Source organism: Papio anubis, chromosome 11 (assembly GCF_008728515.1).
Source record: "Papio anubis isolate 15944 chromosome 11, Panubis1.0, whole genome shotgun sequence".
NCBI classification, from domain to species: domain Eukaryota; kingdom Metazoa; phylum Chordata; class Mammalia; order Primates; family Cercopithecidae; genus Papio; species Papio anubis.
The window spans coordinates 55,343,843-55,632,200 of NC_044986.1; the positions used below are offsets into that span (position 1 = coordinate 55,343,843).

The 288,358-nt window shown below is 37.3% G+C and overlaps 2 protein-coding genes and 1 pseudogene across 7 annotated transcripts; 2 read left to right on the forward strand and 1 right to left on the reverse strand.

Moving 5' to 3' along the window:
* The first annotated feature begins 10,112 nt into the window (after nucleotides 1-10,112).
* Nucleotides 10,113-74,530, forward strand: PHYHIPL (phytanoyl-CoA 2-hydroxylase interacting protein like). Its single transcript, XM_003903925.4, has 5 exons — nucleotides 10,113-10,540; nucleotides 60,832-61,028; nucleotides 63,242-63,416; nucleotides 65,329-65,446; nucleotides 71,789-74,530. The coding sequence occupies exons 1-5, from the start codon at nucleotides 10,435-10,437 to the stop codon at nucleotides 72,321-72,323; spliced, it is 1,131 nt and encodes a 376-aa protein (XP_003903974.1). The 5' UTR covers nucleotides 10,113-10,434; the 3' UTR covers nucleotides 72,324-74,530.
* FAM13C (family with sequence similarity 13 member C) lies at nucleotides 72,852-213,606 on the reverse strand. Of its 5 annotated transcripts, none has more exons than XM_017963067.3 (15): nucleotides 213,347-213,606; nucleotides 188,416-188,454; nucleotides 181,918-181,974; nucleotides 178,268-178,472; nucleotides 149,669-149,787; nucleotides 128,772-128,835; nucleotides 109,650-109,734; nucleotides 95,679-95,889; nucleotides 94,337-94,475; nucleotides 89,890-89,971; nucleotides 88,243-88,454; nucleotides 80,054-80,149; nucleotides 78,493-78,692; nucleotides 77,279-77,380; nucleotides 72,852-74,460 (listed from the first exon to the last, which is right to left on the reverse strand). In XM_017963067.3, exons 4-15 carry the CDS (start codon nucleotides 178,340-178,342, stop codon nucleotides 74,337-74,339), a joined length of 1,509 nt encoding a protein of 502 aa, XP_017818556.1. In that variant the 5' UTR covers nucleotides 178,343-178,472; nucleotides 181,918-181,974; nucleotides 188,416-188,454; nucleotides 213,347-213,606; the 3' UTR covers nucleotides 72,852-74,336. The 5 variants fall into 5 exon arrangements, with proteins under 5 accessions (XP_017818556.1, XP_017818554.1, XP_017818555.1 ...); XM_017963065.2 differs by lacking the exon at nucleotides 213,347-213,606 and adding an exon at nucleotides 188,593-188,914; XM_017963066.3 differs by lacking the exon at nucleotides 213,347-213,606 and adding an exon at nucleotides 188,761-188,907.
* Nucleotides 213,607-218,413: 4,807 nt separating this feature from the next.
* On the forward strand, nucleotides 218,414-220,874 carry LOC110744140 (annotated as a pseudogene). The gene has a single exon (XR_002524345.2). The product of XR_002524345.2 is annotated as an acyl-protein thioesterase 1 pseudogene (transcript).
* Nucleotides 220,875-288,358: the final 67,484 nt, after the last annotated feature.

Here is a 288,358-nt window from a genome sequence, read left to right on the forward strand (position 1 = left end):
ATGCATACATCGTATTGAATCATCATTCAGTACATGTTATTGGCTGACTAATCTCTTTAATAAGCTTCTACTTACTCTGAAGTTTCTCTCATCATGAATCTTGGAGCAGGCCTACTTTGGATGGAATTTGGAAAGTTAAACTCCAATTGAATGCAGTGTGGTAGTTTTGTTTACACAAATAATACAGAGAAAGTCTCCAGGCAAGATGTGGCTGTTAAATTAGCCTTTCTTATCAAACTAATGAGTGTATGGCAGATGTGAGCTATATAACATCACCACTGTTACAGTACAAATTGAGAGTGGGTTGGGGAATGTTCAGAAAAATGAAAAGGCTTTTCAAAATTCTATAGACATTTATTTTAGCTTAGAAAGAACTCTGGGAAACTAAAATATGTTCATCATTATAAAAGTCACAGCTTTAATTCTGCTGAGATAAAAATCTTTGAGAAAAACTCATCAGGAAATTTCTGTGGTTATATTTAAGGAGATACTAACTAAATTAGGGTTTCAAAAGAGCAGTTTTTAACTGCATGCCAGAGGAATAGACTAGAGGTCCTGTTTGTAAGTAATGTAGAGAGCTAAGAGGATTAATTTTAGCCTGGTGAAAAACTCAAAACTAGAAAGATATATCTGTGAAGGCAAGAACAACCTGGAACATGGGGCAAACTAATTGTGTCTATATCCTTATAACTCTGCTCACTGTACACAGTTTATTTCCAAGATTACCTGACAAGGTACTCAGGGAGGGCTGTGTACTTGAACACAGTTTGAGAATGCTACACTCTAATGGATAGTGAATAGGAGGGACAGGACCAGAGAGGAGAAGAAGAGAAAAACTCCCAGAATGGTTGTCTGTAGAGAAGTTCTTTCTTCTCCATCCTTCCCAAGATTTCTTACCCCCAGCCCCCTCGACATTAACTCCTTTCAAATTTTGACTACTGTCAGCAGAGGATATTCCAAGACAGGTTACTCTGAGAGCCATTTTTAATTTAGCTTTGTTTACTCACAAACACAAAACAGCGACAACTAAAGTTGTTGCTTTCTTTCTTAAGGATACTCTGTAAAACTGGAAACTAACAATTGTGTTTTAAACACTGGGAAAATCTACACAATATATTTTACTTCATATGCCATATGATACTGTACTATACTATTAATATTTATAGTATATAAATGTTAGTATTATGACAATTTAATCTTTTAAAATATCAAAAAATGAAAGGACCTCTAACGTTTGTGATTTTTTTTTATAATCTTGGAAACACACTAGCACATCATTCTCTCAAGTCCATTGTTTTCTTTCCATACTCAATTATACTATCCTTATATTCTTATAGTTTCTTGCTGGAATGATAATAATCTCTCCTAAATTCCAGTCTTTTTTCAATTCTACTCACTCTATGAGACGTAGGCAGATTAATCTTCATATAACTGCTTTGTAATTGTCGCATACCTGCCTTAAAAGCTTCAGTAGCTCAGTATTAACTATAGGACACAAATAGCCATTGTAACTTATTGAGCAAGTTCTGATTAACAAAGTGTTTTAGTGGGTTGGTCTTAGGAGCAGCATAAAGAGAGGTAGGAAGACTATATACATGGTAATTTCAATAATGTTAAAATGATGAGAATATGGCAGTAGTGTTACTAATAATTCAGAAAAAGGTGCATATCCAAGACACATTGAAAAAATGTAATGATTTTGATGATAGTTTGATTTAAAGAGAAAAAGAGAAAATCAGAAAGTTGGGTAATATAAACTGACTAAGAAGATACTTCTCCCATTAGCTATAATGAGTGAAATTAGAAAAAGAAATTAGTTTGGGGAAGTAATTGATTAATTAGAAATGATTATGGGAATGCAAATAAAAATTTTCATTAGAGAGAAATAGGGCAATGGCTTTTGTTTAGAGATAGGGAGTTGAGATAGGAATCTGACAATAAAGGTGAGAATTTAAACATTAAGAGGAGATTAAAATTCATGAGAATTCAAGAATTCTCAGAGGAAATAGTTTTAAACAGAAAAGAACATAATGTCAAAGGTTGAACTTTAAAATACACCTACACTCAAGGGGGTAGCATAGAAGCTAGAGTTGATAAACAGTAAGCACACATATCAGAAGAGATCCAGTAGAGTTTAGCACTATAGAAGTTCAGCAGAAATAAACTGCTGAAATATCAAAGAGGATGCAGATGATAAAAGGCCTTTACATTTGGTGATATGAAAATCTTACCAAATCCAAATGACATTTGAAGAGTAATCAGTGTGCTGAAGATTGATGATAAGTTGTATGAGGATAAAAAGTAAATGGAAGCAACGAATAACACATTTATAGCACTTCACATTTTATAATGGGCCCCTTCCACACATTAGAATATTAAGAAATTGGACAATAACTGGTTCAAGTAAGTTTTTAAAATCAAAGAGATTTGGCAACGTAAAAAGAGAAAGAAAAGAGAGTCTGGAGAAAGAGAAAGACTGAAGAAGCTAAAGGGGAGAAAAATAGGAAGCTATGTCTATCCTGCAGTACACAGGCACTGAATGAAGAGCACAGATGAGGGAAGAAGAAGTAGCAAGTTACTGGAACCTACTGAGCTAAAGATAAGAGCAAATGAGAAACTTCATGCTGCCTTCGTTTTTTCCCCCCAGGAAAGAGAGGGTGGGATCATTTTAAATTTTAAAAAATATTTTATGACTGATTAAAAATTACATATATTTAGGATATACCTTTGGGTATATACACAACAGAGGGATTGCTGGATCGTAGGTTCTATTTTTAATTTTTGGAGGAATCCTCATACTGTTTTCTACAATGGCTATACTAATTCACATTCTCACCAACAAGGTGCAAGGGTTTTCTTTGCTCCACATCCTCTCCAACACTCGTTATCTTTTGTCTTGTCAATTAATAGCTCTTTTAACAGGTGTGAGGTAATATATTATGGTTTTAATTAAGATTTTTCGGACATTTAATGATTTTGAGCATTTTTCATATACCTGTTGAACACTGGTACGTCTTCTTTTGACAAATGTCTATTTAAATCGGGCTGTTTTCCTAAATCAGGACTGTTTTCAATTGAGTTGTGTTTGCTATACATTTTGGATATTAGCCCCTTATAGAATGTATGGTCTGCAAACAGTTTTTCCCCATTCCATAGGTTGTCCCTTCATTCTGTTGATTGTTTTCTTGGCTCTGCAGGGGCCTTTTAGTTTGATGTAATTCCATTTGTATATTTTTGCTTTTGCTGTTTGTGTCTTTGGGTTTATATCCCCCTCCAAATTACCAATGTCATGAAGCTTTTCCCCTGTTTCCTCCTATTAGTTTTATAGTTTCAGGTATTTAAGTATTTAATCCATTTTTGACTGATTTTTATATGGTGTGAAATAAAAGTCTAATTTCACTTTTCTACATGTGAATATCCAGTTACCGCAAAACCATTTACTGAAGAGACTGTCCTTTCCTCTTTGTGTGTTCTTGGCACCTTTGTCAAAAATCAGTTGACTAAATACATGGATTTATTTTGCGGTTCTCTATTCTGTTCCAATGGTCTGTGTGTCCATTTAATGCCAGTGACATGCTGCTTTAATTACTCTAACTTTGCAATATAGCTTGAAATCAGGAACTGTGATGCCTCTGGCTTCGTTGTTGCTCAACACTACTTTAGCTCTTCAGTTTTTGTGTGTGTGTGTGTCGTTTCATGTAAATTTTAGGATGTTTTTTCTATTTCTGTGAAATGCCTTTGGAATTTTGAAAGCAATTGCATTGAGTCTGTAGATTGCTTTGGACAGTGTGGATATTTTAACACTATTAATCTTTCCAATCTATCAAGGTGGGATATCTTTCCATTTACTTGTGTATTCTACAATTTGTTTCATCAGTATTTTACAGTTTTCATTGTACAGATCTTTCATATCATTGGTTTAATTTATTTTAGGTATTTTATTCTTTTTGATGCTATCGTAAATAGAATTGTTTTCTTGATTTTCAAATAGTTTGTTGTTTTGTTGCTGTTGTATAAAAACACAACTGATTTTTGTATGCTAACTTTGTATCCTGCAACTTTGCTGAACTTGTTCTAAGAGTTTTTATGGTGAAGTCTTTATGATTTTCTATATATAAGATCATGTCATCTGCAAACAGAGATAATTTTTCTTCCTTTCCTATTTGCATGCCTTTTTTCATTTTCTTGCCTGATGGTTCTGGTGAGGATTTCCAGTAATATGTTGAATAGAAGTGGTGAGAATGGGCATTCTTATTTTATTCTTGATCTTAGAGGAAAAGCTCTCTATCTATCTATCTATCTATCTATCTATCTATCTATCTATCTATCTATCTATCTATCTAATTTTTTTTTTTGAGACGGTGCCTCACTCTGTCGCTCCACCTGGCATGCAGTGGAGCGATCTCGACTCACTGCAAGCTCTGCCTTCCAGATTCAGGAGTCATTCTCCTGCCTCAGCCTCCTGAGTAGCTGGGACTACAGGCATCTGCCACCATGTCTGGCTAATTTTTTGTATTTTTAGTAGAGATGGGGTTTCACCGTGTTACCCAGGATGGTCTCGATCTCCTGGCCTTGTGATCCACCCACCTCGGCCTGCCAAAGTGCTGGGATTACAGGCATGAACCACCGCGCCTGGCCAAAAGCTTTCAATTTTTCACCATTAAGCATGATATTAGCTGTGGGCTTGCCACACATGGTCTTTATTGTGTTGAGGTGCATTCCTTCAATGCCTAATTTGTTAACAGTTTTTAATCTTGAAAAGATGTTAAACATTGTTGAATTCTTTTTCTGCATTTACTGATATGATCATATGGTTTTTGTCCTATAGTCTGTTAATATCGTATATCATATTTATTGTTTCGTGTATGTTAAACCATCCTTATGTTTTAAAATCCTCAACAACTAAACCATAAAGATACTCTAAATATGAAAGATCTCAGTTTTTAAGAAGTTATAAAACTATTTCCATAAATTTGTACTGTAAAATTAAGCAAATATGCTTCCTTAATGTCATTTTAGTGTCTTACAGTAACAATACCCTAACTTTTGGGGGTGCTTTACAGTTCATAATAATACTTTTATATGCCTAATGTCACTTGATCTTCACAAGTCCTAACACTTCTTGAGTCAGGACAAATAATTTAGAATATTTGGATTGCTTTCAACTGTGTTTCTGTTGATTATAAGTTTTCCTTTGCCTTTGCATTTACAATAGGGCTTAGGAAAAGTTTCCATAGTGTTGTGAGAGAAAATAAGAAGCACTCATTTATTATGCATTTTGTGGAGTTTGTTTCTATCTGGTGTTGGTTCTTGGCACCCTCTGCATAGTCATAAAATCCTTGGTTGTGCCTGGGGTTGTGCGTCATTTTATTATGAATAAGATAGACCTATGGACTAGCCTACCAAAAGGACTGTGTAGCCTACTTTGATAAAATCCTAGGCTAGCTGGAGCAATATAACTAAATACATTCGAAGTATCAGAGTTCACTAAAATAATTCAGCAAATTGTCCTAAGTATCTTCTGTTCGCAAATACTGGAATATGTGCTTAAAATTTACAATATCACAGGAGAAATAAGAAATGTTCACAGAAGAAGTATAGGATTTTTATGTGTTTGCAAGTTTAGGATATGTGAGCAGAGTGATATTACTGTCAAAAAAAAACTAATGTGCTCCTGGGCTGCATTACAAGATGTCTGGCACACACAACAAAGATGGTGTTACTCTACTGTATTTTCTTTTATATTCTTATTATATTTCCACACCTGGTGTGTTTACCTATGGACTCAGAAAAATTGAAGCTATCTAGAGGAGAGTGTGTAGAGTGACAGAGGGACTCAAAAAAATGGGATATCACAAAAGTTTGCAAAAACTGTATTTAGGCAGATATTTGAATATATAATAGGAAGGATTATTATTCTGTATCACAAACAAATGGGAAAATTAAGGCCTTTATAGTGCTCTTATAGGAGATATGTTTGGGCTCAGAATGAGAAAGACTTTGGATAATTTCATGAGGATTTAAATTTAATATTTATTAGGAAATAAATAACTTCTTGTCAAGGGCTTAACACTGCATAAAGTATTGAATTATATATATTTAAGGCCCTAAAATTTGATTATGATTCTTCATGTACATTAATAACTTATAAATCATAACATGATGTCTGTAAGAGAACTATAAAGCCCCACAGAAATACAACATAAAGGTTTTTGGCAGAGGGAATCATTTCAAAAGAATGTAGCATATGAGTTGGGGCTTGAATGATTGGTAGGATTTTGATTGCAATAGCGGACATCTCAAGATAATGATTAAGTGATGTTGAGTGTATGGGGATTGCAACTACACTGCAATTTAGGTATAAAAACGTAGAATTTTCATTTTGTCTAAACTGATTTGATTATCTTCATGAAATCTCAGTCACTGACAAACAGGGGAGGGGAAATAATGTGTTTTTATTCTAACCTAGAAACTTGGGTTCATTTGGTATTTTAAGCAGTTCCTTAAAGTTCAGTTTCATTAGGTTAAGACCCTTGGTCTCTAAGATTTCCACCTTTTCCTTACATCCTGTTTTAGATAGTATATGGAAATATCAGATAGCCCTAGATACCATTACTTGAGGCATTGGGACAAAGGGTCATTGGGTTTGAACAATTCCTTCAGCCTCCTCTGGGCTCTGAGGTGACATTCCTCATATGCCTAGTTGCTTCAGGTCTTTCACTTGAAGTTGGTAGCTAGAGAAACTCATGGTCTGTGCTTCAGGGTCTGGCAGCCATCTCTGATGGATGGGTCTCATCTCTTTGGTACTTCAGACACCCCTGGTTTAGAAGGTCCACTCTAAACCTTTATTCTTTGCTAAAGGGTCACCTTGCTCTTTTAACACAAAACTTCAGGGAAGATTGAATAGTTCTCAACTCAACCACCTTCTGAGTACTATTGGAACCAAGGGAACACTTCCCCCTTAGCCCTCTGAAGGTTAGCTGAAAATTACTGACAAGAGGCAGATTAATAGGAGAAAAGGCATACAAAATTACTTGATTATAGTTTTACATGAAATTTGAACACCACATTTCCAACAGAGGGGAGCCTTCAGAATGAAGACCCAAAGACACAGGAAAAACTGACCATTTTAATTCTTAGGTTCAACCAGGTATGAAGAGTCATGAAGAAATATGACTGGACAAAAGGAATATGACCTAATACTAATAGATCGAATAGGGAAACCCAGAAAGGCCTGTCTGTCTAGATTCTTCTTGACCTCTCTGAGCATGCACTTCTTCCTTTTGGCTATGTGGCAGGGCCCTCTCTGGAATGAGGATCTTATGACCTTCAGTTAAACAAGGTAGGTAAGATAATTTCTTTATGGCCAGTTTTTACACAGAAAAGCAGAAGAAAAGTTAGAGGAATATTTTTAGATTTTATTGCTGGCTTTGGGGAAAAGGAGTTGGGGTTTCTATAACCAATCTTGGGGAACAGGGATTCTAGTTTCTTATAGCTAGCCTCAGGGGAAAATGAGACTCAGAGGCTGGAGGTCAGAAGATGAGAGGAAAAACTTTTACTACAGAGGCCTTTTTTTTTCTTCTTGTTTTCTGAGTCTCAACACTATATAGAAACTTACAGCACTCTGGAAAGTCAATGCCTACCCTGTCTCTGCCCTGTTCAAGGTTACTGGAATATGGTCCCTATTCAGCCTGATATCTTCCCAGATATCTAATAATTGGGAAAGTAATTTCTCTGTCCTTGAGTTTTCCCACACCAACCTGGATATTTCTAAAGTCACCCTATATCTTCAGGGTGGGAATAGTAAAAATGTTTCTGGTTGCCTTTCTTGATATCTTCTACCCCTTTCCCATAATTCTCCAACCCAAAGAGAATAGGATTTTCTTCTACTTTACCTACTTCATAGCCACCACCTTCCTTATATCAATCTCTGGCTAAATCCTTCATAGTGGACTAAGATACCTTGTCTTCACTATGGGAGAAACCCTATCATTTCGTCCACCAGGCCTAGCCTTGGTATGTTGAACCATAAACAAATTTACATTTTATGTCTTGACAATGACTTGATTTTAAGCTTAAAAACTCAATTTAAAAAATTCTATATTGAATATCAAAAGTTAAATAGTAAATATTTCTTTTGTATTTTTTATACAAGAATCCAAATCCTCAGCAGACAGGTGCTTTGGACTGACTAGGTTGTATACCCAGAAAGTGACATTAATACACTTCTTGAAACATTACCCTTTCTTATTACACAAATATTCTAGCCAACAAATCTGATCATGCTAATTTCCTATTTAAAGCCTTTTAATAATTTCTCATTCCCTTAAGATAAAATCATTTTGGAGATCTTCCTGATCATCTAGTCTAGGTTATAAACCTCGTGTGTGCTTCTACAAGCTCCCATACTTCCTCTTTCTTAACACCCATCCTACTTTTACTTTTTCAATATATATCTTTCTTTATAAATTTGAAACCCAAATTTCCAACACATAGCACAGTGTCCTGGACATAGGTACTTAATAAATATTTACATGAGTTTTTATTAAATGCATGTCGTATTTCTTACTTGTAAATCAATAAATTGTTATTCTAATTTACACAGTTCCTTTTTTTGAGATTTATAAATTTAAGACTACTCTAAAAAATGAACCCACTCTTGGGCTTACAATACCAATTTCTAGTCCTACAGAGCCAGGCTTTCGAACACAGAAAATTCACCAGTAAGTACCCTCTTGTCATATCCTTTGACAGGTAATAATTTACCCTCTCCTTGGGGACACCCCTCCCTTAAAACAAGAATTCTTTCAAACTTTGAAAACATCCATCTTCATTAATAAGTTCACAATGAAGACTTTTCACTGTAAGATGCCTAATTATCTTTCACAGGTATTTATGAAATTTCAATTGTGCCAAGATTTTTCACAGGTTTATTTTACTTTAAGCTGGTCCTTCCATTTATTGAAGCTTCAATTAACTAGACTTCATCATGTTATGGCTAAACGGATGTGACTAAAAAGAGTAGCATACAGACATCTATGTGTAAACTGTTACTTGTTGGTTAACATTTATGTGTGAAATGGAAAATCAATAAAAGGGAACTTACATTACTTTACAAGCACATTAAGAAAAGAGGGGACACTATTTTTGATCCCGAGATAGCAACCAAACTAAAAACTATTCCAAAGAAGCAAATGGGAACAGAGGTCAATAGGCTGTGACCTCTATTTTATTTTTAAAACGTTTGCACACCCACTAAGTACGCTGCAGAATCTTAAATGCAATTAAAAGCAACGGGCATACAAATTTAGGGTAGCTTGAGGAAGCACAAGTCAATCTTCATTAGCTGTTGTAGCAAATATCCCTTCCAAATCCATGGGAGCAGGTGCTGTTTATCCTCCCTTTATTGACGCCCAGAACAATGGCATAGGGTGAGCATTGAATACTTATTTGCTACATGCATGAATGAATGAAGCTACACGGCGAAGGCAGGCTGCGTGGCTGTTGGTCCCGTGGCTGTTGGCCCCGCCGCCTTTTCAGCAGGCTTGCGGCATCTCCTCATTCCCTCACCTTTCTGGCAATAAGGAGTTCCACGTTTGCCCCGCTCAGGGTCGGGGACCAGCAAAATGCTGTCTTTAAACCCCCCCACGCCTCAGGTAATCCGCTCATTTCTCACACAGACGCAGCTGTTTTCGAGGAATGTCCGGCCGAGCCCGCAGGTTTCGGGCAGCGAGTATCCTGGGACCTTCAGGGGACGAGGTGGCTCCCACACCCCAATACCGTACAGAGAGTCCGAAGAGTCCGGGCCCTTATTTTTCCAATTCTTCATAAACAAGCAATATGCTCGCCCTCGCCTCCCCGTGCGGACGCCTCAGAGCCAACTCGGGCTTCGCCACGCACCAAGAGCAGACAGAAGACGCCAAATGGCTATAACTAGGAGAGAGGGAAAGGCAGCCGCGCGGCGTACAGCGTCCACCGTTCCCGCGCGCTTGGTCGCCCGACGCCTCACGAGCGAGGTTGCCTTGCTGGTGGCTCGAGGGCAGGTGGGGGCGCGTGCGCGCAGAAGGGCGGGGGAGGGGCCGTCGCGCGCCAGCAGGTGGGCGCGTTCTCCCTCGCGCGTGCGCGCGTCGTGCCCTCTCCCTCACGTTCCCCGCGCGCTGCGTCCCCTCCCCGCCGGGAGCGCGCGCCTCCAGTCCTCGCGCCAGGTCCTGCTTGGTCTCTCAGAGCCGCACACTCCCCGGATCTTCTGCCACAGCCGTCGCCTTCGCGGCGGCTCTCCAGCCCGGCGCCTCAGCCTCGGCGCCGCATCACCGCGTCCCAGACCTCCTTCCCTCCCTCTGCCACTCCCCCTCCCTTTCCCGCCCTTCTTGCCCACCCGGCCGGCAGAGAGAGCCTGGATACGAAGCAGGCGGGCTTCAGAAGGGGGTTGGAAAAATGGAGGTTCCGCGCCTGGATCATGCCCTCAACAGCCCCACCAGCCCCTGTGAGGAGGTGATCAAAAACCTCAGCCTGGAGGCCATTCAGCTGTGCGACCGGGACGGTAAGAGCGGCCGGGACCGCGAGCAAAGGGACCGAGTCCGCGCCGAGGCGCCGGGGCCACTCTGGCTCCGCCGACGCCGCTCTCCAGGGCGGCAGGGTCTTTTGTTGTCCCTTCTGTGCAAATAAATGCAGATATGGGCTACCCTCCGCCCACAGCCCTCCCCTCACCCCAGAAACAAAAGGACCCCGGGGCTCGCGCCTTGGCGCGGAAAGTCGCCGTCCACAACCGTGGCGCCCTTCGCCGCTTCGCCCGCCTGGCCCGGACGAGGGCGATGTTCCCGCTCGCGGCTCCTGCCCCGACGAGGCGTTTCCGATCTTTGCCGCAGTCCGAATTTCCTGGGTCGCCGGGCACTGAAGGGGAAATGCCCTCGGGATGTTTCTAGCAACCCCCTTCCCCCAGCACACACACACTAGTTAGCATTCTCTTCCAGAAACTTATCATTTTCTTTTTTAAACCTCCCATCGTCAGACTCCTCACATTAACAAGTCTTTTTAGACTCTTGGATTGGGATTAGGATGACAGTTTTTCAGTGAGGGCGCAGAAAAACGGTGCATTTCAGCACCAAGGACAGACACAATCTTCGTGGTTCTTGGGCTCTGAGTCAGACTGTCGAAAATATTGGCCTAATATATGTGCTGTGATTCAGACTATGTTGCGAGTACGTACCATTGCGTGTTGATATTATATCGTTTATTCTGTTGTTGAAGTTGACAGGCTCCTGTAGAAGGAAATTGATTGAATACAGGTCTGAGCGTTGAAGACATAAGCTAGTGCTGTGTGCAGTGGGGTTAGTTACAGCGCTTCTGGGTTAGTTGGACTAGTTAGAGTCTGCTATTTCAGTAATGTGGAACAAAACTTCATTTGTAAAGAAATCGTCTGATTAGTAATTGATTGGCCGAATGACTGTAAAATTCTACATCTGACAAAGGAAACACAGTGCACATGTTGTCAAGAGGGCCCCGAATACTTTTGACTATAAATGAAATTAATGTTTAACTGTATATGAAGGTAATGATTGTAAAACATTTATTTAACCAAAGTTATGTACAGATGCTAATACGCTCACAGTAAGGTCATAAAATTTATCAGCGTAATCCAAATAGGGAGCAGAGGTCTTGTTTCCAAAGTCATTTAAATGGTAATCACTTGGTTGGTCATTGCTATTCAGCACGTTTATATCAAGCGAGCACTGAGCACCGAATTTGTTTATTAATAAATTTTATATTTATTAATATAAGTTTATATTTAATAATTTTGAAACCAGAATTCAAACTTTTTGAAACCAAAACCACTTTAATTTCTGAAACAGGTGTAGTATATGAATAAATAAATACACTTGCAAAGGCAGCTTGTATTTCCTTTATTCTTAGACTATTTTGGTCACCGTGGTAGTAAGTGCACGTATTTATGGTATCTAAAAAAATTTATCATTTTGGTATTCCATATGTAAGCTTGCATGATTATAGACTATAAAGATTATTTTTAATAACACATAGGAAGTAATTTGGATTTTAGTTTATACTTTTATTAAATGACTTTTTGTAATTAACCATTGCAAGTTGTAAATATTTTTATTTTCTTAGATTGGTTTGAGGGAAACACAAGAATAATAAAAGTAGACTTCATTTTTATTTATTGCAATGATATAGCAAAAGCTCATTCTTGTACTCATTGGAACTAGGCATTCATTGTTGCTTTTCAGAACCCAGTAATTTCAATACTTAAAACTGCATTTACCACGTGTTTCAAAGATATTAGGGAAAATTTAAACTTTTTTATGAAGTTCACAGAGTTAACAGAGTGCAAAAATTAATGCTGTGTTTATTGTGATCCCCTAGAGGAGTAGCTATTTTATTCTGATATTATTTTATAGTTGTTTCTTTTCAAATTAGGAATCCCGCAAAATGAACAAATTATGTAACATTTAATTTTGGGGAGGGTGCTGGCACTAAGCAACATCTATGAAAATTACTATTTGCAGACTTCCAAGTAATTTAACGTAGACTAATTAACTAGGGTTTTATTTTATAAAATAGCATATACCAACAAATACAAAGAGCTAACTCTTCTACTAGAAGATGTATACAATTTGGAAATACTTTGTTTAGAGATGTTGTTAAATGCTTAACTTATTTTGTTATCCTATCTTACATGTCAATTCCAAAAATACTAACTTGGCTTCATATGAATAATTTAGGGGGAATAATGTTGTTTGTTTTTAATAGAACAACGTATGAAATGTTGCATTAAATTTGTCAAACAGACATTATTTAGCATCATTTTACATTGAGAAATTTTCAGCTGATGCTTTCTACTCCCTTTGCTTCCCTCCTTTCACTTTCTTTCCTCTCAAGTCTCATTATTTTACTTCTATAAATATGTAACATAGAAAAGGATGTGGCAGAATATGGGACAGAAGAGCTATTTATGTGTTTAAGTACCTAATAAGAGCCATATTTCATAATTTATGATAGAATACATTTGTTTTGTTTGCTCTTTTCTCACTTTATTTGAATCTACTGTTAATTTGGTGATGAAAGAAAATGAGAGAAACATTAATTCCCTGGAAGTGGAATAAAATAGAATAGGGGAAAGCATAGTATGATTGTTAAATGTAAATTTTCTTTTACCTTCTCCAATCAGAGATGTTTTTAATTTTATAATATTTTCATACTATATCAACCAAGAGTTATGCCTGCTGGTGAACATAACTGTGTATCTCTCTCATGTTTCGTTGGGTTTTTTTTTTGTTTTGTTTTTGTCTGTTACTTGCCTATTTTCCTATGAATTGATGATTACATTATCAATAATAATTCAATTTTTTTTCATAGTTTCTAAAAATATTTAATAGTTTCTGAAGAATATGGGTTAGAGTCCACATGGTCATATAATTGGCTTTTCAGTTAAGCAAGACAGTTACACACACACACACACACACACACACGCACACACACTACCTCATGGATAGTCTTTCCTAGGCATGTGTACTTTGTTTGCCAGCACCTGGTCCTTGCCTGAGCGTTACTCTGAAAATATACTGTAAATCTAGAGGTTTCTATTCCTATTGCAAGTAGAAGAGTATTTTTGTTTCTCCATCTCTGCTGTGCTGAAGTATACTCAAATTGCATACATGATGTACTTTTATTATGACTTTTCAAATAAAATGAAAGAGAAAATTTCTTGCTTGGAAACATTAATAATATGGGAGCCCATTTACAGTTTGATAGGTACTTCAGACCTTCACTGACCTGTGACGAGACAAAACAGCTCCCACCCCCACACAGAATTTTATATTACTTGTGCTTTTCATCTTTTAATCATATATATACACACACATATAATGTATATTTTATATATATATATATATGTATATGCTTTTTCTTCCTTGTTAAACAGGAAAGATTTATCTACATGTTGCCTTACATGTATCTAAGCTCCCTCCAGCTTTGTTATAGTAAGGAAGATAATACATAATTAATTTGTTTTAAAACATTTAAATCTACCCTTGAGGCTTGTAGCTTTAACAAATATTATTTCTATGAGTAGGGCACTTTATGACTGCCCAGATATGATATAAACCACAGGGTTTATGATGTAGTCAACAAGGAAACACGTTGGAAAGAAATTACACAGAAGCTGACAGATTTCCTTGTCTTTGTCTCTAACAATACTTATGTGGAAAAAATGGAGGAAAAAAAAATATTTTATTTCTTTTACATATTTAAAAAGATAAATTTCTTTGAATGTTGAGTTTATCAACTTTATTTAAATTGTGAGTCAGTTAAGACCTCATTTATGTTATTGGCATGTAAATTAAACAAATTTTAACTTTGGAAATAAAAGTAACAAATGCTTAGTAGCACGGTGATATTAGATAATCCTTAATGACATTTTCTGAAGCAGACATCTAAGAGGAGTACCCGTAACTGTTACCTTTAATAGTCTTTATTACAAGAATGTAAGGTGGTCATTACTCAGTCTCAGTGACATGCAGTATAGCATAGTGATAATACCATTTTAGATCAGACCACCCTTGTTAGAATATTGGCTCTTGAATGCCGTGTAACCTTAAATTACTTAACTTGTTTTAGCCTCAAGCTTTCTTATGTAAAGTGGGTATAATAATACCAATTCTGTAAGATCGTTTAAATAAGTAAATAAAGTATTACTTTCATAGAATTTACCAGTCTTGATATTAACACAAAATAGAGAGTAATAATTATTATTGTGAATGGAATGTTGTCCACATAACTTCTTGAATTGAACCACTGCTTTTTAAAATTTCTTTTTTTGCCAGTGTCTAGGTCCTTGTTGTTTTTCTTAATTTCAGTTACATGTTATTTAGTTAGGAAATCACTTCAACTTAATGAGTAATTACTAGAATCTGTAAATTCTGAATTTTAAAGACTAGTAAATTTTGAAATCACAGTTACAGTACTCTTATCTTTTACTTCTCTTCAGCATCCTATCAGTAATATCTTTATCACCTTAGCCCTAAAAATTGTTTTTAGTTTCTAGTTCAAATCTGCTGTTCGCTATTTTTCATGTGCCTTGTAACCTTGATGGTTGCTTTGTTTAGGTATTTTCCTTAGAGCCCTTCTCTGTTCTTAATTTACAATGTTTTTCTTTGTTAACTTTTTCCAAGGATAGATATATACTAGGACATGTAGCGTGTAGATTAATTTCTTTGACCCAAATATGACTATAGAGATATTAGTGAGTATGAAACAAAATAAAAATAAAATAAAAACTGAAAGAAATAAAAAATTTGAAACCCATCAGATTGTGTTAAACCAATTCATATTCTTGGTAGGGTTCTAATTCATTCCCAGGGAAGACCAGAAAGTTACTAGAGTGAAAGTTACATCAAAGGATATGTGACCAGACTCCCTCCAGTGGTAGAATCACTGATGTGTTGTAAGGTTAACACTGGCAACTTTGTTGCCTAGGTAGGCCTGGGTCAGAAATTCACTCTCTATAGAACACTATTTAGACAGCATTCAAATTACTTGGTTTTATCTCCGCTGATATTTCTTCCTCATTTGGGCCCAATCTTGATTTTTCCTCTAACTTATGTGAGTATACTTTCCTGATGACTTTTATATTTCATCCTGGGCCTCAATAATAACAACAGCTATGTCACTCATTGGAGCAAACATAAATCCTTCTACTTTCTGGTTTTCCTTCTCTGCCTTTCTTTAGTAGATGCATAATATAAGTTTTCCCTTGTAGAATGTGCCTCTTTCTTGGATTTATTTTCTATTTCTGTTATATTTCTGTATGTGAATCTTTTTATCCTTTATTATCCTTTATTAATTATTTAAATCCTATTTTTACTATAAAACTTATACCTCCTTTTTAAACTTTAAAATATTTCATTATTATCATTATTATTATTATTGAGATGGAGTTTCACTCTTTCTGAAATGCAGTGATGCAATCTCAGCTCACTGCAACCTCTGCCTTCCAGTTTCAAGCGACTCTCCTGCCTCAGCCTCCCAAGTAGCTAGGATTACAGACACCTGCCACCACGCCTGGCTAATTTTTGTGTTTTTAGTAGAGATGGGGTTTCATCATATTGGCCAGGCTGGTCTTGAACTCCTGACCTCGTGATCTGTCCGCCTCGGCCTTCCAAAGTGCTGAGACAGTAGTTAAACTGTCCTTTGAGCAGACTATATTTTATATACATACATTTGAGAAGTAAGATCAGTGTTTGGAGAATACTTAAATGTATAGAAGAATAGGACAGTCTGAGCAGAAAAAAATAGGTAGAAAGCTTCAGCATATTCTGTATATGTTAAGGGTAGTGACTGGAAATGGTATGTAAGAAACCAAAAAAGAATCATAAGGAATTCACGATTGATTGAAATTTCAGGCAACATGGAAAGTAATCAGGAATAACTTCAGGATTTTAAGTCTGGGAAATATGAAGAATCATTGACAGGAAAGGAAAAAAAGAGAAAGAAAATAATATTTAAACATTCTGATGACATTAATTTTTTACATCTCAGATTTTAGGAGCCAGTGAATATCCAAATATGTCCTAAGTACTTTTCTAGGGGCATATCTCTCTCATAGATATTGTTTTACCAGAATAATATTGTATACTGCTTTGTCATTGTTGTTTCAGTGTGTTTCCCCATGAGAATACCCACTGATATTCTTTTAAGGCTCTTTTTATTTTCTTTATTCTCACTCCTCAAAAGCCATACAAGGTCTGATGATAATACTGTGAGAATCAGTATTATACAAAACTAACCACTTAATAGTTTAGAGAGGATTGTGAAATAGTTATTTTTGAGCTATCTCCATAAAAATATTGTTGAATCTTAGGAGACATTTTTGAGACATTAGTATAAAGCAAAAAGAATTTTTGAGTTATATGAAGATGTTTCAAATCTAACATTAAGAGAACCCTTAGAAATTTAAAAGGTCAGCAATTCTTGTATTCTGGGGAAAAGAGTTCTAGAATGGCGAGCATTGCTCATAGAAACATATTCCACTAGGGAGAGTGGAAATTAAGTGAAAAGGGAAAGGTTAGGATTTAACTTCAGTTTTACAGTGACCTTTAATGTGCTTTGTATCTCATCCTTTGAGGGAAAGGGGTGGTCACATCCAACTTTAAACAACAAAGATGAAATAAATCTACAACCAGGTTTGTTACAAATGTAAATAAGTGCCCTATATTTTGAAGATGCTCAACAGATGTGAGTTGAACCAAGAACATCATACTTGGAATTGTCGTTAGTTTTGTTTGTTATATTATGACTATTTGAGCCATCTTGTGGCTCATTTAAAAGGGGCTGCTCCTTGGGGATTTTGCATATACATCATTTGTTGTAGTGATTGTGGCAACTAGTGTAAATAGATCTGTATTTTTGTTTTCTATAGCCTGTGGGAATGTTGCTATCTAATAATAGTATGAAAGGCTTATAGTTTCCTTAGACACGTGCCAATAAAGACAAGGCATAAAAGATTTTTCAGTATACTCTGATTTTTTTGAGAAATAGTGTCTCATCTTCCATGAATTTGAATATTGGTGAATCTCTCAGTCTTTAACACTTTAAAAGCTGATGATAAATGTCAACAAGAATTATGTAACTTTTGATCATCTACTGTGCAATAGGTCCAGTAGGTCCTTAATGGCTGCATTTTAGAGTTATATCTGTGATGTAGAACAGGGGCGTGCATGTTATGGTCCCTGGGCAAAATCCATAAGCCTGCTACCTGTTTTTGTAAGTAAAATTTTTTTGGAATACAGCCATATTCATTTGTTTACATACTGTCTATGGCTACTTTCTTGCTACAACAACAGGGTTGAATAGCTATAACAGACCACATAGCCCACAAATCCTAAAATGCTTACTGTCTAGCCCTTTATAGAAAAAGTTTGCCAACACTTAGTGCAAAAGATTGAGAACGTAAGTTAATCTCTCTTGATAGGAATAAAAATACTGCAAAGAGAGTTTTGGGGGGAAAAAAAACTGTGTACTCATCTTGCTTTTATATGTTTCCAGGGTTTTGTGATTAGGTGAGTCAGGCAGAGGGATGTAGAGAGTTGAATAATGTTATCAGGGAGTAAGTTAGTTCTGTATGGAGTCAGTCAAAGATGGATGGCCCCCTATACCATTGTGTCTGATAAGCAGTGACAGAAACAGGCCGTAGTTTTAACTTGAAATCTAGCCTTCATATAAATAAGTTTAGAAAGAAATGCTATATATGCACATGTGTTTCCATATACACTTATAATTCTATCAATAGATGTGTTTTTAAAAGTGTCAAAGATAGTGTGAACTTTGAGAAATATGTATAATTATATTGATACATGTTACAAAGATTTATGTAAATATCATATTCTTCCTTTGAAACCAAACTCTTTTTTAAAAAGAGTCAAGATCATACTCATCTTTCTGTCTTCCATAGTCTATCTCAAGCTGTCTATAAAGGACCCTTTTATTTTTCTTTTTTTAATTTCCAATCTGTTACAGTGTGAAACTTATTGAGAATATTTAAAAATGATTTCTAGAAAAATGAAATTAAAATGATAACAAATGAATTCAACAGAAGTAACATTCACTGTTAAATTCCTTTAAAAGTTTCTAAATGCTTAATCCTAATTTTTATATTTAATTTCATCACAGATTGATAGTTTGTAGACTACTGCTTGTGAATAGACCACGTTTTTAAGTAGCATGAGCTAGAGGACTGTGCCATTCTATTTTTGTTCAATGACTAATTTATAGGAACTTCCCTTAGCCAGTTAAGAGTCTACTTTGTTTTCTTTTGTTTTTCTACTTACTATTTTTATGATTTATTTTTATATGCATTCCAACTTTAGGTTCTGAATTAAGAACAGGAAAAAAGAACAGAGAAATGGATATAACTTGGATTCTGGGTTCCAAAGATTTAGGAAGACAATTTATTTTGAGAATCAATATGTTTAAGTAGATAATTATAATAATATTTGATAAATACTGTAACGGAGTATAGAAGAGAAAGTGGTTAATCCTATCTTGAGTCTAAGGAGCAACATTTTATTGAGGGTTAAAAGTAAAATAAAAATTTGCCAGAAGAAGAATTAGGAGAGGGGCATTTCTGGCTGAGATAAGAGAATACACAAAGGCTTAAAATCATGTATTCTGGGAATGCATAGCATTTGATATTGCTGGAGGAAAGAAGTGTGCCTGGTGGAAAATTAAGCTGAAAGCTAGTTACGGCTAGCTAGGTTATGCCTTGATTAGAATTTTTGATTTATTATCTTAGATTTCAAACTTCCTAATTTGTGAAGAATGTTTGTTTTATAATATAACGTTGTTCAACAAATAAAAGTAGCATTTTATTGTATAACTGTCCTATAATTTTATACTTACAGCATTTTTCAAATAAAGTCAATCAGTGGTATAGTGGGAATTTAAATTAGCAGCTATGCTTGAAAGTTACTGTTTTATATCAGCTTCAGCATCCACTATATTTCTGTATCTTATTTTTATTGCATTATATGTAGAAAATTCTGGTTCATACAAATAAGTAGTGGCAAATTGTAATGTTTTTAAGTCATTTGGCCTTCTCAGGATATTCTTCAAATAAACTGATCCAGACCAAAAAGAGAAATATTAAGATTTTTGTCAAAGTTGAATAATGAAAGAATAAATGTTTCATTTGAGGGTAAGTGACAGAATCGATTCATCAGTCATTTCATTTTTTCATTGTTTGATGATAAAATCTTGTATCATTCTGAGATATTTATTGATAACATTTTTAAAACTCATACTTTTCTGCTGATTCTGTTAAAATTTCAGAGCAGTTGATTTGTTTTCCTTGCATGATGAGTCTTAACTGTAAGAATCAATTTCATTTCTGAAAACTTATTTGCATTATAAGCTTGGCAATATTGTGACTGTAGTGTCAAATTGAATTTCTTTAGCTTTTTAAAGAGCTAGATAACCAAATTGGTTTTCCCTAGTTACTTATATTTGAAAGATACTTCTCAGAGTTTTTAAAAATTACATTTAGAAAGTGTTTCTTGTTTTTCGAAGAATATTTATACCTTGATTCAGGGCACTCAGCTAAGTTTGGTATGAAAAATGAACTTTGAAATTTTCTGTTCTTAACCTTACAATTAGCTCAGAAAAAAATTCCCAACAACTTCAATGTAAAGGATAGTTTAAATGTGATTATCCAAAACTATTTTTAAATATCTAAATATCTAATCCTTATTAGTGTATAGTTACTACTTGATGAAATCTGGCAACAACTTTTATAGGAGCTACCATTCCTGCGATTTTTTATGTTATCTATTTGCCTCAATATAGTTGTCTTAACATTTCTGACAGTTTAGTTAATGGTGTGTTAAAAATTGATTTAGACATTAACATTTTCTTCTCCATTGTGTATTGTATTACGATTTCTGTTACCTAGTTAAAAAACTTGTGCAAAAGCAAATGTAGAGATTTGACCCATGTATATTCTCATTGAGTTAAATTGGAAAGATCTTACCTAATCTCAACAATTTAATTAACTAGATATATGTGATGAATATTTTTTGTATTACATTTTCAGATATGTACCAATATTTTGTTTCAGTTTTTTGACAACAGCTCACTCATTTAACATTTGTTGCAGTATCAATAATGCAAGATTTGATAAGGTTTTCTCTAATTGTGTATGCTTTTGTTCATAGGTGATAACTTTATTCTGATTACATTTTAATCATTAGATTTGCAGTAACTTCAGTCACTGTATATTTTACTGCAAAATTATGGAACTTGTCAGCAGCCATATCACTATTTTGCCAAACTTTGTTATAAAAAATCAATGAAAATTTGTCAGTTTTTATCACTACAATGTAAGTCTTAATGATAGATGACTATCATTATATTTTAGCCTTGAGTGAGTATTCCTGAGAGCTTCCAGCATATTTATCTCATTTTGAACATAGTTGCCACTATGGTCAATATGTGTTGAAAACTCAAAAGGTAATAATTAATAGTAAGACTTAATATATCTTGAGTCAAATAAGTAACAATATATCCATTTTAAATTTGTCTGTTATTTCCTGTTTTCAGCCAGTTTCATTTCTAGTTTTAGAGATAATTGTTTCATTTCCTATACTGGAAAAAGTATAACTTTATATCCCAAACGAGATTAACTTTATCACAAATACAATTAGAGAAGAAATATGCAAATTTCATAGTAAACTCTTAATCTGTTTAAGAGAGGAAGGGCCAAACAGTTGAACCAGAGCCTTACCTGCAACTAATTGAACTCTGCATTCAAGTACATAATGTCTTTGTAAAACTTTACTTGAGCATATACTTGCTGGCTTGAATTTAAACAAACACACATGAAACAGAGCTACACCTTTTATTAGCACATGGTGCCATTTTGTGCACTGAGGTAGCAGGCAAAGTCTTCTTTTAATGTTTACCCAAAATAACATAATAGAGGACAATTTAATGTTTGCCATTTATATTACAGTTAAAAAAATAGTTTTTAAATAATTAAAAAGGAAGTTAAATGATAATTTTTGATACACTTCTCAGTCACCTCTTCATTAAAAAATATTTAAGTCATTGGTCAGTGGTTCTCAAAATGTATCACCTAAACAGCTTACTAAAACAGATTGCTGGGACCTATCCCCTGAGTTTCTGATTCCTTAGATCTGGGTGGAGCCCAAGAATTTGCATTTCTAACAGATTTCTAGGGGATGTTGGTGTTGGTGATCCAGGGTCCAGGCTTAGAGAAGCAATGCTTTCGGTAGCATGGCCAAAGAAGTTCTTAGGTGGAGAAGAGATATTAGATATTTGTTGTTTAGATACAGTGTTCTGGCATCCATTGGATGAATGAACTGGGATATTGAACTCAGAGACTGTAAATACCTAAATGGCAATTATAGATAATAAGTACGATTTTTAAGACAAGATAGATAAAAATTAGGGGTGGAATTAACCAACATTTCTGCGACAAAAAATCTGTTAACTTTGTGATCAAACTGGAAGTGTGGCGTATGAAAAAGGAGTTGTTGAGGATGACTAAATTTGCTAGATTGGGAGATGGGGTACATTTTTTACCAGCAAATAAAATAGGAATTGTTAACTGGGGGGAATATTAAAGAGTAGGTTTGAAGACAAACTATTACAGTCCTTTCTGGACAAGTTAGATTTCAATATCTATGGAATATCTAGATGGAAATTTTCAGAAAGCTGTTAGAAATATTTATCTGTGTCTTGTAGGGAGAGAGTTTGAGAATAAAGATGAAAATTTGGTAGTATTCTCTAGGCTATTTTCTCTTGTCATATTTCTTCTTTATCAAGTGTTCCTCCTTCATCTTCTAGTCAGTCTTTGAGACCCATGTCAGGTTGTTGAACTGCTCATTAGAGTAAATTAGAATGCTTGTGCCTTTTGTGTGTGTGTGTGATATCTGAAAGGATCATTTGAAAATTAATTACTTTAGATATAATTATATTTGGTGGGTTGTGGTTATTTGGGGCAGTTAACATGGAAGAAATACAATTAACCTAAGCTCTGTGCTTGATAGATTTCTCCCCCCTATTTTGACTGACAAGAGAACTAAGTGTATGATTATCTGTGCTTACTGTAGAAATACACTAGATTAATTTTTCCCCCTTAAGCAACATAATCTGTGTTGCATAAAATAAATACAGTGCATAAAATCACTGAACTGTTGGAACTCAAATTAGCAGAAAAATAGTGACAGTGAAGCCTAAAGAAAAATTAAAATCTTCACCAAATCTGTGTCTAAGGCTTTCAATTTGAACATATATGTCCAAGATTTTCTTTTTGACCTTGAACCTACTAATTTTAATGTTTACTAAGGTATTTGTTGAGTGCTAGGTTACAATAAGACATAGTTTTTTTTTAGAAAGTTATTTTTTTTTGCAGTCTTTTTGTTGAAACGTAGATACACCTTCCATTTTAATAAATATGGCTTTTTAGTTTTTGTATAACATTTTCAAGCTGTGCTAAGACTGAATATTTGAGCCTATTTTTATATATTTTCTTCTGGTGTAATCCAGTATATCCAATATTAATTTCTATGGTGCTTGATAGCTTGATACAGCTTTTTTGGCTGTTATTTTTGGTGATTAAAAAAGGAAGCCCTAAAAACTAAAAAAGCAGTGGTTCTGGAATTTGCTGTTTATACTACTTGCTTTGCTAAAAGCTTTACATATTTACATTCTAATGATAAAATTTATAGAATTGAAATTAAGCTTAAAATAATGATAAACATTCCAAATTCCAAATACAATTTAGCTACTTCTTCTAGAACTTTTGTTTGGCACTATGTATTATAGAAGCATTTGTTTGCCTATATAATTTTTTTGTTGTTGTTTTTGAGACAAAGTTGTGCAGTGTTGCCCAGGCTGGCGTGCGGTGGTGCAATCTCGGCTCACTGCAATCTCTGCCTCCCAAGTTCAAGCAATTCTCCTGTCTCAGCCTCCTGAGTAGCTGGAATTACAGGCGTGCACCACCATGACCAGCTAACTTTTTTGTATTTCTATGATATTTATATTTCTGAGAGCTTCATATGGATCCACCATTGAATGTTTTCCTTCGCTACCCTCATAATAGTTTCAAGAATGTTTTCCAATTTCTTTTCTTACAGTGTTAATACTTTTCTATTTTAATTTTATAACATAGAAACACCACCTAGTTTCACTATATTATAATATTTTAATGCAAATGTTAAATATATTTCCCTGAGTGCATGCATAGTGCTATTTACTGCAGATAATGTGTGTGTGTTTACTTATTTTCATTGCACTGTGAAATGCTGATGTGCCATATTTTAAGAAAATCTGAAATATGATATCTAAACTTAGAAAACACATTAATCAGGGAATAATTATTTTCCCCGCAGTAGTGTTCTCTGTTAGTTTTTCAGTGTTCTTCATTGTTGTCAAATTCAGAAGAATTTGACAGAAAGGCAGAATGGCAGTGAAATGTGATACCAACTAATTTGTCTTAAACAATGGTTTCTTAAGTTATCTCTGAAATTTTTATGAGAGGAAGTATATACTAAACATTGGAAATTCAAAGATCCAGCATTTTTAACTTCACCTATTTATAGGCCATGTCAAAGGTAGCTAAATAGGACAATTTTAATAGCACCCTAGACAGCTGAATTTCTGGCATTTACCTGTGAGTGTAGAAAGCTTGTTGCCCAGCATTTCTGTCAATGTTTCTTTATATTTTCTTTGAGCATACAGAATTCTTGTGAAATGTCAAAAACATTATTTTTAAGTAAAAAATGACCCCTGAGAAAGAAAAGTGTAGTGATGTAATATTTTTAATATTTGCTTTCTCAGTGACAGTTAGGTGCTGTCACTTCTTGGACCAATCCTACTATGGTATGATGATTTTGAGGAATCAGAATGTAATGAATCCTTCCTAATTCTAGTTTCAGCCATTGAATAATGAAATTTGGAATTACACTAAAATGCTTGCTAATGATTTATCATAATTATGAATTAAAATATTAAAGGTGAATATGGGCCTTGATATTTTTAAAGTTATAAATATATTTGAAACCTTACTTGAAGATTAGAGGTTTATCATTTATTTTTAATTCATCTATCAGAGAAATACATAGGAAGTTCTCCTAACTGACTTGTGGTGGAGATAGGGGTCATGAGAGTAAAGCAAAAGAATTTGAAGGATAAATAGAAGTTAGGAGGGAAAAGTTGGGAAAATAGATGAGCTATCAGGAGATAGTAGTAGAAATAGTGAGTGAAAGATTACATAGGCAGTAGTAGACCAGGTATAAGGAATCACTCCAACGAAGGCTTAGTAGTGACTGGGGTTAGGGTGAGATTGAGAGTTAGATGAGATTAGATTAGAGACGAAAATATGCCAGGTCTTGAAGGACTAATTTAAAATATTATCCCGATGGAGTGGTGGTTGAAAAATTACCCACCAGGTACAATGTCTAATATTTCAGTAATAGGATACACTAGAAGCCCATCCCCCATCGTTATGCATGTAACAAACACGTGTACCCCAGAATCTAAAATGAAAAAAAATTAATAAAATTTAAAAATATAAAACGTTATTCCATGTCAACTTTTTTACATGATTAGCCAAGGAAAGATTTGAAGCATTAGAGTAACATTGTCTTCACATGAATGAGTAAGAGGAGAATTTCAACAATTATTGTTCAGATAATTAAACTTCAAATAACTTTTGCTAAATGACTTGGGTAATTTAGACGTGTATGTCTGTGCTTCCTTATTCTGAATGATACCACTTTCATACCATTTTGGTGTGCTTATACAGCTTCGAGTGCTTAAATAATATTACATTTTATAACCAGAGTTAAGGAAACAGAATGTTAGGCCTAGGAAGTGCCTTCAAAACCATTTAATTCAAACTTTCCGATTTTCAGTTGTGAACATGTAGGATTATTGAGGTAAAATAACCTGTCTAATTTCATGTAGCTATCAAACAGCAGAGTCAGGATTTGAACCAGTTTGTCTATTTCTGAAGCTCATGCTCTTAACTAATATCATTCTGCAAAATAAAATCAGTAAGTACCTTAGACGTGATTTTTCAAACTGTTTTATTAATACATTTTTTACTTAGGGATTAAAACCTACTATGTAGACATAATAATTTACAAGGTTGTAAACTGCAGCACCCATAACTTCTGCAGAGTATAGTGATTACTAAAAAGGCCATAGATTGCAATCTACCTATCTGACGACAAAGGGCTAATATCCAGAATCTACAAAGAACTTAAACAAATTTACAAGAAAAAAAATCAAAACAACCCCATCAAAAAGTGGGCAAAGGATATGAACAGACACTTCTCAAAAAAGGCATTTATGCAGCCAACAGACACATTAAAAAATGTTCGTCATCACTGGCCATCAGAGAAATGCAAATCAAAACCACAACAAGATACCATCTCACACTAGTTAGAATGGTGATCATTAAAAAGTCAGGAAACAACAGGTGCTGGAGAGGATGTAGAGAAATAGGAACACTTTTACACTGTTGGTGGGACTGTAAACTAGTTCAGCCATTGTGGAAGACAGTGTGGCAATTCCTCAAGGATCTGAAACTAGAAATACCATTTGACCCAGCCATCCTATTACTGGATATATACCCAAAGGATTATAAATCATGCTACTATAAAGATACATGCACACGTATGTTTATTGCAGCACTATTCACAATAGCAAGACTCGGAACCAACCCAAATATCCATCAATGATAGATTGGATTAAGAAAATGTGGCACATATACACCATAGAATCCATAACAAAGGATGAGTTCGTGTCCTTTGTAGGAACATGAATGAAGCTGGAAACCATCATTCTGAGCAAACTATCGCAAGGACAGAAAACCAAACACTGCATGTTCTCACTCGTAGGTGGGAATTGAACAATGAGAACACATGGACACAGGGTGGAGAACATCACACACCAGTGCCTGTCGTGAGGTGGAGGGAGTGGGGAGGGATCGCATTAGGAGAAATACCTAATGTAAATGACGAGTTAATGAGTGCAGCACACCAACGTGGCACATGTATACATATGTAACAAACCTGTATGTTGTGCACATGTACCCTAGAACTTAAAGTGTAATTTTTTTTAAAAAGTCCATAAATAATGGTAAATTGCTCATTTAGATGCACGTATAAGGGTTGTTTTCCATTGACTGGAAAGGGAGTAAAAAAGCCTAAGGGATTACATGTTGTTACGGGAATTTACATCAAGATCAAATTCCATGGGAAGTCTTTATATAGATTCAGAATATAAAGGATTTATAGAATATATATAGGGTTTAGGCCAATAAACCAAGTTCCTGAAAACTTTATATAAAGAACTATTATAAGTAAAACAAAGCATAAAGTATGTTTTCAGCATGTAGAAATATTAAATTAAAAATCTTCTAACCTGCTAGGAGACTAGACCTTAAGTTAACACTAAAATATTATGAAAATTGATGACTGCTGCCATTTAAATTCTATGTTACTATTAGGGTAGATGGTATAATTTGAGGTGACAGTTCATAACCATTCTAAATAGTCTAAATGGTTACAAGTTACATAAAGTTATGTTTTATCATGTAATGAGTTCGTGTATGATGACTTTTAGCAGAACCCTTTTTTGTGGGAGCTTTAAATTTCTCCTGTCAGTCAAACTAGAATTATTTTAAAAAGAAAGAGGAGGAGAATTTCAAAGTCCTGGATTAGTGCAAATTTAGTTTGGTTTCATTCCCATGTCAACTGGGAGAACTCAAGGACCAGATTCTCAGTTTATGTTGATTTTGTTCCCTTTTGTGTGTATGTCCTTTTTATTTTATGTGTGACCTTTTAACATTAGCTTTAATCTGAGTTTTTTTTTTTCTTAACATATTACTTATTGTCAACATTGGTAGGGAGTGCCATCTCCACTATGCTTTTAGTTATATATTTATATTTTTATGCTTCCATATGTCAATTCATTCACATGTTTATCATTCACTCAACAAATATTTATTAGGACCAGGCACTCATTTAGACAGGGCCAGTAGAAAGGTATCTCATAAAGTTTTTTTTTTTTTTTTTAATTTTGAGACAGTTTTACTCTTATTGCTCAGGGTGGAGTGCAGTGGCTTGATCTTTGCTCACTGCAACCTCCGCCTCCCGGGTTCAAGTGATTCTCCTGCCCCAGCTTCCCAAGAAGCTGGTATTACAGGCACCTATCACCACGCCTGGCTAATTTTGTGTTTTTAGTAGAAATGGGGTTTTGCCATGTTGGCCAGGTTGGCCTCGAACTCCTGACCTCAGGTGATCTGCCTGCCTCGGCCTCCCAAAGTTCTGGGATTACAGGCATGAGCCACCGCGCCCGGCCTCATAAAGTTTTTAAAAGAACGTCAAGTGAATATACTTAAAAGTTACACTTAAATAAGATAAAATTACCCAGTTCCTTGTAGACGTTTTACTCATGTTATCCTGTTGTAACAGCTTTTTCTCATGTGACATGAGACATGAGACATGAGACATGAGTATGAGATGTGACATGAATGTGAGATTGATTATGTGTGGGTTGGCCATGGGACCAAAAGGGAAGTAGTTGATTCATCTGTTTTCCACAGCATTTTGTCTTTAAAAAAAAAAAAAAAAAATTACAACCATGTTTTTCTTTCACCAACCATGAGATTTCCTAATTGTTCACATTATTAATAATTGTTTTTATTCTTTAAAGTTCTTAAGGTAGTCACCTATTTTGTGAGCTCATCATGTAAAGCATATTTGTGAGTGTTTTTCTCATGTATTTATCTTCATGTGCCCTGTTAAAAGAATGATATAACATGCTAGTTACCAATATGCTAGAGTATTACAGAGTTTTATATGTAACCTATGTTCATAATTCTACTTCAGCTAATATTTTTCAGGCAGAAAGAGCAGTCATACTTAAAGCTTGACTTCTGGGGTGGCGGCAACAACAATAGGGTTTGAATTAGTATTAAGCCATAAGTCTTAGCCTGATGATTTTTCTGGCTTTCATAATATAAATTCCTTAATACTACTTGTAAGTTTAGCCTGTCTTCAGTCACTGGAAATAATTCTGCATCTGAGAACAGATATAGTAAGGAACTTAAGGTCAGGATTTTATGGCCTTAGCACTGAGTAATTCTTGGCATTACTTTGTCCTACTACATTGATTCTAGTAATTAAACTCTTATTTTAACTTCTTTGATCAAGCTCCTTATATCTATCTGTAGCAATTGAATCCTTGTGTTTTCATCTATAAATGAATCTATCCCATATTTTCTTGCTCAAATTCTAGTCCCTGTAGCCTAAGGTTCTATTTTGAATACCAGGATTTTGCCTTTCATGGTTTCTTGTGGGTAGAACTGTACAACTTGCTGGTAAGCCTCCCTGATGCAAGCGATAACTTTATAACTTGATCTCCTTCCCATTGCCTTTTGTTAGATTACTTATACTCCGTGTCATACTTTCTCTATTGAATGGGACTTCTGCCATTTGTAGGCTGCAAGGTCTCTATCTGTCTTGATTATGTCTCCCTTCCTGATATTTGGAGTTCTCATGATTGGCATCTCTACTTCAAAGATCTGTCTAATCTCTGGATCTCTGCAAACTGACTCTTAACGGTGTAACCTATCCTAAACTGAGTCTCTGTTTTTACAGTGGCCAGCTGGAAATTATAAAGATTGCCTAGTTCTGGAAATTCAGCAAACCAAGTACACTCAGTGAATATAACTCATGTTGTGTTTAGGTGTAGAAACATTTAGAAGCACATTTATTTAATTCAAATGTGTGTACTTGTACATAAGGGAGACAGAAAATTGTAAAAGTACATACCTAAAAGCTGTTATTTCTTTTTTATTTTTTAGTAGTTTTCGAAGAACTTAAATCCAAAGAGACAAGAAAAGGATAAAAGCAACATTGGTTCATGGCAAGTTATTACATTTTAAGTGCTTAACTGTAAGTGCAGTTTATCTCCTGCACTGGTCATGTTTTTGACTTCCCCAAATTATGGAAAGTGTGACATGCTTCATTAACATAGTACTTAACATTACAAATAGGAAAAGATGGGCTTCTTTGGAAAAACAATACAGCAAGAGAACCCTTTTCTCAGTGAATGATAGGCTAACACAACAGAGATCTTTCAGTTAAAGCAGAATCTTAGGTAAGGTACATAGCTAATGTAAGGTACATCTTAAGTAAGGTACCTTAGCTGTATACATTACTTAAGAATATCACAGAGGTGGCTGGCAAGATGGCAGAATAGGAACAGCTTCAGTCTGCAGCTCCCAGTGAGATCAGCGCAGAAGGTGGGTGATTTCTGCATTTCCAACCGAGATACCTGGCTCATCTCATTGGGACTGGTTAGACAGTGGGTGCAGCCCACAGAGGGCGAGCCGAAGCAGGATGGGGCGTTGCCTCACCTGGGAAGCACAAGGGGTCAGGCAACTCCCTCCCCTAGCCAAAGGAAGCCATGAAGGACTGTGCCAGGAGGACCAGTGGACTCCGGCCCACATAATACACTTTTCCCATAGTCTTCGCAACCCGCAGACCAGGAGATTCCCTCGGGTGCCTCTGCCACAGTGTAAACACACAGGGCCCTCACAGTGTAAACAAAGCCGCCAGGAAGTTCGAACTGGGCAGAGCCCACCGCAGTGCAGCAAAGCCACTATAGCCAGACTCCCTCTCTGGATTCCTCCTCTTTGGGCAGGGAATCTCTGAAAGAAAGGTGGCAGTGGCCAGGCTCGGTGGCTCACACCTGTAATCCCAGCACTTTGGGAGGCTGAGGCTGGCAGATTACGAGGTCAGGAGATCAAGACCATCCTGGCTAACACAGTGAAACGCCATCTCTACTAAAAATGCAAAAAATTAGCCAGGTGTGGTGGTGGATGCCTGTAGTCCCAGCTACTCAAGAGGCTGAGGCAGGAGAATGGCGTGAACCCGGGAGGCGGAGCTTGCAGTATGTCGAGATGCGCCAGTGCACTCCAACCTGGGCGACAGAGCAAGACTCCGTCTCAAAAAAAAAAAAAGAAAGGCAGCAGCCCCAGTCAGAGGCTTATAGATAAAACTCCCATCTCCCTGCGACAGAGCACTTTGGGGAAGGGATGGCTATGGGCGCAGCTTTTCCGGACTTAAACGTTCCTGCCTGCCAGCTCTGAAGAGAGCAGTGGATCTCCCAGCACAGTGCTTGAGCTCTGCTAAGGGACAGACTGCCTCCTCAAGTGGGTCCCCGACCCCCATGCCTCCTGACTGGGAGACACCTCCCAGCAGGGGTCGACAGACACCTCATACAGGAGAGCTCTGGCTGGCATCTGGCAGGTGCCCCTCTGGGATGAAGCTTCCAGAGGAAGGAACAGGCAGCAATCTTTGCTATTCTGCAGCCTCTGCTGGTAATACCCAGGCAAACAGGGTCTGGAGTGGACCTCCAGAAAACTTCAGCAGACCTGCAGCAGAGGGGCCTAACAAACAGGTATAGCGTCAGCATCAACAAAAAGGATGTCCACACAGAAACCTTATCTGAAGGTCACCAATATCAAAGAACAAAGGCAGATAAATCCATGAAGATGAGGAAAAACCAGCGCAAAAAGGCTGAAAGTACAAAAAACCAGAACACCTCTTCTCCTCCAAAGGATCACAACACCTCGCCAGGAAGGGAACAAAACTGGACAGAGCATGAGTACTGGACAGAGCATGAGTTTGACTAATTGACAGAAGTAGCCTTCAGGAGGTGGGTAATAACAAACTCCTTCGAGCTAAAGGAGCATGTTCTAACCCAATGCAAGGAAGCTAAGAACCTTGAAAAAAGGTTAGAGGAATTGCTAACTAGAATAACCAGTTTAGAGAAGAACAGGAATAACCTGATGGATCTGAAAAATATAGCACAAGAACTTCATGAAGCATACACAAGTATCAATAGCCAGATAGATCAAGCAGAAGAAAAGATATCAGAGATTAAAGATCAAGTTAATGAAATAAAGCATGAAGACAAGATTAGAGAAAAAAAAAAATGAAAAGGAACGAACAAACCCTTTAGAAATATGGGACTATGTGAAAAGACCAAACCTACATTTGATTGGTGTACCTGAAAGTGACAGGGAGAATGGAACCAAGTTGGAAAACACTCTTCAGGATATTATACAGGAGAGCTTCCCCAACCTAGCAAGACAAGCCAAAATTCAAATTCAGGAAATACAGAGAACAACCCCAAGACATGTAATTGTCAGATTCACCAAGGTTGAAATGAAGGAAAAAATGTTAAAGGCAGCCAGAGAGAAAGGTTGGGTCAATCACAAAGGGAAGCCCATCAGACTAACAGCAGATCTCTCTGCAGAAACCCTACAAGCCAGAAGAGAGCAGGGGCCAATATTCAACATTCTTAAAGAAAAGAATTTTCAGCCCAGAATTTCATATCCAGCCAAACTAAGCTTTATACATGAAGGGGAAATAAAATCCTTTACAGACAAGCAAATGTTGAGAGGTTCTGTCACCACCAGGCCTGCCTTACAAGAGCTCCTGAAGGAAGTACTAAACATGGAAAGGAAAAACCAATACCAGCCACTGCAAAAACATACCAAATTGTAAAGACCATGGACGCTTTGAAGAAACTGCATCAACTAATGGGAAAAGTAACCAGCTAGCATCATAGTGACAGAATCAAATTCACGCATAACAATATTGACCTTAAATGTAAATGAGCTAAATGCCCCAATTAAAGGACACAAACTGGGAAATTGGAAAAAGAGTCAGGACCCATTGGTGTACTATATTCAGGAGACTCATCTCACATGCAAAGACACACATTGGCTCAAAATCAAGGTATGGAGGAATATTTACCAAGCAAATGGAAAGCAAAAAAAGCAGGGGTTGCAATCCTAATCTCTGATAAAATAGACTTTAAACCAACAAAGATCAAAAAAAGACAAAGAAGGGATCAATGCAACAAGAAAAGCTAATTATCCTAAATATATATGCACCCAATACAGGAGCACCCAGATTCATAAAGCAAGTTCTTAGAGACCTACAAAGAAACTTAGACTCCCGCACAATAATAGTGGGAGACTTTAACATCCCACTGTCAATATTAGACAGATCATTGAGACAGAAAATTAACAAGGATAGTCAGGATTTGAACTTAGCTCTGGACCAAGCAGACCTAATAGACATCTACAGAAATCTCCACCCCAAATCAACAGAATATACATTCTTCTCAGCATCACATCGCACTTATTCTAAAATTGACTGCATAATTGTAAGTAAAACACCCCTCAGCAAATGCAAAAGAACAGAAATCATAGCAGTCTCTCAGACCATAGTGCAATCAAATTAGAACTCAGGAATAAGAAACTCACTGAAAACCTCACACCTACATGGAAACTAAACAACATGCTCCTGAATATTGAATGGAATGTATCTCAAAATAATAAGAGCTATTTATGACAAACCCACAGCCAATATCATACTGAATGGGCCAAAACTGGAAGCATTCCTCTTGAAAACTGGCCCAAGACAGGGATTTCCTCTTTTACCACTCCTATTCAATATAGTATTGGAAGTTGTGGCCAAGGCAATCAGGCAAGAGAAAGAAATAAAGGTATTCAGATAGGAAGAGGGGAAGTCAAATTGTCTCTGTTTGCAGATCATATGATTGTATATTTAGAAAATCCCATCATCTCAGCCCAAAATCTCCTTAAGCTGATAAGCAACATCAGCAAAGTCTCAGGATACAAAATCAATGTGCAGAAATCACAAACATTCTTATACAACAGTAATAGACAAACAGCCAAATCATGAGTGAACTCCCATTCACAAGTGCTACAAAGAGAATAAAATACCTAGGAATCCAACTTACAAGGGATGTGAGGGACCTCTTCAGGGAGAACTACAAACCACTGCTTAAGGAAATCAGAGAGGACACAAACAAATGGAAAAACATTCCATGCTTATGAATAGGAAGAATCAATATCGTGAAGATGGCCATACTGTCCAAAGCAATTTATAGATTTAGTGCTATCCCCATGAAACTACCATTGACTTTCTTCACAGAATTAGAAAAAAATGACTAAATTTCATATGGAACCAAAAAAGAGTCGGCATAGCCAAGACAATCCTAAGCAAAAAGAACAAAGCTGGAAGTATCACACTACCTGACTTGAAACTATGCTACAAGGCTACAGTAACCAAAACAGCATGGTACTGGTACCAAAACAAATACGTAGACCAATGGAACAGAACAGAGCCTCAGAAATAACACCACACATCTACAACCATTTGATCTTTGACAAACCTGACAAAAACAAGCAATGGGGAAAGGATTCCCTATTTAATAAATGGTGTTGGGAAAACTGGCTAGCCATATGCAGAAAACTGAAACTGGACCCCTTCCTTACACCTGATACAAAACTATACAAAAATTAACTCAAGATGGATTAAAGACTTAAATGTAAGACCTAAAACCATGAAAACTCTAGAAGGAAACCTAGGCAGTACCATTCAGGACATAGGCATGGGCAAAGACTTCATGACTAAAACACCAAAAGCAATGGCAACAAAAGCCAAAATTGACAAATGGGATCTCATTAAACTAAAGAGCTTCTGCACACCAAAAGAAACTACCATCAGAGTGAACAGGCAACCTACAGAATGGGAGAAAAATTTTGCACTCTATCCATCTGACAAAGGGCTAATATCCAGAATCTACAAAGAACTCAAACAAATTTACAAGAAAAAAACAACCCCATCAAAAAGTGGGCAAAGGATGTAAACAGACACTTCTCAAAAGAAGACATTTATGCAGCCAACAAACATGAAAAAAAGCTCATCATCACTGGTCATTAGAGAAATGCAAATCAAAACCACAATGAGATACCATCTCAAGCCAGTTAGAATGGTGATCATTAAAAAGTCAGAAAACATCAGATGCTGGAGAGGATGTGCAGAAATAGGAATGCTTTTACACTATTGGTGGGAGTGTAAATTAGTTCAACCATTGTGGAAGACAGTGTAGTGATTCCTCAAGGATCTAGAACCAGAAGTACCATTTAACCCAGCAATCCCATTACTGGGTATATACTCAAAGGATTATAAATCATTCTACTATAAATACACATGCACACATATGCTTAATGTAGCACTGTTCACAATAGCAAAGAGTTGGAACCAACCCACATGTCCATCAATGATAGAGTGGATAAAGAAAATGTGGCATACATACACCATGGAATACTGTGTGACCATAAGAAAGGAACAGTTCGTGTCCTTTGCAGGGACATGGATGAAACTGGAAACCATCATTCTCAGCAAATTAACACAGGAACAGAAAACCAAACACCGCATATTCTCACTCATAAGTGGGAGTTGAACAGTGAGAACACATGGACACAGGGAGGGGAACGTCACATACCAGGGCCTGTTTGGAGATGGGGGGGCTAGGGAAGGGATAGCATTAGGAGAAATTCTGAATGTAATGATGGGTTGATGGGTGCAGCAAACCACTCTGGCAAGTGTATACCTATGTTAACAAACCTGCACATTCTGCACATGTATCTCAGAACTTAAAGTATAATAATAATTTTTTAAAAAGTAAATATCACAAATAAGGCCTGGTATGGTGGCTCATGCCTGCCTGTAATCCCCGTGCTTTGGGAAGCTGAGGTGGGAGCATCACTTGAGGCCAAGAGTTTGAGACCAGCCTGGCGAACATAGACCATGTCTAAAAAAAAATTATTTTGAATTACCTGAGCATGTTGCTGTGTGCCTGTAGTCCTAGCCACTGAGATGAGGCAGGAAGATCACTTGAGCCCAGGACTTTGAGGCTATAGTGAGCTATGATCAGGCCATTGCACTCCAACCTGAGTGACAGAACAAGACTCTTTGTTTTTGTTTTGTTTTGTTTGAGATGGAGTTTCACTCTTGTTGCCCTGGCTCCTGGAGTACAATAACATGATCTCAGCTCACTGCATCCTCTGCCTCCCAGTTTCAAGTGATGCTCCTGCCTCAGCCTCCTGAGTAGCTGAGATTACAGGTGCACGCCACCACACCCAGCTAATTTTGTACTTTTAGTAGATATGGGGTTTATCCATGTTGGTCAGGCTGGTCTCGAATTCCTGACCTAAGGTGATCCACCTGCCTTAGCCTCCCAAAGTGCTGGAATTATAGGCGGACTCGCCAAAAAACAAAAACAAAAACAAAAACTAAACAAAACAAAAAACTTACAAATAGGTCCTTTTTTAAGTTCATTAAGCATAAATTTAGCTGCCTTACATACAGCACAGCATCTAAATAAACCAAAGTACTTTTTAGGTTAAGTGATTTTGTTTATAATTTTTAATTTGGCTTTAGTGAAAGCTAATGAAAGGAATTTATTTCTTAAAGCGAAACTCATATTTCTGATTTTTACATTTCCCTTCTCGGAAAAGGAATGCAATGGTTTGAATGTTTATCCCCTCTAAAACTCATGTTGGAACTTAATCCTCAATGTGGCAGTATTCAGAGGAGGGGCTTTTAAGAGGTGATTAGGTCATGAGGGCTTTGCCCTCGTGAATGGATTAATCCATTTATGGATTAATGGATTAATGGGTTATTTTGGGAGTGGGACTGTTAGCTTTATAGGAAGAGAAGACTTGAGCTAGCAAGCTCGGCCCCCTTACCATGTGATGCCCTGCACTGGTGCAGGACTCTGCAGAAAGTCCCTACCAGAAACAAAGGTCCTCACGAGATGCTGTCCTCAACCTTGTACTTCTTAGCCTCCATAACTGTAAGAAATAGCCTTTCTTTCTGTATAAGTTACCCAGTGTCAGGTATTCTGTTATAAGCAACAGAAAACAGATGAAGGGCTTATTTTTTTTATTTCTATTAAGTTTAGCCTAAAGCTACTTTCTTACATATTTTTAAGTTTGGCCTAAAGTTTTCTCCATTCATAATGAACTGTAATCTCACTGCATGTATAAACAGACTGTAACCCACTGTGTAACAAGTAGCCCAGTCTCAGCCAATCCCAGCAGCCATACTTCAACCACTCCTAGGTGGACAGCTATTCAGACTGTGTTGAAATAAGGCAAATGGTCAACCGTTAACCAGTCCAGTGTTTCTGTAACTCATTTTTATTTTCTTCATTTCACTTTCCTTTTTCTGTCCATAAATCCTCTTCAACCACTCAGCAGCATCAGAGTTGCTCTGAACCTATTCTGGTTTCCGGGAGAGAGTGGTAGGAGTCTGCCCAATTTGTGAATCATTGTTTGCTCAATTAAACTCTGTTAAATGTAATTTGTCTGAAGTTTTTCATTTATCATTTCCGTACAGGTAAAACCAAACTGTAATTGAAGCGTATCCCCAGAAAGCTATGGGCCCTCTTATAATTAATGATAGTCTGATAGTCACCCCAGTGTAGCACTGAAGATTATATGATATTCCAAATGGTACAGTAATTTTCTAAATGCAGGATTTTATCGGCTTATCAATTTGTTAAACATAGATAATAAATTAATGATAAAGTATAACTCATGTAATGATTCTATTTGACTTTGCTAGAACATATTTATTTGTCAATTCATTTTCGAGGTGACAGTTGATTCAGTCACATTCATATTGTCAGCTCATAAGGCTTTTGGTTAATCATTTGTAGAAGACTATTTAGAATGTATAAGAAGCCCCTAAATATATATGGATAAAAGGGCTTTCTTAAAAAAAAAATCTAATCTCATTTTCTCCAGTGCACTTTCTTCAGTGCTGCCAGAGTGATCCTTTAACACTGAAATCCAATTATGTCATTCAATGGTTACCTTTTGTCTGTGTTAAGTATTTACTCTCTAATATAAACAAAAATTTCTTTGATTTTTGCCCCCATCTTACACTCTAGCCTTATTTCCTACAATTTTCCTACTTTTTCCTAACCAAATCATTCTGCTGCATTGCCTTTAACACTCCATTGTCTTTGAAAGCTTGAGAATATTTATAGAAAAATACTATTTAAAAAATAGCTTTATATGTTAAGATAACCAACTATGGATATATTTACTATCTGAAATGAAAAATGTAAAAATAATGAGGTGATATCAACTCATGTCTAGTGATATGTAATGGGAGTCAGTTATTAGGGATAGTAGTCAAAACTGTGGTGATTATAATGAGGAACATGAGTTCCAGCCACAGAATGTACAGCAGAGAGCCAAGGGCTGAGATTTTGGGAATTCCCACTATTGAATTGTAGAAGAAAAATAATGTTGTGTAAGTTAGAGTTCTTGGCTGAAAATAGCCAAGACTACCTTGATTTTAAACAAAAAACACACACTGCAACATATCAGAAAGATTTTAAGTGACTCAATCAGTGTTAAAGTTTGAGGAGCTAGATTGGGCAGAAAACAAAGGATGAAGCATAGCTATAATTCTGCACAGGAATAGTCTACTATGGGTACCACCACTAGTGGCATTGTCAGTGGATACTCAGCCTTTCTCATTGACCCTTCTGCCACTAGAAACTCCTTCTATGCCTCTGAAATCTTAATAATTAAAATGGTGGGGTGATATTTCTGATCCATGGGGGAAAAGATGTATTATTCAATAAATGATTTTGGGATTACTGGATAGCCATCTAGATAAAAAAAAAATTTTTAATTGAAATGGATAAATGAATTTCTGTTCCATACTGTAAATTTCACTCAGATAGTTTCAAACATTTAGCGAAACCATACGAGCACAAGGAAAACATAAATATACGTCTAAAAATATGTATGCTTAGAATGCAGAAGCTGCTTAGTTATGACACAAAACTCTGAAGCTGTAACAAGAAAGATTGATAAATCGATTGCAGTAAAATAATTAAAGCATAAAAAGAAAAGATCCTTAAAATTTAAAGTAAAATGAAACAATGTATCTGTTTGGTGACATCATCACACAAAAAAGAAGTATTCCAAGTGATTTGAAAACACAGCAATTATACTGTACATCCCTAGTGACATGTACCCTACAGAAAAAGAGCTGAAAAAAGAAACTTTAAAAACTGTTTACAGTAATAATTGCTGGTGTTTATGTTGACGGTGTTATTTTGAGACTGTTATGTGTGTATTGTGGGATTTTGAAAAACAAGCAAATAAGTAGTATCCTAATTCGGTCATTCCTGCTCCCTTTGATTACCAGTCATGGGAGAAAGGAAATATGAATACAAGATGGTATTAAATTAAAATCCTATAGTACTGAATTTGAATTAAAAGTATTGGTGGAACTCATGATGAGTTTTCTACTTAAAAATAAAACAGTGAAATGCCTACTTCTATCAAATGAAAAGACTTAGAGACAAAGATCAATCCAATAAGAATTAGCATCCTTATTGCCCAGATGATGGTCTTGAAATGCTATTTTCCACCAAAAACAACCAGGAATTTTTAAAGAAATGGTTGATTCCAAGTCTAGACTGGGCAGATAACAAGGATATATACATAGAATATTCTAGATGGATACAGATAAACTGGTAGTGATGAATGTTTGTAGAGAGGAGAATTGAGTGACTTCGTGTTGAGGTAAGTAGTACACTTTTCACATTACACTCCTTTGCTTTTAATATTTTTTAATATTCTTTTTAATATTATTTAATATTTTTAATATTATGCATTGTCTTCAGAATGATAAAACAAAATCATTAAAAATTATGTGGAAAGATAAATTATTGCTCATTGTTATAGTCTGTGCCTGAAAGAGCATATTACTTGGGAGTGGAGTTGACAGGATTTACCCATATAATGTGATGGCAAAACATTGTACTGTCATATGTATTTTTTTTTTCTTTTTTTTGAGATGGAGTCTCGCTTTGTCGCCCAGGCTGGAGTGCGGTGGTGCGATCTCGGCTCACTGCAAGCTCCGCCTCCCGGGTTCACGCCATTCTCTTGCCTCAGCCTCTTGAGTAGCTGGGACTACAGGCGCGCACCACCACGCCCGGCTAATTTTTGTATTTTTAGTAGAGACAGGGTTTCACCGTGTTAGCCAGGATGGTCTCGATCTCCTTACCTCGTGATCCGCCTGCCTCGGCCTCCCAAAGTGCTGGGATTACAGGCGTGAGCCACCGCGCCCGGTCCATATGTATTTTTTAAATGATAGTTATTAACTTCTACATTGAATCTACAGGAAAGATAATTGCCTTCTAATAGGTACCTGAGTAGTAAAAGAAAAACATGCATTTTGGTAGGTCAGAGTCAACTCAAACATTTGGATAATTTATTATGAGACTTCATGAATCAAATGAATAACAACTAAAATTTATTTTACCAAATCATCAAGTGGTATTTTTAGAAACATAAAAGTAATGTCCTATTTCTGAAGTAGTCAGGGAGTAGACTGGTTCCTTTACTTAAGCATTCATTTATTCAGTAAATGTTTACTATTTTTGACACAATGGAAATAATTGTGACAAGATAGCCATGACCCCTGTGTTCATATGTATCTTACACTCTGGTGGAAAAGACAGATAATGATATAAATAAATAGATAAAAACACTTAGAAATTATGGAACTGCTATAAATAAAATAAATAAGGAACTTATGGAGAATGTCAGTAGTAATAGGACAAATTTACTAGAATATGTGAATATTCTAGAAGGCCTCTCTCTGTAGTAATAGTTAAGCTGAGGCTAAAGGGTAGAAGGAGTAGCTTTTTAAAAACTAGAGGTAAAGCATTTTAAGACAGACAACCAGCCTTCATAGAAAAAAAAAACACAGATTTTTGAAGGATTTTAAAAAGATAAGTTAAGCTATATTAGTTAGTGAAATACAAAATTTATGGTTGCAGCATCTGGGCATTACATTGATGCCATTTACTGAAGTACAGAAATACTAGGCTAGAGGAAAAGTTTGGAAAGGAACATCAAGAGTTCTGTTTTAAATATTTTAAAATTGAAATATCTGCGAGACATCCAAGTAGAGGTGTTGAACACATTTCAAATTATGAAATATAAAATTGGAAGTTGTCAGCAAAAAAGATCATAGATTACTTATAGGGAAGAGAGAGGAATTTACAGGACATTAGCCACAAGGATCATATGGCTATTTAATTAAAATTACATAAAGTTTAAAATTTAGTTCTTAGTCACACTACCTATTTTCAAGTGCTCAGCAGATTCATGTGGCTAGTGGCACTCACACTGAATTTCAGCACATGTGAGAAACATTGTACAAAGTTCAGTGCTTGTTTAGAAAGCACTGGTCAGGAAAGAGGTTATTGATCTAGATCCTGTTCAGATTCTTTGTAACTCTTGGCTTCAGAGATAAGAACATTCCTTTCTTTTGGATATAGGGAGTACTCCTCTGGAATGAGAGTCTTATGACCTATTTCAGAGGAAAATTAGAGAATTTTTTCATGGACTGCTTCAGGGGAGTAAGGTGGGAGAAGATCAATGTGACCTTCTTACTTCTGCTATTTCTTCCAGTGTCAAGGTGCCATACTTTAGGTAGCATGTTCTAAATCTCATCGGGGGTAAAGGCAGAGGAGAGCTAGAAAGTATCCATTGGATTTGCTACCATGCACTTTATAGGTGATGGTGTGGTAGAGGAAGAAATTAGATTTGACTGGGTTTAACAGTGAGTAGTAAGTGAAGAAATGGAGATAGCATTTGGCAGGTGTTTGGAGAAGCTTGGTTCTTATGAAGGGAAGCAAATAAATGGATTTTCTGAAGGGATATAGAAGTAAGGGCTTTACAAATTTACATAGTTATGCATGCATGTGTATGTTGCTGAACTGTAAGCTTGAAAGTGCAAAGTCTAGTCTTATTGATTCATCTTTGAATTTTCTTGCACTTAGACATTCAACAATAATGCGTGTCTGTTGAACAGTCAGATTTCTAACTATCTGAGAAAATAGTTTGTAATACTTACTTTATTTTACCATTCTTGGAGTGAGATGCTAATCCCCCAAACTTATATTTTCACATATGGAGATCACTGCTTTTGCCTTTTGATAACCTTGAGGTGGTAAGTGATAGTATACTAGACTACCTTTTACAAAAACATGTTATGTTCTGTATTTATTTTGCAGTAGAGACAGTTTTTAGTCTTCGGGTGTAAAGGGAATTTGAAATGGAGAAAAATGGTCTAATCTTTATATTTAAGAAGATAGATTTCAATGTGCTGATCAATTTTTTAAGCAGTGATATGAATACAAATAGAGCCACAATTTTAGAGAAAACATTGCTATGCAATAGATCCTCTAGTGTTTAAAAGCATATTTGGTAAACATGGGAATAAAATAAAATGACTCATTTGTCAATAACTATTATGTGTATATTTTAAGATGCAAATTTTTGAATTTCTCGTGCAGAAAAAATATACCTCTTCCTCATTTTTCTCTATAATATACAATTATAGTATTTCAAATAAAGATTTGCACTTGAAATGTTTTAGCTGCTTCTCCATATTCTGATACCTCTTATATTCATATATTACTACTGTATATTGCATTTTTATATTTTTGCACAAATGTATTGTGTTTCACAATGAAAGGGCAAGTGTGGAGAAAATATCTAAAATATATTCCATAACAAATTATATTTTATAAATTGTTACTCAATTCTAAAACTAGAATTTGGATGACTTTAATGTATTTATGATGATTCATAACCAAATGTAAGGAAAACTGAATGCAAATTACTTCCTACTAAGTAGATGTAATAACCTTCTCTCAATCTTACCTTCTTTTTTGAGAAACAGTTCTTTTTAAGGATGCTCCCCAGAAAAAAACACTTTGTCTTTCATATCCAGGGATTCAAGTATGCTGCCAGCATATACCTTGGACTAAGATCAGACTTTTATACTCTATTCATTCATTGCTACTTTCCAGTTGACCATCCAAAGAAAAATTTCTAACATTAATAATATACGTATACTTGACATCAGACCCAAAGGTGCCAGTGGCATTGCTCGGAGTCATCCAAGTCCCTGAGCTAGGGATTTGGGGGTTCTAACTAGCTGTTTTTGGTTTTGAGCATTTTGGGCCTGGATAATTATATTTTCTTGCTATAGACAAGGCTGAATCCAGGTTTTATAGTATCTGAAGTTTATACAGTTTTGGATGCTATATTTGGGAAAAACAATACAAACTTATGGATACAAAATCAAGTACTAGGAACAAGTACAAGTGACGGGTTCTCAAAGCTTAAGCTTCATTATCTTCCTGATAAATTCACTCGTCCTGTTGTAAAAGATATCATTCTCTTCATGTATAAGGTGAATTACTTGAGTACAAATAAATTTTACTAATTTAAGTAATCTCCTTAGATCACAGATCTCCAAAAGTGGCAGAGATATTTGATCCCAAAACCTTGTCAGATTCTAAAGTCCGTACAATGTAGAATGATAGTGTCGCATAGAAGAATCTGTGGCCTATACATGTACTGATAGAGTGCCATAAGAGTTCTGAGAGAAGAGCTATCTGTAGACCCCACAGTCATCAGGAAGGGCTTTTGGGAGGTGGGGCTTGAGATTAGCTTTAAAGAATAGGTTAAAAATAGGACTGGATTCATATATTCATTTAAAAAACAATTTTTGTGTAATCTTGGTCTGATATAGTTTGAGGGACTCTCTTTAGAAAAAAGAACACATAATTATAAATAAAAAATTATGTGTTGGGCCCTGAATATTAAGCTTCATTAATCTCATGATAACCCACCTCATATTACAATGTAGCAGTATAGATTTTATGTGCACAATTTATTCTTTTTTATTTTTATTTTATTTTTTTCGAGACAGAGTCTCACTGTTACCCAGGCTGGAGTGCAGTGGCACAATCTTTGCTCACTGTAACCTCTGCCTCCTGGGTTTAAGTGTACATAATTTATTCTTTTTGGAGAGATGTGGAATCTGTCCTCAGCATATTATATGTTTGTTTTGAAATTAGCTGATGTTGGCCACACACAGAAAAATAATATTCTAAGTATTTTGAGAGACTTTTTGATGCCTCATAATCATATTTGGGTTGTCCTGCATATATTCATAAAAATAAGAAAGTGCTATTTAAGTGATAAAAAGTGGGAAGCCAAAGAAGTAGAGTTAGAAATAAATTGCTGTAGTGTTACTAGTTTAATGTCTTGCACATGGAAGATATTCTTTACATAGTTTTATATTCATATTCTGTAGTACGGTATATAAAAATGAAGTACCCATCAATAAGTTTCCTATAATAAAGGTGTCTGTAGTTACTCAGGTAGGAATAAATAAATTAAAATGAGGTTCACTGACTAGTCTCTATTTGCAGAGTTTCATGAAGCTGCTTTATTTCATACCCAAAATTGTTGTATCGATAACTTTTGTAAGTCACAACATTATGCTAATTGGATATATATGTTGATGCAGTAAGAATTTATTTTTATTTTGATATGAATAGTGATCACTTTTGCAGAAAGAAGTTGACTTGATAATTTATGTTTCTTATTTTATGCAAGTACCTTTATATATGTCAATTATATGAATTTGCTTGTAGATGGAAAAATTTTCAAGATTACTCAGTACACTTGGCAAACAAGGATCATTATTAGAGAGAGAAAAAGGTATTAAACCTTAATTAAACACAAAATACAGGTGCTCACTGAAGTCTTGTAAAAATAACAAAGGGACAGGTATATGAAAAAGCAGACAAATAGAATTATGCAAACAACTTGTATTTGTTCTATAATAGTAGAGAAAAGGAGCAGCAAAAGCAGTTCAGACCCTAAGTTTAATGCAGCTTCTTTCTCCTTTCACACCATTTATTGTGCTGAATTGCTAATAACAAAGTGAATAGGTATGCCCCTTTTCCTATTTTATTTTTATTTACTCGTGGGTGTCTTTGTTGCAGATTTAATACTATAAAATGATTTTAAAAAAAAGATAGGCACAGTCAAGTATTAAATAAAGTTGATCCGTTCTGTTTTTTATCATATAAGTTTTTTCAAATCAAGGCAACAAAGCACCATAAAAAAGAATGGGAGGTATTGACAAGTTCCCTTAATTTAAAAAGTTGGCAGTTGAGTTAAAGAGAAGCTGAGTGACTCAGGTAAGCCTGTGTAACATGTCAGTGAGACATGTTAGACCAGAAACCAAGCTTTTCTATTCCTACTCCACTAAACCATGGTGTCTCATTTTGTCTTCTTGCAGGGAAATATTGCCAGAAAATAATTCTTGGATGTAAATATGTATTTAATTTAATCGTGAGGTGATGGAAAATACTGCTAACTAATAATAATAAATTCAAGAAGCTTAAGAAAATTGCACTTGAGAAAAAAGGTGCTAACCTTAAGTTTTCCTACTTTTGGAATTGGAAGTGACTTTAGGGAAAATCTAATGCAGAGCAGTTCTATTATTTTATAAATACAGAACAATGAAGATTAGTTAAGTGATTTGCCCCAAACAATACAAATAGTTCTAGGGCAACTATGGTAAGGCAGGTGTAGTACAGTGGTTAGGAACCTCTACTTGAATGCCAGGCCACTTGGAATAAAATCTTCTCTTTTACATCAGTTATTTGATATTGGGCAAGTCATATAACCTCTTTGTATCTCAAATCCTTATCTGTCAAAATGGGGATAGTAGTAATTAGTAATTGATAAATATGATAATTTAAACATTAAAATTTATTGTGAAACACTCAAGTTACTGTCTGTCTGGTATAAATAAGTGCTTAATAAATGTTCCTATTACTAAAAAGCTTTGATCCAATGCTGTATTTAAATAAATATTGTCTATTTCGGTTAACTAAGAAACCTTTTATGCCTTGATTTGCCAGACTAGACTAGACTAAACTTGCCTGGACTAGACTCTGATGTCTAAAATTACCATCTAGTCTTTCTTTTTTTAATCATATAATTGTTTGATTTGTTACATATTTCTGTTTAACTTTAGAAAAACTATGTTTTTTGTGTCACCATCTGCTAACGGCTTTTTAAACTTGATTTGCTGAATAGTTTTAATACTCTTTGACTAGTGAGGCAAGTGAAAAACAAATTTACCTCATCTTTAAAACATGTTTAACAAAATGGCTGTATTTTGTCATTGCCATTGCTGTTTCAGCTTTTATAAAGAGCGATGACTAAAATAACATTTTATTTACTGTTTTTTAGCCCATGTACATATATTTTGAATAATTTAACTGCATAATAGGTACTCAATGAGTTTCACTTTTTCATTTGCTACTTGTTTACTAGTGCTTCAGTTCACCTTTAGCGTCAATGATCACATCCATTTAAAATTGATTAAACAATTTAACTTTGAATTTAACACTGGATATGGCTAAGAGAGATAAGCTTTTAAATAGGAGTGTGAAGTCTTAATTTTGTGCTGTTTCTTATGTCAGTGGAATCACAATTTTGTGTTTCTTCTACGAACTGTAGAGATCTAGTGCTATATTGTGAAGGATTGCCACCACAGGGATAAAAAAGTTTTCCTGGCTTCTCATAACAGCTCAAAATTCTAAAATCCATGATTGTGAATTAACTGTATTTAGGTTCTTTCAGATATTAGTGTCTTGGACTTCAGAGTCTTAAGTTCCAGGGTGGTCATGTTCCTTGTTATTGACCACATAGTTTGCCAGAGAGGAAAAGTTTTCATTAATATTTAGTTGTCAGATTATTCCATATAGAACTATTTTGCTAATATTATGACAGTTAAATTTCCATGTCCTCCGTTTGTAACTCCTAACCCTTGGAGTAATGAGAAACTGTGAGAAAATGTTAGTATCAGGAGGTTTCAGTAGCATTGCAGCTGGTTCAATAAATGTAGTTTCATCATTGGTGAAGAATAAAATAGTACCTCATAAAACTTCCTTGAAAAATGAATTGGAATTCCCTTAATAAAGAAGTAGTGTTATATGGATTGCAAACAAGCCCAGGAACTATAATCACAGAATAATTAGAGATTTTAAGATCCAAAATCAGGGTGAAATGTCATTTGGATACTATGGTTATTGGGGAACTATGCTTTTTTGACCATCTTTATTAATGAGATGAAAAAACTGTAAAAAATGCAGATAACTAGGAGGTGCTGTAAGTATAAATGTAAGAGAAATAATTCAGATGGCCGGGCGCGGTGGCTCATGCCTGTAATCCCAGCACTTTAAGAGGCCGAGGTGGGTGGATCACCTGAGGTTGGGAGTTCGAGACCAACCATGACCAACATGGTGAAACCCCGTCTCTACTAAAAATACAAAATTAACCAGGTGTGGTGGCACATGCCTGTAATCCCAGCTACTAGGGAGGCTGAGGCAGGAGAATGACTTGAACCTGGGAGGCAGAGGTTGTGGTGAGCTGAGATTGTGCCATTGCACTCCAGCCTGAGTAGCAAGAGTGAAACTCCGTCTAAAAAAAAAAAAAAAGAGAAATAATTCAGAAAGAGGGGCTTAAGGATTAGATGCATAGAAAAGAGGTAATAAAAGTGAACTATTCTTTAAAAATAAAAATGAGAGACCTGTGGAAAGAAATAATACACCAAGCAGGGTGGCAAGCTATAAGGTTAAAGGAGACCTTAAAGGCAGGAAATTAGATGTGATCTGCAAAGTAATTTGGTTAAAACAAACAACACAACAAAAAGGAGGAGAGCATATTTGAGAGAGAAGCATGAGGTAATTTAGAAATTGTTTATACTAAAATATCATCACGTCAAAATTAGGACATTATTACCTTTCTCAGTATGTATGGATTTATTCAAAAATACTTGAATATATCTGGACACTAATGAGTGTCAGAAAAGTGGGGGATTTCAAAAGAAAAAATTCATTAAAGATTACTGGAGGCACTGATATTCTGGAATGAGTTAGAAAAGTTATGCATTAATTAGACCAAAGGATAGAGTGAATTAATAATGGCATTTTATATTAGTGCATTGTTAAATCATATAACATTTATTGTCTACTACATGCCAGATGTATTAGATGTTTTATATGTCTGTATAACCTCATTTCATACTCATTTACCCTATGAGGAAACAGACTTACCGGATTGTTAACATTTATTCAAGGTCAAACAACTCCATGTAGCATAGCTAGAATTCCAAACCATGTCTGTATGACCAGTAGGCACACTCTTAGCCACTCTGTAACTAATCATTGTGTACTTATGTATGTGGGATATAGCTATCAACATGGGAATTCATTGGGATATTAGCATAGTGGAGGTGTGTAATTTGTGATAAATGTTCAGAGGTTTCCAAACAAATGCAGTTCACCTTACTGTAAATGAAACTTAAAATTTTGCACTGGCCTTTGGCTTAATTCAGAGATCTGCCCATGGGGTTCTATTACTTTACTCTTTAACTTTGTTCGATCCTTCTTGGATCAGTCTTGCAATTCATGCTTGTCTTTTCCTGAATAACATCTATGTTTTGCCCTCTTTTGAATGCTACCTTAATATGCCAGCCTATTTCTACGTTTCTTGTGCAGGGTAGCATAATCTTTACTTTCCATTATACCCCAGTCCCACACCTTGTTGTCTGTTTATTTTAATACCTAAGATACTTATCCTCAGTTCCTAACTTACTTTATTCTGAAAGTTGTATATCCATAATTGTAGTGGTCTTAAATCTGTAAAACACCTATGGATGGGAGACATAAAAATTGTAACTCTGGTATTTACTCTTATCTACTAATATTATAATAAACTCCATAAGAATAATCTAGTGAATGCTGCCAGAAATGTCAAATTAAAAAACCAAAAAGGATGAAAAGTTCAAAAGTCTGATTTAAAAAAAAAAAACTTACTGTTTTTAATATATATTAAAGAATTTCCAAGTAAGCTGGTACTTTTGAGCAAAAGCATCAAACTATCCCCTCCATAAGACCTGGGTCAAAATGAGTAAGAAATGAAAATAGAGGAAAACTCTTCTTAACAATAAAACTTATGTAAAGGGCTCCATCAACATTATACTCCCTGAGTAATATGTGTCATATGATTTATCCATGGAATCCCATTGTAAAAGTTTTTATTCCTCCTCCTCAGAAAACTATACAGCATTGCAGGAAAAATAGTAGAGAAGTTCTTGGAAGATCTGTGCTGTCACCCTGTGATTGGATAGAGTGAAGGATGGACAGCTAGCAGCTTCACTTGGAATTTACCTTGTTGCCATGGATTAATAATTATTGAAAGCAGATATGCTAGGGGCCGCAGAAAATGAAGCTCTATCTCCTGATGGTAATGAGGCTTACCTCTAAAGTGATAAGACACTTCTCCATGTGAATCAGCAATTCAAGGGAAGAATTCAGACTTAGTTACAAATTGTAACTGGAGGAAAAAGTCAGACCAGGCAGAATACTAGTAGTAGAAAGCCAGCCCCTGATTAGTAGATTAACCAAACCAAGAGAATAAACTAATATGAGGTTTATTTGCTGTGATTCTCCGTATCTCTAGTTCTTTTTTCTCTTCACAGACTTTGGAGTCTCTTAACTAGAAAAATGAAACTTATATATAACTACCCTTTCAAATTAAAATCTAAGAGGAAAATTTTAATAGCATCCTCTTGTAGGAAAAGAGGAGATTTAAGTAGGATCCATCAATCCTATGCTAGACCTAAAAACAAGAAGTTTCTAGGTCTTCCACAGGGTGAAAAAACAAAATGAGACCTACCTATGAAACAATTCTACAGAGAAATAGGTGGACGAAAATTTACCAATAAGAGACAGAAAAATGACAATTCTGTGTTTTTTTAATAGTAAAACTAAATTTTATAGATTCTGATTTGTATTCTCAATAAAATTCAGGATTGGGTTTAATGAAGATGAAAGATTAGTTAAAATAATAAACTAATATATAAAGAGACCTAATTGAGAACAAGAGAGTACATTAGAAAATTTATAATGTTACACTATTTTTAAAATTCCCATTAGTAGCAAAGAGTGGAAGCCACACTGGAAAAAAAATCAGACAGATGGTGGAAGCACTTCGAATTTTTCTTTCAGAATGTAAAGGAAAAGATACAGGTGAAAATAAGTGATGATATACATGGAGGACAGAAACAGATCCAATATACAGATACTGGTGGTTCCCAAAGAACCAAACTGAATAATCAAGCCTTTATTCATTTATCGGAACAGTAAAAGCAAGAGGCAAAAATAAGGCCCCAGTGTTTAATTTCTTCCCACAGAACTGCACCAGGCAAGAGTCAGGTGGATGTAATGAAGATGGTGGTGGTGGTGATGGTGGTGGTGGGTGGTGGGTGGTGGTGGTGGTGGTGGTGGTGATGGTGGAATCATTGCCAAGGAGGAGTTAGGGTGGAGAAAAGTGCCTCAGCCAATCGACCCTACCCCGCTTTAAGAAAGTTGGCGGAGGTGTCCTCTAAGGAAGAGGTACCTGGGGTAGGGAATGCAGATATGCATATGAGCATGGCACCAAGTCTGGTGTGAAGAGAGGGGTGATAGCACCATGAGGTTTGTCAAGCAAAGGTTTATAAATGCCTGTGATGAGGTATGAAAGATAAATGAGGTTCTGAAATGGAATGAAAACCTCATAAATTATTTTGAAGGAACTAGTTCATTTTTTAATAAAAGTTTTAAAAATTGCTCTAAAATCTTAAAGTATGCCATCAGAAATTAAAAGTAAAAGTATTTCGGTTTCTTCATTTTACATATGGAAGGTTTGATAAGTATTTTTTTCACTCTTGATATTAAAGAAAAATAACTTCTAGTAAAAGATGGGATTTATAACTTCCAAATTATGGTATAAAAGAGATTTCAAAGAAATTACTGTCCATATAGTGAAAGATAGAAACTAAGGAAAAACAAGGAATGTAAAAAATAAGATCTCATAGACAAGAAGAAACAAATGTAAGTTAAATACTCCTGATAAAAGGCAAAAATACTCAAATTTAGTCAAAATACAAAAGATGCACCTAAAAAGTTACTTTAAAACGATTTTTAAAGCAAAAAGTGAAGATGGAGAACTAACAATTATTCCACACACACACAAATTAAAATAAAGCAGGATGCAAAAGTATTTCAAGATGTAATTAATATAGGTCTCAGTCTATTTTCTGTTGGTATAACTGAATACCCAAGACTGGGTAATTTATAAAGAAAAGAAATTTACTTATTGTAGTTCAGGAGGCTGGGAAGTCCAAGGTGGAGGGCGTCTACCTAGCTGACTTCTGGTGAGGGTTGTGTGCTGTGTCACAGCATGATAGAGAAGCAGCAAGGCAAGCAGACATCCAAAGAAACATGCACTAGAGGCTGGGCTCACTTTATAACAACCTGCTTTCTCTGAAATTAGTCCCCTTTCTGCTAGGGTGAGAACTCACTCCCATGAGATGGTATTAATCTACTGATGAGAGCAGAACCCCCGTGATTCAAACACCTGCCACTAAGGCCTCACTTCCCAATGCTGCCATCTTGGGGATCAAGCCTCAACATGAGTTTTGATGGGGACAAACCATAGCAATATATTATACTTATTAAGTAAGATAACATGTCATTTTTAATTTAAAAAGCTGTAATCCCTAATGAAGACGTAACTCTCAAGTACATATGCCTCACACTATGGCATCAAGATATATAAAGCAAACATTTGAGACACATAAGGAGAAATTAGCTGAAACACAATGGTAGAATAAAACCTCAAGAAGGCAAAAACAAAATAAGGGAAGTATCTGAGTAGTTTTCCTTTAGTGAATCATGCTTTTAAGTCTGAGAACTATTTGCTTAATTCTAGGTCCCAGTGATTTTCTCTTTTTATTTCCCTAAAACTTTTATTGCTTCATGTTTTATAGGTTTTGATCTATTTTGAGCTAACTTTTGTCTAAAATGGAAGGTTTAGGTCAAGATTCACTTTTTGCTCTTTTAAGATAAAATAAGATTTTAATTTTTGCCTGTTGAGATATATATATATATATATCTGCGTGTGTGTGTTTGTGTGTGTGTGTTTTAAACAACAGTATATAGAATTGTTAAGGGTACAAAATATAGGCACCCTAAAACTGTAATTGGGAATACAGATTGGTAAAAACCAATATGATTCAACATTTGCAATTCTTAGGATTTCTTCAAAGATAAAAAAAAGATATGCCCCAAAATGTACTTAGAATAGTGTTGATTAAAGTCTTATTGCAACACTGGAAAACACTGGAAACAATCTAAATGTTCAGTATTAGGATGACTGATTAATAGAATAGAATACAAAAAGATTACAATTATATGTAGCCATGTGAAAATGTGCATAAATTATTAAATAAAAAATAGGTTACAAAACAATATGTAAATGTTATTGATAAAGTGATATTTGTTTTTTCCTAAAAGTTCCAACAATGTTCAATGTTACCACTAAGAGTATTTTTATTGTGAGAGTTTATTGTAAAGCAGAGAATAGTTTCGGTGTTTAGTTGTGGTTACTATTTTGAGTTTTATTACCATCTTAATTAGTTTTTCTTTTACTGAACTTGAAAGTATTACAGTATTTCAAAGTTGTTTTTAGTGATGAGGAAAGCAGTTTTCTCCCAGCATACTGCATCTCTGACTTTGTAATGGAAGTTATTAAAACATATATTTATTTAAACACAAATACGTAATTACAATTATAAAATAGTCGTATCTATTCTTTGTTAGAGGTTTTTTAATCACTAGAACTTTAGGAAGGAAATAAAACATGAGAAAGTTGCTCTTGACTGCTGTTTTTAAGGGAAGTGAACCTAACACCTACCATTTGTTTCTTAGAAAGATGGCTTAAGGCTTATTATTTAAACTAACTACCATCATTACCTTTGCAAACACTCTCTTTATTTCGATGGAGTCATTTAGGCCCTCTTAACTACTGTAGCTAAGATTTTAGGTTGACTTTTATTGGAGCACTCAAGGAAAGATATTATGTAGAGGAAAAATTATTCATTGTTTTCAAGGCAAAATTGGTGGGACTAAGGAGCAATGGTGTCCAGAAGATGATCAAAACAAGGAAGATTTCAATAAATTAGATATGCCTAAAGTACTGGTCAGAGAAAGAGCATAGGTTTAAACATTTATTACCAGTGGGGGGCAAAAACAGTAGAAACACATGAAATAAACTCCTATTGTAAATACTAAGGAAAAACAACTATATAATTCCCTACTAAAACACCAGAATGGAAATAATAAAGATTAAAAAAGAAATTAAAGTGGCAGAAAATAGAAAAAAATATTAAACCTAACTAATAGAATGGGATTCTATGTGTATTTTTCAAAACAAAACAAAGCAAAAGCAGTGGAAATAAATGAAGGCCAGAAACGAATGGGATTTCTTAATGGTTAATGGATTTGTTAATGGTCAACTCATTTTCCTCCTTTATCAGGGATTTCAGGAAAAGAAAGAGATGACCTGGTCAAATTCCTTTGCAAACATGCTAGTAACCAGACTTCCTTTTAAACACACTAATGAGACTTACTAGCAGAATGTTAATGAAGAGGCCTTATTTGTGAAATGCTTTTTAGATATACTTGGTCTTACTGTAAGTAAGCCTGAAATTTATAGATTTTTGGAACATGGCTCACTGGAAAATGTATCAAAGCTATTTAATTTAGGGGTATAAAAGAGATATAACTGATTGTGTGTTATTTTACACACACCATTTGGAACATTATATGTTAAATCTCAACAAGAGGGCATATTAATTGGGGACAGGAGGAGAGTGTAAAGATTTGGGAGTTGCCTTGAGAGTCTCAGTCTTCTCCGTGCATTGCCTATTTCTTGTGATTGCCTTTATCTTTTAAAGTATTCGTAAAATTTGGTACTGTATATTTCTGATACCCATAAGCCTGATTTGATCATCTAACTCTTAATGTTATATCAGTTATCTTCAGGAGCTGGGTGGAAACAGGAAACATAGGAAGGTGATACTTAAGTATTTTGTGTATGTGTGTGTAGTTTTTTGGAACCATATTAATTGCTTTTATATTCATAATAAAGCAGATAAACTACATTACCCATGAATAACATAATCACATTGAAGGCAAAAAAATAGATTTTGCCATTATATTTTATTTTTGACTAATATTAGGAAACTTTCAAACAGAAAAGTTGAAGGAATTGTATAGTCTACACTACTTCAATTGACACTTTCTGATTTAATGTACACATACTCATCTACCCACCTAACCTATCCATTTGATCCATTTCAAAGTAGTAGACACCAAAAACTAATTCAGCATGCATATTCTTAACTAAAGTTCAATACTTTTTAGGTAAAAATTACCTTTTAGTTTTTTAGGTAAAGTTTTCAAGTAATTTTTGAAAATAGTGTTTTGTTTATAAACTCTCAGACCAAATACAAAAGGAATTGTAAGGAAATGTTGAACTGGTTAATAGGTTTTCCACAGTGGAATGAATCAGCAATGCAGAAACTGCTTCAGTGTATGCTATATTGAGCAAATAAGTAAATATAAATAATGAGAGCCAGGTTTCTCACTGTTGAAGTACCAGTTGAGTATCTCTAATTTGAAAATCTAAAACCTGAAATGCTCCAAAATCCAAAACTTTTTGAGTGCTGACATGACACTCAAAGGAAATACTCATTGGAGGCTTTCAGATTTCAGATTTCAGATTGGCATTCCTAAAAATGCAAATATTCCAAACTCGGAACAAAAATTGATATTTGTAACACTTCTGGTCCCAAGCATTTTGGATAAGGTATACTTAACCTGTGATTGTAGAGATGGTAAAGAGGAAAACTGGAATGAACCCTGTGATGTTGGGTTAGAATTGGATCTATCAGTATAAACCTATGGTGTTGTTATATGTAAGTGTAGAAATATAGATATGAGTATGCACACATATGCATGTACTTCCTATCTCTTGTAGCCATTGAGAGGCCCTAGAAGCAATGACACTCTAACAGTAATGAGCAAGCCTAATACTCAGGTCTTAGTCTCAAATGCTATCCTCTACCAAAATGAGCCTTAGCTCCTCAGAGAAATGGCTGATTGCAAGGCTTGGGTTTGAAACTATAAAATAAGCCTGAAACACCTTGTTAATAGAAGAAAGTAAGAAAATACTCAAATAATGATGGGGACATGCCAAAAGGAACCAGCTTGAAGGGCTTATATTGACCAAATGTGAGTCAAGTTAAGCAACAAAATAACCTATAGTAACAGACTGTCTTAATTCATTTGTGATGCTATAAAAATACACCTGAAGCTGGGTAATATATAAATAATAGGCATTTATTTCTCTCAGTTCCAAAGGTTGGGAAGTCCAAGGTCAAAATGTGAGCAGATTTTGTGTATGGGGGCTTCTGTCTGCTTCAAGATGGCACCATGCTGCTGCATCCTCCAGAGAGGGGATGAACACTGTGTCCTTACATGGCAGAAGTTGGAAGGGCAAAAGGGCTAACCTGTGTTTGAAGACTCTTTTATGAAGGCCTTAATCCCATTCACAAAGGAGGACCCCTCATGACCTAATTACTGCCTAAAGACTCCACCTCTTAATGCTATTGCATTGGGAATTAAGTTTCAACATGAATTTTGGAGGAGACACAAACATTCAAGCCCACATTATAACCCACATTGAATAATAGGATACCTGAGTGTCTAGTGTTATAAACAATGGAGAAGTTCTTCCTTATAGGGGACCACAAGTAATAAATGTAGATGGTATGATAGAAAATCACCATTTGGCAAATTTGTAATTGATTCAGGGAAGAATCATCAGCAGATACTAAAATTAGTGGGGTAAAGTTTGATGTGAAACTAGACATTTACATAGTTTCAAAATATCTCCCCACAAAAATGCTGATTAATTAAAAGGGAAAAATAGAGAAACCTTGTAGACACTAACTTAACCAAGTGATGAACATTAACTTTACCAGTAATGGAACAAACCAATTATCACATATACAACATTATGTCTACAGTATTTCTGCCAAAAAAAAAAGAAAAATCTCAATGATTAGGAAACATCAGACAAACCCAAATGGAGGAACATTCTACAAAATTATTTTCAAATATGGAAGACAAACAGACTTAAGAACTATTCCAGATTAAAAGAGACATGATGGCCAAATAGCAACCTGTGACCACAAGGTTTTGGGACTTTGTTTTTGCTGCTATGCAGATTTTTTAAAAAAAAACAAATACTGAAATATGAGGTCTATAGGTTAGATGATAGGGCAATAGTAATTTTCTGATTTTGATCATTATACTTTGGTTGTGTAAGAGAGTATCTTTCTAATGAAATATACAATTTAGTGTTTAGGAATAAAGGGCCATCCTGTGGGCAGTTTACTCTCAAATGATTCTGAGGTAAATGTGTATGTGTATGTGTGGAGAGAAAGAGAGGTGGCAGGGGGAGAGACAGAGAAGATAATAAAGCAAATTCAGTAAAATGTTAACAAGTAGAGAATCTGGGTAAAGGGTATATGGGAGCTCTTAGTACTAGTTTTACAACTTTTTTGTAAGTCTGAAATTCTATCAAAATAAAATTTATCTAAGAAAAGGTGAATGAATTCAAAACCAGATAGTAAATAAATGAAACAAAACTGGCAAAATGTCAATGTGTTTTAAAGTTGGGCGATAGGTACATGGAGATTCATTGCATTATTTTGTCTACTTGATGTATGCTTGTAAACTTCCACAATAGACATTTAAAAGGGAATTAATCTACAGTGATCTCTTCATTGATAATGTAGATTTACTTTCTCCTTAAACGCTCTTGCTTATTTTGGGCATGTAAGAATGGATCATGTTGAAAGAAACTAAAGAAGACCTAAATAAATGGTAAGACACCTCATGTTCCATAGATTGGAAGACAATATTATTAAGATGAAAATACCCCAAATTTATATATAGATTCAACTCAAACCTTAGCAAAATCCCATCTAACTTCTTTGCAAAAACTGACAAGCTGATTCTAAAATTCATATGGAAATTCAGGGGACCCAGAATAGCCAAAAAGGTCTTGAAAAGATGAACAAAGTTGAAGGACTCACCTTTCTTGACCTCGGAACGTACTACAGTGCTACAGTAATCAAGTTGGTGCAGTACTGGAGTTGGGGATCAAGATCAGTAGAATAGAATTGAGAGTGTAGAAATAAACCATATATTTATGACCAGTTGATTTTGGCAAGGGTGGCAAGGCAATTAAATAAGAAAAGAATAATCTTTTCAACAATGCTGAGATAGCGACCTATCCATATGAAAAAGAATGAAGTTGGACTCCTACCTCACACCATATACAAAATTACCTCAGAATGGATCAGAGACCTAAATGTAAGAATTAAAACTATAATACCCTTAGAAGAAAATAAATCTTCATGACCTTGGGTTAAGCAGTGTTTTCTTAAAATATGACCCCAAAAGCATGAGCAACAAAAGAAAAATAGATAAATTGGACTTGGTCAAAATTATTTTTTGTGCTTTAAAAAAGAAAAGAGACAAACCACAGAATGAGAGAACATTTTTGCAAATCATATATCTGATAATAGACTTGTATCTAGATGATAAAGGACCATTACAACTCAGTAATAAAAAAAGACAACTCAATTTTTAAAAAAGGGCAATGGATCTAAATAAACATTTCTCCAAAGAAGATATACAAATAGCCAATAAACACGTGAAAAGATTTCCAACACCATTAGCTATCAGGGAAATGCAAATTACAACCACAGTGAGATACCACTACACAACCGCTATGATACCTTTTTTCAATTAAAAAAAAAAAGATAATATTAAATGTTAAATGTTGGTGAGGATGTGAAGAAATTGGAACCTTCATACACTGCTAATGGGAATGTGAAATGTACAACTAATTTGGAAAAGTCTGGCAGTTCCTAAGTAAGTTAAACATATAAATTATTATATGACACAGCAATTCCACTCTTAAGTATACACCTAAGAGAAATGGAAATACATGTTAGCACAAAAATTGGTTCACAAATGTTCATGGTAGCATTATTTATAATAGCCCCAAAGTGGAAACAACCCAATGTCTATCAGCTGATGAATGGTGTATGCATACAGTGGAATATTGTGCTGCAATAAAAAGAAGTGAAGTACTGGTACAACGTGGATGAAGCCTGAAAACCTTTTGCTATGTGAAGAAGCCAGTCACGAAAGACCACATATTGTATGATACCATTTAATATGAATGTACAAAATAGGCAAATCTATGGAGACAGAAAATAGATTTGTGATTGTCTAGGGCTGAAGGGAGGTGTCAAGTATGTATGTGTGGTCAGAGTGGGAGGGATGATGGCTTAGGTGGGGTTTTATTTTGGGGTAAAGACAGTGTTCTTAATTGCTTGTACGGGTGGATGCGCAAGTTTGAATCTACCAAAAACCATTGAATTGTATACTTTGAATGAATGAATTATATGGTATATGAATTATATCTCAATAAAGCTGTTTTTTAACAAAAATCTGATCATTCTTTTATAAGATAACAAGCTCAATGAGAAAAGAGCTGTATATAGAAAGTATTATTAGTGTAATTTGGAGTGTTTTCAGCTTGCATTTCAATAGTTGCTGTCATTAGAAACTGCTTTTGAAATGTTTGTTCTCAAAAGCAACTTTCATGTTGTGGATAAACAAAAGTACATGAAACAAAAGTACATTCATTCTGCATTCAGTTGTACCAATCCACAGTGTAGCCATAGATGTTAGAACCATTTAGCATGTAAAGTAGAGATATGTAGCTAGAATTGTCTGTAAGATGAAGTCTTACTAAGGAAAGGAAGCTACTTTGGGAAGTATGATTGATTGACAGAACTGAGATAGTACTGACTGGTAACTGATTATTATTAGTGTCATGTGGATAACTGTTTTTTCATCAGTTTTTAGAGACAGAATTATTGTCTTCTGTCACTTATCTCAAAATCTCAGTTAAAAATTGATTCACAGAGAGTGAGGAAGAAGAAAGTTACATGTAAACTTGTAAGATTTATTTACATTAAATTTTTTACTTGGCCTACCCAAGTAAGAAAGTTGCATAAAAGTTAATCTAGTGGTTTTGTTAAGAACTAGTTAATGTAGTGGTTTTGTGATGAGTAGCTTGAAAATGAAGATTTTTAATATAACAAATTATTTCTAGGCTTGAGCTTTATATTGTTCCCAATGGGAAAAATATAATTTGAGCAAAGGTTTTCACTTATAATAAAAGTAACATTTTTTTCCTCTTGAATTTTAACAATCAGAAGGAAAAATCCAAAAAACAAAGTATTATGTTCTGTAAAATAATCATTTGTAACTTTAAGGTTGAAGAAGATAACAACAGTGGAAGTTTAAATGCAAAAACTATTAATGGTATCTTAGATAGTGTTACTGTATTGAAGTTATGTTTCCATTAAATTGAATCAAATGCAAAATAGCTTTATTTTTATCTACATGATCCTAAATAACAATTGTATTTTTTTCACTCAGTTGTGAAATTATATGGACATAGTTATAATGCAGATGAGTTCTACAAAAATTTCTACTATCAGAGTTCAGAAAGTTTTTCATTACTATTACTGATGTTTAAAGACAAGTAGGACAGACTAATGGGTTGAAATGTGAGCTTTTCAAAATAGTATAAAATTACTAATTGCTGTGGTTTTGAGTGTTTTTTGCCTTTCCCTTTCCCAAGGCCATTATAAGGATTTCACTTGATTTCTTCCCTGCTCTTAACTTTTGAAAAGCTTTAAGCTAGAAGTAATTTGGGGATTCTATGCAACCTGATGGGGAGGAAACTAAAGGTGAAGTAGTTTTTTTGGGAGTTTTGTGGAGAGGGAATGTGGAGAAACGGGACTGAAGAAAGTACATAGGAGAAGAAAGAAGGATTTTTAAAAGTATTTTTCAAGAAATAAAATTAAGCCTGTAATCCCAGCACTTTGGGAGGCCGAGACGGGCGGATCACGAGGTCAGGAGATCGAGACCATCCTGGCGAACACGGTGAAACCCCGTCTCTACTAAAAAATACAAAAAACTAGCCGGGCGAGGCGGCGGGCGCCTGTAGTCCCAGCTACTCGGGAGGCTGAGGCAGGAGAATGGCGTAAACCCGGGGGGTGGAGCTTGTAGTGAGCTGAGATCCGGCCACTGCACTCCAGCCTGGGCGACAGAGCCAGACTCCGTCTCAAAAAAAAAAAAAAAAAAAAAGAAATAAAATTAAATAACTTATTTTGAAATTAGTTTTTGATTGCCTTTGAGTTCCTCTGGCTACAATGCAGGTTGATATGAGACTACATGGGTCAAAGATTTAATGAAGTTGGGAATTGTCAAAAGGTTTATATCAATGACTGTTATGGAAATGTGGGGGAGGAGAGAACAATCTAACCTGGAAATGGAAAGTATTGCCACAAGGTGACATTCACTGTTGTTTTTTTGTTGAACATTTTATTATGTTAGGGAACAAGTTAAGTAGTTGATTTATGGCCTAACATTTTTTCTTATTTGAATAACAATTTTTTTCTCCTTTGAGGCATTGAACATTATGTTGGCCTGGGGAAAGGGAATGTAGAAAAAAATGGAGTAAAATTTGATTCTAGTATGTCTTTCCTATATATAAAACAAACTTGGCATGTCTGTATTTTCTTTTTGTCCTATGATCCGTCAAATCCTGCTCTATACTGTCAGCGAAATTGTTAGCATTTTCTCTAAGTGGAAGTGTAGAGATAATCTTTAAAGTAACTAGGTGTCATATAAATTCTTCAGGATTTTAATATCAATCACTATGGCAATCATCTTTTTTCTTTTAGCCTTATTTGTTGTTTCAGCTCTCAAAATTAAATTCAAGATTCCACAGATAAAAGATTTCTAGAGTTATCCTTGAGATAGCAACTTGTAAGTGAATGGTCTTCAGTATTATTTGTATATGTAGTAAAACCATTACATGCTGTTTCTCTATATAATGCTTCCAAAATGAAAGAGGAGGGGGAATTTTTATAGACTGTTACTGCTAGGCCATGGACTTTTAAAGAAATATTTCCTTCATTTGGATGGACCCTTTCATTATCAACATTTCTATGAAATTATCTGGCTTAAAACATCTGATATTACTTTAGAGCAAAATTGATTGGTCATGTAGAAAAATAGGCTCTTGAGGCTTTTTAGAGGGATCCTAACTGTATAAAACTAACATGTCATAGATTAGAAAACTAGAGTGTCAGTGTTTTTGTGTTCACTCTGTGAAAACAAATTGGAAAAGTAAATGGAAAATGTAAAGATGATAAGGACTAAGTCATCTCTACTTTTTATTGGTAATATGACCTTATAAACGTTCTTTACTACCATTAAAACTCAAATTACTTCATGAACAAAATGAAATCTCAGATTCACTAATGAAGTGATTTCAGAAATATGTACATAGCTAAAGACCTTGCAAACTGGAAAATCCATTAATTGGAAATTAACTTCCTGTGCATTGTTTTCTTGCAGGGAACAAATCACAAGACAGTGGCATAGCAGAGATGGAAGAACTTCCTGTACCACATAACATCAAAATAAGCAATATAACGTGTGACTCATTCAAGATTTCATGGGAAATGGATTCAAAATCAAAGGATCGCATTACACACTATTTTATTGACCTCAACAAGAAAGAGAACAAGAACTCCAATAAATTTAAACACAAGGTAAAGTCTAACAAATACTCATGCTCATTTGCATCTTAAAACTTTCTAAGTATGAGGACATTTTAAAAGAATGAGTAATATTCTATTAATGGCTTATGTGATGTATTTGACTTGGGAAAAAATAAAAATTATATGTAACTTTAAAACCCTATCATTCTAATAAGTTTTGTAAGAAAATGAAATGCCATGCTTATTGTTAGAAGATAATTTTCAAAAAAAGGTAAAATCATGACTATCATCTAGATGTAAAAATTAATTTACGTTAAAGATTTTATTTAACTCATTAATGAGGAAACCGATGAGGTGTTATAACCAGTTCAAAGGGTAATCCAAAGAAAAGACTCATTTGTAAATCCAGGTATAAACTGGTATGGAAGTCCTGATAGGAGGGGTGAAGAGGAGGGTTGTCCTCCACTGAACATAATTTATTTGTATGTATTTAGACAAGAAAAACTGAATTGTTATTAGTTTCTACAAATTACAGAATTGTAAAATGGCTTCCATAACAGAGACTGATAGTCAGAAGAGGGTGCTATAGGCAACGCATAGTTTTCCCCTGAAGCACACATTTTTTCCTTTAATTGCCAAACAAGGAATCTGATGCAATTTATAAACTTCAAGGTATTTTAAAAACATTTTAGGGCTAAAAATTGCTTTAGATAGTCTGCTGTCTTTTGCTTTTTGTTTTTTGTTTTGATAATGAAAATTTTTGTCTTTTGCTTTTTAGTTTTGAGAATGAAAATTATTAACTTTTAAATGTTTTTAGACATATAACACTTCTCTGATATTTATTCACATATCATATATCTTTTCTGATATAGCTCTCTCTCCAGAAGTATCTATAGAGAAAATAACAGTTATCTGCTTTAAGCATTCTTTCTTATGTTGCAGTGTTTTCACCAATGATGAAAATCAGTATCAATACCTTAATATTGATATCAAGTTTTAACTTGGTAGATACTTTGGAACTTTCTTATCTTACCTAGAAATATTGCTTTTATTAGATGTGCAATTATATATACTAAAGATAAGTGAGGATCATACATACTACAGATAAGTGTGAAAGAGGGAGCAAGATTGAGCAGTCATTATTTTTTCTGAGTTCCAATTCTGATTATGCTTTCTAGTGATGGATATTCTCTTTGCTGACATTTGCCTTGTTTATATGGCTTTGAAATCTTAAATTTCAAATATTAAATGATGAATTGTTGAAGATTTGACCCTTTTTCTTCACTCTCCACTTGGAATACCATATCCTTGGAAAGACACATAGAGTCTATACTTGAATGAAAGTGAAGGCCGGGCGCGGTGGCTCAAGTCTGTAATCCCAGCACTTTGGGAGGCTGAGACGGGCGGATCACGAGGTCAGGAGATCGAGACCATCCTGGCTAACACAGTGAAACCCCGTCTCTACTAAAAAATACAAAAAAACTAGCTGGGCGAGGTGACGGGCGCCTGTAGTCCCAGCTACTCGGGAGGCTGAGGCAGGAGAATGGCGTGAACCCGGGAGGCGGAGCTTTCAGTGAGCTGAGATCCGGCCACTGCACTCCAGCCTGGGTGGCAGATCAAGACTCTGTCTCAAAAAAAAAAAAAAGAAAGTGAAGTAAAAATTCATATTTTTAGTGTTTTCTCCTTTAACATGTAAAATATCAAGTAATGGGCAGCTTTAGTAAAATTATTGGATAGTATAAGTTAACCAAATATAATATTTTAATACTATTGAACTTTATCTTTTATGCCTCTGTTTTTTAAAGTTTTGTCATTTAGTATGAGAATGCTGCATTTTGAGGAGCATATAGTGTACAGAAAGAAACACCATATTAGAAATCAAGAAAACTGGAATCCAAGTACATTTATGTTATTAACAAGCTGTATGACCTCAAGCTTGTCTCTTGATAAAGTTAGTTCTTAGTTTTTTGCATATGGCAAATAAGAGATTTAAATATAATAATTGTTAAGTATCTTTAAGCAGAAAATTCTATTGTCAGTCAGGAATTTAATAAATTCTTCTCCATTGTTTACAGTTGATTAAAGTTATACTACTAAATTAACTTCCTCCTTTCCCCTCCTTCCTTCCCTCCCTCTTTCCCTTGTGCCTTCCCTCCTTCTCTCTTCCCTCCTTCCTCTCTTCTCCCTTTTCTTCCTTCTTCACTTCCTTCCTCCCTCTCTGTCTCCTCTCATTTTTCTCTCTCTCTTCCTTCTTTCATTCCTAGGATGTTCCCACCAAATTGGTGGCAAAAGCTGTTCCCTTGCCTATGACTGTCCGTGGACACTGGTTTTTAAGTCCAAGAACTGAATATACGGTAGCAGTGCAGACTGCCTCAAAACAAGTTGATGGTGATTATGTTGTGTCTGAATGGAGTGAAATTATAGAATTCTGCACTGCAGGTAAGAGAACTAGGTACAAATACAGAAAAAAAGTTAATTGATCTGGGAAAGCTAATTATAGAAAAATATTTCTTTTTTGTAATTGCAAGGTGATATATATGACATTGGTCATTTTTTGCACTGTCAGTAGCATTGTGTAACAGAATAAACAATGTATTGATTGGAGGAAGCTGAAGTTCTCAGAAAAATCTGAGTAATGGCTTCAAATCACTTTTTTTCTATATCCATAGTTTGATTTTTTCAAAATGAAAACTGTGCAAATAAAAAGGTATGCAGTTTGAAAATATACTCAGCATATTTTTTAGCTTCATTTTGAGAGAGGACAGAGCTTTCTTCTTTTTTTTTTTTTTTTTTTTTTTTTTTTTCCTTTTTCCTTTTCACCAATACTGAAAGGCAGAAACTACAAAAATCCTTTTCTAATTCAGGTGAATGGAGGCAGATCTCAGTGACTGTCCCTAGCAGAAATGTTACTAGATTTTTCACTGGAGTACTAAAAGACCTTAAGAAAATCTGCATCTAAACTAGTGTCCTGTATACGTACGTGTGTCTTTCCTTCACTAGAAAGTACCTCAAAGCCATTGTTTTGGGAGGTTTGATGTGGAACTGAACCTTAATATTCCATTAGATTGGAAACATTATCATTCATCTCAGTCATGTATCTATTGTTTACTCATTCATTCAAGAAACAGTCATTTATTGAGCACTTCAGTGTTAATGGGATACAAAGATATCTCTGCCTGAGTACTCCTGTCATCCTTTCCTTTTGTCTTTTAGAAAGAAACTTTGTTTCCTCCTGTTCATCAAGATGACCGTTTCCTATAAAAAATTATAGAGAGAGGCTGAATCTACAAGGAGCTTAACCTGTTCAAAGCTTTTGTTTATCAGAGTAATTTACAGACTTTTCACATAAGCTTTATCAATAACCTTGACTCTAAGTTTTGATAAAGCTATTTTGTATAAGTTGACTTTTAATCTGAACATTGAATTCATTCAACATTAATTAAGCCCATACTGTGAGCTAGGCACTGTACAATGTATTGGTAATAAAATAAAATAGAATGCTACAGGCTAATCTACTTCTTTTCTGGTCTATGACAGCGTTTAAAACCTTGTGCTTATCCCAATCTCAAAATGCTAATACTTACCATAATAAATCATTATTGTACATATATTTATCTCTTCTCTTAGATTATCAGTTCTTTGCAAGGAATAGTAATACCTTTTTTTATCTTTTAACTTGATCATCTAATTTTGCATAGTACCTTTTACATCGTATGTTCTAATCTCAGTAACTGTTTATTGAGCCAATGAAGCAATTTAACTAGGTTGCTTCTGTTTGGAAATTGTTACTAATCTTTACAGGCCAAAATATTTCCCTAGTTTCTGGTATAGGAGTTAGACAGCAATTCTCAAACAACTTTCAAAACAAAAAGTGGGTTAAAAAAAATCAGATTACTTTGACAGATGCTTTACAGTTTCAAGCATGTTGTGTACCCAAGTCTTAGGTACTCATTACGATTTTTGCTGTCCAACTTTTCTATTGGTTGCGGATTATAAGCTTCTTTTATTCAGTTTATCAACTGGTTGAAGAAAAGCTAGTATGGTGCTAATGGATATTACTTGGATTATGAAAAGTTATTTAACTTAATTGTTTCAGTATCTCTAATTTCAAAAAATGGAAAAATGCAGGCAAAGGTATTCTAAGAAACAACCATAAACCATAACAAAAATGTTTTGTAGAAAGAAAAATGTGCCACACAGACAATGAATATTTTCTTTTTTAAATGGAATTTCCTATTTATTAAGTTGAATTCCCTATAGATGAATTTTAATTATCTTCAATTTATTAAGTATATAGTTGGTACTTTTGGTGCAAAATTTTTAATAACAAACTTTTTTGGTTTTTTTCCAGACTATTCAAAAGTTCATCTAACACAATTGTTGGAGAAGGCTGAAGTGATTGCAGGACGCATGCTTAAGTTTTCTGTTTTTTATCGTAATCAGCACAAAGAATATTTTGACTATGTTCGGTAAGATTCAAAATATATAGTGATTTGTTTTACTAAATATAGTTTCAAATTTTAGGCTCAGGTTTCCCTTGATTCTAGTTCTGTCAAATAGCAGTGCTAGATTTCTTTTCAAAATAACTATACGGAATTTTATTTTCCAGAAAAATTAAGTAGAAAAGATCATGAGATTTTTTTCTATTTCACTTAGATTCCTTTCCATAATCATTTGTGATACCAGTTCCTGCCCATTTGACTAGAGGATCTTAAACCTGTGGTATTTAGATTGATGAGCATTTCATGTACACATTCGTCCTGCTGTCTACTTCATACTGACTACTAATTTTTTCCTCTTTTTGTGGGTCTTTTTAAGACATTGAAAACGAGAGGATAAAAGAGTGACTGTTTCATGAAATATTATGGTGAATCAGGTGGGATTCGCAGACTTCTACCTAAGTAGAAGTCTTTTAGCTGTTGTATTTTTTCAGGCTGCTGATAAAATACACCCAAGATTGGGTAATTTACAAAAGAAAGAAGTTTATTGGACTTACAGTTCCATATGGCTGGAGAGGCCTCACAATCATGGTGGAAGGCAAGGAGAAGCAAGTCACACCTTACATGGATAGCAGCAGGCAAAAAGAGAGCTTGTGCAGGGAAACTCCTCCCCTTTTTAAAACCATCAGATCTCATGAGACTCATTCACTATCATGAGAACAGCACAGGAAAGATCCCCCCTCCCCATAATTCAATCAACTCCCACCGGGTTCCTCCCATGACATGTGGGAATTGTGGGAGTTACAAGTCAAGATGAGATTTAGGTGGGGACACAGCCAAAACATACCAGCTGTTATCTTGAATTAATTATCATGAGGATAATCTCCTTTGTTTACTTTTAAATTCTAGTGATTTTACTAAAATTTCTAAGATAGCCTACGTTTATCCTTGGAAGCAGTTCGTGAGAAGTTAAAAGAACTCTATCCTGCAGGTAGTTTTTATACTTACAGCACTTTCATGTTTGTAGAAGAAAATTTGAAGAGAATAAATAGCCCAGATGTGTGTTTTGTGTTTTAAAAGCCTTAGTGAGACTAAGGCTTTTAAAATGGCAAATGCTATATAGGTTGTAAAACTTCTTACATAGCATTCCCTATAATTTATCATTTTAAAAGCCTCACTTCAGACTCTAAAGGATTCTTAAGTTGACAGGACTATGTATGAAAAGTATTTAGGAAACTTTGTTGTTCTTTGTATTTGTTTCTTTCATACTTCTCTAGTTTCTCTTAAATGAAGATCATGGTTCCAGATTTAAATCAGCTTCAAGCTGTGGAAAATGCAACAGGAATGACAGAGAGAAGAACACACATAGGCATCTGTGTTCTTCAAATTAAGTACTTAGCAATAGAATATATTCTTATATATTTTGATGGCGAAAAAAATATTCCGGCCATTTGTTTGAATATCTTATAAATACAGAGTTTAGTCCTTCATTTTCTCTATTGGTATTTACTCTAGAGTCCATATAATTCCTGGTAGATACCATTCACCTAATTTAGAGTGTACAGACTGATACATATAACATAAATTATTGTGCTTGTCAATTGTGGATTGACAATGACCATATAGACTCAGCAAGGAAGGTGTTTCTTTATACAGATGCTTCTTGACTTACGGTGGGGTTATGTCCTATTAAACGCATTGTAAGTTGAAAATACATTTAATACACCTAACCTACAAAACATCATAGCTTAGCCTAGCCTCCTTAAACACTTTCAGATCACATTAGCCCACAGTTGGGCAAAATTATCTAACAGAAAGCCTATTTTATTAAAAAAAAAAAAAAGTGTTGAAAAGATCAACATTCAAAGTACAGTTTCTACTGAATATGCATCATTTTCACACCATCATAAAGTCAAACAATTGTAAACCAAACCATCATAAGTCAGGAACTGTCTGTATTTGTTATGTATAAAATTTGAAAACAAAAAAAAACCCCTCCATATTTCTGTTGTCTTTGGTAAGAAATACATCAAAAGAATAATTACATCTTGGATTTTAGGTTTATATTCCTAGTACATTGCCAACATCTATTTTAGGTGGCCACTGGAGGGCAGTATTTCTCTGTGATTTTTCTCTTTCCCTTGAATGGGAACTGGCCTTTGTTTTTAGGGCCTTTAGTGATCTAAAGTTTGCTTCATCTGTTTTCAAAAATGCTTCCACGAATAAAAAAAGAATAAGACAGAGTGCCTAGAAAATGGATAATTATTGTGTATATTGCATGATTTTACTCCCAGCTACCAGTATGAAAGCTGTGTTTACTAACAAGAAAATTTACCTTTGTTAAGTTTTCCATAATGATAGTTATAAAATCCATGTAAAATATGTCTTGGTGCAGTACGTATAAATAAATATACTTTCCACAGTGTGGTATAATTTTTCGACATTGCTTTTTTAAGAAGCCTTATTAAAAAGTAGTAGACATTTATTTCATGGATGTTGATTTTTTTTGTCATTAACTCTAATTAAGACACATTTCCTTGATTAAAATCCATTTTAAATATCATCTTGTTATTCAGAATGCTTGAACAGAAAGGAAAATTTAAATTACTGGATAAGCTTTCCAAAGTTTATAATCCATTTTAAATTATGAAAAACTGGATAAATTCTTATTCAGTCCATAAGGAATGAACTCATTTTGACCTCTTCCTCTAGAAATGAATTCCTAAATGAACATTGCTTTCCCATACTCCAAATGAAAACACCACTTTCTCTCTTACCCCTTGTTCATATTCACTAGGTAGCCTAATTGTCCTTAAAATACTCCTTTTATATCTGAAGGGTTTCAGGAATTCACTGAGATTGGTAGACATGTGTGGGAATTCCTCTACCTCTGGTGTCAAATTGTATATCCTCAAAGTGCAGGTCCTAGTACACATTTTCTGTTTATATATATGTTGCTGTTATTATTTCTTGTAATTGCACTTAGAGATCCATGTAGGACACATATATAGATATTTGGATTTTGTTAATGAGAATGTAACCAAGAAGAGACATTTTGAACAGGGAAAGGTTGGAGTAAATACTCTTTTCCCTATTTCTCCCACATTTATCTATTGTTTACTCATTCATTCAAGAAACAGATTATTGAGCACTTCAGTGTTAATGGGATACAAAGATATCTCTTTTGTCTGTGCCAATGAGCACAGACAAAAAAGAAATAAAGAACACCAGAAAGTCTGTTCTCTTTACCCACAGGATCAGGAAAGAGACTGAGATGTCTTGGAATACAGAAACCTTTTAGACAATAACCACCATACAGGCAAACAGTATAGAAAAAAAAAACAAAAAAACTGTAGTCCCTCATGTACCAGCCAACGCTAAGTGGGGAACCTAGACCTCTATCCTTTTACATCTATAAGAGGACATCCTTCTCCCTCCATCCTCTGCTAGGGTGGTATCAGAGAAGCCTGAACAGGGAACCCAGACTTTCCACCACTGCCCAAAGAAAATGAGGCTTGCCCTCATAGTATGTGAAGCCACATGTCAAGTAGTAATGAGACACCCCTTCTCTCTCTGACCTAGACTATGTTAACATAGGCCTAGTGGAAGCCTAAACTCCTACGTCCTCCAAGTAGTAACTGACCCCCCTCCCTACCCTGTGTCACTGGAGACTGAGTAGGAAACCTGGACTTCTATCCCCATCTGACATCAATGAAGTGACTACCCCATACTCTTCACCCACTGGTAGATAGTCAAGAGGAGTCCTGCTAAAATACTAGATTTAAATCTGATCCAAAATATAATAACATAAAACTTAAAATGCCCAGGATACAAATGGAACTCATGTATCACACCAAGAACCAGGAAAATCTTAACCTGAATGAGAAAAGATGATCAAAGATACCAAAACCAAAATAATGCAGATCTTGGAATTATCTGACAAAAATATTTAAGCAGCCACCATAAAAATAGTGCAACAAGCACACACTAACACACTTAAAACAGATAAAAACAGAAGCAGCAAAGAAATAGAAGATACAAAGAATTAAATGAAAATTTTGGAACATAAAAACACAGTAAGTGAAGTCAAAAGCTGAATAGACTCCATGGATTCCACAGCAGATTCAAGAGGACAAAGAGAAAAAAATAGTAAACTTGAAGATAGAATAGAAATTACCCAAATTGAACAACAGAGATAAAACTCACTGAAAAAAAATATATCAGTCTTATGGACATGTGAGACTATAGCAGAGCTAATATTCATGATGTTAAAGTCAAGAAGGAAAGGAGAAAGAGGGTGGGGCTGAAAAAGTATTCATAGAAATAATAGCCAAAATGTTCCCAAATTTGCCAAATAACATAAACATACAGATTCAAGCTGAGAAAACCCTAAATGGGATAAACCCAAAGAAATCCATGCCAAGATACATTACAAACTGAAAACTGCAGGCCAAAGCGGGGGTGGGGGGGAACATTGAAAGTGGTGAGATATAAGACACCACTATATAAGGAAAAATAAAACAATTTGAATGACATCATCATCAGAAACTACCTAGACCAAAAGAAAGTGACATAATATTTTCAAATGCTGAAAGAGCACTGTCAACTGAGAATCCTATATCCAGTGAAAATATCCTTCAATAATAAAAGGGAATTAAGATATGCTCAGATGAAGGAAAACTAAGGGGATTTGTCAACAGCATATCTATCCTAAAAGAAGTTTCTGAAACAGGAAGGAAGGAAATAATAAAAGAAGGAATCTTGGAACATCAGAAAGAAAAAAAGAACAGTACAAGTAAAAGTATAGGTCACATCCAGGATAACACACTACATTTATTTGTTGTGTTTCTGTATTCTCTTAACTGTGACAATTTTTTGGTCTTTCCTTGAATTTGCATTTTTAATAAACTCCCTAGGTGGTTTTCAGGTGGTAGAATTTGAGACCCATTGCTGCTAAATTCAGAGGCTGATCCAGGCATTTCACTGACCCATAAACTCTTTAAGAAGCACGTTGACTGGGGGAACTTTCCCTTACTTGAGTAGTAGCTTGAACTTTGCTTCCCAAGTCATGCTGGTCAGGGACCCAGAAAAAAAAAAAGGCACACTTGGGGAATTCTGGAGAGAATTTAACAAAACTACCCCTCATAGAGGTGTAGTCAGGGTTAAGGTAACAAACAGAGGATGCTAAAGTAACCAAGAACTAGCACTAGCAAGAATTGAAAAGTTTTACTCTTCTTGGGAATTAAAGGGAATAGGAATTTATCCAGGAGTAGCAGTAGTCAGAGATACACAGTTATGAAGAACCCAGCCCTGCCAGAACCACAAGGCCCCGAAGCATGGAGGAAATACAGGAAGACACACCCAAAGCTTTACCTCCTACTACTCTATATACTACTCTATATATGCTGGTGCCTCACATTGGTAGAACTGAAATGGAAGGGACCAAGAGATAAGGAACTGAGTGATAGAGTCCCAAACCATAGTGGAAGACTGTGGTGGAGAATGAATGGATCTGGGGGTGAGGTAAAGGGGGAGTAGCTAGCACTGTTTTAAGCAAAATGCCAGAGAAATAACCTGATTACTGTCCTTGGGTTAAAAAGCCAAAACGAGTTGAGTGTGGTGGCTCATGCCTGTAATCCCAGCACTTTGGGAAGCCAAGGTGGGCGGATCACAAGGTCAAGAGATCAAACCATCCCAGCCAACATGGTGAAACCCTTTCTGTAGTAGAAGTACAAAAATTAGCTGGGTATGGTGGCGCATTCCTGTAGTCCCAGCTACTCTGGAGGCTGAGGCAGGAGAATTGCTTGAACCTGGGAGGCAGAGGTTGCAGTGAACTGAGATTGCGCCACTGCTCTCCAGTCTGGCAACAGAGTGAGACTCTGTCTCAAAAAAAAAAAAAAAAAGCCAAAACAAAACACTTTTGTGCCAGTATAAATGGACAGCACTCATTTTATGACTAAATCTATCATGCGTTAAAGAAACATTCAATATATTTAACTAACAAATAACTTTAGTTCAGTTTTCTCTTCACAAAGCCACTTCTGAAACCTAGTTGGCACCTAATGTATGTGTGATTTTACCAGTAAGGTTTCTAATTCCAGTTTTATTTTTCTGGTCAGGAAATTTACATTATTATGTTAATTTAATACAAAGTCTCCAAGGCTTGTAGCAGATCATCCCTACCTCAAGGTCAAAGCTAGAATTCAGCCATCTATAGGTAATATGTCAAAAGATGCTGTCCCCTTATTCTGATAGTAAGAGGGGTATTCAGGCCTTTAACAGTAGATGTTTGACTTTTAGGCCATTCAAATATATAAATCAGTGGGTTTACCACTATTGTATTAAGCAGTGACCACTTGTTTCCTCTTGCAGAGAACATCATGGGAATGCTATGCAGCCCTCTGTCAAGGATAACAGTGGTAGCCATGGCTCTCCTATCAGTGGAAAACTAGAAGGCATCTTCTTCAGCTGCAGCACTGAATTCAATACTGGAAAGCCACCCCAGGATTCACCTTATGGAAGATACAGGTTTGAGATTGCCGCAGAAAAACTTTTTAACCCCAACACTAACTTATACTTTGGGGACTTCTACTGTATGTACACTGCTTATCATTATGTGATTCTTGTTATTGCTCCTGTGGGATCACCAGGAGATGAATTTTGTAAGCAGCGCCTTCCTCAACTAAATTCTAAGGATAATAAATTTTTGACCTGTACAGAAGAAGATGGGGTGCTGGTTTACCACCATGCCCAGGATGTCATTTTAGAAGTCATTTACACTGACCCTGTGGATCTTTCTCTGGGCACCGTGGCAGAAATCACTGGTCATCAGCTCATGAGTTTGTCTACTGCAAATGCAAAGAAAGATCCCAGCTGCAAAACCTGTAATATCAGTGTTGGACGTTAATGCCCACTTTTCTTATTCTTACTCAGCCCCTTTTCCTCCATTAGGAGCATTGGTCCTGTTGTCCATTTTCATCACCAGATGTTTTCCACTGAAGCATGCACATGCCACTGTCACCAAAAACGAACTACCACTTTCCAAATTCCATTCAGAGCCATTTTAGTGTTTTCCTATTCCCTACCCCTCCCACTACTTTCAATGATGAAATACCCTAAGTTCTCCTTCTGACACTTTATTGCCTAGATGCTGCAATGTTTTTATGTTTCCTTTATGCCAAACATAACAAAACAGTTATATAGACCGCTTTAGCAAAGTACACAATAATGGCTTATAAATGGTGTTTAAATATGCATTCATTTTAATCTACTGAACAAATATTGGGATAACTCCAAACCGCATGAAAGGGTGTAATTGCAGCATGAGTTAAATCTTGAAGCCTAGAATTGTCAGCACTTCCAACTTCTTGTTTGACAGTGTTATTTATGTTATTTATATTAGCTAACAGGAAACAACTACTGTGTTTCAACATAATAAATATAATAGAAAAATATTTTATTTGTATTGTTGTATAAAATATTTACAATCATATAGAATATATAGAGTTACATTTTAATAGCAATTGTGTACATGTCACGAAACCATTTCCCTTATCAAAGATGTAATTTGTAAACCTCAAATAGTTGTGTATCTGTCCTGTTACAAGTAGATGACTTCAATTAAACAAATGTATGAAGGACATTATTCTGATTCATAAAAGTTATAAAATATTAGGTAAATACAGAGAAAACAATAAGCCTCTGAAATAGTCTGTTTCTGAAATAGTCAATAGTCTTCCCATCCAAACTATAAGAAAATGTGAATTTCTTCAACATCATACTTAAATGTTACAGAAAAGAGAAATACAAACAAGGTTGGTACATGAGGGAAAATGTTGACCTTTTACTTCCTTTTACAAAAATGAAAATAATAAACATGTTTTAGTATAAAATAACACAAAATGATATACACTAAAGTTGATGAAGCAAATAAATATTCTGGCTTCTTTTTCAAGGTATCAGGGCAATTTCCAAACCTTTCATTTTGTACAGAAGGAAGAATAACTACAGCTCATGGGAAATGTTTTGACTTTACAAAGTATAGATGTTGGAACATTAAGAAAAATGTATATTCCCAATGAAAAAATAGTTATATCATCTTATAGTAAACAAAAAGATTAGCAATAATACTATGGACATATTAGATTATATACTGCAGACACATATCTATCCAAAATACCTATTTTAAATTTTTAATACAATATTTTATTTTAATATAAACATCTGTCAGTTATAGACAAAGATAATAATTCACAAAGTACATGCTATCAGAATGAACTTTGGTAACCAGAAATGTAAAATTTCAAATAACAGATAAAATAATGTGTTATTTTTATAGAGAAATAAAAAAAATAGCAGTAACACAATCTAGGTTATTTTAGGGTACTGAGAGCCTAGCAGACTTAAGGGACAAGGTAGTAAATGTTTTATCACTCAAAAATCCATTAGAAGTTTCAAATAAATTACTTTCTTGCTAGGTACATTCCTTCCTACTTGAAAAGCAGAATTTCTTTTCCTCCTCTGATTGATTTTTAAAAATCATGCTCTTTTCCATACATCAACATAAACAATCTTTGGATACTAAATAAACTTTCCCTAACAAGCATCCTAGCTATGTTATTTAGATTTGATAAAATATTAGACATTTTTTAAAATACTTGTATTGACTATGAGTTTTCTGCTTGGCATGGAGGACACTGAATTTTTTCCCAATTATAAGGCTACCTGTTGTATCCTTCCCCCCATTTAAATCCCTTCTCCTTGTATATAATTAAACTTGCTATTCCTTCTTGAAAACAGCTAATACTACCACTAAAGTGCTTCCATTTTCATTGTGTCAAAACTACTTAGCAAGGATGGCAGAGGAAAATAAACTTTACTTTATATCATGGGTGAAAGTGATCATAACATTTCCTGAACCTCAAATAGTTTTGGCCACATCTTGCTTGCTGATGAGGACCTCTAATAGTCTCAGTTTGGCTTTTATGTGCTTATATTCGTAATACTCATCTGCCATTGGTATCCTATCTTCCTTTTGTGGACTTCTGCAAAACAAAAATACATTTATTAGTTCACAATAAATCAAGTCATTATTAAATATTCTTTTATAATTCATACATGAGAAAGTATACTGTGACAGCTTCCACTTGGTTTTTGCATCATGTCTTCTTTTCCTTCCCTTTCACCTTCATTCACTCCTTCTTCCATGTGTTACTAAACTTCTAAATAACAGTAACCTTTGAAAACTTGAATGTCATAAGTGTTTTGCAAATATGTGGCTAGTGCTTAGACTTACAACAATGGAGTAAGTGAAAAGATCTAAGGAGAAACAAACAAACAAGAAATAGAACTTTCAAGGCATTCTTTGTCCTGTCATTCTTCCATTATCTGCCACAGCCCTACACCTGTACAAAATGTTCAGCCTTAATAGAGTTGTCAAAAATTTTAACCTGAAAATACTACAGAAATTTCATTATAAAAATCATTTATAAACTTATGGTAACAAGAAAAGCATTCAGGGTCTGTCTTACAAACTTGAAACGTTTCCAGATTGTCTTGTAATTGTAATACCTATCTCTGCTAATATGTAGTAGAACCACTGAGCTGATCCTTGATTGAAGTAATTTATGAGAGTCTAAATTGTGGTGGTTCTCTTCTGTACACTAATTCTACTAAGGCTAGACATGTAACAATGCATAGATTTTTATACGTATGCATACATATACTCTTGCTGTTTACTTGGAAGAATAACTTGGTAATATCAGGAGTTAAAACCATTTGCCTTCCCACAAAAATATGTTGTCAAGATACGTTTTCTAAAGGGAATAATTGTGACAGGGTCTCAGAAGACTCTTGTTTTCTTGGTTAATAAGATAGCCAATTGCTTTGAAAACATTTCCACGCAGGACTTTGAAATTCAAGGGGTAGAGGACACAGATATAGTCACCACAATTACAACTGAATATAACCACAAATATTCTCTAACATTAGTATGACTGAAACCGGGTAAATAGCATATATTTAATGTTTTATCTTTAGCTCCCTTCTATTTTTCCCAGTAATGATAAAGAGATATTTCTATCTCTTACCAAATAAAAAACAAGCTAATCTATACAGATTAAGAATATAGTATCTACTTGTATTTCAACACTATTTATTGCCCTGCAATTTCTAGTACAGAACTCAAAACAGTATACAAATCCATAGACAGCATTCTTCTTGACTATTGTCTAAAGTATATAACATAAATCCTTTGTCTCCATTCTGTGTTATGAGTCAAACTTATCATAACTGGATGTCTGAATATCACCTTAATTTGTATAAATAGATCTAAGTAAAGAAATTGTCTAATTATTACAGAGAAACATTAATAATCCATTATGTAATTTTCCCTAGTTTTGCATATTCCATTTTGGCTAATAAGAGTGCTTTGACAAGAATGGAAAGTTTTGCCAAGTCTTTCCTGAAGCAGTTTCCCCATTATATAAAACATACTAAAGTGCTTAGCACAGTTCCAAGCTCATAATTATTAATAATAATGTAATATCTATATGATTCTCATGCCTCTTGTATGGCAAATATTACCAAGAATATTTATAGTGCCTTAAACATTTTAGTAATCCATTTGCATGGTTATTTTACCTTACTGATACTTAGGCCTTCCCAATAAAATGTCTTAGATAAACAAAATTAAGGTCCATATTTCCTAGCCACTCAACTGTTTGATTTTAGTTGTAAAAGATCATCACTTGTGCATTTGGTTGAAATATATCACCACAAGGGGGCATACAACTTCATAGCCATATATAGGCTTATCTGAAGTGGGTTTAAGACTCATAGGTGCAGTGGAACACCATACCTAGAACATAACTAACTTCCCTGTACGACAAAAGCATACCAAGTGGCACTGCAGATCCACTAGGCAGAACTAGTAGCACACTGGGAAGTTCTCAAACCCCTTACGATAGATTCCTGGGTTCAAATTGCTAAAAATATAAATTTATTCAGGGAACTCAAATTTATGAAATGAATGTATGCACATCTTAAAGTGTCATTTCTCATATGTAATGACTGTTTAGATTTAGAATATTTGATAACATCTCCACAAATATTTCCCTGAATGAAAAATTCCCATAGAATACCTTTAATCCAAAAGAGGCAGAGATCAGGAACTTTATAGTGCAAGTCACATATTTATCCAAGGTATAATAATAGCAGACAGTCCAGACAAAGTTACTACTCCAAGGAATGTTTTACAAGGAATGTTACATGAACATTTTATAAAAGAAAAAAGGATTTTATAAAAGAAAAAAGGAAAAGGAAAAATAATAACAAATGCTTTATGTTCTAAATTTATGAGCCACATAACATTTCTCACTAGATTAGTTAACATCACCATAAAGGTAAGTTGGACTTTTGCAATCAACTTGAAAGGAAGATTCCAACTAGAAAATAAGTCGATACATCTGTGTTGGCTGAATGCAAAAAGCTTTTCACTCAGTAGGTCCAGTCCCAGAGAATATCCCAGTAGGCTAAAATGGAAAACCTGCCAGGGACTAAGGTGAGTAGACCACACAATTCATGTATTTATGTTGAGATTTATTGTGCAAAGTTAGAGATTTTTAGAGTTTAACTTTTATTTTTTACAGATTGATGTCATACCTGACAGCTACCATGTCCCATAAAACATCCCTAATATTGGCAATATTAGAATGTTGCATTGGACAAATCCTGAGTCTAAGCCAGTGTGAAAATGATATACATTTTGTAAAAAGTCACCATTCCTGCAAAAAATTGCAGGTCATTTTTAACAGTAATTCTCTAGGAAGTATTAGCTTTAAAAATCTCTCTGCCCACACGTACCTTCCTGTTTGTTTAAAAAACTGTTCTTCAAATTCTCTTAAGGCTTTCCGCAGTCTCTTCTTGTCAGCCCTAGTTTCTCGGAGATGGTCAAGAAGTACAGGCCTATATAAGGTAGAATATTTGTCATTACTGGGCACTGGCATAATTGAGAGATCATCGTGAGCAGATTTATCTGTCCAGCCAAAAAAGCATACTACGATTGAAAAGTGTTCTGAGCATAAGAGTGTCTTTTGGGTAAATATGACACACATAGAGCCTGACCATAGGCAAGCACATAAGCAGGGAAAATTACCTGATGGAAAAAATATCACAAGATATGGGAAAGGACAGACAAGAGGCAAGCAGATTGATTGAATCCACTGAAAGAACTGGAAAGGGTAACAGCAATATAGATGGATGAGGGAAGGGATATTTTGAAGGAATACTCATCAGCATTTGGTGATAGACTGAACATAAGAGATACAGAGGAACAGCTTTTAAAGAAAATTCTATTCTTAATCTAGAGAAATAAGTGTAGGAATATTAGGAGAATGGCATAACCCCTGTGAATGAAAATAAGACCTAGAAGAAAGCTATAGTTACATTGTGAATTCTACTCACTTCATTCTACCAAGATGAGAGAAAAGTCATACACGCTAGACCAGGAATGTGGTATACACAAGCAGACCAAACTCATGTATGGTTTCAGAGATTCTGTGAACTTGAAATTATATATGGGCTTTCTCTTAAAACAATTCTGTTGGTTTCAAAAAAGTCCAACACCCCTTGAAAAGTTAGGAATAACTCCTTTAGAATCACCACCAAAAAAAGGGTTTTCTGCTTGCTTTCTCTGATAGACACTTCTGTCAAATTAAATTAAATAAACTAAATCTCATAATCTGGGCTGTAAGATACAAACCAAAGAAGGCCAGATTATCATGAGGAATGCCAGCTACTGAATAATGATAATAATAATGATGATATTAATGAAAATCCAAATGGCTTTTATCTGAAGGGCCATTTAAGAGACAAAGGGCAAGTTATTTGCTTACTACCAAGTGGATTTCTAGTGGAAAAACTATCTCATCTAAATGTAAGAGTCTAGGATAAAGGCCCTGAGAACTGTTGACCCACCCCTTTGAATCCAGCATTTTCAAAGGCCAGCTCTGCTTCATATGCTGGTATCAGATCAGAAGGAGTTAAGAGGAGACTCTACACTTAGGATTCATACTCACATGGTAGCCTCATGTAAATTAGACATGGAGAGAGCTGGTGGTTTTACTTCTTTCTTTTCATCTGGTAGAAGGGCCCTAACAGGCTCAGTCTCATTAGAGTAGGTGAAGTGGTCACCAACAGGAAGGTGAGATGCTGGATCTGGCAAAGAAGGTTGTTGGCTTCCCTGTGGATGGTCTTCATCAGAGTCCTCTTCCTCCTGCTTATCACAGGCAGAGTTAAAGAAAGTAAGTCACGTAATGCTCAGTGCCTCTTGAGGAAACAAACAAACAAAAAATACGGGAAGGGGAACCATAAATCAATGCCATGAAAACCAGTAGGTGACCCAAATGCCTACTGAGAACTGGGATGGAAGCAACCAAGAAGAGTTATTCCTCAGTTTCATTAAAAACCTGCAGAAGTTAATGAGCAAAAAGGCAGCAGCTATGCTGGGCTAAAACTTAACTCACCAAGTTCATCTGTGTCTTCTGGGCCAATGAAGGCACAGAGCATTAGGATATGGTCCAGTCTGGACTATACTATCAAGTGGTTCCTCCCTTTCACTCAGACCTTCTGGGCTCCAGCTTAATACTTGTGACATGAGTTAAGATGAGGTGGACTACAGACAACTTTTATCCTCCAGAAATACCCCAAGTCAGGTCCCAGTGGGGATCAACATTCAGATACAGAGGATACTCAGAAAATTGACAAGTTCAGGGGAGAGCTATTGGAAAGCCAAAGCAAAGTGGGGTTACTCCTCAACCTGTTCTGATAATTCTTATCACAACTAGAAGATTCTCTTGCAAGAAATATAAGAACTCTACTACATTTTAAATTATGCTTCCATAATGGGAAAATTCCAAAGACTGAATTATTATTCTCTTAATGTCTTTAAAAATATGGAAGTATAATCCATCTCAAAAAATGTGGAAGTATAATGTACTCAAGCATACTTAAATTTATATTTGTTAATATTTATTCTTTTTTATATTGGTATCTTGAACAAGTAACTGTTTTGATATTGATGGAGTAGGATTTGTGATGCTTTTCTAGTTCTGTATTCCCATAAATCATTCTTTACTAAAAGTAGTCTAACTCAATTTCAGTACTTATATTTTCTATTGAAATAAATCTTTTCATATCTTGTATAGTATGGTCAAATGGTACCAAAAACAAATGTTGCATTATATCAAGAATATATTGTTAATTTTCTGATTAAAGGAAAAAATTAACCAACACACAGAACAGAAAGGCTCTGTTTTGTCTAGCTGTGTTACAAATTAGAAAATGCCAAACTGAAATCTATCAATTTCTTTTCACCCAAGCTAATGAAAGCAAATGTTAAAATTGGCTCTAGACATACAAGTACTATATGTTCCTATTTTACAATAGTTCTAATATCAGCACTGTTAAGTATAGTAATGGGGTTAGAGAAGACCAATTTTTCACTTTTTGAAATGACACCTGGCCTTGATAGCAGTATATACTGCCATGAAGGGTCTTTTATAACTCTAGTACTACTATGTGACATCATGTTAACTACACATCAGTACAAAGTAACAGCATGCAAGTATCCTGACTTACAATTGTTGGAATAAGGGAAGGCGTTGACAAGATTTGCTTGATAATTCTGTATCGGTCATAAAGCGGCTTTATGAGGTTCTTGTCTTGCTTAGTTACCTGAGAAACGTGAAATTATTATTCTTCTCTCAGACAAGAATGAAAACATCAATATTTTTAGCAGACAAAAAGCCTCAAAGTAAAGGATTATAATACTATAATGCAACAGTTATCATGAAAAGGAAAGTCATTTATTTTTTATTTATTTATTTATTTATTTATTTATTTATTTAGAGACAGAGTCTCACTCTGTCACCCAGGCAGAGTGCAATGGCATGATCCCGGCTCACTGCGACCTCCAAGCAATTCTCTTGCCTCAGCCACCCAAGTAACTGGGACTACAGGCACGCACCACCATGCCTGGCTAATTATTTTGTATTTTTAGTAGATACAGGGTTTCACCATGTTGGCCAGGTTGGTCTCAAACTCCTGACCTCAAGTGATCGGCCTGCCTCGGCCTCCAATTATAGGTGTGAGCCACTGTGCCTAGCCAGAAAGTCATTTACAAGATACTATATGTAGCACATGCCAGTTTTTTCTTGGAAAAGTTTCTTAAAGCATACGTCCAAGTTTAGGAATGTGATTTTTGGAGGAGTCTGAAATGCGTAAGTGTTAGGGAACCTCTTCCTTAATGACTTCTTCATTCTTAAAAAACCAGTCCAGACATTGATTTTTCTTCTGAAACATATATTTTATCTAGACTTTCCTGATTATATGTAGTCACAAACACCAACGTTGTACAGGTCTTCATTACTACATGCTTGTATTATATACTAGGTTATGACTAGTTGTGATATAAATGAAATTATTTTGGACAAAACATTTAACTTCTCTGAGTCCTCAAGTTCCTACCTATACAAGAAGGAGGTTGGAGTTACCAATATCCTTCCATTAAAAAAATGTATAACCTCTTGATCCACTAATATATTCTATACCCCTCTGCTGTAAGACCCATCCCTAATCGCTATTTTCAGTGGATCACATTGTGCATAAAAATTTAAATAGCTTCCTATCTATCCATCTATCTATCTGTCTATGTATCTGCCTATTTATCCAAAGTGACCAAACTCCTTTGCTTGTATTGGTTTTTTTCCTGCTTTGTATTCTGCATTAATTTTCTGCATGTCTAGTAAACATAGCTTCCTACTCTAGTCCAGTGATATACACTTGGCAAGTAGTGGGAAGGGAATAGTAGAAATAACTCATGGAATAATCACCCAGGCATCTTTTATCAAAGTACACACACCCAAGCATGCCAGATAGATCTGCCATCCAGATCGGTCTCCCTTGAAAGAAAAGAAAATGTCTCAAACATGTGTTACACTTCCCAATTATCCTCATGCTCACAACTCCCATCCCAATTGCAAACCATTCTGGCCCGTATTGATCTACCTTTTCTCTCAACTTCTTATCTCATTATCTGAGTCTTAACTGTTTTCTTTGTTTCAGTATTGTCTGCCCAAATAAATGATTCTTGAGGAGAGAGATCGTATCACATACTTCTTTAAATTCTCACAGTACCCAACACATTCCCATTCCTACTACTAAGCTATCAACACAGGTTTATATGAAAAAAGGACTCTAATTTTTAGCAATCTTCTTTTAAGTCCCATACGCTGTGACCTAAGTCTCGCTTCCCTCTATAGAAGCCTGTTAAGTATTGCTTAAATAACCTCAAGATCTTTTCATTTTCTAACCCAATCATTTTTTAAACACTTTTATTCATAATACATCTTTCCATGAAAAAAAAAACCCAACAAGTTCCCATCAAAATCTATTTCATGGGATTTTAATAGATGACAGAAGGAAAAAAATCTCAGTCTGAGTTCAGGAAACATGGAAATAGTGGTTTTTTAATGTAATATCTTACTGGGACTTACAATCCATAGAAAGTATTTCAGAAAATGATGCATTTAACTAGTATTGGAATCTCTCCATTGCAATTTGATTTTTGTGATTTAATATATTCCCCAGATTCTAGAAAAGCTAAATTTAATTCTAAAAGAAAAAAGTAACCAAAACACATGATAGAATGATGAATGCCATTATAGAAAAGTATCTTCCATAGATGCTGGATAAATATTTGGGAACACATACAATGTATGCACTGCTTTTTCACTTTGATTCCATTGTCTTCCTCTTAAGATTATTATCAAAGCAATCCCTGAGGAAATGTGAGGGTTCCATACCCTCATGCATAGTAAGTACAAAACACTGTGAAACCTCTAAGTCTACAAGTGCTCATCCTCAGATAGAGGACAGGAAAGCAGATTGCCTGAGGAAGGTTAGTAGTGGGATTATGTGCCAGGAGCTGTTTTCTACTCACAGAAAAGCTATAGGCCTGCAAAGTGATCTTCATAAAGGAAACTGAATCAAGGTAAGCTCTGCAGGATACCCCAAATCTAAGGGGGCAGAAATACATTAGACTTTGCTGTTATTCTTCAGCCACTTTCTGCTAAGAATCAGATCTAATTTTCTCCTCTGAATTCAATGGCTGTCTCTTTCTGAAGTGCATCCTTCCTCCCTAATTCTATAGTTGCTGCTGGCTGTAGTATGCAAGATATATCTATTTTTTCATTTTTGTTATATGAATGAAGGAAACAAGGTTTCCTTTATGTTTTCGGTTACATGTTGAATAACCTAAAACAGCCAAAGAGAGTTATGAATGTATTGTCATAATTTAAAGATAAATAAAAGGAGATAAACTTTAAAAGATGATTATTCTTCCAGTTTCTCCATTTTTATAGTATCGGGGTAAAACTAAGAGGAGGTTGAACAAGACAGGACCATATATAGGACAAAATTTGATATGATTTGTTTATAGCTTGGCAACTTTGCCATATGAAAACTCCTGGCCCCCTATCAGTGATTATTTGAATCATCAAGGTCTGGAAATAAACTGGCTTTCCAAGAGACATAACTGCTACTGAGGGTCAGTCCAAATTAGTTTGTTTCTGGGTCCTGGTCAGAAAGTTGTTTAGGAAAAAGCTGCCATAGCTTCAGCACTTCTACCACCTTGTTTTCCTTTCCCCCATGGGACTGGTGCCATGTATTCCTGCACAGTAAGCCACAGAAATTTATAAATAAAGTCATTACAATTATCCCCATAAATGAGATCTCTCTTAAGGAGAGAAGTAAAACTGACATTCTCTTCTCTGGACAGTGAGCAATAGAAATCATGCTTCTTAGCTTTAGGGACTCAAGTCCTGCCAAGATTTTCCTGTCTAAGTATCCCCATCGCCTTATTGAGGGAGGCACTATATGTAAGCAAGTCTGACTGTTTAAATTAAACAATCAAACAAGATGGAAAGTCAGTACTGGATATTATCATAGAAAGCAATTGCTAAAGAGAATGTTTTGGTCAATTTAGATGTCCAAGCCGGGAATTGAAGGTTAATATTTGTCTTGAAACCAGAGGACATGAGTTCAGATAACCAGCTTCAAAACTTATAAACTGTTTTTAACATTACAAAGATGTAATATTTGAACCTCAGTTTCCTCATATGCATAATGATGATCACTTTTAATAAGTTTTATATGTAAATGTTTCTGGATTAATAACACACATACCAAATGTTATTTGAGCTATCAAACTAGTTGACTTGATGTTAATGTCAATGCTATCCATTAATAAAAAAGAATATCACAGTGCTATTGAATAATTTTTTTTAAAATAAAAGAGAATGATAAGCTATGTATTGATATAAAAAGCTATCCAGAATATACAAAGTAAAAAGGATGCATAATTGTATAGACTGCTCCCTTTTGTCTAACAGAGGCAAGTTAAGATATATATTGGGGCCAGGCATGGTAGCTCACTTCTGTAATCCCAGCACTTTGGGAGGCTGAGGTGGGAGCATGCCTTAAGGCCAAGAATTTTAGACCAGCCTGGGCAAAAGTGAGAGCTCATCTCTACAAAAAATTAAAATAATCAACCAGGCATGGTGTTGCACACCTGTAGTCCCAGCTACATGAGAGGCCAAGGTGGGAAGATCACTTGAGCTCTGGAGTTTATGGCTGCAGTGAGCTATGGTTGTGCCACTGTACTCCAGCCTGAATGATAAAATGACACTCTGTCTCTATAAAAAAAAAAAAAAAGGAATGTATATTGATAATTTCTTGTATATGTTTTACATAGAAACTCCAAAAAAGACACACAAGACATTAATAACAATAGTTACCTGTTGGGGGTGGGAGATCTCAGAGCTGGAGATGGCAGTTGGTTTTGGAAGTAGTCTTTTTACCATTTTCTGTTATATATTTTCTTTTTGAACTATGTGAGAAAGTATTACCTATTCAATAAATTATTTTTTAAAAAAGAAGGATAAATAGGAAAGCAGAAAGTTTGATGGGATCTTCCTTTTCATGCCCTTTAAGTCTACTGTCTTTCCAACTAACAACAAGCTGCTAATAAGTTATTAATTTTGTATTGATTTTTTCAAGATAAAATGTATACTTTCTAAAAATCTGCTTTCATCCTCAGAGATGCTACAGTTGATGAGAGGCCAGAAGAAGTAACTGCCATTACTCATCCCCTTGGTAATTTGAGCTGTGCACCTGACACCACCTACAGTTCTTAGAAAGGTCAATATTGATATATATGCCAGCACCAGTTCAGTATTTCCAAAAGAAAAGGACATAAAAGACATAAATAGGCACTACAGTTCAGCTCAGGGCATGACTCATTCATTTCCAGTGTACAGCCATGCCCTGTAACCCAGAAGTGATTATCTCTAAAAATCATCCACAGATAAAACAGGAAGAAAATTACTCACTGGCAGTATCTGAACCAACAAGGCAATGCTATAGGATTTATCAGCCTTAGTATGGTCTGTGACTAAATGCCAAATGCAGAAATTATGGAAAGAGTCATAATAAAGTCTCTCTAGAAAAGATGTCATTCTTTATCTTGAAATTTTAATATTTAATGCATTTTCAGCAATAAGGCAAGGACCTCAGATGAAAGTCATATGTCTCTTTGAGTTTAAAGAAACAGGACCTAATGAGATGACCTGAAATGCTACTGAGCTCATTGAGGAGTTAGAAATAACACTAGCTGCTATGGGAATACAAAGTTTTCTCTTTGGTCATGCTGTAGCCTCTGGATTCACACTGAATATAGTGACTGACTAGCTACTACATGGTTTACTATATTAAGCTTTCTCAGTACCAATACTCAGCTTTATGTATTTACATTTTCTATTACAGATGCTCTCTGTTTAAAGGGCCTAACTTTAGCCTACTGAAGAGCTATATCATAGGTATATTTGAGGGGGCTTCTGACACTTATTAAATCAATAGATCATTAAAAATAATAGAAATGATTGGCATTTATACTAGGTGACATCCATGCATGAGGAGATTTTTCTCTGATCTTCCGACTCTCATTTGCGTATGTCTATTTGATTTACATGTCTCAGTAAGATGACCAACCATCCCAGTTTGTCCAGGACTGAGGCATTTCCCAGGACACGGGATTTTCAGTGCTAAAAGCAAAAAAGTCTTGGGCAAACTGGGACAATTGGTCACCCTATTCCTGAAAGATATTAAATGTAAAATATCCCAAACTAATCATTTATGTTATATTTTTATCTACAACCCCAGTGTGCTCTTCTAGTTTTCTCTGTATCAGTAAACGCTTTTCTGTGAGTAGAAAACAGCTCCTGGCACATAATTCCACTACTAACCTTCCTCAGGCAATCTGCTTTCCTGTCCTCTATCTGAGGATGAGCACTTGTAGACTTAGAGGTTTCACAGTGTTTTGTACTTACTAAGCATGCATCATCCCAGATTCTTCTTTGCCTTCATTTCCTCCCATCTAATGCTTCAACATGTCCTTTTGATTCTACCTTCAAAATATACTTTGATTGTATCCACTTCTTTCCCTCTCCAAGGCCACCATGCTAATCCAAGCCACCCATTCCATCTACCCTTTTCATTCTTTTCCCTGTGATGTATCCTCCACTTAGCAAGCAGACAGATCTATTAAATGTAATCATGTCATGTCACTTTTCTGCTCTCAACCATTCAACAACTTCCCAATACTTCCCACAGTTTTAAAGGTTCTGTGTGATGGGTTCTAATCTGTCTTTCTGACTTGATATCATGCCATCCTGTTCTCCAACCCTCAACCCCGAGAATTCAAAGTGAACAACAAGGTCTTCCTTTCATCACGGCCTTCATACCTGCAATTCCATCTGTTGAGCATGTTTTCTGCTGCTCCCTTTGACCTGCTGATTCTTCTTTAAATGTCACCTCTTGGCCTTCCTAATCGCTTTATCTAAAGTAGAAACTATACCCATTATTTTCTATCATATCACCTGTTAAATATCCTGCATAGTACTTATCAACATTTTTAATGATTTCTTTTTATTGAGTTGTTTATATCTTGTTGTATCCCCACTCCCAGGACAACATGAACTACATGAGGGCATTGACCCCCCCATGACTTCTATATATTTTTTATTTTTTATATCTAGCATCTATTCTACTTCACAACACATAGTTGGCATTTACATCTTTTTGCAAATGAACTATTGTCCACCAGTCAGTAGGTTTCTCACTTATTGTCACGATAATTATATAAGTAGGTATTACCTGTATTTTACAGATGAGGAAATTGAATCTCAGAGAATCAGTTCACTTGCCAAGTGCCCATGGTTAGAAAGTGGCTGGTTCAAGTGCTGAGTCCTGTTCTAAGTCTACTATATCAATCCCATCTCTCCTCTTACTACCCTTGTTAATTGAGTAGAGAACATAGATTTAGACATTGACCAAGATGCTTTAATAGATACGGTCAAAGTGACTTTAAAATACTGGAAAGACCTTCAGAAGCACTGAAGGATGGAAAACCACAGATGTACCTGAGAGTTTCTGTATATATATGCAAAAGTTACCCACTAACTATCACAGAAGTAGAATCTTGGTGGGCTCAGGGATAGGATGGCTGAGTGGATGAAAACCTTCTCTTCACTCCTCACAACATGTATTTGTTGTTGTTGTTTTAAGACTAAAGGTATTTCATAAAGAAAGATGTGGTCACAGGTCCATTTCTACTTGTAGATCACAAGTCCTTATGTAAATGACTAATCCAGGGGCATATTTTGAGCCTTTTGAGATTTGGAATATGTTGTCACTTTATGATTAATACCAGGTAATACACAATAGAACAGGGAAAGGCAGCATTCTCCTCAAGAAGACTTCATTTGAAAATTAAATATGCTAGTTTGTTCATTCATCTGCTCATTTTTCCATTCACTCGGCAAACATTTATTCAATACCTACTATGTACAGAAAAGGAGGGGTCATGACCTATAAATAGTACTTCCATGTAAGAAGTTCAAGATGTAGTACAAGAAACAGTAAATGGCCTAGAAGATAGAGCTGTGATAGGTTAGTTACATATCTTATTCGAGAACTGAAAGTCAATCACACCAGTCTTAGAGTTGAGACAGGGGACTACAAGAAAGCTTCCCTGGCATAATTGAAATGGAAGCATAGATATGCACGACAAGGAGAGATTAACCAGGTAAATACTAATCAGTCTTTTCTTCTTTGTAAAATATAATAAATCTTTTCTTTGAACTCCACGCTCATATATTCAAATGCCTGACAACTCTATCTAGATGCCTCACAGAGACTTCAAAACTAAGATATCCAAAGCTGAAGACTTGTATTTCAACTTAACACTCCTAAGAAACCCTACCTCTCTATTCTTATTATATAAACACCAAACAATTTTTCTTACTATTTGTAGATCATCCCTGCTTTATTATTTTTAACAAGACATGAAGAAAGGGGCTGTAACTGGAGTCCTTTCCTTTCAGGCAATATGCTTATTTCTTAGTCTTGGGTTCATTTGCTAATTTTGGGGTGCAGAGAGTTGGAGAGAAAGGGATATGATATACCCTGGTGTCCTTGCCATTTACTTCCTATCAATACACAACACTATAACCTCCAGAATGGTGGCTTAGCCTGGCATCATGTGGCACTACTGCTCATGGCCAGTAACCTATCAGGAACTCATCTGAAATTCTGGAGCCAGGCTAATAAAATTGTTTATGTAATGACAAAGTGCTCTGATAAATTGGATGATCTCACCAGCACTGTGTGAACTATAGGGGCCCTCTATATAACAAGACATGGTGATGTACCTTAGAATCCTCCTGGGGAGGAAGTTGCTCTCTTTTCTCCTTCAGGCATGTCAAAACAGCATCTGGAGTCTCTTCTCCAGAGGAGCTTGGCTCCAGGCCCGCAGCTTCCGGCTTCCCATTTTCTCTGGGGACTGTGGGTTGCTCACAGGACAGGTTTCTAGGTTGACCTTTAGGAGCACTCCCTTGTTCTTCTGACAGCTTTAGCTTTAGTTCTAAGAGAAATGCTGTGAGTTATCATAAGCAAAGAGAACCCACTAGCCCTAATAAGAACAGAGAGCCTTTCAGGAATTCCTTCCCCTGATGCCAAATCTGTAGAAATGAACACCAATGATGGCTTTCCACAGGGCAATGGCAACCCTTATAAGCAGAGCCACTAGCATAGGCTCCCAATCAGGTGTGAAAACAGGGCTCTAGAGGCTAAGATCTCATGGAGGTGGAGGATATATATGGCAGTAGCACAGTGGTTTAGATTTCAGAGGAGGAAGAGTTTGCAGAAAAATCAGTGGCACCTGGCCCCACCTGCCATGTACTGTAGCACCTGAAATTCCACACCCAAAGATTTATGTACTTATATTTTGAAGTTGTGGGTTCATCAAGAGCCCCTGTGGAAATGCAAGTAATTCTGCAAGACATTATACATGTAGACACCCAAGGAAATACAGGAGGGAGTGGGAAAGGGTAGATGGGAATGTCAGCCCCAACTTGACAGATTTTGCTATTTTTTCTTATAGTAGCTTTTAAGATCCAGGAATTATTACAATATGGCTTTATATAAACCTAGATAATTTAAAATAAAAAAGCCCCCTGAGACTTATCAAGGAATTACATTTTAGAGTATGCAAGGGTACTGGTTGTTTGAATGAGGCATTTATATTTATTTCTCAATTACATAGCTCATTTTCTTTGTTTGATGTTTGTTTCCTAGTTAGACTTTGTCTTGATGTTTAAACATTACATATTGTATAAACTTGCCACAAATTTACAGTTTAATACCACTGAATTAATATTCCCTTCTAGTTCTTTTTAGTTACTCTCCTTCCAGAAATTTGGAAAAACTCCCATGTCTCTAAGTATTAAAGTTAGTGTGGAGAGAGGAAGAAAATAATTTTTTATTGGTAAATAACAAGTCTCTTAAATGGATTTTAGAGTTAATACTCTCACCACCATCTCCAGAGAAAGACAGAAAAAGGGCACTAGCCCATATGGCAGGAGAACCACATTCTACACCTGGCCCACCACCTTCCAGTTCTGTAACCCTCCCCTCTCTATGAGCATAAATGTCCTCATCCATGCACTGAAGTGTGTGGAGTAAATGATTTCTCAGACCTCTTCTGTTTCTAACATCCAACAATCCCATAACCTAGGGAGGTTAGTGCTCCACATGTTAAAATGTTCCTGGCATTGAAGTGAATCATTCCACTTGGGAGTCTAGAGGTCCTCAGTTTCTTTGTAAGGAGGTTTATTACATGGGGCCAAACAATGACAGAGATACAGGATGCTTTATTTCAAAAGGGAGCTACAGTCTAAGCAGGAAACAAGGTGCAAGAGGGCACAGGTAGAAATGAATCTAAAATTCTCTGGAGCACATTATCACTAGTTTAACTGCTTCCTTTATGAGGAAATAAAAGACCTTTGACTGGCATTTACCTTTGAGCTGTTTACGACCTTTAGCCAAATCATTCATCCATTTCAGGACTTCAGGATTAGAAGTCTTGTCACCATGCGAAGGCTACCAAGGGAAGGAAAAATGGGGGTGGGAGGGAGGGAAGGAGGGAGAGGGTGGGGAAGAAAAAGAGAAAAGGAAAAACAAAATGTGTAAACACCTGAGCCATACAAAGATAGTTTAGGAATATATAAAGCTGGGAGAGAAATTCGGGTGTGAAATTTCTGATGGAGTTGCTTCTGATGAAGTTACCTCTAGAAAACAGTAAATATTCTTGACCTCCTCTACTCTTTGATCATTGCTATGGGCATTATTTCTAAATGTGCCTGGTCACTTAATATTTTTCACATAGTCCTGGCCATGCCAGTGCCCCTGCAGTCAAGCTGTCAGTCACCTTGCAGGTCACCCACAGCCCATATATACCCCATTGCCAGGCCATTTCTGTAGCACTGCAGATGATTGCACTGATACACACCAGTACTTACTACCTTGCTTGTGGCTCACACACATGCTTATGACCATAACCCGTGGGAGAATATTGAAAAACTGGAAGATTTAGCTCTTACCAGTTATATCCTCTAAGCTAAAGAAAGGAGACCCCAGAATCTCTAAAACCTGACAGTATTCCTGAGAAGTCAGTCTGTTAGGGGGATATGCAGATTTCTAACACCTTCACTAGTGGTAGCCAAACATACTGTCCCTCTACCCCCACAGATCAGTAAAAACTGTTCTTAAACAAGTCAAGGCTACCATAGTAACTTACATGCAGGCTCAAGAAAATTAATGGTTACTTTAAATTAAGGATTTACAAGGAACTATAAAATAAGCTTAAGATGACATGATCATAAACATAATAGGCCTGAAATATGTGCATTGTTAATGACCAAATCTAGGGGCTGTCATTTTTTCTTTAAGGATCCACTAAATCCATGTAACAATGGCAGGATGTTGGTGAGAGGAAGGCATAGGAAGATAGGAGATTTTTCAAACTCAAAGGAAAAAACTACTGTGTGACAGGATCATCACATGTACATGAGTCTAGGTATGCTCATTGTAAAACACAAGGCATGATTCTGTCAGTTCTAGAGTGATTTAAAAACCATACATTTTAAGATTAAAATAGAAAAGAAGATTGACAATGATTCTTTCCTGGAAGAACTTGAATAGGAAACTGGTTTCCCTGAGGGATGGCAGGGGGTTGGGGAAGGGGTGGGAGAAAAAAAAAAAAAAAAGCTGGTTTCAGGACCATGGACAGTGACACGTGACCATCAATCCCCACCTCTCTAAAACCGCTTAGCCTAGTCCTGTCTATGGTTTGCTAGAATGATGCACTGTATAGTCTAGTACTTTGGTTTGGGTAGCAGTCTGGTTACATGGACAGCCAGTGTTTTACATTTGGTTTCTCAAAATCCTCAGAAAATTCTCCACTCTGATCTGAGAACACATCTTGTTGAACAATGCTTCACTGGATCTGTTCCACACAGTTATTTCTATCTTTTGAAATATGGTAAAAACAAACACACACACACAAAATACTAAGGCCTTAAGCCAGTGACTGCAAAAGAAATAAGTTTTCACTATGGTGCATAGAACTTAGGAGAAATTTAAGGCTAAATTTCGGAAAAAATAATTTAAAGCCTGAAATCAGTTTCTGAAATGAATTTACTTCCCTACCCTTGAAGAAGCTGTTAAAAGGGTTAAATCAAGCTCACATGGATAGCAGCTCTCAAATCACATGAAAAGTTCCCATATACAAGCTGTAGATCTTCAAGACTTAACTTCTTAAGTGAAATATTCTGATTCAAAAGGCTATAACACCCAGAAATTACATAGGTTTAGGTTTTGTTCAATGCAATTAAAATTGACCTCCTAAGTGCCATTGTATGAGATTTGTGATCCGCCAAAGATGGTTCAAAAAGACACATTAGAAACATTACTGGGAGGGTTATAAAAAGACCTCAGTTGCTGTTCTGGCTAGAACTATTCTTTGCTGTGTGATTCTGGGAAACTCACTTCCCCTTTCTGGGCCTCAGTTTCTTCAGTTGTCAGATAAGACAAAAGACTCACTGATTCTTTCCAATTCTAACATTCCCTGATTCCACTGAAAGTAGACATCTGGCTGACGCAGCCTTTTCTTAGCCCAAGAGTCCAATAATCAAATGCAAAATCAGATGTAGAGATGTAGAGAATTTGGGGTAGGTGTGTAAAATGGTTACAGTACACAGAGATGGAAAGATATATGTGATACATGGGTATTAGAAAAGCACAGAGGCCCAGCAGGAGCCCAGATTCAAAAATTAGCAGTGGGTGCTATGAATTCCACAGTCAGACTGCCAGGAAGGGGAGCCTTACATACAGCAACAGTTAAAGCCCATTGACATGTCAAACCTCTAAGCACAGCCTGGCCCTGACCGGAAGGACAGGGGTTTCCTGAGACATGTGAGGTTCTGATTATAACAAAGACTTTTATACACACTGAAGCAGCGGTGACCAAGGAGCCTCCTTCCCCTACTGCTCCCTGATCTGTCCTTCCGTAAGTGTATTTAAGTATATGTTTGTGTGTGTGTCTGTGTGTGTGTGTGTGCATGTGCATGCATGTGCATGTGTGCTCTAGCTTCAGAAAACTCTAGATAAAGGCAGGAGATGTTTCCAGGTGGAATTCTCTTCCAAAATAAGCATCCAAGATCTGTGACTGTGGGTAGAAAACTCCAGTGGAAAATTAACATGTACAGTTTTCCTTTATTTTCTGACAAGGCAGAGACTGCCATGGAGTAGCCTATTTAAATATGTAACTCATAGATTAAAAAGTTAGTGTTATCTAGGACCATTTACTCCCTTTGTACCAAACACTGTAATAAGCATTATGTATGTACTTCCTTATTTACTACTTACAAACTTAAGAAGTCACTACCTAATACTCCATTTTACAAATGGCCAAACTGTGACTCAGAAAGATAACAAGTCCAAAATCACAGAGTCCTATAAAAGTAGCTGTGCTGGATTCAAATCCAAAATAGTGTGAATCAAGAACTGCCAGATAAGATGTGTTAACGGGTGCTGGGAATGGAGCCTCTGGTTGTTACTCTGTATTTTCCAATATGAGAATATCATAGATCCAATAACACCCCAGCAGCAAACAGGTGAAATCAGCTTCTCTCAGGATATCTGGAGCTTTTAAAATGCAGACACTTAAAATTTTTACTTATATTCTATTGCAAAACCTACTCATCTGTAATCCACTGACCCAAGTTGTGACTTGATAGAACACAACTATCTTAGGCAAGTCATTTCCATCAGGTGTCAGTTTCATTGTCTGTAAAATAAAATCCTGGACTAATGATGTGTTGAGCTCCCTTCTGCTCTATAAAAGACAATAAATAGCTGTGACTGCCTGACTCTGGGGAAGATAATCTTCAACATCCTAACTAAGGTTGCCTTGAAAGCCAATCTGATTTTCCCCCCATTTCTACAAAGCTAAAATCTGTTCCTTAAAACTCCTCCTTCAGTGAATTTGAGGCCACTGTGGGAAACAAGACAGGAAGAATGGAAGAGTGAAATATTACCCTCTCACCTCCCTCCCCAGAACTTACTCTATACTCACAAGAACTTTCCAATGGCCTGTGTACCAAGTGTTTAGTGAACATTTAAATATTTCAAGATGTATGAGAGATTATTCCCTGTTCTCTTTTATTCTAATAACAAGCTGTTCTGGGCTCTCTGCCAAAGACCCAATATCTTTGTCCAATTCTCCGTGGATATGATTTTCTCTATGCCATGGTCACCACTGGAGAAAATAAAAGCAACAGTGACCATCAAGACACTTACCTATGACCCTATTGTTTCTTACATAAGAAGAAAGGAGGCTGATATTTGCTGCACTGCAGTACTAGCATGAAAACTAGTGTCTCTCTGATGGGGAAAGGATGGCTTAGGGTTGGTTCTTATGAGTGGCCTGAACAGATGTCATTTGAGAGGTCCTCATTCACCAACGAGGAAATACTTTAATGTCAAAGAAACCATCTCTATCTCATTCTGTTCCACAATTGGAGATTCCTCCCTTGGGTCTTTAATAAGTTCCTATCAAAATGCAATTGAGAAAAAGTAAAAAAAAAAAAAAAAAAAAAAAAACACCATATTTCAAAAGCCTTCCAAATTTTGTTCCTCAGAAAAAAAAGGCAAGATCAATAATCAAATAAGATTGGAAATAATAGTTGTAATCCATGACTAGAAAATATCCTAGCAGAGATCAAGTGACAGCAGGTGAGAACAAGATAGATAGAAGATGAAGACTCTATGATAGGTCCAGGTTGGCCCATGGGAACACAACTGTCCCCTGGCAAAGAAGGGTACCCAGAAAGGAAGGACAGAGGCTGAGGAGAATCCACACACCTCTGACCAGTCCGCTCCTATGTCAAACCCCAGAGTCCTTACCCGGTATTTCTTTTCTTGTTCAAATTTTTCTTCAAATTTCCGAATTTTCCGCTTGAGGCTCTGGATGTGCTTGGTGAGCTGGGTGATGGTCTGTGGCTCCTTGCCATCTCCACAGCTGCAGCGTGAAGAACTCCGCGGCCTGCAGTGATTACAGGGAGGAAGAAGTATCAAAAACAGTGGGCTTCCAGTAAACAGTTCTGTTGATCTACAAACCAAAATTCCTGGATTGTCAGAGAAATCCAGAGGGAAGTTCATTATTTGATGAGGCCACCATGGTAACATCTGCTCATTAATGGAGACTGCCTATCACAAAACTCTGTTATGGGTGGACGTTGTCTGGGACTTTAGTGTAAAATGTCAAAATATTAGTCCAGGAAATGCATTTTGTAAAGCTTAGGGGAGGCCAATTTAAGACTCGAAAGAGACCGCACCGTTGAGGTCCTGTCCTCAATAAGTTGCACACGCCACACCTGCCAACATTTTCAAGGAAGATTTAGATGAGTGGTTAACTTTTCTTGACATAACAGGACTTTTTTTAATATGATGAAAGGATGTGCCCCTTCTCCAGAAATTGCATACACCCCCTCACATAACACATACTTTACATGCAATATCAGTAATTCACTAACTCTTTCAGGTCCATCGATAGATAGTTCATGGACCCAGGGTTAGATAAAATCAAGAAAAAATGGCATGAGTTCTGAGGAAGAAACCAGGGATTCTCCAGGCATAATTTTAGCCAGAGGATTCTTAATCTTAACTGTATATCAAAATTATTTGTGGAACTTAAACATAAATAACACACAGTTCCTCAATCTCAAATGCAAATTCCAAGTGGAATGTGTAGGGGGCAGGCATCTGATTACACACACACACATGCACACACACACACACATTATTTGGACAAGGGTAGCTATTGTAAGCTACCACTTTTCTAGAATCTAAGAAGAAATGTAGATGGACATCTCCAAAGTGTTCTCACAACTCATCCATGGATGCTACCACTGGACATGGAAAGAATATTGAGTTCATCAAGAATGATATGTCTGATATGTGCATGTACATATACTTATTTAAGATTCTGTTCATTTCACCAAAAATGTTCAAACATGTGAGCCCCTGGGCTATCCTGTCTCTCATGACCATTTCTTCCTGAGGTATAAGGCCTGCAATGGCATCCCCAACTAGCAAGTACACTGATTTTTGTCATTTATTGTTCCAGTCACGCAGTTGTGTTAGGCAGGCACATTTGTGCTATTTCAGTCATACTTCACTGTAGTTTATAAATGTGATATTTGAAAAACTGTACGAAACGAAGACAATAACAAAACAGTTTTCTTACATCATAAACTGCTGAGTGCTGGGTGGAGATGGGGCTGACTCGGGGTCTAAGTTGAATCTCTGACTTTGGCTGAAGATGGAGCATCGTGGTGACAGCAGTGGGTTGTCACCGTCGGTGATGTGATAGAGCAGCCTGCTGGTCCCCACAGACTGGAGGTCTTCTGGTGCACTGTCGGCCTCATTCTGCCCATCTTTTTGGACTGGTGAGGGGTCTGGGCAAATGAGACAAATCATCAAGACTTAGAAGTGACAGAGGGCTTGAGACTGTCATGTTCCTAAATAAAGATCATATGCATTCATTATAATGGCTTGCCTCTTTGTCATTTCTTCCTTCTGGGGATATGAAAAGCTTTCAAAATATTGTCATGTTTATTCTCACAGAACCTGGACAGAAAATATTACAAAGCTGTTAACAAAACAAATAAAACAAGTAAGTTTGGTATGAGTTAGACAATCAACACAATCCCAAACTACAAAACAATCCTCTCTTTATTTCACATTATTTGCATAAGTCAGAGGGTATATTACAAAGTGTTAGAGCAATAAAATGAAAACAATAAAATGGAGCTGGAGCAGAAGATTATTGATTATCAGGAAGAAAAGGAATAACAACCAGTGAAGGAAGGGAGAGAATGGAGTAGGAGGAAGAAAGAGAAAAGAAAAACAAGAGGAAGAGAGGGGAGAGGAGTCCCCAGAAAGAAAATTATTCAGCAGTCATCAAAAATGATGGAGAACTCTGCTTATCAACAAGGAATGATGTTCAGAATATGCTAAATGGGAACCACAAGTTTTAAAACAAAACATCCCATTTTATATAAACACACACGTTTATATGTACAAATAGATGCACTAAAAGATCAAAGGTTACGTAGCAACTGCAAAGCATGGTAGAATCAGGAATAATTCTATTTTTTTCTCTAAAACTTTATGTACCATTTTATTGCAGGAAAAACAAAAAACATACACAAAACCTGCTCCAAATCCTCTCCCCAGCTAGCCATCTCTGTCCCTGAATTCTCACTAGAACCAATCCCCTTTTAAGTTAGTTCCCCACCTTGCGGTTAGTCCAGAAGGTAGGTACCCCTCTGCTATGGAAGTAAGGGCAGGGGACTGAGGCGCAGCAGCAGGGCATCAGATCATTAAGAAACTGAGTCAGGGAGCCAGAAGAAGGAGCTCTGCACCCTGGACTCTGTACAGAGTTATTCAAGAAGCAGCCCAGTCTCCTTCTCAAGTTTTCTCAACAGATAAGTCAGGACCAGCCAAGGCTTTCTCTTACTACTTCTTCTCTAACAAAAGTGGAAAACAAAAGATTTTCTGGATGAATAAGCAGAATCAGAAAACACTGATGATCTGCTTGTCCAAAATAAATACTTATCACAATTTGGTACCAGATGAATCTTAATCAGATTTAGAGTGAGTCCTTATTCTCTAGAATAAGTGACTCCTTATTCTCTAGAATTGCATTTCAAGATTGAAATGCAATCTGCTTTGTGTAACATCAAAGGTCTGATTAGGTCCTCTTGTGTTTTCAGTTGGCTTCTCCCCTGGTGGACTGTAGACTGGAGGGTGGATAACGCCTCCTATTTTGCCTTTGACGCTCACTGACAGCACTGTCAGTGGCTGAGGCTAGTCAGAAATTGATGTGATGACAAAAGAGTTGGAGGGAGGCGAATGGCAGTGCCTACAGCCCAAGGCAAAGTGTAGTGGTGTGACTGACACACATCACTACAGGCAACACCCTTGCCATGAATAATTTACCCAGAAAACTCTGCAGTTTGGAAATAGCCCTCAGGAGTAACCGGAATAAGAGTTACTAATCAATAACTCACAGCATATAATATCACCTTTGAAATACACCAGCAGGTGTATGGGTTCCTCATCAAATCCTTTTCTTAAACCACTAGGCTCTAAGAAGAAATGTGTTTTATTCATGTTACCAGTTTCTTGGAAATATCTTCGGAAATAATAATGGGGAAGAAAATAATCCTTAGCAGGCACCTGGGACCACCATATTTTTGCTGAAATGGAAAAAGTTCTGAGATCTTGAATCCTTCAGCTCAGTTGTGGCCCCAGGGTCAAAATTAACAAGGTCTCTTCTTGGTTGCTGTTTTATAATGCCAAAATGGAAATACTTGGGATCCTAGTCACATGACTGTGAAGCAGTGCCAGGGAAAGATCTGTTTCTGGAACCCATAGAGTCCTAAAATATAACTTTGTAGAATCACAGATCACTACAAATGGCTTTTTAAAAAACTGCATTGCAACAGTAATTGCAAACCTCAATTTATATGGCATCTGTTTTCCCTTGGGCATTTGCGTAATTTACCATGTGGCCCAATTAACATCCTAACCTCTTTGCCTCCAATTCACTATTGAAGGAAGCTGTGAGCCAGAAAGATCCCAAAGCAACCAATTGAAAAACAATGCAGTCAAAAACTGGTAATTTGGTAGCCTCTCAGTTCTTTGTCCAAACTCTCCATTTGAGTTGAGAAGGGGTTTAATTAAATCAGCTGACTCATGCATATGTGTGTGTATTTGTGTAGACAGAATTATTGAGCTCTTTGCTCAGAAGAGGCCAGTGTAGATTCAGAGCCAATGCTGCTGCTGTTCTGGGAAGAGTCCAGGCCACTGCTTCCAGAGCCTACTTCCCAGTAGGGAGAAGCTGATGGCAACATTAAACTAAGGTGGAACTTTTGTTCCCTAGGGGCACATTACTTTTTATCCCTAAGGAGGGGCATCTTGCCAGGGCTCATCCTGCAATGCAGTATGTTTTAGAGGAAAGGGTCTGGGAGTTAGGAGTTTGGTGCACCTATACTTTCTGTGGGACTCCAGCCAGTTTGCCCGCCTCTCTCAGTTTCATTGTTTGGCCTGTCTTCCTCACAGGACTGTGATAAGAAAAATAAAAGGAGACATTCTGTACAACATTGTACCAATACAGTAGTCACCACTTATCGGCAGGGGATAAGTTCCAAGACTCCCAGTGGATGCCTGAAACCACAGAGTGCATCAAACCCTATATATACTATGTTTTTTCCTATATAGAGAGAGCTTTGATAAAGTTTAATTCATAAATTAGACACAGTAAGAGATTAACAACAAATACTAAAATAGGACAATTATAACAAGATACTGTAATAAGAGTTATGTAAATGTGATCTCTCTGAAAATACTTATTGTACTGTACTGTGGGCACCTGAAATGCAGAAAGCGAGACCTAGGATATGGGAAGACGACTGTAGTAACAATGCTGTTACTTATGCTTAAAATTTTGTTAAAAGGGCAGATCCCATATTAAGTGTTAAGTGTTTTTACCTAATTAAACAAATTCTTCTTCTTTGTATTTTCTAAAAATTTTTGTAACAAATGCAGATTAATTTTATAAAAAAGGAAAACACAAGTTAATATTAAAATTTGGGGGGAAAATAAAACTTTCATGAGAAGGGAAGTGAGAAAGCACCCTGGTGGCAGATAATAGTGAGCAAAGACTGTTAGTTTGAATCCCAGGCCTACCACTGGTTAAAGAGAGTTTAGAGATGTCGGACCTTTTTAAACCTCAATTTCTTCATCTGTTAAATGGGGAGAATAATGGTGCCTGCCTCACATGACTAAGTGAACATAAAATTATTCTCCTACAAAAGTTTTGCCAGATCTAGATAAACTTATTTTTTATTTATATAGTTTTTTAAAAAATGTTCCAACCTACAGTGTTTTTTAAATTTAAGCTTCATCCTAAGCAATGGCCAAGAAGTCATTAATTCGATGTACTAGTTACATTTTTAAGAACTAATACACATTAAAATAAATTCCTCCTAAAAGTAACAATATTCACCCATGCATCCTTTGTATAGGGTATTTGGTGAAACCTTAGGATAAAGCATAGAAACTACTGAACACAGTATCTATGAGAACCATTATTTTTAACAAATATTATTATGAAAATAAGAAAGTTGAATATTGTCTTCTCTTACTGAACACCAACCTCATTTGGAATCCCTGCAGGGTTATTGTGGAAAATAAGAACCAATATACCCCTTAACATGTTGTCACTACTCTGAGTCCCCATTTATAAAAATGTAATATTTATAAAAACATTGTTATTAGATATAGTAATCATCATATCTAATATTTATGAAGTGAGTCACTGTTTTCTCAATCTTATTCTGAGATTTTTTGCATGTATTTAATCTTCATAACAACTGCATGAGGCTGGTAGTAAAATGCTCTCCATTTTAAATTCACTAGGAAAGGTTGCATAACTAGGCTATCTCCATTCAGGGAGAGTTTGACCAATGCTTGATATAGAAGACTCCACATCTCTGACACCGGAAGCCAGAGTGTTTCTGGCAGCCCAGTCACTGAGCAGAAGGGAACATAGAGAAGAAAAGTAGTTACCATCAGTGTGTGAAGGCCAAAAGACCCCTTCTGCTCAGTCTGCAACCCCAAGCAGAAGCAAATGCTACATTACAGTGGTTAAAAGAGTTAGTCAGATTTAAAAATATATCTTTCTAATGTGAATTTTTAAAGCTATTCCAAACCTAAGTAAATCTCTATCTGCAAACACTTGAGATGGGGTGCTGAGATGTGTAGATCTGTAAAGTTGCACTCTTGGGATTTCCCATCATGGTGGGCTCATAAATAGCATTCAGGGACATTCCAAAATGCCAAACGTCAGCCTTTGTTGGTTTCAAACGCTATATAAGCCAAAAGTGTGTCCGTGGTTCTAATGAGGTTCAGGCCTTAGCATTATCAACCAGTCTCTCTCAGGACAGACAGCGGGAGGATAATAGCATCACATACACACAAAGAGGACCACAAAAACAAAGATGAAAAACAACCGAGAAAATATCTGATGGATACATGATGGGTTCAGTTTTAGGTATGTCGCATTTGAGTTCCTGAGGCACTAAAGGGTTAGCTATATGGTTAGAGGGGAGAGAACATGGGTAAACCTGAAGTCATCCCAATAACCAAGGCCAGGAAAATAGATGAGCTTCCTTGGTTAGAGATCACTGAGAAAGGAGAAGCAGTATCATCATGTCAGGTGGGAATGACGGCAGATGAGAAGGGACTCTGGGTTTGGGAGACTGACTGGGCAGTGAGGAGGTCAGCACTCCAAGCAGTCCTATGTGTCAGTTCCTACAGATGGCCACTAGATGTGTTAGGCAGCTGGAGGGGTGGGAAATATGTCACCCTGAAAACAGGGCTGGGCTTCATGACAGTCACCCTGCAGACCCAAGAGGCAATTTGCCATAATGAATAAAAACACGAGCCACAGGCTCAGGAAGACCCAGATTCTCGTCCCAGTTTTGTCACTGGTGTAACCTGGGATGCATTATTTGATCTCTCTCAATCTCATTGAATTTGAGAAATAACCAAGGGAAATGGCCAATGGACAGCTTCTGATCTCTGAGAACATCTATTACTCTTCCTATGTCACCAAAATGGAGCCAACTGCTCAGATAACAATGAGGCTGAACAATGTCCTGCCCAGGTCCAGGGTTCTGCCTGAGCTGTGGAGCTAGGGAAAGAGAAATCATCCATGATAGTGTGGAAGATTCAGAAGTGCCCTCTAGGGATACAGAGAGAGCTGGGTGCTGGATGCTTATCATTTTTCAGCCTAGTTGACTCTCCAGGTCTTCTAGTCGATTCTTGAATAGTTGATCACCTTAGTGGTACAGCTGATAAAAATCTGCTATTAATATGAGAAAAGCTATTTTCAAATGGCAGTTTTCATTTATGAGCAGAAGCGCTATAGGGAGAATACTTGGGGAACATTGAATATACAAAGCTAACAGAAAGACCACTGAAGGAAATTCCAACCTTCGATGTGGGCGATAACTTTACTAGGCTCATCCCAAGTCAATTAGAAAGTGTAGTCAAGAATGATTCATCTCAAGTGTCATGAGTTAGGCTGAATTAGCCAATTCACTCAAGGAAATTGGACCAGCAGCTCCAGATAGAGGCACAGGAACGTATGATTCTCAAGGAACTCAAAGAGACAGGACAGGTTGTCTACCTAGCCCTGGGCCTGGGAGCCATCCAGAGCAGTGTCAGACACCAAGCTTCTGGGCATGCCATCTGCTCACTTCCAGGCAGTCTTTCTATGCATGGAAAGCTGACACTAAAATAACCCAAAGAAAGGATTTTTAAAGTGACTAAAATATATAGGAAGCCTGTGTGCAGGGGAAAAGTGGTAATTGAGAACTCTCTGTGTGTTCAATTTTTTTATAAACCTAAAACTGTTCTGAAAAATAAAGTTTATTAGTATTTTTTGTAATGACTATAGGCTACCGGTTAGAAGCCCAGGCTCTGGAGTCAGAGGCTTGGGCTTGGTCTGTGATACCACTTGTTGGCAGTTGTTACATCCTTGACCAAGCGAGTCTCTTCAAATTCAGAATTCTCATTTGTAAACAGTTGAAGACAAATATAATCAGGTATAATAACACAATACTTGGTCTAATGTAAAAAGTGAATTAAAAAAATTAAATAACTACCTGGCAGTTTGGGCTGTAGGACTGATATTTCCTTCCTATAAAGCAGTTGGAGAAGTAGCCTCAGAGAATTACAGTCATCTATACATTTTGAAATATTTCCTTAGAAAACAAGGGGTTAATGCGAAGTTCCTTTCTTCATAGATTATGAAGATGGTTATAAAAGCATCACAGAAAAATTATTAATATTAGATAACTTTTCTGGCCAAGTTATGTCACAGGTTTAGGACAGGACAGATTTTACTGTTACAAATGTAATTCCAAATTTAATAGGTAGTATTTATTCAGCCATCAGCTCTATAGATTATTGCTGTTATAAATACCTTTTGCTTAGGAGAATAAGTGTAATGTCAATCATATGCAAGATTCTAGAGGGCACCTAGGGAATGGACAATACAAAATGTCATTTCCACTCCCTGAAAGTAGTTAGAAATTATGATAGAATACCTATTCAAAGACAAATGTAAGCATTATCAACTGGAGGAAAGGCGACATGAGTTCTGAGTACAGAAAGAATGCCCAGCTTTTAACATAATGACAGCTGACATTTATGGAGCATTTACCACAGGAGATGAGCTAAGACCTTCATATGTATTATAGCATGCCATTCTTACAACAATCCTAGGAATTAGATAGTATGCTTTTTCCCATTTTAAACAAAAGGAACTGAGGAGGATGAGAGAGTAAATAACCTGTCCCAAATCACCCAAGTAGCATATGAAGTTCTGCAAGGAACTATCTTTCTGAGCAAGGCAGAGCCTTTTGCAAAGGGCAGAGTTGAATTAATGTTTTAAGAAATTAATTCAGTTCTAATCCTTGCAAGTGCATCCTGGATTAATCTTCTTTTACATTTCAGAAATGGCATGGAAGAAGAAATTTTTAAACAACAGTTGATATGAAAAATATATCTGGATTTTCAAGAAGTCTATGCATGATTTTCATGCCAAAGATTGTTTTAAAACAAAACTGAATGATGATTGGGCCATGTTTTGCAAAGGATGCAAAGCTAACAATATGCAGCTAAGGGAAGAGATTAATTTCTGCCTTTATGATGGACATGTCAGTACCAATCCTTGCAAATGGGTCCTGGATTAATCTTATTTTACATTTCAGAAATGGCATGGAAAAGGAAGCGCAGAATGATAAATCTGAGTCTGCAGATGATGTTAACATTTTTCAGAGTGAAATGCTAAGCAACCACAGACCAAGCTCATAAACCATGAAGCAGAGGTTCAATAGTGGCAGATGACTTGCACTGTGGGCCAGTAAGTGATGCCATTAAAGAAAACAAAGCCAGCTACTCCTAACAAATAACAAGCACTAAGCTATTAGTTTAATCAGGTATGGGATTTGGGGAGCTCTGATAGAGTATACTGATATGACAAAAAAGCCAAGAAAATACTGTGCATCTCTAGCAAGGGTTTGGAAAACAATCTCACAGGCATAATTATTTCATATTTATTTTATAAAATGCCCCTGTTCCCATTTTCAGGTATTAATTCATTTTTTTTTAATTGAGGTCATTGTAGATTCACATGCTGCTGTAAGAAATAGTAGAGATCCCTTGTATAGTTTGCCATTTCTTCCAGTGGTGACATTCTGTAAAACTAAAGTACCTCTGCTGATATTTACAAATAAAATATTGTTTTTGACTCCATGTGAAATACACTATGCAGTTCAGGTAAATATACATCAAGAGAGGCACAGGGACCTAGAGATGGATTCAATCAGGGGAGGCAAAATTACAGAAACAGAGGGTCTGTAGCAAATAAATCAACTACAAATCTAGGTCTCTTCAGTCTGCCAAGACAAAGTCAGGAATGGATTTTTAAAATGACTTTCAAAATACGTTAATTATATAGAGGGTATTTAGACCAGCTATATACTTCATTCCAAATTCTAGAATATTAGAACTTTGGGGACTTACCATTTAAGCTGGATGGTAAATAGCATAGTGATGAAGAGTTTAGGCTATGGAGTCAGAGTGGGGAAGGCCCCGCTGCCGCTTCCCCATTTTCCACCCAACCACCCTGTACTCAGCAGCTTTCGGCCCTTCAGCCAGTGTATTAGTTTGCTTTCATGCTGCTGATAAAGACATATCCAAGACTGGGCAATTTGTAAAAGAAAGAGGTTTATTGGACTCACAGCTCCACGTGGGTGGGGAAGTCTAACATTAACGGCAGAAGGTGAAAGCCTTGTCTCACATGGTGGCAGACAAGAGAATAGAGCTTGTGCAGGAAAACTCCCCTTTTGAAAACCATCAGACCTCATGCGACATTCACTATCACAAGAACAGCATGGGAAAGATCTGCCCCCATGATTCAATTACCTCCCACTGGGTCCCTCCCACAACACGTGGGAATTCAAATTTGGGTGAGGACACAGCCAAACCATATCAGCAGTTGCATCTCCAAGTTGATTTCCTCATCTTTAATCTAAGGGTGATAATGAAAACTATATCATAGAGTTCTTGTGAAGAATAAGAAAATCCATCCACTAATGTCCAGTCCATCCACTAATGCCTGATACAAGTAAAGAGGTCATTGTTACCTAATGTTGATGTTATTCACTTAAGAGCTTTTAAAGCAAAGGTTTCTGAACCTCAGCACTATTGACCATTCAGCACTATTGGACCAGATAATTCCTTGATGGGGGAGAGGGGTGGTCCTCTGCATTTCAGGATGTGCATTTCAGGATTTTCCTGGCCTCTACTCACCAGAGGCCAGGAAAGTCCACCCCCTCATTGTAACCAGTTATGTCTCTAGATACTGCCAAATGTCCTCAAGGGGGGCAAAAAATAGACCCCAATTGAAAAACCTCTATTTTAAGGGAACCAACTTACGACAAATAAATGAAGTGCTACTTTCCATAATAGTAGCCATTTTTTAAGTTAAAGCATTAGGTGGTACATCCTGAATATATATAAAGGCTCTAGAAGGCTTTAGAAGTCTCAATGTGTCTCATACACACACACACACACACACACACCATAATGAATTAAGTTTATAAAAGATATTTGGAAATTCTGTGTACTCCTGAGGTTGAATGAAGATCTTACTGACTTTCAAAGACTATCTGGGGTTGCCACCACATAGACTGAAATATCAAGTTTTATGGATAACCAGATGTTCCTAGTAGGATACCTGAAATGCTTTCCTATTCTAGAAATCTATTTCTAAATTGCACCTGCAGCAGGAACATATTTCATGTCACCCCTGGAATGGCACCGTGTTCTATAAAGTATTACTGAACCTCCTTGCACTTCATAATCACCAAGGGAGTTTTTCAAATGTGGGGATTCTTAGGTGTCATCTTTATATTTTAATTTTTCATTTTAAGGTAGGGATCTCAGACAGCTGTAAGTTTAATACGCATTTCCAATTAATTGAAAACTCTGGTCAAGTAGACAGTGTCTGGAAATATGAGCGAAAAGGTCAGGTTCTGGTTGACTCTGACCTACATCAACTTCAACTTTGGAAGAGACCTATAGATTATGCAGAATTCTGCATGAGAATAATTATAGACTCTAAATAGACATACTACATTAGTGTCTTACCCAAATTGAAAGTTCAATTTGAAGATCAAGATTTTAGAAAAATATAATAAACTACTGCTATGGAATTATTATTTTTAGTAACAGGTGTGCAGTTATCTCTGGTGACAGTTTTTGCTAAAACTCCAAACCATCAATCATCCTTGGTCAGACAGAACAAAGGTTACTATGCTGAGTCATGTGCAACATGAACAGTCCTTCTCCACACTCTAAAATCACAAGCAGTGGAAAAGACAAACCTCATTCCATTTTCCATTCAACCACATCAGAATGGGTGCTTACTAATTCCATGCTGGAAATATTTGCTTCAGCTGTAAGAAGATATTGATAGAGTTAGAGGTATTTTGAGCCTATTGTGTGGGTTTCTGCCTTAGTCAGTCCTGGCTGCTATAACAAATTACCATAGACTGAGTGGCTTATTAACAACAGAAACTTATCTCTCACAGTTCTGGAGGCTGGAAGTTCAAGATCAGGTGCCAGCCTGGTCAACTTCTGATAAGGGTTCTCTTCCAGCTTTCAGAGGGCTGACTTCTTAGAGTCTCACATGGAGGAAAGAGGGCAAGCTAGCTTTCTGGACTCTTATAAGGGCACTAATCCCATGGCCTAATCACCTGCCCAAGGTCCCACCTCCAAACTTCAACATATATTTTAATAAGTTGTTGGGGAAACACAAAGATTCCGTCTATAACAGCTTCTGTCTCACAGGTTGTGGTTTGAAACCTACAAATAGGGTGACCAACTGTCTTGGAATACCTGTGAGTGAAGATTTCTTAGCACGTGGGATATTTAGTGCTAAAAATAGGACAATCCTATGCAAACCAAGCCAGTTGGTTACCCTTTTTATGACCCCAAGCTGCCTTGCAGCCGATTTCCTCTCCATCATTTTTCCCTAAGGGCCTTCTATTGCTCAAATCTGTCTATATCCCCATCCCACTCACTCCCAACCTGTGGACTTTCTCCTCCTGAAATAAGTAAGCAGACGGAGCCACCTGGCCACAGACCCTGAGTTATAAGTCTCATGTGATCTGTGAGCCTTTCCCATTGGCAAAATTGAGGTAAAGCAGAGTCAGACAGAACTTGACATTCTCTCCCAATTCAAGACACGGTCCACTTGAATAGTGTGGTTCTATTACTCAGGGGGATTTATGAAACACACAGATTCTGGGACTTTCATCCTAGACTGTCTGGAGAGGATGCCAGAGGAATCTCCATGTTGGAAAAGCTTCCTGGTAATTATGATCCAGAAGAAGGTTCTGGAACAGTATCTAGAATACAGTGTCCCCAGGGGTACCATGAAATATCTTCTTGCTGCATATGCAGTTTACAACTGGATGTATAGGACAGGGGGACCTGTCAAGTCTCTTACTAGGTGGAACTGATCTTGGCAACCCATAAACCCAAGTTAAAGTCCATCAAGTCTATAGTGAATTTGAAACCTACTAGGTCACATGAATTTATACTTATGAATGTTTGCTATTTATGGTTAAGTGGTAGCATATTATATCCAGTTATTCTTGTGAAAATCACTTGTTCATATCACATGTTCAAATCCATGTTTAAAATCACAGATTTTGTCCATGTTATTGACATTGAAAATTACTAATTGAATTTTTACAACAATTATGATTTGAATATTTATATACATGTAAGGCTCAGAGAGAATGCTAGATGTTAAGAAAGAGAAGACTGTTTTTAAGTTACTATAATCTTTTATGGACTTATGGCCATCTGTGTTCATCTTACACAACCACCCTCTCACCAGGAGTAACATGAAAAAACTTAAAGTTTTAAGGTGTCCAAAGATCACTCTAGAAATCCATCCCTGAGTTAAGAACCATGGATCTGAGCATAAATTTCTTCCCTGAGTGACTCATGGGTTAGAAAATGCATGGTCTTCCTGTAAGAGTGCATCTTAGAACCCAGTGAGACCAAACCATCCCATAATTTAAGTCACAAAGGCATCTTACAAATGGCTGTCACTTTGGCAATATCCCTGCCAAATGAAGAGACTCCTTCGGTCCCTGGAAACATCAGTTTTCTAAATGTCTCTACAGTCTAGTTTTCTAGACTCTCTAGGGAGGGCTCTGAGACATTTCAGATTCATCTACATTTCGGAAAATCCAGCGTGCAACCCACAAGCCTCCTCTCTAAAGAGACTTCTGCACATCTCTGCCATTTGATATTTAACATGGAATGTATTGCTAATTCCTCTGTGTGAGCAATCCCTACATAAACCCTGTATTTATTTTCATTTTATAACAAGTAGTAATAAGCTTGTGCAAAATCTTGCCCATGCCAATGAGAAAATCCAAAACTATTCTTAACTGTTAGAAAGACACATAAAAGTCATGATGAAAAGAAAAAATATATCCACATCCAACATGCAACAAATATTTTACTGAACACTTTGTCAGAAACTCGCATAGTTAATCCAAATCACCAAATAACTCAACGGTTACCTTGTACTTGGTTTGAGACTTCTTTATGTGTTTTGTATTAAATATGTTGTTTGTTTGCAGGGAGTGGAATATGGTGTTGAGGGAAGAAAAGGGATGTTGTCTAAATAATCTGACTTAAATCGCTAATTGGCCTGATGTTGGCTCCTGTTCAATTTTATTTGCCACTCATCCAAACGCAATGGCCAACAGAGCAGGAGAGCTCACTGGGCAACAAAGACAGCCAACTGGCCACATGCATCCATAGGGAAACAACATACCACTCACCAGCAATGCTCTGCTAGGCTTCAGTATCTTACAATGAATAGTAGTACTTCACAGGTCAGTTTAAGGATTTAATATAATACACAAAAAGTGTTTAGAACAGTGCCAGGATCATAGAATGTTTTAAATAATCATAGTAGCTACTACTAGTAGCTATTATATGCTACCATTATTAGTACACATTCCAACACCAGACAGTATTGATTGGCCTGCTTAGACTATGTGGGTCTGTTTTCTTTCTTTTTTTTTTTTTTCTTTAAAAAATTTTTAAATTGTTTATTTATTTTTAATTTGTTTGGGCATATAGTAGGTGTATATATTTATGGGGTCTGCTTTCAACAGGAGTATCTAAAATGTACTATTGCTAATGGTACGGAAACAGATTACCTTTTGTAAATCTTTGCCTTCAACTCCTAGAGATTAAGGACCTCTCATGAAGAAAGCTCCCTTAGCCTATTTCTACCATTAATCTGGAAACCAGTCTGCAAACTTGTGACCTCTTCCTGTTAGAAAACATAAGCTATGCTCTCACTTATATAAATTAGTGTTTCTTTCCTCTCCAAATATTCCTGGCAACATTAATTTGCCTCTGTTGGCTAGCCAATCTACCATCCCCGGAATTAAAGCCAGAGACTAACAGAAAATCAAGACTCAATTTGGGACTTTTTGACAAGGAAATTAATGAAAAAAAAATGGAAACCAAACAAGACAATACAGAATCAGAATGAGCTATCAGTGGAGCACTCACCCCCACTTTCCCTGCATGCATGGATCATCTTACAAGCAGTTAACAGGAAAGGAAGTAGCAGTATGGAAACTTCCCCATCCACAACACATCAAAAAGAAGAATTTCAAGACAGCACAGGTTATCTAGGTCCAGTAATATAAAATAAGCATAGCACTCATGTGTCCCAGGAGACCAAATGGGAAAATGAAGACTAGAAGTTGCGATGGGTACTTTCACCTTACACAAATGACACCCATTTGTGTGTGACTCTTGGTCCTATCTAGACAGTTCTATGTTATAGCAAATCCCAGTCCTTCCTGCTCCCCCTCAGCTCCTCCTGGGCAACTCAGAAGCACCTCTTGGGCTTTCATGTTGCCCTAGGCACTGTTTTCCCTCAGGGGCTCAGGCTGAGTGTGAACCAGCAAGAGACTGAACTACCTTGAGAGTACAATTTGGGACAACCCCGAGCCCTGTATCTTACCTGCAGAATCTGTCCCATCGGCAAGCACACTCTGGGTCGATGCTGGCACTGGGTCCTTGACTCCATGCACCTGAGCAGCTTCATCCTGGTTTGTTAAAAATGCAGAGCACAGATCAGATTCGAGGGCTTGGAGCTTCAGCAAGGAATTCTGCCAGCAAAAGCAGAACATGAGGCCAGCTAAGTAGATGCCTAACACACAACAGTGTGTCCGCAGCTCCCGCAGGCACCTTCCTCCGCTGCCTGGCAGGAAGAGGGTGGTGGCAACAGCTGCTTCAGGGAAAGAACTGGTTGTGCCAGAATCATACACGTATCATTCCACATGCAGGCTCAGTTTCTGCCTCATTTAAATCCTAACGTATATGGATTATCTGTGACACATGGGACTGGTGATTTCATCAGCAAGAGACGCTGCATCTGGAGAACCAATCTGAGAAGATATCTGCTTCCCGGGTGCTTGAGGTTTTACGCTTTGCAAGTGTTTCATTCATTGTGCTGACATCAGGAAGCAGAAGACATTAAGTCCCTCCCTGGCTACCATTCATAAAAGCCATCATCCCTCCAAAGCAAAGACAGCAGCAAACCGCAGTGCACAAAGAGTTACTGCTGCAGAGGCTGCCGGGCATCTGGGAGGGGCTTTGAGGCTCCCTAATCCACATCTGTATGCAGGTGTGTGTGTGTGTGTGTGTGTGTGTGTGTGTCTGTGTGTGTCTTCTAAAGTTACTTCTCTCACATGAGAACAGGGTGAGAGAAAAGGGTGGAGGGAGATGACCTTGGTCATTTAGCATAACCCAGCCACTGAGGAAGAAGCAATTCATCTTTCATAGCCCTCAGCATAACCTCCCACCCACTCTCTTCATTTCTCATTTAAAATTTCTCCCATGATTCTTAATAAGAACAAAGTCATACAGATTGACGCATGCATCCTGCCATGATGCAGATGCCAGCAAATTAATTCCCCCGACCAGGTGAAAGTGAGTCAGCCTGAGTCCCTGGCCGGGCTCTCTCCCTCTCCACAAGAATGTTCTACAGGTCTCAGCTGCTCTCCTACCCTCCCAGCTCCAGCAGGGGTGGGCACTGGGAGCAGAGTCACTGGTCCTTTCCCTGCTAGGACCCTCCAATACACACAGGCACACACACACTTACTCATACCCTACCCTCTACATATCCTTTCACCCACACAGTGTCACACCCAGTCCACAGCCCCACCCCTGCCATATACACACCCTCACCCCCTACTCCACACACACATGTATGTACACCCTCCACCCCTAGTGCTCACCTCCATCCTACACGCACTCTTATACCTACCCCTCACCTCCTCCACACAGATGCTCATACCAAACCCCCATACTCTCATCCCTACTCCCCACACCTACAAACACCCCACCTTCCACACACACACCCTTACCCCATACATACCTCATACCCTCACATCCACCCCCCAAAACCTCCCAGCCTACTTCACACATAACCCATGCACACCCACCCCACACACACCCACATCCAACTCCCATGTCTTCACACACTATTACACACACACACACCCCTGCTCCATATGTAACTTCACACCTTTCCTCACATAAACATCTTCCCAACATCTCTCACACCCTAACTCCTCCCTTCCATGCAAGACTGAGTCCCACGCACAACCCTTGATCCATTCTGCTGATGTATGAACCTACAGTAGTGTTTTACAAGCTGCCCACCAAGGGATGTCTAAAATCTGTTGTCTCTTCACCATTGTGAAAGCAGCAAGTGCCTAGGTGGGCTCAGGATCACACCTCTGCCATGCCCGGAAATGGGGTGGGACCTGGCACAAACCTCCTAAGAGCTCAGGGGCTGCTGCCTGGGAGCCCATGTGAAGCACCTGTGTGGGACTGAGCCCTTTTTTTTTTTTGGCTTCCTCCTCCATTCTGGGATGTTTTCCCAGCAGCTGAGTGTGGAAGTAAGAACTGAGGTTGTTGACAGGAGCTGCAGAAGGAGCAGGGACACCAAGTTTCTGGGAGGGTTTAGTATTTAGTAAACAAGCAGCTGGGAGGCAAACAGAAAGATTCCAGGCAAGTTTCCTACTGGAGGACACTGGAAATCAGTGACCTCTGAAAAAGAGCAAAACTACCCTGAAGATTAACAAATAATGCCATGGGAACGTAAAACAGTGCAGCCGCTATGCAAAACAGAATGATGGGCTCCCAAAATGTTAAAAATAGAATTACCATATAATCCAGCAATTTCATTGCTGCACATCTAGCCAAAACAATTGGAAGCAGGGACTTGAACAGATATTCATACACCCATACTCATGACTGCATTACTCACAATGACCAAGAGGTATGTTTTGGATAAAATAGTGTCTCTACAAAATTTATATGTTGAAGCCCTTACCCCCAATGATACTGTATTTGGAGACAACCCCTTTAAAGAGGCAATTAGGGTTAGATGAGGAAGTGATATCAGGGAGACAGATACAAAGCCATGTGAAGATGCAACGAGAAGGCAGCTGTCTGCAAGACAAGGAGAGAGGCTCAGGAGAAATCGATCCCGCTGGCACCTTGATCTGGGACTTTCAGTCTCCAGAACTGTGAAAAAATACATTTATGTTGTTTAAGCTTCCAAGTCTGTGGTATTTGTTAGGGAAGACCTAACAGACTAACACAAGGTGGATGCAGCCTAAGTGTCCATGAGCGGGTGAATGGATAAACCAAAGGTGGTTATGCATATACAATGGAACATTGTTCAACACTCAAAAGGAAGGACTTCTGACACAGGCTACATGCCACAACATGTATAAACTTTGAGGACATTATGCTAAGTGAAATAAGCCAGTCACAAAAGGATAAATACTGTATACTTCTACTTGCATAAGATATTTAGAGTAGTAAAATTCATCGAAGCTGGGAGCAGTGGCCTAAGCCTGTAAATCCCAGCACTTTGGGAGGCTGAGGTAGGCGGATCACTTGAGGCCAGGAGGTTGAGACCAGGCTGGCCAACGTGGAAACCTCGTCTATACTAAAAATATAAACATTAGCTGGGCATGGTGGCACACGCCTGCAATTTCAGCTGCTCAGGACACTGAGGCACGAGAATCGCTTGAACCCGGGAGGTGGGGGTTGCAGTCAGCCGAGATTGCACCACTGCACTTCAGCCTGGGCAACAGAGCAAGACTCCATCTCAAACATATATATATATATATGAAGATGAAAAAAGTTCTGGAGATGGATGGTAGTGATGGTTGCCCAACAGTGTGACTGTACTTAACGCCACTGAACTACACACTTAAAAATGGTTAAATGGTGGCCAGGCACAGTGGCTCATGCCTGTAATCCCAGCACTTTGGGAGGCCGAGGCAGTGGATCGCCTGAGGTCAGGATTTTGAGACCAGCCTGATCAACATGGTGAAATCCTGTCTCTATGAAAAAATAACAAAATTAACCGGGTGTGGTGGCATGCACCTGTAATCTCAGCTACTTAGGAGGCTGAGACAGGAGAATTGCTTGAACCCAGGAGGTGGAAGATGCAGTGAGCCAAGATCGCACCATTGCACTCCAGTCTGGGCGACAGAGCGAGACTCCATCTAAAAAAAAAAAAAAAAAAAGAAAGAAAAGAAAAGAACAAAAGGTCGGGCGTGGTGGCTCTCACACCTGTAATCCCAGCACTTTGGGAGGCAGAGGCAGGAGGATCACTTGAGGTCAGGAGTTCGAGACCAGCCCGACCAATATGGTGAAATTCTGTCTCTACTAAAAATACAAAAATTAGCCGGGCATGGTGGGGGCACCTGTAGTCCCAGCTACTCGGGAGCCTGAGACAGGACTATTGCTTGAACCCAGGAGGCAGAGGTTGCAGTGAGCCGAGATCATGCCGCTGCGCTCCAGCCTGGGCAAAGAGTGAGACTCTGTCTCAAAAAAAAAAAAAAAAAAGTTAAATGATAAATTTTAGGTTAGATGTATTTTAACAATTTTTAAAAATGAATGAAAGGAAAGTATAAAGAAAGACTGGTATTCTTTCTTTCTTTAACTTTATCTTTCATTCTTTTTTTTAAATTGTAGAACCAGCTGCCTGTCTCAAATTTATAAGTGCTCTTGTATATTCTGCAAAGCAGAAGAGGGCATAGCCTTCAGGTTCCCACAGAATGAGAGGGAATGTCAGCTTTGCTACATACCGTGTGTCTGACTTTGGCCAAGCATCCTAGTTATTCTGGGCCTTAATGTCCTCTCTAAAAAAGGGGCAGTGGTAACAGCAACAATGGTACCTGCTCTAAGGGATGCTCTCAGAATTACACAAGGGAAATCATGGAAAGCTGGAAAGCACTTTGCAGAGTACCAGCATGTGGCAAACACTCAAGGACCGGATTCTGTGTTTAGTATGACTATCTCCAAACCCCAAAGGCTGCCGGACAGAGCTCTGGCCACGTGGCAAGGCTGTACTCCACACTGACACTGAGGCCTTGACTCATCACTTTACCCCCCAGGGTCTTATTTCTGCACCTGCCTAGCAAGGTCCTTAGGCTACATGACTTCTAAGTCCCTTTACAACTTGAAAGGAGAGAAAAGCAAACAGGCACATGGACTGGAGATGGATGCACAGAATCTGGCATGGAGTGGGTGCTTAGACACTGTGTTTGGAACGGAACCAAATGTCCAGACAACACAAATAGGTTTCAAAGAATTTCACTGCACAGGAGTTCACATTCAGAGATCCCTGGTCTCCCATAGGAACAGAGGTATAATGCCATGACCCAGTTATGGCTAGAAGTATCCACCGGTGGCTGGGCACAGTGACTAACCCCTGTAATCCCAGCACTTTGGGAGGCCAAGGTGGGTGGATCATTTGAGGTCAGGAGTTCAAGACCAACCTAGCCAACATGGTGAAACCATGTCTCTACTAAAAATATAAAACCTTAGCCAGGCATGGTGGCCAACTCCTGTAATCCCAGCTACTTGGGTGGCTGTAGCACGAGAATTGCTTGAACCCAGGAGGTGGAGGGTGCAGTGAGCCAAGATCATGCCATTGCAATCCAGACTAGGCAACAGGGGGGAAAAAAAAGCAGCAGCATTCATCGGTTGTTCTCGTCCATCTTCCTCTTTCACTTTCTCCCTCACTGTACTCACACTAAGCAAGACTCTGAGTGTCAAAGGAGATCTAGTTGTACGGCTGGTTTATTCCTTCTTTAGCTATAAGATAGGACTAAGCTTAGGGTAATGGGGAAGAAATTAAGTGGCAAATGGAAGAGGAGACAAAAGATGAAGGTCTGGAGAAACAAGCAGATCCCCAAGTAGAAGGGAAAACGAACTGTTATAAATGGAGGACAAGAAGGCAAAGTGGAAGAAACTCTGCAGACCAGCTGTCCTCAGTAATATTCCTTCCCACCCTTCACTGACCCGAGAACAGTCTGCCTTTTGGCACCATGGGCCACTCGTATCTCTTCCTGAACAGAGGGTGGGGACTTGGACACACTGTGTGGGATGGGTCCATGAAGAGATGGTTGTTCTAAGGATCAAGGAACCCAGGACAAGGGGGCAGGGAGATTTGTCTATTAGTAATCTACATTAGCAGTCCCAACCTTTTTAGCACCAGGGACTGGTTTTGCAGAAGACAATTTTTCCATGGACTTGGGAACGGGGATTGTTTTGGGATGAAACTGTTCCACCTCAGATCATGAGGTATTAGATCCTCATAAGGAGTGTGCAACATAGATTCCTCGCATGCACAGTTCACAATAGGGTGCATACTCCTGAGAATCTGATGCCACCACTGATCTGACAGGAGGTGAAGCTCAGGTGGTAAAGCTCGCTGTCCACTGCTCATCTTCTCTGGCTGTGCGGCCCAGTTCCTAACAGGCTACAGGCCGGTACTGGTCCGTGGCTCCAGGGTTGGAGACCCCTGATCTACACCACTGTCATATACATGTCCTTCCAGTGGATGGGTGATCTGTCCTACCACGTCTGTGCCCTGCAGAGCCACCCCAAGAAGGCTTCAGGACAGCTTGCAGTGCACGTACAGAGTTTGTGTCCACCTTGCAGGGATGATGCCATATATCCAGCTCCACATGGAAAGCCAGGCAGCTTTCCATGCAAGAGCTGCACTAGGCTCTGCAGTATGAGGCTATTAGCAGCTCCTTCCTCGTGGGGCTTCCAGTCTAGTGGGGAGATCACTAATAAGCAAGTAAACAAATCAATCATGACAGTTATTATTGTCATAGGGCTGTGGAGGAAAGAAACAGCAAGCCCAGGGAGTGAGTGACTAACCACCCATTTCACTTCTATCATGCCTGACTTAGTAACCTTTAATGCAGGAACATGCTTTTCCCTCTACAGAAAGATGCAGGACCCTTCACTCCGGGTCCTAATAAACTCCTACAGTCCTAGTGCCACCTCAACCCAGCCGTCTCTGATAGGACTTCCACTCCCCTGGCTCCCCAAGTCCATCACTCAGGGCAGCCTGCTAGTACTTTTCCTGGTTTATATCCAAAGTCTCCTCATACAAATGTCTAGAATCTGCAAGAAAGTTGAGTAAGGGCTAACAGGCCCGGTAAAGAACAATGACCACCTCTGCTGCTCCAACTATCCTATCTGGTTAAGAAAGAAGCCAGAGAGAAGTCTGTGAAACGTAGGTGTGGTTTTCTTTAAAAAGCTAATTTTTTCCGTTTACATAATGGAGAATATGCTACTTGTTTTAGAAAATACTCTACTCATTTTCTCTCCTCTACAATTACTCAGGTCCCACTTTAGTTGGGTTGAAATAGAGAACACCCACACAGGCTGGATGGCTAAATACTATTTTAGGGTGCCTTTGTCTGCAATTCACCAGTCCCAGAGCAGGCACCGCTTACATTTAGTTCGTATGAAAGGGTTTAGTCCTCCTCCCCATTCTTTTATCTATCCAAGAATTGCATATAGATTCCCTATGATGATATGAAGCAAATCAAGTTGGAAATCTGCTCAAAACTGGGGACATGACTGGGTCTCCAAATATCTCCATTCTTACTTACCACTCTTCTTCCCTGAATTTCAGACGAGATCGGGCGCGTTCAGGGTGGTATGGCCGTAGACTCTTCCCTGAATTTCAATGTTTCTCGAATATATGCCCACCCACATATATACAACACCCTTCCTTTCCATCTGCTGATTCACCTGCTCTCTGCCCCCTCCTCCCCAGACACTACTCAGCTCTGGTTGTTTCACTGCCAAAATCCCATCAAATTATTGAGCCAGTTCTGATTATCTTATCTCAGCAGGGGGCCCCTAGTGTCTCTTTTAGCATCTTGTTTATTTCCTTCACAAGGCTTGCCACAATTTGTAATTTCATGTATTGTTTATTGGCTATTTTCAGCTCCATAAGAACTAGCACCGTGCCTCCATTGTTTACTGCTGCATCCTAGCACAATGTGTAGAAAAGAGCCAATCAATAAAAAGACTGCCATTGTATCTGAGTTTTGTTTTTCTGGGTCCTTTAGCCAGTGTTTGCGGGGGGGCGGAGGGGACGGGGTCTCGGAGTATCCAATATTGAGCCCTCCTACCACCCTGGTTTAGAAACCTTAAAGTGCTTAAAAATCACAGGGGAGTTTACAAAAGATGTGTGCTCCCAGGACATGCCCATTCTAGAGATTCTGGTTCAGTAGGTCTGAGGCAGGGTCTTTCAACACAGGAAGTCCAAGGTCCCTATTCCCTGGGGCCTTGACACACTATAAATGTCTCAGTTGCCCACTTAGTTCTACTTGCCCCAGGGCCAAAAGCTTTTCTCTGAGTCCCAGCCCTCTGACTACCTCATTGCCTTTTTATCTTTCGGTTGGTTCCCTTGAGAGCTGCTCCCACGCCCACCAGGAGGTATAAAGTGTGAAGTGCTCAGAAGCAAGAAGGTATTGCTTCCTGAACTTCTTGATGTTCTTGCCAACAAAGTGGGACTTCTCCCAATGTTGACCATTACAAGAAAAAGCCAAACTTATCCCTCCCCTAAAGTAAAGACATTGGACTTTTGGCAAATCCCTCTGGGGACAGCGTCACTCGTGTCTGAGCATGGTTTGCAGCACAGCACACCTCAGCTCAGCCCGGCCCAGCTTCCCTTTGTTCAGGAGCTCAGCCCTCACTCCCCGGCACCTCCTAAAGGAGAAATTCAATGTAGGAGAACAATCTATTCACCTTAAGGAGCCTTCTGTTGACAAAAAGATCCAGGTCTTATTCGGCTCCTATCAGCAATTCTTTTTAAACAAGGACAACCTAGCCACAATACACAATAATAAAACCCACATTTCCTTTAAGCTAAATGACTTCAATCTGGAAAGGGGGAATCCTATACTTGATTTCACCTGATTGTGATATCCTTGTTATGTTCACTTTATTCAATGAACAATAAGAACAAGATGTTTGGGAGAGAATAATACCATTTTATAAACTCCCACTTTAAAGCAGAACTCTAAGCTTTTCTAGATAGTAAGACTGATTTTTCTGAAAATACAATGTGTCTCGCTTACAACTCATGGAATGAACTTCAATAGTTTCTCAATGGAGTTACTAGTACTTTAACTATCCAAAAGCACAGGTCTTAAGATGGATAAGCCCCTAACTAGCCATTTTTCCCAGAACATTAATTAAATCCCAAGGGCTGAAGTCCAAAGCTAGTCTGGGTGGTAGCCCATATGGTTGCTTCTTTGTGGCTTTGTTTCCATTTATTTTAGCCCTGAAAAATATTCGCCTTCAAAACTAGACTTAGTAAGATGAGAGCAGAGGAGATGGCCCACTGGGCCCTTAATCTGGCTCATTCTGTGTCACAGGGCAAACCACCAAACGATACTGGCTTATGGGCCCTCTACTTTTTCCGATAACACTACCTTAACTCCTTCCATTTCTAAAATTCAATGAATCTTAGAAATCAGTAAGTGTTCACTGAAAATCATAAAATCACATGCCATATGAAATAACATATATCTATGCCTTTAAAGATGGCAGGTCACATTGGAAAGCATGGCCATTTCCTCAAATACTAATTTTTAAGTTATATATTTTTAAATTTTGAACTGACACATAGTAATTATACATATTTATAGGGCACACGGTGAGTTTTGATACATATATAGTGATCAAATCACAATAATGAGATTATTCACCACCTCAAATATTTACCATTTGCTTGTGTTGGGAACATTCACAATCTTCTCTCCTAGTTATTTGAAAACCCGTAGTAAATTATTGTTGATGAGAGTCACACTACAGTGCTGTAGAATACTAGAACTGATTCCTTTTATCTAGCTATGATTTTATATCCTTTAACCAATCCCTCCCTATCTCTCTCACCCTCTTACCCGTCCCAGCATCTAGTAACCACTATTCTACTCTCTACTTGTATGAGATAATTTTTTTTTTTTTTTTTTTTTTTTTTTTTTTTTTTTTTGAGATGGAGTCTTGCTCTGTCACCCAGGCTGGAGTGCAGTGGCACGATCTTGGCTCACTGCAAGCTCCGCCTCCCGGGTTCACACCATTCTCCTGCCTCAGCCTCCCAAGTAGCTGGGACTACAGGCACCCACCACCATGTCTGGCTAATTTTTTTTGTATTTTTAGTAGAGACAAGGTTTCACCGTGTTAGCCAGGATGGTCTCGATCTCCTGACCTCGTGATCCATCCACCTCGGCCTCCCAAGGTGCTGGGATTACAGGCGTGAGCCACCTCGCCCAGCCAAGATCAACTTTTTTAGCATTCACACAGGAGCGAGAACGTACAGTGTTTATCTTTCTGTGACTGGCTTATTTCATTTAACATAATTTTCTCCAGGATCACCCATGTTGCTGTGAATGACAGCATTTCATTCTTTTTTCTGACTGGAAAATATTTCATTGTATATAAGTACCATATTTTCTTTATCCATTTGTCTGTTGATAGACACTTAGGTTTTCAAATCTAATATTTTGTAAGAAAATAAAAAAATTCAGCTCTTGTCTCTCTATAAACTTGAGTTTTATAATCTTCAGAAGGCCAAAAATGTCCTAAAAAAGACAACAGGTGCCAAGGCTAGGAAGGCCAGATGTCTGGACTTGATGTGTGTCCCTATAAACCTCTGGGAAGTGAGGACAACAAAGTACATTCTTGTACTGCAGCTCTTGCACCTCACCCCTGTACCAGACCCAAAGCTGGATACACATTTTCTTCTCAATAAATCCTGCTGAAAGAAAGACTTACCCTTAGAAGAAAACGTCTCAAAGGACACAGTTCTCAGGAAAAATTTGGTCTTCAAATCAGCAGAAATATTTTCTAAAAGTTAGCAGGGGTAGGTGGAGCAGAATATATTTATGAAAGCTGTCAACTTTATATTTCACCAAGTGAGAGCATGTGAGAAAGAAAACAAACAAATCCCCTCCCCATCATTTCTTCACAAAATGAACATTTTAAGAACAATTTCTAAGTGAAAGGTTGTTCATAGACTTTATTTAAAAAAAACTCACTATATTCATTTATCTTATATTTATACTTTTGCCAAAAAGCAGTAAAAACTATAGCACAGGCTGGCCCCTGGGAGCCACTGAACTGGGTACAGTTCCTTCCAGCCTTCCATGAGAGAGTAGGAAATTAGTAGTATGAAGAGAAATACCTGAAAGAGTGAGCAACAAGAAAAAGGATCAAGATGTCATGCCAGAGAAAACAGGAGGAGCCAATGGGGCAAAGCTGCAGGGGTAGGCTGCCAGGCAAAAGGCAGCACAGGTGGGTCAACTAGGCAAGTCCTGCCTCAATGCCTCTGCTCAGTCCAACACCGCTGATGCTTCTCCGAGGCAGTTCCCAGACAAGGAAAAATAGAGGCAGCTGCTGACATGGCTTCCACTTTTTCTGCCAACACCACACTAAGGATTCCCCTGAGGGTGAGGCCCACAGATCTGGTTTCCCTGGAGACAAGACGACAGGCTGGATAGTTGCATCTGAACAATGGGGCAGAATAAACCAGACCGGGAAGTAGTTCAGAGCTTTTTTGTTATGCAGTTCATTCAACTGGGAATGAGAGCTAGTGTTCACACCATGACCATGTTGGCTACAGGATGTGCTCATTGACACTGATAACAAAAGTTGTCTAAAATTAAATGAATTAGGATACTGTTCCAGCTGAGGAACAAACCTTGGTAGGGGAGACAGGTGACTCTACCTCAACTCAAAAAACCATACCAGAAAAACGCCAAGTGGCATCCTGCAGGGGTCCAGCAGAGAGGAAAATTACTTTGGAGATCATGCTTCCAGAGACCAACATTATGCAGCTCAGCATCTAATTACTCATCTTCTGAGAACCGCACTCCTAGATCCTAAGTGGGAAATATGGCCCAAGTCTAACAAATCAGCTTATTCCAAACGCCATCATCACAGGGACTGATTCAGAAATGGGCACATGCCCCAAGCCAGACAAATGACACTCAAATAAGGGACTTTTTAGAACTAGGAAGGACAGACTGTTATTTTACTATGTGGTAGGCAGAATCCTAAAGGTAGCCATCAAGATTCCTATACCCTGATAACATAATCAAACACTAATCTAGGTACTTCTATGAAGAGATTTGCAAATGTAATTAAAGCTTTAACTCAGCTGACCAAAGATACAGATTACTTGGCTGAGCCTGGACCAATCAGGCGAGGCCTTTAAAATGCACAGCATTTCTTCCAGTTGGTAGCAAAAGACAACATCAGAGAAATTCAAAGCACAAGGATCTGCCATGCTGTTGCTGACTCCAAGATAAAGGGTGAGGAGGGGGAGTGTGACAGCCTCTAGAAGCTGAGAGCTGCCCTCAGGTGACACCCAGCAGGGAAGCAGGACACATAGTTGCACAACTACAAGGAACTAAATTCAGGCAACAATCTGCAGAAGCTCGGACGGAGGCTCTTCTCCAGATCCTCCAGATAAGAAACTACCCCAGCCAGTGCCTAGATTTCAATTTCATGAAACCCTAAATAGAAAACCCAGTTGAGTCCACCCACATTTCTGACCTGCATAACTGTGAGCTAATAAATACATGTTTGAAGCCACTAAGTTCTTGGTAATTTGTCACCCATTAATAGAAAACTAATATACACTGGAATTACTGACTAAATAATTTGTCCCTAGAGAGGGGCTGACCTAAATAAAGATGAAGCCAATATAGAAAAAGAAGAAGCGAGAGATAGGAATAGGTGGCATCTCCATGATGAGTTTTCATCCCTGGACCTAGCCATGCATAGAGCCTATCCTGATCCTAAGTTTTCAGACATATATCAATAACATCCTGTTCTTATTAAAACCAAGTTGAATTGACTTTCAGTCACATGGTAAGAATCCCAGATACTTTGTAAAACATCCTCAATCAATCCTGAATTAAGGCCTAACCCTACAGACTGGGTTTGCATTTGAATACAAAAATACAGCTGCCTATTCTTACAGAAATAATACCATTCAGTCAGCTCAAGAATGTGAAAGGCCTAAGAAGCCTCTTTCTTGACTATTTTCACAAAATTAACACAATTTTGAGGAAGAAACACATCCTGAACAAAACAATACATGCCATCTTGAGGCCTGATATGGCTTGATGCCAAAATACCTATAAGATAAACTGTGGATGCTAATAAAAACACAATCTAGTCTTTCACATGGAGATACACAAAGACATAGACACATGCATACTGACTCAAAGAGGGACACTGCATGCGTGTAAATTGTCCTACTTTTAACAAAATTAACATATTAAAGCATTCTTCATAGATATCTTTGACACTGAGGCTAAAGTTTAGTTATTATGACCAACATAATTGAACAGATAAGAGTTAACAGTAGTATATGAAGAAAAATTAATTTTTCATATTGATTTCAGGTAAATAAATCATCTCTTTCATACCAAGCTAAATAAAAATAGGTATCTCTTTTATAAAATAAGACTGCAATTACAGATTCAAGGTTAAACTTCTTAATATTGATACTAGGTCATTATTGAACATCTGTTGCTTGCTGTTAATTTATTACATTTGTTTCTTATAAGATAGCCTCTTCCTCTAGATTCTAATGGTATTCCTAAGGAATTTGTCCTCTTATGGTAGAACCACAGTCAGAATATAGCACAGCACAAGTCTGAATCCATGCCCATTGTGAGCATCTTCTCTTCCTCTGGTTCCTCAATAACCAGTGAAGGTGACGATGACAAACACAAATCTGGAAATCTCCTGACTATTTTTGATAAAGTCAATACTAAATTTCAAAGCAGTAACAGAAGCAGAACACACCTTTAGAATGCCCTGTAGGGTCAATTAACAGCAAAAATATTTCTACCTTATTCTATAAACACAAAGAGCACTTATAACAAATTCTTCAGAATAAGTTACAGTAATATTCTTTCCATTAAAGAGATGCTATTATCCTCTCACTCTAACCCATTTATGCCTAGTGTTCCATTGTTGGAATGCTCAGCATGTGGGAGTATTTATATCCTACTGCTCAAGGTCATCGCCAAGGTCTGATTGCAAAAATTCAAAACATTGCAACCTTGGCCATAAATGGGCTAAGCACTCATAAAGGGAGCACAGTGCAGTATCAGAGAACTTGTGCTTGCCTTTTTCAGATGCTTTAGGTTCTACTAGTTACCAGGTGAAATGGCTTAGCCAGTGTGACGGTGTTAACATTCCTCATGAAGTAACAACATGACTGAAATTTCTCCACCTTGAAAAATCATTTCTCTTTCCTACTCTCTACCTCACAGAGTTAGAAATGGGGAAGCAAGGTGGGAAGAATAGATTATCATCTCCTTTTGAACCTCACTGTTGAGTCTACCAATTTCTTCTCCCCTACAAAAGACAACACCATCCTTTCCCATTCCATGACCTGTATATTACAGGACTCAGCAACTTCCATCTGGGTTGGTTTCTTACTCTCCATCAGTGGTCCCTGACATACTCAGTTACTTCAATGTCCAGGCTGACAATCATGCTAATGTCTTGCTTCATAATTGCTCAATCTCCTCAATTCCAGTGTTCCTTCCACTTCACTATGGCTGGCCACCTCAGCAAGTTGCCATAAACTTCAGAATCTCAAACCTTCTAAACATAGTCCCCATCCCCTCTATCTCGTTCACTCCCTGCAACTGAACTTATTCTGTCCTCCTAATTCTATTAAGGTTTTACATTTTTCTATGTTCCTACAATGAGGCATCCCACTTAGACTCCTTACCATGTGAGAAACATATATGGGAGAGACAGACAGCTGTCTCTATGGTTTGATTCTGGGGACAAAAAAAAAAAGTCAGTATACCCACCTAGAAGTATTCCTCCCACTGATGCCTTAAGTCTTAGCTACCTTGAAATCCTCACCATTGGAGGTATAGAGTTTATTGGTGTGCAAAACACTGATGCAACATTTATCCATTTTCACATTTTAGGATTTAGCATCTGCTTCTTTGTGCTCAACACATCTCTCTTGGGTAAACCCATTAACACATGACAAGATTGTTTTATTTTTTTCAGATTTATAAGCTGCCTTCTTAGGCCTGGAGAGGATAAACAATAGTGATGGTCAATGCCAGCACAAGACAGTTTCATGGCCAATAAGCCTCAAAGACAAGGGAAATATGGAATCCATGTAAGGTCACTAAAGCTTCTCCTTCAAGGTCAATTGGCTTGGGGCTGACCTTACCTACATGGCCTTGAAATTCCATGTAAGAAGTAAAATGAAAACAAACTCATATTCACTCAACTGACATTGTTTTATCCAAAAGGTAAATGCAGAATACCTTCAAAGTATCTATCAGATAAGAAAATAAAGTGCTTTTCCTGAGCACAGAGGCCATCAGTTTTTGAGGTGACCGTTTCCTTCTGTATGATATGACATAGGAGTTGGGTTGGGTGAGTATAATAAAGGAGAAGAGAAGGCCCATGGTGACCCAGAGCTTCAGCCTCCTCCAGCCATACCACTCCAGATCCCCAGTTGATCACAATTCTTCACTTACCATAATGTGGCCTCTCTCTTGTGTGAGACTGATAAATAACTGTGCTAAGCACATATATCACTTCCATTGCACTACTTACTATTCACTCCCCAATAAGGCTTCAGATGGTGGGTTGGCCAGGAGGAGGCCTTAATCATGAGTCACTTAGTTTGCCTTATTCCATCCCTGATGGGAAGCTATGGCTACATTCTGAAAGCACTGGGAAAATGGAAAAGGGGTAGAATCAATGAATGTTAAAATTGAAAGGCCTCACTTTCAATATATGATCTCACTTATAAGTGGAATCTAAAAAAGTTAAACTTTTAGTAGAGTAAAATAGGGTTACCAGAGACTGGTGGGGAGGAGGTGGACAGGGAAAGAGGAGACATTAGTGAATGGGCATAAAGTTTCAGTTAGACAGGATAAATCAGTTTCGGTGTTTTATTGCACCACACGGTGACTATAGTTAATAACAATATATTGTATATTAGCTGAAATAGAGGAACTTAAATGTTCTCATCACAAAGAACTGATACATATTCAAAGTGTTGAATATGCAAATTCACCTGATTTGTTCATTCCACAATGTACACATTTATCAAAACATCACGTTGTATCCCATAAATATATACAAATGTACAATTATTATTTGTCATTTAAAAATCTAATTAAACTTAAAAAAAATATCCGAAAGGACACCTAGACTTAGCCCAGTTCAAAACTTCCTACAGAGTTAGAAGTGGGGAAGCAAGGTGGGAAGCATAGATTATCATCCCCTATTGACCCTCACTGTTGAGTCTACCAATTTTTTCTTGGTAGTTTTAGTTTACAAACGAAAACTAAAAGAAGTTGATGTGGTGCTATTTCATATATAGTCTGGGAGTTGGAAACAGTAGTTTGAGGGCCCAATATGGCTTTTTTTTTTTTTTCCAGGGAAGGAGAGATTCATTAGTTTTCTTTATAAATATATTATTTTTCTTAACTGGAACTGAATCAAGGAATGTGATCTACAAACATACAGAGAGTAAAACAACATTTTTCTTCATTTTATCTTTCAAGTACCTTTCTGATCTATTGAATGCTTATGAATTACACGGACTGGCAGACTGACTAAGACCAAGGATTAAGGTGGATGAGACACTGACAGATCTCAAGTCTACAATATTTTCCTGTCAGGATTCAAAAGATCCTAACCCCCAAAATCTGATGTCTTATAGAGATAGAGTCATACAGCTCAGGTGAATGTCAGTAGGGAGATTTAATCAGTTTTTTTTTCTGGAAAAAACTCCTATATCCTAGTCCCAGAGATATCAAAAACTGTGAAATAAAAAATGCAATTCCTATCAAGAGACTCAAAGTCAAAAACTGGGAGCTCCAGGCTGGCAGAAGAAATATGAGACTAGCAGGTGTCAAATCTATACTCATGCCAAGTGGAAACAAGAAGTTAGTGAGCTCTCCAGCCCACTAGGAAACTATGAGAAACACACACAGAGACAACATACGCAGATACGCTACACTATGTATCACCATGCCAGGCAGAGAAGACCTCGGGTCAAGTGCCAGCTCTGGAATCAAGCTGAGCCCCATCTGTCAGTCACAGAGCAAGTGGACAAAGAAGTACAAATAGTAGAAGTGAAATAACAGATGTAAAATTTGAGGAATATATAAGGTACATATGTAGCATCCTGTAATTATTACTTAGGTACAACATATGAAAACATCTGGAAAAAATTTGTGGACTATGATCCTCATGAGGCTCAAGAAACTCTTTTTTGGTTTTAGACTTGCAAGTTGGTATGGAACAGAGTGCAGTTACGGAACTGGTAGGTTCTTTATAAGGATGTGTGGGCAGGTGGTGAATAAATAAAATAAAGGAACAAAAACCAATGAAGAGAGCTAATATAACAAAAAGTTCTACCTTACTTGTTTATTTAGAGATGGGAGGCATACTGCTGTAAAAAGTCAGCTGTACAGAGATCAGAAAACAGCTCATAGTAATAAAAATATATACGATAGATAACAACAGCTCTTAATAGTCAACAACCAGAAACAAGTATACAATAAGTTACAGCAAAGCAAATGAAAACTACGACTATATACCAAACATGAATGACCCTCATGAACATAACATGGAGCAAATAAAGCCAGACACAAAAGAGTGTATCCATGAATAAAACACTAAAAAATACTAGTTATCTTCATAGGAGAGTAGTGACTGGAAGGAATTACAGAGAGGCATCTGGGATGCTGGTAATATTTTGTTTCTTGATTTATGTGCTGACTGCATACTTTGTAAGAATTCATTCAGCTGTATACCTATGACCTGTGTACTTTTCTGTATTTTCTATCCCTATTATTTTCTATCCCTATTAAAAATATTATAGCAATGTTTCCCATTTGTGTTCCATAGGGACTCTGTCGCCTAAAGAAATGTGATTAGGTGGTTCTTCTGTAAAAGAGTTTGGTGTTCAATAAGTTGAGAAATGCTGGGAATGACATAGGACATTTCAATCCATGAGTGGGAACACATCCACCCTCCTTGATGGTCTCTGACCCATTCATATTGCACCTCCTTCAAGTTTCCCCAAGGCTTTTTTCTGGTCTCCCAAATTTTGGCCACAACAGAAACTGCGTGAAAGAATGTGAGTCAATCTATATAGTTCACCCCCTGATGGAAGAAAACCACTGTCAGCACATACTGTATTCAACCAGTCTGAATCAGCAGCGTCACCTCTGTATGGAAGCGTGCACATTTAAAATATGGCGCTGCCTGCTGTTTTAGATGGACCTCTCCATCCAGCGCTCTTACGCCCAGGCAATCAGCGCAGTAAGCTGGCACATACTTCATGTCATTTGCAAATACAATGTAGTGAAGGAATATGGAAAAGCAGATTTTCAAATATAGCTTTTCACAACTGCGATTTGGGAATGCTCAAGTGATCTCAGCATCCTTATGGGTTTGCAGCTCAAGAAACAGTTTCTCCCAGATACTTGAAAGTTGTCATGAGTTGACTCTTACAATCACCTAATTTTTCTAGTCACTTATGTCAAAACAAACCTTTGCTCCTTTACAGCTAGCATTTTGCTTGTTCACGGTGGGGTGGACAGCTGCATTCACTGATTCAGGCTCTTGCCTCTTTTCTCTTAAACTCTTTTTCACTCATTACCATGAGGAAGATTAGAATTTGGAGCCTGTCTGTATGCATGCACACGAAAATAACAATTCTGTGTCCTTATCTTTAGGACATTTTTTACCACTTTAGCTATTTAACTTGGCTTAACCAAGCAGCTGGTTTACTTTTAGCTATTTATTTCTACCAAGTTCTAACCAAAAGAAAGAAAAGAAAAAGAAAATCACCTAAATTTAGTGAAGTACCCTTTTTGTGGAGTGGGAAAGGAAGAGGAGGGAGCAATGCATCTTCAAAATGTCAAATAAACAATTTGCCTAAAGCCCATCAATTCTCTTTTTGGCATCTGATCATCAGGTCTTTTCATTCTCTTTGCTATGACCCTAATCAGACATACTAAATACCACCCACTACTACTTAATTTACAATGAAGACAAGAAGAGCCAGACAGAGTATTCCAAACCAATGTCTTAAGCAAAGGCATTCATAATAATAGACATCATAATTACGTTACATTAATTTCATACAGGAGAATTCAATTACATATTCCAAAGAAAATCCAGAATAAGCTAATTAACATCATGATGTCCAGTTTGGTGGGAAATCATTTGGACTGGAAAATATGGCTTCATGTCTCAAAGTCTACTAAGAAAATCACATTGCAAACACCAAACTATATCATTCTCAGTGGATAAACAGTAAGCATGATTATGTTTGAAATTGCAGAAGCCGTTAGGAAAAACAGAGATGTAGACAAAATAAATTTAAGAGAAAATTTTATAAATGTTAACTGTCACAGCCATGGTTATATAATCCTGAAGAAAAGCTGAAAAGAGTGTAACAAAATGACTGCTGGACTTCGGTTAGGGCTAAGACATCATGAGCTGCCTCACAAACAATATTTTAAATATGTTTGCTCCAGAAGAAGGAAAAACATTACCAATTGAACAAAGAACTATAAGTATTACAAGTTCACTTAAAAGCAAAAATACTAAGTTTTCATCAGAACAAATTCCTAGTACTGTGAAAAAGAATGGTAAAACTCATGATTGGCTAATTAATGTTCTTATAACCAGTAATGATTGCACCTACCTCATTTAAGTCCTGCCGAGTTTCAAAAGCATCCTTTGGCCAAATGACAGTCCTCTGGTCTATTCTATAAAATACAAAGAAAAATTATTTCCATTTAAAAGAGACTTTTCAATGATGTACATGTGAAGCTGGTGGCTACAAATCTGGCTGTACCCCTGATAAAAAACCCTTGGTGGTGTCCCACTGCCTGTAGAATAAAATACAGACTCCTTACAATGGCCTGTAGCATATTACAGCACTTGAACCCTGACAACCTTCCTGGCCCCCTCTCCTACCACTCTCACCCTTGTTCACCATACTGCAACCACCCTGGCCTTCTCTCTGTTCCTTGAAAATGTAGTGCTTGCTCCCTGTTCAAACCTTCACACTTACTGTGCCTGAGCCCAGACTGCTCTCCCCTGGGATCTGCATACAATTCACTTTTATCACCATGTATGCATCAGCTCAGCTCACATGGCACCTCCCCTAGGAGGTCTCCCTAACTAGACATGCCCTCACCCTCACTCTCTAGCATACTGTCCTATACATTTTCTTCTTAGCACTTCCTCCTATTTAAATTATTCACTTATTTGCATGTTCACAGTAAAGTGTGAGCTCCAAGGATGTATTGATTATGTTTATTTTCTATACTGCTAAAATCTCACCTATTAAAAATTCAGTAATTCTTTTTGATTGAATGAATGTGATCTGATACAGTTGCAGAAAGATACCATTTGTCTACTGAAGACAGCTTATGGAAATTTCATCGTATCTCTTAACTTACACAATAAATGTTATAATATTTGCTGGGTACCATGGTGCAATAGTTTGGATGTGGTTTGTTCCCACCAAAACTCATGTTGAAATATGATCCCTAGTGTGTCAGTGTTGGGAGGTGGGGCCTAGTGGGAGGGGTTTGGGTCATGGGATCTGTGACAAGGGAGGGATATGGAAGTGAGTTCTTACTCAAAAATAAATTTGTTCCCATTGTGGTTTTGATTTGCACTTCTCTAATGATCAGTGATGTGAGCTTTTTTCCATTTGTTTTTTGGCCCCATGTATGTCTTCTTTTGAAAACTGTCTGTTTGGCTGGGCACAGTGGCTTATGCCAGTAATCCCAGCACTTTGGGAGGCTGAGGCGCGCAGATCACAAGGTCAGGAGTTTGCGACCAGCCTAGCCAATATGGTGAAATCCTGTCTCTACTAAAAATACAAAAATTAGTGGGGCGTGGTGGCAGGCGCCTGTAGTCCCAGCTACTTGGGAGGCTGAAGCAGGAGAATCACTTGATTGAACCTGGGAGGCAGAGGTTGCAATAAGCTGAGATCGCGTCACTGCACTCCAGCCTGAGTGACAGAGTGAGACTCTGTCTCAAAAAAAAAAAAAAGAAGAAAAGTGTCTGTTCATATCCTTTGCCTACTTCTTTTATGAGGTTGCTTGTTTTTTTTTCCTTGTAAATTTGTTTAAGTTCCTTATAGATGCTGGATATTAAGATCTTTGAGGGATCCGTAGTTTGTAAAAATTTTTTCCCATTCTGTAGATTGTCTGTTTACTCTGCTGATAGGTTCTTTTGCTGTGCAGATGCTCTTTCATTTAATTAAATTCCATTTGTCAATTTTTGCTTTTGTTGCAACTGCTTTTGGCATCACCGTCATGCAATCTTTGTCTAGGCCTATGTCCTAAATGGTATTTCCTAGGTTGTCTTCCAAGGTTTTCATAATTTTGGGTGAAAACCAAATACTGCATATTTTCACTTATAAGTGGGAGCTAAATGATGAGAACACATAGACACATAGAGGGGAACAACACACACTGGGGCCTTTCAGAGGGTGGCAGGTGGGAGGAGGGAGAGGATCAGGAAAAAATAACTAATGGGTACTAGGCTTAACACCTGAGTGATTAAATAATCTGTACAACAAACCCCCATGACACAAGGTTACCCATGTAACAAGCCTGCACTTGTACCCCTGAACTTAAAATAAATGAAAGGAAGAGGGGAGGGGAGGGGAGGGGAGGGGAGGGGAGGGGAGGGGAGGGAAGGGAAGGGAAGGGAAGGGAAGGGAAGGGAAGGGAAGGGAAGACATTCGTTCCCTAGAGAACAGCTTGTTGAAAAGAGTCTGGCTTCCTTGGTTTCACTCTCTTGCTTCCTCTCTCACTATATGATCTCTGTTCAAGTCAACTCCCCTTTGCTTTCTGCTATGGGTGGAAGCACCCTGAGGGCCACACCAGGTGCAACCACCCAATCTTAGCCTTTTCAGTGACCATTATTGCGGGCCAAATAAATTTCTTTTCCTTATAAATTATGCAGCCTCAGGTATTCTGCAATAGCAACACTAAATGGACTGAGACACATGGCGAAGCTGGGTTTTGCCACTACATAGCTGACAACAGATGAAAATGAACTTTAGGCATATCTACCTACAGTAAGTCAATTTTCTTTAGCTTACAAACAAAAACAAAATACACAAAACTCCACTGTTGAAAGATCCTTAGGTCCAAATCATGATTTGTTAAATTCTATGGTCCAATATCATCTGTTAAATAGAATTCAAGTTTTTCTGAAACAGTCTGAATACTATTATATAATAAACATATTAACTTATAGTTATTATCCTTATGAAAAGGACAGTTATCTTAATGAATAAGAGATTTTTCAGTGTTAACATTTATAAAAAGATTTCTTTGGGGATCTAATTATTTACAGTTACTATTCTGCTCCAATTTGAATCCTGAAGAAAGCATATATGTCCTCTAAATGGGCAAAAAGGTCAATATCTAAACGTCATAATGTACATTTAGAAATACCAGGAGCCTAACTTCTTTAAAATATTCTTAAAAATACATTTTTTTTAACTCTATAAGCTTTGCTTACTGTGCAAACAATTTCTAAAGAGAAAAGTTCAGGAGATGGTTACAGAAGAAAATTGTGAAGGTCAAACTAATGTCCTTCATGCCTGAACAAACCAGCATTTCCCTCCTGGGTGGGAGAGAGACTAAGGCTCCCAACCATGCGCTCAGGCATAGACAGCTCAAGGGGAAAAAAAGGGTGAGGAGGAAGACTGCTGGCTCACACATCTTATATCCATCAGTCCCCTGAGACACAAACAGTGATTTCAGTGCATCAGAAAATACAAAATAGCTCTTTCCCACAAAATAGGCAAAAGCAGTCTTAGAGACAGGGGTAATCCTGTCTCTAAGACTGCTAACACTTTGAATGGCTCGTAGTTTCTTTGTAACCCTCAATAGTTCTCAAACTATGTTTCTACAGAGTAGCACCAGCAAAATGGAAGAGTGTATTCTCTAATAGAAAAAAATATTTACCGGTTTACACTCTTCAAATACAAATTTTTCTAGGGCTTTGGTGCAAGCTCCTTGTTGATGAGTGACAGCAGATGGTAAAACAAATAACCAAGTAGCGAACATTCATGGAAAGAAACAGAAATATACTTTGTTAAAAATATATGGTATATATTAGTGAGATATAGAGAAGAGCCTACGTGGAATATACTCACATGATCTTCCAAGAAAACTACTCTTAACCATTAGATAAACCTCCAGAACAAGTTTGAGAACTGTAGTCTAGAGCATCAAAGATAATTTAATTTACTAGCCATCTGAATGTCTACTGTGTGCCTGGTCCAGTGTTGGGGAAACAATAATAGACAATCAGAGGCAGTTCCTTAAGGAGACTTAGAATCTAGTAAAATCTTAAATGATGATAAAGCTAATCAACACTGAGTCTTGAAGCCACTTCAGCAAATCAAGGATCAGGGCAAATGATGTTAGAATGGAGGTGAGAGGCCAAGTGCAGTGGCTCATGCCTGTAATCCTAGCGCTTTGGGAGGCTGAGGCGGGTGGGTTGCCTGAGCCCAGGAGTTTGAGACCAGCCTGGGAAACAGAGTGAAACCCCATCTCTACTAAAATACAAAAGATTAGCCGGGTGTGGTGGCATGTGCCTGTAGTCCCAGCTACTCAGGAGGCTGAGGCAGGAGAATTGCTTGAACCCGGGAGGCGGAGGTTGCAGTGAGTTGAGATTGTGCCACTGCACTCCAGCCTTGGTGACAGAGCAAAACTTCATCTCTAAAACAAACAAACAAAAAAGAAGAATGGTGGTGAGAAACTGGAGAGGTAGAGACAGATAAAAGACATTTTTCAATGATAAAAGCAATCAAGAAGTCTTGGGTGTGGATTCAAAGTATGGAGTGAAAGAGATGGGGTAATCAAAATTATTACAAACTTTTGAGTCTGTGTGACAAGGAAAATGGTAGGTTTTTTTGTTAATGAAGTCAGAAAAACATGTAATGTTTTTCATAAAGAGAGGCAATTCATGAGTTCAGATTTAGACATTTGAAGTGAGGCTGAAATAGAGAAGTAAAAATGTCTGGCCAGGGTTCACCCTAGAACTGGGCACTCTACGTGTGTTCAGCAGAGGAAGGGGGTGATGATAATTTCGATGGTGTACAGTGGCCACAGGTAAGGTCATATGGGCAGATTCTGCATCACTTTTTCCTTCATTATATGCTAGGCAAAGAACCTAGCACCTTCTCAATATATACCTTTTCAACAGATGGATAAATTAGAGAAAGAACTAGACCCAAGAATGACTTCAATTCACCAGCCCTTACTACCCCAGGGTGGGTCTTCCAGGCAGTTTACTTACATTATTTTATTTAATCTTCAAGGTCACCGTATAAGACTAGCATTATTATATCTATTTGACCTAATAGGAGAAAGGGTAGTTAAATACTTCATCCATTCAGTCAACAAATATTTTTTAAACACCAACTATGTGCTAGGTACTGTTGCAGGTGTTGGGAACAAAGCAGTGGATAAAATAAAGTCTGCCCTTGTGGAACTTACATTCTCATGGGAGGAGGAGAACAAAAAGAAATAAACCAGTGATTATGATGCACCAGATGCTAAGTATTATGGAGAAAAAGAAAGCAAGGCAAGAAGAACAGGACATGCAGGAGAATGGCCCAGGAAGGGGAGAAAAGAAGAGGCCAATGGATTGAAAACAATAAAGATCATAGTAGAAGAGGAAAAATAAATGAAGCTTCTCACTGGAGAAGTTTAGCAATGAATGAAGGAGAACTGGAACAGTAGCTAGCCATCTCAAACTCCCTTCTTTTTAAGATACTTAAAGATATGGCTTGAACCATTTACAATCCTTCCTGGAAGCTGGCCTACACACAAAAACTGGGTCACACTGAACACTCCCTTCAATTCTCTTGCTGCCTGTGTCCAAAACAATAATAGGAAAGTAACTAAACAAATATATATCAAGTGCATGCTTCTAAAGGGGACCACAATGAGTCAGCCAGTCAGAGTAACTCCAGTGTAACCTTGTCCTCCAGTCCAGGTCCTGGCAATGAGAAATGCAGCCTGCACTCCTCAGAGCCCAATTATAGCCCTCAGTAGTGATGAGCATGTGATACCTCCAACCATAACCACTATCACCATCACCACCACTACTACCACCATGACTATCACCACCATTCACCAACATCATCACCTTCCACCACCACCACCATTACCACCACCATCACCACAAACACCACCAGCACCACAACTGCTGCCATCACCTCTGCAATCACCATCATCACCATCACCACCACTACCACCACCATGACTATCACCACCATTCACCAACATCATCACCTTCCACCACTGCCACCACTACCACCACCATCACCACAACTGCTGCCATCACCTCCACAATCACCATCATCATTGCCACCATCACCACCACCACTGCCACTACCATTGCCACCACCACTGCCACCACCCACCAGCATCACCACCGTCATCACCCCCCACCACCAGCACCAGCACCACCAACTAGCATCACCATCACCACCACCAGCACCACCATTGCCACTGCTGCCACCACTACTGCTGCCACCAGTATATAATTCAAACTAAAAAATACTTCTCAACAGAGAAATGCAAAACTTAATTGTGTGCTGATATGAAACGAGCTTTCACCTGGATTCAAACTGCAAACTTGTGGATAGCCCACTGAAATACAACTTTTCTAAAAATGTTTGATGTTTCCACTTTGCTGCAACCCTAAAGCTCGTGCTGAGTCAGCCTGTAGGGTCATCTTCTAGTGGCCTTCTCACAGGAGGTGTACTGGAATTCAAAACAATAAAACCAACTAAGCATTAAGATATTTTTCTTGGCCTAAGGACAGTGTCAAACTGCAGGATGTGATAATTTGTGAAAACGCCACATTTTAGCTCACAGTTGTATATTTATACCAATGTTTTAACTATCTATAATTAAATTAGCAGAGGAAAGTGTTTCCTATTGCAGTGAAAAGCTTCCCCATCTTGCCAATGGCTCATGGAAGACAACTGACAGTGATATAACACTTTTCTTTCCCTTAAGCCCAATAACCAAGTTATTAACAAGCCTCTCAATTTCTTATCCCAAATAATGTTTGTGTCTGTCCCCTCCCGTCTATCTCTACCACTGCCATCTGGGGCCAAGCCACCAGCACCTCTCATTTGTACAACGTGAATGGCAGTAGTTTCCTCCCTGGTCTCCCTACTTCCCCTCTACCCTCCTCAGGCCACCATCCACACAAGATCTTTCACTACCCTTCTACACACTATACTTAAAATAAAAATCAAAATTCTGAGAGTATCCTATGACACCCTGAAGGATTTAGCATCTGCCCACTCTTCAACCTTAGCTTGCATCAGACTCCCTCTCTGAACTCCAGCTACACTGGCATTCTTTCAGTTTTGTGGATGCACCATGCTCCTTTCCAGCGCAGGCCTTCACACGTGCCTGTAATGCTGTTCCCTCTCCACTTTCTCTCCTAAGTAACTCATTCATACTTTGGATGCTAGATAGCTCCCAATCAGGTCTCCCTTTCATGTATATGTTCTCACTGTATTCTGATCTTCTACGTCTGCTGTGCAGCAGGTCTTAGTTCTTAATCATGTATTTGTATAATTATTTGATTGTCTATTTCTCACAATGGTGAGCACTGTGGAGCAAGGACCATAGGAGACTTGCTTAACATTTTATCTCTAGGGCCAAGCCTGGCATATGACACACGGGAGGCACTCATATGTTTGTAAATAAAGTATTCATCCCAGGGTTATGGGCAGCTGCCAATTCTTATATATTCCTGAGTCTGTAAAGTAATTATAACTGATGCTCCCTCCTCCATCTATAGCATGCTAGCAGAGCCTGGAGGATGGAATGACGCTCATTCCCATAACAAATGCATTTCTTCCCTGAAGAGATCTATGAAATTAGTAGCTTTTGAACCCATGACCTAGAAAACCTGGGCAGAAAGAGTAAAAGGAGAGCATCCAACACACTTTTCAGAATACTTCACATAGAATCAGAGCCTTAGAACTGAGCAGTGCTGACTCCCATCACATCTTCAGAATTCAGGATATTCCACTGCATTAAAAAATTAAGCCTTTCTATTAGAAAGCAATACTTGGGATACACTAATGTATACCCGGATGACTGCTGGCTGGCTGTATGACTGGTGTTTCCTGAAACTCTTTTGAAAACAAAAGGTATATCCCAAGAGGACAACCCTCTGAGCAAAACATGCTTTATATACAAACAATAGCTCTATATGCAGACACAGACAAGATGCCAATAAATTCCAGTAATATTATTAGAAACAATAACAGCCGTTAATACCAGTAAATAGGAAGTTCCTTTCTCTGGAGAGTCAAAACCACATTGAAGACATTCTCTTATTGGTTCTTACTAAATGTCTGCGAAAGGACTGAGGTCGAATATTAAGCAGCCAACTTCAAAGATTAAAAAGAAACCAAGCCACAGTGTTTAAAATTATTCCCCAAGAGAGTGCTGAAAGAAAACAAAACTAGAAGTCCATGGATGTTCAGAAACTGACTTCCTAACCCATGTATCCACTTGTCCAGGCCAATGAACTCCCAAGGATGCTGCAGCTAGAAACAGAACACTGATCCCCAACAGTATACCCTCCCAGAAGCCAACTCCCCCAACCACCACCTCCCACCTTGTACTTCTCTGAAGATTAGAATCAGCCAGTATTATTAAAACAGAGATTCCTGGGCCACAACCCAAACCTACTGAATCAGAATTTCCAGAAAAGTAGGATGACGACATATAGTTAACAAGCACTCTAGGGGATTCCTAACTGGGGAACACTATCCTAAAAGTCCAAGTGCAACAGCCTGGGAGGACACCAGTGGCTAAACGGCACAAGGGAGGAACTTCTTTGAGTATAGGAGTGACATGGTGTTTCTGGCCTGGTCCCCCAGGGAACACATTCCCAAAGAGGGAAAGGCTGAGCCCCTCAAAACACGATGAAAAATTTCAAATACGGGGCAACCCAGTTGTGGTGGAAAAGGTACCACTTCTCACTTTGGTGAGCTGGAACAGAGACTGGAAGCAGCCAATGCCCAGAGAATGGGTGAGCAATGAGTCAGGTGCACAGGGCCAGCTTCAGAATTGGCAGAGTGGAGGCAAAGTAGACATGGGTGTGGTTTAAAAGGCACTGTGAACCATAAAGAACACATTTTGGATGGAATACTGAGGACATAGGATCCAGCAGGTTTTTTCCTGGTGAATGAGTGAGAGCAGAGGCCCTAATAAGACATTATTAGGAGTAATAATTATAGCAGCATGTGGTTTGCTGAGCAGGCTACAAGGCACTTTGCTTGCATCACCTCATTCATTCCATATACATAGTAAATAATGATCAGACACCTGCTCCATGTGCCAGGCAGTGCTCAGCCCAGGAGACAGAGTGGTTATAACCAATACTTCAGCTCCGAGGACACTTCTGCCTGCTCCCCTTATCCCACCTCAAGCATCTGCCAAGTTTCTTCATTCTTCTGCTTCAAGGCTTTTTGCCAGGCAGGGCTAATTTCCTCAGCCTGCATGTGTGGCAGATTTAACTCCCCTGGGAGCAGCCCGCAGCCAGAAGAGAAGTAGGGGTGTGAATAAATGCTGCAGAGCCCCCCTCAACTTTCAGAGGGATAAGTCTGAGATACTGTCTACACAGTTCCTCAGAGAGACCCCACTTGCTCAGAGTGACAACCTACCAAGTTGCACACCTGTTGTGGGCTCTTCCTCCTTCCCTAGTTCCTATTTCCTGGGGCCACCTTCCTGTACCCAGGTCCTCCTATCTATCAGAATCCACCTTCAAGAGGAATCTCAAGTAAGAAAGTGGTGACAAAGTAGACACAATCTCTGTCTTTTGGAGCTTACAGTTGGGGGAAAGAGAAAAACCTAATCACACGAATGAAGATTTAGATCAGGGACCGATGAAGTGAAGGGCACAGAGTATCACAAGTGACAGGCCACATTGGGGGAGGGCTCGGAATTTAAATGACAGGTGAATAGCTGACGAATATTTGTAACTACGTATCACACTGGCTCCTCTGATATTACAACTGATACTCAGACTTGCAACACTTTAACTTTTAAAGTATCAATCAGGTTAGCTCTTGGAACAGAAGAATATTTTTCAAGACACAGGGGATTTGAGTAGGCATTAATATTAATCAAGCCTAAATGCTGCCTGTTCCCTATTCAAGATTTTCTTTCTCTCCCAAAAGGAAAGAGTCACGAGTCTGTATCCTCCACCTGTCATCTTCCCTCCATCTTCATTGTCACCAGCACCTCCCACAGGGATGACATGTTAGCTTCCAAGATGTACCTCTGCGTACAACACACAGTACAGTATACAACACACAGTACCCAGAGTGGTCTTTTTATGTAAATCTGAGTCTGTCACTCCTGTTTATAAACTCCAGTGGTTTTCCTCTAGACTTAGACAAAATCCAAGAATCAACACGCAGGCTACCAGGCCCCATGTAGTGTGTCCACCACCAACCTTTCTGACATCATCTGGCACATTTTCTCTGTAGTTCAGTACACTCCAGCTTTAATTGTCTTTGCTGATGCGACTTAGCACAAGATGAAAAGAACCTGAATCAGTGTGGGTCTGAGGGGCAAGGGTGAGTTAATGATCAGGGAGGCAAGTTGGAGGAGCCCTGGTCTCTCCATGCCTTTGACTCACTTAAGTTTGGCAAGCTACACCAAGCCTTTCTGACCCATAAAATTGGTTCTTAGTTCTCTTCCTCCAACAGCTCCAGGTTCTTCCCATGCCCCCAAGTCACCCAACACTATACTGAATTCATCTGTTCAGCATTTTTCATCTCCAATCCACTTCTGCTGACATCAACCTCCCTTTCCCTTGGGAAACTAGCTCTCCACAATTCTACAAGCAAGGGTAAACATATGGCCTGAACTAAGCCAGTTAGTTCCTTCTCCCTGAAGTCAAAACTTGAGCAGGAATGAAAAGCTGTTGTATTAGCATGGGATCATCCAGTGATAACACCTCAGAGTAACATGTTCCTGTCATTGTGAATCCAGAAATCCATGGACCAGGCCTGGTTCTTACCCTTCCCAAAGCATATTTGCCCTTAGTTCAATTTTTTAAGCTAACCAATAGCCTTAATTTAGATCCCTTTCTTTGCCTGAATCAAACACAGTTAGTTTCCATCGTTTGCAGAGAATACCAACCACATTACCAAGAAACAACTGCTTGTCATGCAATAGCCTGGGTCTCGTTTGTTTCACACGAGCAAGATCAGCAAGGTTGGCAGTAATTACACATTGAAAAGGACCACTTTCTTGATCCCCACTTTTCCAACCACGACTATTCGTGGTCAACTAGGACCACTTTGCCATGTGCAATCCCTTTAAAAACCTTTTTGAAATTGTCTGCATCACATGTCCAAGTTGAGCAAGAGAGTCCAAATCACTGGAATCTCAACTGGCAATTCAGTTGAGATTGAAGTGGGAAACCAACTGGTCCAAGGGATGCATAGTTTTTGGTTCAACTAGAGAGAAGCTAAGGTCTAGCTTAAAGATGTGCAGAAAAACAGATCTATAAAGGTAATCTGGGCTCTGTAAAGGATGGATATGGAAGCACAAGAAGCACAGCCAGTGTACACAAAAGCAAACTAGATCTTGTGAAGGGCCAGGTATATAAAGGACCATAATGAAATATGGCCAAGAGAGGCATGATATTATGGAGGGCAAACCAGAATTCCATGGAATTGCCTACCTAAGAATTAATAAGCAGAAACTTTACTAAACTACTGAACCTATGAGTTCAGCACTGTGCTGAAAACTGCACATTCAAAAGAATTACAGAAAATAGACATATATCCTATTTGAAGAGATAAACCAAACTCTTTGAACAATAGTACCCATGTATCTAGTTACATTGATCATGTTCTAACTACAGAGATCAACATGGGCTATTGAGAAAGGAGAAGGTGCATGAAAATCTGGGAGTGAGCTGGGCTCTGAGATGAGATTAAAATTTAGATAAATGGAGGAGAGAAGAGATAACACTAGCAGCAAGATGGATGTGTTGGCAAGCCATAGATCAGTACCATGGAGCTAAGCAAAACCCTTCATGGAGGAAGGATCTCCTCTCTTTATGGAGCCACAACATTAATCTTCTGAGCCCCTGCTGTGGGACAGACCCTGAATGAAGCTGAACATGCAGTGTCTCATTTAATCCTTGCAACAGTAGCTCTGGGAAGTAGATATTTTCATCTTCATCACACATCTGAAGAAATCCAAGCCCAGAGAGGTTAGGGAATCTGTCCAAGGAAGCAGCAAAGCTGGAACTAGCATCCAGGTCTGCATACTGCCAAGGCCTTTCCTCTTTACACTATAGTATCTTGCATATGTCCTAGGCCCTTCCCAGGGGCTCTCTTATGTGTTTTTCGATTTATTCAATAGTCTAGGTTTGGCCAAAACTGTTTTCTTGTGTTGGTGCTAAACTTAAGGCACTAAGAAGACTTCAACAGCTGGCTTATTCCTGCATCTACCCCTTCTCAATCTTTCTCCCCTTGGACCTCACCCCCACTTCAACGGGTCTTGATATTTCCCTTGTCCCTGCATCTGCAGGGTCATTGGAGTGCACTTGGTAAGAATTCTGCGCTACTGAACCCCTGAGAGGCTTGGCATGCTGTTCAACAGTATAAGAAGAGACTTTCTACTGAGGCAAACACTGAAGAAAAGAGGCACCTATGATACAAATTATGGTTTTAAACATTATTTAAACCTACAAAATCATCTGTAGTATTTGGTTTCTGACCCCAAGTGACCTAAACCACAAAGGCCACAAGTGTCACTGAAAATTCATTTTAAGTTTTCCCAGTTAACGAAAATAAAAAATAAATCTGTTCTCTCCTAATATTCTCCTAATAGTCATGTCTGTCCCAAAGTAAGATTCAATCATTACTAAATAAATAAAGCCAGAGAAATAGTAGGTACTATTATTTGTCTTGCAAATAACATAAACTTATCACTTTCTGCCAATTACAAACTTAGTAGGGGAACGCTAGTGGGGGAACTTGGAAAGTAAAAGCACAAAAAATATCTTCTTAATCACCTGTAATTCATCTCCCCCCAAAATTACCACCACTAAAATATGGATTTATGTCTTTCTAGTATATGTTTCTGTAAATAATTATATATTAAGCAAAAATAGGAACATCTTGTGATACTGTTATGTAATTGCTTTTTTCCACCTATAAATAGATCATGTCCCCATGTTAATAAAGACTCACATAAAACATGATTTTAGATAATGTATCTATCATGAAATTTAGTGGGATTTTTTTGTTTTTGTGTTTTTACAGGGTGATGGTATGTCCCCTAGGGGCCACATAGAAAATCTGGGGGCTATTTGTGATTATTACTGAAGCTGGAGTTATCTACTGGCATTCTGTGGGCTAGAGCCAAAGGTGTCAGAGTCCCTGACATGAATGAGGCATCCCACACAACAAAGAATTTTCCCATCCCCCACATGACTTTCAAATGTCCTCTGGGAATGTTAAAGCCAGAAGCACTTTGCCCTTAGCACAATGTGAACTAGAAAACCATGAAGGCTAGCGGTTGAAACGGAAATATCTACACAAGGAAGGGGGAAGCGATTAAACTGGATTGTCTCCAACATTCCACCCAGAGCCACCATCCTATGATTCCAACACATACAGAAATTCACCCACATGACTTTTATCTTTTATCTCTCAAAGTTACTAGTTGTCTATTATATCCCTATCTTCTTCCATGATCAGATAACTGAAAATTGTATATCTTTTTTTTTTTTTTTTTTTTTCTGAGACAAAGTCTTGCTCTGTCATCCAGGCTGGAGTGCAATGGTGTGATCTCAGCTCACTGCAACCTCTGCCTCCCAGGTTCAAGTGGTTCTCATGCCTCAGTCTCCCAAGTAGCTGGGATTACAGGTGTGTGCCGCCATGCCCAGGTAACTTTTGTATTTTATTTTTAGTACAGATGGGGTTTCACCACGTTGGCCAGGCTGGTCTCAAACTCCTGACCTCAAGTGATCTGCCCGCCTCAGCCTCCCAAAGTACTGAGATTACAAGCATGAACTGTAATCTCAGTGTGCCTGGCTAAAAATTTATATCTTAAGTTTCATTTCAGTTAGCTACTCCAAATCCTATGCCTAGACAACTTTGACTTTTAAGCACAAACCAAGAAAACTATAATGGATACACATAAAGATATTGTTTTTAAGATGTTTACTACAGCAATAAATACAAATATAAATCCTATAAGTAACTGCAATATCAAATACTTTGGATTTCATTAAATAAATGATGGTATATCCGTAAAAGGAATAGAGTCATGTATCCCTTAGTGATGGGGATATATTTTGAGAAATGTATCCTTAGGCTATTTCATTGTCATGCAAACATCACAGAGTATACTTACAGAAACCTAGATGGTATAGCCTACTACACACCTAGGCTATATGGTATAGCCTAATGTTTCTAGGCTGCAAACCTCTAGAGCATGTTACTGTACTGAAGACTGTAGGCAACTGTAATACAGCGGTATTTGCATATCTAAACACACAAAGGTATAGTAAAAATATGGTATTTTAATCTTACAGGACTACTATTATACACGTCCACTGTTAACTGAAATGTTATTATGTGGTACATGACTATATTTTACAGCCATTACATACGTTATAGTGTATTTTATGATATGGAAAATATAATATTAAGCAGGATAAACAAGTTACATAGCAATGTAATATAATTATGTATAACATAATGTAATATATAACAATGTATATTATAATGTAACATAAAGCAATGTAATTATATATAATATATTCTTAGATATATATATATGTGTGTATATATATACATCTATCTATCTCTCTAATCCCAAAAATGTTTTAATCTAGCAATAAGAATATAAGAAAAAAAACCTATGGAGGGTTGAGTAGGAGCTCTGTGTGTATGTGTATGTCACTATACATAACGTGTGTGTGTGTGTGTGTGTGTGTCTGTAGTACTTAATGTAAAGCTTAAAAAGGAATAACCTCATTGACAAATAACTATAACAGAAATATGGGAGTAGCCATGGCTTCATTGGGAAGATGAAGAGTAAGTTAAAGATTAGCCCCATTCTAGTGGCCTCAGGCATACTGAACACTTAACCAGCTGGTCAAAGTTCTAAATTAGGTTTAAATTTATATATTCTCTGTCTCCTATAATCATTATTCAAATTTCTCTTATATCTATTTTATGTTAAGCCAAGAAACTTTCCAAGATGTTCAGATGTTAAGGACAAAGTTTCCTGTTTGGTCTCCTTGAAATATCATTTCTAACAAAGGGCTATAATGATACCAAAGCTTGTAAACATGTTTCTTATAGAAATTGTATGTTAGAATATTTGTTATGGAAAATTAAATTGTTCAATTTAGCCATAAATGAACTCACCAATCTCGTGATAATTAACCTACTACTCTATTACTCATCTTACTGGTCTTATGTAGAAAAGCACACTGCTATACATGATTATTGTACAATCATCATGCATTCTTGCCTAACTTTCTACTCTAGGGCCTGCTTGAAGTAAATAGTGCTTCTAGCAGATTTAAAGCCCAGTGCATCCAGAAGCCCCTTTCATACACAATTTCTCTTTATGACAACATTAAAACAAACAATATAAGAATGTGCACTCCAATGGTAATAGCAGTTGTATCTGGGAAGTAAGATAACAAGTCATTTTTACATCCTTGGGATTTTCTATATTTTCCAATGTTTCACTTATTTTATTATTAGTAGCAGTGGTAGTAGTAGCATTTTGAATGAGAGAATGTCTCTAAGTTTCCCTTTTATCCTTAGGCCAAATTATTAGTGAAGGTGCTAACAATTTATCAAATGACCAAGGGTAGTCTCCTTTAAAAAACAACAAAAAAGAAGGATTTCATTTCCAAAATAATCAAGTGTGGGCTCTTTTTTCAACCAGCAGTTTACGGACTGGGTGTGGGATTTTTGTGCTCTACAGCAGGGGAGGGGGAATTATTTTCATCTGCATCTTCAGGAGCTTGTATTCTTAAGCTGAAGTCTGCCCATGTCTAATCTTTTAAATATCTAGAGTGTTGAGCATTTTCAATGTCAGAGTCAGAAGAAGCTCTAGAAATCATTTGACCCAAATTCCTTATGTTAGAGGAGGGGGCCCAGGAATTTGAGTGAAATGACCATGGTCACCTGATAGATGTGAGATAAGACCCTGGATCTCTTCGTTTGAAAGTTCTTTCTTTCCACCAGGTTGTTTCTGTATCTACAGAGGGAGGCAGTATGTGTGGGCAATGAAGGAGAGCCCTCCTATCTGGCTCCCTTTCTATGTGGGATAGTCAATGTGAGCTAGGTCAATACTCACTCATTATCCAACTGTATACCAGGGAGTCTCAAAGCACTGTGAAGACAAGCTATTTTTTTTATCTCTACCTCATCCCTGCTCTCCTTTTAAAAAGAAACAAAACAAAATCATAGGAGGACGCTAATGAGGGAGGAGAAGAACATCCTAGAAATATGCAGAGATCAGGTACAGTTCAAGAAGGGAGATATGTCTTTTGTATTATTAATATGAAAAATCTCAGTGCTCATTCTCTTACTCATTCTTTCTCTGTTTAGCAGAACTCATTAAGACTCTGCTTACTTCTATGAAAAACATTCAAATAAGAAACAATTAGCTATTCAAACACACACACACACACACACACACACACACACACACACACAATCTATCTCAAAAACAAAAGATGAAAGGATTTATCCCCCATAGAAAAGTTGTTGCCAACAAAACTTCCTCTTTCTATAAAGCAACAAAGCCCCCAGCTTTCTCTTTCATCTGGAATGTCAAAAAATAGGGGAGGCCATCCAAGGCCATTATCCTTGCTAAGGATCTTCAACCTCCTCTAATGTGGGAATCCGGATGAAGAGGCCAATAATGAACTGGAGCTCACAATGTAACCACCAACCTAATTAACAGTAAGACAATGCTACAGAATAGCTCCTGTTTATACAGACAAGGTCTTTAACAACATTAAAGGTTTAATGCCGTCATAAATTTTAATACAATATTTTAAATATATGTAAGTTAATCATTCTCAAAAGTAAATTTTCTTAGCTTAGTAAGAAATCCCCAACTGCATTAATATTCTGTTACATTCATAAATTTCCCTTTGTCATATCTGAGGGTTTACAGGATTGGTACTGGCTTTAGCTCTAAAAATCAGTCAAACCAATGCATATTCATTAAATGGCAACTCAATACAGATTGATGGTACTAATCTTGGTTCTATTATCAAGGGGAGAGAGAACTTGAGCAAATCACGGCCTCACTGGGTGTCAAAGAAGAAAATGAGAGTTGTATTAAATGATTACTAAGGTTTCTTCCAGCTCTAACTAACCACAGTTCTTTAATTTTACATGTTTTGAAAATACCAGGTATTGAGGAGTATGCCAGAGTAGTATAATAACCCAGCCCTTCCACTCGTGCTCTGAAAGCCCATATTCAAATGAAAGCATGTCATCTGGGGAAAAGATGGCATTAAGACAATATCAGCCATCACCACATGATAAGACATTTTCTTGCAGGAGGACTTAGCTCCAGGGAGCTACAGAGTCCCCAGGAGCAGCAGTTGCCAGGAAGAAAATGATTGAAGCAGGCATTATAAATCAAATGCCTATAGAAGCTCAGCAAAGAGCATAAATAAATGAGGAGAGCTGGGTAGAAATTGTGAAAAAAATCGAAAGCTACTCCTCAGCTCCAGCTAGTTGTTACCTTGGAGGAATGTAGGCCCTGGGTTATCCTACCTTCAGATTCTTCCAAAGAAAGCCAAAAATCTGTAAAAACTTTTGATTTTAAAACGTTGATTCAAAATAGTTTAATTTTGTACAAGCCAAATATGTCTCCACACCAGATACACCTGTAGGACACCAAATTTGAATCCTCTAATGTGTGGCACTTTAAGGCCAAGGACTATAATATAGGGAAGGGCAGGGCATGGCAAACGGGAGGAAGGGTGCAGTGAAAGAAGATAGAAGTGGCTTTAACTGTATCTGAGACTGGCTCTGTTAAGGGAAATCAGAACAAGCCAGCTTGGAAGTAGAAAGACATTAGGACAAGGGTTCTGTTAAAAGAAAAACTTTAGCTGAATTAAATCTAAAAGAGTTTAATTGAGCAAAGAACAATTCTCGAATCAGGCAGCCTTCCCAGCCAGAGTAGGCTCAGAGATTCCAGCGCAGCCACATGGTGGAAGAAGAGTTATGGACAGAAAAAGGAAAGTGACATATAGAAAACAGAAGTGAGGTGCAGAAACAGCTGGATTCATTACAATTCGGCGTTTACCTTATTTGAACAGCTGGCCACCTTTGGCCACAACTTGGTGATTGGTGCAAGAGTAGGCTACAGTCTGTACACAACTCCATTTAGATTATAGTTCACGATATACAGAAAAACCTTTAGGCTGAACTTAAAATATGTAATGAGGCAGCTTTAGGCTAACCTTCATTTAACCGTTCTGAATCTTCCCTGGAGTCATGTGTTTTCAAACTTGGAGGTAGAAAGACATTAGGACAGGGGTTCTAAATATTTTCTGGGGTTATATGTGCCATATGAGAGTCTGATAAATGTTTTAGAGATTTTCACTAGAAAAAAATAAACATACATGTAGTGGACAGAATAATAGCTCCCCAAAGATGTCCATGTCTTCATCCTTGTCCCTCCTCTGCCATCTTACCTTATGTGACAGAAAGGACTGTGAAAATGTAATTAAGGACCTTGAGATCTGAGTGAGCCCAACCTATTCACATGAATCCTTAAAATCAAAAAATGTTTCCCAGCCATGATCAGAGGGAGATGTGACTATGGAAGAATGATCAGAGAAATGCAATGTTGGTGGCTTGCAAATGGAGGAAGGGACAATAAGCCAGGGAATGTGGGCAGCCTCTGGAAACTGGAAAAGGCATGGAAATTGATAGATTCTTCCCTAGAGCCTTTAGAAAGGAATGGAGCCCTGCCAACACCTTTTTATTTTTATTTTTTGCCCAGGGAGACATATGTTGAACTTCTATCCTACAGAACTATGAGATAATAAATTTGTGTTTAAAGCCATGATCAGTTATTACAGTAGCAATAATAAGGTATATATACACAGAAACTTGGGCAAACACGTTCATAGACCTTCCTGAATCTCATCCTCATAAATACATAAAGGATCCTGGTGCTCAAAAGAGCCCAATATACAACATGAGAACTCTGAGAGCTGTAGGTATGAAACTATTTGGCATTCGTGGAAAGATCAATGCCCACCTCATGACCTCAATCCACTCCAATATCTCACCTCCACGAAGATGGATTCATTTTCTGAAGACTGACTGCTCCTTTGAGTCTCACCCAAATGATGTGTGACCCCAAGGAGTAAGGTGGCTTCTTGCTACAGAGAGATCTTTCTTCCTTTTCTCACAGTGTTCATTATGTTAATAGCATTCTCCCCCAACCCACTGCCCCAAAGAAGATGGCATTTTACACCTGCTGAGACTTAGCCTGTCTTATTCCTTCACTCTGAACCAGACCTAGGTCTGGAGTGTCCCATTACAGTATCATGTCTCTATCAAGATTCTATTTGGCATGGTATACCCAAACCTGGCCAGATGCTGGCTTAAAACAGAAGAGGAATGTTATCAGGAATGTGAGCTACCTGATTAAAAGTTGTTTTTAGTCTCGGATCTCATTTCACCAGTTCATCAAATTTCACAATCCCTGTAATATTCTGAGATGGATTTTTTTAAAGTTCCATTATGTCACCATGGTTGTGATAAATAATTGTAGTTTAAAGGTTACTTAGCTAACAGCACTAGACATAACTACCCTCACAGCACTCCTGATATGTGACTTAGCACCAGATCCTGCGATTGCTGACAGTGGTGCACAGAACAGTCTGGAATGTTGCTAGGTCAGAAAGCTCAATTCTGTGAAAGTGGGACATGAAAGATGGGAGATGGGCAGGAGAAAAAGACAAGATATTTAGGATCCTATGAAGGTTTGCTAAGGGGCAGAGGAAGAGAAATACAAAATGGGATACACAATGGTTTTAAGTTCACTGAACATCTAGCATCTTTGAGAAGGTTAATTGCTAATATCATTTTCCCCTGTTGGTCTCCGTTAAATATCTACCCCTACAGGACCACCATACATTCCATACACAAGCATGAATGACTTTGTTTGGGTTTTTATTTGCGTTGTTTTGCTTTTATACTATTTTGAAATACGCATGGGAATAATAGTTGACTTTTTTCTTGCTGAGGGAGACAGTCATCAGGCTGGTGGGTCACTGACTAAATTGATTCCAGTAGCCAAAAAATAGCTTTCTTACAATAATACCTCAAATAGGATGCAGAATGTCTTGATTAGTGGAGAAATTACAAGGCTGAATCCAACAGGTATTACCTGAGGTCAGGTAACAATAAACACATAAAAGAAGTCAGCTTGTGAAGAGGGTTATAAAAGATGGCCATGAATCCACCAGGATAGGGAAGCACCTTATCTTTGAGGTCCCCTCCAACCTTTAAATCTGGTATATTGGATATTTAAAAGTACAACTGCATAGCATAGCCAATCTTCTCTGCAGTTGTTGATTTAGACTGTGCTGCCTTAGAAAAACAATTCTAAAGGTCAGGCTCAGAAACACAGCCCTCCCTTTCCACTGAGAGAGGGCTATGATTACACTGTACACAAGATCCTACAAAGACAGCTGACACAACTAGTGGTTGAATTCTTTCTTCTGTTTATTTCCAGAAGAGACTTTCCATAGACAGCTGCAATGCCAGGCTCCCATCAGAATGTCATGCCAACCTTTCTGCAGGCTGATTTCCACCCACATCCTTGCTCTGGATCCAGGGCTGTCTCCAGCAGGTCTAGCAGGCTAGAGAGGCCATCCTGAGGCTATGTCAGGGCTAAGGTCACTGGAAGACACTTGGGTCAGCACAGAATCTGCACCTGCCGTGCTGCAATCAGACATTTGTGGGTTCAAATTCTGGCTCAGTCTTTTTCACTTGTGCAACATTAGGCAAGTGCCTTAATATCTTTCAGACTATGAGTACACAGCTTTATGAGAAAGTAGAGAAGGCTAAATGAGAGACTATGTAAAAATCAGTTGGTGTGGTGCCTACATGGTCATCACAAATTTATCACTATCACAAAGGAAAATCTAACTCCCTCTAGCATAGAATAAAGAATAAGAAAGGATGAAATCAGCATTTCTCTCCAAGGGCTGGACCTGTCTCCACTTCCCCCTGAGACTTAAGGCAGATTACTTTCAAATGGAAGCCAGAGAAAGTAGGTCATTTACATTTATCTTAAACTCACTCAGCGATTCTCCTTCTAGGCCCCTTTAAGCAGCTTTTCTGACTATAAGGAATGCCAACAAAAGTCAGAAAGCCTCGCCTCTTGTGTGGGGTTGGCAAGCACACAGTTGGCATTTCTGAGAAAGGAATCACAAGCACAGAATAGCTTCTGACAACAAAGGGCCCACCTTGGTTGAAGTTGCACTGTTTCTTGGCACCTGAAGGCATTGTTTTGTGGACTCTCATGAGCTGGTGTTCCTGCTCTCACCTGACCCTCTGACTGGCTGGATACCACATGCTCTGTCTCCTGCAAGAAGAAACAGCAAAAATAGATGAGCTGTCAACAGCAATGAGTTCCATTGCATTATTATGCCGGAAGTGGGTCTCAGGGCAGGGAAGCAGCAATGCATAACACAGTCTGCTGATTGTGGTGTGGGAAGGGAGCCAAGTCAGTGGTCCAAAATTTTTAAAGCTTCTATCAGTCAGTTGCTGCAAGAAAACAGAATAAAGAAAATAATAATAATAAATCAAATGTCCAAAAGATATGGCATAGCCATACAATAAGAATTGTACAGACATTAAAAATGATGTCATGGAAGAATATTGAATGAGTGGATACATCTGAAAAGATAATCCTTAGAAGAATATTTATAGTACAGGCTTATTTATGCAAGAATAAACATATATATGAATGTTCACACATAGTAACACACACACACACACACACCCCGCCACACACATGAGATTGGAATAAGTTGAACCAAAATCTTAACTGTGACTAACTCTGAGATGTCATGTTTATTTATTTTTGGGAGCCCATATGTATTTTCTAAGTTTTCTACAATAAACATTATTTCTATAATAAGAGAAAAATTTAAGTTAATCTGAAAACTAAAGAACAAATCATTTTTATAAATTCCAGATCTCAAGAGTCCTTGATATCTCTTCCCTCATCCTGCCACACACTATCATACACACACTCATACATACCCCCTCATACACACAGACTATTGCCATTGGCTACACTGCATCTAAAGAAACCACAATGTGGGTTACCCATGATGCAATTGCTCATTAATTTAGAAAAACTTTAGAGTGCTAAACACTCTACAGAATAAACATACCAAAACTAAAACTAATCTGGATTCAATACAAAGACATGCATACATACCAAAAATGAAAGGTTTATATATATCCAACAGTTCCACTATTATCATCTTTGAGCCATGTCAAATCTCTAACTGAAAAACTGTCTTTAGAATAAAACAGTCCTTCTTTAACCTAATAAATGAGATACTAAAACAAAAATCTGTGAGAAATTCAGTAGCTCCAGATGGGTACCATCATACAGGCAAATTATTCAAGCAATGCAGTGCATTTGGGTCTTCTGGTGCAATATATTATGGTCACAATAGAGACCCAGCTCCTCTATTAAGGGTGTGGGTTGAAGTCAGTACAAGTGTCAATGTGTCAGGTGTCTTAGAAATCATGTTTCCAGCACACTAGAACAACACGGTGAGGCTTTTTGCCAAGAAGTCATCATCACAAGCCTCTACAACAAAATCATATGAATGCCTTCATATGAAAGGGGTAAAGTAGGAACAGTCATGCAGAGTTGTGGGAAAGGAAAGCATTAGCCCTATCAAGATCCTCTCTTTAATTCTTTGAAGTCTCCAGCTTCAGGTAAGAAGACACTCCACATGAAAAGTTTCCATTAGTATACACCAGTCCCCTAGACTTAGTAGTTGCTTGAGAAAAATTCTATAGCTACCCAAATACTGGTCAAATTCCCCCACACAATCGTTTTCATGTGAGACAGAGTTCTGCTTGCTACTTGCTCAGTGTATGACCTTGGCCAAATTACGTAAGTTATCTGGGCTCAGTTTCCTCTTCTGTAAAATGAGGATAATACCATGAATTCCACAAGTGCCTGCCAATTGGAGGCACACAGCAGATATGAACTACTACTGATAACAATATTGCTTTTACAAACATTTTCTTAAAGCTCAATATTCTGAACCTAGTGCTCAGGTAATCCTTGCAGAATTAACCCAAATGAGTTCAGCAAAAGAAAACCTATTTTTGTGGTGGAATGCTTATTTCACATTTCTATACTAATAGCAATATTACTTTAAACATTATAGTTAGAAACCTCAATTGATGTAGGCCTTAAGAAATGGCCCCTCTGAACTCTAAAAGGTTTAAACCAAAAATGTCCATTTTATTAAAACTTTATCCTTTTAGGAAAGAGTAGTGTTTGATATTATTTTTTTCAAAAATAGTATTTTATCTAACTATTTGAACCTTCAAAAGTTGAGAAGGGTTACAGAGGCCAAACACTGTTGGATTCCCTTGGATCTAGGATGCATCTTAGATATGAATAACAAGAACTTTAGAGAAAGTGTCTCTTTAATATGCTTAGATCAGAAATCTCAAAGGATTGCAAGAGAAGAACTCTTCTCTAAAATGGAAAGATAAGGAGTATTTGGATACAGATGACTATCAAGTTCCTGATTCAAATGGGGAGAAGAGTGTCACTGTCACCTATGTTTCTTTTCCCCACCAAGAATTTCAAACCTCAAGATGGTAGGGAGAATTGGGGAAGACTAAATAAGAAGTCTGGTACAAATCATCCTGAATGCTGATGGATGGAACAGGCTCTGATATGACATGTATGTGTGATTGTCATAACAGGCTGCCCTTCCCACTGCCAAAAGTTAGATCGTGTTTCAAAGTTCGGATCTACAAGCTCTGCTCAGATCAGAAACCCAAGTACAGCCTTTCTTAGAAAATGCCGAATTTATTCTTCCTTCCAGAGATCCTTATGATTTTGGAAAATATTTCACTCATAAGAAAAGGAATAAAGATTTTTAGTTTAGTTCCTTCCACTCCATTATCTCCTTATAGAATGACCACTTGTGGGCCAATAGCCCCAGCAAAGTTCACATGGGAATCAATGAACCTTCAGATGCTTCTAATTTCTAGGCTTTAAGTCTTCCAGCTGATACCCCAGACAGCCTGAAGCAGACACAGACCTCCCTAGTGTGCCCTAGGTGAGTTCCTGACCCACAGAAGCCATGAAAGATAATATATGATTATTGCTATTTTAAGTTTTGTGGTTATTTGTTATGCAACAATAGATAACTAAAACACATTACCTTTCCTCTATTCTAAGATACCATCAATTATAAACCATCATTGGTCTGATTACATAACAGTCTTTTAGGGGAAAAAATGTCACATTAAATGCATCCATCAATTTTAAGAAATGTTCAAAAATGAGAAAGGTGAAATTCTGAACAGATGTGTGCATTGGCATTAAGGAACTACAGAGCATCCCCAGGACAGCCTGGCATGTAATGACACAAGAAGTCCTGACACAAGTACCTCACAGGGAACAGGCGAGGAAAACCCAAGTCTTAGTTGCACCAGCTTTAAAACATAATTTCATGTTTTCCCTTAAAGAAAGAAGACAGAAGAAATGGGGATATCATTTTATTGAATTAATAGAACAGTAGCTTTCAAAGGTCTTGTGCTGCCAGCTGTCATTTATTCATAAAGTTATAAAGGAAAGAGTACAAAACAAGAATAGTAGTACTCAATCAAATGTATCTGCTCTATAAGAGATTTAGCCAGATTCATGAGAGGCCAAGGCTTACTTCCTTGGTAAGCCCGTTTCTCTGTTCCAGGTGGACTCCACCATCTGGTGAACGTTAACTAGGGCTGCCAAAGAAAGTCCTTAGAGTAAATAACGTATTTGTAAAAGATTGAGAGTTAACAGTTTGTCCCCATCCCCCACCCCCCAAAAAGGTGACAACATCAAGAAAGGAAATAAAGAACACATTTGATTACCTTTGCCCATTTAAGCTTCATCACTCTGTTTAGAATCCACTGTAACATTCAGCTCAAAAATTCTAGAACATTAAAGGAGGGTATGTATTCTGAAATAACTAAGATATATTTTTACCTAAAAAAATCACTACTATATACCAAGCATTTTGATAGTTGAGAGGGTTATAGAGAAGTGAATAGGACACTCTTGCCCCAAAGAACTTTAAAATCTACTGTTTGACACAGACTAAAGGATAAGAGAGCAGATTCTAACTTTTTACTTCTGTGTTAATGTGTCTGTCAAATGATCAGATCCAAGCTGACCAAGGGGAATGAGGGAAGAAGCCAAAATCCTCTGCCCCATGCTTGGTCTTCCTGCCACCTGGCCAAGTGTAGCCCAGATGGGCACCTGGAAAGAAAGGCATCCCACATATTTTCCTGTTCCCAGCCATCTTCATCTACCCTCCGCCTCACTCCTAGTATGTCCCAAGTCCACCTCAGTGGAGTGATTTGTTGGTTCTCTGCCAAATGCAGGGACCATCAAATTGACTACATTCTGAGATAGTTCATAAGAAAGCAGTCCATGAAACAAACATTATTTAGGCTATTTATCTGATCCAGGTGCTGAGGCTAGCAGAGTGTGCATGATAGCAAAAGGAAAGCTATTAACTCAAGAGGCTCAAAACCCAAACTTACTTAAGGAAAAATTAGCTGCCTCTAAACCAGAACAGGGAAATATGATATTTTGTTCTTGTTGCAATTTTAGTGAGTTCAGCTGACTCTTGTAGGACTTGGGATCATCTAGTTTTGATCAAATGGCAAGGCCACTGCTTCAGGTCCTTCCAAATTCCTCCATTTGTACAAATCCATGGCCATAAAGAAAAATAAAACAGAACAATTTTCCATTCTAATCCAGATCTTGTCCATCTTCTCTGTCTGAAAGTCAGAAAGGTAACTTTGGGCCTCAAGGATGTATACATCCTGTAAATCTTCCCTCCAAGATGTGGTCAATCGAAATACCAAATCTTCATCTTCTCATACTTGAGGTTTTCTCTATGTTCATTCTGTCCCCAAATTGATAAAACTTTATTTTCTTCAACTGTGGATTAAATGTTAAATTAAATGGTTCTGTAGCCTAATCACTCTATTGTTAATAATGTCTTATATTTACCAGAGCAAGGACTTCCCCAAAGCTCCAATTAAGACATAATTAATATATCTGATAGCACTATAGTTTGGAAAATCTTATATTTTCAGTTCTTAAGGTGAACAAGAGAAAGTGTAAATCTACCCTATCCTACATCACCCAAGAGTACCTTTTTTCTTAACCTTCACATGTCTGTGAAAGTGACTTGATGTCCTTCTGAATAATTGGAGAATTTTAAAGACGTTTATACCCTGATAAAAGAAACTATTGGACTATTACATTCATGTCATAAGTAGGGTAAAGAGGTCATGTACGAGTTGACTTAAATGTCCTTTCAAAAATGTGTCTCTGTTATTTAAAATTTTCTGGCCCTTTTAAGAAATAGGGAACTAAGAGAACAGTTTCCTCAGATCTATTTTTAAAACTTATTTCTGGCCATCTTACTCATTATTTCAACAAAGAAATAAAATAAATCATGGGAAAAGGCAGTCATAGGCTCAAAATCCACACGTATCCATGAAGTAAGATGTCCTCTGATTCTATTTTTTTCTTTCTTTTTCCTTTTTTTTTTTTTTTTTTTTTTTGAGACAGACTCTCTCTCTGTCACCCAGGCTAGAGCACAATGGCATGATCTCGACTCACTGCAACCTCTGCCTCCCAAATTGAAGTGATTCTCCTGCCTCGGCCTCCCAAGTAGCTGGGATTACAGGCACCTGCCACCATGCCCAGCTAATTTTTGTATTTTTAGTAGAGATGAGTTTTCACCAGGTTGGCGGCTGGTCTCAAATTCCTGACCTCAGGTGATCCACCTGCTTCGGCCTCCAAAGTGGGATTACAGTAATGAGCAACTGCGCCTGGCCTGATTCTAATTTTTTAAGCTGTAATATATATTACCCAGTTTACTGCTTTGTTGTAAGAATTTCCAGTAGAAAACAGACATTCAATTATGCTGTCTATCATATATACTTTCCAAATCTGATAACATTCGCTGAGTGCTTGCTCTGTACCAGGTACTAAACTAGGCACCTTCTATGTACATTTTCTCATTTACTGGGAAGTGGGTTTTAGTCCCCCAGTTTTCCCCAGTGAGAAAAATGAAGTGAAGAAAAGGCAGATGACTTACGTAGGCCAGAAAGATTGCCTTTTATACATGAGGTGCCTTTCTGAAGACTTTGCAAAGTCTGACTGACATTTGTGTATTTTAAGACTATATTCTCATGACAGCAGTTATTGGGTATTTCCATTCATCAGCTAATGTAGAAATATTTCAATAAAATCAATATAGCTTATAATCCAATAGGCCCAAACAGCTTTGATATTATACAGTTCTTGATCAATTTAGGAGGAATTTCATTAATTCAAGTTGTTTGCCTTAAAGGTGATTTAATACTTTATATTCAATACTTCATTCAAAATTATATAAAATAGGACCACACCAGATCATATGACTGAGCTAGAGCACCCAGTTCCTAACCCCAATCTCCTAAACCCAAATCCAGAGTTCTTTCCATTATATGTTACTATATGTACTTACTATAGAACTGAGAAGTATCCCATGCAAGTCAGTGTGAATACAGTCACAGTTAAAATGTAACAGCTGGGGTGGGTGGTATTCAAGTGTAAAATCAATGGAGTATACAAAAGAGTAGAAAACAGTCATGAGGCATGAGGCGGGTTTTCAGTAGTACTTGTTTTTTCTCCTCCCTAGCATGTGGGTTAAAGGACACAGGGACTCTGAAGTGAGGGAGATTCATAAAAACCTAGTCTTCTCTCTAATGAGCTTGAGATTCAAGGCAGGGAGGCAGGATTTACCAGTTGTGAGACGTGAGATAGCTGCCTTGAGTATTTTGACAATCAGCTAACCAAAATCTAGCTTCCCCTCTCTAGGAATCCTTGCATTTCTCCTCCTGCTCCACTGAGGAGTTAGGCCTTGCACAGGTCTCCAACTCTCCAATTACAACACATTGCTAAGACTACAGAAGGCTCCAAACAGCATAAAGCATGAAGGAAAGCAAAAGGCAAATCGTTTCTGATTATGATCACATTGCTTCACTCCCTCACGGCACTAGACTTGACCATTGTAACTCCTAAGATTCAGAAACTGGTCATCTCTGCAGCTTTATGGGATCTTGGTTCTGATGACATTCATTCATCAAATATTTGGTCCCTCTCAGGGGCTACATTTTGTGCTCTTCCTACTTCCTGCCCTCAGGGAGCTCACAGTCAAGTTAGTAGTGGCAATGGTGGTGGGGGACGGAAGAGGTGGCAAGACACAAACTATAAACAGGCAATTGCAGTATAGTATGATCAATGCTACAATAGGATAAGGACGAAGTATGAGATGCTTTGAGAATATATAGGAATGACACCAAGCCTAGCTCTTGGGAGAAGTATCACTGAAGTAGCCTAAAAGATAAATCAACATCAACTGGAAGAAATAGCATGAGGGGGAGGCAGAATGTATCAAGGCAAACATGTGTAAGTGAGAGCATGGAATGTTCAAGGAACTCTGGATGAGTGCCTACGTTTAGAGTGAGAGTCAAAGGTGGGGATGGTGAACAACTAGGCAGGCGAAGCACAGGCAGAAGCCAGATCATGTGAAACCTCTAAGTATGAAGACTACTAGTCTTGAAGAGTTTGGGCTTTATTCTATTGGCAATGGCAAGCCACTGAATATTATAAGTAAGGCATGTTCAGATTTGCACTGGAAGAAATCACCTTGGGCTTGTGTGGCAAATGGATTAGAAGGTGAAGAGGAGGAATCAAAGAAAGGAGGATAGTTAGAAAGTTAGAGCATCCCAAGCAAGAGATGACTGTCACTTGGATGACAGAGGTGGTAGGCAGTATGGAGAATAACAAATTAGCTAAAAAGATATTAAAAAGATAGAAAAAATAGGCCTGGTGATTGACAGAATGTGGTTGAATGAAAAAGAAGGACAGATGGTGATGGCAAATCTCAATGTGGGAAAATGAGGTGAATGCTATTGCTGCTCCCTCAAGTGGACACAGGAAGAGAAACAGTATTCAGGGAGAGTTGGGTATGAGGAACCCATGCAGCATCTAAGTAGGCAATGATAAATAGAGGAGCTGGAATCTTAGAGACAGACTAGGGCTGGGAATACATATTTGAGAATGACCAGGAGGGTGACCAAAACCACAAGTCAGGTAACACAATTCAGAGTAGGCAGAGATGGAGGAAAAAACTTGGGAGAAAACCCTGAGGAATGCCAATATTTACAGCACTGATGGTATATTTTTACATCAAAACTCAAGCTGCAAAATAACGTATATATAGTAAGAACCCATAGAGAGGTGGAGGGGTAGATCAATGTGTTTGTGTATGTGTGTGTGCGTGTGTATTATTACTGTGCAGTTATAGTTTTTTATGTGGGGTATAATTGATAAGTTACTTAATTGCTTGAATTGTTTAATGAGTATGTGTTGCTTTTACAAATTAAAATAAGAATATTTAATTTTAAAACATTCAAGGGACAGGCAGATGGAAAGGATACTGCAGAGAAGACCAAGAAAGAGAAATAGGAAGAAAATGCAGAGTGGGTTGTCATGGAATCTTCAAGAAGGAAGCTCATTGCCTGACCCACTTGTTTCATATTGCAACAAAATGCTAACGAATTTTAACTCCATAAGGAAAACCAGGGTAAGACAACAAAAGAAACATTAAATATTACTAAAAGTACACTCAACAGTATGACTTCTGTCTTGAGATGTTATAAATGACGTTCTTTAAAATAGGTGCCACTGTTCCTTATGTTCTACTTGTGTTAAACTTTAATAAAGGAATACAATTTTCAAACCAAGGAATCAAAAATCATGGTTAAATGGAACAACTGGAGCAGTGAGTCAGCACCTATAAATATGGCACCACAAGCTTAAGCCTTTCTACTAGAACTTAGTCCTATGCACAGAGCAGAGGTATGATAAGAAAGCCCCTTTGTCAAGTCTGTCCTCACTTCTCAGTCACATGGACTCTCAGGTCTAGTATAGAAGCTAGTGAATTATTTAGACTTCAAAGGGTTACTACGATTTTAAAAAGGAAATGCTTATTTCTGGGGAGATTTTTGTTGCTGTTGTCACTTTTTCTTTTCTTTTTTTTTTTTTTTTTTTTTTTTTGGTAAGAGACAAGGTCTTACTATGTTGCCCAGGCTGGACTCTCCAACTGCTGGGCTCAAGTGATCCTCCCGCCTCAGCCTCCAAAACAGCCAGGACTACAGGCATACATTACCATGCGAGGCTTTAATTTCTGTGATTTTAATATGAATTAAGAAAATATGTATAATTTAAATCATCTCCCTCTGAGTTGAGGTTTAAGATCCCTTAAATGCCTCTTACTTGTACTTTGAGAGACCAAGGTGTGTGGATCACCTGAGGTCAGGAGTTTGAGACCAGCTGGCCAACACAGTGAAACCCTGTCTCTACTAAAAATATAAAAAAAATCAGCTGGGCATGGTGGCACATGCCTGTAGTCCCAGCTACTCAGGAGGCTGAGGCAGAAGAATCACCTGAACCTGTGAGAGGGAGGTTGCAGTGAGCCGAAATCATGCCACTGCACTCCAGCCTGGGTGACAGAGCAAGACTCCGTCCCAAAAAATAATAAAAAAATAAAAAACCTCTTACTTAAAAGACAGCACTACCTTCCTGGGAAAAGCCTACCTTTTATTCCTTTTTGGGGGGCTGAGAAGGCAAACAGCCTGTTGATACAGAATCTCTACCATGTTATTTTCTGAAATTATTAAACTATGTCTGTTATTCTTTGCTTTCAAATATCCCTCAATGTTTCATTTTGCAAGCTCCCTTGTTTTATTTAGTTTAGCAAGAATCAAATTATTCTTCTATTTCCAAAGCAGTCATGAGAAAAATCCAAAATTACTATCACAAATACTACTTCAGCTACTAAAGCTGTTGCACTAATGCCACAGCTTTCAACACTAGGCTCTCCTTATATTCTTGTATCAACAAGGGACATCTCTGCCTTTCCTTCTGCTGAACGAGTCATTGAGAATTTTAGAGCAAGTCCAACTGTTCTCACAAAATGTGGAACAGTTAACAAAGGAGAATCATGTCATTCCAACATTCCCCTTTTAAAGACATTGTGGAAACGTCAGAGCTCTCCCATCTTACAATGAATGCATGGTTCTTTATTTTGTTTGTTTGGTTTTTTTTTTTTTTTTTTTTCTTTTGAGAGAGTCAAGAGATGGCGGGGGAATGAGGAAGGAAAACAGTATTGTCTCAGAAACCAGAAATGCTGACATGGATTTCACTTTCATGCAAACCAATTTAAGAAACTTTTAAAAACTGGGATAAAAATAAGGAAGAAACGGAATATTATGTACAGTGATATCTCAAACTAAAAACAAATTAACAACTATAATAAAGCAAATCCTGACAAGAAAATTATTCTAAGATATCTAAAGAGAAGAAACATTTTGAAAATAGTGGTATCCTGTGAACGCCTAGGATTGACTTGCATTTTAACGGTAATTCAAAGATGTCAAGACTTTAATATTAGGTAAACAGTAACACTCCAGTATACCCTCAGTAATACCCAAGGTGCTAGATTTGGGGAATCAGGTTCCACAAAAGTGCAAAATATTAGCTCCTCTTAAAAAGTCTCCAGCTACAATGTTAGCATAAAGCAGCACCAACTCTACAGCAACCAACTTTCATTTTATCAAAGGCTGCTCAAATAGCTTCTATGTCTCATTTCTCAACTAACAGTCATTAGAGCTGTTTCTCTCTTTAACTATTTTATCAGACTCTTCAGCCACAAGTAGAATATATTCCCCCAGAGGTGATCTCCCTTTAGAAAGGATGCTTCCTTCTATGCAATAAGATCAGACAATACATTCGGACTGAATTGAATATTCTACGTAAAGGTAACACATGGCAAGTTTTTATGTGGACTTTGGAAAAACCTAAGGACCTATGAGACCCAAATATTACTTTTAGCACCATTCACTTTGAGGAAGTCTTTAATTTGGATACCTGGCATATATCTGGAATAAAGGAAAAGCTTAATACCTAGAACATTGAACTCAAAGGCATTTGCAGCTTGGTCAATAGATATCCCATGTCTCTAACCCAAAGGCTACCCCACCCCCTACCAGCGCTACTCCTCAAACTAATTTCCATATAGCTTCAAGATGCAGGAAATCCCTGGAGACAGATAAGATTTCACCAGGTGAATGATGTTGAGAATAACCGAAGAAAGGACCAGTCCCTAACAACAGATGCAATAATATCACTTCCCTAAATTCAAGTGTCTATCAGCTTTCTACGGCCTGCATTGTGCTTCTTAACCTGGGGCCAAGTCCACAGAGGATAGGAATGGCAGGATGCTCTGCAGGGGGATGCAAGCCCACCGGATACACAATGCAATGAAAGCTCCATGAAGGTCACTCTCTCATCGGACCCATTCTCTGTAATCTCACATGGAGAGACTCAATAAATAATTTTGAATGAGTTATTAGCATAACTCATAGTATCCTGGGACATCAAACTTAAGTGATGATTTAGAGAGAAAAGCTTTTTTGAATCAAAGCAGATATTTTAATAAACTACAGTATGCTCAAGACTTCTTAAGATGACAAGCATATACCAGTCAGGGTTCTTAGCTTCAAACAACAGAAACAAACTCTAAATAACTTAACCAAAGGATGAATTTATTAGGAAGCTTACAGAATAACTTAAATGGTTGGAAAACCAGACAAGGGACTACTAGGCCAAGAGCACAGTAAAATTGTGCTCAAAAATAATCCAACATGGACTCTTCTGCCACCCTAAGCATTCTAAATCTTCAATGACACTGATGCTAAGATCATTTTTTTTTTTAAGAAAAAAATAATGATAATGCTGCTTATCAGTTTCTATACAACATTGATTATAAGGAGCATCCTGACTTCAGTGATATTAAAGTGTTGAAAATATGTGAATCTTAGGATGGATGAAAAGAGGTCAATTCTGCAGCATGCAATGTTCACACCATGCACTCAACAATGGGAACCACCACTATGACCACTGCTCACAGCTCAGATCTCATTTCTTGCTGCATTCACTTCCACTCCTAGAGCTGACTTCTGGGCTTCTCATCTCAAACCAATATTAGGGTGTGTACTTCTGACTTGTATCACCCCAGTTGTGTCCATGTGCTAGCTGAAAGGGAGGCTGGAAAAACAAATAGTGGCCTTTTCAGCTTTTACAGTGAATAAAGCATTCTGCTTTTCTCCCTCCAATGGGAAATTCTCCAAGCACAAGAACAGAGTTCAGATGCTTGGCAGCCAAAACAGAATGACAAATATCCTCTATAGGGAGATTTCAAAGAAACTCCCTCTTATGGTAAAAGTTCAGTCTCCTCAGCTGTTAGAACTTAGAAATAGAAAAACGTTTGCAAAGCACCAGAATAAGAAAACTCATTAGGATGGAATCCAAGGCCCTTACAATCCAACCTCTACAAACTTCCTGTCAAGCTTCCATCACCCCATCCTTTCCACATCCTACGGTTCACAGATGACAAATTAGGTGGCAGCTCTTGAGTTCCACTATCACTCATGTCTTCACTCACAGTGTGTTCCCTCAGCTTAGAAAACCTCCCTCCTCCTGGAATTTTCTCTACTTAAATAACTCCCATTTTACAACTTGGGCCAAGAACCATCTCTTGTGTGAACTTTTCCATATAGCCCTCTTTTTTGTGATCTTTTAGCACTTTACATGTAATTCTATCATTGAAGAAAGAGGTCCCTACCCAATATCTGAACAAAAAACTGAATTCATTGCTTGCTAAAGCCAGGAAGAACTGCACTTTCAGAGGCATTCTCCCTGAACAAAGCAGAGAGAGCTGATCTTCTCTAGGGCTTGGAGACCCTTAGATTGCAGGCCCTAGCAGACTTCCAGAAGCTGGAATGTTTAGGCATTAGCTGACCTTTAGCTGCATAAGTAAAGCTGGAGTGAGAATGTTGCTGACTGGCTGACTTGCCTGGGCATGTGCACTAGAGTTTAGGTGTTGCCAATTGTCTGGCTTTACAACTGTGTGTGTTGTTGGCTAGCTTTCAGAAGCAAGTGACTGGCTAGCTCACAGAAGCACAAATGATTGCCAAAGCAAGTTGTTATTGACCCAGTTAAACAGGTACAAAACAAATTCTGATGGTTACTGGTCACTGTGGCCATAGAACAATCAGTCTTTTCCAGAGAGGATAGGAACTTTTCATTTTCTTTCTTTTCTTTTTTTTTTTTTTTTTTTTTTTTTGAGACGGAGTCTTGCTCTGTCGCCCAGGCTGGAGTGCCGTGGCCGGATCTCAGCTCACTGCAAGCTCCGCCTCCCAGGTTCACGCCATTCTCCCGCCTCAGCCTCCCGAGTAGCTGGGACTACAGGCGCCCGCCACTTCGCCCGGCTAGTTTTTTGTATTTTTTAGTGGAGACGGGGTTTCACCGTGTTAGCCAGGATGGTCTCGATCTCCTGACCTCGTGATCCACCCGTCTTGGCCTCCCAAAGTGCTGGGATTACAGGCTTGAGCCACCGCGCCCGGCCTCTTTTCTTTTCTTTTTTTTTTGAGATGGAGTTTCACTCTTGTCACCACGGCTGGAGTGCAATGGTATGATCTCCGCTCATTGCAACCTCCACCTCCTGGGTTCAAGCAATTATCCTGCCTTGGTCTCCCGAGTAGGTGGGATTACAGGCACCTGCCACTATGCCTGACTAATTTTTGTATTTTTAGTAGAGATGGGGTTTCACCACATTGGCCAGTCTGGTCTTCAATTCCTGACCTCAGGTAATCCACCCACCTCAGCCTCCCAAAGTGCTGGGATTACAGGCATGAGACATCGTGCCCAGCCCGAACTTTTCATTTTCACTCTCACTATTGTCATAATGTATTAGGATACAATAACCATACTAATAGCTAACATTCTAACATTTATTGAGCTTTTACTATGTACTATGTATTACAGTGAATAAAGCATTCTGCTTTTCTCCCTCCAATGGGAAATTCTCCAAGCACAAAAACAGAGTTCAGATGCTTGGCAGCCAAAACAGAATGACAAATATCCTCTATAGGGAGATTTCAAAGAAACTCCCTCTTATGGTAAAAGTTCAGTCTCCTAAGCTGTTAGAACTTAGAAATAGAAAAACGTTTGCAAAGCACCAGAATAAGAAAACTCATTAGGATGGAATCCAATGAGTCTCCTCATTGGATTATCTCGTTTAATCTTTCAAACAACCTTATAGGTGGGTCGTATTATCCCTCATTTTTCAGATGGTTAACCTTAGGTGCCTCACTGGAATTCAAGAATGAAAAGAATGACAACAGAGGCAGTGCTCTTACCAGTGCATGCTAAAGACTCCACTGTCTGTTCCTCTCACTGTTTCCCCAGGACAGATAACAAACCCAAACACCAGGGCCCATCTCTCTTTGCGTCCACAACTACAGAGGTCCATGGCCTCTCAAGCAGAGGCACCCTCCAATGTTGGTTGTTAAAGGAATGAAGAAAGAGAGTCCTGAATCATTTTATTGGTTCAAAATCCGGACTGATAGTCAATAAACTCTGCATCTTGCCATCTAACTGTGCCAAAGTTGATAATAAAACTAACATCCTGTACAAACTGTCAACTACATTTATGACTTTGAGAAAGCCAGGCCATAAGATCATCTGTTCTACCTGGTTACCAGCCACGTTGTGCTAATTCTCCATCTTTGATACAACTACTAAACCTAAATGACTAGTCATCAACCTGCCTCAGCTTCCCCAAGGTAGAAGTCCCCCCTCCATACCAATGTGTAGTCACTGGATCCCAGTCATAGTGCTCTATGCCCATATGTCTCTGCCCTGCGAGTCTACTTAGTGCCTCACATACTCCTGGAACAGAATCCCATCAGTTCCTGCCAGTGTCCCTGGAGCAGCAAGGAGCCAGCCCACTCTAACTTCAGGAAGCCCCTTCTTGTATTAGTTTCCTAGAGTTACAGTGACATATTACCACACTTTGTTGTCTTCAAAATAGCAGAACTTTATTCTCTCACAGTTGTGGAGGCCAGAAGTCCAAAATCAAGGTTTCAGCAGGGCCATGCTCTCTTCAAAGGCTCCAGGGGAAAAATCCTTCCTTGCCTTTCCAGCTCCAGGTGGCTCCTGGCACTCCTTGGCTTGTGGCAGCATCACTCCAGCCTCTGCCTCCATCCTTACATGGCCTTATTCCCTGCATGTCTCTCTGTGCCTGCTCCTCTTCTTGTAAGGACACCAGGTGTTGGCTTTAGGGCTCACCCTAAATACTCAAGATGATCTCATCTGAATTCTTACATTAATTATATCTGCAAAGACCCTATTTCCATTTAAGGTCACATTGTCACAACATTCTGAGGTTCCAAGTTGACATGAATTTGAAGGGGGACACTACTCGACCCACTACTCCCCTCAACATATCAAGAGGGAAAGTATTTCCTATAGGGAGATTTCAAAGAAATTCCCTCTCACGGCAAAAGTTCAGTCTCCTCACCTGTTAGAACATAGATATAGAAAAATGTTTGCAAAGTACTAGAATAAGAAAACTAATTAGGATAGAATCCAAGATCCTTACATTCCAGCCCCTACAAACTTCCTGTCTAGCTTCCATCATCCCATCCTTTCCACATCCTACAGTACGGGGATGATAAATTAGGTGGCAGCTCTTGAATTCCACTGTCACTCATGTCTTTACTCCCCTCAACTTACAAGAGGGAAAACAAAGGCCCCCTTAGGCACACTCAACCCAGCATCACTGATGAAACACCACGTTATCGAACCTAATTTGGCAAATTGAGCAAAACGGACTGATGGTTTTGCCCCAAAAGCGATTGCTAGTGAAATTGATAGTCTGAGAAGCGAAAGGAAAGGCCAGCTCAGTGTGCATAGGGCAGGTTGTTTTCAAAATATAATAGAGGTCCCAACATAGCTAAAGCTAAAAAAGGTGACTGATTAAAATCATCCATTCCAAAATAAGGAGGCAGAGGATTATTTTATGTGTGTGTGTGTTGAAGATAGGCTGTTCAGTCTTGTTTGCAATGGAAACATTTCCTTCTAAAGAACACAACACTAAAAGGCTCTGAGACAAATCACATTTAGCAATCAGTTCACAAGTAAGTAAGAGAAAGCCAAAATAAACCAACTTCAAAAGTATCTTAGTCAACAACAAAATGTGTTCACAGGTATGGCCTTGCAATCAGATACTGTAATAAACCCTAGGTGTGTCGTTACTGAAATTTTAACCAAATAATGAACATTTCAATTATAGGAAAATAAAGCAATGCTCAAAAATTATTGAAGTTACTAAATTTTCTGATTTAAAAAAAAACTTTTTTAAAAAAAGAGTCTGCAAAAACTTTTATTATTTTCTGAGTTAGAATATTATCTCCATTGCCCAGAGATTTATAATCCTGTCTCCTCTAGTGCCAGCTCCCTGCTTCTCCCTCGTCCTGATATCTACCTTGAGCCCATCCCTATCTCAGCATAGAGTTGATTACCTCTTGGTGGACTGTTTGCCTGGGCTCCTCACTCACCCCCAAATCCCGGAGACAGCAAGGCTGCATGGGCTAGAGTGTAGTTCACCAGATTTCTGCCTGGCATTTGGCCCAAGAATGGCTCTAATATCCAGACCCTTGTTCCTTCAGACTCTCCATTACATCAAGAACCAACTACTGAGTCCCTATTCTGTTTTTCAGCATGAGGTGGGAGTGGGGTACTCAGAGATATATAATAGGGTTTTGTACTTTTTTCTCTATTTTCATCTTGATGCTTCACATCAAGTAGAAAAGGTCACAGCTGTCAAAGTCTTTATAGGTAACCAGTGAAAAAATAAATAAATAAAATGTAAAAGCAAATAGCCTTAAACCTTTAGTATTTGCCTATTTTATATTAGATTGGTGCAAAAGTAATTGCGGTTTTTGCCATTTCTTTTCAAAGGCAAAAACCGCAATTACTTTTGCACCAATCTAATATTTAAACTAGTTTAGACTTTTGTTTCATCCTTTTGTCTTTCACAGAGAGCAATATCTGGGCTCTGGGTTCCTAAATCAAATGTCAGTTTCAATACAGCTGAGAAGACAGTAAGCAATGGGGAGGAAAAACCTGACAGAGGGAAGAGGTGGGAGGGCATAATGCCCTCCTATGGACCCACAAGCACAACATTCACTGATTTTCTCCTGGTGATTTTTTTGTTTTTTTTGTTTTTTTGGGTTTTTTTTGAGACGGAGTCTGGCTCTGTCGCCCAGGCTGGAGTGCCGTGGCCGGATCTCAGCTCACTGCAAGCTCCGCCTCCCGGGTTTACGCCATTCTCCTGCCTCAGCCTCCCGAGTAGCTGGGACTACAGGCGCCTGCCACCTCGCCCAGCTAGTTTTTTTTTTGTTTTTTTTGTTTGTTTGTTTTTTGTTTGTTTTTGTATTTTTTAGTAGAGACAGGGTTTCACCGTGTTAGCCAGGATGGTCTCGATCTCCTGACCTCGGGATCCGCCCATCTCGGCCTCCCAAAGTGCTGGGATTACAGGCTTGAGCCACCGCGCCCGGCCTCTCCTGGTGATTTTTAAATCTGGTAGGTCACACCTTTAGTAAGGTCAGTGTTTCCTGGATTTAAACACACTAAACGCCAGCTGCTGCCCCTACCACACTGGCAAATCGACTTACCTTTAAACCTTCACGGTCTCCCTTTGGTTATTTCATGTTAGCTACAGCTGAAAAACCTAAAAATCTAACACCAGAATGACCTTTCCTATTGGAAATTTCCCTGGCACACCGCAACTTTACCAAGCCAAGCAATCATAATATTGTAGCTCAGCATGTTAAAGAACAAAAGAGGCAGTGCTGAACATCTTTGTTCCTGTAAGAAATCTTCGGCCAGGCGCAGTGGCTCACGCCTGTAATCCCAGCACTTTAGGAGGCCAAGGTGGGTGGATCACCTGAGGTCAGGCGTTGGAGACTAGCCTGACCAAGATGGAGAAAACCCGTCTCTACTAAAAATACAAAAACTTAGCTGGGTGTGGTGGCGCATGCCTGTAATCCCAGCTATGCAGGAGGCTGAGGCAGGAGAATCACTTGAATCCGGGAGGCAGAGGTTGTGGTGAGCCGAGATCACACCATTGCACTTCAGCCTGGGCAACAAGAGCAAAATTCTGTCTCAAAAAAAAAAAAAGAAAGGAAGAAAGAAATCCCCTAATTGTGGCCACAACTGATTAAGCAGTAGAGGTATAGAGGCTTCAGCTAAAATAAAAAAGATTAATAACAAAACACGATGAGCTTTGTTAGGTGGGAAGGCAAAGTTCCTTCATAACTCAAGCATATCAGTTACCTGTGCCTGGAGGTATCTACATAATAAAATGACTCTTAAAATAGTCAACTTACCCTCACCTGTGACAGTATCCTCAGTCTAGAGCAGCAGTTTTCAAAGCCACAATGTTCTGGCTGGCTGCTTATCTCCAACAGGATTAATGCTCAAAACATGGCACCATTGTTCTGTCTGTTTGTGCCAGGAGCAATGTCACTTTTGATCATTTTAACACAGAAGCTGGCTCATGAAAGTCGGCCTTCCTATTAACTTGATGACAGCCTCTGCTCATGGCAAGCAGTATCCTATGGGAAAGTGGTGTGCAGACTTTGAGGGCAGATTTTCAAACTTTTTGAGAACATCTATCAAATTTTCAAGGCTTTATTATCCCAAGAGAGTGAGCAGCTTTTTCCAGGATGTTTCATGCTGTTTGAACACTAAAGATAAAATAAATAGTACAACAAACCTCCTAGACTTAGTCTGCTAACTTCCTTTCCTATGCTGACTTTAACTATCCTTTAAAGTTTGAACTAAAAAAGAACAAAACAAAACGAAACAAAAAAAAAATCCTGGCAGCTCTCAGACCACATGAATACAACTGGTTATTTCTACCTTAGGAGGAGAAGGTGTGTTTGATTAAATGTTCATGCCATTCATTTTTGATAGGGTCACCCAGAGTTAGCAGATAAAAACACAGGATGCCCAGTTAAATTTGAATTTCAGATAGATAATGAATTTATGTTTAGTAAGTAATTTACGTAAGTATACCCCATGCAATATTTGGGACATACTTCATCTAAAACTATTCTTTGTTGTTTATCTGAAATTCAAATTTAACTGGGCATCCCACATTTTATCTGGCAACTACATCTCTTGAAAACTATGGGGCCCAAAATTGCAAACTTGAGGTTAATATGTTATGTCTCAGTTCCTGAGTGTTATTTAACCATGTTTAATAAAGTTAAGATGGGCAATTCTTAGTTACCCGAAATGTCAGTTCATTTTGTTTCTGCTATCCAGACTTTCCAAACAGCTTTACTTCTAAGCTCCAAAACAGGCTAAGTCCTTGATAAGCTGTTTTCTTTGCCTAAAGAACACCCTGCTCTTGGATAAATATCACAAAGAACACGAGGATGTGTATTTGCATATGTATGTGTGTGCAGAAACCCAGCTCCCATATCTGACAATATCCAGATTGTTAAATCCCCTTTCTTTAGAAAGTATTTTTGAATCACATTTAAAAATGTCTCTAAATCATGGCACCACAGGTTCAGTTGGCATAACCCAAAGTCACTCCAATCTTCTAGCGAGAGCAAGACCACGATTATTCCTAAATAAAATAGCAAAATTAATGAGCTTGAAGTTTCATTTGGCAGTGAAGAAGAAATCAATGCTAGACCTACTTCTTTGCTCCCTATCATAATGAAGCAAGTGTTTCACTGAAGGGATGCTTCTAGAAAACTTTAGTTCCTGTTCAAAACAATAATATAATAGCATGTATATCCTTTGGTGATACTTAATTAATCTAATTAATATTATTTTTCTTCTTTTAGTCCTTGACATTAATAACATCAGTACTTCAGTACTGTGAGGAGCTAGAAAAGAAAAAAGACCAATTAACTTCATCTTGCTTTGGATTATGTGCTATTTTGAGTAGGGGATGTGGAAGTCATTAGTGCTATTGTCCAGTATTTCATTCTCCCCCTTAGGACATATTGTAGACATATTGTACTTCCTGGTCCATTGAGTTATGGGGTTACGATTAGGGCAAAGCACATGACCAGTTCTGGCCAATTCGTAGAGAATGGAAATGCTGTGTGTTACTTCAGGCCTGGAGCTTGTAACAGTTGGTGCAGGACCCTCAAGAAATCTTGCTCTCTGACTTGGAAACCTGCAACAGTCAAGACTGCAACTGTTTCGTTTACCTGACTCTTTAGTTGACTGAGGTGAACAGACACCTACTGGTGACCAATGATGGTTATGTACCATGTGTGAGAAATGCACTTTTGTTGGTTTATATCACTAAAGATTTAGGTTATTTGTTATTGCAGCAGAGTTCAGCCTAAGCCAACTCATGAAATATGCAATTAAGGAGGTTTTCATGTTTGTGCCAGCCAAATGAGTCTATAAAACACTCTATAAACTACTTATTTTTCTTTTTTTTTTTTTTCTGAGACGGAGTCTTGCTCTGTCACCCAGGCTGGAGTGCAGTGGCACCATCTCGGCTCACTGCAAGCTCCAAGCTCCACCTTCCGGGTTCACACCATTCTCCTGCCTCAGCCTCCTGAGTAGCTGCGACTATAGGCGCCAGCCACCAAGTCCAGCTAATTTTTTTGTGTTTTTAGTAGAGACGGGGTTTCACCATGTTAGCCAGGATGGTCTCGATTTCCTGACCTCGTGATCCGCCTGCCTCAGCCTCCCAATGTGCTGGGATTACAGGCGTGAGCCACTGTGCCCGGCCTCTATAAACTACTTCTAATCCCCTAAAATTTAATTTATATAATTATCATGATATAAACGTAATCATTAACTTTAATCCTCAACAACCTCTTAAGATAGATACAATTGTCATCTCCAGTTTAAAGATAGGAAAAGTGATACAAAGAGCTAGTAAGTGATGCTTAAAGTCACACAGAAAGAAAGTAGCAGAAGGAATTTGAACTCATATCCACCTGCAGCTATAGACCATGCATCTTACCACATCACTAAACTGCTACTCAACTATTATCTCTGGAGTTTATTAAAGGAAACTTCTCCATAGTAGCGGCAGCAGGTCTTGGAACCCAGTGGAGGGACAACAGGTACCAATAGGACAAAGGTGCCCCATGGACACTCCTCTTCTCTCCATGTGTCAGTAGATCTTGACTGGACTGAATTTATATGGCTGTATAATGTTAGACACTCCCTTTGGAACAATGTAGGAAAAACTATAAATTCTTTAAATTACAATTTATTTAAGTATGCAAAAGATGCATAGGAAGTAGCAAATGGACAATTTTAACAGTCATCCTGTATGGCAGCCATCTGCACCTCTGTTTAATATTCCAAGCAGCATGTAAGCAGAGATCAGTCCGTGCCATCCTCCATTGCTATGCTCAACCAACACTATCGATAACGTCGTGTTTATTATTTTAAGGAGGATTCTTCTGTAACTTCCATCACAGATGGAATATCAGTTATGTAATGTGGCCCTGAGTGCTACAATACCAAATTATCAAATTCTCCATTGGTTAACTTAAATGTTTCAAATAAGTTACATTGTTTTGAATGCAAATTCTGAGTACTAGGATTTTCCATTTCTGAGATGTATCGCCCAGGCAAACTAAGTACATCACTTCATTTTAAGATTCCTTCATGTCAGTGTTTAAGTTGAATATATTTGTATATTTCCTAAAAAAAAAAAAGTGATAAAGTGATTTTACAGACATCCCATGTTACCCCCCAAAAAAATACCATTTTTCATCAGCTTAATCATTAAGCCTTAACAACAGGCTTGTTAATTCAAAGAGGATAATCAGAATCTGAGAGACCACAAGAAACCAGTAAACCCAAACATTTGACTCAGCTAATCTCACTTTCAAGGACCCTGCATTTCTCAGAGCCCTGTCCCCCTGAATCTTCACCATTTTATCTTGGAAGAGTGAAGGAAAACTTGGAAGATAAACCCAGAGGACCACTTTTCTTCCTAACCAGTAACAGATCTCCCAGCAAACCCATACCTAATCAAAAACGGAAGTAAAACATATAAACCGGAGCTGCTATATATATCATGCATGAGAAATAATACACCACCAACTAATGTGTCAAAACAGTGTCTAACTAAGACGAATTTTTAGGATCTCGGTGATTTCATGCTTTAGACACACTGCAAGAAGCAAGCCCTCAAAGGCATATTCAGAACCTAAGTCTTCCTCTCACTGAAAAGCCAGTGGAATTCTATTTGAGGTTTATTTTAGCTTTCCAGTGCTCTCAAAGTCAATCAACTGTACTGGTTTTCTTGCTTTTACTGTTTGAAGTTGCTCACTGGATCAGTAATACATCAAGAAAAAATGCATATAAAGTACATCCATAATTAAAAACGTAATCTTAGTTCTTTTGTGGGAGAAGGTAGAAGAGAAATGGCCCAGAATTAACTATTGTCCTTATTTTAATTTAGAGTGTAATACAGTAAGAATAAGAACTATGCCCTCCAATACCAGAAATATAGTAAATACTTTATAGTTGGGTTATTTTGCCTGAGCGTGTCTAGGGAGCTTTGTGTCTGTAGAAAGATAAAAATGAAGATTTCACAATCGGTCTTAGATTTCTCTTTAGCCTCTTAACACATCTACGTGGCCAAGTGGAAGAAACCTGATGCTGATATATACCAGACCAAACAGCTGGTCTCCCCAAGGAAGTGGATTAGCAGTATGATCACAGTGTACAGCTCACTGCAGAAAAGCTCTATATAGCCTCCTACTTTTTGTCTTCTGCTAAAATAGCCACCAGAGGGGAGGGCAGCAGGACAGTGCATAGCATGATGCCAGATGGCATGGAGTGGGGATGACAAGACTGCATCTACCATTGCTAAAAATGAGTGCCCTCTGGACAGTTATGAGGTCCATTACAGGAAGTTGGTTCTGTTAGTTAAGTCTAATCCTCCCTAAATTTGGTTGTCAGGGATTAATTTTATGACTTACATGGTGATCAATACAGGATCATTGTTAATTTTTCACAAAATATTACAACATATAATCTATGCCTTAAATCAGTTCTCCTTCTTGGAAAGGGTGTTTTCTATCTAATTAGATATTACATAAGGGCAAACTGGATTCCACTTTGATCAGGAATTTATGCTTAGCACCAACCAACTCAACATCTCCTAAATTCAGGATTCATTATCTCAATGAACTCTAGCAACAGCATCCCTAAAACCTGTCTTTCCGGGAGACAGATCATTAAATGGTCCTTATTTAAGGCATTCTTTTGCAAAGCCTATTGTCTAAGGAACAAAGAGATAAACAAGCAGAAAGGAAAACTGATTCCAGTTCAAATAAACATTCTCCTTATTCTAAATACCTTAACTTATTTGAGGGCATTCTTGCATTGCCTTCTAGTTCCTGGTTTTCTGTTACATCAGTAACTATAACTAAATCTCTCCCCTTTTCATTTTTTCACTCATAGTTGGTAGAAAACTGGAATCATTCATTCATGAAGACCCACAAAATCTCAGATTCCTCCTCCCCACCCATGGTTCATTCTCATATAAGTGGTCATTGCCAACATTAAAGGAAAGTGGCTCAAACTAAAATTTGAATCTGATCCTCCAGAAGTAGAACTTCTGATTCTGACTTTGGGGATCAGAATAAAGGTAAGAAAAGTGGAGCATTAGGCCAAACTTTCAACAGTTATCATCTAGGTCATTTTATCTGCCCCATACCTTTGTTTTGTTGTTTTTTGTTTTTAATTTTTCTACTATTTTACTTTAAGTTCTGGGGTACACGTGCAGAATGTGCAGTTTTGTTACATAGATATACACATGCCTTGGTGGCTTGCTGCACCCATCAACCTATCACCTATATTAGGTATTTCTCCTAATGTTATCTCTCCCCTAGTCCCCCACCCCCCAACAGGCCCCAGTGTGTGATGTTCCCCTCCCTATGACCATGTGTTCTCATTGTTCAATTCCCACTTATGAGTGAGAACATGCAGTGTTTGGTGTTCTGTTCTTGTGGTAGTTTGCTGAGAATGATGGTTTCTGGCTTCATCCATGTCCCTGCAAAAGACATGAACTCATCCTTTTATATGGCTGCATAGTATTCCATGGTGTATATGTGCCACATTTTCTTTGTCCAGTCTATTATTGATGGACATTTCGGTTGGTTCCAAATCTTTGCTATTGTGAATAGTGCTGCAATAAACATATGTGTGCATGTGTCTTTATAGTAGGATTATTTCCACCTTTGTTTTTAACCTGGTTAGGATCAGACTAAAGAGCCACTCTGAGCTCCTACATCCAAACTTTGTGAAAAAAAGAACCCCGAAATGGCAGTAGCACAACATCTATGATGATGCTCTTCAGTTTCAAAGAGGGTTGTTTTTAAATTTATAAAGGTTGTGCCCATATGGCCTTTATAAGGGATTTTGGGGAATGATGATCCCATAGCACACTCGTTAGAATTCAGTGTTTTGATGATGGCAACAAGCATCAGGTAAGACTTGTAGCTGCAACATAAGCCCAAGTTGTCCCAAATAAATCCACCTTTACAAACAGAACCACTCTCTCAACCATACTGCATGGTAAACCTAATAAATGTGACATTTACCCTGCGATCAAAACTCTCATGAAATAGTTCTATCAAATTTTCACATATTTGTCCAAGCCCTGGTGGAGCTTTGCCTGATATTAGAGAATGACACTGATCAGTGATAACTGTAGTTATTATTTAGAAAGTCGACTCATCCATAGCCTTATTTCTTTCATTTGAATCTAGCAACATCTACGCCACTGGTTTTCACTCAGGTATGCATAAGAGACTTGCCTGTTGAGTTTAATGACCTACTCCAGACTTCATGAATCTTTTTTTTTTTTTTCCTTTGAGATGGAGTCCTGCTCTGTTGCCCAGGCTGGAGTGTAGTGGCATGATCTCAGTTCACTGCAACCTCTGCCTCCTGGGTTCAAGCGATTCTCCTGACTCAGCCTCCCAAGTAGCTGGGACTACAGGCATGCACCACCATGCCAGGCTGATTTTTGTATTTTTAATAGAAATGGGGCTTCACTATGTTGGCCAGGCTAGTCTCAAACTCCTGACTTTCTGATCTACCTGCCTCGGTCTTCCAAAGTACTGGGATTACAGGTGTCAGCCACCACATCTGGCTGAATCTTTTAAGAGTATTATATCTTGAGGTTCTTTTTCTCTGTAAAAACTATATTCATTCATTTTTATAAAATCAGAAATAACATCCCCTGACTTCTTTGAAAACTGGCTTACTCATTATCCTTCAAGACATTCTAATTTTGGTGAAATGATTTTACTGTCTTCTTTTGCGTGTCACATTATGTGCTATGCTTATTATAAACTCTCATCAGACCTTTCACATTTTAAAATTATCGGTAGTAAACTAACCACAGCGATTCCTATTTCTGTCATCTATAGATGGTTTCGTTTTCCTCCAGTGGTTTCCTGAGGTTTTATTCAGCTTTAGGCTACAGTTTGTGTCTTTGGCAAAGATAAATCTCAAAAGCCTCATAGCAAAGGACCAGACACTTTAAACAATTGACACTTCAAGTGACAGACTCTTGGATACAGGCATCTGATGACACCAGTGGGCTGAGTTGGGATTTGTAGAACTTTAGTGGAGAAGCAGACAGCTTCATGATACCACTAGCCCAAGATCAAGAGGAACAAGAATTAATTACACAAGACTGCCTGAGGCTGGGTGTAGTGGCTCATGCCTATAATCCCAGCACTTTGGGAGGCTGAAGAGGGCAGATCACTTGAGACCAGCCTGGCCAACATGGTGAAAACCCGTCTCTACTAAAGATACAAAAAAGTTAGTTGGGCATGGTGGCATGTGCCTGAAGTCCCCATTACTTGGGAGGTTGAGGCAGGACGATCCCTTGAGCCTGGGAAGTGGAGGTTGCAGTGAGCTATGATCACACCACTGCATTCCAGTCTGAGTGACAGAGGGAGACTTTGTCTCAAATAATAATAAGAAGAAGATTGAATGGACTACTAAGGAAAATTTTATTTTAGTTATTTATTTAGTATATTATTGTTGTATTGTTCTATTTTTGAATATATAAGAAGTCTTCTCTATACTTAACTATCTGCAATTCACAACAAGTGAGTAGATGCTACTAATATAAACTGAAATAAAGCATTTAAAAATCGTATCCCAGTCTCACTGATCCCCAGAGTTCAGAAACTCATACCAAGTGTCCTTACATTCTTACAGCAATAGGATAATTAGTATGCATTCAATAATAATCTGTCTTCTTTTAACCTTGATATAATTGGAAAATTCCATTATTCAACAAATGTCTTGCTTGGAATGGAAGGCATCTGAGAATGAAGCTCGTTGTATCAGATAGAACAGGCCACTTAAATTCCAGTGGGAATTTTACCTGAAGTCCAGGATTCCAATGCTGTAGTATGAGCAAAGACTATATAAGCACATTTCTCCCCTGAAATCTACCTGTGTATGAGCAACAGGTTGGGAATTACATGCCCCATTAGCACCTTATTACAAGTGACAACTGTGTAATTTCTGTGAGGCCAGACTACAGGATGACAAGAAGGAGGACAGTCTGAGGAGAGATGGCTGGTAACCCTGAACCTTACTATGTCATAAGTGACCCCTGGTAGGGGATTCAAGGTCAGAGCATCCCTGGGATCAGTCAGACCTGGGGGTAACCTTTGGGGAACCTGTGCCCTCCCCAGCATGACTCTCCTAATTAGTTAGGTGCTGGAGCACATTCAGTAATAATCTCAAGTTTATCGTAACTCAAATGGTATTTCACACTCATATCGCTGCAACAAGACTACACTGTTTAAGATCATCACAACACATCTTCATTAATGCAGAGGGCATTTTCATCTCACTACTAAATTAACTGACTAAATAAGAGGTTGCAATGCCAAGGAAGAAGGAAGATAAAAATCACAAGGCAAATTACAAAATTGCAAGGTTAAAAAACCTGCCCAACCAAAGTCGTTATAACAGGAAGATCTCCCGATGCATATTTGCTAAATAGGACTGGCCTTAAAAGTTATTACAAAATTAACCTATTGCACATTATTTTTAAAGTTAACATCTAAATGTTAACAAAAAAGCAATGTTAACAAAAAAGCAAAGTTAACACTTATGGAACTTCCATGTCCCCAAAAATATGTTACATGCATTACAAGTAAAATCTCAATGTTGGAAATATTCACCACTTTGTAACAGTTAAAGTAGATTATATCAATTCAATCTCTTTTAAAAGCATCAGAAAGGCCAGGCATGGTGGCTCACTTTCATAACCCCAGCACTTTGGGAGGCTGAGGCAGGTGGATCACTTGAGGTCAGCACTTGCCTGGTCAACATGGTGAAACCACATCTCTACAAAGAAAATACAAAAATTAGCAGGGCATGGTGGCGCACACCTGTAGTCCCAGCTAATAGAGGAGGCTGAGGTGGGAGGATCGCTTGAACCCAGCGGTGGAGGTTGTAGTGACCTGAGATTGTGCCACTGCACTCCAGCCTGGTTGACAGAGTGAGACCCTGACTCAAAAAAAAAAAAAAAAACCATAATAAATTAAATGAGGGATTTTTAATAGTCTTTACTGCATTCTTAACAAAAAAGTTTTAATTAATAAAATATCCATTAATTATCAAAATGTATTGGAAAGATGTTCCCTTTGACCTCAGAAAACCAGATACTACACACACACACACATACTTGTATGTTTATTCCAGCCTGCTAAACTTCAGCCTAAAAGAATAGCTCTGGATGAAACTGAGACTTTTGATTTTGCTGAGCAGACTCCCCACATCTGAGGAAGGAAAAACATCCTGTATGAATGGAAACAGAGAGATCCTCCTCCCTCTTCCCCACAAAAGAATGCAGCTGTTCCTTTAAATCAAAGTCCAGTTGCCAGGCGTGGTGGCTCACGCCTGTTCCCAGCACTTTGGGAGGCCAAGGCGAGTGGATCACCTGAGGTCAGGAGTTCGAGACCAGCCTGGCCAACATGGTGAAACCCTGTCTCTACTAAAAATACAAAAAAAAAATTAGCTGGGCATGGTGGCAGGCGCCTGTAACCCCAGATACTCGGGAGGCTGAGGCAGGAGAATCGTTTGAACTCAGGAGGTGGAGGTTACAGTGAGCCGAGATGACGCCACTGCACTCCAGTCTGGGGATAGAACGAAATTCTGTCTCCAAAAATAAAAATAAATAAATAAAAATTTAAAAATAAATCAAAGTCCAATATTTAAGAACATGTTTTAAGGGGCACCAAATTATTAACCGGCTCAGAGCACCCAACTTTTTTTTTTTTTTTTTTTTTTTTTTTCTGGGAGACGGAGTCTCGCTGTGTCTCCCAGGCTGGAGCGCAGTGGCCAGATCTCGGCTCACTGCAAGCTCCGCCCCCCGGGTTCACGCCATTCTCCCGCCTCAGCCTCCCGAGTAGCTGGGACTACAGGCGCCCGCTACCGCGCCCGGCTAGTTTTTTGTATTTTTAGTAGAGACGGGGTTTCACCATGTTAGCCAGGGATAGTCTCGATCTCCTGACCTTGTGATCCACCCGCCTCGGCCTCCCAAAGTGCTGGGATTACAGGCTTGAGCCACCGCGCCCGGCGAGAGCACCCAACTTTTAACCCGCAAGAGCTTCCACGCGTCTCAGGCTGGCAGAGCACGCAATGACAAGTCATGCCAATCCCCTCCTGCAAAACAGTGCGCTCAAATCCTCTGCCAGAATCGTGTGCCCTAGCCTAAGAATCACCCGTCTTGGCAAAGGCCTGAGGAGGCAAAAGCCTGAGGAGAGAGAGCTGCTACCTGACTTTCTCCGTGGCTCCTCCCGCTCTCGGCTTTGAAGATGGACTTGGGCTTCCGGGACTTGAAGTTGCCCATGCTGGGTCGCAATACGCTGTCCACCAGCACAGTCTGCTCTACATTCTGCTGCTGCAGCTCCCAAGAGGGTGGCGCGTGCTCCTCTACCAGAGCCTCTGCGTCGGGGTAGTTCTCTTTATTGTCTTCATCTCTAAAACAGGAAAGACCCAATTTAGAAAGTACCTTAAAAAAAGATGAATAAACTGCTGCAGGAAAGAGGGCTGGAGATATTCATTGCTGCTGTATTTATAGGATAGATACGTCGCAAAATTTTTAGCCTACACTTAGACAATTTTGCATGAACAAGAACTTAAAAGAAATGTGAATATCACTCTATATCACTTCACTTTCCCATCTGATCTTTGTCAATGGATACGTACTTTGTGTAGTTGTAACTATACACATATCATTATTTTTTTTTTTTAATTTTCGGTTTAAGACACTTTCACATATATCATGTTTTCCTCTCACAACAATAATGTGACATAGTCAGGTGAGATATCGTCATCTCTACTTTATAGATGAAGACTCTAAGAGATTAAATCACATGCCTAATGGAAGGACTAATCCACACAGACCCAGAGGCCTCATGTGGGTCTCCAGACTCACACCTATGTTCTTGGTTCAAGGCACCACGCTTCCTCTTCATTGGTAATATCAGTTTATAATCATTCCCCTACAACTTTCAGAGGTACTTAGAAACTTAACAGGATCTCTTTTGATAGGCTACCTGTTGCCTGGGTAAAATATAAGGCATGGGCCAAATTTTACCCAGCCAACTCCTCTGAACAATGCCCTGAATGCAAAGTCAAACATCCCAATGTCCAGGTTCTGGTTCTGAAGAAGATTGGAAGAGGGTGGTGTTATCTCCATATATTCAGGGCTGGGATGGCACTTCTGTTCGTTCAACAATCAAATTCTGTACAATATCCCTACCCCCCTCCAGTTTCAATTTTCTCGAAAATACTGACATGATAACATTCTTATTTGAAGCCATTCTTCCCACTTAAATCTAGATGCATTTTATTTTTCATTCTGCTAAGTATCAACCAAATACCACAGACATAACCAGAAGGGGCCTTCTCTATATAATCAATATCATTAACCTTAATCTACCACAATCACTGTCACTGGAACATGAAATGCATGAGGAGTGGCCACTTCCTCCAGGTGTTGTTTTTCCCTCATGCTCCCTTACCAAAAGCACCCATAAAACAGTATTTGCAAAGTCACCTGGAAAGCAATTCCTAGCTGCTCAAGGACACATAAAGCCAAGAGGCAAGACCAGCGAAGAAGGAATGCCCACCATTCAAGACACATTTTTACAAATAAAAGGCAGATTAAGTTCACTGAGCTGGAACTCATCCTCCCTGAGGATGTAGTCTTTGGGAAAAGAGCAAAGCAAATATCAAGATAGGTGGTCTGGAACATGACCAGGGTGCAATTGGATAAGGTATAAAAATAAAACTGTGTGAAATAGTTAAACTTGAATCCAGGTCAAACGTAGTGCTATCTGGTAAAGGAGAACCCAACAATTAAAATAATCATTCAATGTTAGTAACTCAAAAACAAATCAATGCCAATGACACTGGTTAATATTCTTGCTGTGAGATCATTTACAATTAAAAAAATTCTAAGTCACTAATAGATTTGGAAATTAACATCAAACCATGAATTGGAAACTATGCTAGTTCATTTGAAGTACATTTTTCTCACTAAAAACCCATCCACTCCATGATCCTGCATGAGAAACAAAAGAAAGAACAGCTGCCTTTACAGTTACCTAAATGCTCTCATTCGAGTAGGATTATAGAACACTCAAGAATAAAAAAAAAAAAAAAAAAAAATAGCTTTCCAAATCTAAAATGACTTTTTTGATAGACTCATTCCCAAAATAATACCTGAACTTTGCTTTTATATCATGTTTTCAAGTCACCCAAAATTTAGAAATGTAATTTTGTTTACTTCCTTGACTTGGAAAGCCAGGAAAGGGGAGAGGGGGCCAAAAGCATCTTTCTTGCACTACACAAATGTAAAACCTGGTTACAAAAGTCATATTTAGAAACATATTTTCTCACATATTACTGGTTCCCCAAGATCTCCAAAACAGAAAAGCACAGGTTATGTAATTTATGCCACTACTTATTGGAATAAATCATGACTGAGAATAAGCACGGTGTCCTGAAAAACGTCAGGGTCTGAAAGATCCTCCCACTTACTAGTTGTGTGGCCTGGGCAACATCACTTCACCTCTATGATCCTTGTTCATAAAATACATGTAATATCTGCTTAACAGAGATAATACAGTCTCTGTGAAATGCCTACCATAGAAAGCTGACCCAAGGCTGCAACCCAATAAATGAAAGCTATTGTTACTCTCAGGCAGGGCCTTAGCCATGTGGTTATTTGCAAAGGAAAAAAAAAGAGACAGAGAGAGAGAGAGAGAGTTCTTTTTGGTTTCTCCAATGCCTCCAAGATAATTCTGAACTCCTTAGCAAGGAACACAAACCCTAGGAAATCTGTTCTTTGTTTACCGCTAGAGCTTCACATCTTATCTTACCTCTTACTTCCTCACTCCACCAGGTTCCCAGGGTTCCTACTATCCTGAACCACTTGCTGTTTCTGCAACTCGAACAATTCTCTCTACCCTCTATTGGCTTTCCAGTAAGCTGCTCCCTTTGCTTGGTGGCATCCTCTTTTTCTTAGCCTTGGACCTCACCAAAAATAATAATGATGATGATGATAATAATAATAATAATAATTCATATGCCTTGTATAATTTTCTTCAGGGATCAGTCCAAGAAAGCTCTCTGGGCTGTTTGATTCTTCTAAGTAAATCCACTATTTACCTCTAGTATAGTAGTACTTAATGCACTGTAGCGTCCACATCTATATTTTTGCCTATCTCCTCTAGCAAACCGAATTCTTAGGAGCAACATTGGTTTGTCTTTCTTCATCCCAAATCTTAACTGGCTCCTGGCACACAAAATTGGCCTTCAACAAATATTTGTTATCCAGTAAGTGGACTTTAAAGTCAGAGAGAACTGGGTCTAAATTCTGCCTCATAGTGCTATGTTATTTTGGATGAGTTATCATTCCTAAGTGTCAGTTTCTCCATCTACAGGATGAGAACAGAAATATCAACTTCTTTTCAGTTTAGATCATATAGTAAAATGTAGATGAAATTATTGGAACAAAGTAAATGTAGAAGAAATGATTAGCAGTGAAGGTTTTGCCACGATACTATAAGCCCTTGATGACAAAGACAATACTACAGACACTCAATAACATGAGCCTCTTGAGCCTCTTCCTTTGGGGTGTGTGATAAGAATATTGAGATAGGCTAATCAATACTCAGTTCAATAGGTATTTATCAAGTGTTCCCACATGTAAGGTGCTGTCCTGATTGCTAAGAGGGTGGTATCCAAAAGTGGAAAAGACAAAAATTTGTCAAGAGGTAAAAATCTAGTAGAGGAGATGAGACATGAGAACAAATCATTGGAATTCAAAGAAGATACTAGAATTCAAAGGAAAGCCACCATAACTAGATGGTTTCTGTCTCTTACAAATATGAACCAAGCAATGGTGGCTTTTACCTGAGACTGGAGCAATCAGTCTGGTCTTCATGTAGAGAGACTGGATCTTCGTCACACCTGGAGAGAGGGAAGAAAAATTACATCAGATCCAACTGTCTGCTATAGCAGTAGCAGCAATAATCTAGAATTGTCTCAAGATTACCATGGAAAACTGAAAGATGAAACACTCCTCATCATTCTCTCCTAAAGAAGTTCTGATTACTATGTCTCCCAGTTTATGAAACCAATGTTGCCATATCATGTGATCTTAAAAGCTCAGAGCCAGAGGTGACTCTCCTTTTTGCCTCCACTGTCCTGTGTTACCTAAACTAACAAGATCTTAGCAATGACCTAAGTGTTCACAGCACTTGAGGGGACATTGGACACTAAGACTGGGAGCCTGTTGTTGGCTCAAAAGAGATTCCACTATATGCCTCTTTGCATTTTTTCTGCTTCAGGCAGTCCCAAACTAAACCAGCCTCCATTTAGTTTACTCTATTGGTCTCAGATTTTCTTGATCTTGTGAAAAGGAAGGGGTTCCTTTTCATAAAACTTCTGGATTAACTTTATGAACAATTCTTGGCTCTTCCATATTGAAAAATCTCCAGTGCTCCATCCTGACTAGGGGAACCTGGAGTGGGACCATCCTCTCGCTCTAGTGTAGGATGAAGCCTTTGTTCCTGTTCCCAACCATTCCCACCCAGCCCCATTCAAGCCTGGAATACCTTTTCCGTCTTTAACTCCTACTCATCCTTCACTGCCCAAGTCAGGTTTCCCCAGCTCTGTACCTTCCCAGCCAAGCTCACCCATGTGCCATGTTCTCAATCATGTGCTATGATGGTTAATATTGAGTGTTAATTTGATCGAAGGATGCAAAGTATCGATCCTGGGTGTGTCTGTAAGGGTGTTGGCAAAGGAGATTAACATTTGAGTCAGTGGACCGGGAGAGGCAGACCCACCCTCAATCTGGGTGGGCACCATCTAATCAGCTGCCAGTGCGGCTAGAATAAAGCAGACAGAAGAAGGTGGAAAGAACAGACTTGCTAGCCTTTTGGCCTTCATCTTCCTCTTGTGCTGGATGCTTCCAGCCCTTGAACATCAGACTCTCAGTTCTTCAGCTTTTGGACTCTTGGACTTAAACCAGTGATTTTCCAGGGGCTCTCGGGCCTTCTGCCACAGACTGAAGGCTGCACTGTTGGCTCCCCTACTTTTGAGGTTTTGGGACTCAAACTAGCTTCCTCCATCCTCAGTTTGCAAACGGACTATTGTAGGATTTCACCTTGTGATCATGTGAGTCAATTTTCCTACTAAACTCCCCTTCAAACACACATGTATTCTATTAATTCTGTCTCTTTAGAGAACCCTGACTAATACATGTGCCAAGTTCCTACTTTAACTTTAATTCATAAACATTTACTCTTCATTCCAAGGTTTTAGTAAACAACTATATCTCACCACACATCACTTTGTAATCCTTTGCACCACTGAGATCTTTTTGATTAGTTATTAGTTCCATGAGTAGAAATAACTAAAATTTCTTTTCCTAGATATATTGCCACAGTGCCAGAGTACCCCAGAGACACTCAAAAATACTTGAATCGAAGTATTAACTTTGTTCCCTAAGAGGTCTGGTCTCTGAAATAATTTAACCAGCATTTATTTACTGAATCCAGGCACTGCATTAGACATTGGAACTGTGCTTCGCAAACTCTCAGAGTTTAGGACAGACCGGTTTGTTTTTTATTTCCACACCACTGTGGACAGACACTTTGGTAAAAATGTCACAGCAATGCCAAATTCCTATTAAAGTTATAAGATACTTACTCCCTATTTCTGTTTTATTTTCTTGTCTCAGACATGCTTTAAACAATTTGGAGACTCACAATTTGTGTAGCACTGCTTCCAAAGGACACAAAATTTGAAAAAGATCTGAACCCTGCCCTAAGAAATTCACAATGTAATGAGTAGACAAAAATAAAGCAAATAAATACCTGCGTACATAAATATAATCATAATATAGTGTTTATACTATATGAAATAATTTAACATTTTAAAATATTCTTTACTGGCAATGGTGTATAATTAACCCACAAAAGGAATCCAGTCCTCGTCCCTTAAAATCTTTAATTTATAGTTTCGTAGTGAGTTAAACAAAGGCCACCCACAGACTCTAACCCTTTCTACCTACTGAAATATTTTGTTACCTCTGGCAATTAAAAAAATTGGTTGCCTTGGTACAGTGTCTCACATCTGTAATCCCAGAACTCTGGGAGGCCAAGGTGGGCCTGAGTTGGAAGTTCAAGACCCGCCTGGCCAACATGGTGAAACCCTATCTCTACTAAAAATACAAAAATTAGCTGGGTGTGGTGGCACACGTCTGTAGTCTCAGCTACTCAGGAGGCTGAGGCACAAGAATCACATGAAATTGGGAGGTGGAGGCTGTAGTGAGCCGGAATCACATCACTGCACTCTAGCCTGGGCAACAGAGCGAGACTCTGTCTTGGGGGGGGCGGGGGAAGCTACTTTTAATAGAATAAACCAGTCTTCCTTACTTTCTTGTCAATAGTCCACTCTGTCCATCTCATGGAAAACAAATCCCCAAGTATTGCTTTGTTCTCCTTCATTAGCAGCATTCAGCTAATAGATCACCTGGGCTTTGAAATGTGGATAAAAATGTTTTTCAATAGCAAAGTAGCAAAATCAATGAAGAACAAAAATCTAGAATTGTTGCTTTCAAAGATCTAGGGCTTAAGCAGAGCGCTTTGGAGCTTCAATTCTGGAGCTCAACAATACCTATTGTTTGGAGATTTGGCAAGAACTTATTTTTTTCTCCCTCATTTGATTTATTAATCTTTCTCCTCAAAGTACAATCAGTTAAAAATGGAAACTTGGCACCAGAACATACAAAGTTGGAGATGATTCTGAAGTATGAAGCTGGAGCTGATTAGTTGATCCAACATTCATGTCTACTAAACAACTCCAGTTGCCACTCAAAGAACACAATTCCAAGCTCACAGACAGAGCAACTGAAATAGAGCTACCTCCTGCCTTACATGGCACACATTTACAACCTCTTTTAGTTCATTTGAGTTTTCATGTACGTTGGTAAAGACCATCAACTTCTATTCAATTAACAAATCATTTGAGTCCTTTCCCTAAAACCCCTTATTTCTTTGTGAAATGCTCAGGGTTGCTACTTTTTTTTCCTATTTGAACTTTTGCCCCCTCAATCAACCACAAACAAGAAAAAGTTGTGTGGTATTTCACAGCTCACCTGCTCTTTCATATAATCTCAATTCAGCCTGAGAATGTTCCGAGGTAGAAATTACCTTTGCACCTGGGCTAAGTTGTAAGTCAAGATCCCAAGGCCTAAATCAGTGAAGCCTGGATTGTTTCTTCTCCACCACATTAAGCCCAAAAAGCAAGAACCAAATAATCTCTTCAGTCTATATGCCAGAGGCTCACAAGAGACATGGCATGCCATTTCTTAGAATAATGTTGGTGAAAGAAGTGCCCACAAGAAGTTCTCCTTGCTGCCTAAAACAGAAGAGAGGACTCAGACTGAGAGTTAGATAAAATGTAGTTGTGCTATAAAGATATTTACACTTGCCCTGTAGTAATGTGTTCCCTGAAGGCAAAGTTGCAGAGGTACAGCCTCCTATGGGGTTTCTCAAAATGTGGCCCCCGAACCACTTGCATTAGCACCACCTGAAGTACCTGGTCAAAACAGAAGTCTCCAGCCCCACTACATCAACTCTCTGAGGGCAGCGCCCAGGAATGTGGATTTTTAAAAGACACTGCCTACCTATAGAACTGCTATGTTTCTAAACAACACTGACCTAAAGGTTTCCAAACCCCAAACCAGCACTGTCCTGACACCAATGCAATCACCCATTCTGGGTTCCCACTTTGAGATAAAGCCTTGGAGACTGCAATTTTCACAACCTCCAGTCCTCTTCCCCAGTTGATATTGATGATCATTTAGCTTTGAGAACCGCTGGTTTGAATGATAACTAATCAGAATTATTGCAGGCTTCATTTAAAATAGCAAGTTAGCCAGGGCAACGTCACAATCGACCATGGGAAAATATTAGATGAAAAGGTGCCACAGATAGGAAAGAAAAGGCCAAGGCCATTGTGACAAAAACATTGGGGTGGAAAAAGAAATTGAATTTGTCCAGAGCTGCATAGATAGTGCCAGGCCTGGGAAAAACCAAGAAGAAAATAAAATCTGTCCTTGAGTCCCTCCCAATTTCCCTTTCCCCTTGACTCTTCTAAGACTCCCAGCTGACCAAGCATAACCACAACCATAACAGATTAGAAAACAGGTTATGTAAAATAATTCATATTAAAGTATTCACGACAATTTGAATCCACTTCCCAAGGGCACAAACTTTTGAATTTCCATTTTAATAAAGGTCACTACCAAAGAAATCATCTCTAGGTGAAATTTCAGACATCGAAGAAAATAAGTGGGTGTGAGTAGAAGGATGTAGGAATGGGGTGGGGACAGGAGGCAGAGGAGCTTTTTTTGTATCCAAAACATACAGGGGAGAAAAGTCCCTCCTCTGTATAGGCCAAGACCACACCCAGACATTTCCTGGGCACCTGCTATGTCTATGTCTCAGGATATAGCACCTTGGTCCTGAGGGCTATGGGGTCATGCCCAGAGAAGCACGGAATATGGGTCATATTACTGAGGGGAGGGGAAAATGTTATTGTGGACAATGACTAGTTTTAAACAATCCTAGTCAATGATGTGTTACACCTATGAAGCTTTTGGTATGTTTTCAATAGGCTCCTTAGATTTTTATATTAGCCAGATGGCATACCAATTATCTCTCAGTGCCTTTTAAAATAAATCACTGTCACTCCTCTGAAAGTAAAAACATGATCTTATGCAATCAGAACTCCTTGGGGAGTGTCCAAAGACAAGACACCAGGCTCTCCCCAGCATTTAACCACAAAACCTCTACAGAAAAAAAGAAAAAAGTCCATGTGAAATCTGGAGCTAAGTGTCTCCATTATGAACCTGCCGTGCCTGTAGCTGACCGAGGATTTGGCCACACCGGGCTCCTGAGAATCAGGGCCAGAAAGCACTTAGTGCTTTAAGCACAGCAAAGGGAGGAGAGCAGTACCTGTGCACCTGGAGCAGGAAGTCCAGGCCTCATCTTTGGCCTGCAGATGCATACTTTGGCACACCTCTCTCCCCTTCTCTCGGGCCTTTAGAAGAGCAACATTGCAGCACAGGTTACCAAGCAATCTTATAAACAGAATGTGGGTCCAAATGCGTATTTTACATTGCTTCTTCTAAAGTCAACCCTGTTGTTTTTTTTTTTAAGTGACTCCACTTAAGTGCTCAAAACTGGACAGTAAAGGAGCAGCACAGTGAAAGAGAGAAACAAAAGAATGTGGAAAACAAGAGGGCCTAGGAAGCACTGTAAACCTTACCCCTCCCTCACCAAGTCATTGTGATAGTGGCAGGACTTGGAAGCCAAAAGATACCCATTTCTACATTTATTTGCTTTTTAGATAATTGTAGTAAACAGTTCCCCAGTTAGTTAGGCCTTCTATATCAAACTCATAGCATTTTTTAAATGTAGTTGAAGATACAACTTTACACATGGCTTTTTCCTGAAAAGCTGTTTAGAGTGGCTTCCACAAAGGTCCCAGAAGTAAACATCATGAATTAGCCTAGAGAAAGAATGCTAGATGAAGTACATATTCATATATATATGTATATATAAATTACATACAGTATTAGCAAAATACACTACTTGTTAATTTTTAACAAATATAGTATAATATTAGGAAAACATATTAAGGATGGCAAAAATTAAAACTATAACATATAAATATCTTTGAAAAAAAAAACACTGTGCTTGCTGGCACACTCCTTCATTCACACTCCTTCATTCCAGGTTTAAAGGGTGTTAGTTGCCCTAATCAATAGCTTTAACCATAGGACTAGGTGACTCATTTGTCCTATAGCCACATCTCTGAAGTCAGAAGACAAAAATGACAAAGGGCATGCACAAAAAGTTTACTCTGATATGCCTTAAAAATCTGTAGACAAGAGAGGGCCAAGATAAGTTTAGCCTGTTTACCACATGCTGGAATTCAACTCATTTCACATCTATCTCCTATTGCTGTAAATGTATATAGTGTGCACTCCATGAAAACTGACACCAATGTTGGCAAAATACAACAAAGCTTCCTAACACGTCAAATGGATTTTTAAAAATCTGAGCTCCAAGAACACATATCTTGGAGCACTGAGCTCCTGCAAGCAATCAACTGGTTTTAATTTCTTTCCCGCAGCTGCTAAAATGCTGGTTTCAACCTGTAAAGATGTCTGGGCCCCATCAGTCAGCACGTCTCGCGGTCTTCACAGCCCCAGATTCCGGGAGACAATGCATCTAAAACGAATAGAGGCTGGGAACGGTGGAGGATACCTTCACGATAGTTGCTTCCAGAGAAAGGCATGCAAGTCTGATTTTAATGGTGAGAATCACTTACTCTGTTACAGCGGTGCTGCTGAAGGAATTATCCTGAAGGCTGAAACAGAAACAAGAAAACATCAGCCAAGTCTGGCCGGGGAGCCGTCTCCCTGATTGCTCTCCGGGAGTTAGAGCACACACACAAACATGGCATTGCAAGGCAAGTCTCCGGGCTCGCCCGGCACGCTCGCTCTACCTTGGGCTGCTGTCTGCACATGCTCGTAACGACACCCCCAGCAGGGGCCCAGCGGCACGGGCGAACCACAAAGCCCGGCAGCCCGCGAGGCTGCGGGGACAGAGCTGGGCGGGGCGCGGTGGCGGGGCTGGGACCCTGGGATCCAGCGAGGAGCACCTGGAGAGTTACCTCACGATCCCGACCTCGCCAGCCCAGGCGCCGCGTTTAATCTTGGGCTGTTTGTGCCAGCCACCCCCGAGGCTGGCAATGAGAATGCCTTAGTGTTTCTGCCGAAGTGCTGAAATACCCGGGAGACTTGCTTTCTTCCACACGTCTCCTACCAATTTTACAGAGCTCACCCCAACCCCCCACACTCCCACCCCACCCCCAGAGATGGAGGCTCGCAGAGATCCATCGTTCAGAAAAAGTCAGGAGAGAACAAGAAGGGGGAGGGGGACATTGCGGCTGTTTGGTGTTTTATTTTGTGTGTGTGTTTTTTGTTGCCTAGGAAAAAGAATAGGCTCTAAAGCAGGGCTGGCTGCATCACACCTGATCTGTCTAGAGCGCTCTTATTTCAGTCCCAGAGAGGAAGTGCCCAGCCCCGGACTACAGAGCTGTGAATGAACCCACGCAGGGCGAGTGGAGAATTTATTCCAGGGGTTAGCTGGTGATTAGGACACCGTGCAAGGGGTGGGGCTTGCTACGCCCAGAGCAGCCCGCTTGAGCTCGGCTTCCTAGCTAGCACCTTTACAAAGGATGGAGAGACGGAATCCACAAACGCTATCCCTTTGCATAAAGGCAACCCTGTTAGGGAAAGGAAGGACTGTCAGTCCCCCCACTGGCTTCATTCCCTTGGGAATATTTGTCCTGCCCTCTTTGTATTGTTCATTTCTCCTGCCATATTGACCTGGATATGGGATGTAGCATCTATTAAAGATTCTTATTTGAATTTGAATTATATTTTTGAATTTTGAACTAAGATTCCTATCCCCCCTTTTAATTTTTCTACTCCCAGAAGCAACTGTGATAGTGGTTTTTAGTCCAAACCTATAAAAGTTAAAGAGTTAACTAACAACAACAAAAAAACTCATAATTTTTCTAATTGGGTAATTAGAAAATTTGCCAAAACTTGGAAATAATGGAGAAGAGCATGACCTTTCAATGTCAAACCGAGACATCGGTTAACAGGTCCACCCAGGGGCTAGTTAATTCTCCAGTTGTGTTTGGCTTTGCTCTTCACTATTGATTAGATTCCAGCCACAGTGAAGTTACGTGGTAACTTGCACATTTTATTCAGCCTGTCCAGAGAAAAAGATAACTGCAGGGTTTATGATTTTATTGCACTATAGGAAGATGACCAATTTTGCATCTAACCAATCATTTTGCATCTAACCAAACTTTCTTTCTAAATACCTGTAAATACACAGATCCTCAAAATGCTGTTGGAACCAGCTTCTTCATCTTACAGTTTTCCCCGTTAAATGAATAGATCTCTGCTGCCTGCCTATGTTTGTATGAGAGTTGTATTTTAACTTTTTAAATTTATACCTTGAAAAATAAAAATTGAGTTTTCAAAGAAAAACAGGTTTCATTAAGGTTCTTTGCAACTTTGCTTTCCTCTCTCCAAATATTTTTTAAATCAGCTGAATAAAAACCTAATATGGTCTTAGACTGAATTCTATGGACTAAAATAAGTTAAGAAATATTAATCCTTTGTATGTATAACTGTACAGTACATATATGTTCCGAAGCAACCTACTATTTCATTTGAGCTAGGTTCAGGAGTAAGAGACGTGGCTGCTTCACTGTATTCATTATTTAGCCATTTCAAAGTGAGATCTGTTCTTTGTTTATTCAGACTGATGAAGGTAAGTCTATATTCAGCCTTCTTGGTTTCATAGATTACATGGTTGTTAATTTCCACAAATCCCTTGTACTCATTGACTATGGTGCTTATTCCAAGTGTTCCAGTGTAGAGAAAGATCACACTTTTCTCCTGTAAATATTCCCAGTGATCCACTCATAATGGAAATGTTCAATGCTTTTAATTTGAAATAGGACTTGAACATTTAATTAAGAACAACCTTAATTAAATGGTTGATTTTCTTATATACTGCCAAATACTATTTTTTTTCATTCTATGAAATGAAGTGGGCCCTTTGAAAATAAAAGGAAATAACAAATATACCCAATAAATGCAAGTATTCAATAATGTCCAAGGAAAAGAAATAAGAATTCTCAGCAACTTGTGAATAGTAAGGACCAAAATTAGGTTTTAGGCAGTACTCACCTACAATGAAAACAAATGGTTGATACAGTTGATTATGGATAAAAACCAAAACATCCCTGAAAAAAATTATTTGGCAGTATATAAGAAAATCAACCATTTTAATTTTTACTTCTCAACTAGTTCTTATGGCGTTTGTTTTCATCTTAAATCAGGTTTAGAAATTGTCTTTATAAGTGGCTTTTTAACTGGCTTTTATGATGTTTTGTACTGTTCAACTTGGAATAGGACAATACTGATAAATATCATACAACACATGATTATTTTGGAGACCCTCAGCTTTACTAAAGAGCAATTCCAGGAGGGTTTGAAAAGCGGAGCAGAAAAATTAATATTGAGTTTATGAAGAAGTAAGTTCTAGGCCGTATTTCCCAAGTGGCAGTGAAATTCTAGTCTCCAGGAAATCCAGGAAAATGTTGTAAAAGTTACATCGTCAAAAATAAGTTTTGGAAAAGATGCATATTATAAATTCACAATGCACATTAGGCAGCAAACAAAAGTTTTCCATCTGTTTTTAACCAGTGTTCCTCAAATTCATCGAAGACCAAAATAATTTTTTGTTAAATATATCATCAATTAACATCATGTATAACTAGGAATTTTCAGAAAATGACTCCTGAGTATATTAGGAAAAAAATGCAAAGGGAATTAAGTGGTATATTTATTGAACAAATGAATGAATGAACAAATGATTCTACATGCTTATCACTATCCCATAGTTATGAATAAGACACAGTCCCTGACATCATAACATTTTTAATATAAATATGTTGCATATTTATATATGGAAAATACATAATGTATATGTACAATTCTATTTCATACAATATAAGTAAAATAAAGGGAAAATGAAGATGCTAGATTTGAATATGGTTAACTCACTTACATGTTAAAGTGCTCAATTTTAACTGCTCATTTTTCTATCAGTGCTCTTAAGACCAATAATGTGAATATCAGATCTAATACCAATAGTTTATTTTAGTTGTAAAATTGTTAATTCTAATGTATTGACTTGACTACATGCAAAATATAAAGCAACAATGTAGAGTTCAAGAAAGAAAGTTCCGGATTTGCCAAGACTCAAGACCCACCACTTACTAATAGTTTAAACATGAACAACCTCTTTTGCGTCAATTTTCTCATCTGTAAAATAGAGAAAATAATGACCTATTTTATGGTTCTTACGAAGATTAAATTAAATGACATGCCTGACAAATTTTAAAGATAGTAAATAAATGCTGCTAGTTATCCTTATTTTCATTGGTATTATTATAATAAATAAGAATACATAAACAAAGTTTGAGATAAGATGAACAATGCTACTGTGCTTGAATAGTAGGCTTATAGATGATATTTTCTTTCTAATTCCTATGATGGCACAGTGTTTACATAGCTTTTTTTTTTAAGAATAATAAAATTTAAAACTTTACTAAATGTGGATGGGCTGCTCCAGATGAAATTGGCTTCATCCAGATTGACTTTGTGCTCAGTTTACAACTCTTCGATTTAAAATACTTGTGCATCCCTGGAGGAACAGACAATTCTGAGAAATCACTTTCTGCAAGATGCTGGGGCAAGAAGCCAGAATCTTTACAATGCCAGGAAATCAACAGAGGCCTACTCTATTGGCCTGGACAGACTGACTTGTAGCTTCCTGTCCGTACCCTTGGGAATGACCAGGCTTCCTTGTGAAAGAGAGGACTCTTGCCTGAAAAGATAATTGTTTTTCCACAAAAAAAAAAAAAAAAAAAAAAAAAACCTTCTTGATTCCCTGTCCCCTAATCTATTTCTTCACCAGCTCCAATGAGGACAGCATAGCAAGAGTCCTCATTATCTGAGTGGTCAATAACTGAGCTCCTGAAGATTCAAAGGTGCCCAGGGAAGCAGAGTTGTGATGCCAAAATCATGTACCAGTGACAGACTGTTTATGATATTGGTCTTCATCCAAACATCCCTCCCCAACTAATGCTAGTGTACATCAAGCCCATCTTTGGCAATCTCTCTCTGATTTATCTGACAATAAAATGCAGATGCAATATAAATTGATTGATAAGTGAAATTTCAATTTTTTACAAAAGAGTCAGGATTTCATGAAGCCAGTGGAAGTGATATTGCAGAACGGCTTGAATCACATTCAAAACCAGTGACAAGTGAGGTTTTGGTAGTAACAACCAAAGAATAAAAAATTGACAAGGATGCTGACATGCCAATTCCAAATGGAATTAGTCAACTATCAAAGGATTAGGAGTGGTCCTTGGAAAAATTTATGGAGCCCTTAATTAATTTTGTAATTTCCCTTTTTTATAATAATGTCATGAGTATCATATGTGATGTGAAGATTATCACTTTGAGCTATTTTTTTTTTTTAGAAAAATATGTATAACCTCTCCAATGGGTAAAATTTAGTCTCTTAATTTCTAAGAATTGGTTCACTGTTTGAATTATACCCAGAATATAAAATAGTAATATTTTTGTAAATTCCTTACCATTTACCATGGCCTCTCAGGCCCTATGTGCTCAGGCCCTGGAGACAACTGAACTTATGTCCAAAACACTGGCCTCTCCCCTGTTATTATAACAGGTGCACCTGATCCTGCCTTAGGACCTTTGCACCTGCTGTTCCCTTTTCTGGGAACACCACCAGTAATACGCACAAATGTCCTCCCCTGGGGAAAACTTCCCTGACTACCCTCCCTAAATTAGTTTCTCCTATCACTCTATTCTGCTTTATTTTCTTCATAGGATCTGTCCCTACCATATATTTAATAGCCATTTCTCTATTTGTTGTATACTTTCCCCCTCCACTACAATGTAAGCCAAGCTTGTGCAACCTGGGGTCCAGGACTGCTCTGAATGCAGTCCAACACAAATTGGTAGACTTTCTTAAAACATTGAGGTTTTTTGGTCATTTTTTAGCTCATTAGCTATCATTAGTGTTAGTGTATTTTATTTGTGGCCCAACACAATTCTTCTTCCAATGTGACCTAGGGAAGCCAAAAGATTGGACAGCCCTGATTAAGCTCTTTGAGTAAAAAGACTTTTGGGTCTCATTCACTACTATAACCCCATGGTCAACAATAATGTCTACCAAGGTAGCTATGCAATAAATATTTGAGGAATAAAATTAATGAGTGAATATTTAGTTTCATTTTCAAGATATTCCATTCACCCCCTTTTTCTGTTTCTATTAACTAGGAAATGTTAGCTCCTGATTAAGGGACTCATTTTAAGTGAGGTTTTTCCAAGACAAGTTACCTTTAGGTAATGCACTCCTGTATCAGACATTCCTTCCTTTTCTTTGCAGGGATAACAAATAGATCTCCTGCTGTTGTGCCAACCTGATTGATGATACTGGCTGCACAGAATGTTGTTTGTTTCTGAGGTGTGGTCCCAGTCCAGCCAGAAAGAGCACTGGGATTGACTGTTCGGCAGTGTTTGCAGTGGAAGCAGAATGTGGGCATGTTGATGGAATTGTCAACCTAGAACACCCTATTAAAAGAAAAAATTTTCTTGGGAAAAGCACAATTGGTTGTCAACACCTTAGTTTGAATTAATTTTCAGATAATCAAATACATCCTCGCTACTGATGTGATTCTTTAGAACCTTGGGAGTTATCTAGTTTAATTACTATTTTTTATTTTTATTTTTGAGACAGAGTCTCACTCTGTCGCCAGGCTGGAGTCCAGTGGCAAGATCTCTGCTCACTGCAACCTCCGACTCCCTGGTTCAAGCGATCCTCCTGCCTCAGCCTCCCGAGTAGCTGGGATTACAGGCACATGCCACCATGCCCAGCTAATTTTTGTGTTTTTGGTAGAGATGGGGTTTCACCAAGTTGGCCAGGATGGTCTCAATCTCCTGACCTCATGATCCTCCCACCTTAGCCTCCCAAAGTCCTAGGATTACAGGTGTGAGCCACCGCGCCCGGCCTACTTATTTTTTTAATACCTAAACTTCCAGAACAATCTCCAACTGCTGCTTGAGACCTTCAGAGGCCAAAAATTCACACTTTGGAAGCTCTTTTATTGGATCCTTCAAATCTTGAAAAAAAAAAATCCACATGAACCTTCCCCTGTCTCTTGTTACTTTCGCCTGTGGCTTGAATGCCCCTCAGAATTAATCTACCCCATCTTCTCATATTCCAGCCAAAGAGATTCAATTTCTTCAATAGAATCTCATATGATATTATTTAGAAGCCCTTCAGCATCTTGTGTAGCACTGGATAAAGTGTGATACTGTCCTCTTAAAGGGCAGCCCTACACTGGACAATATTACTCCAGATTGTGGTCTGTTCAGTGAAGAGTAAAACAGAATTTATGCCTCCCTCTTCTTAACATTATACTTTTGCATGTGGCCCAAGATCATTGTGAGTGGTTTGGGCAATTACATCATAAGGCAGACCCAGATTATCAGACTCCACCGACACTCCAGAGCCATACCTGTGGCTTCCAGAAGGCAAGCAATTGGTTTGTTGAGCCTAAGTGTCAGCTTTGCATATATTCCTTTGAAATTCTATATTGTTTGATCTGACATTTTATGCTATTAAATACAACTTTCCAGATCTTTTATAATATATATTTTAGCCAAAATTATGTCAGCTAGCCTTTACAGTTTTATAGAATCAGTGTTATATGGAATATAGTCCTTCAAAAAGTTCAGGCAAATAATAAACACACTTTTATTCAATTCATAATGTTTTCTTGCTTATATCAATCAGAAAATTTTACATAATTATTCACTATATTAAAATTTAGAAAGTTTAAAATTATTTTACTTTAGGGGTGGTAGGTGGGAAAAGAAGCAATGAAAAAAGGGCTTAAACCCAATATCTGAGGTGCTGCTAGGGTGGGAGATAGTAAAATTGGCCCTGCAGGGTTACATGTGACATCATGAAGGCACAAAATGGCTCAAGATGGGAGTGGCATGTCCATCCTCTTTATCATACTCTTTCTCCCAGCAAAGTGGTAAGAGCTGAAGCTCTAGTCTAACACATATAGCAACTTAACAAGTCATGCAGTTGAAAGACAGTCTCACACCTGCTTGGGTGTAAGTCAGGACACATCCTAGATGTCTGGGCCCCATTCAGCAAAACATTCCCTAATCTAAGAAGGAGAAAGGTTAATTTATCCCCCAAATTCCTCCTGTACCTTCAAAGAGAAGTTTCTAAATTTTTCTTTCTCATTCCACAATTGCATTTAATTGCTCTGTTTTTAAATCTTGATAGCATCCTCTTTCTTTACACATGCTATCTGAGCATTGGCCTAAGTAAATGTGCCTAGGTTTTCACTGGTAATCTCCTTACATACATGCCTTTGTCTGCTTACAATATGATAATCTACATCTCTTTAAAATGCTCAACCTCTGAACATTATTCCAGTTTATACTGTATTAGTGACCTTAAGTCATTAATTACCATTTTATTACCATTAACAACCATTTTGTTTTGTTCATGATTATAGGAGTCAGGAATTCCGAGAGAGTTTGGCTGGACACCTCATCTCTGATCCATGTGGTGACATCTGGGACAGGTGGAACCAGAGGACCACCTTCCAAATGGGTTTCTTCACTCACAGAGCTAATCACTCAATGCTCCCTGGCCTCTCTCTCCACATGGAATCTCATCCTTCAGGGCCTCTCCATGTGCCTTGAACTTCTCACAGCATAGTGGTTCTAAGGCAATCTAACTTTTTAAATAGCAGCTGATGCACAAGAGACCAAGGCAGAAGCTGCCATTCTACTTATAGGCTTGACATAGAACTGGTGTAACATTACTTCTGCCATACTCCACTGGCCAAAGCAGATAAAAGTCAGCTCATATTCAATAGCAAGATAATAGATCCAACTTCTTGATGAGAAGAATGTCAAAGAATTTGTGACTATTTTTAATCTGCTACAGATGTCTACAATGATGCATGTAGGAATTGTCATTGTTGGTTTTCTTATCCTTAGGTTCATGACAGCAAAGTCATAGTTACACTTGTCATTTCAGTGGGCAATTAATCTATACTTTGTGGTCACCTATATATATACCGACATGCCTGGCTTAACAATGGGGATATAGTCTGAGAAATACATTGTTAGGCAATTTTGTCATTGTGTGAATTAACATCATAGAGGGTTTTCATACAAACCTAGATGATGTAGTCTGCTACACACCTAGGCTATGTGATGTAACCTGTTTCTCCTAGGCTACAAACCTGTACTGCATGAAACTGTTCCAAACACTGTAAGCAACTGGGACACAGTGAGGAGTGTGTATTTAAACACAGAAAAAATACAGTCAGAATACAGTACAAAAGACTTTTAAAAACGTTATACCTGTATAGGGCACTTACCATGAATGGAGCTTGCAGAGGTAGAAGCTTCTGAGTTAGCCATGAGTGAACGGTGAGTAAATGTGAAGGCCTAGGACATTCCTGTACACTACTGTAGACTTTCTAAACACCGTACACTTAGGCTACACTAAGTTTATTAAAAATAGTTTTCTTTCTTTCATAAAAAACTAACCTTAGCATACTGTAACTTTTAGCTTTAAATTTTTTAACCTTTTGACTCTATCATAATAAACTTAACTTAAAACACAGATATACAACTGTACACATTTTCCTTTTTATATAGTTATTCCATAAGCTTTTTCTATTTAAAATTTTAGTGTTTTTTGTTTTAAACAGTTTTGTTAAAAGCTAAGGCACAAACACAAGCAGTAGCCTAGGCCTCTGCTGTGTCTGGATCATGAATACACTGTCTTCCACCTCCACATCTTGTCCTACTGGAAAATTTTCAGGTGCAAGAACATGCATGGAGCTGTCATCTCTTATAATAATTCCTTCATCTGGAATGCCTCCTGAAGGACCTGCCTGAAGCTTTTTTGCAGTTACCTTTTTTTTAATAAGTAGAAGGAGTACACTCTAAAACAACGATTGAAAGTATAGTAAATACATAAACCAGTAACAGTTATTTACTGTACATAAGCATATGTACTATACTTTTATATGACTAGCAACGCAGTAGACTTGTTTACACCAACATCACCAAAAACATACAAGCAATGTGTTGCAATATGATGTCACTAGGCAATAGGAATTTTTCAGCTCCATTATAATCTTATGGAACCACCATTATTTACATGGTCTGACATTGACCAAAATATCGTTATGTGACCCATGACTGTACATGTATGGAAGTATGTACAGACAGATGAGTGGATGGAAGAAATAGTTATTAAGACAAGAGGCAAATTTCTGGTATCCCCAAGAATTTAAAAGTCTGACTACTTAATTTGACTAATTCAAGCAACAGTATCCAATGGTGTTATTTCAGTACCCTGGCATGCCATGATTAGCTCAAAGGTGTATTATAACTTACAAGTCATTTGTCAAATATTAGCATTTGTGAATAATTCTATATCTAAATAATAAATTAGAGCAGATCTATGTTTTTTCTCTACAAGAGCATGACTCTCCCTCACATGCATATCCACCGCGTTCCTCAGTGGATATTAAGGGGTGGAGTTGTTGCAACTCTTCCACTGGGAACTGCTCATAACTCTGGCATAGTGATGGAAAAGTTTCACACCCAGCCATCATCCATCTTGTATGACTTGGAGAAGAAAAAAAGAAAAGATTAAAAACTCATAGCTTAGAGAATATCACCAAAGAAGCCAGTATTAGCTACATAAAAGCTGGATAAAATCTAAATATGAAGTGATTTTGAAGTTTGTTTTGCTCAGTAGCAATAGAAAAAAAAACAAAAACTTATAGACTTGTCCTCCCTTCTGCCTTCTGCCTTTCTCACTTTGCCCCAGCTCTTTCCTTAATGGGTTCACAAATTTGAGTTAAAAAAACTTAGTGAAATACACCAGCTACCAATCATACTGGAAAAATAATTCAAAGTCATACTTTGCTAAGGTTGGGTCAAGAATACTATTTCCTAATACTGAAAACAGCGGATGTATTTATATTTCCAAAAACATAATGTCTCACTCCACAACTATTTCTAATTACTAAGCACATATTACTGTAAAATAAAATTCGCCCTTATCGCCTTCTTGATACAATGAGTTGCTTCTGTCTCTCATGGACCTTGAGAGCTGCTTTTCACCTGTAGGTGGTTTACATACATCTAGAGAAAGCATCATTCCCTTGGGCCCCGGAGCAGTTGGAGCTGCTGCATTTCTATATTTGGCATCAATCCCTCAGTGCAGGATTCAACTCAGATCACTGCTGGGCCTGTCGTCACTGGGCTTGACCTTGTGTAGAAACCAACTAATGTCTTAATAATCCTCAAGAAATCATTAAACATCCATGTGTGATGTTGTGACTTTCAATCAAATGTTAAATATCAGGTTCTAGAAGCAGTAGGACATAAATGATTGCAACAAAATCGGTCAGAAATGGTCAGTCTCCTAGGCAAAAATAGAATATTCAGAATCAACCTATTAAGAAATATAAATTATTTTAATATGTGCAAAACCTGTTAGAGATAGTTTTCATCTAATAAATAAAGTGCTGAAATCATAAAAGCCTAGAAAGAAGCATAAAATAAGGAGAAATACACAAGACCGAGCGTTCTGGGCCTAGAAGCCACCTCAGCTGTACCATGAGCACACTTGACCTTACATGGTGAGAGGCTAAACTTTTCTGCACCTCAGTGTCCTAAAATATGAGACAGCTAAACTAGATCATCTTTAATGACTTGGCCAGCTTCAAAATTCTATAATCGGTGTCAGAGGTGAGGGGAAGTAAAAATAAAATCACATGGCCCATGATGAAAAGGAAAAAAAGGAAGGGAGGGAGAGAGAAAAAGGGAAGGGAAGGGAAGAGAAGGGAAAGGAATAGGAAAAACTGCTTATGTGTATGGGGAAAAACCTTTGAAGTTAAAACTCTATCTAGACAACATCAGCATAATAAATGACTCAGTGAAAACGGTAAAGAACTGGCCATTCCATTGATGGCCTTACAATACTACTAAACATTCCTTGGCTCATTATACAGAATATTGGCTTGTGAGTTCTACTTATGAACTTCCAGGAAGCATCAATAATTCAATCAAAAATTGTATTCTATTTTTGCAAATAACATGGGACTATTTCAGTACTGTTTGCTTCAGTTTTCCACTGAGGGACTTGAATTTCTGCAACATTATGGATAAATTGGCTTCTGGGGGCACCTGACTACGTGTGACTCCACATCCACAAGTTATTTTTATGGGAAGGAGCTGAAGGGACCAACATGGCATCTCCCTTCCATTATAATCACTGAAGGTTTATAAGTAGAAGTGGAGGGGCAGAAGAGTTTGGAGCCTACTGAGATTAGGGAGAAGGCTCAGAAGAAGAAAACTAAACTGAGAGGTATCAAAGACTATGAGGAAAGAAGTGATAGGCAAATTATGTGTGGAGGTTAAAAAGCAATGGGGGTTCAATGGAATCACTGTATAAAAAGTAACAAATAATAAAATAAAATAAAGAGGCAGTGGAGGTATCTGGATATCTGGATTTCCAATCAGGCCCTGGGATTCTCCAAACTGCCTGGCTCCTACGCTGTTTCATACAGTAAGGATCCCTTGGTCTTACCTATCTGTTATCTACCTTCTTCCTACCATCATGAGAAATAACACAGTGCAAAAGAATTCACTTCACATGGTCCAGGCTTTGGAATGAACACTGCCCACTGACTGATCGCATGTGCTCCTAAGAATGGTGTTGTAGACTGGGGTCTGCCTTACACTATTCATGAGCGGCCAGAGAGATTTTGTTGTGCTGTATTTTGTCAAAAATTGGGTGGAGAGTTTCATGTTCATACTCCTTAAATTGAAGGAGACCATGCCATGGGCCTTAGGAAGCTGATGCCAGGGCTACATTTTCCAGTCCACTTATCACATTGTCTGAGCTCTCATCACTCACTCAGCAGCTCCTTTCCTTGGCCTCAAGCCCAGCTAAGTTTTAAATCAAAGTTTTTAGCTTTTTTAAAAAAAACTTTTCCAACATACACAAATCTAGAGACTAATATGATAAACCCCCATATGCCTAACACCTAGCTTCAACAATTATCAGCATTTAGCCATTCTTTTGCCAACTGCGGGCTGCCCTAAAATATCATCAAAGCCAACTGATAAGACAAAGTTGGGTTTATTCCTATCTGATAAAGGATGAAACTGTCTTGCCAGAGTTTTAATACCCTCCTGAAGTGAGGATGGCAAGCTTGGCATATATATAAGGTTTTGGAGTCTGATTTAAGGTGGATCTTTCAATGAAAGGGGAGCATGATTAGGATTAAGTAAGGATCAAGATAAAATAATTTATGACCGGTGAACACAAGATGAGGATTTTCAAGGTGAGGATTTTGAGGTCAGTGATTCAAAACGTCTTGAGGCATAAACGCTGGCTTGGTGCTATTTGTTGGAGAGTTTAATGTTCAGTTAAGAGGGTTTTATGGGAAATTCCTGAAACAAACAAGTTGTTTATTTACACATATCTTCCTGGGAAAGAGTACTCTGGAATAGTAAAATCAGATTGATGAAGGCAGTGGAAGGGTAAAGTCATATTAGTGTAGCAGCTAAATAGTAAAGTTATATTAATGTATACATTAAGTTTTTTGGGTGTATGTGGTTTGGGTTCTCAGTGTCATCTAGCCCCCTACTCATATTCATTGTTCTTGTTATTCCCTAAAATAGTTTAATTTATTGTTTATTTTTAAAAGTTGCCAATGGTATCCAGGTTATAAACACACTCCATAACCAGGTAAAATCTCTAATAACCAGAAATCTCACATACATTCTATTTTGTCTTATATTTTCAGTTGTTCTGTTCTTCGCTTTATCAGGAAGCCAAGGAAATAACTCTCATGCTAAAAATTCACTGTCGGACGCTCTGGAATAAAAAAAAAAAATGCTGAGGACTATTCAGAATCTCAAAGAGCTCTAAACAGAAATCATTGCCTTATTAGGCAAACAGCCAGTCTAAGCCATGATAACAGGAGCAGAGAGAATTAGCAAGTTCAAGTTCAATGTGGGCTTTGTGGGGAGCGTGCTGGGTAAAGTCAGTTTCTCTTTAGTAAATTAAGCCACTCTTCTGAAGGAAGAAAAAAATGCCTTAAAGAAAATATATCGTGGCTTTTGACATTCACTCCTTTGGGGTTGGTAAAAATATAAATGTATTCAGACCACAAACATTAATTGAGCATGCTCTAAATGCAGGGCAAAGAGGGTCTGTGCAGAGGGCAAAGAGGGACTGTGCAGAGGGAAAAGTCAATGTTTCTGAGAAAAGCCTGTCTTGGTGGAAACATCACCACTTTTGAAATGATACCTGCATGAGAATCTTGAAGAAATTTCTTAACATCTAATTTCTTAATGTCTTTAAATTTCAAAATTTACTATACACAAACTTGCAGGCCTTTAAAGACAGGAAGAAGAAATGCACATATGGAGCCTGGCATCTAGAATGCATTATTATTTCAGTTGCAATCTCTGCCCTTGAGGAGACTTTGCAAAATGTCAAAAATAGAAGGGCAGAACAGCAGGTTGTATTGGAGTCCAATCATCTAGGGTCCACAATGCTGTTTGATGTATTTTGTGCATTAGTGAATATTTCTGAGTGGGATTCTACAATGATAAGAACCACGTTCCAAGAGTATGACTTTGACAGCCAGTGTCACTTATGGGCTCCCAAAAGGGGTTCTGTGCTGGGCCCCAGGCTTTAAAGGACCATTAGCAAACACATCGTGGGGCTGTCTTTCAGGACCTGGTCTCAGCACTGGTTGAGTGTGACTCATAACTCTTGTGTCTAACACCACCTCTGTCTCAGAGAGACATTTATCCTTATCGTTGCCTTATATATTTGAAAAGAAAGGTGACTGTGTCCAAATGCCCTGGTGGTTTGTGTGACATTGCTCCAGAGAGCTGAGAGAATTTGAATGACAGAACAGCTTGGGTAAGAGAAAAGATAAATTAGTTAACTTGTCAATCCTTCCTCTCAGAAAGCATGAACGCACTAAACTCTTGCATAACGAACTGTTTCCCAGGAGGGCTGAATATCCATTTTGCCTCTCTTCTTTCCTATTCATAGTTCAGAAGTACTCAAAAATTAGTAAGGTATTTACAGCTGAGGAGTATTTTACAATATGAAATAATTCATACAACTCTAAAATGTGTATTAGATTGAACCATTTAAAACTATCCCATTTTTTGTAGGTCAACCTGTGTAGTTCAAACACACACACACATACACACACAATCTTTTATCAAAAGACATAACATGCATGAATCCTGATAACAATTCTTTATATTCCTGTATAGGTCCAAAATTGCTTTAAGAGATAGTAAAATTGACAATTGTGTGTTATGGATATATATAATTAAGTTAAAGTATTTTGTAATTTTTTCTGCAATCATGTTTTACCGTATACAATCCTATTACAATATTTGAACATGATATGTAAATTCATGACTTTGATATGATACATAAAATTCATTATTACTTCCAAATCAAAATATTGCTTCAAGAATTTTTTTGACAATCCCAGTTGCTATTGTTTTAGGAGAATGAGGTTTCTCTAAAATGAAATTAATAAAAAACTATCTAAAAACTATAATGATTCAAAAAATTGGCATTGCTGAGATAGACTACAAATCATTTAAAAATCTTTATTGTAACAATACAATTATTTATTTGGTTAAAGTAAAAGCAAGAGATGAAAATCTTATGAGATAAATATAAAATAATTTATGTTTTGCTACTAGTACAAACACCACTAGCCCATTCAAAGAACAACCTTATAAATGCAAAAGTAAACTTAGTCATCTTTGCTATTTTGCCATATTTCATTCTATTAAAACTATAATTCAAAAGATATTCTAGATTTGTTATAATGAAGATATATTTGCCACAGTAGGAGGATAGAACAGATTTTTACTTAACAGTTTGTTAACTTGCTTTGTAACATTTAAATATCTATACTTTCACTCCAGGATTCTCATATGCTAGGTGCAGGCCTGTTTCTAGCAATATCTTCATTCATTAACTGCAATTACTCATTGGCACCCATGACATGACAAGTAAATTGGAACTAATAAATATTTAAAGGTGATAAGGCCATAGAAGAGGCTTCTGTAATAGTCTTTAACTCAAAAAGCCAAAGAGGCCAAGCAGGTGTCATGAACAAGTGAAGCCAGTGAGGAAGAAGAAATTAGGGAGTAGTGGTGACTATGATGAACAGGGCAGAGTTTGTGCTGCATCTAATAGGGACACCTATTGCTGAGGCTCAGCCCATTGTTGCCACATGGGAACATGGGCCAAGGCTTGCCAAAGTTTATGCTTTAAAAACAAAAATCTAGAAATATGGGTATTTTCATATAAAATTTCTCAGTTTGAAACAAAAAAAGGAAAACTATGTAGAATGAACTAAATGTGTCTGTAGGCTAGATTTAAGTAATAAACTACCACTTTGCAATCTCTACTATGGATTAAGGTAACAAGGATGTGAACTGACACTTGCCTTGTACTCTTTTTCCATTTCTCATTTGTTCTCACTGAGTATTTGTTATTGTGTTCTGCCCTTCCCTTCCTTCTTCCTCCTTCCCCTCATCCTCTGCCCTTTTCTAATTCTGTTTCTTCCTTTCTTCTCCTCTTCTCTCTCCCCCAGTCTGACTTTCTCCATTCATTGTGAAAGATGGCAGCCACATACATTGTCATTTCAGTCCCAAATAGAAAGTAACTAGCTAAGGAGAGAGAAGTCTCCATGCACCATGTGTATGAACAGGAAGAGGAATTCCTAGATAATGTGGTTTGGGTATCAAAGCTTTCCCCCACAGGATGGTGGCAAATTGACTGATCTAAGATTAAATTGCCTTAACGAGGCATATTTGGAAAAAAAAATCAAAGTAACTTTTTGTACCCAAATGATCAAATATATTCTATTTCTCAAGTTTACTATATTTTACACAAAGTTGTCAAACTTCTTAACCTCACACATGCTCATATTGGAATAACAAAAGCCAACCTGGGATATTAACAATTATTTTTATTCATATGTGTATATACTACAGAGTATAATATAATTGTTGCATACTCTCAGAGCTTATGATACCTATCTGAGAAGACTTGTTTTATTTTTATGTTTTGAGACAGGGTCTTGCTCTGTCACCCAGGCTGGAATGCAGTGGAGTGGCACCGTCATTGCTCACTGCAGCCTCCTAGGCTCAAGCCTGGGCAAGTGATCCCCTCATTTCAACCCCGTGTATAGCTAGCACTATAAGTATATGCCATCAGGTCCAGCTATTTTTAAAAAATTTTTTGTAGAGGTAGTCTCTTGCTGGTCTCAGTTTGGCCTCCATCCTCCCAGCTAGGCCTCCCAAAGTGTTGGGATTACATGTGTGAGCCACTGCCCCCAGACGGAGAAGATTTATTTTGTATGTGCCTAGAAGAGCTGAGTACTTTTAGAGCTAGATTCTGTGTATTAACGCATCTACTCCCACACAAAGGCAATGGAATAGAAGGCAACTGGCGCAAGAAGAAAAAGGTGCTAAGAAAATCATCACACAAAATCCAGCAAGAGAATTAGTAAACTAAATACCACTGGGCCTACAATATAGCCACAAAAAACTAAATAGGATGGGCAAATTGCATTTTGCTTGAAGTTCCAACAATTGACCTTTTCAAATCTATCTCCCCAATTCCTTCCCTGAAATCTTCATTTCCATTGTTTGTAGTAGCTTCATTTCTGAACCCTAAGCAGCTTTTCATAGATCAGGTATTTAAAATGTCAAACAATATTTAAAACAGCAAACATTTAAACATAAAATATATAATCTGTAGAATGACATCAGGAATTACAGTGTCTTGAATCACAATCCCAGAATGACTGGCCCTGCTTTAAGCAAAAAGTATATGGAATCAGAAAGCAGAGGCATCATTGTCTCCCTAATCTTATCCAGTTAATCATTTTACAGTCTCCCTCATCCCCTTCAGTAAATTAGGAGATTCTTCCACATGTCTGTCTGGCGTAAATCTATCTTGCTATAAATCTACATCAATTTCTTTTATTCAGCTTTAATTTTAGGTAGAGTATGGCTTCTCATCATTTTATAACACATTTTGGGTAGGTGAATGCTATGAATTAAATAGTCAGTGAATTTTAGAGCTGTAAAGTCCTTAGACAGCGAATCCTCCACATTTTATAGATGAGGAGCCTAAGGCCCAAACGTACCAATTGACTTATCTAGGATCAAAAAGTTAGTAACTGGTGGAGGTTGGGTTTAGATTCAGACCTCTTTAGCTTTAATACCTTCCTACTATTTCGCACTAATTTTTTTAGCAAGATGGATAAACCCTTGTGATGCTTAATTTTATGCATCAACTTAACTGGGTCACTGGATGCCCAGATATTTGGTCACAAATTGTTCTGGATGATTTTATGAAGATGTTTTTGGATGAGATTAACAATTATATTGGTAGATTTTAACATTAATTTAGATTAACATTTTAATCAGTAGAGTAAGCAGATTACGATCATATAACATGGTTGGCCTCATCTAGTTGAAGGCCTGAATACAACAAAAATTCAGATCCTCACCACCGTAAGAAATGTTTTCCCCACAGACTGCCCTCACACAACTGTAAACACCAGCTCTTTTTGCCTGATGGCCTTCAAACTGGAATATCAGTTCTGTGTGTGTCCCATACCAATGGCCCACTCTGCAGATGTTGAACTTAACAGCCTTCATAATTGTACCAATACCTTCATAAATACACCAATACCTTATCATTAATCTCATTATGTGTGTGTATGCGTGTGTGTTATTTTTCTGGAGAATCCTGACTAATCTAATCCTCTTCCCCTAAATGTTTCAGAATGGATATATTTCCCTACAAAATTCTCAACTTCATGCCTCTCTTATCTTTTTACATTTTTTAAATTTCTCATATTACAAAGTTTCAAATTAGGCAGAAGTATCTTGTGTCAGACTGAATCTTGTATGCTAACTTGGATTGGCTTGACTGCCCGTGCTTTTGGGGCAACATCTGCCTTCTGAACCACACCATCACTGCTGCTATCACTAAGGTCTTTGAGACAGAACGTGTGAGTTAAATTCTTGGGCCTCCATGGCCCTTATGTTCCTCATGCCAAATGACCCCTGTGCCTCAAGACTCAAATGCCAAAGTGGCTTCCTAAGCTGTCAGGGGGTCTGATGGCACAACGCAAAGTGTAGGGGAGTTCGATCCCTGCAGAGTGAAACTTGACCAGTGGAAAGTAGGTAACAGGAACAAGCCAGATGGACACCTCTGCCCTCCTTTCCCATTTCCATGGGCTACATTTAGGTGCACGTCTTCCAAGCCCTTCTGGAGAAATCCTTCATGCTAAGTGAGCATGCCTCCTGAATGACCAGCCATTTCTTTTCATGGCTCATTGGGATTCGGTAGCCAGCATGGAAACATCATATCACATAGCTTCGCATCTTTCTATGACTTACTTCCTTCTTCCTCACCGCAACATCCCCAGGCTTACACCTCCTAAAGTTTCAGCACTTTAATCCTTGCCTTAGTCTCTGCTTTCTAATGGATCAAGAAAAAGATACTTTTCCCAAGTTAGGATTGAGGATTGTTCATTAATAGATTGGTTTGGGAGGCAAAGAATGGCTAAATTTATCTAACAATTGGTGATTTTAAAACTCAAAATAGAAATTGTATATTTTATGAAGCCAGATGATGTATTGCTAAAATACTAAGGGAATAGAGCATACCAATTATATCAAATTCCTGACTTGCCTGTAATTGAAATTTTTTACTCCAAAACCAATTGAAAACCTTTTTAATTTATGAGTCCAGGTTTATGAATTTATACAGAGAACACACTGCATATTAACTATTTAGTATCGAAAAATTTTTCCATGTTTTGAGCAACATTTCCAACATTAATTATGATTGTGTAATACCAAACACAAAGATGTTAGGGGACACTGAGTGGTGACCATCGTGGGAGTGCTTGAGATTCCTTTAACCAAACAAATCTGTGCTATTTCCTCTCTTAAAGTGACAAGTTGAGGATTATAGTCTGATAAGCCCAATCTAACTAACGTTTTCCTGTTATGGACTGAATGAATGTTCATATCCCTCCAAAATGTATATGTTAAATCCTTAATCACCAAAGTGATGGCATTTGGAGGCAGAACCTTTGTAAGTAATTAGGTTTAGATGAAGTCTTGAGGGTGTGTCCTCATGATAAAAGTAGTGGTCCTATAAGAAGAGACCAGAATGCTAGCTCTCTTTTCCCATCATGTGAGGACACAGCAAGAAATAAGTCACTTGCAAGCTGGGAAAAGGGCCTTTACTAGAAACGAATCAACCACTATCTTCATCTTGGACTTCCCAGCCTCCAGAACTGTGAGAAATAAATGTCTGTGTTTAAGCCACACAGTGTATGATATTTTGTTATAGCAAACCTCACAGACTTGTATATTAATATTCATAACTTACCTAGTTTGAACCTTGATGCTTGTTTCTCATTAAACTAGTCTTTGCAAAACAATCATTTAGTGGACAGAGTGGGAATGAGAAAGGCAGATGATCGATGAAGAGTTAAGAGTAAAGTCAAAATGCAATAATTCTGTCTGAAATCTTCTCTAAATACAAACCACTAAAGAAATAAACTTTCTTTAAAACTCAAAATTGCTGATGTTGACCTTGGCCTCTCCAAATACCTTAGGACGTCAGAGCTGAATGCTCTGGACTGAATCCCATGGAAACAGCATTTAATAGCTTCATCCAAAGTCATAGTTAGGGCATACTCTGGTCAGCAAAAGGAACAAAAATATCATCTGCAGTTTCTTAATCATATTTGCCCAAGAGTTAATTTAAATTTGTTTAGTTTATTATGCAGAAGGAAAAAAACATTATCGAAAAATCCCAGTTTCTCATAAAGCCAGAGATCATAGAAGTCAAACCACAGATTCAGCCACTTACATCACCAGCAATAGAGATTCTATAATTAGAGATTAGCCAGCTGCAATCATTTCTGCTGCTTTAGACAGCTGGATCAAGCTGATTTCACTGAGTTGTGTCAAGCTAAAATGTCTCCTTTTTTTCCTGTTTAAAAGAAATCAGCAAAATAGTGTGACTCAGACACCCAGAGAACCTCTTTCTCCCACCCGAACCTCTAACAAAATATTTTTTGTACCTATACATTTATTTCTAGTCTCATACCTTTCTCGGATTAAAAAAAAAAAAAAAAGAACCACGCTTCCATTACCATGTCACTGCTGGTGAGATGCCTAGAAAAATCTTTTATCTTAACTTCAAATTGATGGCATTAGGAATGGTTTCTCTGAACTAAGTCCTATATTCAATCCTACCTAAAAAGAACCACTCCATTTATTTTCTCACTCCCAACAGATGGTTGAGAACCCTTAAAATTAATAACTATGGCAAGAGCAGTAACAATGATGACATAAATACTTTTATTACTAATGGAAAAGTAAGCATTCTGGGCCAGATTTTCTTTCCTCTTAATTGTAGCTCACTGGGGAATTCCCATGTAGCCTGAACTCTGTGCCTCAAAATCCTTTCTTCCATTAACAACTGGAGCTGTTGGTACTGTTTTGGCCATTGTTCTCACCATTGTTCTGTCCTTGTTGTGAGATGGGAAGCTGGCTTTACATTTTAAGTTGGATGACAAAGCTAAGGGAGTAGCAGTAAATTATTACTTGATATGTTTTTTTTTTTTCCTGAGATGGCATTAAGACACTAAAAAGCTGACACAATTTGACAGTTTCCCTATTTTGAAATTATTAGAACCAAGGTTTATAGGAAATCCCAACTCTGCTCTAAGGGAATTCAGGATATTTGCTAGAAATATATTCTTTCATTTCATGTTATACTGTTAACCAGCTCTACCAAATTATTGATAAAATTATTAGATAAAATTATATCTTTTATTAGATTATTAGATAAAATTATATCTAATTATTAACCAGTTCTACCAAAAATTGAGCAAAAGGTAGAGAAATATACTTTGACCCCAGAGAAATCATGGGAAAAATATTATTCTAACCTAATTTATTCAAATAATTAACACAAAAAACAAACATGTGACCTTTGAGGACGACACAGTTGACATGAGTTGGCCTATTTTTTTATGACTCCTTCATAGAAGAGCAAACGTTTTAATTTTCTAGTCAGCATGACTTTATTCTTCCTCTTCCACAAATTAAGTATCTCACTTTGGCTGCCAGGATTACATATATTTCCTAATTTATATGACGCTGAATTTAATATTAGAGTTGGAGGCATGTTCATCATCATATAGGTTAGTGCTTCTCAAACTTTGTCAAAGCCAGGAGTTCCTTTAATTAATTTTCTCCATGACCTTTTCATTTTGCAAGACTTTGTCAATCCAACAATATATCTTTATTAAATACTTTACTTTTTCAGTTTTTAATTAATGAAAGTCACATCTATTGGCACTCAAGGCAGGAGAAAAAGTCAGCTCTATTTAAATGATGTGAACTAAGAACGGGAGAAGGAGAATTTTCCAAGTTGCTGGACTGATATATACACATCCACGACAAATCCCAGACTAAATTTCCTCATTTCTTACAAAATCTTGTTTTATTTGCCCTAGCCTGGATTTACCCATTATTCCTTCTTTCTTCTCCAAGTATGCTTTCTCTGGCCTTTGCATATGTTTTCCCCCTAGTTGAGAAGAAACGCTCCTCATTCATTGCATGCACAAGTTATTCAAGTGCCACTGTGTGTGGGTGCATGTGTGTGTGTGTGATCTCCCATGACTCCCACATCCACCACGATCACCAGTCAGAATTAACTTCTTCCTTATTTTGCTCCCTCTGTAAGTTGTTTGTACTGTGGTCATGAGATTGTGCTCACACATCTGTTTCCCATACCAGACTGTGTGCTCCTTGAGATCAATTTCTATGTCTTACTTATATTTTATTCCTAGGGCTTTGCACAGTACCTAACACACAATAGGATACTCACTAATATTTTATTTAATGAGTAAATGAATGAATGAGTGAAAGTATAACTATGTCAATCTAGTGCTATTACTTACAAAGATAAATTTTTCACAAGATTCTAAGCCAGTATAGATTTGGCAAGGTGTAAAAGATGAGCAAAATGCTACAACATGTAAATATATTTCCTGAAATCAAACAGATATTGGATTTGATGCTTCTGTGGTTTAAGAGTGCACTGATATTTGTTTTCCATGCTCTACCCACCATTTTTTCCACTTAACAAAGTCTTTTGCTTCTTAGTCAACAAAGGTAATAGGTCACATTTTGCTTTTCATGTACATTATTCCATTTGATACTCACACCAACCTTGAAAAGTAGGTATTATTATCGACTTCGCTTTCTAGGTCTAGAAACTAAGGCTCACAGAGGTTAAACTTTGCACAAGGTCACAGAGTTAGTAGATGTAGTATGGAGTCTGACCTCACATCTGCTCTCTCCACAGACTGCAACACATACTCCATGCACCAGCTCCTTGATTATTATTGCCATAAGATCATAGGACTGGGTAAGGTGAGAGGACACAGTGTAAGAGCTGGACCATAGTAACTCATTTACTCAGATGTGAAATGCATATCACCAGGCTTGATTTTCATAGGATGACTTCCATAAACAAACAAAATGCATAAATAATCTAAATTTAACTACATGGGGGAAAATACAAATACACACTGCAATTAAAATATACCAGAAGATTAAATATAGTACAGCAATAGATAATGTTAGTTTTAACTTTCTTCTTACAATTTTATATATTTTCTACAGTTTTGCAACAAATATGTCTATATACTCAGTATAGTATCTTATTTGAATAAAAATAAGATATAAAATTAGATAAATGGTTAGCTCTATGGAATAGTTTAGAAGCACACTCAGTGTCTAAGAATTCAGCACAAAAGCTCACCTGCTTATGAACTTTCAATTTAAAAATCCAGATAAAGAAAAAGAACTCTTATCTTTGCCTGCCACAAACAGATGGTAATACCTTTGCTGGTCCCTTTGGACTTAAGAACAAATGGACTTACACACTATCTTCAGGACGAATCTATTTGTAAGTGGAGGAGTCCCCACACCTAGTAAAAGAAGTGCTACAAATAAATAGGAAGTTCTCTTTAAAAAGAACTCTTTAAACTCTTTAAAAAGTTCTCTTTAAAAAGATTTTTTATTAATCACACCATTAAGAGTAATGGCAAAAACCAAAATTACTGTTGCTACAAACTAATATAATAGCAAAAATTTGTAATTCACCTACAAATAAGGTAATAATGAAATAGAAATCGATATTATATATACTCCATCTATTATGAATTATTTTATAGCCATTAATTATATTTTCAATGAATTCTAATGACTTTGGGAAATTATCTAGCTCTCATGTTATTTTGAAAAGCTAGGATGCAGAATTGTATATATGCATAATCTCAACTACATAATTGTATATAGAAAAGAAACTCATAGCTAATAGGATTTATGTATAGGAGAGTTATGGAGTAAATTTTAATTTATATCACTATTTCCTTTATATTCCATAAGTTTTTCAATGAATATTTATTAAAAGGAAAAATAAAAATCTTTCTTTCTCCTTCTCTCTGTCACCCCTAACCCCACATACACACATACAGTCCTGAAGAGAGAAATCCAAGGTTTGAATCAAAACAGACTTAAAATAGGAATAAACAACATGCTGATAATCAATCAACCCTAGAGTGAGTCAAATTAAATTATTCTGCTATAATCATTCAAAACCCAACCTTGGTATTTACCTGCACAAAGGATTCAGAGCCCAGAGCTTAGAGCTAGATGGCAGATAAAGGACTGCCATCACCCCAGGCCAACAGAAATGCTTACCCATCTCACATATAGTCTTGTCTTTTTTTTTCTCACAAGCAACTGCTCTTATTAAGGTGCAGATTTCTCCAAACAGTAATATTTGGAGCTCTTGTGCAGCATGAAAAAAAAAAGACAGTGAAAAAGTTATCTTGAAATTCATGGTAAAAGCAGGATTGGAACTGATGAATCAAAATTATTTATGGTTCCTACTTTACCAAGCACTTTGTACATACATTGGCTGACAACAACAATGTGAGATATGTAGGACACACATTATTTACTTTTACTTCACAAATGCCCTTACTTTTGCAGAGCACTCACATTGCTTTTAAGTGGTAGGGCCTGACTTGAAATCTAGCGTCTAAATCCAATCCTATGCTCCTTTCACTGAAGTTATTCCTCATAAACAGTCTTACAGCCTCCAACTAGAAATATATTTATCTTATTCACCTTTAAAAAAAAGACACTGTATCATGTACAACATCTCCAGGAGTCTTAAAAAATTATAACAGTGTCATGGAGTTGCTGCTAATACTAAGCACCAATGTAGAACGTTGATACTATTCTGAAGCACAATTTTGAGAAAGCAGATATATAGGAGAGTGAATGGGCTGCATATCCTTTAGGCAATCTGCTTCTTACCAAATGTCTCTGAGGAATCTCTCCTTCTCTTTCCGTGTTATTTCTGCTTCTCTTGGAATTTTAGCTTCATTCTCTCAGACTGGCTTCTTGGACCCTGCTTGAGTCCTCACCACTGGCAACTCTTAAAATGACATCTTCAACTTCCCCTGTGCCCTCTTCCTTTTTGTCTCAATTTGAAAAATCTTCAAGAGGGACTCTGATTGGCTCAGTTTGAGTCAGGGCCACACTGTGGTCAGCGTAAGAGGGCATTATACAATGAAATGAACACAAGAAAACCTTGGCTGGAGGAAGGAATGTGTATTAGTCAGCTCAGGCTGACACAAAATACCACAGACTGGGTGGTTTGAACAGAAATTTCTCACATTTCGAAGGCTAGCAGTCCCCAGTTCAGTGTCTTGGGAGGGTTCTCCTCCTGGCCTGCAGATGGTCACTTCCTTGCTGTGTCCTCACACAGCCTTTCCTTGTTGCCTGTGTGGAGAGAGAGACAGAGAGAGTGAGCAAGCTCTCTTGTACCTCTTCTTAGAAGGACACTAATCCTATTAGATCAGGAGTGACCTTTATGACCTCATCTAACCTTAATTACTTCCTTAGAGCCCTCATCTCTGAATACAGCTACACTGGAGATTAAGGCTTCAACATACGAACTTGGTGGCTGGGGACACAAACATTCAGTCCATAACAGGGTGGGTCAGTGATTTTCTAAGGAAGACAATCGCTGCTACCAGAAAAGGGGAGCAGGGCTTGAATAACAAAGCAATAAATGGCCTAAGTACTTGCTGTCAAGCCCTGGGCTATAGTTACTCAAAATTTCTTGTTAGATGTGGAAATGTAGATTTTTAACAACCAACAGAGATGCAGTGGGGCTAATATTCTCTTATGAAAGACATGGAGACTGACAAGAATGCATCACTCTTGCCTCTGAGATGAAAGAAGACCTTTGCACCAGCAGGGGGCTCCTCAAGAGGTTGTTTGGATTCTTATTCAGTACACACATGAAAAAGTAGGTTGAGCCTCTGCTCCACACCACCAATTATAGAGAAAATAGTTTTATACTGGAAAACCTGTAAAGCGTCAGATGCCCACCAGTGCCATTAAAAATATGACTGTCAGGAAAGCCAGAGAATATTTAAACTGTGCACTCTGATCTACCCTCCAAAATCGATCCATTGCAAAATATGATACGACATAATTGGTAAATTAAAACTTGCCATGTAGAAGTATTGGTTACAACATAATTAAATGCTAGGGCAAATCTCATTCTTCCTGAATAGTATCTTTGATATTAAAATGTTGTTTGTGTGTGTGTGGCAGGGTCTTGCTCTGTCTCCAAGGCTGGAGGGCAGTGGCACAATCATAGCTCACTGTAACCTCAAACTCTTGTGTCTAAGAGACCCTCCTGCCTCAGCCTCCCAAGTAGCGAGGACTACAAGCATGGATCACCACACCCAGCTAATTTTTAATTTTTTTGTAGAGACTGGGTCCCACTATGTTGCCCAGGCTGGTCTCAAACTCCTGGCCTCAAGCAATCCTCCCACCTCAGCCTCCCAAAGCACTGGCATTATAACGTGAGCCACTGTGCCCAGTCTTAATATTAAAATATTTGATCTGAATCTCTTCTTTTTTGGCAGTAATTACAGGCCTGGTTTGGTTATCTATCAAGGGCACTGTTGATTCATGATAATAAAATCATGACATCTTCATATAAAAAAGGTTTATTCCTCTACATGCTATGGAAAGGAGGTGCATCTCTATCTCATCCAAAATAGCTTCAAATCAGGGAGCTTTGAATTAAAAGGAAAATGGACAGAACACACTCCTGAGATGAAAATTGCTATGTGATTAATCAAAAGAACATAACGATCAACTCTCACACTTGCAATCATTTTAACTCTGTACATGCATCAGAAACAAAGAGTTTATTTTAAGCTCATCAACTGAGCCCACAACTGATATCTGTGCCTAGAATCAAAGGCTGAGGAAAAGTGGACAAAAGCACTGAGCTTGCTTCAGTTTGTCCTGAAAGCATTCTCCTCCAGGTGATGATGAGTAAAATAGCATTTATTTGCTCTTTAATTTGGCTCCCAGCCCCCAAAACCCAGAGTTGCAATCAAGAAAGCAGCACATATTTTACATGAATAAGGTAAAATAAATGTGTAATAATAAGGTAACAGATATTTCTTTTTAAAGAATAAAGGATGTCCTTTCAATCAATGAAACATTTTTACTTTACAGCTTGAGTAATATGTATGTTCTTTATAAAGAAAAAAAAATGTACAGAGTTCTCTTGGGTGTGAGTTATATACAAGCTCACTCTGCATCCATGGTTTAATACTAAGCTGTATAGGCTAATACAGTCTTCCTGGACTTAATCCCTCAAAATGTTCATAGTGATGGAAGAAGCACTTCTATCTTGTGTGTTTGTGTTTGTGTGTGTGTGCATGCGCACGTGCACATGTGTGCATGTGCATATTACATAGCACAGCTTACTCCAAATAAATTCTCAAAATATTCCCACTGAATCTTCAGTCTTTCTATTCTTTACTATTCCCCATCTGGTTGAATAATCCAAAAGTCATAACCAATTCTCAAATATTTTATTTGAAAACCTGCATCCTGGTGGTTGTCCCCCATCCTGTTTTTATCTGACTCTACTATTTCTTGGCATTTCAGTATAAATTTCCAATTTAATATCCCACCCCAAGGACATTAACACAATTGCCAGTATAGGTGCTGAGCTGTCTTGGAAATGCTTGGTTTTCAGGATGTCATTCAGATAATCCAGACAGTGCTTCTATTGAAGGTTTGTTTAATTTTATTTTTAAAAATTTTTAACTGAAATCAATAGAAAATACTCAAAATTCTCACAGAAAATATATGGACTTTGTAGATTATGTTTCTGGACACAGTTTGAAAAACACTGAAATAACCATATTCTGGGTCTGGCCAAATGGTATTCTGCCATTACTTTGATAAAGGTGAATTCATTGGAAAGAAATCTTCCTAAGATGTTTTATCTGGATTGTAAGATTTTCTGTTTGTTTGCTTGTTTGGTCAGCTGTGCAATGAAAGAGCTGATTAGCATCTTGAGATACTCAGTGTTTGGAGTGTTGAGTTTGATTTCTAAAACTAAAAAGTCTGAACCCCTCCTGCCAAGTAGCCATCAAGATCTTAGCTTCACACATCTGATACCAGCTTCTCACAGGCTGCCCTTATGGCCAAATATTTTATCCAAACTCAGTTTTTCCTACATCAATTTATTAAACCTGGGGGTTTTTATAAGGTGATAAGGAATTTATAATAATGTTTAAATTTGACTTAGCAAAAGGTTTGGATAGTCTTTTCATGTTCTCATTTTCCCCTCTAAACTGGCCAAGGTTTATTTTGAAGCAGGCACTTGGATGAGTACCATATTTGCATGACACAATGAAGATGGACCTATTTTAAGCTCAGATCATTGACAGAAAAGGAAGGGATAAGCTTTCCATTGAGGCATCAGGAGCTAAGTTTTAAACAGGCTTTTGCTAGCAATAGATCACAAGAGAGTTTTAAAGATTTGGTTCACCCCACTTCTCTCAGCTCCCTAAGTTCGCAGTCTGGGTATGGGTAACGGACTGTGGGCCGGCATAGCTACATGTTAAAATGTGTTTATTTTTCCATGGGGTAAAAAAAATCATACCGAGGATGGTGATTAGTAGAGAGGCTAACTTGGTACAAAAATGGTGCTGACACCAAAATTAGACATGCAGGTCTCCAGAGTTGTATAAGTCCAGGAGGTTTTATTTACATTGTGTATCCGCTGTGTGGATGACACAACCTGGAAGCTTCTATAATGTAGTCACCAGGGAGTGAAGTAATCTGGAATATTTTCCTAAGTCACTATATACACCACCATCATCTCAGTTCATAGGTGCCTTTTGTGAGAAATTTTTTATTTAAAGAATGTTTTATAGCTAATCAATTTTCTTCTTCACTTTCATTCTGGATGGGGCCTATGAGACCACTTCTATGCCCCAAATTCAGGTCCCCAGAGACCTGAATAACTCCACTGTAATAAATGCATAATCAATACACATTAAATACTCTTATGAAATCATAAGAAAGAAATTGACAGTACAGTAGAAAGACGGGCAATGATATTTCTAAGAGGAGCTCTGCAAAGACAGGATTGACCAAGAGGAGAGGAAAGCTTCCCCTCATTATTTCTAGCACAGGTCCCCCCTGTGGCTACCGCATTTATAATCACACTTCTTGTCAGTCATGACATAAAATTAATTAAGGAAAAATACGTGATTGATTTTTCATAATTAAGGAAGAATAGGAGATTAGAAATAAAGTAACATTAAAACACTGAGAATAAGGGGGAAAGAAAGAGTAAAGTACAAACTGAAATGGGAGAATAAAAATCCCGGTGAAGACAAGAGATTAACAGTTGAAAATAATAAGAGAAAATACATGATGTTTAGAATAAAGTATAAAAGGCCAGTGGTCAATTAGATTAAAAAATAAAATCCTGAAAGCAAAAGAGATAAAGGATGAAAAATCCATGAAACAAAATTTTAGACAAAAATCCATATAAATGTAAGAGATTAAGGATTAACAGCAGGAATTAGGACATACAAAGGTAAAAGTAGAAAATATAGTATATGAAAAAGGAGTATTAAGGAAAATTATGTTTAAAGGCCTAAATATGAAAACTTTAGAGAAATCATGGAATAGAAATGTCAGGGCGTGAGGGTGGAGCCCAGTGGAGGGTGATATGGCATAGTCAATAGCTCTTGGGCTGAGCCTCTTGCCCTTCTTAAGGGGCTTCCTTTTAAGTGGGGTGGTCTTTACAGGTGAGGCACCAAGGATATGGAGAACAATCTTATGAACTTAGGTCCCTTGAGTCTCCCTAAAGAATAAAACAGAAAACCCTATAGTTAACTGGCCTCTCAACACTTACAAGGCAAGCCCTATAGAAAAGTTAGGATTCTTTTTCCCGAAAGACAAAGGCAGAGGGAGAAGTGATTAAATCCTATAAAATCAGAAGCCGTAGAGAAGGGATGCATATGGATTTATTTTTAAATCCAAATATTTTATACTATGCATGAGAAAGAGTCAAATCTAAGACAATTGATAAGAAAGTATTGTTGGAGCGTGCGCCTGGTGGGGCCGGCCGGGACTCGCCGCTCGCACGCCAGCTCTTCCATTCGCTTGCGCTGTGAGCTGAGCCGGTGTATGTGTGGCAGTAACACGTCAACCCCGCTGCCCGCCATCGCGCCCGCCGCCCGGAAGGTCACCGCTGCGGTGATTTTCCTGCATGGATTGGGAGATACTGGGCCTGTCAGGCCTGTTACATTAAATATGACCATGGCTATGCCTTCATGGTTTGATATTATTGGGCTTTCACCAGATTCACAGGAGGATGAATCTGGGATTAAACAGGCAGCAGAAAATATAAAAGCTTTGATTGATCAAGAAGTGAAGAATGGCATTCCTTCTGACAGAATTATTTTGGGAGGGTTTTCTCAGGGAGGAACTTTGTCTTTATATACTGCCCTTACCATGCAGCAGAAACTGGCAGGTGTCACTGCACTCAATTGCTGGCTTCCACTTCGGGCTTCCTTTCCACAGGGTCCTATCGGTGGTGCTAACAGAGATATTTCTATTCTCCAGTGCCACGGGGATTTGACCCTTTAGTTCCCCTGATGTTTGGTTCTCTTACGGTTGAAAAACTAAAAACGTTGGTGAATCCAGCCAATGTGACCTTTAAAACCTATGAAGGTATGATGCACAGTTCATGTCAACAGGAAATGATGGATGTCAAGCAATTCATTGATAAACTCCTACCTCCAATTGATTGATGTCACTAAGAGGCCTTGTGTAGAAGTACACCAGCATCATTGTATTAGAGTATAAACCTTTTCCCATGCCCAGTCTTCAAATTTCTAATGTTTTACAGTGTTAAAATATTTTGCAAATACATGCCAACGACACAGATCAAACAATGTCTCCTCATGAGGAATTTATGATCTTTTAAGTTTCTATACATGTATTCTTATAAGAAGATCCAGGATCTACTATATTAAAATAATGACGCAGGTAGCTTCTTTTTTCTCAAATGTAAGTCAGCAAAATAATACAGTACTGCCACCAGATTTTTTATTACATCATTTGAAAATTATCAGTATGCTGCATGAAAACTTATTCAGGTATAAATGAGCAGTTAAGATATAAACAATTTATGCATGCTGTGACTTAGTCTATGGATTTATTCCAAAATTGCTTAGCCACCATGCAGAGTCTGTGTTTTTATATATGTGTTCATATATACATAATGATTGTAATACATAATAAGAATGAGGTGGTATTACATTATTCCTAATAATAGGGATAATGCTGTTTGTTACCAAGAAAGAGTAAAATTGTTCTCTCCAATTAATGGCCCTTTTATTTTGGGGCCAGGCTTTTATTTCCCCTGATATTATTTCTATTTAATACTCTTTTCTCTCAAGAAAAAAAAAGTTTGTTTTTTCTTTATTGTCCTTCATAGCAGACCAAGTATTGCCTCTCTGCCATAGACAGCCATTGTCAATACATGCTATAATTTGACATTCTGGGTCACAGATATAAGGTATTTAAAATCTATTTATGCTTTATAGAGAAACCAGACATTAAAACTTCATTCACTACTTATTTCAGATTACTGTACCTTATCCAAGTTTACACCTAGCTATTAGGATCTTCAACCCAGTTAACAGGAATAATTCTGTGGTTTTATTTTTCTGTAAACAACTGAAAGAATAATTAGATCATATTCTAGTATGTTCTGAAATATCTTTAAGACTGATCTTAAAAACTAACTTCTAAGATTATTTCATCTCCTCATAGCATAGAGTTTACTTTGTACACATGTTTGAAACCAATTACTATAGAAGATGAGGAATCTATTGTAATTTTTTGTTTTATTTTCACCTGCCAGTGGACTTACTTGAAATTTTCACTTTAGTCAAATTATTTTTTGTATTAGTTTTTTGTGCAAACATAAAAATAGCAATCATTTTAAATTGTCAAAATTTCCAGATTACTGGTAACAATTATTTGAAAACAAACTTATGGGTAATAAAGGCTAGTCAGAACCCTATACATAAAGCATAGTTACCATACAGATTAATATGTAGCAAAAATGTATGCTTGATATTTCTGAACTGTGTTAATTTTTCTGCTATATTCCAGCTGACCAAAACAATATTAAGAATGCATCTTTATAAATGGGTGCTAATTGATAATGGAAATAATTTAGTAATGGACTACATAGGATGTTAATAATGAAGCCATATGTTTATATCTGTATTTTAAAATTTTAAACAATCATTTATTATGTCATTTTTCTTTACCTTGAAGAACATAAACTGTTATTTCAGTTCTACAAATCAGCAAGATATTATTTATGGCAAGAAATATTCCGTTGAAATGTTGTGCTGTAACATGGGAAAATGTAAATGTTTTTCATGGTTTCTATCAATGTGAAATAAAATTTAATTCTGACTTTAAAAAACAAAAAACAAAAAAAAAGGCATTGTTACGTGGAGGTTAACACACATGGAACTCATAGCTCAAAGAATTAGTATAGATAATACTTAAACAGTTGTCAAAAGCATTTGGAATGCATGTAAATTTACCAGAATGCAGAGGAAAAGCACTGGAAGGCATGACTGGAATCTAATCCCATCTCTGCCACTAGCTGATTGTGTGACCTTAGGTAAAGCATTTTATGTTCTTGCATCTTACATTACTTATGCATCTGTAAGATAAATTAAAAGGTTTGGTTTGATATTCTGTAGAACTAACATTTGAAGTTGATATTAAGAAAAATGAGCTTTCTCATACAGTGAATATTGGGATGAATGGGTCATAGATCTGAGTCTGTAAATAGGAATTGAAATATAATTCGTAGAAGAGCCAGAAGGTTGAGTAAATGAGAGAAATGACCAGATATAAGACAACAAGGGTTGATGGGGCTGTGAACAACTGGAAATACATGTCTCCTCTAAAGCGCATGGTGCTTCTCAGCTATGCCTGATATTGTTATGTAGAAATGTAGGCAGCCAATTCTTTAGAGTTTTTTTGTAAAGAAGCCAGAAATCTTTTACAATGTGATATCTCCTGATTGTTAATATCACTAACTTATTTTAAAAATTGAAAAATCACTAGGTGAGTCAGCTGAAAAACATCTGCCAACTCAGTTTGGACTGTGGGTCACTGTTTACAAACTCACTGATCTGTAATTCCCCAATCCTTACATCTGCCTCAAAAGTTCGGATCAGGTCTTTACCTAAGCACTTCTGACCCAAGGTAGAAGTAAATTTATGGAAACTTTATTTCTCCAGTCACTAGATTTATTCCTCTAAGGTCAGAAGTAATATTTTATCTCTCATTTCTCATTACAATGATTTGCATATTCTCCTTTTTTCTTGTTCGATCAAGCTAAATGCTTGTCAATTTTGTTGATCTTTTCAAAGAACCAAATTCCGATTTCAGGTATTCTTTCTATTGTTTTTCTCCTTTTTATTTTACTTATTTATGTGCATCTTTATTTTCTACCTGCTTGTTCTTCTTTTTCTAGGTTTTTTTTTAAGATATAAGTTTAGGTTATCGATTTGAAATCTTTCTTCTTTCATAATATAGGTGTTTATAGCTATAAATTTCCCTCTAAGAACTGCTTTAGTTGTATCTACAAGTTTTTACGTGCTGTGTTTTCATTTCCATTCATCTAGGTGAATTTTCTCACTTCTCTTGTGATTTTTTTTTTTTTGACCCATTAGTTATTTAGGAGTGTGTTATTTAATTTTCACATATTTTTGAATTTTCTAAATTCTCTCTGTTACACATTTCTAATTTTTTTCCATTATGAATATAACACATAATTTGTAAGATTTCAATCCTTAAAAATTTAGATTTGTTTTATAGTCTAACATATCATCTATCATGAAGAATGTTATATAAGCATTGAGAATAATGTATATTCTGTTATTGTTAGGTGTAGTTGGTTTATGGTGTTTTCAAGTCTTCTGTTTCCTTATTGGTCTTCTGCCTGGTTGTTCCATTTGTTGTTGAAAGCAGGGTATCGACATCTCCAACTATTATTGTTTCATTATCTGTTGCTCTTTTCAACTCTGTCAGTCTTTGCTTTACATATTTGGGAGCTCTGTTGTTAGGTACTTTTATATTTATAATTGTTATGTCATGAAGTCCTTGCCCATGCCTAGGCCCTGAATGGTATTATCTAGATTTTCTTCTAGGGTTTTTATGGTTTTAGGTCTAACATTTAAGTCTCTAATCCATCTTGAATTAATTTTCATATAAGGAGTAAGGAAAGGATTCACTTTGAGCTTTCTACTCATGGCTAGCCAATTTTCCCAGCACCATTTATTAAATAGGGAATCCTTTCCCCATTTCTTGTTTTTCTCAGGTTTGTCAAAGATCGGATGACTGTAGACGTGTGGTATTATTTCTGAGGGCTCTGTTCTGTTCCATTGGTCTATATCTCTGTTTTGGTACCAGTATCATGCTGTTTTGGTGACTGTAGCCTTGTAGTATAGTTTGAAGTCAGGTAGTGTGATGCCTCCACCTTTGTTCTTTTGGCCTAGGATGGTCTTGGCAATGCAGGGTCTTTTTTGGTTCCATATGAACATTGAAGCAGTTTTTTCCAATTCCGTGAAGAAAGTCATTGGTAGCTTAATGGGGATGGCATTGAATCTATAAATTACCTTGGGCAGTATGGCCATTTTCACAATATTGATTCTTCCTATCCATGAGTATGGTATGTTCTTCCATTTGTTTGTGTCCTCTTTTATTTCACCGAGCAGTGGCTTGTAGTTCTCCTTGAAGAGGCCCTTTACATCCCTTGTAAGTTGGATTCCTAGGTATTTTATTCTCTTTGAAGCTATTGTGAATGGGAGTTCATTCATGATTTGGCTCTCTGTTTGTCTGTTACTTGTGTATAAGAAAACTTGTGATTTTTGCACATTGATTTTGTATCCTGAGACTTTGCTGAAGCTGCTTATCAGCTTAAGGAGATTTGGGGCTGAGATAATGTGGTTTTCTAAATATACAATCATGTCATCCGCAAACAGGGACAATTTGACTTCTTCTTTTCCTAACTGAATACCCTTGATTTCTTTCTCTTGCCTGATTGCCCTAGCCAGAACTTCCAACACTATGTTGAATAGGAGTGGTGAGAGAGGGCATCCCTGTCTTGTGCCAGTTTTCAAAGGGAATGCTTCCAGCTTTTGCCCATTCAGTATGATATTGGCTGTGGATTTGTCATAAATAGCTCTTATTATTTTGAGATACGTTCCATCAATACCGGATTTATTGAGAGTGTTTAGCATGAAGGACTGTTGAATTTTATCAAAGTCCTTTTCTGCATCTATTGAGATAATCACGTGGTTTTTGTCTTTGGTTCTGTTTATATGCTGGATTACATTTATTGATTTGCGTATGTTGAACCAGTCTTGCATCCCAGGGATGAAGCCCACTATATCATGGTGGATAAGCTTTTTGATGTGCTGCTGGATTTGGTTTGCCAGTATTTTATTGAGGATTTTTGCATTGATGTTCATTAGGGATATTGATCTAAAATTCTCTTTTTTTGTTGTATCTCTGTCAGGCTTTGGTATCAGGATGATGTTGGCCTCATAAAATGAGTTAGGGAGGATTCCCTCTTTTTCTATTGATTGGAATACTTTCAGAAGGAATGGTATCAACTCCTGCTTTTACCTCTGGTAGAATTCGGATATGACTCTGTCTGGTCCTGGACTTTTCTTGGTTGGTAGGCTATTAATTATTGTCTCAATTTCAGAGCCTGCTATTGGTCTATTCGGGGATTCAACTTCTTCCTGGTTTAGTCTTGGGAGAGTGTAAGTGTCCAGGAAATTATCCATTTCTTCTGGGTTTTCTAGTTTATTTGCATAGAGGTGTTTATAGTATTCTCTGATGGTAATTTGTATTTCTGTGGGGTCGGTGGTGATATCCCCTTTATCATTTTTTATTGTGTCTATTTGATTCTTCTCTCTTTTCTTCTTTATTAGTCTTCCTAGCGGTCTATCAATTTTGTTGATCTTTTCAAAAAACTAGCTACTGGATTCATTGATTTTTTGGAGGGTTTTTTGTGTCTCTATCTCCTTCAGTTCTGCTCTGATCTTAGTCATTTCTTGCCTTCTGCTAGCTTTTGAATGTGTTTGCTCTTGCTTCTCTAGTTCTTTTAATTGTGATGTTAGGGTGTCAATTTTAGATCTTTCCTGCTTTCTCTTGTGGGCATTTAGTGCTATAAATTTCCCTCTACACACTGCTTTAAATGTGTCCCAGAGATTCTGGTATGTTGTATCTATGTTCTCATTGGTTACAAAGAACATCTTTATTTCTGCCTTCATTTCGTTATGTATCCAGTAGTCATTCAGGAACAGGTTGTTCAGTTTCCATGTAGCTGAGTGGTTTTGATTGAGTTTCTTAGTCCTGAGTTCTAGTTTGATTGCACTGTAGTCTGAGAGACAGTTTGTTATAATTTCTGTTCTTTTACATTTGCTGAGGAGTGCTTTACTTCCAACTATGTGGTCAATTTTGGAATAAGTGTGATGTGGCGCTGAGAAGAATGTATATTCTGTTTATTTGGGGTGGAGTTCTGTAGATGTCTATTAGGTCCGCTTGGTGCAGAGTTAAGTTCAATTCCTGGATATCCTTGTTAACCTTCTGTCTCGTTGATCTCTCTAATGTTGACAGTGGGGTATTAAAGTCTCCCATTATTACTGTATGGGAGTCTAAGTCTCTTTGTAAGTCTCTAAGGACTTGCTTTATGAATCTGGGTGCTCCTGTATTAGGTGCATATATATTTAGGATAGTTATCTCTTCCTGCTGAATTGATCCCTTTACCATTATGTAATGGCCTTCTTTGTCTCTTTTGATCTTTGATGGTTTAAAGTCTGTTTTAGCAGAGACTAGGATTGCAACCCCTGCTTTTTTTTGTTTTCCCTTTGCTTGATAGATCTTCCTCCATCCCTTTATTTTGAGCCTATGTGAGTCTCTCTGCATGTGAGATGGGTCTCCTGAATACAGCAAACTGATGGGTCTTGACTCTTTATCCAATTTGTCAGTCTGTGTCTTTTAATTGGACCATTAGTCCATTTACATTTAAGGTTAATATTGTTATGTGTGAACTTGATCCTGTCATTATGATATTAGCTGGTTATTTTGCTCACTAGTTGATGTAGTTTCTTCCTAGCATCGATGGACTTTACATTTTGACATGTTTTTGCAATGGCTGGTACTTGTTTTTCCTTTCCATGTTTAGTGCTTCCTTCAGGATCTCTTGTAGGGCACGCCTAGTGGTGATAAAATCTCTAAGCATTTGTTTGTCTGTAAAGGATTTTATTTCTCCTTCACTTATGAAACTTAGTTTGGTTGGATATAAAATTCTGGGTTGAAAATTGGACCCCACTCTCTTCTGGCTTGGAGAGTTTCTTCTGAGAGATCTGTTGTTAGTCTGATGGGCTTCCCTTTGTGTGTAATGCGATCTTTCTCTCTGGTTGCCCTTAACATTTTTTCCTTCATTTCAACTTTGGTGAATCTGACAATTATATGTCTTGGAGTTACTCTTCTCAAGGAGTATCTTTGTGGCGTTCTCTGTATTTCCTGAATTTGAATGTTGGCCTGCCTTACTAGGTTGGGGAAGTTCTCCTGGATGATATCCTGCAGAGTGTTTTCCAACTTGGTTCCATTTTCCCCATCACTTTCAGGCACACCAATCAGACGTAGATTTGGTCTTTTCACATAATCCTGTATTTCTTGGAGGCTTTGTTCATTTCTTTTTACTATTTTTTTCTCTACACTTCTCTTCTCACCTCATTTCATTCATTCACTCTTCAATTGCTGATACTCTTTCTTCCAGTTGATTGAGTCAGTTACTGAAGCTTGTGCATTTGTCACATAGTTCTCGTGTTATGGTTTTCATCTCTATCAGTTCTTTTAAGGTCGTCTCTCAATTGATTATTCTAGTTATCCACTCATCATTCTTTTTTCAAGGTTTTTAGTTTCTTTGCACTGGTTACATAGTTCCTCCTTTAGCTCTGAGAAGTTTGATTGACTGAAGCCTTCTTCTCTCAACTTGTCAGTCATTCTCCATCCAGCTTTGTTCCATTGCTGGCGATGAGCTGCGTTCCTTTGGAGGGGGAGATGCGCTCTTATTTTTTGAATTTCCAGCTTTTCTGCATTGCTTTTTCCCTGTCTTTGTGGTTTTATCTGCCTTTGGTCTTTGATGATGGTGACGCACTGATGGGGTTTTGGTGTGGGTGTCCTTTCTGTTTGTTAGTTTTCCTTGTAACAGTCAGGACCCTCAGCTGTAGGTCTGTTGGAGTTTGCTTGAGGTCCACTCCAGACCCTGTTTGCCTGGGTATCAGCAACGGAGACTGCAGAAGATAGAATATTGCTGAACAGCGAGTGTTGCTGTCTGATTCTTGCTCTGGAAGCTTCATCTCAGGGGTGTACCCCGCCGTGTGAGGTGTGAGGTGTCAGTCTGCACCTAGTGGGTGATGTCTCCCAGTTACACTACTCAAGGGTCAGGGACCCACTTTAGCTGGCAGTCTGTCCGTTCTCAGATCTCAACCTCCGTGCTGGGAGATCCACTGCTCTCTTCAAACCTGTCAGACAGGGGCATTTACCTCTGTCAAGATTTCTGCTGCTTTTTGTTTAGCTATGCCCTGTCCCCAGAGGAGGAGTCTGCAGAGGCAGGCCAGCCTCCTTGAGCTGTGGTGGGCTCCTCCCAATTCGAGCTTCCCAGTAGCTTTGTTTACCTACTTAAGCCTCAGCAATGGCAGGCGCCCCTCCCCCAGCCCCGCTGCCGCCTTGCAGTTAGATCTCCGACTGCTGTGCTAGCAATGAGGGAGGATCCGTGGGCGTGGGACCCTCTGGGCCAGGTGTGGGATATAATCTCCTCAGGTGCTGTTTGCTAAGACCCTTGGTAAAGCGCAGTATTAGGGTGGGAGTTACCCGATTTTCCAGGTGTTGTGTGTCTCAATTTCCTTTGGCTAGGAAAAGGAATTCCCTTCCCCCTTGTGCTTCCCAGGTGCTGCGATGCCTCGCCCTGCTTCAGCTCTCGCTGGTTGGGCTGCACTCATGGACCAGCGCCAACTGTCTGACATGCCCCAGTGAGAGGAACCCAGTACCTCAGTTGAAAATGCAGAAATCGCCCATCTTCTATGTCGCTCACACTGGTAGCTGGAGGCTGGAGCTGTTCCTATTCGGCCACCTTGGGTGCTCCACATTTCTGGATATCTTATCAGAAAAGGCATCTTTGTTCAGAAAGGCATCTATATTGTCAAGGATGTTTGTATAGCCAATAGCCTTGGGAAATAGATACAGTGTCTCTCTTCAGAGCAAAGGGCAGATTTGTTATCTGTCCAAAATAGTACAGACAATTTCTTCTTTTTGGGTAAATATCAGGAAGGTTTACTACCTTTTATAGAACATTCAAGGTCCCCAAGTTCAGAGTTCTTCAGTTGTAACATAATCCCAATGTGTCCAAAACCACATCACGTTGCTGGAGAGGCAGGGGAGATGAGAGTAACTGTGTTCTTCTTTCAAACATATGTCTTTCCTAGACTCAAATAACCCTTTTAATCTGCCCTAAACCCCATCAGTGTATTTTTTGTCTTCATTATTGGAGTTTTATCCCTAGAATTTCAAATATTTAAAAATCTTCCATGCTTCTACTTACTTTTTTGAACATATTAAATATACTTATAGTAAATATTTTACTGTCCTTGTCTATGAATTCTAACATCTGTGTCAGTTTCCATTGATTTTTTCCTTCATTATGCATTATATTGTATTGTTTATTTTCTCCTTATTTTCATGCTTGTTTTTATTATATGCCAGACATTGTAAATTTTACCTTGTGTGTCTGATTTTTCTTATTCCAGTAAAAATAAATGAGCTCTGTTCTGAGATGCAGTTAATTTACTTAGAAACTGTTGGCAAAGTTTGGGTTTTGCTTTAAACATTTGTTAGGCAGGGATCAGAGAAGTGTTTATTTCACAACTAATTGTTCCTTACTACTGAGGCAATATCCTTTTGAGTACTATACTCAATGTCCCATAATTTTTTATTTATATAAATTCATGGGGTATAAGTGCAATTTTGTTACATGTATAGATTGCATAACGGTCACATCCTGGCTTTTAAGGAATCTATTACCAGAATCACATACATTGTACCCATTGAGTAATTTCTTATTCTCCACCCCCTCCCACTCCCTTACCCTTCCTACTCTCCATTTTCTATCATTCCGCTTCTACATACTTACATAAACATTTTTTAGCACCTACTTATGAGTGAGAACATGTGACAGTTGTCTTTCTCTGTCTGGCTTGTTTCATTTATAATGACCTCTAGTTCCATCCATGTTCCTGCAAAAGATATACCTTTATTCATTGTTATGGCTGAATAGTATTTCATTGTGTTTATATGTCACATTTTCTTTATTCAGTCTTCTGTTCAAGGACACTTAAGATGATTCCATATCTTTGCTATTGTGAATAGTGCTGTAACAAATATAAGAGTGCAGGTATCTTTTTGATATGTTGATATCTTTTCCTTTGGGTAGACACCAAGTAGTGGAATTGCTGTATCAGATGATAATTCTACTTTTACTTCTTTGAGAAATTTCCATACTGTATTCCATAGAGGCTGTGCTAATTTACACTTACACCAACAGTGTATAAGAGTTCCCTTTTCTCTACATCCTTACCAACATCTGTTAGTTTTTTACTTTTTAAATAATAGTAATTCTGATTAATGTAAGAAGATATCTCATTGTGGTTTTAATTTGCATCTCTCTGGTTATTAGTGATGTTGAGCATTATTTCATATATTTGTTGGCCATTTGTATGCTTTCTTTTGAAAAGTGTCTGTTCATGTCTTTTGCCCACTTTTAATTTTTTATTTAGTTTTTTTCTTTGCAACTTTTATTTTAGGGTCAAGGGTTACATGTGCATGTTTGTTACATGAATAAGTTGTACATCATGGAGGTTTGATGCACAGAGAATTTTTTTCACCCAAATAATCAGCATAATATCCCAATGGGTAGTTTTTCAATCTTCATTCTCCTCCCACTCTCCACTCTCAAGTAGGTACTGATGTCTGTTGTTTCATTCTTTGAGTCCATGTGTACTCAATGTTTAGCTCCCACTTGTAGGTGAAAACATGCAGCATTTGGTTTTCTGTTCCTGCATTAACTCACTTAGTATGATGGACTCCAATGCCATCCATGTTACTACAAAGGATATGATTTTGTTCTTTTTCTGTGGCTGTGTAGTATTCTGTGGTGTATATGTACCACATTTTATTTATCCAGTTCACTATTGATGTGGGCATCTAGGTGGACTCCATGTCTTTGTTATTTTGAGTCACACTGCAATGAACATATGCATGCAAATGTCTCTATGGTAGGATGATTTCTATTCTTTTGGTTATATACACAATAGGGATTGCTGGGTCAAATGGTAGTTCTATTTTAAGTTTTGAGAAATCTCCAGATTGCTTTCCACAGTGGCTGAACTAGTTTACATTCCAACCATCAATGTATAAGCATTCCCTCTTCTCTGCAATCTTGTAAGCATTCATTATTTTTTACTTCTTAATAATAGCTATTCTGATTGGTGTGAGATGGTATCTCATTGTGGTTTTGATTTGTATTTCTCCTAATGATTGGTGATATTGAGTTTTTTTTTCATATGCTTGTTGGCCATTTTTGTGTCTTCTTTTGAGAAGTGTTTGTTTATGCCTTTTGCCAATTTTTAAATGAGGTTGTTTGGTTTTTGCTTGTTGATTTGCTTAAGTTCCTTATAGATTCTGGATATTAGACCTTTGTCAGAGACATAACTTGCAAATATTTTCTCCCATTTTGTAGGTTGTCTGTATACTCTGTTTATAGTTTCTTTTGGTGGGTGGAAGCTCTATAGTTCAATTAGGTCCCATTTGTCAATTTTTTATTGTCACAATTGTTTTTGGCATTTTTGTGATGAAGTATTTGCTAGGGTCAATGTCCAGAATGGTATTTCTTAGATTTTCTTCTAAAGTTTTTATAGTTTTAGATTTTACATTTAAGTCTTTGATACATCTCGAGTTGATTTTTGTATACGGTGAAAGGTAGGGGCTCCGTTTTAATCTTCTGTATATGGCTAGTGAGTTATCCCTGCACCATTTATTGAATAATAAGTCCTTTCCCCATTGCTTGTTAATGCTGACTGTGTTGAAAATCAGATAGTTGTAGGTGGGCAGCTTTATTTCTGGGTTCTCTAACATGTTCCATCGGTAGTTTTGTAACAGTATCATGCTGTTTTAGTTACTGTAGCCTTGTAGTGTATTTTGAAGTCACTTTGCCCACTTTTTAATGGGATTATTTGGTTTTTGTTGTTGTTGATTTGTTAGAGCTACTTGTAAATTCTAGATATTAGATGAATAGTTTGCAAATATTTTCTCCCATTCTGCAGGTGTCTCTTCACTCTGTTATTTTTTTTTTATTTTTTATTTTTTTGCTATGCATAAGCTTTTTAGCTTAACCAAGTCCTATTTGTCTATTTTTGTCTTTTGCTTGTGCTTTTAAGGTCTTAGTCATAGGTTCTTTTTCTAGACTAATGTTCAGAAGAGTTTTCTCTATGATTTCATCTAGTATTTTTATAGTTTTGGGTCTTACATTTAAGTCTTGAATCATTTTGAGTTTATTTTTGTATGCAGTGAGAGAAAGAGGTACAGTTTTATTCTTCAGCATATGGCAATTCAATTTTCCCAGCATCATTTATTTAAATAGGTATTCTTTTCCCCGCTGTGTGTTCTTGTTGGCTTTGTTAAAGATCACTTGACTATAAATATATGAGCTTATTTCTAGGTTCTCTATTTTGTTCCATTGATCTATGTGCCTATTTTCATACTAGCACCATGCTGTTTTGGTTACTACAGCCTTGTAATATAATTTGAAGTCAGGTAATGTGATGCCTCCAGCTTTGTTCTTCTTGACTAGGATTGCTTTGGTTATTCAGGCTCTTTCTTTCATTCCATATGAATTTTAGGATTATTTTTTCTAAACCTGTGAAAAATGACGTTGGTGTTTTGATTGGAATTACTTCAAATCTGTAGATCGCTTTGGGCAGTATGGTTATTTTAACAATATTAATTCTGATTTATGAGCATGGGGTGCTTTTCTATTTGTTTGTATCATCTATAAATTGTGACTATAACTATTTCTTTTGTTTGTTTTCGTTGCTCTTATTTATAACTAAATTTTTATTGTGTGAAACCATCACCACTAAATATTCAGGACCATTTTCATTATTCCAAAAAGAAACCCTGTACCTATTAGTAGTCAGTCTCTGTCATTTTCTGGTCCTGCTCTGGAAATCACTAATTCTGTCTCTAGGTATTTGCCTATTCTGGACATTTCATATAAATGGAACCTTAATAAATGTGGTCTTTTGTCTGACTTATTTCACTTATCCTAACATTTTCCAAGGTTCATCCATGTTGTAGCATGTACCAGCACTTTATTCATTTTTATGGTTTAATAATATTTCACTATATGAATATATCACATTTTATTTTTTCACTCATCTACTAATAGATTTTTAGATTATTCCTACTTTTTGGTTATTATTAATAATGCTGCTATGAAATTCACATACAATTTTTGTGTGAAAATGTATGTTTCCATTTGATATTGGAAACATGATATTAAATATCTTCTTAAGTGTTTTGGGGGCATTTAATTGTATTTGGATAAATATACAATCAAATCCTTTAGCCATTTGTCTTTTAAGTGCTGAGTTATAAAAGTTCTTTGGATTTTCTGAATACTATACATTTGTCAGGTACATGATTTGCAAATATTTTTTCCCATTCTGTGGTTTCTCTTTTTACATTCTGGATGGTGTCCTTTGAAGCACAAAAGTAAGTGTGTAATTTGAATTTTATTTATTTATTTTTATTGCTTGTACTTTTGGTGTCATAGCTAATAAACTACTACTTAATACAAACTCACAAAGATTTACAGCTCTGTTTTCTTCCAAGAGTTTTACAGTTTTAGTTCTAACATTCAGGTCTTGAATCCATTTTGAGTTTTTTTAAATAAAATGTGGAGAAAGTACAAGTCCAACTATTTTTTTCATCTGGATATACAGATATCCCAGTATGATTGCTGGAAAGGTGGGTTTTTTTCCCTTATTGAATAGCAATTAACCTAAATGTGAAGATTTATTTTTTGAACTCTCAATTTTATTTCACTGACCTATATGTCTATTTTTATACTAACTAATAAGTACAAAACCAAATACAAAAGCATTTATCAAAAATCTCTGAAAATTTAAGGAAAGTAGATTGATTACAGAGGGAATTCACAACTTGAAGAAGTGACAACAAACGGTTAAAGTTCCTTTTTTCATTCTCTCTATCTTTCATAACATTGACCTTAAGGGTGGGGCCTGATACCTGAGTGGCAAAGTGGCACAAGCGATGAATTCTTATAGAAACTCAGTCTTTGTGGTTAGAGAAATCAGGAAAAGAAGCCCCTCAGGGTAAGTGGGTGAATAATTCAAATGAGGAGAGAATCTTAATTAATGTGGCTTTGCACTAAGTTTTGAAATCAAGAAGTGTGAGTCCTCCAACATTGTTATCATTTTTTCAAGATTTTTTGGTTATTCTGTGTTTTTTGGCTTTCTATATGAATTTCAAGATCAACATGTCAATTTATGCAACAAGGTCAGCAGGAATTTTGGTATGGATTACATTGAATCTGCATATCAATATTGAAGTTTTGACATCTTAACAATTATAAGCCTTCCAATCCAATCCATGGAATGTCTGTTTATTTATGTCTTCTTTAATATTTCAATGATGCTTTGTAGTTTTCAGTGTAAAAATCTTGCACTTCTTTTGTTAAATGTATTCCCAAGTATTTTATTCATTTTGATGTCATTGATAAAGAGAATTGTTTTGGGCTTTTTCTTTGTAGATAGTTCACTTTTAGTACATAGATACACAGTTGATTTTGTATGTTAATCATTTCCTGCAATCTTTTTGAACTCATTCATTTGTTTTCAAATGATTTCAAACATATTTTGATTTTTCATTCTTAGTTGAATACATTAAAAGTATTTTAAAAACTGCAAAGAAATGTTAAACCACTTTTAGTAATATATTTTAACTAATAATAATGTATGCACATTGTAAAATAAACTAAATACGTAAATATTAAATCTAATTACAGGCTGGATATAGTGGCTTACACCTGTAATCTCAGCAATTTGGGAAGCTGAGGCGGGTGGATTGCCTGAGGTCCAGAGTTCGAGACCAGCCTGGCCAACACGGTGAAATCCCATTTCTACTGAATGTATGCAAATTAGCTTGGCATAGTGGCACATGTCTGCATCCCAGCTACTCAGGAGGCTAAGGCAGGAGAATTGCTTCAACACAGGAGGTGGAGGTTGCAGTAAGCCGAGATTGAGCCATTGCATTCCAGCCTGGGCAACAGAATGAGACTCTGTCTCAAATAATAATCATAATAATAAATAATCTAATTACAAATCCATATTTTGGTGTAAGACAAAAAGATATAAAAATGAAGTTCAGTTACAATTTTGCAATTCAAACTTAAAGTTGAAAATATAAACTCACAGTTTATAGTCACTCGGAAACAGTTTCCTAGCTCTAATCACTGAAAATACCTGAAAGCAATAGCCTATGTAGTTTGTACAAGTACCCCTAATACATATATAGTGTTTTTCTAATGATATATTTCTTTAAAGAGCCCAGGGTTTCTTGAATCCAAATCAGGAGAGGAAAAATTATAAGATAAGCTTGACACATCTTGGTATACCGGAATACAAGAAAACTATCAAAAATTACTGGAGTTATGAAAAAAGGACATGAAACCAATTCTGAGTTTAATAAAAATAATTAATATAGAAGTGCTAGTTCCAGCATGGTAGCCTGATCCTACTTCTCACTAATTACACAAAACCTGAACTAAATACAAAAGCAATTATCAAAACATCTCTGAAAATTGAACAAAAGTACATTGATTACAGAGAGGCAATTCACAACAACTTGAAAAAGTGACAGCACAGGACTGAAGTTTCTTTTTTCATTCTCTCTCTCTTTCATGACATTTACCTTAAGGGTGGGGCCTGATACCTGAGTGGCAAAGTAGCACAAGTGACATATTCCGATAGAAACCCAGTCTTTATGGTTAGGTAAATTAGGAAAAGAACCTCCTCAGGGTAGGTGGATGGATAATTCAAATGGGAAGAGAATCAGAGAAGGCGATCTCCTAATACTATTCATGGACTTATACAAATCTTAAATTCTTTCTTGGGTTTTGAAACATGTTGAACACACTTGGACCAGTATATCAAAGTCTTTGAGAGCTGAGCTAAAATTTGAGCCACTGTTCACAGAAGGCTTGGCGTAGTGGCACATGCCTGTATCCCAGCTACTCAGGAGGCTGAAGGCAAGACAGAACTTATGGTCTGAACTTAAGCATGATGATTGCCTGATAAGTCAAAAACATCACTATTCTCCAAAGGATTACAGGACCCAATGGCTATACAATATAATATTAATGATGCTCAGTTTTAAATCCAAATTAATCAAAATTCAAAGAACTCAAGAAATGTAACCAATTCTCCAGGGAAAATACTATAAACAGAAGCTAGCTTTGGGATGACACACTTGCTAGAATGATCGTATAAATACTTTACAGAAGCTAGTATAAATATGCTCCATATAATAAAGGAAAATATACTTGAATAAATGAAAAGATAGGATTACTAAGCAAGAAATTAAAAGTATTTAAAAATAACTAAATGAAAATTTTAGAACTAAACAAATAAAATATCTGAAATTTTAAAAATTCACTAGATGAACTCAGTAACAGAATGATCCACACAAGAACGAGTCAGTGAATGTGGTAAGGATGAATCAATAGAAATCAGTACAAGCTATGCAATCTGAAGAATAACCTTCCCTAAAAAGAGAAAACCAGAGAGAGATAAATTGGGGCAGAAAAAATTCAAAAAATAATAGATAATAACTTTGCAAATTTGTTTAAAGACACAATTTACAAATCCAACAAGGTCTATGAACCCCAAACACAATAAACTAAACAAAAACTATGCCTACATACATTACAGGAAGGTAATGGAAACCAAAGATAAAGGAAAAAATATGAAAATATATAAAAAATAGTACACATTACATAGTGAGAAACAATTATTTCAATGATCATGGATTTCTCATCATAAACTATGGAGGCCAGAACACAGTGGAACAACATTTTGAAATTACAGAAAAAAAAAAAAACCTGTCAACAGAGAATCCTACATTCAGCAAAACTTTCTTCAGGGATGAAGGCAAAATAAAAGCTTTTTCACAGGAAGGAATACTAACAACTCAGGTCACACAGGCTCTAAAGAAATGCTAAAGCAGATTCTTCTGGCTAAAGAGAAAAATATCAGGGGAAATTTGAACCTACTGGGATGATGGGAGAAGAATGAAAATGATAAAGATACAGTTAAATATAAAAGACTATTTTTTCTTTTCCAAGTTTTTAAATACACATGAAGCTTTTGAAAACAAAAATTTTAACTATGTGTGAAACAGTTTACAGTGCAAGAGGTTGTAACATGTAACACAATAGCATAAAGGTTAGTGGAGGAGGCTAGTTAAAGGGACCTATATACTTGCAAAGTTTCTACATTTTACTTAAGTGGTATGATAACAACTCTAAGCAGGTATTAGCTACTATATTAACTCTGTTAATTACTACTATTAACTACTATGTTAACTCTTTTCTAGTATGTTACCTCTATACTACTACATTAACTATAATATGGGTATAAGTACTATAATCCCGATGGAAACCACTAGTAAAATACAAATGATAATAGCTGAGAAGCCGATAGATAAAATGGAATATTTGAAATATTCAAATTATTCAAAAGGGCAGAAAAGAATACAGAGAGAAGCTAAACACTGAGGAGAAAAACAGAAAAAAAAAGGTAGACCAATGTCTACCATAATACTATCAATAATTAATTAAATGTTATTCCAGACAGACAAGCAAGACCTTACTTTACACAGCCATCAAGATACATGTTTTTAATATAAAGCCACAGATAAGGTGAAAGTAAATGGGTGGGCCAGGCATGGTGGCTCATGCCTGTAATCCCAGCACTTTGGGAGGCCGAGATGGGTAGATCACCTGATGTCAGAAGTTCGAGACCAGCCTGGCCAACATGGTGAAACTCCATCTCTACTAAAAGTACAAGAAAAATTAGCTGGGCATTGTGGCAAGTGCCTTAATCCCAGCTACTCAGGAGGCTGAGGCAGGAGAATTACTTGAACCCAGGAAGTGGAGGTTGCAGTGAGCCGAAATTGCATCACTGCACTTCAGCCTGGGAGATAGAGACCCCATCTCAAAAATAAAAAATAAAAAATAAAGGGGTAACAAAATGTACAAACCAAAAATGTAAGTAAACAAAATTGTTATTCGAGTAATCATATAAAATATCAAATATAAATGTAACCTTTAAAAGATGACAAAAAGAAATGAACTATTAACAATTCAAATCCGTTAATATAGAGAAAGCATAATATATATCATGACCAAGAAGGATTTACCTTAGGAATGTGAGATTGACTTATCAAACAAAAATAAGTTATTGTAATTCATCATATTAACAGAATAAAGGGAAAAATCATATGATGCTTTCAATTCAGAAAAAGTATGTGAAAAAATGTACATCCATTCAAAATTAAAACTCACCAAAAACCTGAATGAAAATAACTGTAAAGCTAGCATTCTGTACTGAGTGAAAATATCTGTTAGAGACTAACACAAAACACCTTTTTAAAAAAGTATTATTCATTTATGTGTAACAGCCTTATTAAAGTATAACTGACTTACAATACTCTGCACATATTTAAAATCTATAATTCATTATTATGTATGTGCATTTCCAAAATCCATTGCTATAATCAAGACAATAAAAATATCCACCAAACGCATGAGTTTCCATGGGCCCCTATGAAATCCATGTCTGTCTCTCCACTCTCCCTGCTCTTCCCTGGTACCCAGGAAATAACAGATCTGCTTTTCGTCAATATAGTATGTTTTGCATTTTCTAGAATTTTATATAAGTGAAATAATTGACTACACATTGTTTACTGACTTCTGTTAAACTTTTTGTTTTTAATTGACACACAATTGTGCATATTTATGGGTGCAATGTGATGTTTCATATACGTGTACATTGTATAAAAATCAAATCAGAGTATTTTGTTTATTCACAACCTCATATATTTATCACTTCTTTGTGGGTAGAGCATTCAAAATCCTCTCTTCTAGCAATTTTGAATTGCTAGAAGCAATACAATATTGTTAACCATAGTCACCCTACTGGAACACCAGAGGTTATTTTTCCTATATAACTGTAACTTTGCATGCATTGACCAATCTTCTAATCTCCCTATCTCCCCACTACCCATCAGCCTCTGGTAACCACTCTTCTACTCTCTATTTCTAGCAGATCAACTTACGAGTGAGATCATGTGGTATTTCTCTTTCTATTCCTGGCTTATTTTACTTAATATAATGTCCTCTAGGTTCATCCATGTTGCTAAAAATGACAAGATTTCATCCTTTTTTATGGTGGAAGAGTATTCTCTTGTGTATATACATACATTTTCTTTATCCATTCATCCATTGATGGACACTTAGGCTGATTTCATATCTTGGCTATTGTGATTAGTACTGCAATAAACATGAGAGTGCAGATATGTATTTGAGATACTGATATTATTTCCTTTGGATATATAGCCAGTAGTGGGATTGTTAGATCACATGGTAGTTCTATTTTTAATTTTTTGAGAGACTTCCCTTCTGTTTTTTATAATGACTGTAGTAATTTCCATTCTCACCAGTAGTGTATAAGACTTTTCCTTGTTCCACATCTATGTCAGCATTCATTATTTTTTGTCTTTTTGATAATAGCCATTCTAATTGGGGTGATATGATATTTCATTGTGGTTTTTATTTGCATTTCCCTAATGGTTAGTTATGCTGAGGATTATTTTCAGAAACCTGTTGGCCACTCACATGTTTTCTTTTGAGGAATGTCTATTCAGGTCTTTGGCTAAAGGAAAGAGAACAAGAGTCTCTGCCTGATAATCCAGATAATTATCCTGGATCTTGTCCAAGGCCATGAAGGTAACACTACTATGAGTCTGCAAGAACCAGTGTTAGCGGACTTTGTGTGCCCTGCTAAAGCATATACACCTTACAGCACAATGCCCAAGTCCTTTCAAATACCTGGAAAGCCTTCCCAAGAAAGACAGGTACACACAAGCCCAGAATGTGAAGACTATAATAAATACATAACTCTTCAATGCCCAGATACAGATGAACATCTGCAAGTATCAAGACAATTCAGAAAAAACATGACCTCACCAAATGAACTAAATAGGGCACCAGGCACCAAGCCTGGAGAAACAAAGATATGTGACCTTTCAGATATAGAATTCTAAATAGCCCTTCTGAGAAAACTCAAAGAAATTGAAGATAACGCAGAAAATAAATTCAAAATTCTATCAGACTAATTTAACAGAGATTCAAATAACTAAAGAGAATCAAGTAGGAATTCTGGAGTTGCAAAATGCAACTGGTATATTAAAGAATGCATCAGAGCCTTTTAATAGCAAAATTGATTATGCAGAAGAAAGAATTAGTGAGTATAAAGTCAGGCTATTTGAAAATACACAGAGGAGACAAAAGGAAAAAGAATAAGAAACAATGAAGCACACCTACAGGATCTAGAAAATAGCCTCAAAGGGGCAAATCTAAGACTTATTGGCCTTAAAGAAAAGGTAGAGAAAGAGATGGGGACAGAAAGTTTATTCAAAGGGATAATAATAGAGAATATCCCAAACCTAGACAAAAATGTCAATATCCAAGTACAAGAAGGTTATAGAACACCAAGTAGATTTAATCCACAGAAGACTACCTCAAGACATTTAATAATCAAACCCCCAAAGATCAAGGATAAACAAAGGATCCTGAAGGCAGCAAGAAGAAAGAAACAAATCACATACAATGGAGCATCATTCACATACATCTGGCAGCAGATGCTTCATTGGAACCCTTACAGGCCAAGAGAAGTTTGCATGCTATGTTTAAAGAGCTGCAGGGGCCGGGCGCAGTGGCTCACGCCTGTAATCCCAGCACTTTGGGAGGCCGAGGCGGGCGGATCACAAGGTCAGGAGATCGAGACCATGGTGAAACCCCGTCTCTACTAAAAATAGAAAAAATTAGCCGGGCGCAGTGGCGGGCGCCTGTAGTCCCAGCTACTCGGGAGGCTGAGGCAGGAGAATGGCGTGAACCCGGGAGGCGGAGCTTGCAGTGAGCCGAGATTGTGCCACTGCACTCCAGCCTGGGCGACAGAGCAAGACTCCGTCTCAAAAAAAAAAAAAAAAAAAAAGAAAGGAAGGAAAAAAAAAAAAAAAAAAAAAAAAAAACTTTTACACTAGAATAGTATATCTGGCAAAAATGTCTTTAAATATAAAGGAGGAATAAAGACTTTCCCTTACAAACAAAAGCTGATGAATTTCATCAACCCCAGATATGTCCTACAAAAAATGCTAAAGGGAGTACTTCCATTAGAATGAAAAGGATATTAACGAGCAATAAGAAATCATCTGAAGATACAAAGCTCAGTGGTAATAGTAAGTACACAGAAAAACATAGAATATTATAACACTGTAACTGATATGTAAACTACTCCCATATTTGCAGAAACACTAAATGACGAACCAAAGAAGTAACTACAACTTTTCAATACATAGGCAGTACAATAAAATATAACTAGAAAAAACAAAAAGTTTAAAAATAGAGGTGCGTGGAGACAATGTCAAGGTGTGAAGTTTGTATTAGTTTTCTTTTTGTTTGTTTGTTGTTTATAATAGCTATACTTATGTCAGACAAAATAGATTTCAAGACAAAAACTAAGAGACAAAGAAGGTCACTATATAATGGTAGAGGGGTCAATTCAGTAAGAGGATAAAATAATTTTAAATATATTTGCACTGAGCACTGGAGCACCTAGAAATATAATACAAATATTATTAGAGTTAAAGTGAGAGATAAACCCCAATATAATAATAACTGGAGACTTCAACACCCTGCTTTCAGCACTGAACAGATCTTCCAGACAGAAAATCAACAAAGACACATCCGACTTCAACTACACTATAGACCAAATAGACCTAATAATTATCTACAGAACATTTCATCCAACAGCTGAAGAATACACATTCTTTTCCTCAGCACATAGATCATTTTCAAGGACAGACTATATGTTAGGTCACAAAACAAGTCTTAAAACAGTCAAAAAATTGAAATTATATCAAGCATCTTCTCTGACCACAATGGAATAAAACTAGAAATCAATAACAAGAGAATTTTGGAAACTATAAAAACACATGAAAATTAAACAAGATGCTCCTGAAAGACCAGTGGGTCAATAAAGAAATTAGGAAGGAAATTGAAAAATTTCTTGAAAAAAGTGATTAAGAAAATACAATATGCCAAAATCTACAGGATACAGCAAAAAGAGTACTAAGAGGGAATTTTAGAGCTCTAAGTGTCTATATCAAAAAACAAGAAAATTTTCAAATAAACAACCTAATGATGCATTGCAAGGAACTAGAAAAGCAAGAGCAAACCAAATCCAAAATTGGTAGAAGAAAAGAAGTAATAAATACCACAGCAGAAATAAGTGAAATTGAAATGAAGAAAACAATACAAAAGTTCAATGAAACAAAGAGTTAGGTTTTTGAAAAGTTAAACAAAATTCAAATCTTTAGCCAGACTAAGAGAAAAGAGAGATGATCCAAGTAAATAAAATGAGAAATGAAAAAAGAGACATTACAACTGAGGTGCTGCAGAAATTCAAAGGATCATTAGTGGCTTCTATGAGCAACTATTTACCAATAAATTAGAAAATCTAGAAGAAATAGATAAATACCCAGACACTCACAACCTAGCAAGATTGAACCAGGAAGAAATCCAAAATCTGAACAGACTAATAACAAGTAACATAATTTAAGCTGTATTAAAACGTCTCCCAGTAAGAAAAACCCAGGACTCAATTACTTTACTGCTGAATTCTAACAAACATTTAAAGAAGAATGAATACCTGTTATACTAAAATTATTCTGGAAAATAGTGGAGGAGGGAGTATGTCCAAACTCATTCTCCCAGGTCAGTATTACTCTGATACCAAAACTGGACAAAGACACATCAACAAAGCAAACTACAGACCAATATCTCTGATGAATATTGATTTAAAAATCCTCAACAAAATGCTAGCAAACCGAATTCAACAATACATCAAAAAGATCATTCATCATGACCAAGTGGGATATCTCCCTGGAATGCAAGGATGATTCAACATATGCAAATTAATCAGTGTAATACATAATATCAACAGAATGAAGGGAAAAAACCATATGATCATTTCAAATAATGCTGAAAAAGCATTTGATAAAATTAAACATCTCTTCATGATAAAAACACTGAAAAAACTGTGTATAGAAGGAAAATACATCAACATAATAAAAGTCATGTATGACAGACCCCTACAGCTATTATCATATGGAATGGGAAAAAGTGGAAAGCCTTTTATCTAAGATCTGGAACACAACAAGGATACTTACTTTTACCACTATTATTTAACATAGTACTGGAAGTCCTAGCTAGAGCAATCAGACAAGAGAAAGAAATAAAGTGCATCCAAATTGGAAAGGAAAAAGTAAAATTATCCTTGTTTGCAGATAGTATTATCTTATATTTGGAAAAACCTAAAGACTTCACCAAAAATTAAATGCCTAGGAATTAATTTAACCAAAGAAGTGAAAGATCTCTATAATGAAAATTATAAAGCACCAATGAAAGAAATTGAAGAGGACATCAAAAAATGAAAAAATTTTCCATGTTCAGGATCAGAAGAATCAATATTGTTAAACTGTCCATACTACCAAAAGTAATCTACAGATTCAATGCAATCCCTATCAAAATACCAATGACATTCTTCACAGAAACAGAAAAAACAAACCTAAAATTCATATGAAACCACAAAAGACCCAGAATAGCCAAAGCTATTCTAAGGAAAAAGAACAAAACTGGAGGAATCACATTATCTGACTTAAATTATATTACAGAGCTATAGTAATCAAAACTGCATAGTACTGCCATAGAAATAGACACATAGACCAACGGAACAGAATAGAGTAGCCAGAAACATAACGTAACCCACATAACTACAGCAACTCATTTTTTATAAAGGGGTTAAGAACATACAATGAGGAAAAGGCATTCTTCAACAAATGGTACTGGAAAAACTGGATATCCTTATACAGAAGAATGAAACTAGACCCCAATCTCTCATCATATACAAAAATGAAACAAAATGGATTAAAAATTAAATCTATAAACTCAAGCTATGAAAAGACTACATGGAAACATTGGAGAAACTCTTTGGGACATTGGTCTGCACAAAAATATCTTAGAGTAATACTCCACAAGCACAGGCAACTAAAGCAAAAATGCACAAATGGTATCACATCAAGTTCAGAGGCTTCTTCACAGCAACAGATACAATTGACAAAGTGAAGAGACAACTCACAGAATGGGAGAAAATATTTGCTAACTACTCATCTGACAAGGAATTAATAATCAGAATACATAAGGAGTACAAATAACTCTATAGGAAACATCTAATAATTCAATGAAAAAATGGGCAAATGATTTAAAAAAACATTTCTCAAAAGAAGATGTACAAATGGTGAACATACAAATGAAAAGGTGCACAACATCACTGATCATCAGAGAACTGCAAATCAAAGCGACAATGAGATATTATCTCACCCCAGTTAAAATGGCTTATATCCAAAAGAGAGGCAATAACAAATGCTGGTGAGGATGAGAAGAAAAGGCAATCCTTACACACCGTTGGTAGTAATGTAAACTTGTACAACCACTATGGAGAAGAGTTTAGAGGTTCCTCAAAAAAATGAAAAATTGTGCTACCATATGATCCTTTTTTTTTTTTTGGAGTATTGAATATACCCAAAAGAAAGGAAATAAGTATATTGAAGAGATATCTGCACTCCTATTTTTGTTTCAGCACTGTTCACAATAGCCAAAATTTGGAAGCAACCTAAGTGTCCATCAACAGATGGATGGATAAAGAAAATGTACTTATACATAATGGAGAGTTATTCAGCCATAAAAAGAATAATATCTTGTCATTTGCAATAACATGGATGGAACTGGGGGTCATTATGTTAAGTGAAACAAGCCAGGCACAGAAAGACAAACAATGCATGTTCTCATTTATTTGTGGGATCTAAACATCAAAACAATTAAACTAATGAAGATAGAGTAGAAGAATGGTTACCAGAGGCTTGGAAGGGTATTGGAGCCTGGCAGGGAGGTGGGGATGGTTAGTGGGTGTGACAAAAAGAATTAGTTCTTTGAAAACAAAATGGACAAACAGCTAAACAAAGAAAAAGCAGAGAAGACTCAAATAAATAAAATCAGAAATAAAAGGCAAGACATTACAACTGATACCACAGAAATAAAAATGATTGTAAGAGACTACTATGAACAATCAAATGCTAACATACAATATAGCAAGACTAAGTCATGAAGAAATCAAAACATCAGACCAGGAATAGTTAACTCCTATGACTAGTAAGGAGTTATGAATTGGTAACAAAAAACCTACCAATAAAAAATACTCAGAACAAGAAAACTGCACTGGAAAGATCTACTAAACATTTAAAGAAGAATTAATTCCAATCTTTCTCAAACTCTTCCAAAAAATTGGAGAAGAGCAAACACTTCTAAACCCATTTTATGAGGCCAGCATTATTCAGATACTGACATCAGGCAAAGACACTAAAGAAAACAAAACTACAGAGCAATGTCTCTGATGAATATTGATGCCAAAATTTCTAACAAATTAAATTCAAGAGGACAATAAATGAATTATACACTATGACAAAACGGCATTTACTTCCAAAGAAAGGATAACTCAACATAAAAAATTTGAACAATATAATATATCACAGTATCAGAATGAAGGACAAAAACTACATTATCATCTCAACTGATGCAGAAAAATCATCTGACAAAATCCAACACTCTTTCATGATAAAAACACTCAATAAACTATAAAGAGAAGAAAACTACCTCACATAATAAAGGTCATATATGAAAAGTCTGCAACTAACATCATAGTCAATGATGAAAGAAATTGGAAGTCTCATGCAGCATTACTGGAAATGTAAAATGGTACAACCACTATGGAAAACAGTATGGAAGACCCTCAAAAAAGTGTAAATAGAATTACCATATGACCCAGCAATTGCACTTTTAGGTATATATCCAAAAGAGCTGACAGCAGGATCAGTAAGAGCTGTTTGCACACCAATGTTTACTGTATCATTGTTCCCAATAGCCATGAGGTAAAAGTAACCCAAATATTCATATATTGATTAATGATTAAACAAAATGTGGTATATACATACATTAGAATATTATTCAGCCTTAAAAATCCTGTCACATACTATACACGTGCTATATTAATGAAACTTGAGGACATTATACTAAGGGAAACGAGGCAGTCACAAAAAGACAAATACTGTATGATTTCATTTTAACGAATTGTCTAAACTGGTCAATCTCATAGAAACAGAAAGTAAAATGGTGTTTTCCAGGGTTTCGAGAGAGGGAGAAATGGGAAGATGTTATTCAATGTGTGTAGAGTTTCAGATTTGCAAGATGAAAAAGTTCTAGAGATTTTGTAAAACATGAATATAGTTAATGCTATTGAACTTTACACTTAAACATGATTCAGATGATAAATTTTGTTCTGAGTTTTTACCACAATTTTTTAAAAGATCTCTATGATGTTATCTTTTTGTAAAGAGTGCTGAGTTTTGTTTTGTTTTGTCTTTTCTGGCAGGTAGTTATCTTACTAGTGGCTTTAATTGATCCTATTGAAGCTTGGTTTTAGTCTTTTAGGAATATGTCTAGAGCAACTTTGGCTCTAGGGCAAGAATAGGCTTACACCTTAGATAATGGCTTTTTGACATCTCAACTAAATGTCCAGTGTTCAATGTATTCAGCAAGTTCCCTCTGCTCTGACTTATTGGACCTCCAATCTCTCTCAGCACTATACAACCTCTAATATCTCTATTCAGCTCACAGCCCTCAAGCAGTTCTTCTCTTCTGGGTTTTGGCAAATCTTGCCCTACAAATGCCTAATATTAAGCCAGTGGCTCAAGGTGACCTTAGAAAAGATTTCTGAAGCTTCGTCTCTAAACAGCTACCTCCTCTCTACTAACCTGCTTCACAAATTCCAGCCACAACGCTAATAATTTTTTACCTTAGACACCATCGATTACTCTTTGGGTTCTATTTCACTGTGTTCCTAATCAAAAAGTCAGGGTAAATGTGTTGCTTACCTCCAGTACTTCTTTCTTTTCAAGGATAGCAGTGTTATGGAGTCTGTTGTTAGTTGTCTAGAAAGAGTTGCTGCTTATGTATTTTTTGAGTGTTATATTTATTTATGGCTGAAGGGTAAATCTAAGAGTTATAACCCTGTCACTATTCAGATGAAGAATTTGTCATTTTAAGTTTATCTTTCTTATATTCACCACCCACCATTCTACAATATTTTTTGTTTCTTTGTGGGATTTTTCTCTGCCTCTACAATAACTTAAGTTCTATGAGGAGGGTGACTCTGTCAGTCTTATTCAATTCAGATCTCCAGTGCTCAAAACAGTGCCTGGTACTCATAATTAAATAACAAATATTTAATAAAATTAAATGAATGAGTAAATTATTGAATAATTATGCACAGACAAAATTTGCTTCAGAACATATAAAAAAATTGTACACTAGAAATATAAAAGAATAGGTGAATAGATGTTGAAAAAAATTGTGCAAAATCTATGATATTGAAGATGAATAAGGGGCAGAAAAAGAAGTGAAAGAAAAAAATGAATGAAGAAGAAGAAGACAGTAAAAGAGGAAAATGGGAAAGAAGAAACTTTGTAGAATTGCAGAGAAAAAAAGAGACAAAAAGACAAGATAAGAAATGAGGACATTTTTGTAAAAAGGAAAGGAAGAAAAAGGAAAGAGACAAGTATTATTTTTATTTTCTAACACAGCGAATACACTGCTCCCTGACTTTGTATTTTAAGGCAAAATTCTAGGGCTGCAATGGTGTAAATAGTTGGGTTATTCTCTACAAACACCTTTATCTCCAAACATGTTTGCCCTGATGTGTAAGAAATACACACAAAAATATAATCTAACTTAGATTATAATGAGTGCCATAGGAAAGTGCTGTGAGAAGAATGATATCAAAACCTTATATGGGGATCTAGGTAGGCTTCTTAGAGAAAGTGACTAAGTTTGAAGGAAGAGTAGAAATTAAACAGATGCTGTGGGAGGAAACAATTTGACAAAAGGTTTGGAATAAGGAAAAGAAAGGGCATGGAACAGAAATTGTAAAAGTTTCTGATTGGCTTTCCTGATAAAGTCTGAATGACACTTTTGGGAATGTGTATTTAGAACGCAAGTTTAAGTCTCACATGGAAAGCCTTGAATATTGTGCTAGGAGTTTGAACTTTAAGTGCTCTTTAGCTTTTGGAAACCTCTGAGAGTTTTTCAATAAGAAAGTAATAAACTCAGATCAGTGATTTTAGAACATAAAATATAATTTTAAAAAGCAAAGAAATAAATAGAAAAGAGAGAGAAGGCAACTTTGAGCAAAACTTTTTTCTTAAAAAAGCATTTTTGGCACTGAGTTCTAGAAATGATAGAAAAACAGATGGAAAAGATGTTGGTACTGGAAATTAGTTTATCAGTCTGTTTTTATCCTGCTTGCAAAGAAAGGACATGACTTTTTTATTATGCATCTAAGAATCTCTTTTACTCTGAGCCATTTTCACTTGGACACATTACAGTTGAGTGCTGATATTACTGATGTGCTTCCTCCCCTAAATCCCTTTGCCCAACAGGAATTAAGTCTTGTAGGCCTAAGTGTCTGAAAACTGTGCTCCTCTAATGTGAAAAATCAAATATGAACAAATGAAACCACCAGTTATCAGGAATCAGTCTTTCTCTGCAACAAAAGAAAATAGAGGATCACGTTCACCCACTCTGCTGTATTTATGAGAATTAAATTGGATTTGATGTACACAATATCTCTATCTCAATAAAATTCAAGTGCTACACAGAAGATAAAGGGAATTTACTTTTAAATGGAATTGTTTTTCATTTTGGCATCAGGGTATTTGGTCATTCAGGAACTTTTGCACCTCTCACATCTCACAGAAGGTCTTTTAGAGCTGTATTTCAGCTAAGGAGCTCACCTCTATGAAACAAGGACTGGGACATTAGGGTTAGTTCTTAAAGATTACTTCTAAGTCATTTCAAGTATTCTGAATATTTTTCAATTATGTTCATTCAGACTGATTTGATATCCATGGGCAATATTATTTTGGGGTAACACTTCATAAGTATTAAAAAATTACTGATCCCCCATTTGAACTATTTAAAAAAGAGTTAATGGAATGTAGAGTTACTGAATTTATGATAAAATTCAGACCCTCCCATGCCTGAATATTTTCTAAATGTCTTAATATATTTATTTCTCCCTATACTAATTCCCTGAGCAACCTTCAATTGGAGTTACTTAATAACTAACTCATAAAGATGTCCACATAATTTCTTATTTCTATCTACCTTCTATATAAATTTCCACATAGATAGATAGATAACTATATTTAGATAGACAGACAGATGTCTTAGCTATATGCTAGGAGCTATTTACCTAAGTACCTAGCACATAGCTAGGATGTCTGTCTATATCTATTTATGTATCTATCGTCTGTCTATCTATTGTTATCTGTATTTATATCTACAAATATAAGCAGACAATGATAGATAGATATAAGTAAATAACAGACCTAGATATAAGTAAAAAGTGTGCTTACCTCTTTACTAGCTAAGCATGCAATAAGAGAGTGTTAATATTAATGATAACAAACACTTTACATTGGTACATCTAAGACTTAAGTATCTGGAGTTTCCTCTACTATATTTGATTTGTCTCTTTTTGCCACTGTTTTTACTATTCAGATATTAGTCACAAATCATTGCAGTCATTTCTCCCTATGGATAAATTATCTTTAATGTATTATTTAATAGGTGAACCATTTATTTTTTATCATATTGATCAATTCTCTAACTTGTGGATTTCTTCAATTCACCATCTCAGTAGATTATATAATTTAAAAGTCTCCTTAGGAAAAAATATGACTGAATAAATATATTTAAAAACTTAATGGTTGAGCCATTTAATATTCAAATCAAGTTTACTATGTGACCAGTCCTATTAACTGGGCACACATTCTCTGTAAGGACAGCCAAGAAAAAAGGTAGTTACTGAAAAATGATTAATTTCATGATTGTACACATAACTCTAAGAGTTATTTATTAATTAAACTGTTAATCTCCAGAAAGGCAGTTGCTAGGATTCTTGCAGTCCACTATCCCTTTAGAGTAAGAGTGAGAAAACCATGATAAAACTCTTGTTTTGTAGAGTGGTTTTTACATTTTTAAATAGTTGAAAAACTCAAAAGAATAATAATATTTGAAGGCATGGAAAATTATATGCAAATCAAATTTCAGTGTCCATAAATAAAGTTTTATTTGAGAGCAGCTACACTTAATCTATATATTGTCTATGACTGCTTTCTTACTACAGTGGTCAAGGTGGTTGTGACAGACCCTATAGCCCATAAATCTTGAAATATTTAATACTGGCCCTTCATAGAAAATATTTGCCAAATCCTCTGGCATAATAGAAATTATTGTTATTTTTACTGCTGTTTTAAACTGTATTAATTGGAACTCTCTTGTCTGTAAGTGACAGAAACTCAACTGAAATATATACAAATATAACTTAAACAAAAGACAATTTATTGGTTCATGTAGCTTAAAAGTAAATCTGGTAGCAAGCATGATCAGATTCAAGGATAGGCTCTTGACTCAATCAGAACCAAAGTGATCTTTCCCTAACTGATAGGCAAATCCTAAGAGAAAGATGCTGACTAGACCCTTCTGTTGGTGGTGTTAATCCAGCATGTCTTAGGCCTGCAGTTCCCCCAAGTGGTGGCAAAGATGGCCTCCGATCACTTCAAGTCACCAGTAGAAAGATCCCACCTCTTTTCAAGTTGTTGCAGCAAAGGCCTCAAGTCTAACTCTTACTTTTCTAGATTGAATGAAGTTCCAGGTACCACCAAGAATAACACATGGACTGCATGTTGTGGGGGATGTTTGTACAAAGGAAAATTGGGAAGAAAGAGAAATGGCTGCCAGGTTGGCAAATCCAGCAGATGGCCACTGTAGTAAGAAAACAAGGTATTAGTTCTTTGCTTTTGATAGGTAACAATACCTAATATAAAAAGTTAAATGATTTATTTAAAATTACCTAGACGGAGAACACAAGCTGTGTAATTCTACCACACCATGATGGCTTTCTAAATAGTAGTTATTGAGGTCCTCAAGTGTATATTTATCAGCCTGATGGAAAGTTTCCGAATGTTCCACAAATTTGGTTTCTGTGATGTCATGTAAATACTCTTGTTAACTACACTGCCCAATACTCAAATCCATCTTTGTCAAAATAACTTCAGCCATTTACCAAGGCCCAAGGAAGAGAAACTTAGAGAATAGATTAGTTTTGTGCAGAGGAAGGGAGCAAGGGAGTGCAGCAAAGTTTTTGAGCAGAAAGTGTCACCCAGTGAGAGAGCCACCATGTCCATAGGACCGGTATGTGTGTGTGTATGAGACAGACAGAGAGAGAGAGGAGAGAGAGAAAGAGAGGGGGGGTGGAGAGAGAGAGAGAGGGAGAGACGAGAAGAGAAGAGAAGAGAAGAGAAGGGAAGAGAAGAGGAGAGGAGATGCTTGGCTTCTGAGAGGTAGGGGTAAATGTACACTAGAAGGGGGCTTGAGAAGAGCTGCTGGAAGACAATTTCTGTCTATTTCACAATTTTGCCTCAGCAGGATCCTGGAACACTTCCCAGGTGTAGATTGGTCTCTACCCAGAGTATAAACTGGGAGTAGAATCAATATGCTAGGCATTTCCATTTGCATTAGGCAAACAATAAGATGGTTTCTTAACAGATTTCTGAGGATAATGAAAGTGCACAGCTCAGCAAAGATGACTCACTTGGTGAGTCGGTTGTTTAATGCTGTCTCTTTATAAGTCATCACCCAAATCAAATTTCAGGTTATGCCAGCGTTTGGGGCCTCATCTCAGCTCAACTCAGGAGGAATTATCAGTTCAACCCACTGGCCACTTGCCAAGTTTATCCTTTACTTTGGGAGAAGGTACTTGGCATCTATATGTGTAGAACATGACAATCTTGGGATCTAATGCCAAAAGAAATTAAAAATTGTCATCTCTGTGGTTTTATATTCAGTTTCCAGATGAGCAAAATGCCTTAGAGCCTTCACTGTGAATTCAATCCAATTCTCAAACATTTAAAACAGCAGGGATATAACAAAGCAGACATTTAGCTAAACAGTGAGCTCGATTATGCTTTGCACAGACAACATGAACTAGATGTTAAATAAATGCCAATATTTATCAATGTGTTTTCCATTTCCAGACTCCAGAATTTCAACTCCCCATAAATTCCTTAGGAGTAAAAGTATAACCATAAGCAGAGCTTCTATTAATATTAATTTAGTTATTGTGTATTTGAACTTTGACATTTCCTGAAAGAATATAATTCTTTTAAATCTGAGAAAAAAGTTCAGGATCTATTAGACAAAGGTAAGTCTGGCACATTAAAATTGTGAACAGAGGTAAATCATGCTACAGTTCTATATCGAATTTTTTAGCCATTCACAGCCTCTTATACTTGTGTTAGTAGCTCCAGATTGATAGAGGAATTAGACTCTTCGAGAAAAGGAAATGTAATCAACATAGATTACTGTAATATGTTGTGGGGGGGGGGTGGGGAATGATGGTTTTTTCTCTTTACTCTTTGTTATTTTCTCTCAAAATTGAATGTAGTGCACCCCCAGGCAGGTTAAAGAAAATGACTTTTTGGCAATTGTCAACTGTGATGAAACCGGCAAGGGGTCCGCAAAAAAAGAGGGAATGTGAGCTCAAGACTTAATTAAGATGGAGGCTGAGCAGAAGCTGCTGAGAGGAGTAGAAAGAGGGTTTCCAGGATTCATTTTGCCATTCAGAAGCAATGTCATAAGAAAGAAGAGTTTGCGCTGGATACTGAGGAGCATTTGGGGATTCAAAAAATGTATGTGCAATAAGGATCAATTGTGTTTGCCTGCTCATCTCTTCTTCCAGTAGCAGAAAACATGGCTCTCCTCCTCTTCTTTCAGTCCATGTGGATTACACAGAGTTGACCTCACCTCATTGTGTCACTCCTCATCAATCACAGTAGTCACATGGCCCTCCAGACCATTAACATAATCTATTCCCTTAGCTTCAGTGAATCATCAGGGTTAGGTGTCTACCCAAGTCATTCCAATGGGAGCGCCAGTGCATCTTTGGATTTATTGAAAAAGATCTTGGAAAAGATCCAATAGAGTTTTTCCTATTTTCCCTCAGATTGCTGATTGGTTGGAAGTTGGGTGCAATAAACTTTCTCATTTTCATGAAAGAGCCTACCACAGAAGGAGACTAATATGGGAAAGCTAAACTTGAGTGACAGGCATCCACACACATACAAAGATACTAGCATTCTTTGTGTTTCTGAACCAAACAATGCCTAGTTTCCCTTGACCATCCAGTTATATAAGCCAATAAACTTTCTTACATTTTAATCTAGTCTGAGCTGAGTTTTTGTTGATTTTTCTGATACTTGCAAGTGACCTGACTTACACAAGTTATCTATTTTCATTTTCATCATGGGTTACAATAGAAAGTGTACAAAGAAAAAAGAAATATGAAAAAGATAAGGAAAGAATCTATATTTATATTCTGTGTCAAATACCAGATACCCTTGAAATAATCTCCTGTTTGGGAAACCAAAAGAATAAGTATTTTTTATAGCAAGATGTTTTTCTCTCCCTTGAAGCTATTGGGGGAGGATTATCATCTCAAGAGAATTTTCCCTTGCAACTTTATTACTCATCCCATCATCTAGTACATTCTCAGTTTGAATTCTGATACTTTAAAATGCCCACTCCAATTTATGTTATGACAATCTAATCTTCAAAATATACTGTAAGTTCTGAATGACACCTGAGTTAAAACTGAATCATACCTATAGAAAAGCCTATGAATAATCACTGTTACAGTACACCTCTAATCACTGTTACAGTATGCCTCTAGTTGTTATTTTTTAAAGCCTCTCACTTGTAACTATTCTTTACAGAAATAACTATTACAAATTTTCTCATATGTATGAATACAGCAAAGAAGTTCTGTTATCATACAATGTAGGTAATGAAGACTTACATATTGATGTATTCTTAAGCCTTCTACCTGAATATAGTATTTCTGTTGTTATCATTATTGTTTTGAAAAGGAAAAAGATGAAAATGGATAAAATAATTGACCGGTTTTGAACAAAAACCATTTCCTTGGAATCTGGTTCTTTTCCAAGAGCTATGAGTCATGAACAAATGAGATTATGAATCACTATCCCCAACACAGAACACATTTATAACAAGGTTATCTTTAGTTGCATTTTTTATATTAAAAATATTTTCTCAGAACAATTCAAAACTCTAACATAACCTATCTAATACTCTGGAGGATTTATTTCATCGGCTTGGAAGAATAAAAGGCTAGTTAACAATGAGAATCTAGAGACACAGGTTTATCTCCTGGCTCTGAATAAATTGCTGAGTGTCTCTGGACATATTTCCTCTGTGAATGTGATGCAGGACCAAACTGTACTTTGCACTTTGATTGTGTCCATGACAAAATGATATAGCAAATGAATATAGTTTACCTGATTTTGTGGTTAAAGTAATGGTATTTAAGTACCACTTTTTGAAGAGATGGATAGACAAGACAGTAACATATCTGTGAAAGCTATAGACTGTCTCCACAACACTAAGCATCTTATTTAAAAATGAAAAAACAAATCCGCTAATCCAATTGTTTTCTGAACAATTCCCCTTCAATGACATGATTTAAAATTTCCCACAATGCAGTGAATTTAACTGCAGTAACAATGTTAAGGAGATTTTTCTCTGGTGAGGGTGATCCTCCTCAATATCAACCTCAATATCTGCTCATGCATGGAGTCACAACCCCAGGGCTTTTCAGCCTCCTGTTGACTTTATTGAATGATAGACAAGTTTTGCATACCCCTTATCTTCTGCTGTTAATCTTGATGTCTCAGATGCTGTAGCCAGCCTCCTCCCCTATGTTTTCTTTGTCCATCATGTGAATTCCTTCTCCTTGGCATTCTTTACCTCCCTGGTGGTCTTTCTTGCTCTTACTCTCATCTGTAGCTTCTCAACTTTGCTTTTGGACATGCTCAAATTCCTTTGCTGAGCAAATGCTCTTATAATGGGAAGAGCACAGGATTTGGGACAAAGAGAACTAGACTTTTATCTTGACTTGTACTCTGATCCCTGTTGGCTTTGTGACATCAAGCAAGGCATTTTGTTCATTGAACTGTAGTTTTCTCACATAGAAAATGGGAATAACAATGCTATTTGCCTTATAGAAAAGTTGGAGATGTTCAGTATAGTAAAAATATGTTACATTATATTAATAACGACTGGTTGGCAAATGTAGAAGTCCAGTACATTATGCCCCACAATAGGCTGATCCTGCTATCCTGCAATGACTCAGCACTTTGCTATTTATTAAATGTTCTGGAGCCATTTTCATTCTGGGTAGAAGCAGTTGGGGAGACTATACATTGGTTGATTAGTATATTTACATTCCAGAAATATTGAGGACTTTTCAGGAGCACTGCCTAGTTTGAGGGAGCATGTCTTTTCCTACATGGATCTCCCAGTCAGCTTTATCAGTTAGGTCCTATGGTTAAAGTTACTAAATGTTTTGAGTGCAACTCCACATGTCAATAAAAGTACACCCTCTGCCTCCCTGATATCATGACTAAATTTCCATCCTGTTTTCATAGCCAAATTGTGACATTTGTTTGAAGAACCTTTCTTGGTAGCCCCTTACCCTTAAATCAGTGGTTTTCAAAATGGCTGCATATCAAAAATTACCATGAATTTGAAGTCCCTGTATCTCCTCCCCAACCAACAGAATCAGAATCCATCAAAGTGGGACTACTGCGTATAATTACGCTCTTTTAGTTCATGATTACTTCAAGACTTACTTCTCTTCAGGTCAAATATCCGTTTACTCTCTTATTATCACTCAATCAGACAGGCATGCTGAGTTTATGAAACAGAATCTAGGGCATTGGTTTGGTTTTATTATTATCTCTATTGTGCAGGTGTGGAAATGGAGACTCAGAGATGTTAACTGAATTGCCTAAGATCAGATAAAGACCAAGGGATAAAGGTGGACTCAAACCCAGGTCGTCTAGTGCCAAATCCCTGCTCTTTCACTATACCACAGAAGCCTCCTCCTCCTCCACTCATGGCATTTTATCTTTGTAATATGGTTGACAAGTCCACAATCACTATGCCCAGTTCAATGGGGGATTTTTATCCTCACCCCTCATCCTCTTTCTTCACCGACCACGGATTACCAAGTGGGTCTCAAGACCATCAAAGAAAAATGCCAGACCACTCTGAAGAAGGCCAAGGAAAAGAGATACATTACACAACACACCTTTCCTTCACCTTGTGATCAAAATTGCTTTTTCACCGAACATTTTCACACCAATTGGTCTAATAAATTGAAAGAATAGTATATTATCTCATTTTGCATTCCTTATTATAGTAACTTTAATGACTTTACATTTGTTTTTTAATTAAAATTGCATTGATATTAATTTTATGAAATTACTTAAGATGTTCCATAACCTTTGCTTGTGGTGATCTCATAATACTTCTGGTGCTAACAAACATGTTTCTTTTCAGATTCCAAGTTACATAATCATATAGTAACCCATAAACTCAAATTAGTTAAATAAAAATAATAATAAGTTAGTTGGCATAACTTTACATACAGATTTGTAATTTATTTTAACCTAAAATCTCTTTCCCCTTTAGAAGTATTAAGAAGTCAACAATAGTTAACGAGAATAATAATAAATGCTTAGGTGAATTAGCAGGGTGTAAAGGCTCTTTTGAAGATTACTAATAATTATGAAAGATACAATAGGTGAGTAGTGGTCAGAAAAATGAATTATTTGATTATATAATTTCTCAGACATTAATGAAAAATTCTCCGAACAATCTATATTCCCAAGTAAACTGCAGTAAGTACCACTTAGGGGGCTAGGATTGATACTGTACAATCTATCATATTCTTAGTGCAAAGCTTGTCAGATAAATTTTTCAGTAAAGGCTTTTTGGTTAATAGGAATATTTGTTATTCTATAGATAAAAGAACTGTTTAACTGAACTGTTAATTCTCCAGCTGAGTAGTACATGAGTAGAACTCAAACAATGAGAAAACCAAAAACTTGCCTGCTCTCCACTGGCTGTTCAACCTTTCTCTTGAAAGAGTTCTTTCCTAGTCATTCAATGAAATCTAGGGTAGTTCCCCTGACTTTCCTGGTATCAGAGAACAAATCACTCTTTGGCCTAATACTACTCACTTCAGCTATTAAAATGCTGAGTTGTAGTAGAAGTAAAAACTCAAAACTCCATTCAAATGTAGAGCTCCTCCCCTCCCACAGCTTGGAGCTGTTGCAGACACAAAGCCTTCAATGGAAAGGAGGAGAGAATAAGATTCTTCTCTATTTTCCAGCACGGTGTTTCTACTCCTCTCTCCACTCCTGCAAGGCTGTTTTTGACATTTCTGGGACTCAAGCAGGAGAAGGAGGAGAAGTCCAGCAACTGATGCCACTACCCTGTTCATAACCCCTAACACTCAGTAGAGGGTACCCATAGCTTCCATCTGCAAGTGCCATGACACTTCACCCGAGAGCTTTCTTTGGCTTCTAGTGCCTACTCCTTCTACATTCACAGCAGGCCAGAACTGCTGAGGAAATAATGCTCCTTGGAGTAGCCCTCAACAGATGACTGACAAGAATTGATGAAGACCCAGCCTTCATCACTTCTTTACTGTGTCCCAGAGCTGAGGACTGAGCTCCAGGTCCCGTGGCTATAACTTACTCAATTTCTTATATGTTATGGAATTCCTTCCCTTCCCTGTCTCACTAAACATTCCCCTGTCTATACTTCTTGAGATCACCTCCCAAATAAACTATTTATACTCGTATCTGTGTTTTAGTACCTGCTCCTGTGGAAACCTAAACTAAAAGAAGAAGAAAAGGGAAGCCAATATCGTATTTGTAAAATAAATACATAGTATTAGTTTCCTGTGGCTGTAGCAGACAGTTAACTTTCTGTGATCTTGCATAATTCTTAAAAGAATTATCTTCCTTGAGGCATATATACGGGTTCTTGAGGATCTCCATTTCTGGAGCCAAAAAACACTCCCAATGATCCTACCAGGCAGGGAGACATCTACCTGGGTGCATCTCAGAGAAGCACAGGGACTAGACCGGCTTGACCCGGGAAGTCAAGCAGCAGCTTTCCTCAAGAAAAAAAAGAAAAGAAAAGAAAAAGCCTCCCAATAATCCCAATCAGGCAGAGAAACTAGTATCTCTTGAAGCAGGCTGCTATACGCATAATATGTTTTATGTGAGGATCTTGGAAACCACAAAGGAAAATTCTTTAGTAGAATTACAAAACAAAAATAGAAAGGATTTAAAGTATACTGGTATAGAAAACCACAAAACCACAAAGTAACGGCAACAAAGGAAGAAACAAAATATATACAAAACAATGAGAACAAAACTAATGAAATGATAGTCGTAAGTACTTACTTATCAATAATTACTTTAAATGTAAATTGATTAAAATCTCCAATAAAAAGACATAGAGTGACTGAATAGATAAAACAAAAACAAGACCCAACTATATGTACTGGCCTGCAAATCACTCACTTCACTTTGAAGGACACACACATAGACTAAAAGTGAAAGATGGAGAAAAATATTCCACACAAATAGAAACAATGTAGCAGAGATAGTTATATTTATATCAGACACAGCAGACTTTAAGTCAAAAATTGTAAAAAGAAAAAAAAGATAGACATTATATAATAATAAAGGTGTCAATTCATCAACAGAACATAACAATTGTAAGTATATATGCATCCAACATTGGAGCACCTAAATATATCAAACAAATATTTAAGAACCTGAAAAGAGAGAGAGAAATTGCAATACAATAGTAGTAGGGGACTTCAATACTCAACTTCCAACCATGAACAGATACTACAGAGAGAAAATCAATAAGGAAACATTGGAATTGAGCAACACTTTAGACCAAATGAAACTTAAAGACAGGTATAGAACACTCCATCCAACAGCAACAGAATATATATTCTTCTCAAGGGCACATGAAGATGCAACAGGATAGACTGTGTGTTAGGGCACCAAAAAAAACCTCAATGAATTTAAGAAGATTTTATATCAAGTATTTTGTCTAACCAAAATAGTATGAAACTAGAAATCAATACCAGGAGAAATTTCAAAAAATGTAAAAATATACAGAAATTAAACAACATGGTCCTGAAAAATCAATGGGTCAAGGAAGAAATTACTGGAAATTCAAAAATACCTTGAGATGAATGAAAATAGAAACACAATATGCCAAAACTTATAAAGCAAAAGCAGTTCTAAGAGGAAAGTATATAGCAATAAATACCTACATCAAAAAGTAGAAATATTTTAAATAAAAAGACTAAGAATGCAACACAAGAAACTTAAAAGGCAAGAACAAACCAAGCCCAAAATTAGTAGAAGGAAAAAAACTAATAAAAGTCTGAGTAGAACTAAACAAAACAAAATAGAAACTTTTTAAAAATGCAAAGGGTCAACAAAATGAAAAGTTGATTTTTTAAAAAGATAGACCAAATTGATAAAGCATAGTTAAACTAAGAAAAAAGGGTAAAGATGTAAAAATAAAATAAAATCAGAAATAAGAAAGGTGACATTGCAACTGATAACACAGAAATACAAAAGATCATCAGAAACTATCATGAATAATTATACACTAATTAATTGGAAAACCTAGAGGAAATTAACAAATCCCTGGAAACACACAACCTGCCAAGATTGAACCAGGAAAAAATACAAAACCTGAACAAACCCATAATGAGTAAAGAGGTTGAATGAGTAAGAAAAGTTCCCCAAAAGAAAAGCCCAAGACAGAATGGTTTTACTGCTGAATTCTACAAAATCTATAAAGAAGAATTGACCAAATTCTACTCAAACCATTCTGAAAAAATGAAGAGAAGAAAACTCTTTCTAACTCTTTCTATGATGCCAGCATTGCTCTGATACCAAAACCAGAAAGGAAACAACAACAAAAATCAAAACTACAGGCCAATATTTCTGATAAACATAGATGCAGAAATCCCCAACAAAATGCTAGCAGACAAAATATGACAACACATCAAAAATACGCTACACCATAAACAAGTGGAAATAATTTCAAAAATGCAAGGATGGTGCAACATACACAAGTCAGTAAATGTGATGCATCACATCACAGAATGAAAGACAAAAACCATGTGGTCATGTCAATAGATCCACAAAAAAAATTTTGATAAAATTTAACATTACTTCATGATTAAAAAAAAAATCTCTCAACAAATTAGGCATAGAAGAAACATACCCCAACATAATAAAAGCTGTATATGGCAAACCCACAGGTAACATCTTACTGAATGGAGAAAAGCTGAAAGCTTTTTCTCTGAGATCTGGAACAAGCCAAAGATGCTCATTTTCACCACCCTTATTCAAAATAGTACTGGAAGTCCTAGCCAGAGCAATCAGGCAAAAGAAAGAAATAAAATGCATATATATATATATAAAATGGGGGACAACCTCCATATATTTCCTCAGGGAAAAGACAACCTCTTCAATACATGTTGCTGGGAAAACTGGATATCCATGTGCAGAAGAACAAAACTAAACCTCTATCTCTCACCATATACAAAAATCAACTCAAAGCAGATTAGAGACTTAAATGTAAGACTAGAAGCTATAAAACTACAAGAAGAAAACAGGGGAAATAGTTCAAAACATTGGTCTAGGCAAATATTTTATGGCTTAGACTCTGAAAGCACAGGCAACCAAAAAAAACAAGTGAGACTATATATATATATATATAAAATATCTATATATAAAATGCATTATATATATAATGCATATATATGAAATAAAATGTATAATACACACACACACACACTAAAGACTCCACCAAAAATTTAGAACTAATCAACAAATTCAGTAAGTACAGTTGCAGGATACAAACTAAACACATAAAAATTAGTATCATTTATATACACCAGTAACAAACTAGTTGAAAAAGAAATAAATAAAGCAATTTCATTTATAAGAGCTACAAAAAAATTCCCTAGAAATAAGTTTAACCAAGGAGGTGAAAGATGTCTACAATAAAAACTGCAAAAAGCTGATGAAAGAAATTGAAAAGAACCCAAATAAATAAAAAGACATCTCATGCTCATGGATTGAAAAAATAAATATTATTAAAATGACCATACTATTAAAATCTACCAACAGATTCAATGAAAGTCCTTTAAAAATACCAATGCTATTCTTCACAGAAATAGAGAAAAACAATCCAAAATTTTATATTGAGCCATAAAAGGTCTTGAATAACCAAAGTAATCCTGAGAAAAAGGAATAAAGTTAAAGGCATCACTCTGCTTGACTTTGATATACATTACAAAACTGTAGTAATCAAAATGGCATGGTATTGGCACAAAAACAGACACATAGACCTATGGAACAGAATAGGTAATTCAAAAATAAATATACGTATTTACAGCCAAACTGATTTTCAACCAACTTGCCAAGAATATACCTCGGGGAAAAGACAACCTCTTCAATACATGTTGCTGGGAAACTGGATATCCATGTACAGAAGAACAAAACTAAACCTCTGTCTCTCACCATATACAAAAATCAACTCAAAGCAGATTAGAGACTTAAATGTAAGACTAGAAGCTATAAAACTACAAGAAGAAAACAGGGGAAATAGTTCAAAACATTGGTCTAGGCAAATATTTTATGGCTTAGACTCTGAAAGCACAGGCAACCAAAAAAAGACAAGTGGGACTATATTAAACCAAAAACCTTCTTCACAAAAAAGGAAACAATCAACAGACTGAAAAGCCAACCTGTAAAATGGGAGAAAATATTTGCAAACTATTCATCCAACAAGGGACTGATATAGAAAATACATGGAGAATTCAAACCTCTCTACAGAAAAAAATATACAAACAATCCCATTAAAAAGTAAGGAAGGAGTCTACGTAGATGAAATCTAAATATGAAAAAAAAAAGTGAAATTGTCCCTGTTTGCTGATAACATGATCTTATATAGAAATCCTACAGACTTCACCAAAAATCTGTTACAACTAATAAACAAATACAGTAAAGTTGCAAGAAACAAAATCAACAAATAAATATCTGTAGCTCTTCCATACATAAACAACAAGTTACCCCAAAGCTCAATTAAGAGGATAATCTCCTTTATAATAGCTACCAAAAGTACATAGAAATAAGTTTAAACAAGCAGGTAAAAATCTATACATTGAAAACTACAAAATGTTGATGAAAGAAATTGAAGAAGACAAATGAATGGAAAGATATCCCATGTTCATGGATTGAAAGAATTAATAGTATTAAAATGGCCATACTTTCCTAAGCTATCTACAGATTCAATGCAATTCCTATCATCATTCCAATGTCATTTTATATAAAACAGAAAACACAATCCTAGTATTCACATGGAACCATGATAAAGAGCCAACAAATAGCCAGAGCAATCATGAGCAAAAAGCGAGAGGTATTACACTGTTTACAAATTACACTATAAAACTTTGGTAATTAAAACAGCATGGTTGGGGTGGGGGGGAAAGAAAATAGACACATTAAAAAAAAAAAATACAGCAGAATAAAGACCCCAGAAAGGAACTCACTCATGTATGGTCAATCGATTTTCAACAAAGGGGCCCAGAATACAAAATGGGGAAAACATACTCCTTATAATCAATATTTTAAGGAAAACTGGATATATTCATGCAGAATGACACTGGATCCTCTTTATCTCATGCCATATAAAAAATTAACTCAAAATGAATTAAAGACTTACATGTAAGGCCAAAAACTATAAAAAGTACTAGGATAAAACAGGGGGAAAACTGCACAACATTGATCTGGGCAATAACTTTTTGGATTTGAACTAAAAAGTATGTGCATCAAAAGCAAAAATAGACAAATGAAATTACATGAAACCAAAAACTTTCTTCACAACAAAGGAAGTAATTAACAGTGTGCAGAGATTGGAAGAAAGTATTTTCAAGCTATATATTGATAAAGTGTTAATATCCAAACTGTGTAAAGAGATTAAACAGCTCAGTAGCAAGAAAATAAAAAACACAATTAAAAATCGGCAAAGGACTCATGTAGATGTTTCTCAAAAGAAGAGATACAAATGGTCAACTTAAATATGAAAAAATGTTCAACATCACTAATCATTGGGGAAATTCAAATTAAAAGTACAATATATTATATCACATTTGTCAGAATGACTACTATAAAAAAAGACAAAAGAAAACAAGTGATAGTGGGAATGTAGGGAAAAGGGAACATTGGCACACTGTTGGTAGAAATGTACAGCCATTATAGAAGACTGTTGAGAGGTTCCCCATAAAACTAAAAATAGAATTTTCCGTGTCATCCAGGAATCTCATTTATTGCTTTTGGCATTTTTATTTTGAGACAGAGTCTCACTCTGACACCAGGCTGGAGTGCAACAGCTCATTCATGGCTCACTGCAGCCTTGACCTCCTGGGCTCAAGCAATCATCTCACCCCAGACCCCCAAGTAGCTGGAACGATAGATGCATGCCACCAAGTCTGACTAATAAAAAAAATTGCGGAGATGGGATCCCATTATGTTCCCCTGGCTGGTCTCAAATTCCAGGGCTCAAGCAATCCTCACAACTCAGCGTCCCAAAGTGCTAGAATTACAGGAATGAGCCACCATGCCCGGCCCCCATTTATGGGTATTTCCCACAAAAGATTTGAAAGCAGTTGGTCAGAGAGATGTCTGCACTTCCATGTTTATTGCAGCACTATTCACAATAGCTAAGTTATGGAATCAACCTGAGTGTCCATTAACAGATGGATAAATAAAGAAAACATTGTATACATACATAATGGAATATCACTCATCCTTTAAAAGTAGGAAACTTCTGCCATTTTTGACAACGAAGATGGAAATGGAGAACATTACACTAAGTAATATAAGCCAGGCACCAAAAGACAAATACCTCATGTTCTCGCTTATATGTGGAATCCACAACAATCAAGCTCATAGAAGTGGAGAGTAGCACAGTGAGTACAGAGGTTAAGGGTGTAGGGGAATAGTGAGATGATGATCCGGGTACAAAACCTCAGAAGGAATATAATTTTTTAAGATCTATTGCACAGTGTAGTGAATATAGTTAATAATAGAGTATTGCACATTTAAAATTGCTAAGAGAGTGAATTTCAAGTGTTCTCATCACAAAAAAACAATGTTGAGTATTTTAGGTGATGGATATGGTAACTAGCTTGACTTTATTATTCCACATTGTATCTATAAATCATAACAGTACTTTGTTTCCCATAAATGTAAACAATTACAATTATATTTTCAACTCACAATTTTAAAAACAAGCCTCATTTGACCACTATGTTACATATATTATTATTAAATTTTAATAAAGTTTGTGTTCATATTATATATAGGCACTGTGATGGGTGAAGAATAAGACCCCATTTCTGCCCTAAAAGACTTTCTGTTTAGTGTAAGACAGATACATAGATACATTATTACAGTATCAGAGGCAATGTACAATTGTAGAGTTTTACAAGACACAAAACAATACAAAGAAATTAATGATTAGTTATATCACAGGCAGGGAAAGCAAGATATGGAATAAGTTAATCGAACTTTGTCAGGAACATGGGAGGAAAGTCTGTGCAGACACACAAAGAAGCATGAAAAGCATAAAACATTTAGGGAACCAGAAAGGATTAGGGACACTGCTGGAGTGTCCAGGTTGTGCGTTAGCCTAAAAAGAGATTAAGCAAAAAAGCAGATGGGAAAGGAATCAAAGTCTTTGCAAAGAGTTTAGACTTAATCCTGCAAGTTTTGAGGAATTTGTGAAGGATTTTAGGTAGGATATTGGTTTGTAAAGGTTTAGAGTTTAGAATAATCACTTCAACTGCTGTATGCAAAAGGGATTGGAAGAAACCAATGTCGGGGCAGGGAGGCTAATTAGGAATCTAGGGGAGCCAACTGGTACCATGAATTTGAATAATACAATGGCTGTGAAGGGGGAGAGCAAACAGTAAACTACAAACACTTGAGACTACGGACTGTATTTTATTCATTTCTATACCCCAAATACTAAGAAAAGTGTCTGGTATAGCATAGGCTATCAATAGAGTTTATTGGATGAATTAATGAATGAGTGATTTGTTGGTTGACTACATGCCCTAGATAAGAAATTAGAAATCTAGACTAGATTATATAGGTGAAGTCACAGTTGAAGCTCAAGATTGGGGTGAGGTATGGATATATATACAATACCCCCCACTCCTTATCCTTAGTTTTGCTTTCACAGTGTCAGTCACCCATAGTGAACTGTGCCTGCAAAATACACGCGCACAGTACAATAAGATATCTTGAGACAGACAGAGAGTGTGTGTGTGTGTATTCACATAACTTTTATTTCAATATATTGTTATAATTGTCCTATTTCATTATTGTTGTAGTAATCTTTTATAGTGCCTAATTTATAAATTAAACTTTATCATAGGTATGTATGTACAGGAAAAAAAACCAGTATTTGTAGGGTTTGGTACCATATAAGGAATAAATTTGGGGGTTTTGAGCAGTTGTTTCGAGAAAATCTGCTTGTGGATAAAGGAAACGGAGCTCAGGTGCAGTGCAGAGAGAACCAGCAAGTAGAGCTGGTGACAGCATGTTCTGGTAACATCAAGCTTGAGGGGTCTTTTGCTCTGGAGCCCAGCTGAATCCCTGCTCTTTCCTCTTCCTGATTATTCTACCCTTCTATTGGTAAATTCCACTTTTTGCTTAAGGTCGTTCAAGATGGGTTACCAAAAGAATCCATACTTAATATACATTTGTTTCTTATGCACCCAGACCAGGAAAGGAGCTCAATGTTTATCTAGATTATAAAACTAATTTTATAAGTAATATTTAAAATAACAATAATAGTTATTTACTGGGCACCTCCTATGTGTCACATGTGGGTAAGTATTCTATATACATGATTCGTAATCTTTATAACAGGCATCTAATATACATATTCTTATCTCCAGTTTATAGGTGAGAAATTCAAAGCCCAGAGAAGTTGAGTGACTATATAAGTAATAAAGGCAATTATTGGGAATTAAGAAGTCCCAATAATTTCCATAGATTATTGTTTTTCTGCTGGATTACAATAAATATTGAAAATCTATGATAAAGTCTGGAAAGGCTAATGTGTTAATTCACAAGAGCCCATGAAGTTACATAAAAATGATAGTGATTTAAAATAGATGATACAAATGATAAGTAAATTACATTTAAAAAATTATTAACTCTACATCAAGCTATAATTTTACATCTACTAAACTGCAAAACAGAACAAAATACTGCACAAACACAGATAATGTTATGGTGAAATGATGCCCTCATACATTGCTTGTAGCTGTAGAAAATGGTAAAAGCTTTTTTGGAGAGCAATTTGGAAAACCATTTCAATAGCCATTAAATGTTCACATCCTTTGACTCATGTAATTTTACTCCTGGAAAAAAATATCCTTAGGAAATAATCCAAAACAATATTCATCAAGATGTTTACTAAAGCTATATTTATAACCAGACAAATTGGACACCTCCAAAATGTGCAAAAATCAAGATCTATCTAAGCATGAATTTGTGGGTTTGTTAATTCATTTGATGAACAAATAGTGAAATACCTACCATGTGCCAGACACTATGATAGACACAGAAGTTTACAAAGGTAAACAAGGTCAACACATAAGCCTGTCGTGTGTAAATGTTGTGTGTCTATGTAAATTAGGAAAACCTGAACGTAAACAATAATTTTTATACTCTTATTTATAGCTATTTTTATTCCACAAAGAATATGAAGAGGCTTACAACGTGATAAAGCAGAATAAACAAATGCATAACCAGGAAGAGTGCACATTTTGAAAGAAAATCAATTTCAGGTAGAAAGAGTAGAGCTCTAAAAAATCCTTTTTGGTTAATAAGAGCTCAAATTTGTTTCTGAGCTTCCAAGCAAGCAAAAGAAAAAAGAAACATTATTAGTGACTGATTTATCTTATTAATGAAGAGGCAAAACAAAAATTTCTCAGGAGAAAGAAATGAGTCCTTATATTTTGTTCTGAAAGATATCTCTCTTTTTGTAAATGGCCAATAGGTGATACTACTGCATCTCTTAGGGGTTTTGGAAGATGTTTAGAAACAAAATAGTTTAGGCACATGAAAACGTATATAGAATTATGTAATGAGTATATATATGTGTATATCCCACATGTGGCCTAAAAATGAAAAACGTTATAATTAAAGCCCTTTTGTACCTTTCCACAATTTTATTTCTTGGTGTCTCTACCCAGAATTAATCATTTTCCTAAATTTGGTGTCTCTCATTTTTATTCACCTCTACTCATATGTATACATTCATTCAAACAGATAGCATTATTTTCATGAAATACATAGCATTTCTATAAATGAAGTGTGTGGGGCCTCTAGCTCTTTACTTTGTATTGCTGAATAATATTTTATTTTATAAATATGCACAATTTGTTCTCCTGTTGATGGACATTTAGATTATTTCCATTATTTTGCTATTACCAAGCTGCAACAAACTTTCTCATAAATATCTTTTGTGGTACATGAGAATGCTTCTCTAGTCCTTTATCTAGATTGAAATCACTGGCTAGAGGGTATGTGCATGTTCATCTTGGTTTGATATTGCCACATGGCTCTCTGAATTGATCATGCCAATTTACATAGAGGAAATTTAAATTTAAAGATACTCTGTGGTCGGCTGGGCACGGTGGCTCACAGCTGTAATCCCAGCACTTTGGGAGGCCCAGGCACTCTGTGGTCATACAGTCAGGGATGCAACAATGCTCTGCTGACCACCACTTACTTCCTTCTACTAGTTTCTACATGTAGAAGTTTCTATTGTAGGCACTTGTAGGGACAAGAGTAAGATTTATACTTAAAAGTTACCTTGGAGCAAGCATCTGATGACATCTGAGGCAGAGGAGCAGAAACACAATTGGAGCAAAGGTGTGGGTCTTCTACTGACTCCTGAGTCTCAATCCTGAATTCTCTCAGACACATGTGAAGAGAGAGCTAGTTTGCAGGATGGGGACTGAACCCACAAGGCCTGGAAGAGAAGTCCAAGCCTTGAAAACAAAACATCCCAACTTATCTACCCTATACTCACATGTAGCAGATGAAAGAATAAGAGAGAGCACGCAAGGGAGCAGGCATGGGAGCCACCTCTGGCCTATGTGGCCCAACTGATGATCAGAAGAGAAGAAACTGCTCCTCCCTGAAGGACAGCTAGCACATGAGGTGCTGTGGGAGAATACTGGAAAACTAGACAAGGCAGGGCTCCTATGTGACCATAGTTAATTTTGCTACCCCACGGATATTTCAACAACCAACATTTTTTAAAGTTTTCTTTAAACTATGGTAGTGGTGGACATGTTCATGTCTTTCTCCTTCATGAAATTATAAAAACCATCATGGTGGAAAGGACTGGCTGGGACGTTCAGCAGGGGTGCATGCCATGCATAGACAGCTGAAGTTTCCACTCTAAGAAGCTCCTTTTTTAAAGTTATGGCAAAGAATGGAATTAATGCTTAGTGTAACCCTACTAATAATCTTGGAATACCTTGAAGGTCATTTCATCTAATTTTTCAAACTGTAAATGACTTGGCTAATTTTAGGATTATTGGTTTCTGTCCCCCTTTTCTTTGGTAGTTGCCAGTATTCAAACAATCTCTCCTTATCCATGAACTTATTATCTGCAATGACATTTCTGCTGTAATAAGAACTTTAAAAAATTTTCAGACAGCTGTGTGTAATTATAAAGGAAGAACATTTGTATAAAAGGGCTTTTTATTTTGCTTCCTGCCCATTTCTGACCACTAGAGATGACCTAACAGGCTCGCTTTTTTCTTTCTTTCTTCTTAAGATATTAGAGAGAAAGGAGATATGGTAATTGCCCAAAATCATTATATTAATAAACACTAAATAGCCATTACAAAATACATTTCCTATTCCTCACACTTTCCAACTCCAGTGGCAGATACAATCAATAGACAACAAGGAATTTAAAGTGGTCTGAGGCTGAGAGGGTTATGTTGGTCCTTGCCCTCTCTCAAGGTCGTACAAAGGATGATGAACACCTAGCCAAGTATTACTTACTGTTGAGAAATCCTTGAAACTTCCTTTAAAAAAAGTATTCGGGGCCGGGCGCGGTGGCTCAAGCCTGTAATCTCAGCACTTTGGGAGGCCGAGACGGGCGGATCACGAGGTCAGGAGATCGAGACCATCCTGGCTAACACGGTGAAACCCCGTCTCTACTAAAAAGTACAAAAAACTAGCCAGGTGTGATGGCGGCCGCCTGTAGTCCCAGCTACTCGGGAGGCTGAGGCAGGAGAATGGCGGGAACTCGGGAGGCGGAGCTTGCAGTGAGCTGAGATCCGGCCACTGCGCTCCAGCCTGCGCCACAGAGCGAGAATCCGTCTCAAAAAAAATAAATAAATAAAATAAAAAAAATTATTGGGACCGCCCTTTCCTTTTTGTGAGGGAAACATTGCTTATTTTGTACTCATACCTTCTGCTTTTTTATTTCAAAAAGATTAATCTGACTCCCAGCAGCCTGATATTCCCATCTGGATTTTGCTGAAGATCATAGGAAGAGTTGCTTTATGTGAATTCACAGCCACCTACCTTCAGTCTCCATGTTATGGGAGAGAATAAACAGCTTTCATTCAATTGTATTGAAATTTCTATTCCTTGTAACACAAACACAAATCAACCTTCAGTTATACACCGTCTTATAGTGACTCAGTGATGAAGTGCTGGCTATTCTTTCTTCCTGCTTTCCTGCTGTTTCAGGCTTCTGCCCTCTTTTTTGTTTGTTTGTTTGTTTGTTTTTAAACCGAGTCTCGCTCTGTCGCCCAGGCTGGAGTGCAGTGGCGCCATCTCGGCTCACTGCAAGCTCCGCCTCCCGGGTTCGCGCCATTCTCCTGCCTCAGCCTCCTTAGTAGCTGGGACTACAGGCGCCCGCCACCGCGCCCGGCTAATTTTTTTGTATTTTTAGTAGAGACCGGGTTTCACCGTGTTAGCCAAGATGGTCTGGATCTCCTGACCTCATGATCCACCCGCCTTGGCCTCCCAAAGTGCTAGGATTACAGGCGTGAGTCGCCGCGCTGGCCTGCCCTCTGTTTTTTCAATGTCCACCACAACTAAAGCTCAACCTCAATCACTTCATGACTTGCTAGCTGATGTAGCTGCCAAGGGTATTCACCAGATTAGTCTTTTATCAAACCCCGCTTTAATCCTTTCTTTCCCATAATCAAAAGTCTTTATTAGTTCCTCACTAGTTCAAGTCTAAAAATACAGCCTATTTAGGGCACTCAGCAGTGGGCACTCAGCAGTGTGCCCTAAATGCCTTTCCACTCCATTTTCTGCCATCCTTACTGGGGTAGTCCTTCAGGCCACACCTAACAATCTAGTCAGGGTTTCCAGGACACATATCGCTCAATTCCACCTTTGTACATTTCCTCAGACCCTCTCCCCAATTTAGAAGACATGAATTGACCAGGGGCTAGACATAGTTCTAAGTATGGAGAGGACAAAGATGAATAGATTAAAGTTCCTGCCTCCTCCTCTATACCCATCTGTAGGCTCAATAATGTCCCCAAAGATATCTATGTCTGAATCCCTAGAATTTATGAATGTGTTTCTTCATATGGCAGAAGGGAAATTGCAGATGTGAAGTTAAGGATCTTGATTTGGGGAGATTATTCTGGATTATTTGAGTGGGTCCAAATAACTACATTTGTATAAGCACAGGGTTCTTTTTATTAGACGGAGTCTAGCTCTGTTGCCAGGCTGGAGTGTGGTGGCACAATCTCGCCTCACTGCAACCTCCACCTCCCGGGTTCACGCCATTCTCCCGCCTCCCCCTCCCGAGTAGCTGGGACTACAGGGGCCCGCCACCACGACCAGCTAACTTTTCTGTATTTTTAGTAGAGACGGGGTTTCACTGTGTTAGCCAGGATGTTCTTGATCTCCTGACCTCGTGATCCACCCGCCTCAGCCTCCCGAAGTGCTGGGATTACAGGCGTGAGCTACCGCGCCTGGCCAACACAAGGTTCTTTTTAAAAGGGAGGCTGAGGCAGGAGAATGGCGTGAACCCGGGAGGCGGAGCTTGCAGTGAGCCGAGATCCCGCCACTGCACTCCAGCCTGGGCGACAGAGCAAGACTCCGTCTCAAAAAATAAAAAAATAAAAATAAAATAAAATAAAAGGGAGGCAGAGGGGTCAATGTGGGAGAAGGCGATGATGTGGCATTGGAAGCAGAAATTAAAGTAATGAAGCTAGGAGCCTGTTTTTTCGACGTTATCCCTAATTTTTAGCAAAAAGTCTTGAGTAATAGGGATTGTTTTACCATCTTTCATGTGTTTTATTAAATATTTTTATTTTCTATTCCCAAGTGCTTGGTTTCCAAGCATGTTTTTTTTTTTTAAACCTGAGCATTAATACTTACACCAGCACTACCATGCAATGAACACTTAGATGGCTTTGTTACAGAAAAACATTTTAGATTATTTTAATAGAGAAGGTTAAAATAATAGCTCAAGAGTCATCAAAATCATGTGTACATAAACAATAGTAAACAATTCTAAGAAAGAACGTTGGGTATTTCTACATACCAGCTAAAGTGATACCAACATTTCCTCTCCACAGAGACACAATTTACAGTTTGCCTAGACAGCCAATTGTGAAATTTGTAACTTTTTTTTTTAATTTGGAGGGCAAAATGTAAGTGTTATTAATGACTGAATTGCTCAATTCCAAATTAATATACAATGTGACCACATTTATTATCTTTACCACGCATTTGACCCTTGTAATACAAGGCCTTGATTATTTTTGCTGCCCAATCTCCTTAGCTATATAGAAGCTTCCTTCAATCTTGTAGCTTTCCTCCCTCCACAGCTGTTTCTCCCTCCCCACTTCCAGCATACTAGAATGCTCTGTTTAGGCATTTTCTTCAGAAACTATTAAATTTTTTGAAGACTACCTGTTTGAAGTTCTATAAACAATCACTTATCCTAAAATGATAATTTGTTACAGTAAAATTAAGTCTGCTTATTTCACTCTTGTACTTTCAAGAGTGAAAAGAGGGAACAATAGATCAATGTCAACTCACAAGCATCTCAATTTATATGACTCTGGTACTCTAATTTGGGAGATTTGTAAATAATACCCAGTATTAGTTCCCCAGAGTTCTTACCTTTTTTGGCCTGAAAATCTAGTTCATAAATATCTGAAACTCCTGACTGGGCACGGTGGCTCACGCCATGATTCCAGCACTTTGGGAGGCCAAGGCAGGTGGATCATTTGAGGTCAGGAGTTCATGACCAGCTTGACCTACATAGTGAAACCTCGTCTCTACTAAAATACAAAAATTAGCCGGGCGTGGTGGCAACACACCTCTAGTCTCAGCTACTCAGGAGGCTGAGCCAAGAGAATTGTTTGAACCCAGGAGGCAGAGGTTGCGGTGAGCCAAGATCACACCACTGCACTCCAGCCTGGGCGACAGAGCAAGACTCCCTCTCAAAAAAATAAAATAAAATGAAAAATAAAAATAAAACAATAAAAAATATGGAACTTACTTTCTTTTAATAACAATATTAAACTGATTTTATTTCTTCCAGGACACAGCATGGAATTAATTTTTGTAAATGGCAATATGAGCTTTGTCTTAAATTAAAATTTCCCTCAAAAGCTTTGCTTAATAGGTCTCAAAAGAAGCAGTAAGTTTACATGCAGCAAAATGGAATAATGACATTTTAATTCACATATGTGGTTCTTCAAAGATAATGGATTCATCTAGTAATGATTTGCAGGTGGAACTTCAAAATACTAGTGCAAAGTAGAAGAGGATAATTGTTATTAGTCTTTTAAATTCTACCCCCAATGAAGTATTTAAAGGCAGCATATCCTTCTCACAGCAGAATATTTTTGTTCAATAAAACTGGTACAAATAAGATTACAGAAATACTTAGGTACTAAATTATGGCCTTTGGTATTCAGTCTGGAGTTCAACTCCAAAGGTCCAATTGTTATGTACCCTTAATTGATTTTGATCTGATTCTGTTAACTAGGTGGCATAAAGTGAACATGAGCAAAGGAATCCAGTTACTGGGTTGCTTGAATATCTTGATTTTTAAAACTATTATTAGTCCATCTAACTAGGAAAATGAAAATAGACTGGAAGAGGCTCCTACAGTTCTCAGATACAAAGTTTTTTGTTTATTTGCTTGTTTGCTTGTTTTTAACCATGCAGCCAAAGAACAAATTGTTCTTCTTTGAACAACTTATAGGAGATGGGATTCTTAAATTATGGATTATGAGAAGTTAAACGAGTGAATTTTCATTTCCTTAATCCTAATGGTTAAAACACCTTCAAAGAAGATTATGGAGGAAAAAATACTAACCTTCGAATGAGGCCATTATGATAATTTTTAAAACAATAATATTTAACTTTTATTTGGCTTTTACAACATTTCAAGCACTTTTATATGTATCACCTCATTGAAGCCAAACAATAACCAATGAAGTACATAATATTGTTATTATCCCCCTTTTGGCTGTATGGAAACAAAAGTAAATAACTTGAACAGCATCACATAGCTGAGAATGGAAGAGCCAAGATGTGAACCTTGACTTTCTGCCTCCAGAGCCTGAGCACATAATCCCAGTATCACAGTTGTGTGAGGATCAAGAGGACACAACTAGAACTGCTTGTCTGGTGATCATATGTCATCATCCTCTCAGATTTTGAGTTTTGTGTTAATGTTTCCATAAAGATGTTATTTGTTCCAAAGCAGTTATATTGTCATTGTGAATTGTGCTGTTTATCTTTATAAATTCATCTTCTCTATCCCATTAAATGCTTTTATCCTCATATTAATCATGGTATGCCTCCTTTCCTTTGTTTGTACAGTTGTCAGATGCTTCTTTGACTCTTCTTTAACAATAAGTCTTTCTGAGTCACTTTATTTACATGAATGGAAGGAAAACTGACACATTGCTGCAGCAATTACACAGGATCAGACAAAAGGATAAATGGATTCCTCAGGTTCTACTGATAAAAGGCTTTGATGAAGGTAAAAGGTAACAATACAGCAGCAGAAATAAAGCCAGGTAAATATCAGGGAGAAATGAGATTTCTAGGCACAAATTCCTGTGTTCTTTCTGTTTCATAGGATATGCTTTTTCCTTAGGTCCTTACCACAAAGATATATGCAAGATACTTGGTCTACGAAGAACCACTTTTCAAAGAGGAGTTCTTCACACTCCCTGGTTACATAGTCAAAACCAGGCTATTGGAAATATAAACCAGGTGCAAATATCTCTACCTAGATTTTCTAAAAACACAACAATGCTAACAAGCTGGGACAGGTTGCCCCTAATATGTCTTGGCTATTAGCACGGGAAAATAGTACATTTCACTTAGGTTTAGCCAAGGGTCAGCACCACGGTTTTAGGCATCTGCAGAAATGAGCACAGGTGAGATTAACCCAGTACTAACGTAGTCAAACCCCTGACCTTGGTCAAGCTTTTGAAATTAAAAATTGCCCCATAATTTTTCTTTCTGCATCTTTCTCCACCACTTATAAACCACAAAAAGCAGGACAAATGATTTGCATTTAATCATTTGTATCATCCAGTGAGATTTTGGACTGCTTTATTTATTTGTTTATTTATTTACTTGTTGAGACAGCATCTCACTCTGTTGGTGGGCTGGAGTATAGTGGCACAATCTCAGCTCACTGCAGCCTCAACTTCCTTGGGCTCGGTGATCCTCCCTCCTCAGCCTCCCAAGTAGCTGGGACTACAGGCACATGCCACCACGTGTGGCCAATTTTTATATTTCTTGTAGAGACAGTGCTTTGCCATGTTGCTCAGGCTGGTCTCAAACTCCTGGGCTCAAGTGATTCACTCGCCTCAGCCTCCCGAAGTCCTGAGACTACAGGCTTGAGACGACTGCTTTAAATAACAGATTATTTTACCAAATAATCTTACACAGACATTCTTAATCATGCACAAGTCTAACAACTCTCTTATCTCCATCCACTACTGAAACTTGAACTTTATAAAAGGTGTCAGTAGATTGATTTAAATAATTGATTACTAACAAAATCTAGTTCTTTTTCTGACCAATGATTTTCATCAGACAAGAGTCTTATGGGAGTTTTAATTTATTCTGCCAATTTATTTGATCATTTATGTCAGTACTACCACAGGTTCAAATCAAATTTTTTCAGATATGAATAACATGACATGTGTTTTGCTTTGGTTTGCAGCTGACAGATATATTTTTGCTATTCTTTTGCAATCGATCTTTCTGAATCACTTTAGCTGTATGGAAGCAATGCTGACACATTGCCCTGATGTCATTATAAATATGTGCATCATGACCCAGCTTCTTCAGAAAGGAAAAAAAAAAAAACACTCTGCACTGAAATAAACCAAAAATAACAGGTCAGCTTGTCAAGTTCTGGTCCCTGAAATGAATGAGACATTGAACATTTCCTGTTCAAGGAGGCAATTTCACTCTTGGCTTTCACAATGATAATGTCTGAAGAAATGCCCTGGCCTTTGTGGTTATAATAATTTTTGAAAACTTTCTGTTTTTTTCAACATGTTTAGGTAGTTATAAATTAGTAATCTTTGAGATCTTGGAATTTTTTCTTTAAATGTATACTGTGTTTTTAATTGGTGAGACAGTACTTCTGATGTCTGACTCCCTTGCACCTCTTTGCAAGTAACATTCTTTTTTGTAAAATGCTGTTGAGGCTGTTTTCCTTTGACAAACACGCCTCTTATAGATCACGTATATAATATTCTTTTTTGTTTGTTTATTTGGTTAGTTGCGTGTGTGTGTGTGTGTGTGTGTGTGTGTTGTTTGAAAGAGTCTCGCTCTGTCACCCAGAGTAGAGTGCATTGGCACGATCTTGGCTCACTGCACTGAAACCTCCGCCTCCTGGGTTCAAGTGATTCTCCTGCCTCAGTCTCCTGAGTAGCTGGGACTATAGGTGCCAGCCACCATGCCCCGCTTTTTTTTTTTTTCTTTTTTTTTTTTTTTGCGCAATTTTTGGTAGAGACGGGGTTTTGCCATGTTTTGTTTTATCCCAGGCTGGTCTTGAACCCCTAACCTCAAGTGATCTGCCTGCCTTGGCCTCCTAAAGTGTTGGAATTACCAGCTTGAGCCACCGCACCCAGCCAGAACTCTTTTTATAAATGATTTTAGACCATTTATTTATCCTTGGCTTCTCTTTGATAAAAAATTGGATTTTTTCTTTTTGTGTAGGAAAAAATGAAAGAGCTATGCTTTTTCCTGCTGTTGTCCCTCCTAAATTCCTGCTATGAAGGAACAGAAATTTAGGAAGTAAGATGTTTATAGCCTTACTGTAATCCCTGCCTTCTTCAATTATTCAACACCTATTATGTGGCTGGCATATTTTTAGGCATTGGGAATACACCCATTAACTTAAATAAATAGTCCGTAATCTTGTTCTTCCATTCATTTGAAAAGAGCTAGGCAATAAAGGAATAAATATGTGGTAATTTAGATTAAGTGCCTTGAAAAAAAATAAAGCAAAGAAAGGGAATAGAGGGTCAAGGTGGCAAGGTATGTTTGTGATGTCTCTGATAAGGAGACACAAATGAAGTAAGGAAGTGATCTCTAGAGATATCTGTGAAGAAAATGTTCCTAGAAGAAGTAGCAGCAGGTACAGAAGTTGTAAAGTAGGAGCTTCCTCGGGCAGTAAGTGGAACTAGAGAAAGCAAAGGAGACAGTGGCGGGAGAGGGGATCGGAAAGATGGGGTTAGTGTGGTGTAGATTTTTTAAGCGGCATGGCCCTAGACATTTATTCCAAGATGGAAAGCCTTTGATAGTTTGGAGGTGAAAAATGACAGGATCTTACATTTAAAAGGAATACTGGATGCTGTGTGGAGAGTAGTCTGCAACAAAGCAGGAACCCTAGCCAGGAGACGAGCTGGGAGGCTGTTGCAATAATCCAGGTAAGAGATGATGGTAACAATGGAAATGGGGATGATTCATTAGATTCTGGACTTTCAATTTTTTCTTCTTTTCAATGAGAGCCTATGATGGAAAAAGTGGCTCGCATAATCTGGTTGGGACAAGGAAGACAGATGATTAAGAGAAAACAAACAAACAAAAAAAATCTTTAAAGAAACTTAGGCAGGTGGTGGTGGTTGTCATCTCTTCCTGTATGTGTCTAATTACTGAAAACATAAGAGCTTATCTCCTGAACTATCACAAGGATATTGGTGGGGTCAGAAAATGGACAGATCCAACAAACTAGATGAGGTGGCTTCCACATGTGAAGCTCTATTGAGAAATTGTATTAACTAAAGAAGACGATGCAAAAATATCTGTTCAGGTGAATAAATACCCCCATACTACTCCTAACAATAATTTTTATAAGACTTTATTGAGATATAATTCACATATCATACAATTAAACCATTTAAAGTATAAGATTGAATGGTATTTAGTATATTCACAGAATTGTACAGTCATCATCATAATCAACTCTAGAATATTTCATCACCCCAAAAAGAAGCACCAAAACTATTAGTAATCACTTTCTATTTCCCCCCCAAACTCTACCCCCCAACCTGGGGCAACCACATGTCTACTTTCTATCCCTACATATTTGCTTATTCTGTAGATTTCATATAAATGGAATTATACAATATGTGGTCCTTTGTTACTGGCTTTTTTTTTTTAACTTGGCACAATGTTTTCAAGTTTCATCCATGTTGTAGTATACAGTAGTCCTTCATTTCCTTTTAGGAACAAATAATATTCAATTATATGAAATATATAGGGCATGTATATAGATACACATTTTGTTTGTACACCACTCGGTTGAGGGACATTTGAGTGGTGGCAGCTTTTGATATTAAGAATTATGCAGCTATTAACACTCATTCATGTACACATGTACAAGTTTTTGTGTGAACCTGTTTTTGTTTCTCCTGGGTGGAATTGTTGGATCATATAATAACCTACAGTTAACTCTTTGAGGAACTGACAAACTGTTTTCCAAAGGGGCTGCACCAGTTTCACCAGTTTACATCCCCACCAGCCATGTGTGAAGGTTCCATTTTCTCCACATCTTCACCAACACTGTTATTGACTGCCTTTTAAATTATAGTCTACTAGGGAGTGTAAAGTACTATCTCATTGTGGTTTTGATTTGCATTTTCCCTAATGAATAATAATATTGAGATTATTTTCATGTACTTACTGGCCAATTGCATGTCTTCTTTGAAGAAATGTTTATTCAAAATCTTTGCCTATTTTAATTTAATTTGTCTTTGTGTTATTTGGTTGTAAGTCTTTTTAATATATTATGGATACAAATCCTTTATCAGATATATAGGATTTTAAAATATTTTTCCCATTTTCTCTTTCCCTTTCTTGATAATGTATTTAATGTACAATAGTTTTTAATTTTAAGTCCAATTTATTTTTTGGTTGCTTTATGCTTTTGGTGTCATATCTAATAAATAATTACCTAATCCAAAGCTACAAAAATTTATACCTATAGTTTCTTCTAACAGTTTTTTAGTTTAGCCCTTATGTTTAGGTTTTTGATCCATTTTCCACTAATTTTACACATTCGTATAGGACAGCCCACTTCGTCCTTTACATGTGGATACTCAATTGTCCCAGGACTATTTATTGAAAAGGCTATTTTTTCTTAATTGAATTTCCTTGGCACCCTTGTGAAAATTTAATTGACCATAAATACATGGGTATGTTGTGATTTTTTAAAAAATAAAATTTGAGTTTTTTATTATGAAACTTATACATGTGCCATGTGGAGGGCTGGAAAATGCAAAAGTAGAAAATAATGGAACCTAATCTTTTTATTATGAATGCATATTTATTTAACAGTGTATATTGTGTGTAAATGTGTTTGTATGGATATATACCAACTCATAAGGTTATTATTATGATCTAAAGGAATCAAATGATACACTACAAAATGCTGAGAAAATATTAATTGTTATAGCTAACATTCATTAAGCATTAATACATTAAATAGTCTGTCCTCAGCACTGTGAGTAATTATCTAATGTGATTCTCAGAACAACCCTAGAAGGTAAGTTCTGTTCTTAGGTCTACTTTACAGCTGAGGAAACGGAAACTAAACTCCAAGTACTGCCTAAGCACTTGTTAGAATAAAACCCTCTAAATTGTATCCTTAAGATTCCATAGCAAGGTTGTAGTCTGTAATACTTAGGTCTTCTCTGTGCCTATGCTAGGCACACTTATACTCACAAACTCCTTAAAACATGAAAGAACTCTATAGGGAGTCTGTTTAATTTCCATTTCATAGATGAGGAAACAGAAATTCAGATATTTGGCAAGTTACATGGCAAAACCAGAATGCAAATGTAGGACTTCTCATATCAACCTGTTATCTTTCTGAAACACCAAAAGTGATTGAAAAATTATGTTGATATGCATAGAAACATTGCATTTATATTTAATTTGGTTACTGTAAGTAATTTAAATAGTGATAGAAGCTGACTCAAAATCTGACCTTGAGCAAGATTTCTGAATTTCCATTGGTTCCTTTTCAAAATGAAGACTTTCAGCGATTTTTAACCATGTTTTCCACCATGGATTCCTTTGGGAATGTAATCTAACACTTGACATTTGGTACTCAAGAAAAATGGATACGCACATACATGCACACACATTTGTATATTATTTCTGAGGGTTTATGAACTTCTTAAGTTCCTTCAAGAATACCAAGGACCCATAGCTCTGCGGTTTCTAAATTCCTTCTAGCTCCAAAATGCTAGAGTTTCTGTGATGTCAAGACACAATTCAGTAAAATATTGTAAAAATATTTAGAGAAACTAGTTTTTCTCCCTGCTTCAGCAGCAAAATCAAAGTAATGCAAGTTGGCATTAAGTCAGCAAATGGATTTATTTCCAAAAAAAAGATAATTGATGAACAACCCACAAACCAAACCCACATGGCAAGTCCTCCTGCAGAAAAATCCTTGTTTCTAAATTTAAAGTGCCCCACTCCTACAGCACATAAGATAATATTATTATTAGCAGGCAGAAAATTCATCGTGACATGGATTTCAATAAATATTTATTTGGCATTTCTGGGAAGTAGGATGTTTCTGAAAAGTAACTGAGCTATGTGGATAAATGTAAAAGGATTTCTAAATCTTTTGGGGTAAGCAGGATACGAAGCAAAGTGGTAGGAAGCAAGATATGTACTTTTTCAATTGCCTAAAAAACTAATTTCAGTTTCTCAAAAAGTACTGCCCCATTTCCAAGGGGCAGCCTGTTCCTTCCTAAAGAAGGGGAGCCTGAGAATTTAGATATTTCTTAATAACCAGGATAAGTAGTAGCCCAGGCCCAACATATATGACAATCAATTTAGATATTTCTTAATAACCAGGATAAGTAGCAGTCCAGGCCCAACATATATGACAATCACTCAGGAATTTCTAAAATCCACTGGGCATCCTCAGTTCAGAGGCCTGAAAGCACCTTGTGGAAAGCCCATCAAGAGCAAGCAGTTTCAATGTTGTTAGCAACACAGTGCAGTAGCAACACTGTGGTACCACCGTAAATGTCCATTGGTCCCGGTGAATTAGTGGCATAGAACTGCCATGTGGCCCTGCGGGTTGGCATCTATTAACATGTAAACCCAATTACAGGTAGGGCAAAAAGGGTAGTTACAAAACTATATGTTTTAAAGTGATTCCATCTTTATGAAAAAACAGAAAAGCATTTACATATAACAGTCATTGAAAAAAAAGAAGACTATCTAGCAAAATGTCAATGGTTGTTATTTCCAGATGGTAAATTTTTTAACTTTTTTTTTGCATTTAACATTTTTCCCCAGTGAATGTATTAGTTCCATAATCAGAAAGAAAAATAATAAAATTATTCTCATTAGAAGGATAAAAGGTCTTATTACATAAAACTATCATTGACTAAATTTTTCTCCTGTTTTTATATTTTACCAAATAGTTAAAAATCCAAATTGTTTTCTTTTAATGCATTGATTTTCATCTCTCTTGGCATACTCTATTTTTAATGCTCATATCCTTACCCATAAATGACCTTCAGTGTCTCTGATAAATTGAAAAAAACAAAGCAAAGGAAGTAATCATCTTTGATTTATTGGTTGCTGATGTTTGAATTCACACAGACAAAAATGAGGACAGATACATTTCTCTCTGATTAACAACCACTGTCTTTATAACTCTGTAACTCTAAGGAATTACTGAGCACTTATTTGTATAAGGTGCTTGAAAGGATACTTAGTTTTATAAGACATAGCCTCTACTCTGAAAGTATATAGAATCTATAACTTCCAGATGCCAAACATGAAACTGGTGATGAATCCAACCCAAAAGAATTTACTCCCAAAGGATTAACACTTGGCCTCTTAAGTACATCTTTAGTGCATTCTTCCATTCCCCTTTGCTTCAGTGAAGACACTACACCCAGAAGATGTGCATGGCAGAGTCTGAAGGATTTATCAATCAGCTGTCAAGTACATGAAGAGGGTCAGTTGGACCTTAGTTATATGCAGAATGGGTGATGGGTTGCTTGATATGAAATAAGGTGTGCCAGGCCATCCTCTGGCCAAAAAATAATCTATCTCCACCAAGACCTCAAGTAACCTGAAATTCCAGTATTAGAAATCTATTGCTTTGAATCTTGAAGACTTTTTACCCTTCAAATATTCCCCATGAATAGGAAAACATGCTTTGAGTGACAACAACTGAGCAACTGTTAGCTCACATCTTGGAAAGATATAAATTTATGTGCTATTTTTTTCAGAACCATAAATCAGGGTACATTGTAAATAGTAATACATTTTTCAAAGTGATGAATTTTCCTAGAAATTCAGGATGTATAGTCACTGTATCTACCATTACCTTTTTCTATTGGCTTAGAAAAGTTTGGAGACCTCACTAAGAAACTACCCAATCCCTTCTTTCCCTCCTTCCTTCCTTCCTTCCTTCCTTCCTTCCTTCCTTCCTTCCTTCCTTCTTCCTTCCTTCCTTCCTTCCTTCCTTCCTTCCTTCCTTCCCTCCTTCAAGGTTCAGCCTTTCCGGCTTTTCAGACATTCAAATAGAGCCAAAGGTCATCTGACTTGAGTTGCTTGATATCCCCTTGACACATAAAGACATAGAGTCCTTCAGGTCTGCGATGCAGATATTCAGGGAGGAAAGGAAGAACAAATAATTATCAGGACAGGATGTTTACAAGGGTGCTGAGATCAGAGGTGAACTGATATGAACATGAACATATACACATACACACACATACAGGATTGTGCCCAGGAGTGGCTCAAGCCATGAAAAGGTCTATACTGTTTATTCCCTTATAGATTACCGGTAAACACTTGCTGTTTACTAAATCATAAAAAATGCCAAAAATGACTAGAAGTTATTAAGATATATTTGAAAGAGGGACATGGAGGAGCAGAGGAAAAGGAGAGAAATCATGCTGTCTGTGCTTTTCACTTATAGACACTTAAGGAATATTTATTGAATGAAATAATTAAATAAGTAAAAATGATGGCACGCATAATGGTAATATTATAGTAATAACCACGTTAAAATGCAAGAGGCGAAAGACCGATAAGTAGCTTTCCATATGTCATCAAATTAAGCACCCTCTTGTCTCCACATTCATATTCTGAAAGAGTACAAAACACATCAGCACTTCCCAAGGGGGAAAAATGTCTAACAAACAAACAAACCGAAATACCAAGTCTTGAACTCTTGCCTCTGTCTTTGTTATTTTTGTCTGCTCGCTTTTCCAAAACGAATAACTACTGACATTCTCAGCCTTTATAAATTGGCCTGGAACTATTATTTCCACTGGTTGACCTTAACATGAATTAGAAGCAACCAAAGCCTTTTGATTTGGTTTTGTTAATTACAGATTTTGAACTGGTCAAAAACTTCATTTGAGGCAAGGCCAGGTGGTAGAAAGTCTGTGACCCAGACTTAAGTGAAGCATCGGTCCAAAAAGGAAGAACACGCTTTTCCATCACAGTGACATTTAAGAAGAGGCTCATCTTCTACTTAGGAAAAGTGCTTTGCACATGTGTTATGCAGAAATGAAGCAACTCAAACCAGATGACCTTCTGCTCTATTTGAATTCCTGGACAGCTGGAAAGGCTGAACCTTAAATGCATGAATGAATGGATTGGGCCATCTCTTAGTAAGGTCCCCAAACTTTTCCAAGCCAATGGAAGAATAATGGTGGATACAGTGAATATACATCCTGAATTTCTAGGAAAATCTAACATTTTGACAAATCTATCATTATCCACAAAAGTATTCTCACACATATCACGAACTCTGATTTAGGGTTCAGAAAAAAATGGCCCATAAATTTATGGATCAAGTCTCTTACTGGACAGTAGCTTGTGATTATAGAAATAATGCAATAGAATTGTTAGCTTAGTTTAAATTTGTTATGTTGTTATAAACTAAGAAAAATTAATCTCGATTTAACCCACTCTGCTTCATGGACTAAATGTTATATCCCAAATGTCTTTGAATATAACTGACAATGGCCCAGGCCAAAGAACAATAGATAAAAGGAATACACTAAGGAAAACACTAAATGATAATGGAATTCTCTTCTTAATCAGATTTTCTGATTACTTAAGGATTAGGCAAATCAACTTTTGCAAAAATAAACTTTCTAAAGTGCATGAGTCATCCTTTAGAGTACAAATCTGGTGAATGAAATTAAATCTGGTTTTATGGGCTCAGGGTCATTATTCTCTACTTTAATTTTTCAGGGGTCATTTCTGAAAGTAGATGGGCAGATAGTGCAAGCCATTGGGCTAATGCTGGCTTGGCTTTAAAACAGATTCCAAAAGGTATTTAGGTGAGTGAGTGAAAAAATTAGATATGTGCCATAAATTACTTTGTTTTTAAAACTTTTCTTCCAGTTCTGTTTAAGATTGAAGGGTGCTATTTAATAAATCTGCCTATTTTCTCATTGCCCATCTTTTTCCTACCTGCTATTATTGGTAGATCAAGGTTTTGCTGCCATTTTTTTCAGTCAGCTTCTCTGAATTCTAGATATTTCTTCTTATTCTCATTTGAATGCCTGACAGTATCTTTGTCTGGTGTTTGTGGGAGGTGTCTGTGAACCTTGAATAAGAAACACCATCTGTGGTTCACTTCCTTGGCATAAGGGTCCGTTTGGAGAGCTTTTTTGCCATTTAAAATTAAACTGCTGTGCTGCCCTCTGGCTGCTTCTGATAAAATCTAACAGAACAAAGATCATCACCTTGTTCTCTATTGGGCTTTCTCAGTTTGGGATTTCATGATTGTATCACAGCCTACTTAAATATCCACTAATCACATCAAGTTGTGATTTTATTTCTTACTGATAGGACTGCAGACACTTTGAAATAAATTGCCTTGACCCTGCCACCTGTTAAGGTCCTCTGTAAGACTGCATGTTCACACTTGTGGTAATTTTCCAGACACTAAGCTTGAGTGTATTTCCTGACAGTTCAGATATGCTGCTATTTCCCATTTTCACATCCCTTTGTTTGATACCTGCAGATCAAGGAAGTAGCAGGTGAAATGCTACTTTATTTCCTGTACATTTTGTGAAAGGTAGAAGATATTTAATGTTCTATCTCTGCAAGTGTCCAGAGGGAGATAAATAACTCATGTTGCTATACATAAAATTTAATTATGATAAACACATTATATCCCTCCAATTAGCCTCACCTCAGATTCAGAAGGACACACACCTTTAGCTAGCCCATCAGACAGCAGAAGCAGTCTCTACTTTTACACTTCAAAATGATGAAATTCCTTCCATCCTTTCCAAGATGATAACAATCTATCAAATTCACAAAATTTTAACAATAACTGTACCTTAAATTTATAGAGGACCATTTGTCATAGCCTCTTCTTTGAAGAAGTTTTTAAACACAAAAAAAATGAATGTTAAGAGACTTTCATGTTCAGTTCTGACAGTAAGAGCTTAGAAATTGTGGCTCCCAACTTTAGAACAAGAAAAAAGGCTGAACAAACTGAAAATCCATAACTTTTCTTAGACCATCAGAGAATTGAGGTTGCAGGACAAACAGCCACTCTGAAATCTAGAGAGACGAGAATATAAGGAAACACAGCCAAGATTAGCTAGCCCAGAGCAGAAGTTACTGGAGCCATACACTGGTAGGAATACTTAAATAGTTATTTGGATAAATTGCTCTAGGCTGAATGTAGGCTAGCATGAGAATGAGAAAACCTGGGGACTCCAGTCTTAGGGAGGCCCACCCAACTTTCATAGATAGATTTTACCTCCAGGAACCTCACCGGGTTCCCATAATGAAGAGCCAAGAAAAATCACCTCATATCTTTAGCAAGAGAAGGGGGAAAGTGATCATTTTTGAAATGTTTTCAGTGTGTTCTTCACAACAAATTGCTCTGCTCAAGTGAAAAAGACTTCAGCAGAACTTAATCTCATACAGGTAGAGGAGCAATTACCCAATTTCAGCCCTCTCTAACCTTCTGTCTCACTCAAGGAGCAGGAAGAGGGAAAAAAAAGAAGTTGTAGTGAAACTTACAGCCCACAGCCCACTAAAAACTCAGCTAATTTTAGGCCGGGCGCGGTGGCTCAAGCCTGTAATCCCAGCACTTTGGGAGGCCGAGATGGGCGGATCACGAGGTCAGGAGATCGAGACCATCCTGGCTAACACGGTGAAACCCCGTCTCTACTAAAAATACAAAAAAAAAAAAACTAGCCGGGCGAGGTGGCAGGCGCCTGTAGTCCCAGCTACTCGGGAGGCTGAGGCAGGAGAATGGCGTGAACCCGGGAGGCGGAGCTTGCAGTGAGCTGAGATCCGGCCACTGTACTCCAGCCTGGGCGGCAGAGCAAGACTCCGTCTCAAAAAAAAAAAAAAAAAAACTCAGCTAATTTTAAGATTATTGAATATGACCCCTTACTCACTTCTTAGCATCACTTCAATGGGGCCTCAGCATAAACATGGATTACCACTCAGATTGTTTAAGAAGGAATTCTTGGAAAACCAAAGACAGCAAGGGGGAAAAAAAGAAGAAGACTAAAGGATTTTGAAATTCACAGCACCTACAGCTACAACAGACTATATAAACAACATAACTCATAGCTACAGCAACATAAAACCTCACACTAAAGGTCTATTTCTCTCACTTGTTACTACAAGTTATATAGTGCTTGGCTTTCAATAAAAAAATTACAAGGAATGTAAAAAGGAATTCTGAAGAGACAAAGCAAGTATCAGAACCAGATTCAGATATGACAAAGATTTTGGAATTATAAGACCTGGAATCTAAAGTAACTTTGATTATTATATTAAGGGCTCTAATGGAAAAAGTGGGAAACCTGCAAGAACAGATGTGTGATGTAAAGAGAGAAATGGAAACTCTTAAGAAAGAATCAAAACGAAATGCTAGAAATAAAAAATGCTGTAAGATAAATGAATAATGGCTTTGATGGAATTATGAGTAGAGTGGACACAGCTGAGAGGAAAAAATCAGTGAACTTGAAGACATGTCAATGGAAACTTTTCAAAGTGAAATGGAAAAATAAACACAGAATATGCAAAAACTGTAAGGCAATTTCATAGACTGTAACGTAGCATAATTGGAATACCAAAAAAGAAGAAAGAGACAACAGAGTAATAAAAATATTTAAAGTAATATTCTTTCCAAATTTAATGAAAGATGCCAATTGCAGATCCAGAAATTCAGAGAACACCAATTGAATAAAAATTAAAAACTCTATACCTAAAAATATCACATTCAAACTGCAGAAAACCAAAGACAAATGGGAAAACTTGAGAGAAGCCAGAGGAGAATAAAAGCCTTACCTAGAGAATAAAAAAATTAAGAATTATAGGAGACTTTTCTTCATGCAAGCAAGAAGTGAGTGGAGTGAAATATTTAGTGTTAAAAGAAAAAAAAAAAAGCCCTAGAATTTTATATCCAGCAAAATTAGCCTTGAAAAGATAAGGAGAGATACTTTCTCAAACAAACAAAAACTGAAAGAATTTATCTCCAACATACCTGCCCTGAAAAACATAATTTCTTTTTTAAGAAAAAAAGGTCTTCAGAGAAAAGCAAAGTGATATAGGTCAGAAACTCAAATCTACATTTTAAAAAGTAAAGCATCAAAGGAGGAATAAATGAAGGTAAAAGAAAACCTTATTTCTTCCTTATTGTAAATTGAACAAATATATTTTTTTCAAAGTAATAGTAGTAATTGTGTGATTATATCATATGTATAAGTGAAATAAATAAAAATACAGCAATGTTCTAAGGGACAATGCTCTAAGGGAACACTCTGTCATAAGGTATCTGCACTGAAAAGCAGTATAGTATTATTTGAAAGTAGACTTAGATTAGTTGTAAATGTATATTGCAAATTTAAGGAAAAATACTAAAATAATTTTTTAAAGGAATGTGAAATGGTAGGACAGTTTGGTGTTTTACAAAGCTAAACGTTGTTTTGTCATGTGATCCAGAAATTGCACTCTTAGGTAGTTACTTAACTGATTTTAAAACTTACATCTACAAAAAAACCAACATGCAAATGTAGCTTTATTTATAATTGTGAAAAACTGGAAACTTTATTCATTATTGTAAAAAAAAAAAAAATTGGAAGCAACCAATATTCCCTTCAATAGGTGAACAGATAAACTGTGATCATCTACACAATGGAATATTATTCAGTTATAAAATAAAATGAGCACCAATATTGATAGCAGCATTATCCATAATTGCCAAACAGTAGAAACAATCCAAGTATCCATCAACAGATAAAAGGATAAAATATGGCATACATATGCACTGAAATATTATTCAGCCTTAAAAAAAGAATGAAATTTTGGCACATGCGACAACATAGATATCCTTGAAAATATTATGCTAAGTGAAACAAGACAGATATAAAAGGACAAATATAGGATGGTTCCATTTATATATGGTTTCTAGGATAGGCAAAATTATGGACAGAAAAAGAGTTTACCAAGGGCTAGGTGACGGTAGAATGGGGAGTTATTATTTAATGGACACAGAATTTCAATTGGAAATAATTAAAAGTTCTAGAAATAGGTAGTGGTGAAAGTTGACATTCAACAATGTGAATATGCTTAATGCCACTGATGTGTACCTTTTTAAATGGTAGTTGAAATGGCAATTTTTGTATATACTTTCCCCAATATGCATGCATAGTAAATGTACAGTAAACATTTGTCGAAAGAGGGAAAAAAATTCGAATGAGCTAATAAGCCACAAAAGTCACAGATTAATCTAAAATGCATATTGCTAAATGAAAGAAGGCCATCTGAATACTCTATAACATGTATAATTCCAATTGTATGACATTCTGGAAAAAGCAACACTATAGATACAGTGAAAAGATCAGAGGTGATTAGGGGATTGGGAGTAGGAGGGAGGTTTAAATAGGTGAAGCACCAGCAATATGAAGGGCAGTGAAACTATTCTGTATGATTCTTTGATAGCAGATATATGGCATTGCACATTTGTCATAATCCATGGAACTTTATAGCACAAAGTGATATACCAACTGCACTAAAAAGTATTAAACAATTTCACTGGAGGGGATGAGGGGATAATGTGCCAACCTATTTCTGGAAATGAGTACAGTCTGTAAGACTAAAAGCAGAAGGAACTACACATAAGCTCTGCACTCTAGTCAATAAAGTTATTTTCTATCAGAGTATGAGTGCTCATATTGGTATACATGTATACTGGAACAATTAAGTAAACAGATGGTGAATGGTGAGAGCCAGCTTTTCCACTGTTGCAGTGGGAACTTAAAGATAAGCAAGGGAAGGAGGCAAGAATGATGATCCATGTGGCAATGAATTAATGCTGGAGATAGCATTTAGAATTCATGTTTAACTTAATATTTTTCCTTGCTCATTCAGCTGAGACAGCCTGGAAGCAACGACACCCCAGTAGCAATAAGCACACCTACCACCCAAATCTTGTTTTCTAATACTACTCTCCAATTAAAAGAATAAGGGATCCTTGGAGAAATGTTGGATTCTGGGACATGTCTGAGGCTGAAAGAGGTAATATAAATGAGGAGAATGGAGTATCACGTAGTGCCATAAAGTAACGAAATGCTGAAAAAACAAAGAACAAAAGCACACCGCTAAAAAACCCACATC

What these genes read in the sequence shown, in the direction of transcription:
- PHYHIPL (XM_003903925.4), top strand. Translation starts at nt 10,435, where the DNA reads ATGGAGGTTCCGCGCCTGGATCATGCCCTCAACAGCCCCACCAGCCCC. An exon ending in CCAATAAATTTAAACACAAG is followed by an intron (nt 61,029 to 63,241) that starts GTAAAGTCTAAC and finishes TTTCATTCCTAG; the next exon opens with GATGTTCCCACCAAATTGGT. An exon ending in TATAGAATTCTGCACTGCAG is followed by an intron (nt 63,417 to 65,328) that starts GTAAGAGAACTA and finishes GTTTTTTTCCAG; the next exon opens with ACTATTCAAAAGTTCATCTA.
- FAM13C (XM_017963064.2), bottom strand. Translation starts at nt 188,477, where the DNA reads ATGTTTTCTTGTTTCTGTTTCAGCCTTCAGGATAATTCCTTCAGCAGC. An exon ending in AATTTACATGAGGCTACCAT is followed by an intron (nt 77,381 to 78,492) that starts GTGAGTATGAAT and finishes TACCTTATATAG; the next exon opens with GCCTGTACTTCTTGACCATC. An exon ending in TTTTTTAAACAAACAGGAAG is followed by an intron (nt 74,461 to 77,278) that starts GTACGTGTGGGC and finishes TTTGTTTTGCAG; the next exon opens with AAGTCCACAAAAGGAAGATA.